General features: G+C 37.9%; 2 protein-coding genes across 6 annotated transcripts; both read right to left on the reverse strand.

Annotated features, from left to right (window-relative positions):
* Positions 1 to 43813: 43813 nt before the first annotated feature.
* Positions 43814 to 163415, reverse strand: TTC7B (tetratricopeptide repeat domain 7B). 4 transcript variants are annotated; one of them, XM_062495462.1, is made up of 22 exons: positions 163295 to 163415; positions 150171 to 150325; positions 149206 to 149374; positions 136040 to 136170; positions 134995 to 135116; positions 125461 to 125539; positions 123273 to 123445; positions 119982 to 120045; positions 115222 to 115359; positions 110157 to 110240; positions 108861 to 108965; positions 107459 to 107576; positions 107210 to 107267; positions 103590 to 103662; positions 102168 to 102328; positions 88859 to 88975; positions 84638 to 84735; positions 81082 to 81246; positions 79315 to 79365; positions 74210 to 74350; positions 71480 to 71682; positions 43814 to 44715 (listed from the first exon to the last, which is right to left on the reverse strand). In XM_062495462.1, exons 1-22 carry the CDS (start codon positions 163413 to 163415, stop codon positions 44494 to 44496), a joined length of 2748 nt encoding a protein of 915 aa, XP_062351446.1. In that variant the 3' UTR covers positions 43814 to 44493. The 4 variants fall into 4 exon arrangements, with proteins under 4 accessions (XP_062351446.1, XP_062351448.1, XP_062351449.1 ...); XM_062495464.1 differs by lacking the exon at positions 81082 to 81246 and adding an exon at positions 134561 to 134584; XM_062495465.1 differs by lacking the exons at positions 79315 to 79365; positions 81082 to 81246 and adding an exon at positions 134561 to 134584.
* Positions 163416 to 176716: 13301 nt separating this feature from the next.
* Positions 176717 to 246457, reverse strand: RPS6KA5 (ribosomal protein S6 kinase A5). 2 transcript variants are annotated; one of them, XM_062495466.1, is made up of 17 exons: positions 246277 to 246457; positions 235468 to 235539; positions 225397 to 225615; positions 221781 to 221896; positions 220871 to 220978; positions 208128 to 208211; positions 204235 to 204338; positions 195622 to 195772; positions 194303 to 194464; positions 192933 to 193058; positions 192067 to 192200; positions 188950 to 189043; positions 186541 to 186711; positions 182978 to 183169; positions 182216 to 182375; positions 181119 to 181282; positions 176717 to 180161 (listed from the first exon to the last, which is right to left on the reverse strand). In XM_062495466.1, exons 1-17 carry the CDS (start codon positions 246338 to 246340, stop codon positions 179922 to 179924), a joined length of 2361 nt encoding a protein of 786 aa, XP_062351450.1. In that variant the 5' UTR covers positions 246341 to 246457; the 3' UTR covers positions 176717 to 179921. The 2 variants fall into 2 exon arrangements, with proteins under 2 accessions (XP_062351450.1, XP_062351452.1); XM_062495468.1 differs by lacking the exons at positions 220871 to 220978; positions 221781 to 221896; positions 225397 to 225615; positions 235468 to 235539; positions 246277 to 246457 and adding an exon at positions 208897 to 208914.
* Between the last annotated feature and the right edge of the window lie 19634 nt (positions 246458 to 266091).

The raw sequence follows: 266091 nt of genomic DNA on the forward strand, positions 1-266091 counted from the left end.
TCTTAAGGAAAATGTTACTGAACCTGTGCTGGATCAATGTATAGACATTTAAAATTGATTTCAGTTCTTAGCTTTTCTTCTTCTCCAAAACCATCTACCAGAGATCACTTACAAACCTGGAACAGAAGGCAAGAAATTAGTCCCCATGAATGGTTTAGTTAGGATAACAGTTTGCTTGAATGGGCTGGAGGCAATACAAGTTAAAATGGATTTTAATTTTGGTAATATGTATGATTTGCTCTACCTCAAGGAACCTCTGAGGTAGGCAAATTATTCATATCCAGATGCTGAAACACGCCAAGATTAACTCTGTCTCAAGTATATTAAAAAATGCAGATTTGCTGGATGAATTACTTTATTTTTTGGCTGAAGAGAAATAACATGTGAGCAGGAATAATTTTCAGAAGAAAACAATTTGTGTTTTGCAAAGTGTCATGCAAATCCAATGCCAAAAATGGCACTAGGTGTTGCGAGCTGTCAGTTCAGAGGGCGTAAAACGACTAAACACAGAAAACAAACTGAAGCGAGTTCAAAACTTTCCTGTCCAGCAAGAAAAGTATTTCACAAAAAATGAAGGCATTTACATCAGAAAAATTCTTCAGAAAGTCTGCTCAGGAGGGAGCTGCTCTAGGACTTCTGTCTGTCGGGTAAGTGGAAGAGCCCTAAACATTTACCTGCAAGATACTACCAATACCAGGTTTACCTGATATTGGTAGTATCTTGGTACTACTAAATTCTTGTACTAAGATACTACAAATCTCAGCAGTAACCTATCATTGCTTCCCTAAAGGATAACACTGAATGTAATAATTAACCCAACAATAACCAGCATTTCTCCCCTAACAGATGAGGAACAGCCTGCCAGAGTGTTTGCCGTCTTTCATTGTCAACAACAAACACTTCCAATGGTTGCATCTAGAGAAAGACAGTACAAGATAGAACTAATTGCAAGCAGTTGGGAGGAAGGAAAAAAAATCCCTTGATGGAAAGCTGAGAACATTTATAGCCAATTGGTATTTTTGAATGGAGCTAAAAGTACAGTTTTCCTGCCTTTTTGTCTATAAATAAATCACCATAAATAGATCTGAGTGCTGGTGCCACTGTACAGTCTGTTTTTCTACCTCTCAGCAGGATAACCTGCTGAGGATATGGAGGACTATCACCATCCTGTGTTTTGTTTTGAAGCAGAGAGTCTCAATGGGTCGCTCAGAAAGCAAGTTTAGACTGAGTAAACTGTCATGAATTCATATTTTAGGCTCAAAGACCAAATTAAAATATTGAGAATTCACTTGACAGCATGTAAACTTCCAGACTGAAAAACTAAAAGTTGCTGCTGTCAATTGTTCCTGCCCAGCTCCATGGAAGGATGGAGCTCCATGTCTTAGGATGTTCTCAGCTCTTTCTGAAAATCAGATGTTGTTGATCTGCTACTAATTTTGCTTGTGCTTCTCCAAACCCTGGCTCATGTTCTGCCTGCCCGAAGTACCCCAGCAGCCAGTATTTGTTGAGTCAGATGAGGATGAAGCCTTGTTTCTTGACTTTGATACAGTGCTGTAAGGAAGGGCTGACAGTTAAATGAAATTTACTGGTTCGGCTTACTCAAGTATCTCTACAGAGAAGCTGCCACTCTCTTGTCAACACATCAGTGTGGTGTTATGCTCTTGAAGGAGCTGAATGCATGCTAGATGGAAAATTCTTCTCATTTTTCTGCTTGAATCTATGCAGCCTTCATGGGGATTTTTCTTTAGCACATTGCTGCTCTTGGTCATGCTCTGTGTCAGCAAAAGGAGACAAGGTTTGTCCTTGTTACTGCTGAATACAGATGACTTTACTTTGGCCTGGGTCCTGGTTATCAGGGCTCTGCAGCAGGGGAGAGGAAGGAGAAAAGGAGTGAAACTTCAGTCATACCAGATTTGCTTGTTTGTGCCGAGAACACACAGACTGAAGCCATTGCAGCAGGTCACTGTGCCAATCCAGTTGTCACTAGGGGTTGCCTAGTGCATGAGCCGTGGATGTTGGAATACTGTAATGCCAAAGTGATGGCTCTTCTGTCACCAGTGGTTGCTTTAAGTCATCTTTAGTCAATTCTACAAGTGGGGCCTTATTTGATAGAAAAACAAGTATGCTGTTTCCCTTGTTGGACCTGCTGGACTGGCCAGCTTGCACAATCCCCTTTTACAGTAAATCCCTTTTACAACAACTCCCCCCTTGAAATATGGATTCTTTTCACTGTGACATTTGAAAGGATAAAGTTACTTGAAAGTGGGGTGACAGCTTGATGCCTTACCATGAAACCTGTTTAAAAGTCTGTGCTCTTGCACTAAATCAACAAAATCAAGTAGATTTCTGATACTTTTTTCATTGCTCTGTATTATTCTAACTACTGTTCCATTATCAATGCTTCTCAATATTGCACAGAAGAATATAGAAAGCCTGTTTATACAAGCAAAGACTTTCAACAGATATAGCTGGTTGTTTTTGTACCTTAGACAAATGTGGACTTTTATTGGGATTCAAAGGATTACCCTTAATCCCTCAACATGCAAAGGTGTGAGCAGGCAAGTACAATCTGCAACTGCTCTAGTGTCTTTTGCTTTGACTAAAAAAAGAAGGATTAACACCTGACCTCTGGTTATTAAATGGCCCTTGGGAGTCCTCACTGATACCGAAATAAATGTGGTTTCCTACAAAGAGCATAAGGTCAAAAGCCTAACTAACCACAGTACACAAAGAGAGAGATCTGAACAGCAGGGCAGTTTGTTCTGACTGTGACATCGAACAAGAACCGAGGTTGGAATCTGTGGTTTTTGAGAAGAATCAGGAAATAGCTAGAGATGGTATAAGTGTTTGATTAACAGATTCCCAGTGATAACCTGATGTGTTTTTAACATCATGTAGCCAACATCACTACTAATCTGACTGCAACCTGGATGGAATTTCATCATCCGTGCTGGTCAGGAGACAAGTTTAAGTAGTTCTAATAATCTCATTGGTCTTTAGGAATATTTGGATTCCTTCTAAGCGTGATTTCTGTGATGAGGCTTGTGTAAGTCATGACAGGCAAATGATTGCCTTACTGCATGCCAGGGCTGTTCTTCTGCCTGAGAAGTAGCCAGCAGCTACTACCAGTACCATGCCTTTAAATATTCTATTTTGGCTTTTTTTGTTCTCTCAGGAAAATAATTGAAATATGATGGACTGGGGTAGAAATCAGGAAACAGGCACTATTCACTGAAGTAGTTGTGGTTTGGCTGCTGTTAAGATGTGATAAACATTAACTGTATTAAACTTTTTTCTAGTGCCAAGAATTGGGATCTATAATTTTGATGTTTCAGGGATTTTTTAAAAAAAGATGCAAACAATCCTCAGGTTAAGGAAAAGAAACTCTGTGTATAGATTTGGTATTTACATCACAGATACCTTGGTGAAATATGGTTGTCAGTGGTCCTTGTTTAGCTTTCATTGTATTTTACATCCAAAACAAAAGGTGCAAAAACCTCAATGAAAGTGTTACTCAGACTCTGTGCATCCTGAACTTCCCTATTTGGGAAAGACATGAAATGGACTTAAATATATGATGAAAAAGAGTCCTCCCAAGAGGACTCAATTTTCCATTTCCAAAAAGAAATGGAAATACATTTGTAAAGTGGCAATGGCAGGGGATGATTAGGACTCCCTGAAGCCAATATCTGATTCGTGAGACCAAATCTTCTCTGATAACAAGACAAAGATAAAACTTAAGTTTCTTAGAATGACTAAAAGTCAGTTCTTAGCTTTCTACCCAGCTTGAGAAAGAAGTTGAAAGTTAATTTGGTTGCCAAAGGGTAGTTTGTAAGACTTCTGTTTTCAGAAATTGTTGAAGCATCTTTGATCAGCAAATCACTTTCTAATTCTTGAGCCTTCTGTATGTAGACTTCTAAGAGGATGATCTTTTCATATATAATGGCAAAACCATCCATGAAGTTTTGGGCAGTTAATTATTGGTGATTTTTTTTTTTAAGGCATAGATTTAGCTTTCTTAATTATAGAGGGGGAAAATGGGAAAAAAAAAGGCTAAAAGCTGAAGTTTCAGAACCCAGGAAATAATATAGAAATAGTGATATTATTTGTTGAATTTCACAGTTTTGAGGCAAATTGTGAGCACAATCCATGATTAGTTCCTCTCTCCCCCTTTGAATTTACCTTTTTTTCCCCATCTTAAATATGTTCTCACAGTGGTGTGTTCACCATTCTGATTGGCCCAGCCTTGGCTGGTGGTGGCTCCATCCTGGAGTTGCGGGGCATTGGCTCTGTCAGATGTGGGGGAAGCTGCAGCAGCTTCTTACAGAAGCCACTCCTGTAGCTCTGTCTGTTACCCAAACCTGGCCATGCAAACCCAATAAAATACATAATGAAGAATTGAATGTTGATCATTTTGACCAGAAGATTATTGTGATGGTTTTGGTGCCCTTTGCTCTATTGTAAACTACACTTTTGGATCTTTTTCCAAGGAACATCGTAACAGTTGGGAATAATATGGCTTAAGTTTTGGTGGGAGTTTAACAATTCTGGCATCAGTGAAATTTAAGAAATGGCACACAAGCGTACCATTACTCCAACTTCTTCATTAACCACCAGTAAGTTTTGACTTTCCTATTATAGGATGCATTAGGCAAGCTGACAAACTTAGATATCAGCTGGATTTCCTACCTAAAAGAAGGTTGAGACAGGTAGGTGTCTGTCTTTTATTCACTTTGTCTAGCTTTTTAATCCACATCTAACTGAAGTCAGTATGACATGGTTGACACTGAATTTAAATATAATGAATTCTTTATGTGATTGTCATACAGTAGTGGGGAGAGACACCGGTAATGTCTCCACTCAGAAGAAGGAACGTGTGGTGAAACCCCCAATTTTATACACCAGAGAATTCACTCAGGAAAAAGCAACTGTGAATTTCCTGCAATCGAAGCCAGCTTTGCTCAGAATTTGTGCCTGTTAGGCAGGACTTACATCAACTGTAAGTCACAAATTCCTGGGAAATGGTTTCCTTAGTTTTTGTATTCTAGAATTCCTCCTAGTTTTGAGTAGTAAAGCAAAGATCACAGCAGTGTTCTCCTCTAACTAAGGAATTGTTCCAGATAATGTTTGCAAAGTTGTGTTTGAGGAGAAAGCAATTGCTGGTGTAAATAGAGCGTGATGTTCCACTGGCAAGGACCCCAGGGAAGATGAGAGCCTGGTCTGCAGGGGTGTCAGGACCATGCTGAAGGCCCTTGCTAAAAAGAAATGGGAGAGTATGGAAAAGTAGAGGCAAGAAATTGAGGCAGTCATTTTAATGAAATAAGGAATAAATATAGAGGCCCAAGGAAAGAAGCAAAATATTCTGCCCCATGACAGAGTTAATGAAATCCTTTCAATCCGTGTTCGGCAGCTGAATTCCCTCATACCAAATTTTCCAGTACAACCTAATAACTGACACTTTTTCCAGCAGCTGGGAGTTCACAGCGTCTCTTTCCTGGGTGGATTCACTGTATTTGAGTAAGGGCTGGGCTTCAGTTTCAGCATTCTTCTGTGGGAAAACTAACAAGGTTTAGAAGGGGATTGATAAGAACAGGTAGTGCACTGGTGTTGGTTTTCTTTGAGCAGTTAATTTATATTGAGTCACTGGATGGCTTGGACACTTTTCTGCAGACCACGACTTACATTATGCAGGCTTTCTCTACAGTGGTGCCTAAAGTAGCCGTGAGAATGCATTTTCTTATTTTACCACTCATTTTGCCAACTAATATCAGATCATACACACAGAGACGTAATCACACAAGAAATACCTAAATTTTAAGAAATGTATTTATACCTAGTCACACTGAGTTTCAAACTTATGCAATAATCATCAGACTCTCAAGGCCACAGATGTGGGTTGGTATAATAGAGAGAAGATGAGATTTTATAAATAGTTTACCCAGATTTTAGACCTGTGCATGTGCTTCAAAGCAAATACAAGGTTTTAAATTTCCATTACTGTAGTTAGATGTTAATCAGAAGTAAGAGGAGGAAGTAAAAAATAACTTCAGTAAACCTACATACTGTTTAAAATGCATTATCATAGCATCACACAATCATAGAATTATTTGGGTTGGAAGCGACTCTAAAGATCATTTAGTTCCAATTCCGCTGCCATGGGCAAGAATACCTTCCACTAGACCAGGTTGCCCAGAGCCCCATCCCAGCTGGCCTTGAACATTTCAAGGATGGGGCATCCACAGCTTCTCTGGGCAACCTGTTCCAGGGCCTCACCACTCTTGCAGAGTAAAGAATTTCCTCCTAATATTTAATGTAATTCCCCCCACCTTATTTTAAAAGCATTCCCCCTATCACTATCTGCCTGTGTAAAGAGTCCCTCTCCAGCTTTCTTATAGATCCTCTTTAGGCACTGGAATGTGCTCTAATGTCTCCATGGAGCCTTCTCTTCTGCAGGCTGAGCAAGCCCTCTGACCATCTTTGTGTCTCTCCTCTGGACTCACTTCAACAAGTCCAGACCCTTCTTATCTTGGGGACCCTGGGGCTGGATGCAGCACTCCAGGTGGGTTCCCACAAAAGCAGAGTAGAGGAGCAGAATCACCTCTCTTGGCCTGCTGGTCAGATGCTTAGGATGTAGTCCAGGACGTGGGTGACTTTCTCAAGCGGAAATGCACATTGCTGCATTGTGTCCAGCTTTGCATCCCCCAGGACCCCCAAAATCTTTTCTGCAGGACTATTCTCAATGAGTTCATCTCCCAGTCTGTGATCATGTCTGGGATTTCTCTGACCAGGGGTGTCTTGCTCTTAGAACATCCTAAGGTCCTTGTAGGCCCAGGATTATGAGAATTATGCAGGTCCTCCTGAATGGCATGCCATTCCCCTGTTGTGTCATTCACACTGCTCAGCTTCATGTCATCTGCAAACTCGTTAAGGGCATGCCCAGTCTCACTGTCTATGATATTGATAAAGATATTAGACCACCAGTCCCAAGACAGAGCCCTAAGAGACACCATTCATTATCAGCCTCCACTTGGACATAGAACCATTGACTACAACTCTATCTGTATCCATCCCACCAAGTCCTTATCCACTGAATACTGCAGCCATCAAATCCATATCTTTCCAAATAGGACATATGGATGACATGTAGGAACATTTCAAAGACCTTACAGAAGTTGGGGTTGCTGACATGGATCAGTCTTCCGTTGTTGACTATTGAAGTCACTCCATAAAAGGCCACCAGACTGATCAGGTATAGCTTACCCTTAAATTAGTAAGGAAACCAGAGTTGCAGCAAGGAAACCAATTATTTCAGAGAAAGTCAGGTCTTGCTCAGTTGGGAATGTGGGGTCAAAAGCTTGGCACGGTTTGAGTTTTCTATATTCACTTGGATTTTTTTCAGGTACTGTTCCCCATACCATAAAGCCCCTTGAGTATGGTCAGGGTGAAGGTAGGAGGCAGCAGGACAGCTGGTTGAGGTCCCTCCCTCTAACCCCTCCATCCCCAGCAGCCTCCAGAGGCGTTTGCCACGCTTTCCACCAGCCCCACACCAGGACAGGCCTGGGATATCTGCAAGTGCCAGTGCCCAGGAGCCTCCAGAGGTGGTGGCAGTGGCTGGAAGCAGGACAGCTGTGGGAGGCTGAGGGGTGCTGCTAGCACATGGTGCACGCTGCTCCTGATCCCGGGTCACCTGCAGACTGGCAGCATCTCACAGAGGTTCAGTGCAATGCCTTGTAGGAAATGCTGCTTCCCCACTCGAGGTTGCCATGGTGATGGGGAAACAGGCACCATTTCAGGCTCTTGGCAGCAGTGTCTGAGGGGAGCGGCCAATGCGTGGGTGAATGTCAACCCTGCTCCACACACTCTCACTATAATCGTGTATCTGTGTGTGTATATATATATATATATGTGTATATTTATATATATATATACATACACGTGTGTGCGTGTGTGTATAAACACATATATACACTTTCTTGTGCTAAAAAGCCCTTACAGAACCTGCTTGAGGAAGTAAGTTAACTATTGATATGAACCAGAAAAGCAAGAAGGCAACTTATGTCGGGGAAATCCTATTTTTAGAAAAAAAACACCCACTCCAACATTCACCATTCAATACAAGGCAGCATTTAGTTCTTTCCACTGCTGCCAGCTGTGCAACAAGCATGGAAGAATCCCGATGCCCAGCACCACAGTGGCAGTGGGAAGGCAGCCCCAGGCTGAAAGGGTCCCCATGGAGCTCCCAGAAGCTCCTTAGCCATGTGCACAAAAGGACTCTCTGCAAACGACAGGTGCTCTTTAGGTGAAGTGCAGGACACCTCGGCGTGCCAGTAATCCCACAGCCCTTGTGCTTGGCCTTGCAATGCTCACAGGACCAGGGAGCTTTCAGCTGTCAAAAGGACGCACATCTCACCACAGGGAGGCTGAAGCATTAACAGTGAGTTTCACCAACACATTGGCTACAGGCAGCTGCATATAAACTATTAATGTTTGTGACCTATGCATCCCTTTAACTTGATTTTGAAGAATTCGTATAGTGAGATCTTGGGTTTTTCTTGTTAATTCTTTTCCTGAAAGATCTCTATCTACCAGCAGTCACATATAGAAGTGACCCTGCAATAGCAAAGCAGGTTGTGCTTCAGCAGGAAGGAGACCCTGGAGTAATAGCTGGTCTGCAGTGCAGGGATATTTCCCCTTTTGTAATGCTGTGCTGTTCAGCTTTGCTTTAGACTGAATTGCTCCAAGGATTTCTCTGATCCAGAATACAGTGAATTGTGAATTCTAAGATGGTTTATTTTGCCTTTGTTCAGGTGATAAATTTGAGATGTGTATAATTTTCTATTTATTCCAGTATAAATCAAGAGCATCCTGTTGAGCCTGCCAGAGTTTTACTGATATAAAGCTCTCCAGACTTCCTGGCCCCAAAATCAATACCAACCCTTGCAATTTCTATTTGATAACATTCACCTTTGACATAGGTCATAATTTTTTGTCATTTAATATGTCTCAGTAGACCAGTTCCAAGTAAACTAACATGGAATTATGGGCTACTTGTAGGTTTGAAAGCCACAAAAATCACACCATAATGTAGGAAAGAAAGTAGTTGATGTTATGACACAAGTAATCAAGACCACAACAGTGAGTTACATTTATGCTTAATAAAAAAGAAACTGTAAATACTGTAAATTTTTTTCCCCTGATGTTTATGGTCTTTACAAATGTAATTTTCTTACAACAGCTCTGAGATACATTCTCAGTACTGTAGGTTTCAACCTATTTGAAATCTGCAGCTTTTTTCAGTTTCTAAAAGAAGAAATCAGAAACATGAAAGAGAATTCCTCAACTGGAATTTAGCCAAAATTTCAGCAAAGTCAGGTGGCAGAATAAGTGAAGAATTGAGCAAATTAAGAAAAAAAAAAGGAAATTAAAGGAAAAAATTAATTACTTTGGCCTAACTCATTACATTATGCTTCTCAGATGTTGCTGATGTCTCTGAACAGTAGGAGATACTGTGTTTATTGAATCCCTTTTAAAGCAAACTGAATTTGGGTCGCTCAGACCCCACTGGTTTGGCCTAATATTTGAACATCCTTGGTTTCCCTCTATCATGGATGTTTTCTTAGCATTGTAATTGTCAGTCACTTCCACGGGAGTGTCTAAAATACCATGCAAATATGCCAGTTCATATTTAAATTACTACTAAAATTAATTTTGTATGCCCTTGTGATCTTTTGCACGAGCCATCAGTTATTTTTTTTCCAACTGTCTGAGGAGCATTTTTCACTTCACTCTCTGCCCTGTTTGTATGTAGGATCAGGTGAGGATTTGGCTTCTACAGAAGAATTGCCAAGAAATAGGACGTGTGTCCTCTTTCATGCTCTGCCCCATTTTCCCAAGGGGTATTAGTGCTGCCTCTGAAGTGATGTTTTTCTGGTAAGCTTGAGCAGTGAACCTCAGCATGCACAGCACTGCCTCTCTAGCAGTGCATCACCCCAAATACTTGAATTGTTTGACAGGTATTTCTGTGATTCCTTACGCCGAATATCCCTCTAGCTAGGGAAGGATGTCGTGGATGTGTGTGCAGAGTGAACCCTTACTTGCTTGAACAACACAGTGAAAAACCCCTCAGGACTTCTTGCTGGAGAGGCAGAGAGGGAAACAGAGCAAGAGCTGAGGTCTGGGCAGGGATGACTGGAGATCCAAGGGATTTACCGGGCTGGAAGTTGAAGCTAAATTACTAAATTTTACCAATTTACTAAATTTACCAAGTTAAATTACTTGGCTGGCAGAGAGTTAAGGGCACAAGGGGTCTAGGCAAAGCATTCAGAAGACAAATTCTGCCAAAATGTAGTCACATAGAACTGGCATAACAGTAGTGATTTTGGAGGCAGTCATTACTTGGGTGTGAATCATGGCTTTTAAATTTTTTAACCACTGACAGTTATTTACCAGGGGCAAAATATGCTTCTCTATCATTGTGCTGAGTTCCCACTGTGGAGCTTCACCGAATTTAACATTATACTTTGCTCCTTTTTTCTTAGAGTTTGCTCTCACCTTATGTACAGAAAGATCTAAATTTACTACAGCTTTATCACCTGCTTCAGAAAGAAACACCTCATTTTTCTCACTGAATCTGCAAGTTGAGTAGCAGTGAACTCCAAAGAGCCAGGGCAAGCTGAGTACACTTGAGACTCATGAAATCAGAATGTCAGTGCATCTAATAATTTAAAAATATAGTTCTGTTAGTTACTGTTCCCTGCAGAGTTTTAACTTTAGTTTAATACTGTGGAGCACATAAACTAAATTCCTTCATAGATTCACTTTCTTTCACTCTTTCTTTTCTAGGTTTCCAATTTTGCTTTGATAGAGTTTTTTTTTTTTTTTAGTTGTAAAATATGTACCATAGGGAGGGTGGGAATGTTTTAATCATTCAGATCTTAATAAGAATCTTTAAGCTGCAAACCAAACGAACATTTCCATGCTTGAAGACTTGTTCATTGCCACTCACACTGCCTGTAGCACTGAGAGGGCAGCTCTTTGTGCCCCAAAGCCTTGTTGTCGCAGCAAACTGTCCTGGACCTGCAAAGGTAACCCAGAGCACACAGCACAAGAGGGGCCTGGGTGGCATCAAACACTTTGGGCTGTCTCCAGTCTCCATCTAAATGGACAAGGATCAAATCTGGTTGTGTGGCATTTTTAATGTCTGGGGTGTTGTTAGCTCAAAAGATGACTGCACGGTAACAAATGAGAACAAGGAAGAGGAAGTGAGCAGTCTAGTTTTGTGGTTTAGGCATAACAAAAACAGATTAGAGCAAGCAGGCAAGCAATATATATAGCAATATATATAATTTTACTATAAAACATACGCAATCCTGTGTCCTGTGGAATTTCTGATCTAAAAGCATTCAAAGAAAATTGGGTGTTTAAACAGAGTGATTGTGATCTAAGGTATATAAAGGACAATATATGACACCTCTGTGTGAAGAAATATGTATATTCCATTTTAATAGTCTGATATCTTGTGGTTTGACAGGTACAAATATTTTGGTAATCTTACAATCATAATATCCCACCAAACTAATGACTTCATTCACTATTTTTCTTGTTGCTATTCAAATTGGTTTATGTTCTTGCTGCAACTGGAAAACTTCCTTCACACAAACACATACCTCAGTCACTCACCTAACTCAGCATCCAAACAGTGTAGTTTATCAAGGTGAGCCAGCTCTGGCACATTCATGCCCATTTATCCACTATTGAACTGTCACACTGAAAGTTTACTGATATTTTGTGCTGCACAGCCATTATCAATAGCCATGAAGAGATTCCCATGACAGGCTGCCATTTCTGTCTTCTCAGATGTTATTAGTTTCCCATGCCATTAAACAGAAGCATAAAATGTTTGTTTTTTAAAAATATTCAAGTTGGTGTTCTGTTTGAGCCACAAGTGGAAGCAAAACCTCTGGATATCTTGAAAGTATAAATTTCAAATCAATGAACTGTTCCAGAAGGACTATCACATTTCTGTGTACCGCATATCAGAAAGGCAACACCTTGAACAAGACACAGATATCAATTAAAAGATGCTTCATTACAGGATAAGACCCTGGTGAGGCATCCCTCAGTTAAAAGCCAACATGGCAGAGTCCTTGGATCATACATTGGCTCTCTACAAATGCACTCTTCTGTCTTACAAAAAGTCAGCCAATGACTTTTACTCTTCTCCTGGGGTTTTTACCATGTTTTCAGTGTATATTTAACTTTGCAGAGCAACATGAAGCTTTAGACATTACTTCTAAACCTGGAGAATTGGAATTAAGCTGCCGAGAGTGTAAATGAGGGGAGCTAATTAAAAAAGATTCCTCATTGAAGGAAGGGTCCCCTACTCAGCTTCAGAAGATAAAGCTCATCTGAACTGGCAATATTTTGACTTGCCTCTGCTCACAGTCATGCAGTTTACCCTCCTCTTACTCACACCGTATCTCTAGGGCAGACAAAGCAGATATGGGTAAAAACAGCTATAAATGCAAAGTATTTATTGGAGATTTGGCTTGAATTAAATGTATTCTCCTGTCTCCCTCAAGTGTTGCTATTCTTTGCCTTTCTCATTTCCCATGCCTCTCTCTTTGAAAAACTGTCCCGGATAAAAATTCCTTCTTGTCATCTATAGCCTGCGGGGCAGTGCATCACCACCTTTCTGTCTCCCCCTTCCACTCTGACAGCAGCAGCCTCTGGTGGAGAAAGATATGGTATCTTCAACTGCCATTGCTAGTGACATTGTTAAGTAAAAACTCTTTTCCACAGTATGGATAGCACAGAAGCAAGGAAGGACAGAGTGTGTGTGGATTCTGCTGTTGCAGATGTAGGAAATGCTGCTGCAACAGGTGATTATTCATATTTGAACAGCATCTCCAAATCCAGTAGGCTTCTGAAAGCCTCCTTGAAGAAAGAAATGCTGGACCTTTTCTGGGTATTAATTATTCACCATTGCAGAATGATTTAAAACACATGTGAATTCTCTTAGCAAGAAATCCCTAGTAAATATACATGCTGTGAAATCCTGAGTTGGTTGTGTTGATGGCAATCTCCGTAGAGATTTCAAGGGGCTACAATCTAGCCTGGACTACTCAAGATAGTAGTTTAGTCAAGATAGCGTGGGCATCAGCTCATCAAATAAATTAATTGTCATTTTTGTATTGGACTTTTCACGTGTCTTAATTCCTCTATATAAATATTCATAAGGTTCCTATCACTACTGCATGAAAATGTGATGTAGATCTTACATAAAACCAACTTTGTGGAGCTGTTGTTGATTTACAATGGTATCAGTTAAATCAGAACTAAATCTTTCAAATATGTCTCTGCAAAATACTTTGAGCATTAATCAGAGAGTAAAAGAACCACAAACAAAGGTGTTTCTTACAGGAAGTTGAACAGATTTACTGAACTGTGCAATGTAAACAAAAACACCTTACAAATGGGGCATGTTCCCTCAGACTCACTCCAGGCCTGGGTATAGAAAAAGGTGAGATAAATAATATGAATTAAAGGTCTTATTTATTCTTCTGACTTGTTGCATTAGAGAATTACTAGGGAGTGTGTTGAGTGACAGTTCTCTTAAAAGGATTGTCTTGAGAACGATTGTCTTGTTTTAACCCAGATAAAATAGTGAGTAAAATTTCAGAGCTGTAACAACTCTGCAGAAAGGCCACTCCTTGGGAATCAGTCCAACAGAGTAAGAATAAACTACAGAACCCAGGAGGAAAAAGACCTGCAGAATGAAGGGACGAGACCTAGTGAGAAATACTAACTATTAATATATGAGGAGTAGTCCCCTGTGCCTCATGTCAAAACCCATGCTTCCCCCACAGGCCAGTCAGGATGTGCAAGGACTGGGTGTCCCTCTTCATCATTTCCATTGCTCTATGGCTGCCCTGGCATTCTGTGCAAGACCAAAGGTGAATTGGTCTTGTAAGAAGAAGTGAAATATGTAGGGGCTGCACAAAATGAGTCCAAATCTCCTGCTGAAGCAAGCCTCTCCATCCCCAAGCCTCAGCAAGGCAGTGAGTTTTTAGTTCACCAGGTGACCTGTTCATGGCCACCTGAGCTGCCAGTTCCTTTGCTTAGCACCCCTGCTGCCACTTATGCTGTGAGGGAATATAAATCTCTCCTGCAGTGCGTGAGAACTTTTAACCTCCAGTTTGCACAATTACAAATGAAAATCCAAGGGTAAAGGCAGAGGGGGATGTGAGAACAGGGCTGGAAGAAAGAAGGACAGTGTTTAAATCCTTAGCAGCCATGCTTTGAGCTTACCCCCCATGACTGTAAAATACAGACTTTGTAGAGCCTCATGCTGTAGGACTATGCTGTCTTTGGGATGTGATATTTAAAATGGTGAGTGCACACATGCACAGAGGGGTGACTGCTTGTACCTGCTAAGGCTCTGATTTTGCATGTTCAGAGCTACAAAATCAATAGGCCTCATGTCCCAGACAATTTGAGAGTGGTTTTATTTTGTTTCCCGACTACCCTCCTTACCAGTTTTACTTGAAAGAAAGCTTTTTTTCTCTATTATAATTGCCTACCCTAAACTGTAAGAGTAATTTTCTGTGTGTTTTGCCGTCCACAGAGATGTTCCAGTACAAATAGTTTCCAAACCTTAAATACATCTAATTACTGTGTAATTCACCTACCATTTGTCTGTGCGTAGGGAGATTACCTTCAACCTGTTTTGGACTTTTAGCAAGAAAACAGAAATTAAATGTCTGTCCAACAGTGTGGCTCTCCAGGGTTTTTTAATTCTTTTTTCTTTAATAATGTTATATTACTTCTTCCACTGACGTCATTTATAAGAATAACAAGAAAATTTCCAAGGCATGGAATTTTGGATTGATTAAAAAAAGCCCAAACAACCCTGAATATAGGATAACAGTAGCCTAAAACCTGCTAGCTAAATGCATATCTGTGTCTCCCTCGATGAAACGGAGAGAGGGATTTTAACAGCCTAGTTGAGACACTGGAAGAGATGCTGCAGCTGGGAGGCCTGAACCTGTGGACAACTTCTGCCACTCATTTCAGCTATGAGAACATCAGTCAGTCCACAAGTACAGACACATTAGCATGCTTCAGCTGACAAGCTGTCAGTGCACTACTTTCAGACAACGCCCTCACTTTTTGCTTTTTGAGCTTTCAGTTGGTCTTGACTGCACAGTTATGGATAAAAGTCATATCTAGATATTACACATTTTTCATAAAATCACTGGAAATGGTCTATCTCTATTCTGCATCTTTGCTTTGAGGATTCCTGGTACATAGAACTTTGTTTTTTCTCCAGTAAGCTCAAATGAGTTCTTTTATCCTAAAATATCTGCTGGTGTGGCTAATGGCTAAGAAACAAGAGCAGGCAATTCTTCTGAAAGATAGCAAATGACAGAAAGGAGCTGTGCAGCAGCAGCACAGGGCAGCAATACACTTGTGAGTTTCCCCTGTTCATGTCTGGGGCATGTGTCAGCTCTTCCCTGCAGTGAATAATCTCTGGGCTTGAGCAGTAACCAGAGCATTACAGACCTTGACAGTGTCAGCAAACCTGCCTTGTGGTGCTCCCAGTTACCTCACCAGTGGGTGTTGCACAGCCTGTTGGGTCACTCCATGGGGCTTCTTCTGCTGTGTGAGACAGATGGTTTCCCCTTAAGTTAAGTTTCTGCAGCACTCAAGCACCAGTGGATCTGCCTCTTGGCTGCTATTGTGTCTTTTGGGGGCTTTGCAAAATGGATTATCAAAATTACGTTCCTGGCTATGTTTCAAACAACAAACCACTTTCTTCATGATAGTTGTGATGGGTGATCCTTAGCAAATAAATACTTGACAATATTACATTATAATCTGACAAGTTACTATATGTGGATAAATGCAGTACATGCTATCCTTACCTGTGACCAAAGTATGAGGCCAAAAGGAAGAATTTAGAAAATATCTGCTAGCAAACAGCATGGACTAAGGCAGACTACCAGAAAAAAAAAAAACACAGATCATGTAGAAAAAGACCTGCTTAAAAGGGTTTTGGAGCTTCTTATTCCCACAAGTTGAGCAGATAAATTGATATAGGCAGTAGCAAGCTGAAAAAAAAAAAAAAAAAAGAGCAGGCTTGGGGGAATTTTTCCAACTCATAATGTTCTACTAACCTGGAATTGTGAATTATAAATCCTTGACAACAAGCTCTATATAAAACTGTTCCAGGTGACTGTTAGCAGAATAGTTACCCAGGACCACAGTCCGGAAGAATTTACACAATACAGGCCCTTGAAGTAATCTGATTATGACCTGAAAATAACCACATAGATCAATGAGGCCATGGAGGATGAACCTCTTCATGTTCAGATGAGGATACATTAGCAATACAGTGTTGAGAGACATGGCAGCTCTGACCTATGCTTCATAAAAAGTTGTTGATAACAGATCTGGACTAGATGAAACCAATTACTAAAGTGATGAGTCAGGTGGAGTTTACAGGGGTTATGACTGGGTCATAACATGATTATGATAATGAAATATCAGGTGTGTTGCCAGGAGCATCTTTCATTGCAAGAATAACATCTCTTTAAATGCATTACTCTGAATAGGAAATTACAGTGACTGTCTCTGGAAGGACAAGTGGTTTGGTGTGCCAAGTTCAGAGCATTGAAGCGCTACCCATAAGCTGAAAACTATGTGCAGGTACCTAAGAATTAATGTGCACTACCTCACAATATACCTGTGAAGTGTGCTCTTGGATTGAGCTGTTATTTGCAAGTCTGATACCTTTGCCTTTGTCCTTAAAAATTTTGCCATAGGAATGTATCTTTAACATGTAGCCACTGGGATTGAGTGAGGATGATAAAAATATACTGCTAAAACTAATAGCTGAGACATACTAATAAAAAGTAGATAGTAAAACTTCCATGCTAGGAAGAGTATACCCTACCTGGTGATCACCAAATCCCAAAGGAGACATAAGAGGATATCCCATATTTGATTCTTGGAAAAACCCCAGCTGATACACAAAATAGGCCAGCCATATATAATATATATTATTTCCAAGTATATCAGGCAATCTGGCTAGATTTTTATTGAGTTGATTCTTTCTGCAAAATTTTTCCTAAGAAGTGTCATCTGATGAGTTTAGGTCACCTCTTTATTAGCACACGCTGAGTGTATTTCTTCAGGTTATACTCTTAGTCAACCAGTGATGACTTCCTGGATAGCTGAAGTTGAAAGTGTTTGTTAGTAATGGTCAATCAAACAATAGCAGTTCTGTGCCTGCACAGAATGAATATGTAAGAACTGCAATTTCAGTGTGCCTGTTTGGGTGTTTGAAAGAGCTAATACTTATTCTACTCACTGGAATTTCACAACTCCCTGAAATAAATCTGCCAGCAAACTGTACTTTGTGTTAGTAACAGTCATTCGGTGGAATGGAAATGGAAAGTGCTTTGGAAATGGAAAGTGTGTGTCCGGCAAGCCCATGTTGGGAGTTGCACAGAAGTGATGATTAGCGTCTCCTTGATTTTTTTAAAAGTGTGACTTGTCAACTCTTCCTTGAATGAAGTATGGAATGCGAGAACCATGCTGACATGTTCTGAAGGAACAGAGAAGTTGAAAATTAACAAAACATTATATTTTCAGTCTTTCTAAGATACCATGCTATTTCTGACAAACACATGTATGAGGCAGTTGGTATAGAGTTGAAGAGAGCAGAAAGACACTGTAAGAAAATGGGAGTTTAATTCTAATCTGGATTTGCAGTAGTAAGTTATTTAATAAAAAGATCCACAGTGGTCTTACATTTACATTTTGGACACAACTTAGTATTTTCTTTATACTTAATATCAAATATAAATAAGTATTTTAAAATATATGTGTGTGTGTGTATATAATATTAACTTTAATATAGATTTTACATTTCAAATTATGAGAGGTGTCTTCAGGATGCTAGTGGAATTCTGCACCATGGACTTCATTGGAAGCAGGAGGCCTTGGAAGGTAGAGGGAAAAACTACTGGCAGACAGTGGGAACAGTTTTACTCATTCCTGTCTAAGCTAAACAGGGGAGACCTTCACTGAGCAGTGAGCTTTTAAAAGCTAATAAAAAAGTCCTTCCAATTGCAAATCACAAATGAAAATTGACACTAATGCTGCATATTCAGAAAACTGACATTTGTGAGAGACTTCTGTTGCTGTTTTCAAATGAAAGAGGTCACTCCTTTACTAGTTTGTTTGGTGTTTGTCATAATAACTGTAATTATGAGGCACTACTGTGATAATTTAATGTAATTTAGCACATAATTAGTGAACAAAAATACTACACAATAATTCTTCCGTGGAGCCATGGTGCAAATAAATAGTGGCATTCAGTGGCATCTTTCCTGTCATTTTTTCCTTATCAGGCTTATGTAGCCTGTAGTAATTTACTTGTCTTGCCTTTTCTTTTTTTTTTTTTTTAAAAAAAAAGAGTATAAGTATCATGGCAGAATTACTGAAATGAGAGCTGCAAAAAAATTGCTCTGCCCTTTGGCAAAGAACACTAACTTATTCATTATCCAGTGAGTACAGCTTTAAAAAGAGTGTCCTCTGAAACCTTCATTGTCCTTTCCACGCTCCGATGATGCTCAATAATGTCATCACTGCTGATTCCAGGGAAAAATACTTCTATCAGTGAGATGGGAAGAGTAATTTCAATAGGTTTTTCTGGTGCAAACTCTTTTCAGTTGATCCCTAATACAGGAGACAACCTCTGATATTTCCTCTTCATGTAGAAGAGGAAAGGCTTGAACTCTGGTGTTTTGGGACCATTCTGCACGCACACCGGAGAAAACTCAGACGATGCAGTTGACACATGTCAAAATCACAAAGCTGAAGTAAAAGAACTTAAAAAAAATCCCTTTCGAAACTTTCCCTCCTAAACACTAATGTCACTATGGAAGCACTATTTTGTTTACCTCTCACATCTAGTATCTGAAGTGATGAGTTTTGCAATCCAACAGCTTATCTTACATCATATTTTAAAATATAAGGACATCCTGAAACTCATGTTTAGCCTTGAAGGGATCTTACTAGCATGTATAGATTCCTGATGCAAGGGAATGAAGAATCTTTTCTTGACAGTTCAAGAAGCAGTGGGCACAAATGGAAATGCGTAGTATGTTCAAAACACAAGAAAACAGTTTCTTTACTGTGAGAGTGGCCAAGCACTGGCACAGGTTGCTCAGAGAGGTTGTGGGTCATTCATCTGGGGAGATACTCAAAACTCTAATGGGTGCTACTGAATAATCTACAGTAGCTGACCCATCTTGAGCAGAGTTGGACTGATGGGCACCTGCAGCTAAAGGAAATTTGAAGAGAAAGAAAAAAGATATCTCAGGACTGCAGTGCCCATAGCCAGATGTTGACTGCATTAATAAAGAATGGGGACAGCACCATATTTGCCTCCACACTGTGATCTTATTAGCATGCCTGAAGGCTGGAAGGGTGTGAGTAGTCCCCCCCTTTCCACGAATCTTTTCTCATCAGCTGTATTCAAAACCTTTCATTCTAAATCTGAACCCTTATGGTCCTGCCCTTTCTATACCAGCCTATTATATAGGGATGTGGTTAATCCCCAAGCTCTTGACCTTTAGTGATTTGTACTGCTGTCAAGGCACATTATACAGCTTTCCAAACTGCTCTGCACTACAGAAGAAAATGTCCACAGTAGAGTTCTTTTGTTTAAACCACCAGGCAACAGGCATCAGCTTTATCATGCAAACATTTTCTTATTTTTCTTCAAGGGAAACAAGCCTCCCCTGCCATCCCTTCCCCACAAGAGTTTCAGTATGAAAAACAGAGCTGAGAAGCTCGAGTAGGTGCAGGAGAGCGGTTTGTAATTTACAAACCAATGAAGATTATATTATTCCTACTGGCACAGAAGCTGAGAGGAAAATGTGAGCTTAGTATTAATATCTAGGAAGACGATGGCTTGATTTTTCAAAGAAAAAAATTTTTGAAGCAGCCCATGGCTTTGTAAAAAAAAAAGCTTTTGGGGTTTAGGAGCAACTGTGATACTCAGGGATCTCAACTCTACTCTTTGTGGGTTTTGATGGATAAGTCACCTATGAAAAGGGGTAGGAATTAGAGTGTGCTGTCCCATTATCCACAAAGAGAGCAGATGCAGCATGCATGCAGTCTCCCATCCTCAAGGTTCCTTTATTCAGAGATCTAATCTTAGCATAGCAGGGACAATTTCTTCTCCCTGCCAGTTCAGTTCTTGTTTTTTTGAGGACTTTGGCACAGTCTTAGCTGGACTAATGGGAGTTTTGAAGCTGACTGAAAATAGCAACTAATTTCACAACCAATAGTGATGTCTTTTAGCCATCAGCCTAAGCTATATTTTGATATGGAGTTAGGACATGAAAAGGGATCTTTGGGTCACACTTGTTATTTCTCTTAAAACTCCATCTCAATAGCCTTTGCATAAATTCATAGGTGCGGATGTCTGGAGTAGCATCTACTCTCAACTGTGGTCCTTCAAGCTGGCAAAGGGAATGATGGGATCCAGAGGCACACTAACAAGGGTAACTGGGGTGATGATACACAAAAAGCAGCTCTTTGTACAGAGTATCCAATAGCCTCTGGTTCACTGTTTTACAACAGAGATGACAGGGTAGAGTTGCCAGATTTAATATGGTCACAGGTGTTTTGGAGAAAGTGAGTGGGAAATGATTATTCACTAGCCCTTGCAACACAAGTTAGCTAATGGTGTTACCTCTTGGCCAATATAAAACAAACAACATGACATCTGTTTCCCCCACACAAAAGTTCCAATATTAAAACCATGAGACTCGTTGCTATAAACAGTTGTGGAGGGCAAAAGTTCAGAAAGCGATAAGACAACTTCACGAAGGGTAGGTCTGTCAGAGCCTATCAGATATCAAACCCTAGAAGCAGCCTGAAGCTCAAAAAGTTCCCAACCTGCTCCCCACTGAAGACTGGAGGCTGCTGCTGCAAAGGGATCATTCTGTCCACACCTCATTTTGCTCTTTCCTGAGCATCCTCTCCTGACAGCTGCTGGAGCCTGTGAGGGATAGATTGTAGATAGACTCATAGTCTATAGAGCTACAGACTATGTTATGTGTTGAGTTTGCCAACCACAATGTTAAGTGTGTCTATAGGTGTTACAGTCCTGATAGCTGGACAGAAATTCATGGCAATAACAGTATGAAGTCTGAAGCCAAACTTGCATGTGATTTGTATTTCGCCACTCTAACAAAGACCGTGCTGTGTTTTCTGCACAGTGTCACAGCTAAATCACGTGGGTCACATTTCACAGGGATTTCTCTCTACACTCTTGTGCTTTGTAGCAATATTGCAAGGATTTCCAACCGGCATAAAGACAGTTTTCTTGCATTCCCTTTTGCTGCTGGCCTGCCCACCCACGCTTCCCTTCACTGGTTGTCGATACAGTTGAGACCTCTCCTTCAGCAGTTCTCTCAGTCCCTGGCTTCCCCAGCTCCATTCATGCCAAGCTGATATGGTTTTCAGAAAGGAGAGATCTGCCTGGCAAAGGGAAAGGTAGGGTAAAGGGGCAGCTGGAGAACTCGTCAGGCTATTCAGCCTCTCAGCTCCAGCCACATCCCCTCCTCGTGCCTCGCGCCTGTGTTTCTGAGCTCATTTGCAATCCATTGCAATAGCTCTCAGTCTTTGCTGTGCTTTGAAATTGCAAATCAGTCTGCCTGTCTAGAGCCATATCAAATGTTTTCAGCCAGCTCCTCTCCTTCACCCCTGTCAGCCACCCTGACTAGATGAGCAGGCTCAGGAGCCAGGCAGGGCAAGCCATGACCTGCTGTGAATCAGCTCCAGCTGAGGGGACTAGAGGCACTGTCTCCAGCAAAGCTTGCCATGGCAATTTAAGACTTTACCATCTGTAGCTTCCTCTTTTTTGAGAATTGCTGTTTCGTAGTGGAACAGATTAAGTAGCTGCTCCCACCTTAAGTGACTTGCTCTTCGTTCCCCTCATCAGCTTAAGCCAGCACTGAAAGCTGAGGCAATGGTCACACTGACACAGGGCCACTCCTGTCCCTGCCACAGAACAAGGGCATGGTCTGCCACGAGATCTCCCTCTGTTTTCTGTGCTCATCAGGAAACTACACATATGCTGATATGGTCATTGCTGAGAAATAAGTGATTATTTTGGTTTTGTTTCTCACTATAATTAACTTAACAGAGACAAGATATGTTTGTTTTGCTTAGGGAGCTACAATAGTCAATGTCAACACCAGAACAGCTGTTGGCTGCAGCTGAATTAATTTTTTTCGTTCCCTTCTCCTCTGGAATATGTAAAGTAAGGTAAAGCAGCACATTTTGTAACTGAATCTCAATTCTACTAAATTTCTTCTGTGGGAACGAATCCTGAAAACGCCCTTTAAATAATAAAAATATTTTGTTGAGATGCTTTCAATTATTCTTTTAATTGGCAGCAATATTTTATTTAGCAATTTTCCTTGCTGTTTTGTAGGCTCAAACAAAATATTCTGGGTCATTTTTATGCTTCTTTGAATTGATAAAAGAAATTCCCCCGCATTTTTGATAGCACAAAATGTCTGTGTTATTTGATTGTGATTGACCTGAATTCCCGACATAGATTCAATTTTATTTTTTTTTAATGTGAAAGAATCAAAACATCAATTGCTAGCACTTCTTACAATGCATCTTGCTTGTTTATTTCACAGTAGAAACAATACTTTCCTTTGCTTCATTACATCCTATTTTATAGTGTTCCTGTGTTGCCCTGACAATTCCTTTGCCTCCTCCTGGCTGTCCTCACCTCTCCAGGCATTTCTATTGTATCCTTCTGCTCTATATAGGTCACTACTGCACTTACCTGAAGCCTCCCCTTGTCGTTTCTGAAATGAGATGCTTCATTAGCCACTCTCCAGTCTTCTGGCATTACTGACTTCTTCAGTCAACTTGCAGACACCTCTGCTAGTGGTTGTCTTCTTGCTACTTGCCCTACAGAAATAGCGCCAAACACATTCATGAGTCAGAAACTCTGGGGAATGCCCATTAGTGTGTGATGGGTTTCTCTTGGGTATGCTTCACACTCTGGATCCTATGGAACCTCATTATGTTTCTTTTCTATTTAGATGCTTGACATAGCTAATATTTGAGGAGGACAGATGCAAGGTTTAATTTTTTTTTTTTAATTCCTTACAATGTTGTATTTTGGGGTATAGAGGAAAGAGATTTGCAAATGAGAAGCAGCTCTATGCTTCCAGCTCAAATGGCTCTTATTTTGCCCTAAGAGAAAGAAAACTAAATGAAGAGGAAGAGAATTACGTACATGAGTCTGTGTGGCTCCCCACCCCCTCCAGCAGGAGCACTGAAAACAAACAAGGCACGGCTGTCTTCTGCTGGGAAGAGAAGGCAAAGGTAGGACACAGGGAGAACAAAGCGTGCATGTTCCAGAGCTCTGCACACAATCACCAACAAATAAACCTGGCAGCATCTCCACTGTCTGTAGGAGTGTGCTCCATACAGCTAATCCCTGTGTCCTGAGGTGCCATCTGGAATATGCCACAAGCAGGTCTGTGTAGCAGAGGTGTTGCAAGCCTGTGAGGAGCCAGGCAGCACACCCAGGGCCTGCCAGCAGCCACGGGCTGCTCTTGCTCAGTCACACTTGTAGTCTAACACACAAAATGTACCCCAGTGAAGGACACCAGCCCCTTGGGAGAGGTCTCCTCAGTTGTATCAGCAGTATTTCCCTCACAAAGTGAGGAGTGGGATGGCCCACAGAACACTGCGTGGGACACCACTGGCACCTGAGCCTGGGAGCCTTTCAGAGAGCAGGAAAACAGCAACAAGAAGCAGAACATGCTGAAATCCAGTGAGAGGATGCTTGGTCCCCACTGTGCTAGGAATGAAGGCCAGGCAAAGGCCATGAGACAGCTGGGGGCCCTGTTAGCACCCCACAGTGCACACTGCTCCCCATCACACACAGTGTCTGTCAACTGCTCATTTCACACAGCAGCGTCCTGGCACTGTCTGTCACCCTATGTGCTGGCCCAGGGCCTCTGGCAGAGCCCCAGCAGCTCATCTGAGAGCCTCATGGTGTTCCCCCACCTCTGCAGAATGGGGGGGCCATGCCCTCCATCTAAGCCTCAGGGAGCCCACGTTGCTCTTACAGTCTTCAGCAGCCGCAAGGCTTTTGGTGGGGGATAGGGGTCATGTGCAGGCTCTTTACAGCTATTGCTGTTTCTGCTTGGCAATATGGGCTTTGACTCTGCTGTCCCTAGCTTCATCAGCAGCCTAATTGTGCTCAGTTCTCTTTAATGAAGGCATGTGTTGGTATGTGCAAATTTCCTGACTGCTGGAAAAGCTCTCTATTGGAAAAGGTGAAAAATGGCTCCAAAAGTGCAGCCAAGCCCTGAAGGCTGTAACTATGCAGGACTATTTTTCTCCCATTTTTAGGCTCTTTGCTGGGCAGTCAGAGCAGCAACAGCTCCTGATACTGGGGGTGCTTTCCAGCCAGTGATCTCAAAGTTGTCTGCTGAGAGTCACAGACTTCCACTAATCACACTCCGGGGACATGGGGAAGGAAGAAGAGAGACGTGATCTCCTGCCTTGCTCCTGTGTCTTCCAACAGCTGCAATTTCTCAGCACCTTGAGACTAGAGCCCTCGTGTCACACAAGAAATAGAAAATCATCCATTAATCCTCCTTCTGTTTTTCCCCAGGAGCTGCTGCGTTTGCTCAGGCAGGGATGCATTTGCTCAGAAAGGCAAGTGCTGCCTATTGGCAATGAACACTCTCTCTGCCCCTCTCTGGAGGGCTGTCCCCAGGGGTTGCAGCAACAGCATCCTGCTTGGTGTCCATCAGTGGTAACCTGGCACACTGCTGCAGAACCATAACATCAATCCCCTTTGTTGACATTAACCTCAATTGTGAAAGGTGCAACTTCTGTTTGTAAAGAAAAACAGAGAAAAGGCACAAGTTTGGGTCATGCGTTTCCCTGTCTCTCCCTCCAGTGGCTTTGATCCATTTTGGGCTTTGGTCCAAAAGCTCATTAAGAGAAAAGTACAGCCAAGTATTACTCTGAAAGAGAAGAAAAAATGGCTCATCCATCAGAAGAAAGACAAACAGTGTCAAATATGGGTTGCTAATTTGCTCTTCCTAGGGGGATCTGCTTATTTTTAACCAGAAGAGTGTTTTTCCACAGAGGAATGCTGACTCAGCCTGACTCTTTCTTACCCTGGGCTTCTCCCTTTCCTGGCAAGATCCCAGTGCACACATCCCCTTGCCTGTTGATCTCCGAAGTGCTGTATGGGCACTGCTTGGGAGGGAAACCAATGCATGGAAGGCATCAAGGAGTTTCCTGTAACACCTGAAATGTGACAAATAGATGCATCCTGTAACAGCAGCATGGTGGCAAATAAGGAAACTCAAAAGAGAGAAAATAGTCTGAACCTTAATTATATTATTCTATTAGTCTGGAGAAAAGAATGCGAGGAGAAACCTTATTGTTCTCTAAATATACCTGAAAGGAGGCTGTGGTCTCTTCTCTCAATTAACAAGAGATAGGACAAGAGAAAATGGCCTCAGGATGTACCAGGGGATGTTTACATTGGGTATTAGGACAAATTTCTTCCCAGAAAGGGTTTACAAGCACTGGAACTGGCTGCCCAGGAAAGTGGTAGAGTTGCCATCCCTGGAGGTATTTAAAAGTGGTGTAGATGTGGCACTTAGGGACATGATTTATTGGTGGACTTGGTAGTGTTAGGTTAACTGTTGGACTCAATGACCTTAAGGATCTTTTCCAACTGAAATTAATCTGTAAAACCCAAGTAGAGAAAAATAAGCCATGTTTTAAAAAACATTTTTCAACCTTAAGCTAGTTACATCACTGATACTAGCCCAATACTCAGGGCAAGGACTATAGAGAAAGCTAGATGAAGATGCAAATGTTGCATAACAACAAGGAATTTATTTTTTTGTGTAAAAGTCGCTCAAAAGCCTATTGAGTAGAGATTACTGAAAATGTTGATTTGCAGTGTTGCTGGGAGCACTAGGAATATGACAGAAAAGTAGAGGAAAAGTGATGTACTAATATTTAAAATATATAAATGAGATGTCCTTTCATGACTTTTGGGTCCAGGCAAAGTAATGGAAGAGCTGAATGGAATTATTTATCAAAAATTAAGGAAGAGGGGGGTTAATAAATGCCAAACATTGTCATGTCAAAGTAACTGGAGTCACTTTCTTTGCTGAGATAATGTTTAGTGCTTAAAGGTAAAAATACTTGTGTGTTTAAATTTAGTTTTGAGCCAGGGATTTTCTTCGAGAAAACACAATGCTTTAATGAAAAAACCCAAAATGATACATAATTCAAAGTGGAGAATGTTCAGTGGGTTGGAAAGTGACTCACAGAGCTCCTGTGTAATCATAACTAGGGAATTGTTGTTCTGGCAAGCCTGTTTCCAGTTGGGTCATCTGCAGGACGAGGAATGTTGCCTCATCTCCTGCATTAACTGTGGCATGTGCTCTGCATGTGTGTGCTCCTTTTTTTTTTTTTTGTGTGTGTGTGTGTGTATGTATGTGTCTCTTTTTCTGGTGGGTATGACTCTGACAACAGGGGCTGTTCCTTGATCCCGTATCTTTAATGGTTTTTATCAATAGTGTGAAGAGCATCAACATAACCCCTGTGCTGATCACATCTGCAGGCAATATAAAAGTTGGAACCTGGTGAAGAAGGAGGATATTTGCTTACTGATACAGTGCATCTAAGACTGCTTGGCAGGATGAACACAACAGGAAACCTCTGCTTGGGGAATGCATTGGAACCCCTGATGCACTGTGGGAGCTTTGCCTCTGCTCAAATCAAGCTTCCTCTCACAGGTGCTCCCATGAGGAACATGGCATTGTAGGGCTTCTCAGCCTGTCAGGTGAGAGCACAGGAACAGCTAAAACAGGGAAGGTCCCTCTCAACAAATTCAGCCTGGAAATAAAGTCCAGATTTTTCACAGTGAGAGGAACCTCTCCTTGCCATGACTTGCCAAAGGTTGTGGTCACTGGGCACACAGCATCACAATATGGTGTTTTCCCAAAGGCTGTGCCCATGTTCAGCTGGAATTGATTTGAGGAAGGCCTCTGGTCTCTGCTGGTAGTTTTCATGTCCTTTTCATCTGAGAACTCCGTACATTTTTGACACTGAAAATGTAGATCCCTTAGAAATATAATTTATGTAGATTGTAATACAGCTGTTACCGAAGTTGCTTTATTGCAAGATGACCAGTTCAGTCAACTTTTCTATATGTTAGAAGATAGTCTGCATAGGAACCATAGGTCAGCTGTCACAGGCTAACCCTGGCAGTCCTTCTTAGCTCATCCAAAAACCTGGTACTTGCACCAACTCATTCTCCAGAGAAAGATATATCCTCTAGTACAGCATTAGTCAGCAGTCTCCTGTGCTTCAGCAATTGCTATTTTTAAGTCCTTGCAAGGAGGGCTGCTTTAAGAAATACCATCTGAATCATAGGAAAATTGAACAGGGGTCAAGTCTCGCTGTCCTGAGTAGGAAGTTGCACTCCCACTTCCTTCCTTCCTCTTTCCAGAAGAGTTCAGTAACCATCTCCTCCAGTCTTTCTGCCACTGAGCTGCCCTGGGGACTGAAACCTGCCCCAGCTCCCTTGGGAACCTGTGAAACACTCCCTAAAATGACCTCTCCCAAACCCCAGTAGCCGCATCTTTTGGTGAAGCTACAGGGTATCACTAAGATTTCTGTGAAATCTTGGATACTCAGCCTCATCCAATCCCTTACCCTGTGTGTCATGGCTCCTGGAGAGGTGAGAAACAAAGTGCCCCCAGCTGTGGGAGGCTGGGCTGGGCCCAGAGGGTGGCGTGGAGCTCCACAGCTCTGCCCTGCCATTAGCGTCTCTTCTCACTGGGCCACCATGCCTGAGCAATGGCCACTTGGCCACCTTTAATTATTATTTGGTTTGCTGCAAGTTGAGTGTTTACTGCTTAAGAAATCGATGTATAACACAGGGAACTGTTTTAATTCCATTTTACAAATGATAGAAGTTCAGGCCTGTTTCTGTAAGTGACACCACCGAGGGTTGTGGCAAAGAAATGTGCTAATTCTAGGTTACCAAGGAGGAAAAGGCTGAGGATACATTCTTCCCAGCACAGCTGGATGCATGCCTGCTTCATAAACAGCACTGGGGGCAGTGCTTCCTCTCTTCACCACACAGGGAAGAAACTCTGTGGTGTTAACACAGAATGGAAGGTAGCGCTGGCTTAGGAGCTGCAGGGAGGATGTGACTCCACATGTGTCACCAGAGTGAGGCCAGGAGCTCTGCCAAGGCAGTTTCCAGTGGTGATTGCCACTGAGCCAGCAGAGAGAGGGTTTGGAGCTTGGATGTTGTGTCTGGCTAAGGAGAGACCATGAACAAGGAGAAAAGGCTTAGCTGCCATGGTAACAACAAAGCCACTGCTGGACCTGTGCTACCCAGACAAGGTAGGGTGGAAAGATAGGAGGTGGAGCTTTCTGGTTGATTTAGAGGACACCTACATACCCGACTTTGTAAATGTGTGTCTTCATTGCCTTGAATGTGGCAGTGCCCCTGACAGAGTTTTTTGGTTATCAGACTCAATTCCTTGTATGTTACCCTTCGTACAAGGTTCCCAAAACTGCCTGCAGTCCTTGACTAAACTGGTGAACTGGTGCCGTCCAGAAGCATGTAGATAATAAGGAATGAGTTTCTTAAATATTATATATATATAAAAATTTAAAACATACTGATTTTTTACATTCTGAAACACCACTCATTCTCTAAACTGATGTGGGAAGGCAACAAAACTGGATTTTCCTTCTTGTGTTTGCAGGACACATTTACCCAAGGCTAGCAGGGAGCTTTGATTACACAAGCTGCAGATCTTCATTCTTAGTTATAGGTGGCTTTTTGTTCCTCCTGTCCTGCTGAGCCCCACATGTGGTGAGCTGACAGCACCAGTGCTCCAGCCTCCCAGGAATAGCATGGACAACAGACAGCTGTGGGAAATGGGGTGCTTCTGGGCAAATGCTGGCAGCCCCTTGCTGTGGCCATGGCAGCAGCACATCCTCTGGGCTTGTTGTGGCTGCTCCCCACAGTTTGCCTGCTCAGAGGCACTGGTGCCCAAGTGTCATCACAGTGAAGCAGCTCATCCCACTGCAATAAAGGCAAGTGTGGGTTTGTTTAGTTGTGCTGTTTGCTGAATTAATTTTTATTTTCACTGGGACAGCTTTTACATGGAGAAGTCAACTCTTCTCCTAGCTAAACCTTTATATTATTCTATTGCATTGCAAAAGGGAAATAGAAACACTATTGTTGTCTGCAAATGTCTATGTGTGTGATGAATGTATTATTAGGAGACGATTCTAAATTCTTGTTTTGAAGGAAAATTAAATTATTATTTTAAATTATTATCAACTATATTTTTTTTTACATTCTGAAGGATTGGGTGTAACCCAAGTTTTGGGAAAAATCCAGGGGACACTTGCAGTCCTTCTTCTGAAACCTCTTTTTTCTTTTTTAATATCTATGTGGTCTGATCTACCAAGTGGTCTCAGAGCAATGGGCACACAAAGCTGCCACTGAGCATCACTGAGTGCAGGCAATGCCTCTGGCAGCTGGATGTCTCTGCAAGGGGATTACAAAAAGTTTGTCATTCTCTAAGTTGTCTACGTGTGATAGGATCTTTCATAACCAGTAAGCATTTAGCAAGCTAGTATGTAAAAAAGGTGTGAAAGACAGAATTCTCAGACCAGGTTTTACTGTAGTTTTAATCAGAAATATCCCTTCTTGCTGCTGTTGTGCCCAATTTTGTCTAAGTAGGATTAGTTTGTGACCAGAGGGCAACTCATCTGTGAGCCCAGGTAATCTTTTGAAATGCATTTCTGAGGAGATCTCATTATTTTGCGAAATGACACTGAGATGGCCTAACACACCAGTCTTTCAGGGCAGCCTTGGGCAGCCAAGCAGTGCTGTCAGCCAGCAGATGATTTTCCTTACAGCATCTTGAGCAGGGTACCGTAGACAGCAGGAGGGAAGAAGAGGGACCAAATTTGTGGATGCAGGTGGAAATGGGGCAGGATCGGTGCCAGGATGTGTTGTTGCATTGCTGTAAATCCTTGGCCACCAGAGTGTCCTGAGTTGGTAGACCTTATTAGGATGATGTGACTTCACACAGAAAACTGAGAAGTGTTTCTGGTTTCCTCTTGCTGTTTCTCTGAACCATTCATTGTTTTCACCACTACGGAGAAGTTAATCAGAAGCATGCAGCAGAAATGACTGCAGTGTGTAATGAGTGGTGGGGCCTTACTGCAAAACTGCTCACTGTAACAAGCAGGAGGCATTCCTGCAGAGAAGCCTGGAGCCAGTGGTTCAGGCTGGGCATCTGAACCATGACAGGAAAGGGCAAGGCACACTGCTTGTTGCTGCCTCCAGTTGACCCTAAGCCCTGATGGTACAGAAAAGACCTCCTGCAGTAGCTAGGACTGGGGAAGGAATGCTGTGGACTGTGCGCCCTGACAGGACAGTTTCTGTACCCTGGAACCATTAAGTCGATGAAAGGCACCATAACTGTACTCCAGTGTGAAAGAGAATCAGTGGTGGGGCTGCTCATAATTCAGTCTATCTCAAAGCACTGCATTTGTGAGTGCCTGAACATAGATTGTACGGTGGTTTTCTCCTTGTAAAGGACACAATATTTGTCTAAAAGTAATGTCCAAATTCAGCCCAAAGTGCATTCCTCCAGAATATAGCTTTTGACCAGACTACCCTGAATTGGACAACAGCATCTGGAAAAGCTTCTGTGTCCCTTGACTGGCTAGAGGAAAAAACTCTGCTTGATCTTGGCAAATATCCCAGCTCTCTTCAAGGCACAGAATGCTTCTCTTCTTTTTGACCTTGTTGCTGTTGTTCTTTACTCCAGCCAGAGTTTATTGCAACAAACTGAAAGCAGCTGGCAGCTGAGTTCAATGCATACAGGAATAAGGTAGCTGATTCCTTTTCCAGAAAGGCACAGAAGTGAGGCTTTGTCCAGGCAAGCACAGCTCACAAAAGGTATAAAGAAGAACAGATTTCATCAGCTTCAGCTCACAGAGACTGCCTTTCCTAGGAGGAAAAACATCATTCTGCATCACATAAATCTGCATTTTCTCTGTAGGTCAGGAGACCTGTCTGCCATGGACCCAAGCAGCCTGATGTAGGAACTTTCAATAGCAACATCCACCTCATTTACTCTTTCAGGGAACTCAGTTCCTCCAGTTCAAAACACTGGAGTTAGTCATCATTATTATTAGCCCACTCCTCCATGATGTAGTATGTGAGTACATTTCTAACTACCATTGTAGTGCTTCATGGCGTTTATCCATTGAAAGGCAAAGGAGCAGCACTGGTTTCAAAGGGAAGTGCAAGTGTGGGTAGAAAATGCCTCCTCTATCTGTGTGTGGTGAAGCCAGCTGCTTGCTCTGAATCTGGCCCTTAGCTTGGGCAGAGGGAGGTGAATCCTCCAGTTCATTTGTGGGGCACAGGAAGGGCAGACACAGCCCCTTTGCAAACAGACATGAGCAGGGTGCCCATTTTCCAGCAAGGCTCTGCCAGTGCTGGAGACAGATGGGTCGAGAGACTCTGCAGTTGACTCTGTACTGCTGAGATTTGCCCAGTTTCTCACCACCTCCTGCCTGTGTCCTGAGAAGTGTGAAAATCTGATTTCCTGACTGTTTCCTAGCTGGCTCCCAGCCCGAGGGGGTGAATCACAGTACCACTGTCCTGCAGCCAGGCTTGCCCTCAGCTGATCACTCGTTGCCAACACAAAGTCAGTGAAGCAGGATGGCTCCTTCAATCCACCTCCTGACATCCTTCAGACTCTGGGCTGGTGTAGTCCCTGCCCTGCTGCTGACCTGGTCAGGAAACTGCAGAGGACAATCCAAAGATCCTGGGTGCTCCAAATTAGGCAGGATTAGGCAGGATTTTTCACTGCATGCTAGGGAGCGTTGACTCACACAGGTTGCATACCTACACCTAAATATATTGAAGAACCCTCTTCACATCAAAAAGACCACCCATTTTATCTGACATGACCTCCCCTTCATCACCCCTAGCCACTACTTGCTCCTGGATCTGTGTATCCACTTAGATACACAGGCTTTCAATTGTGTGGGGCTTTTAAAATATAAGTTAAATTTGAATTTGAGAAAGAACAAAATGAGCTCCAAGTACCAGAATGTGATAGCTCTGGAATATTATGCAGCATTAATCTCAGCAGTGAGTGGGAGCAAGACACTGAGGGATGCACAGCCTGAGAAAACCAGGGAGGCTCAGTAAGTAGCAGGAGCAGATAAAAGCAGACAGCTTGGAAGATTTTTTTTTTGGAAGAGAAATATCAGTGTAAAGAAGGCAGACAGGAGAGAGACAACCCAGGCCACTTCCAGGGCAGACCTTTCAGTGAGTGCCAGCAGTTCTGTGCTGCTGGATGTGGAATTGTTTTATGAGTTCCTCTAATCTCCAGGCTCTTGGAAAACTATTGTCTAGTGCCTGATCTAACAGGAAGTACAACTGCTCAAAACAGGGAGCACATCCAAGAAGAAAAATGAAAAGCAAAAAATTATATTCAGAGGTTAGCTTTTCCTATTTTTAGCTTTTCTGCAAGTTGTCTGGAATGCATGCAACTTATTTTGGAAGATTTAGGAAGCAGAGTGTGTTGCCAGTTCTTGCAGTAGAAAAACCCAAATGTACTGCATCTCTTGTGACAGATGATGAGCTGCAAAAGATAAACAGGCAGGGTCGTTAAGGGAGGTTGGTTTTAGATGGCTGCATTAAAGATTTGTCTAGTAAAAGCTCCTGAATGTTAGAGACACAGAGAGTAGGACAGAGACCCAACAGGTGGTTCTGCAGATGAGGTCACAGGTTGTGTAGCTCTCAGAAATTATTGAATTGGGCCACAGCTATACAGGTGTTTTGTATTTCCAAACTCTCCCATAAGAGATGCTTTGCAAAGATCCCCACAGGTCTGGTAGGGATTTGGCAGCAGGAGTCTGGCCACTGATGGTTTGCCTGTATTACAGGAGCCAGGTAAAAACATTTCCCAGGACCAGCTCCTTTCCTGACCCCATTAAGCACCACTTGGTTTTCTAGTCTCATCCATCAAAGAGCTGCAGTCTGAGCTCCTCAGATAGAAATCCCAAAGCTTTCACTGAGCTCACACCTTCATTTGAGGTCAGGCATCCTTGAAAGGGAACAGTGATTTAACCCCAGCTTGTGGCTGTCTTGAGTCCCTTTTCTCTCACTGATTGCACAGATACAAAGAGCTCAGTTTTGCTTTCCTGTTAACCACTGTGGCTTGCTGACTCCCACTGTGTTGCTCATGATGCATACACAAAATTCTCCCTCACCAAACACAGCTATTCTAGGTGCACACAGGCTCCCTCTTCCTCATAGCTCCATTTACTGCCAAGGGCTTGTAAGCTTCCCAGTACATCAGGAGTCAGGCTGAGGTGCCTTTCCCTCCTGCAAGCTCTGGGAACATCAGGATCCTAGAGGTAAAGGTGCTGTAGGAGATCATAAACAAGAGATTTGTGTTGGGTTCATCCAGGAGGTTATTACCTGCAGTACTCAGGTACTAATTGCTGATGAGACAATATATGTGTAACACTTTTGTTTTTCAGATCGTATAAACAAGTATTTTCCTGGCCATGGTACTGGCAGCCAAAATGCGATCAAAATTCAGTGAGCTCCCTCCTCTCCCTGACACTGAGCATTTCCACCGAGCCAGTAGAGGCAGCCACAGACCATGATCCTGAGCCAGAGCCTGAGCAATGAATTCTGCAAAGGAAGGTGCAAACCCATGGGAAGGACTGTTTTCCTTGAAAGGTCTACAGAGCTTGTTGCTTAGAGGACCCGGCTGCATTATTTCAGCAAAGAAAAGGGGGTGCTGCCCCACAGTGAACAAAAGGGATGCAATACCCCAAGGGTATTGCAGACTCCCAACTTCAAGAGAGGACAGGCTAAAAAAGAGGCAGCTGCATCTCTGCTGATCCTGTACTCTTCTGAAACAGCTCCTTCATTGTGTGCATAAGGGCTGCTGCTGATCACCTGTGGGGCCAGAAGGAATTGCTGAGCCCTTCCTTCTTGCAAAGTGAGGCATGGATACTCCTGTGTACTCCTGCTGCTCCCTTAGCTGATCCCAGCTAGTCAAGGGGTCCAAGCCCACATCCCAGGTGGATGCTAATTTATTCAGGAGGGCTTGCTTCTTTGGCAGATGTTCTGCATTTCACTACTTCGGATACTCAGCTGTCAGCAGAGAGGGCAACGTGCTGTTGAGGGCCTCCTGTAAAGACAGCCATTGCAGAAAGCTGTTTGAAATGCTTGGCAGGGATGATAATGCACCTCAGCATGTACTGTGCCAGTGGGAAGCTCCCCCCTTGCAGGCCTATGGAATTTCACTCCATTTATTAGGCAGGCTGATTGCTCTGGACTCAGACATTTTTCACTACCAAGCTAGATGGAGAGTTTACAGTGTGTCAGGTATGGCATACTTGCACCCTACAGGGCTAATGAAATTGAAGCTTTTTTCCTAGAAGGTGGCTTAATTCACTTCTTGCATTTTCCTTGTTCAGTGGTTCCAGGTAATCCTCTATCCACAGGCAGCGAGCACATGGGGATATTAGCCTGGACATTGTGCATTAGCTTCCCTCAGGTAGTTGTCCATGGATATACAAATGTGGTCAAAGGTGATCAAAGGTGGTTGTTAGTTTCTTCCATCTTATCCTATAAAGCTTCTAGTTAGAGCCATGAAAACTGCAAATACCAAGCATATAAAGGCCTAAGTGCTCTGCTAATAGCAGTGAAACAGGACTTTGCGTGTGTGCAAGGAACAGTTGATATAGTTGAAGTACCATAGTTGTAATTTGAAAAATTTCCTCAGGCTTCCTGGCTTGTGTTTCACCATGTGGTGGAGGCCTGTGATGTTGGAGTAAACAGTGCTAAGCAACCTGGAGCATGTATGTTGTCAGTATATAAATCTAGGTGCTGGTGGCATCTCATGGATGAAGACTTTCTCAGTCCTGCTCCTTTCAGGAGCTCTGGCCATAATGCCACACCATGTAATAGCTAGAATCATTGTGGTGGTATTCAAGGCTGCTCCAGACTTGAGCACATCTGAAACTACCAGAAGACAATTACTGGAACCATTATAACATGGCCTTCACAGAGTCTGCCAGTGTTGCTGGGGCTTTCAGCTAAGACCGGGGCAATAGCTGAGCTGTTTATTCCCCCCTGAGATTATATTCATTCATGGGTATTTAATCCCTCAGGTCTAGGTGGTGGATGGGCTTTGCTGTGTCACACTGGTTTCTGTAGGATGCTATTTATTGTGCTTCTTAAGATTCAGCTTAAGATATCAAACTTGTATTTCCAAGGCAGCAGTCAGCCAGCAGCCAAGACATGCCAAGCCAGGCAAGAAGGCCATAGATGTGTCTTGTAGAACATTATTCAAGGATAAGTGTATGTACAGAGTGACACCCAGAAAAGTCTTTCACAACAACAGGGTCAGCTCAACATTAAGCAGCATTCCTTGCTGCATGTGCCCTCTGTGGGACAGCTTTGTTATGCACCACTTTGCAGCTCTGGTGGTAGAGAAGGTGCCCCATCTCCAGCCATTGCAGCAGTAAAAGCACTGTAAGAGTTTTGTTGCTAAGGGATGGCCTTAGCATAGTTTTGGCTGCAAAAGCTGCATGTCTCTCTGACATTGCAATCTGTGCAGAGCAGTGACAGGCACAAGTCGCCACAAGCTGTGGCTAACAGTGGGTTGCAACCCTTCACCAGCTTGTCTGCCTCTGGCTGTGGAGCAGTGACTGGTTGTGGTGAGTGAGGTGGCTCAGCCTGGCAGGTACCTCCCTTTGGGACTACAAGGGAGGCCTCAGCCAAGGATTTGCTGCTATTTCCACACTGAGATTATGGGTGAAGGTTACTATTGCTCCCATCCAAACATCAATTTATGAAACCTCTCAAGTCTATGGATTTGTTTCATGCAAACAGTGAAATTCAGTGCCACTTCCACTCCCTGCCCAAGATTTAGGGTTTAATTAACAAATTATCATCTCTCCTGGATGGTAATCTGCAGGCATCAGTGACACCCAGCTGAATCCACCAGGAAAATCCAGCCAGCAAATGTAGGTGACTATTCAGTGCAACCTGTACTTCCAGGGGCTTATCAGGCTTGAAGCACTAAAAACCACTGAGCTTCTCTTGATCAGTAGGGGATTTTGTTTGTCCTATAAACCAAGCACCACCTACCGCTGGAGATGCTCACATTGGGTCTGTTAGACACACTGCTCCTACCCCGAAAACTTCAGCACTATTTTGATGCAGTCCCCTCGGGCTTGGTGTGCAAATGTGTCCTGGTCATGCCAGCTAAACTACAAGGGCCCAGAAATCACAGCCTCCACCCAGCTGATATCTCAGGTCTTGTCTTGTCTCATCTGGGCTGTTTGGACTTAGAGATCTCTCAGCACAAAGACAGACACTCAATCAGCAGAGTAAGGAGGGGAGTTGGGGAGAAAACACCCCCTTGTTTAAACTGTCCTGCAAAGAGGAAGAAGGGTTCTTAAAAGCTGCATGGCATATGGAGTAAAGCTCTTGCCAAAGCCTGATGAGTGAAGCTGGGCAAGCCCAGGGTTTTTGACTTGCAGAATATATAGGCTTTTTTCTTTTTCTAAGTCAGTCTCTAAGATAAAGTTCAAACACTCACAGTCACTAGTACCACAGTAAAATTTCTGCAAACTACTTAAAAACATGAATTTTACCAAATGAGGAAAACTGGAAATTGTAGGTCCCCCCCAGTATAACTCTGATGCTGGCTCAAGCAAAGCCTATTGCAGAACTAGGCTGAACCTGAATACTGCAGCTCTGGCCATTGTGCCATACCATGTAATTTTTCCTGCCTCTCTTCTTGCAAGCTATTTATACCACCCCTGCTTCATGTAGGCTGCAGCTGTCGCTGTGCCTGAGCGTCTCAGGCCCAGTGAGCCGCTCTCGAGAGGATGCTTTCTTCTAGGAATCAGGACACAAAGCCACTGGAGTGTATTGTTCAGCATGTCCCAGTGAAAAGGGAAATCAAGGGCAGAGGGCAGGATGGAGGCAGCTCTTGTCAGTGATCCACGGTGGGCTTTGCGCAGAAAGGAGGCTTAAGCATCAGAACATGAGAAGAACATCAATATCAGCATATTGGGAAAGTAAAATGTAGCTAAGGCTGAATTGCCAAATCACAGAATATCACTCCCAGTGAAAATCCTATTTAGAAATCTGTGAAGGCTGGATGCTGACAGAGCTGTCTCATAAGCACAGCCAGACTGATGGGACAGTCCCTCCTTCGTGTACCAGAGCCCTGTGTTAACATTGGCCTAATTTAGGCCTATGGCAAGAGAATGACTCAAAAACTGCAACCCACTATACACAGCACTGAATGTTTGGTGGTGATAATGGCCAGGAATTACAACTTAAGTCCATTTTGGGGCCAGGAAAGGAAATAGTTGTGCAATAGCATCACTTCCATTCAAATCCTCTACAGAGAGAGAATCAAGGTCTGATAAGTATACTAGATAAGAAACACAGGGTGAGGCTGATATGCTCTGAGGTATGTCGGCCATGGGAGTTGTTTTGAGTGTTCTCAGTTGTGACCTATATGATCTGAGCCTCCTCTCCTCTCCTCTGGCCCTTCTGGCAAGGCTGGGAGCTATGAGTCTTGGCTACTGTTAGATACCAAATTACAAATCCTCATAGGGCATTTATAAGCTACAGTGAACAAAGTCCACTTTATTTCTGAACAAGAAACATCCACATAAGCATGTAGTAGATTTTTATCATACAGATTATTAACATCACAGTTGTAATGAATGTATTTTAACTTTCTTGAGCATCTCCATTATCACCCGGTCTCTATTTTTCAAACTGTAGTGTAAGAGACATCATTAGCATAGTACATCAAGCTACCACTCACAGCAAAAGCATCTCTGCTGGGAACAGAAACCTCCCATGCTCTTTCCTATTGTGTTTCTTATGGCAAGTGTGGTGCTCTGTGGCCAGGAAGGGAAAACTACTTTCCATGGAGGTGAGACCCAGCTGGGAATTGGCACCCTACTTCAGCCTTCGTTTTGATGAAAAAAGTGAGGGAAACAATAGTGCAGGTTTATCAATAGGTATAATCCAACCCACCTAACTGCTATCTGCTTCTGAAATGGGCTCACATCACCTCCCCACTTCCACTGCCTCCTCTGCAGTGAAAAAACCCCAAAGCACAGTGGGCTGGTCCGGCTCCTCCTGTAGCCTCACACTAACCAGAAATAACAAGCCAACACAGGGATGAGGTCTCCTGTTCAACAGCAGTTGCTTGGTTTTGTTCAGGCATGAGATGAAGTTGCACCATAACCTGGCATCCAAAACATGTTTTGATTAACCCTTGCTGTTGCTGAAACTCAGCCTTGCAGTATGTGGTTCTCCTTGTGAAGCCTCTAACCTAAAACAAGCAGTGGAGAACATGCCAGAGTTCTCTGGAGAGCACAAAATGGAAGTTGTATAAAGATTTGTTTGCGTCTGCAGGTGGGCCTTCTTGGGAGATTTTCACAAACCAGAGGATCTTGTGCCTACTTCTTTTACATTTTTTATTTTTTAATCTCTCTGATGCAGTGTGGCTGAGCCAGCACACACCATGAAACAATTGCTTCCAAACCAGTGCATTGTGATTTACTGCTCCACGTGGTGCTGCCACCCCATGCACCCCTGTGAGGGGAGGCAGGGTGGTGGCCAGGAGCACCTGTCCTAGAAACAGGGCATCCTGAAGGCTGGCCACCAGTGTGGGCAACCACTGCAGAAGTGGGGCAATGGGATCACCAAGCAAGCAGGATTTATTTCTGAAGGACATGTCTGGGAAGAGTGATTTTAGCCTAAGAGCATGTAGATCCTGTGTCAGTTAAGGCACTTGCTGGGTCCTTTGGCCACAGGACCAGCCCTGAAGTTTGCAGAGTTCTTGTTCCAGCTCACAGGAGTTAGTTATCCTAAAAAATTGCCATATGAAAAACAAGAAATACAAAAACCCATCTTTGAAGGGACACTTAGATAAAATAATTTTTCAGTCAGCAGATAGCTGTTTTACTCCCAATAAAGAGCTATTTTTGCACGACAGTCAAAAGGAAAGCAACTTGGCATGTTTTATGGCCTCTATTGCCCCCTCCAGTCCTACATTAGTAGTTGGTGCTGTTTGGAAAACAACAATATTAGGAAAGCCTGCACTAATAATGACAACAATGTCTCAGGCTCATAATTTGATATACATCTGACATGCACTGGAAGTGAAAATTTGGGCTAGAATTTCCTTTTCTGGCACAACCCACTATCTGCCAAAAAAACCAAAGCCTGTTTATAGAGGACAGCTGTACAGGAACTACAAGTGAACTTGTACAGGAACTTCCTCTCAAAACTCTGCCACTGGTATAAACCGTGCCACTGTGGCACAGCTCTCTGTAACTGTGAGCATGTGCATGCATGTGTGTAGAATCATCCACTTTAAAACTGCAGGTAAGCAGGTCCATTTTTTCTCCTTGGGAGCCAGCCCAGGGCCCCATGTGCTGATGAGATGTTTATTCCTCAGCTGTACCTACCAGAGGGACTTTCAGCTTTACTGTCCTCACAGAGGAGGGGGCTCAGCTATAGAAACAAAGAGGAAAGCACTAACCCTGCATGCTTTTAAAGCCATGTCACTGTGGTAATAACCAGGAAATGACCTTATTTAATTGTTTACCGATTAATTTTTTCAAGCCAGATAGACAGGGCGCCTTCAGTAATTTCATATTGAAGAGTGTCATATCCTTGGGGAGGAAATTCTAGAGGCAGAGAGGCAGCCAAGAGCCAGTCATGCTACTGCCAGTGAGGATAGGGGAGCAGGCTGTAGAGATTTATACCTGGATGAAGCAGACAAGGGTCATCTCTCCTACAGAGATCCCTGCCTCATGCAAGGACACAAAAGAATTCAGTACAGCAATGACACATTTCATCAACCCCTTAATGTCTAAAGTTTTTACACTCAGTCCCTCCAAGAAAGTTTTCTAAGTGAAGGCATATTTAGAAAGGCCAAAGTCCTCTCCCTCCTGCCTTTGGGAGCTTTGCTGTGTGCTCCTGCAGTGCTTTAGGGACACATCCCAAAGAACACACCTGGCAGCTGCTGCACTCTGGGAATGTCAGAAGTGGCGCCAGGGTGGTGTTGCCTGGTGCTTGTCTGTCCCATGACTGGGCAGGGAACAGAAGCCAAACAGTACATCTTTTCAAAGGACTTAGAAATTAACAGGTACAGTTTTCTCTCTTTGAAATAGTAACAGGATGGACAACACACTAAAGGGCTAAAAGGTGCTTTAAATTGAGAACTGGAAAGACTAGGTGACCAAGGTTGTGACAGAGCAGCATATCAGTACCATGTGTCCCTGCAGTGGGGAAGAGTTAATGTGACCAACACTCACCCCACACACATTCCTCTTTCCAAAAAAGCATTCTGATTTTCCTTAGGTTTTAACTTCACTGTCCTATTTCTTTGAGCCTGGTTGCTGGCTTTGCAAGTCTGAGAGATTCCCAGCAAATTTCACACAATTAGCAATGACAGCCATACAGGACAAAAGGTGAATATTCTTTGTCTTTCCTGTTGTCCATGAGTACCATCTTTACCAGCTAGTCTTTGTGATAATGTGGATGCATGTGGAAATGAAATACACCCCAGCACAGCTCATCAGTGAGATCAGAAAAGATAGTTTGGAAGTGATGAGGCTAAATAGATGAAATGCCGAAGAAGTGTGCTTGCTCAAAGCATATTTTAGCATATAAGCTTTTTAACTTGATGCTAGAGGAGAGAAAGGATGATTGTGAGAAAAATACCATTACAACTGACAACTGAGCAAAGAATTAGCAAGGTAACTCTGGAACTGCAATATATCCAAGTTTCTGCTATTATTCCACAGTAGAACAGTCTACTCAGGAAAAAACAGCTTTTCAAGGAAAATTAAAGCAATTTTAAAAATAGCTTTGATGTTTAAAATGCATATAATTAATGACAAAAGTTTTCAAAGATACAGTTGGATTAGTTCTGCTTGGATTGTTTCTCTTGTTCCTGTGATTCTCTATCAATCATGAAAGAAAAAGTAGAAATTAAATAAATCAAGGAGTGAAAATGGTTATCTGCACCAAAATTGGAGATGAACTTTTACCAATTACTTGAATGATAAATTTTCTTATTGCAGGCACTGCAGAGTCACACCTTTTATCAAGTGCAACAGAGATTGCTGCTACACTTTAGTGTATGTTTAGTATACCAAATGTTAATCATTTTGAGTAGCATCAGCACACTGCAGAATAAGGGGAGTCTCCTCTGAAACCCACTATTCCTGTCTTTAAGACTGGAATTTAAGAGAAATGTATGTAATCCCTGTTGAAAGGCTGGAGATCTCAGGCTTGTGCAACCTGTCCCTACATTGCTACAAGTGCTCAACAATGCACTTTTATAACCATTTTGCTTCACTTGGCACCCACCCAAAGGTTAGCAAAACCTTGAGAAAAGGGAGCAAGGGGTTGGCGTGGTTTTCAGCTCTGACTTACCTCACTAATCATTTTAACAGCTCTTATTCCTGCCAGAGGCTGGAGGAGCAAGAGCACACACAGACTGTGTGCCCATATGGAGATTTTGCCAGCCACAAAGTCCAGGAGCAGCCTTCATGAGGATGACACCAACCTATAGGCACCAAGGGAACAGTTCCCGAGGACTGGCTGTACACATAGACATTGTTTCCTTCACTCCAGTAACTGAAAAGCTATGGTGGTCTGAGAGCAGCTTGCAAAAGGCAGATCTCTGTTTAGCAACTAAAACAGATACAAAAATATCTTGGCTTTCTTACTCAAAAAGAAAAAAGAAAAAAGAAAGCAGCTGTAAAACCTAGTAACTTGTTGTTTTAACTTGAAAACTATGTTTAAACAAGCAATGCTGTTTAATTCATATGCTGCAAGGATTTCCACTTCTGCCTGAAAATTCCTAAATGTACAGCCTTACAGAGATAATCCATTTTTAAAAATAGGTAGCTGAGGCTATTCCCAAGAGGTAGAAGCTTGTGGATTTACAGTGAAACCGATTCCAGTGCAAGAAAAAGAAAACAGATATTCAGGTTCACCTGACTGGCACAACACCAGTGACAACTTCTCCACTAATAAAAGACATGACACAATTAGATTGCTAACCTTTCCACACTGAGAGTTTATCAAAAAGAGGGCAGGACTTAGAATGGAATGAGAAGAATCAAAACTGAATTCTGTTACAGAATTCTCCTATTCTCTACTTTTGTCTGAAGCTCTGTAGAGAAAGATCACCTCCCTCAGATCTAGGTGCAAATTGCCTTGATAGAAAAGCTTTGCTATTATAGTAAAAGGTGGGTCAATACTGTGAAGGAGCACTCCTGTGAAAGGTATCACAAGTTAACTAATGGAACAGGGACAGGAAAAGCACTCGGGAGGAACTGAATTAAACAAATAAAGGTTTTGCACTATTTTTTGGTATCATGTAATGGGTGCCAAAAGAAAGCAGGGCCAGAATACAAATTATGAACTGGGACTAGAAAAGAGAACAGTTGGCAAATAGAAAAGAGGAAAAGAAAGCCAAGGACAGTAGGAAGAAGAAATGCCAAACAGGGACTTTAGATGGTGAAACAAAACTGATGTTTTCCGCAGTGAGCAAGATGACACAATTTCTACTGCCTTTAAAAGATTTGAAAACACTGCCTATTACAGGGTTTTGGTCCATTTTACGGAGAACATATGGTCCAAATACCAAGCAGATACAATTTCAAAGTAGCCTCAGCCTAACAGGCATTTGAAATGCCAGGGGGAAAACTGAAGAGTTCCCCGGGTTTAAGTCTCCTGCCATTTGAAGATACTCACTGGGGCCCCACACTGCCACAGTGAGGATCCTCCATGTATTGGAAGCACGTAAGCTCTGGTGAGGGACCAAGAACAATATTTGCTGCTATTTTCCTGAATCATCTGCAATCCTGTGCTGAACACTTTAAAATCACTTTTTGTGGCAAATCAGCCAAGTATCAAGGAGCACCCAGTCTAATGGGGAACCTGGAACTCTTCCCAGGCTCCAAAGGTGCCCAGTGCTGTAAGTGAGTGGACACTACTACCCAGCTCATGCACCCTGAGTAATCACTGCAACAATGACTCCTCTCCACACATCCCAGAGACTCTCTGGCAAGTATCAGTCTACTAAACCAGCTTTTAAGGGACACAAAGGGTAGGAGATGTTGAGAAAGAACTATGAAGACAGTAAAAAACCTCAAAGAATATTGTATAAATATTTAACATGCTTTTCCCAAGCACTACCAAGGTGTATGTAAATGTCCATGTATTATGTAAAGGCAGTGTAATCTACCTTCATCAAGAGCTGGAGTGGAAGGAATAATAAAGGAGTTGTGAAGATTTAAGGAAACCTGAAATCTAAGATAACAGTACCATTGGCAAAGAGAATAGCAGCTTCTTTTTTCTAGACTGGCCTCAGAAGATTTAATTTTGGTGTTGTTCATCTTCAAGGCCAGCCAGCCACCTCATAAAAAAGTGCTCACAAGCCATCTATTTCCCCCAGATTCTTAATTAGGACACAGGAAAAGTTCCATTTAAAAATCATTTTATTATTAACATAATCTTCCCATTTAGCCAAGTGTGGGTTCATGTATAAGGAATGTCGGTAAATATTCCATTTGAGGCTTCTTTTTACATATTTCCATTGATAAATAAACTCTGAATTCACATAAAAAAGTTAAACTTAAATAACTAATATATTTTTTGTAACAGGCATACATTGGTAAAATATAAATATTCTTGTACTCAGCCTTTGCTCTAGATAACAGTTAGCCACACATCACAGTTATTAACAACTAAAAACAAGAACTCAACTGATTTTCTGGCCTGGACTAAAATAGAGATGGAAACAGAAAATTCACATTTTGACTTTGGGCCAAAAGAGGTTGAGAGGCAGGAAGAGAACAGTTTTATTAACAGCTTTGTTAAAAATAGTCTGCTCTGCCACTTAACTTACTCTACAATTGGTAGCTGATTCCATTATAATTTTATGTAACACTCAAGTTTCACTAACAAAATATGGCACATCATCCATGAATATAACAATGTTTTAAAACTACCAGGGCAAAACTGCAGGCGATATGAGTGATTTGGCTCTGGCTCACCACCCTGACAGTCTGACATTAACATATGTTGGTACCTCCCTGCTTTGGCCACTTTCCCACAAAAGAGTGGAGCTTGTTACCTGTAGCTTTAAAGTTTCTCAAACTAACCAGTTACCAGGCAGTCTCATACACTGGGTTTGCTCACCCAGAAGTCAAGACCAAAAATCAGTTGATGGAGATGCCCTCTCACAGGACTCTGGGAATGATGGTAAAAGGGACCACGGGACTGCTGGCTTCCAGCTCCAGTGCCGTCAGGAAGCACTCGGTCGCGGCATCATCATTGCCTTGAGCCTGCAGCACCTCTCCCAGGCTGTTCCAGACCTCATGAGCTGTGGAGTTCACCTGGACAGCATCTCTGAGAATCTTCTCTGCCAAGCTATAGCGCCCAAGCTGATGAAGTATCAGAGCCTGCAAGAAAACAAAGGGAAAATTGCTGAGATTGGCCAGTAGGGTTTTCCTGAAGCTCAAACAAGATCACTGCAGTGAAATAAGGGTACGCAGCTCTTGGGATCAAAGTGTTAGACTATGGAATTTTTATTTATTTTTTAAATTTAAGAAAAGAAATTACCTGACGCAGGACTGGAGCAAGCTACTCCACACCAACAAAGTCAAGTGGCTTTCGACAGGAAAGAAAGACTAAATAACTCCACCTATTTGCCAAGAAGCAGGAAGTACCAAGCCTTTTGCACAAGCTCCTGTTATCTGCAATCCTAAGGGGTGTACCCTTAAATTTTCACATCCTTCCTGGGCATCTCAGCACCCAACTCATGGTCTATAACACTTGAGACCATACACGGCACCAGCAGCACTCGGGCAACATTGCTGTAACAAGACTGAGCTCAGCTCAGTGGGCAACAACCACAGTGCTTGATTTAATCTGTGGAACAGGAACAGGGACTGATACTGCCCCACTAATGCACAAAGGACCAGCAGGCACAGAACTTCCTCATGAGCATCCTTCTAACAGATCCTCTACTTTCCTCTGCAAGATGGGATCCAATTCAGCACTACATGATCCAGAGCACGTCCAAACCCACTAGGACATGGGCTGAATGAGGCCATGGAAATCTCCATCCATCACATTCAGCTATGTTACTGTGGCAGAAAAGTAATGGAATGACCCAATAGGAGAGCTTTATTTTGGGATTATAATAATCCTTACAATATTATGCATTTTTATATTGTGTTTCTGCATTGCAAAACACATATGGACCACAAATCTTTGTTTTGCAGAGAGGCATCCCAATCACATGTTTACAGAGGCCTTGTGACTTCTGCCCTCCCAGCCCCCTCTCCTTGGACCACAATTTATCTTCTCTCTGTACATCTGTCCCTCAAATCCTTATTAACCTAAGCACCGATGATTAGAAAGTATTGACATTCTAAGCAGCCCCTGAATTATCCACCATACATTTCTGAAATTGCACCCACCTGGCTGACTTTCAGCTTGGGAAGACTGTTAACTCTGTCCTACGAACAACTGAGCACACCCTGCTCTGTTGAACCACATAAAGAGTGCTGAACAGTACTGGCAAGTGAATAAATAAATGCAATGCAGGCTAATTTCTATCAGCCTGGCAGATGTTCTCACATAAAGGTGCTAGAGGGCTTTTCTGGGTTTGGACTTTTTTTGAGCCGTCAATTGAGTCAGCATTTTCAGAGCAAGTGAACAGTACTTCCAATACAAAAACTGGATAACTCTCAGGGTCAGTGCTTTTTTTTTCTCAGCAGTGAAGTGATTGTCAGTGACTGGTAGGTATCAGATGTGAAACTACAAAACAATGAAACAAGGAGATGGAATACACAAAGCTGGTGTTGCTGCAGTGCATCTAACCTCAATAAAATTTAAGTGTTCTTATTTTCCAAGATAAGAGTCTCTATTTTCATAAGCCTTGCTTTTTGGGGAGGCAGATATGTATATTTTATACTAATTAAATATGTGAATGATTTGAATACTGCTAATACTTTTTTCCTTAAATATGTCAGACCATTTTCCCTGCTTGCTAAGGATACAAGCTGTTATTTTCAACACCAAAGAAAAACCAAATTTTGCAGATATAAGCTTGTTCATAGGAAGAGACACATATTACGTCACATCTGCCCTATTCTGCATGGCAAAAAGGATAGTTGAGATTTTCCAGGAGACAGAACTAGAGCAAATACTGGCAGTTTGCCTGCTGTTATACTTTCCTAAGAATACATGCATTAGTGTTGAAATTAGCATTTAGCAGTAGTGAAGGAACCACTCTTGCATGGACAATGAGGTTACATCCTGTCCCCTCATGGTTTGGAGACACAGCTTTCCCAAGGGAGTGCCTCCTGCAAGTCAGTCTTTCACTGGTGTCTTAGCCTGGGATGACATGAAGACTCCTGCCTCAGGACTAGGTCGTAGGTCTGGGACAACAAGCTTTGCTACCAAAGAACCAATAGAAAATTAGACTTGTTTCATGCAGAGCATTAAAAGGATACTGACATTTGATCACTGCAGCTGTGGGCTGAACTCGAGTGATCTAAGAGAAAGGATACAAAATACCCTCTGATTCATTAACTCCCTCAGAATGATGGTCAGATGTCATGCATTCTAAGTGTCCAATTTGTAAATCCCCTTCTTGGATGACTTCCTTACAATTCTGAGGCACAGAACATTTCAAATTATTTGCAGCCCTTGCCTGACTTTGCTCAATTCAGCACAGGCAGAAGGAGCAGGCAAGTCTATCACGCAGCAATATCCTTTGGTGACCTCACACCAACACTCATCTAAGAAAAATAATTTCAGTTTACCAGCTGTCAGCATACGCTTGCTTTCTGTATTAACTCTTCAGGAAAAAAACCTAAACCAGTAAAACCAACACCAACAAAACCCACCCAATTAACCCCCTTTCCAAACCAAAACTCCTCTCAGACTTCCCAGAAATCAGTACAAATTATCCCAGTCCTTCACTGCGTATATTCCTCTGCTTTCTAACTGGAAACAAAATCTTGAAGCTACTAGTTCTGGCCTTCAACTATTTAGCAGCAGATGTACAGACAAAATTTATCTGCAGAATAATGTTATGTCTCTTGTTTTATGGCTGGAGATGGGGCTGACCAACACATCAGCTCTGCAGAAACACAGAGGGGTACCTAAGTGACATGGATCACACCTTAAGACTTGCCATGTTACTTTAAAACCTAAGCAGAATGCCTTTTCTGTAAATCCTCTCTATAAATATTTAAAATTATACAATATGAGAGGGATTTTGGAACCTGTATCAATTAGAAAAAGTGCTATATAATAATTTGTGTAAATAACAAGAAGTGTCAGTAGGAAAACATCCATTCAACAAAATATAATAAACCAGTAAGTTCCAAAGGAATTACAGAAATCTAATGTGACCTATTTGTTCTTTCTACATTTCAGAATGCTGTAGCAGTTGACAGTGGTGTTTAAGACAATTGTTTGCATCTGCAGGAGAAAGCAAGCTCTTTCCTGCTATTGCATCTCTTTCACATGAAAGAATAATAAATGTATGACATTTGCTCCTAACACAGATATAAAAGCCTCTAATGTGTGCAGACTTCTTCATTTTGCAGCTCGGTACAAATGTTGCTTATTACTTTACTCCATGTTTGGTTTGCTGAGAATTTTGGGATTCCTTTGAGGTTGTTTTTTTTTTTCCTGTCAAATCACTGATCTCCCCTAAGTGTGTTAAAGCTTTCACTTCCTCTCTGGTTAGGATGTCTGTACGTTGTAAACTCTCTAGGCATACCTTGCTTTTCTTTTAGCCAGTTCTACATTTTAGGGGTTGATTTTGTAACTCAAAACACTCCAAGAGAGAACTCTAATGAGAAATGGCACAGGCAGAGAGTAAAGAGAATCTCTGAAGAAACAGAGAGACATTTTTTTTGTGCCACCATCACAACCAATGAAACCAGTGCTTCATGACTCCAGTCCACTGATATTTATGCCAGTCACTTTGAATAATCAACAATACTCAAAGATCTGTGGAGCTCAGATGCTCTCTGCTCATGGAAAGGTCAACAGCCCTTCACAGTGCCCAGCCAGAGCTGGGAGTAAAAGGGATTTTGCAATCCCGAGAGCCTCCAGGGGTTCTCCAAAGGGGCTTTCTAAAAGAGCAACGCTGTGTAACACTGTGCTGCCTTGGATAGAGAGGTACTGTTGTCACTCCAGACAGGTTCTACACAAACTTCACATCCTAACAGATCAAAACTCTCTAGGAATTAATCAAAATGGGGAGGAAAGTGCTTCCTACTTTTGCCACAAGTTATTTTCCAGATCTTGCCAATTCTTTCCTCACCCATCCAGAGTCACAAAGTCTCCCTCTTGTTGGGCAATGATTTTACATGTGTTTTCTCCCTCAGTCATTCCCTTTGCACTTCATTTTACATTGCCTCACATACAAAACTGCTATTCTTCGCTCATTTCACCCAAATCTCTCCAAGGATTGTTTTTACAATGCTCAGTCAAACAGGGCCCATTTGTTCGTTAGAAAAATGTAAGCTTGTTTCAAAAGGAAAACATTCAAATTACTTTGGATTTCCAAATGGAGCATTACAGTCTCCAAATAAAATTTCCAGTTAGAAAATGCACTATCATTTATTAATAAAATATCATGACTCAGAACCTGAACAACATCATGTAATAAGCAATTGTATAAACCCATAATTGCTTAAATAAGCATGTAATGTAATCTTCACTGCAAAGATATTTTTTTCCTGCAGTCTTTCTCTCTTTGCAAATTAACCTGTCATAATGATTAACCAACCAGTCAACGCAAAACACATATCTAGACAAATAAACATAGGAGTAAGATTTGTAAATACCTAATTTTTCATTTTGAAAAATAGCTATTTAAAAAAATTATTAACACCAGATACTTAGAGCAGTCTAGTAAGGTTATTTTTTTATTTGCTCCTAGGCAAATGAGAAGCTAACATTAATTTTTTCCTGTGGAACTACCTTTGAAAAAATTACAGTCATTATTATTGCTCATCATATGTCTCATCAAACCAGAGCTTTATCATAAAGTACTAAACTATATTTGGATCAACTGGGGGAAAAAAAAGGGTAGAAAGGTAACACTACAAAGACCACTTCAGTGATTTCTTCAGTGTAACTATAAATTTTGTCTCAAGAGAGCTGGAGGTTTCCTAAGGTTTAACTGTCTGACTACTTCTCCACCATGCCTGAAAAGAAACAGTTCTCAGTCTCAACAGAAGCACCACTTGAGATTTTTACCTTTATCTACTTGATATCAAGAGGAATATCTTAATTTTCTCTGGGAAAAATATAGACTAGAAGTGGGAGATGTTCTCAAAAACAATGAAATTTATTTAGAAGTAAAAAAAGGGGAACTGTGGCCATGAGTCCATTTGCACTCTTGCCTTTTTCAGGGAGGGTGCTGAACTCTCTCTGCAGAGAAGGAAGCTGGGAAATGGGAGAAATGGAGAGAACAGGGACAAGAAACGCGGCTGACTTAGCCCACAAAAAGTGCCAGAGGTTCTCACATGTTTAGGAAACACAGTCTTTTGACCGACAGAAGTCTCAACTATGGAGATTTGAGTAGTGCCCAGATGTGATCTTCATATTAATTCATTCCTGACTTCCTGGTGAGTCTGTTACATGACTTGTTTGCTAAAAATCTGTATGATAAAGATCTTATGTAGCTAAAAAATTAGCCCTCAGAGCTAAAAGTTTGCCTTGCAAAAATAATAGCTATAAGAAAACATTATAAGCATATGAAAATTAAAAACTGACTGATTTTGCTTTTCATGATAAGAGCAGGGATACAGAAAAACAGTGGACTGTTTTGCTGATGATCTGCTGAGGCCCAATAAGTTATCAGCTGATAATGTATAAGCAGACAGAACTATTCAGATGTGGAAAACAATGATTTTTTAAAGCTACAAAAGATTTAAAGAACTCACTACATTCAGCTTCACAATCATTTTCCCAGTTCACTACCTTACTGTTTTTAAGTGGGTCCCAGCCTAAGAGATTATCAACTTTAAGCTGTGATATCAGAAGGACATGCTAGAAACATCCCCATCCTATCTAAAAACTTAAAAATCAGGGATTATGACCATAAATAGTTACAAAATTCTGAGTGCAATGTATGCATCGCAAATCCATATGCAGTATAATTTTAGCATCACAAAACTGCCCCTTGTTACATGCTGCTTTTTCAGCCTATTTTGCAAGTGTTAAGGTGGCTGCTATTTTTAAACAGATCTATCAAACTTGAAGGTTTACCAGAGACTTGACAGTGCTATGCTATAATAATGAAACAGAAGTGTTAGTGAGGCAAAATGAGAATTTGCCATGATACATGGAAAGTCAAGTAAAACTCTACAGCTGATACTTTCCAACCTCCATGATAAAAATACATGTTTTAAATGCAGTCTATAATCAATATTTTACACTTACTTAGAGTAACAGAAAGAGAACATTATTTATACAGTGCTCTCCTATTTTAGCTGATGGCTTTGTGCTGAAACATGTCCATCTAGTCAAAGTATGACTTTGCATAAGAAATCATTTATAAACTCCTTTCAAAAGCACATGCATGTTGAGTCATTGTGCGTAACTATTTCTGCAAGTATGAAAAGATTGTGACATAGCACATCAGAAATAAGCCATTCCACCAGAACAATGATGAATAAACATAGTTCTGTATCTGCAGACATAGACTGCATTTTAATGCAGGAATTTTGATGGGTGGCCACATTATAGGGTTTAAAACCAACTGGATTGACCACACTACATTTTACAAGCAAAGGTTATAATAAATACATTTTTGTAATTGAAAAAGAAACTGAACAGGTACACAATTTGTTTTCCAAAACACAGAATAAAAGCCATTTATTTTCTCTAACAAGGCAATTATTTTGAAAAATAAAAAGCATATTTTTTCAAATATGGGATAAATAAAACTTCCTAGCAGCTCAGTACGGATTTTCTTCTTTAAATGAGAACAACCAGCTAATAATTTGATCACTCCCTAAATCAAACAAAGCAGCTGATGAACAAATACAAACCTATGCCTTGAGCCCACGCTTTGTTCAGAGCCTATCACAGATCATCACCTGTGCCATGTCCCTCTCCACCTCGCCCCCTCGCTCGCCTTCCTCCATGCCCAGCCCACCCTCCCTGTGCTCTGGGCCCTGCTGGAGCCCCAGTTTGTTATTTCTCTGCCCTTCTCCCAGTACTAACATACCCCCCTGAGGTATCCAATTGCTTCCCCTGCTGCAAAACACTTGTTGCTAGGAGAAAACCCACTGCTTGGCAACAGATTTTTAAAACAACAACTTTGGCTTTGTCACTCACTGAACTTCACATCACCAGCATGAAATAAGGAACCCATGTGGTCGGGAGTGCATCTGTGTACTTCTAACTCCCCTGGAAATGACTGCCCCCTTCCTACAAGGATGTGCTTGCCTTTTAGTTCCTTACTGCTCACAGCCCAGAATGCAGAAAGGTTCAAAATTTGAAGGTTGCTTTTAAAAACTGTTGACTGTAGCCTTCCACTGAGATGGAAGCCCTTGTGTAGAGGAGATGAATCCCTCTGCAATTAATCCTGTGACAGCCCCCTGGAATCTCCTTTGAGATAAGAAAATCTACTTGTTTAGAATGACTCATGTTAGAAAAATGCAAGCTCTTCTTACCTTTTTAGGATATTATTGGTTAGGCTTGGTTCTTTATAACTGGTTGTCCCAAACAAAGAAAGATAATGTAGTTGGCCAAAATGTGTTAACCCTGTTTTCCATTGGTTTACCTGTGATCCCCCCAAACCCTATAAAAGTACACGTGTGATCCCCCATCTTTGGATTTGTAGCCTGACCCCTTCACGGACGATAATAAAGCCTGTGGAAAAGGTCCGAGCTGCTCTCCTGGTGTTTTTATTCCAGCTGGAAACTACAGGTGTCTGTGAGAAACCATGAAGCTGAGTGCCTGAAAGGCCAGCACTCACAAACCTTGAAACTTTCCCCTGCCCAACAACAACAGGGCAGGAGGCACAACAAAAAGTTACACCCTTGGACTTCTTTTCCTGTTAAGACAATATGTTCTTGCAATAATATGCTGTAATTTTGATTTACACCTAATGTGAATGTCCAACAAGCTTTAATTTATTTTTTTTTTTAATTTTAAAAACATACCAGACCCCATTGCAAGAACTAATTTGACTGTAGCACGCTATAGCATACTGAAAACAATAAAATACCTTATGATGAAGTGAAGCAGCTAGTGACTCCAGAACTTATTTAACTTTTTATCTCCATCTGAAAATTACATGAGGGTCTTATTTTATATGCTGTGGCTACCAACACAGTAACCCCACAATGGTTCTCCCTTCAGAAGTCAGATGGCTACAGCTCTGGCAGGTACTGCATCACCATTGGCATCAAGGAATCATTAAGTAAAGCCTTGGTCCTCAGATTATGGCCAGTCCTAAACTTGGAATACTTGTCATCTTGTGCAAATGTTTTACATTTCGTCCCAGGTGTGACACCATGAGGTGATGCTAGTGCATGTAGGTTCTTTGGATCACCTTCCTCCATCTGGAAGATTGGCACCACTGTATCTTCCTTTCCCTCCCTCCCAGCACTGAAGCTACATCATTGTCTTCTCACCTTTTCCACAAACCAGAAACGAGGATTTCCCAGATGTATAATACATACACCTGTAATGAAAACAAGTGCAGAAGATCACAGCTTCTCACAGTGCTGTTTATGAAATGGGCCCATAGTAATTTCTGTAATTTGGTATGTTCTTGTCTATTGTGATTCACACCCTCACCCCTTCCCCTATGTAGACAGTTCACAGATATAAACACATCACAGTGCCTTCCCTACAGAAATCCTGCCACTTTATCAGTCTAATCTGTAGTTGCATTTCAACACTGCCTGGGTTCAAAGCAAGGCCAAGTTTACCACTGGATCATTGTGCTCCATACAGAGACTCCACAGCACTGTTTGTTATTGATGCCATTATTTTTCCAGTATTGAGTCAAAGGGTCAGAAGTATAGCAAACTGTATTCCTGTTACTCAAAACCTAGGAGTAACATAGAAGTTTCAATATCCAAAAGGGGAGAAAAAAAATCCCCAAATCCTCTGAAAATGATACAAGGATAAACAGAAAACCTCAGACCGAGTGTTTTGAACTGAGGAGCCCCAAAGTCAGCCCAGTGAGTCAATATTCAATTATGTGAGGAAAAGCTGGATTTTTCACAATAACTGAGGATACCAGGAATTCAGGGTCCTTACTCCACTGCCTAAAACTAGGTTCCAGTCTAGAACACCTGAAGGTTCCTGGTACTGAAAGCTTGTGCACCGAGCAAAACTACTAAAATGTCAGGAAATTAATGTTTTTCTGTCCATCAGTCATCTACAGATAGAATTAAAGAATAAACAATTAGAAATACCAAGCAGTGACTTTTAAAGAAACTGTTTTTCATTAATGACAGTTCTTCTATACAACCACATTGAACATACTAGTTGTATGTGGCTTCTGGAAATAGTAATTAGAAAAATTGATCAAATGTTTTAATGAAGAAATCAATCTGAAGTCAGGGGAATAGTTCCTGTATCAAAGGAAAACCAGAGTTGCAGATCCAGTATTAGGCTCTGTGAATAAAATCTATAATTAACAGAACTGTCAGAGTTCAAATTGAGCTTTGGAGATCTTTAGTTAAATTGCTGCTGTGTTGAAAGCCAGCATTTGCAGTCCATGCTTGTACACAGTACTACAGCACTACAGAAACTTTTCTGAAGTCTGAACTTTTGAGACCATGGAAAAGGAATCAGAAGTGAATGATATTCTTCTGAAGTACCTTTTTGCATTTATGCATGTGCATTTCTCTCAAATATTCTGAAAAGTCCTGTATTAAATATTCAAAGTCAGAACTGCAGTGTTAGATAAAAGATGACCAATCTTTTCAGTACTAAAATAAAACAGAAACTCATAGTTTAAAGAACATTATTCACTTTTTTATTCCTTTTGCCCTTAGCTAAAGAGTCTTCTGCATATAAAAATGTGTACATACATATGTTATGACTAATGTCACTGTTTCAAAATTGCTATGACACTACAGCAGCACTTACTACACTGGCACTGCAGTAACCTCTAAGAAAAAAAGGTTATTTTTAATACAGCATTAATAAATGTATATTTTTATAGCATCCCCAGGAAACAGACCACTTCCTCCCCCGCAAAGCAGATGTGAACTGCCATCTGCTGCTGGGGCTCAGCACACTGCTCTGGAAGGGCCATCCTCATGGCAGTGTGCAAATCCTCCCGGCAGGAGAGGGAATGCACTCTCCCTCTCCCCGGATTCTGAAAGGCAAGGCAGAAGCTGTAGGTAGCTGTTAACCTGCCAGTCTGCCAGGACAGCTGCCAGCAGATTCTTCTTTAAGGGACAGCTATTTTCAGTGTGAAAGGAGGGCCCACACCCTCCCATCTGTGCACCATCAGGCACAGGTCAGAAGAGCCACAGCCTAACCATTGGCTAAGAAAGGGCTCCTAGCTCTTTCAGAAAAATAAAACAAACACTTCCCTATATACTGATTTACCCTGCACAAAATTGGAAGAAATTGAACATACCGAAAACTACAGAAAAAAAAGCTTCTGACAGCTAAAGAGAGAAGCCCAAACAGCAGTATTTCAGGGGAAAACTATTAAAGGGCTAAGAATAACATCAATGTACCTCAACAAATCAGCTTTTGCTAGTACTGATCTGGAAGCAAACAGATTAATATAACTGAAGCATCACTGAAGTTTTATAATTAAATTCCATATAAGCCCATCACATTTTCTCTCAAATGCTTCTTTGTGGATTAATTGTTAATTTTTAATCTAAAACTTGCAAAAGTAAGGTATTTTCCATTTAATCAACATCAGATCAGAAAGGTCCTCTTAGGTTACTCGTTTCTATCCCCTGTTGTTATGGACAACCTTCTGACAAGACTTTTTGCTCCACAGTGTTAACCCACAAGTGCTAAGAATCCTTTCCACATTGCCTTCCCAAATTTTTCCCTAGCTAGCTTGTTTTCATTTGCTTCAGTGCCAATGCCACTTAGCCATATTTGGGTTATGCATACTCCTCTCATGTTTACAAGTATCATATATTATTATTAAAGTTTCCTGCTCCTCCCAGGAAATGCAGCAGAGATTTCCAATGCCACACTGCTGTGCAGTCACCTCGGCACTGACTGGTGTAAGCCACAGCCTGGGTTTGCCATCCAGCCACATTACTCGGGATTACAAGAGAATCACAGTCCCAGCCCATGAGGAACCAAAGTGAAACCTCTGCCTTAGTGCACACTGAGGTTTCACTTGTCCTATTGACCAGCCTCATAGCTAGTTTCACTGGGCATGGCAGCCTCTGTTCTGGGTATATAAAGCAACCAGTAGAGCACAAACACCACCATTCCACGAGGGAAGGAGAATCTGTAGGCTTACAAAACTAAAGGTGAGACTACACTCTTGACAAGAGATGATGCTGATAATGGAGACAAGATGATTTCTCATCTTGTGCCTGGCCAACTCATGCACAATGGAGATGCAGCTCTGATCAAGTACTACCACAGCTCTTTGTCCTCTCCAGCTATTTCCATACTCAGTCCTGCTCTTGCATTTCTGAAAATGATTTTATTTCTTTCACTCAAGGGTTTCCAGGCCTCACTTTTAATTCAACTTTGCCTTTGTCATGCAACTCTTCACACTGAGTAGAGGTACTGCATGAAGCATTCCAAAATTTTCTGTTAACAAATCCAGTAACATTTAGTGAAGCCTCAGTTACTTCATCCACTAGTTCTTCCAGAATTCTGGTCCACTCCTCCATGCTCTTCTACCAGCAAGTACTTGCCATCATTCTCATACTTTCATTTCCACTGCTAATTTTACCTTTGCCATCCATGATGTATGAATATCACATATGTGCCCATGATGAATATCACATTCCTATTGAAGATTGAGGCAAAATATGACTTGCAGTTAGGGACTTTTTGTAGGCGGATATCCATCACTGCTCTGATTGACACTGCATATTAAATCATATTCTGTGGTTGGTTTATGGCTCTTGAAATATATTTTTCAAACTGTATAATAAATTAGTGCACAAGGTCGGAATCTGCAGAGAAAATGTAAATTCCAAATGCTGTTTCTCCTTCAGTCCTCTCCTTTGGTTTACTATTGTCAGCTGACAGGCAGCTGGAATAAACTGAAGCCCTGCTTCCCCAAGTGTAAGAGCCTTGTCCATTTGAGTCACTTTTCTAGTTCACTGGAGCACAGTTGGCAGGAAGAACAAGAATGACAGAAAAGGCACTCCCCCACAAAGCTAGGATTTGATCAGAGTAAGCAAACTGGGAAGTTAATGCTCTCTGAGTAAAGAGCTGAAATGCAGAATAGCAGCTTCCACTTTTCAAGGAAGGGATTTTCATGGCATAACAAATACAGCAATAGCATGGGTTTGGTGGGGAAGGTGGGAATCCTGGAGCTTAAGTGAGCTGCTGAGTCTGAGGTGAAATACAAACATTTCCTACCAGCTATTGTGTTAAACATCCATGGATTTATCTTCACAAAAATACGCATATATAAATCTTATATTAAATCAAATGTAATCCACATGGCAGAAAGACCACACCTAGTCATAGCATATCCCTAAATTTTTGAAGCTCAGGCTTTGATTCTGCAGCAAATGAGATGAGTTTGGATGGCCAAGCTAAAGCTACCCCATTTATTTTCCAGAGATCACCAGCTGTTCATCCTATCATATCACAATTTTAAAGGAAATAAAGTTTGATGTGTCAATTACTTTAATAGATATAAAGTATAAAACTGCTGTCACATCAGAACTAGTTATTTCTGGCAACTGTAACCTACCAACTTGTGGTTAGGCATTCAAGTAATATGACAAAGTATCATCACAGACTGCATTTGTGTCATAGCATTTCTTAGCCCTCTGGTAAATCTTTGGGTCCATGACCCTCACCGTACCACCTGTTCCAAAGCTAGTGACTATCACTTTTTCAAATGGCCATAAATTAAAAACCAGACAGAATCCCAAAGAAGCTATTGTCAGCTGTCAGGACAAGCTGTAACAAGGACCATGGAAAAATGGTAATTGAAATGGCTTTGCAGCTGATAGAGATTCACCTGCTCATCTTTTGAACATTTGTAAACACATGACAATATCTGCCTTAATTTACTATTTGCACCCATTTAAAAAATAAGGGGGCTCTTTTTGAATGAGAGGATGTACTTTTACAATTGTCTTTATTTTAAAATACTTACTTTAAGGCAACAAAACCCACTCACCATCAGGGACATTTTAACTCCAAAGCCAGGGCAAAAGCCTTTCTTTTAGTAGGTCAGATCACTTCTAATAGAAGGCAAGTATTCTTAGATGACAAATATTCTTCCAAAGTGCTACCTAACACCATCTTTGTCCATGAAGATTTAGAGTATTGAAACCATTTTCACACTGTATATTGTACAGAAGAAATTTTGAATCCACATGACTTTTTTTGTTATTTCTATAGCCCTTTACAGGTAAGGTCTTTATATCACTCACAATTCACTATTTCTTCTAAACATATTATGCTATGCAGGAATAGAGCTAACTAAGCTAATGTAGCACAATACATTATGTTATATTGTGGAATAATTTTAAACAGTCAACTTTTAACAGCACCGACCGCAATGAAGTCTGGTTTGGTTTTCTAATCACTGTGTCTTACATCGTTGCAGTGGAGAATTTACAAATGCTCACTCTTGGTTGTTTGCTGATACCTAATAAAAATCTGAAATAATGAAAAGGCCTTGGTAGTCTTTCCTCCTGCCTATATTTTTGTAATAATTGCACAAGCCTTTTTATTTCATCATTCCCTCTTCTGTCCAGATGAAACAAAGGTATTAAAGAATGATTTTGTATGCCTGATTTCCTAAGGATATTTGCCTTAAGTAGTAAGTTCAATGTGTGAGATGTAAATAGTGTATTGGTAGTGGCTGAGGAAGATTGAACACACTGAGTTGCAACAAATCATTTCACCAGCATCACTGATTAAAGACTAATTAATTAGAACTCGGAAAAAAAATAGAACTCACATGTTAATTTCAGATACATCCATAAAATAAGCATTTGTAAGTTCACTTACAAAGTTTAGTTCCTGGAATAACAGGAAAGCATTTTAAAATTCTGGGATTTTTTCATCAAAGTATTTAGGAGAAAATTAGGAAGAATCAAATGTCTGCATCCTAATGGGCCTACTAAAGCACGCTATATCGTTCAAGTGGTTTTGGGTAGTGTCTTTTCTTGCAGGGCTTAGTTTTCAACAGTGTGAACACTGTTCATGTTTTCGTATTTCTGCCAAGTAAGTGCTTTGATAATGAATTGCTTTGTTTTGTTTATCTGAGCAGTTCTAAAAGACCAAAGATTTCTTCCAGGTCAAATGCTTTATGTATAGATACATGGCTCTTGAATATGAGCCCTCTGTTTTAACTCAGTGTTTTTCTAATATTTCTTTTTCTTTCATTTCAATACCAGCTCGTAAGAAAGAAAAGCTGTTCCTAAAATCAACTTCAAATCTAATTTAAGGCCTATTTCTTGAAAGCCAGCTTCCTTGAAGCATCACACCAGCATCAACCACAACACAGAATTTCTCAGATTAGTGTGAAAAAGCCACACATGTATAAAAAACACATCAGAGATTAGCAGAAAGAAGCTGTAATGCAGTGTGATGCAGAAAGTTCCCTCATGTTCCCAAGACTCCAATAAGCACGTCTTAGAACAAAACTACATTCAGCCTCAACGTCTGGACAGTAATAAACACTTACAGCCATTGTGACACACTTCAAGGAATTAAGCAGCCCTCCTTTGTTTACCTCCCACTAATCACAGAACAGGAGCAAAGACTTGTGGTTTGCCATTTCTTGCCAAACTGATCTTCCCCAAAGGGTATTATACCTCTTCAGGGAAAAGCTGGCCTGAGAAGTCTTACTCAAAATGGTATTTATTGCATTTAATGGTAATTAGATAAGCACACAAACAACATAACAGTGAAGGAAAATTTATGAGATTAGTTCTCCAAAACTGACTCTGGTTCAACTTCCCCAAGGACATAAAACAAGACTTAATTAATTTTTGTTCAAACCCAGGTATGATTCTCATTTGTAGGAAGATGTACCAAAGCATAGACCCATAGAACACCTAAGAAAAACTAACCACTCACTGCATAATAAAAGCAGCAATCCTTTTTCCTTTAGGTTTCTATATCTATGTACTTCTTATTTACTTCTGGTTTGAAGTTCACTTTTCTTGAATTTTATCTTACTACCAAGTAAAAAGGTAAGATAAGAAACAAAGATTTATAGAAGCAGTTTATCACCTATAAAAGTATGCTACTAAAAACCAGTGTGATATTTAACTGAGCTCTCAAAACCATAACAAAAAGTAATCACAGAAACAATGTACTGATGCCTCAGGTACTTCTGAACCAGTCTGCTATCCAAACAGACATCTCCTGCACCAAGCACCTCAGCTGCAATGACTTTGGAAGTAATATATTCACTGAGCAAATCCAAGGCAACATTGACAAATCTTCCATAAAGGAAGAGAAGTGGGAGAAAGAGAGGTGTAGGTAAATGAAGTGATATATTATTTAAGAGTATTGAAAGTGAATTATACAAGGATCTCATTTTACATGGCTGAGCTGAATGGCTATCAAGGAGCTGCCACAGATCCCTTCACTTAAACTGCATGCAAAGGTAACAACTATCAAATATATAATTTTCACTGATAAACCATAGAACTGGTCCATCAGTAACAGTACTAAATTTAAATATCATAAGAGAAAGTCCTCCTAAAGTCTGCCAATCATTTGCAAGTGAAAACCCACAAAAGACACTCCACAGGCTTCTTTCAGCAGGCAGTGGGAATACTGATACTGCTGTCCTAAAAAGATTGACATTGGAGATGCCTATGGGGAAAATTATTTCCTTCACAGTGCAAAGGCACTGGAAAGAATAATCACGGGAATTAAATGTGATTCCCATGAATGTGATGCTCAGAATGAGAAATCAGGAGGCTTATACTGTATTTAAAGCCAGGTATGTCACAGCACCTACACTTCAGTTTCCTCATTTCTTATGGGGAATACATGCTTCAGGGCCAAACATATTTGAAACTTAATATGTTGAGCACTCAAAATCATTATGAAAAAAAATACTATAAGCTTTTTAAAATACCTAAATTTTTGATGTAGAAAAAGAGCAAAAAATATTTTAGTTACTGTCTTACTCTCTGACATACCAACCCTTAGTTGCCATAACACTTGCAGAAGCTCAGCTTAGCCAGTTACTTTTTATTCTTCCAAATTTAGCTGAGATGCTTAAATATTCATACCTAAAAATATGATAACTATAATTAATGGTATTTTTTATCAAATGCCAAGAGTTGTTTGCAAAGTTAGTGTTTTAACAAAACATACAGACTAGAGTCATGATTAACTGGTGAAACTAAAGAGCTCTTATCTCCTGGCTCTCTATAAAGTCCTAAAGTCCACACATTTTAGTATCAAAATTTAAAAGGTGCAGATCGACATTGTACTGCTGACTGAAAAGGTGATGAAAGCCCAGAACTGCTTTCTGATTTCAAGTTTATCATTACTTACTCTCTTTCATGATGCATTTTTTCCACTCAGCTTAACCAGGCTGTTTACAGTGATAGAAATAGCATTAAAAGCAGTAACAATTCTACATCTGCAGTTTCATTCAGAGAAGACACTGGCCTTTTCCAGTGTGATGAAGTACACAAAGTGGCCAGAGAGCATAACTCCTCTCCCCCACTGAGAAATCAAGAGATGGCAACTTTCTGAACAGTATCACCACATACTTTTCTTCATGTCATTTGTTACTACTTTCTGAAAAGAATATTCTCTAATAGGAATAATAATGGAAAAATAACCATCACACCTTCAAAATAATCAGTTTTCAGAGATGCACAAAACCCACTTCAGATTTTCACACAAATTCAAGCTCACTGAAACAACTGCTTTCTCTGTTATTAATTTGTTCATCAAGATTAAAAAAATAACTTGACATCAAAAATAGCCCATCACTAACCTTAAAAGCTAATTCTCTAACTCCATCTAACACAAGTTTGCTACCAGAAAACAGAGCCTATTTTTAAAGAAATCTTATATTGGAGAAAATATATTATGCAATTCAGACACAGTAATTTGGTTGAATTCTTCCAAACTGCAAGGTGCAACTCATCTTTAAACAGTAGACTCATGAACAGGGGAATTACTGCTATGTATAAAACTGGCTAGCAGAGAAGCTAAGTTTCAGCAAATGGAAGAGGTCTTCAATTAAATTTAAAATGAGATGAGCTGAAGAGGGAGAGAGAAACATAAGAAGACTAGTCCAGACTGGGGATTTGAAGAAAAAAAACTCCGAACCAGAGTAGACAACTTATCTAGGGAATACAGCTGTTTGACATAACCCTGCAAAAGCAAGCATTAAAATTATTTCCTGGGGGACATTTGCTTCCAGATCTCTAGTTTTGCATTAAGGTAGGCTACTTGCTGCTTGATAAGGATAAGATAAAGCACAGTTTTTAAGAACAAGTTGTTTATAGTTCCAAATGAGAAAAAAAGAATTATAATTGATTAGGTAACTTCTGGTCCTCTCAAGAGCAGTCTGTTTTCTCAGGAAATAGCTTCTGCCAAAGCCAGTAAAGCTCCCCATGACAAATATATAGCAAAAAGTAAAAGATCATTTAACCAGTACACAGAAATGCACCTGAAAATTGTAGATTTATAGCAAAATACATGCACTGATAACTCCTGCACCATTTTATGATAATAGATTATTCTAAGAGAGACTGAGAAAGAGTCAGGGCTCAGACACCTGGTGATGATGCTGTTGCAAGTTTCTCACACACATTTACTCACCACCTCAACTAAGCCACATGGAATGATTTATCTCATTCAGATTGCTGTTGATGGTAGCACTTAGTTATATTTCACCAATTTGCAAAGTTATGCAGCAGAAGAAAAAAAAGAAAGATTTGTAGATGATTGCAGGCTTCAAATATCCTGTAGTTAAAGAGTTCTCACGTACAGAATTCTACAACAAAACCTTCCTCAGGAGAAGGGAAAAAAAAAAATCTCTCTTGTTCATTTAAAGCTGAGGATGGCTACTCTCTCAAAGCTTTTGTCACATTCTTTATATTTATCCCTCTCCCAATCATTAAAATATTTCTTTCTTAATTATACAAAATTCAATTGTAAGTGATTGGACGCTAGATGTTACCTACAACAAAGCATACCAGGTGCTACATAGCTTTTATTGCTGTGTAAATTCTCAGCCCCAGCTATACTTTAATAAATTCAATGAGCACAAAAATGGCCAGGGAAGCAAAATAATCATAATTAGCTCAGTGCATACTTCAGCAGAATGACCTAATTTAAAAAGTGTTTTGCAAAGCAATTCTCATATTGAAAGGCAATTACACAGAGCAAAATAAATATAGAACTTTCAAGATCCATGCAAAAAAGCATCAGCAAGTATCCATGAAAAGGGATGTAAGAGACTACAGAGGACAGCAGGGAAGAGCACACATTTTCAATTTTTTCCATGACTTCTCTCTTTTCCTTTTTGTTCTTTTTATGAAAATAAGGAGAACTTAAATATCAAGAACAACTATTAGCACTTTACTAACCCGAGGCCTCCTGGACAGTTCCTGAATTACTAAAACTGCTGACATTTTCCTTCTGGTAAATTAGTCATCCTTGTTAATATTTTTCATTAGTATAAATTTGTATGTTTTACATTCTATTTTAGGCAGCCAGTTACCCAGAAAAGGCACAAAGGAAAAGGGACTTCAACAAAACCCAACTGTCAATGACTTTATTGCAGCCTTAGAGGGTAAAATGCATAAGAAGATGGAAACACTCTGGAAAGACTTTTAATAGGAATTACCCTTTCTAAAACCTTCCCAAAAAAAAACCTGAAAAAGGAATTTTTTCATTATGCTGTGATCAGATGCTTTTACAATCTTGGTGACTCTTCATCACCTCTACTTAGTACCACAAGAGAGATACTTCTTATGTAAACAACGTTAAAGAGAAATAGATTTTTTTTTTCTTAAAATAATATTAGACATATCTCTGTCTACAGAAGCCTCAGTGCAAATCATTAAGGTATATCTGAACCTTTAAGAAAATCATCACGAGAGACAGAAGCTCAAAAACCTAATTGCTGGAGATCCCAACTGAGGCTTTTTAGTTGCACTGTTTTGCGACTGACACTTCTGTATGCAAAGACACTAAGATGTAACCAAAATATTAAGGCAGATTTGTAGGATAGAATACATGTATAGAAACATACAGGTGTATATTTTATATGCACATAGTTAAGACGAGTGAGACAAGTGGCGAAAGGTATTAATCTCTTGCACCTTCCTCCCATGATTGCTATGGGTAATGTACCATGGAAACAAGAGAAAAAAGAACAAAATCTGTGCTTTATAGATTTTTACCACTGGTAAAAATAAAGTAAGTCTTGCATAACAGGAAAATATAACAAGATTTTGTCCACAGAGAAGTGTTCCCATCATGCTTCCTAACACAAATCATTACCTCATCTACAAAGCTTGCCTTGCTTGCATTCCTAGAATCACAGGATGACAGAAGTAGGAAGGGAACTTAAGATCCTCTACAGCCAAACCTGAAGTAGAGTTACCTACAGTGGGTTGTCAAGGGCTGTCAGATTTTGAGCATCTCCAAGGATGTGAGACCCCCACAAACTCTTGGCAAGTGGATGCTTCTTACATGTGCATCTAAAATACTGTTACTATTACACAAATGCTATCTCATCATGATCCTGTTCCTGTCAATTACTTGAAACAGTGTAGGGCAGGCAATCCTGCCTCAGATGCTTTGTTATGTTGTCTAGAAAACCAAAGCCCTGTTCCAGACTGGGCCATTGTGATCCTTGGATTTTTCCCTTAATATGAAACTATTCTGGGTTGCCACTTGCCAAATTACAATATTTGATCCACAGCTTCTGTATATGAAGTGCATTACTAATAGCTCTGTTTTGGTAACAGAACCCAATTCAAAGACTTTATCCTATAAAATGTGAATCAAAGCCTGAGATGAACACTACTTGTATTTCAAAAACTGCAAACAAAGGTTCTTAAAATCTTCCAAGCAAACAGAAGGAATTTTGGAGTAATACTGCATGTTGTAGCCTGACCTGCTTCAACAGTGAATTGTCATGAATTATCGGATGGGTGAAATTTTATCAGTTCCACACAATACAATAAAAACAGTGGAATGATTCGTGACCTGCCAAATAAAGAGCAGTAACTCTAGCCAAAGCATCCCTTCCTTCTGCCAGCATCTGCCACTAATTAATTTTCCACTTTTTAAAATGGGAACAAACAGAAGTGATAAAATGGTTTCTAGCAAGCTGTGCCTGAATAGATAAACTGTGGAAAAATCTATCACACAAATAACATGAAAACAGAAATTTAAAGCTGAGATTGCAGGCAAAAATCCTTATGCTAAAAAAACCCAACAATCAAACCCAAAAAACCTCAAACAAACACCCCCCCAAAGTTAAAAAAAATACCCACCCCAGCTTTCTGAGTCTTTAAGTATTTTGGGGTTTTTTTTGGTCTACTTTTAAATTAATTTTCCTGGGATTTCTATTTGACAGAGTTTCTCTCTGTATTCAGAAAGCTGCCTTTAACCATTGCTACTAGATTCTCAATAAATAGTACATCTCAACAGCTTACTTTCTCCATATGAGTCCAGTTCCACTCAATACAGCCACTGTGCATGTTGCACAAAATCAGATTGCCTTTTGCATCTTCAGCTACTCAGATTGTATAAACCAAACAACCATTTAAGTGAGCTGCAGAATTCCTCTTGTAATAGCTGACAGCTGAGGACAGCACCAATGAGTTGAAGAGACCTTAGAGAGCTTGCTCTCACAGGGTGAAAAGCATCCAAGAATGGAGGTATTTTCTTGTTGAAAGGCCTGCTCCTGTCACAGCTGCTTTAAGCCATTTGGAATAAATACACAATAATGTGAAAAGAAAGTCTATTATGAAGCAGGACCTGTAATACCCATCAGGCCCATAATTCCACTTACAGAACAACAGTTCTCAGGGAATCAACAGTCTTGCCTGAGTAAATGGGAGCTCACTGCTTCAAGCTATAAACAAAATTAGTGCTTTAAATTCCTACAGTAATTTCCTTTTTCCAAAAGGGCAACTGGGTTCTAGTTTAAACTCAAATTTGTAGCACTTATTGTTGTCAAATACTGAACATATATAGATCTGCTTTTAGAGAGTACTGTGAAATTCAGATAAAGCATTTAGGAATTAAGAAATTCTACTAATCTTTCTCCAAGTCAGTATGAAGTGGTTAACTGCTGTATTTGATCTCAACAACATTAAAAATAAAATAAGGTAACTTTGAATCAAACAGGAGAAAAAAATCTTCCCTAATTTTTCACCTTGACTTCCACTGTATTATACTTCCAGCACTAATGATTATGCAAGTTGATTTTATGCAATCTTTTACTGCACCAAGCACTGATGGTTTTCTCTTGTAAGGCTGAAAGGGGAAATAATATTTTCATAACAGAAAAGAATACAGCCTTTGAGTGCCTCACAGCAGATGAAGTATTTAATATGTATCAAAATGGTCCTTGAGTCACTTGAACTCAATGATTTCCAGGTTTAAACACAAGCAGAATGGCCATTGTTTTTTCAGGGTACAGAATGCAATCACTTGAAATATTTAAATGTTTAGATGTGGTCAAATCACAGTAAAATGCCTTCTGTAAGGAACAGTGAGTTTTCAGCCAAACACATATTTTGCTTTCTCTACTTTTTGTGAAAAGATCTTGAGGTTTCTGAAGGGCAAACATACAACATTTTACTAACAAAACCAATGACCTTTATTTCTCCATTCTTCTACAACCACCCTGTGCATAAGGATGCACTTAGAAAGTGAGTCAAATGAGCACTGAGATTTGACATCAGCATTTAGCACTGTGGTAATCAGTTACAACCCAAACCACCCATGAGAACCAGCACAATGTGCTTAGGACAAACCTGTGTGGCCTAAACCAACAATTTTACCATGCAGGGGCCTGAGGATGAAAGTCAAATTAATTACTGAGTGTTCTCCAGATGTGAACACTGAAGCACTGAAAGAAAAAAGTTAGTTGGGTGACTGCACTTAGAATTTATTTTCCTTAACTCCCATGACCCCTTCAAACAGAGTCTAAATTCATGTTTTAAACTCTTCAGTGTTTTTCCTTTCTTTCAGTCAACTCAACATCCATGACAGGCTCATAAGCACACAAGGCTCATACATACCACCAGACTTCTTTCTGGCAGTGTCTTCTTCTGGCAGAAGTCAGTATAGTACAGTAAGAAATAAAAACCAGTATATTTATAACTGAGAGATAAAGCACACATCATTAATCTAAGCCATAAGAGATTTGGTTTAGCTATGTACAATTATAGGAAACTAGCAGGTATCTAACAGTAGGAAGTAGGGAATGTAACTCCCTAAGATATTGGTTACTGAAAACCAATTTCTACATGAGTAAACTGTTTAAGTAATTTCTCCCTTTCTGTTTTAGTTTTCTGCTCTTAGAACCTGAGTTACTAATAGCATTAAATGGCAAGTGCTGTGATAAATTACTTGATATTCAGAAAATACTGCTGTCTTCTGGGATGATAACAGCATACAAATGTTGGATACCTATTTTCTCTCAAAGCTACATTTAATAGGAAATTTTCTGCCTGAGAGAGAATACACAGATTTGTTTCCTGGACAATGGATTGAAATATTCATTGCCATTTCAGGCATTACTGAATGATGGCCTGTTTCAGGACTTTTCAGACGTCAGCAGTAAGGGCTACTTTCCACAACAGCACTCTGACTGCAGAAGATAAAAGAATGTTTATTCTTTTTTTCACAGGGGAGGAAAACTGACAAAAGCAGGAAGGCAGCAGTAATGTAGAAATCTGGAGGTGGTGATAAAGGGTAGGGAGAATGGAGAAAGTTGTATAAATAAATCCATTCTAGCTAAAATCAGGCAGGTGATAACCATAGGTATATGACACTGAAGTGTAAATCATCTTTGTAAAATTAAGTAATTACAGAAAATTTTAAATTTCATTAGGTGTGAGAAAAAAATATTTGAAATACAGAAAAGAAACCAAAGCATTTTGAACCTTTAGAATACAACTTCACGTTGTTTCTTCTGAGTGCACTATGCAAACCTTAAAAAGAAGAAAGGACAGCATTTGTTCAAAAGAATTGCTTCTGCATTCTGTAAAAAGTATACCTAATTAATACTGACATGTTATTGCTTCCCTCCTGACACCTTGTGAACAGTCAGAGCTAGCCAAATAGCAAGCTGGTATAAGCTCTGGCTTGGAGAAAATTTCAGTTAGTGACCAACAGTAAAAAATAGCATCAAGGCAGAGCTTAAAATGAGCATTGCTCAACAAAATAAAGTGAACAAATGTATGGATTAAAATATTAACTGTACAGGCAACAATGATTTAGATCCAGAAGGAACTGCAGAGAATTTTAACAGCATTTCTCTTTGAAAAAAACTAGTTTTGTTGTTTGGCTGATTTAATTAATAAGCCCCCCAACGTCTTAGAAGGGGCAGAACTAGCAGTGAGCAGGAACATGAAAACATGCTGCCCCTGCAGCCAGCTCTGTGGGAGTAGTTCCCATCTTAGGTAATGCAATAGTGTGATCCAAGCAGTTCCATTTCCCAAGTTTAGTTGAGCAGAATACAGCTAAACCACTTTTCATTTACTCGTGGATCAAGTACCCAACATTTGGTGTTACGTTGTCTTAGGCATTTCATTAGTAAGGTAAAAACCTTCCCTGTCAAACCCTCACATTGATGATGATCATTTTGTTGGCAAACAGATCTCTTTCATCACTCTTATCTGCTCCAATTTTCATGACCTCCCAGCATCATCAAGATCTCCCAGTTTTCATTTTGGTAAATCTATTGAAACAGGAGTAAATCTGTGAAGATCCTAGAGACAGCAGCAAAATGAGTAAGAAATTGTTTCTGTAAAAAAAAACAAAAGCAGTTTTGCAAAAATGATTATGCCAGCCAATAAAAAGTAATTTCATTCAGCTAATACACTAGACTTTTGCAGTCTTCATGGTCACACTAACAGAATGTGGAGTCTACATGAGAGACAAATGCAAGAGTCTTGTTGCAGAAACTCCAAATCACAGCACATGCTGTAACTCAGGAAGAAGTACAACACTTCTGAAGCCACTAAACTAACCTTTCTGGTCTTTAGTCACACATTTCCCCAGTAATTTAAATTAACAAGGTTGTTTCTGTGTAGAAAGTAGATCATAATCAGGAATAGGTATTTAGAGAGACTAACAGCAAAAATATTGTATGAAATGTTATATGAAAAATAGTAAATGTTTCAAAGTTTAGCTTTTCATCCTCCTTAGCAGAGTGATGCAACATCATTAAAAAGATGGATTATAAAAGGACAAAACTCCTACTCCCAATATGCTATTGTTGTTTATGCAAATTTAAACAAACATTTTATTTAGTGCTTTTTTCCCCCTTGGACAACTGCAAAGACTCTCTCAAATCAAAGATTCAGATTTCCAAACTATTAGCATCAGGAAATTTTATTGAGTGTCAGATGTCACTCATTCTAAAATTTTAATAAAAACAAAGAGAAGTCCTTCCAAACTTATTTCAGCTTCAACTATTTCAAGTAATTCCACTTGGAGAGGCAGGTCTGGATACAGATGCTACATGCTAGAACTCCTGCCATCCTTGAATCTTACTTGATTTTTGTTGCATTTTATACATAAAGTTACTATGATCTATACTCAGTATTTGCCCCTCAAAATGAAATTCATCTAAACTTATTTAATAAATATAGGCTCTAAGGTAACTTTTATGAGGAAACAGTTGCCTTTGATATTACTTTCTAAGCATTGCAAGAAAGCCATATCAAATATTTTTAGAATACCAAAATAATCACAGAAAATAAGGGTTTTTTGCACAGAACTTTCATTCATAAACCAACTGTCAGTTTAGAATTGTGAATACAAATATTAGAAGTTCATGTTTCAGCTGTTGTCACAGAGGCTGGTACCTCCACATTCTGTTGCTATAGCTGTCCTGCCACTGAGATCATATCTCTTTATAATAAATAGGTAAATGTGCAAAAAGTGTTGGGATGTACAGATATTCATCTATACATGAAGGCAAGAGTAAACACTGCAAGCTTCCTCATTAAAATACTTTTCGCAAGATTCAAAAGGTCAAGGATACAGAATCTTGTATTTTCTCCTATAATTACATAGACAATTATTTTTATAGTATACGTCTTGAATATTCGCATTTAAGCAGCACAAATCTCTCAATCTACTCAAAACAACATCCTAGTGCAGAAAAGGAGTAGAACAGTAGAAAAAGCTCTTAGAAACAAAATTTTAACCTTAAAAAGGACTGTCCAATCCAATGAAATCAAGAGTTACCTTCAAACCAGGACTCAAACAGAAAATCTCATGAAAAAGAAATTTGGAAGTCCAGTAATTTTCATCTCATATGCCTCTTAGGCAGCTAATTTCTCAGTCATTCTGAATAGCACTGTGCATTTACAGACTATTTATTCAAAGGACCACTCAGAGGAGGGGCAAAAAGACACACAGCAAAACATGAGCTTTCATTTTCACTGAGTTGCACTGCTTTAGACCGACTGCCTACTTCTTCAGGAAAGGGAACCTTTTGGCATTTGTCAGCAGGCTCAAATATCCTGAAATGCTGAAAAGGTGAAACAAAAAACTTTCCCTGTGCTGTCTTCCTATCTGATCTTTTGTCTCATATGTTTCCCTCAGGGATGCACAAGAAATTTCTCTGAATAATTCATAAGTACCTAGGCAGAAACCAGCTTGTACTTCTGAACAAAAGGTTTGGGTAAGAAGCTGATTTCAGCTGTTCTATTCTTCTCTATCTGGAAGAAACTGGATTAAAAGAAAATAATGTTCCTAACATGGTAAGCGCACAATATATACATGTATGTATCTATGAAGTATATAAACAAACATACACTTATACTGGGGAAGGTACCTTTGTACTTAAAGCTACACATTCACTTGAGGGCAGGATTGATTCTCTGCCTTTAAGAAACCCAAGAAATCACATAGCACAAAGTTAATCAACAAACATGCAGAAAATAGCTGTACTCTGCACTGGTGTGGCCTCAAGTCCTCTGTGCAATTTTGGCTACCACAACCTAAGAAGGATATAAAGGTACTGGAAGGCATCCAAAGGAGGACAGTGATGATGGTGAAGGGCCTTGAGGGGAAGCCATGTGAGGAGTGGCTGAGGTCACTTTGTGTGTTCAGCCTGGAAGAGACTGAGGGGAGACCTCAGTGCAGCTACAGCTTCCCTTGAGGGTAAAGGAGGGGCAGACACTGATCTCTGCTCTCCTGTGACCAGTGACAGGGCTCAGGGAATGGACTTAAGTTGTGTCAGGAGAGGTTTAGGTTGGATATCAGGAAAACCCAGAGTTGGCTGGGCACTGGAACAGCTTCCCCAGGGAAGTGGTCACAGCACCAGCTTGAGAGAGTTCAAGAAGTGTTTGGACAATGCTCTCAGGCACATGGTGTGACTCTTGGGGTGTCTTGCACAGGGCCAGTAATTGAACTTGATGATCCTTGTAGGTCTCTTCCAACTTAGAATATTCTATGATTTTATGAATTTAACTTTCACTTCAGAATACCAAAATGACTGGTCTTTCCTGTACAGTACCCAACTAGAGTATCCAACTCTTCTCTTGGCCACCAGCATTTCCCAATGGCATGAATATTAGGAAAATGCAAATTGCTTCTTCTTCTATGGTTTCTATTAGAAATGAATAAGTTTTAAGGCCTTTAAATCCTTTTTATGTCCCAACACACAAAAGACAGAATAAATGCCAGGAAGGACTGTTTCTAAAGCATTTTGTAATAAGAATATAAATCCCAAACTTACAAATTACAGGTTACCTACACCAAGTCAAGACTGGACAGTACAGTCTCACCAGCTGAGATGACACTGCTTATGAACATGGGCTCAAGACTTACCAGCCTCTGCATGCTTTTCACATGGGTAGGACTAATTGATAAGGCCTCTTCATACCAGCGTTTGGCTTCATCAAGATTTCCACGAAGTTCAGCCACCTGACCCCTCATGTAGAGAACATAATGTGACATGGGAAAGAGATTAGCTGCTTCCTGGGTACACGCTGTGGCCTCAGCAGGCTTCCCAATTCCTATGTAGACTTCAGCTGTGGAAGGAATGTCAGGACCAATTAATAATTCTTCCTTCATTATACTATGACTAGATATTGTCACATGTGCTGTATTTGTCAATAGTTTCACTTTATCTAAAGACTATTTTCTTTAAAAAGTTTGCATCTTAAAAGAGAAAATTATTACCTAAATTATTTTAAATTAATTATTCTTTCAGGAAAGTTGCTTTTCTAAGTGTATCAGGAGTTACAGTTTCTAAATGCCTGTTTGAAACCCCATAATACTCTTTCTAGTTTGCTATTTCTTCATAAGTCTTGGATTTTTTCCTTTTAGTTTTATTTTTAAGATGTGAGCATGAGAGTATTCCAGGAATCTTTAAATCCTTTGAGTAGCCTTACACACACTTATATAAATCAGATTGACTATAGGGGGCAAAATTTTCATTCAGTGAGTAATTAACAACTAACAGTAGAAGTATTTGCCTTCAGTAGCACTTATGACACTCTTAAAATCTTCAACACTGCTATTTCACTACCTTGCTGGTTCATCGTAATCTCTTGCTCAAAGATGGGAGAAGAGAGGAATAAAGAGATACTAAATGCCAGAAAAAGCTGTTAAGGTTCTGGGTTGGGTGATCTTTTCCTTTGTGTTGACCAAATGAAAACAGAGCCTCAAAGTAATTGTATGAGTGCATTCTCTTGTGTCATACTTTACCAGAGGTTTGTAGATTAAGGTTTAAATCAAGCTGCATCAAAACAGCAAGGTGATCTGTCACTGCTGAAGACGTGGCTCTCACTGTACTGTACAGGCCACCCATCTTTGGGATTAAAGGCTCTCAGATCAGGAACTCCCACCACAGCAGTGGATTTTGGATTATGCTTAAAACTCTGAATCAGACTGATATCTGAGTGCCTTTAAAGGAGTTGCTTACCAAAAAAATTGCATTCAACAGCTTTATCTCTGTGTTCTTCCCATTACAGAATATTTTAAAGATATTTTTTAAGAGTAGAAAGTGGCCTGAGTAGCAGATCGTAGCAGCAGACCACCGGTGTGCATGGAAATCTGACGAAGTTGTGAATCAATAAGAAATCAGTAAAGTGTGTCCAGACTCCTCCTTTGTGGGCAAAACAGTAGCAGTCACTTGCATGAATTGAATAACCAGCAACAGCAAATGACCCACAAAAATTTCTAAAAAACCAAAAAATCCCCACAAACAGAAAATAAGTAGTGGAACAAGCTGCCACAGAAAGCTGAGAAATTATCAGCATTGTAGATGCTGAAAGTTACTGTAAATGGTCACCTGTGACAGTTTGTAAATATTTCAAGTCAATGATGCCACAATGCAGAGCAGGCAACTACACTACACCCTGTTGGACCTTGCCCTGTTCTAATCTGTGTTGCTTTTGAATAGCCCAAATGAGATCACTATTATTAATCACTGTAATTGCTTTCTTTCCAATCATCTGGGCTTTTCCTCTAAACCACTAAACCATTTATAACTGGGAGCCATCACCCTGCAATGACTTTCACACCATAAAAATATAGATGTAAATAGGTAAATTTAAATGCTATAAAAATGCTAAATAAAGCACTGTTTTCTTGAAAACTTGAATGAAAAAAATTATGTCACTGAAAAATGCTCTGAAAGCAGAACAAGGCATAACAATTGCTGGCTGATTTCTAAATTACATCTTTCTGATCCAGCTATCAATAAAAACAATTGTATACAGTATATTTTTAACTGTACAGAAATACACTGGATCATCATTTTCTGGTTAAAATTTTATGTAACAGCCACTTGTGATATTGCAGTTAGCTTGAGGCTTGATGCATCATAACAATACTAAATCCACTCAAGATGACTCCATATGTAGACAAACAACCCTGAGTCTTTTACATTAATGAAAGCAGAAGGAACAGAATGAAATTCAGGCTCATTATCCCAGCTGCAAGGGACAGGTTGCTCAATAGTACTACTGTTTCTTTCTCTGCATATGCGGAGTTATTTATTTTCTATTACAAAATTTTGTAGTTACAGGAACTCCATACAAAAATCTTACAACCATCTTTTTCCATTCAATGCAATCAGAAACTTGGGATTAGCTCAGTTGGTTGGACCATGGTGCTAGTAATGCCAAGGTCACAGGTTCCATTCCCTTATGGATCATTCACTTAAGAGTAGGATTTCATGATCCTTGTGAGTACCTTCCAAATCAGAATCTTCTGTGATTCTACAAGGACACCTAGGAAGATACTCTAGATACTTCAGAAACTAAATTCTTCAGGGAAAAGGGAGAATGTGTTACATTTCTTCTACAAGACAACATCACTCCACTGCTAAGAGCTACATTCTCAAACTAGTGCCTTATCTTTCATAAATGGCCTAACAGAGCAACTCTACTGTGCTTTTTATTTCTTGGCTTGTTCTGATGCCACACACATGGATAAAACATGATCTGATAAGTGGTTACAGATTCTGCATGAAAGAAACAGATTTTGGTAAGTCCTTAGGCTAGCAATAAAGGAGAGGGCATATAAAAATTAATTTTACTATCACAATACCTGCATGAAGCCATATTTGAGCCAGAGTCATCCAAGGATGCAGGGGACCTTGTTTAGGGGCACTGCTTTGCAGAGAAGAAGCAACCTCAGACAATGCTTGCTCCACTCTGGAAGCTGCTATTGATGTGGCATGGACTGAACCTGTAGAGGTAATAAAAAGAATTTACCAGCACAGAAATAATGAAGGCCATATACACTGCATAAAACATTTAATTGCAACCCTTTCCATAAGAGGCTTTACCCTAAACTCAATATTTAATTTACATTTACCATTTTGGAGAAATATGTTTAAATGCCAGAGTAATTTTATTACGAAACCTTTCATATTGGTCTGATAGTCTATATAAAAAACACACTGAACTTTGGTAACTGTACCTGACTTTTTTTGGGGGGGTTGCTGCTATGAATACTCTCTATTAAACTTGACACCTCTTTTCTGGCAATGTGAAATCCAAAAAGGGTTTGTGATGGTATCATACACTGTAGTCTTCAGGCTGCTGCATTCACTTCGATGTTAGTATTAGCTATGTCTTTCCACAGAGTGCAATTAGAGGATTATTTTACAACTAATAACAGAACAAAAAAAGAGAACTAAAATACACACAGCGATCACGACACACTATCACAAATACACTGTTAAACTGCACTGAATGTAAAACTTGCCTAATCAAGAAAGCTGAGTTAAAGTACCTTGTGGCAAAAAAAGTCCACAAAGTTTTTTTGCATAAAAAACATTCCCAGAGCATACTAAGGATAATTCTCATTAAAATGCATAATTTTCAAGTATGATAAGAATCTCATTGGCAAATAATACCCTTTTCAAAGTACTGGAATTAAAAAAGTTTCTATGACTAGAGAATATCCAATAGCAACTGTACTTTGGATAGTCAATTACTGCCAGCATATTTAGTCATGACTTTTTTTTTAAAATCAAGACCATGAATATTTTAAACTACACTCCTTCTTGTCATCTAAGCCTCAGCATATCTCTAGTTGTTTTATAATGACAAATTACAAAATCACATACTGATTAGGCCTGATTAAAAAATAAAGGCAGTAAAATATTCCATACTGGATCAGATGAGAAATTGTCTAATTCCATCACCATATCCATAATGATCAACAATGGCAGATACTCCAAAAGAAAGTATTGAATCCTGTACAAGTTGAACTGCACCCCAAAAGCTCATCCTCATCATTACAAGTTAAGAAATAAACAAAACCTTCACTCTCAGTATTGCAGGTTGTCTAAGAATTTTAATGACAGATTTGTCACATGAAATATACATTTTTAAGTGTGACAAGATATATCAGCAAACCAGAAAGCACCAGAAATTCCAAGTACACAAATCAATAGGAAGAGGAAGTTAGTCTGAAAGTATCCATCATAGTTCCCTTAATTAAAAGAAACAAAGGAAAAGCAGCACAGGACATAATCAGCATTTCATGTCATTATGAACAAGGAATTGCCCTGAAGATCTGAAACAATGTCTGGAAGTAGAGTTTGCTTTCCTTTTTACTGGCTGATGAAAAAACCCGAAGTCCAGCCTGCACACCTGAACCTTCACTATAGTTTTTGTGTTTCTTATTCTAAAGCTTAAATCCTGAAGAAATTTAAAAGGGAAGTCTAAGCAAGAAGCACATGGAGTGTATTATAAGAAAAATACCAGCAAGTGTACCAAAAATAAGCCCTAGTCATGAGAAACCCTCTTCTTGTCTGATAGCCATTTCTCTAAAGCACATCACTGCAGCCAGGCATTTGTTAGCCTTCCAGGGACTAATAGTGAAATCGCCTTCTCTCCAGAAAAATTTGTAAAGAAAAGGTGCAATTCACTGCCATAAAGGAGATCATCTAACCCCTTCCTTCAGAAAAACAAGTATGTAATTTAGTATTAAGCAGGGCCTATATTTTCTATTATTTAAAGCAAGGACTCTGGCTGCTAGTCAGGGCACAAGTAATTTCATATAGAAAGCGTACTTTTAGATTTTAAGCCCCCAGTACTTAACCATAAAGCAAGTATGATAATATATTATTAAAACTTTCTTTGCATAAATTTATTTATAAAAAAGAACTTTACTGCAATAAGATTCTTATAAATTTCTGTTCCATCTGTATTAAAACTAAACAGAGGGAATGCTGAGTGCTTCCTACCCTGGAGGGGTACAGAGTGGCATAAAAAGAAGCAAAAAAAATTAAACTATTTCTAAAATTTTTCTTTGAAATGGTATTATTCAAATTGTTTACATTTCTTCTTTGGGAAAAAGGTATCCCTTACCATGTTGTAACAATTAGCTCTCTGCAGAAAACACACACATATACAAAAAGCAATGGCCGGTCAGGCACCTTTTAGGGACATTGAACTCATGCAAATACTCTAACCCATAAACCCCTAAATACTTCTTTACTACTGCCACAGTTAGCTGTTATCTGACTCATTTCTGGCTCTGTTAAAACACATTTACTAAACTTTTCATTTCATAAACTAAAAATCATTTAAATATCTTTTGTACTAAAAAGTTTTTTCCTGCTTTCCTTCAAATTTTAGACAAGTATTTTCATATTAGAACTAACTTATCTTGCCCTAACCCAGAATGTCCTAATAGGCTCAGATCTTTATTATTCACATACAGTTCTGAAACATGCAGTAATTTCAACTACAACTGGTGAAGATGCAAAGTGGTTTGTGAGAAACATAGGGCAACAAGTAGGTCTTAGAGTCTCCTTGAGGCTTTATAGATCCTACCTAGCCAGTTTATTTGGAGGTTTTGTTGATTTTGTCACCAGCTCTGCTCTCTCATCTTGGTCTTATCTGCCTTTGGCTTTCTTCGGTCTGAGGTCAGGACTCACAGCCAAACACAAACTTATCCTCACTTTCACTTACAATTCACTGTGTTGTAACTTCCTTCAAATGCTCAGATAGAGTTGCAGCAATTTCTTATTTAAAATTTTACCACATCTTTCACGCACAAAAATACCTTTGCTCTTCCCAGACAACTTCTATACCTGTTGTTATAGCATGACATTTAAGACTCAAGAAAAAATTCCCTCAAAATACTACAAGCAGCAAAGAGTATTTATTTTGAAATGGAAAACATGAGGCCTGGAAAATTAATATATCACCAAAATAGATCGTGGCTACTCACTTTCATTTGTTTAGCTTTGTTCTGAAGCTTGTTCATACTTAAAGAGGCCAGGTGTGAAACAGGGACTGTCTTTGCAAAACCTAGACTTCACTACTTAAATTGATTAACATCTGGAATCTCAATCACATCACACATTGAAAAGTGTGACAGAAGGTCTTAACCATGACAAAATGTTCCTAAACCAAATAGGTATAACCTCCCACTCAAGTTTCCTATAATGGCACTTGACCACAATCTAGTTTCTACTCATCATACTAACATCCTATCTGCAACAAACATGTTGCAGAGTCAATGTTTCAATTCAAGCTCAATTAGAAAACATGCCAAGAGCCTTAAAAAAAGACAATTTACCCAAGAGGTTAAGTTCATGTGGCAGAAACCTTTCTTTTCCAAGTCACACCTACAGTTAAACTTTTGTGACTAAAGAATTGAATTTATTCTCTTCAGGCTTTTTTTTTAAATGCTACAGGAGAGTCAACATCAACTCATTCATTAATACCATTTATAAATAGCATACACCCTATGTAAATGAGCATGTTATGATTTCCTGAGTTCTTTCCTTGGTCATTTCCACATAAATCCTTCACAATGCAGTGTAATGGACATAAACTAATATGCGGACTCTATCAGGACCTAGATGGCATGACAGCTTTGAGAAAAACAAAATCACTTTGCTACATACATCAATTTCCTTTCTGAAAATGGGAAATAGAATGGACTGTCATCCTTCATGGAACATGTTCATATCAACTCACAAAACCACTATGACAGGATTTCTTTCTATACCATATAAGAGAATGCTGCTCAATAGTTTTACAGTAATCCCATTTTAAACATTCCAATATTTACATAAAGAAAAAAATGCTTTCATTCCAGTTCTCATGCAGGAGAAAAGAGGAAAACCTCCACGTCTCAACTGTACATGCACACAAAGAGCTGGAAGTAAGAACATTAGTGGTGTGACACACAGAGAACGCTTAGAAAAGCAATTACGTAATAAAAAGAGGCAGTACCTTCTGCAGGACTAATACATCCCTGAAGTGATGCATTTGATAAGACAGATTAGCAGATTTAGCCAAAATTCACATTTTTTTTTAAATTTTAAATTCATTAAGAGTCTGAGATAACCTCTCACAATCACTAATTACCAACCTAGCTTGTCTTTTACTACGAAGTTGTACATGGAGATGATAGTAGTCAGGTAAGGATAACATAATTCATAAAGCATCTTCTTAGCTCTTTTTCAAAGATTTTCTATGCTTAGTCACTGTCAAACATGTCAGCTTACGTATCTTCTTACTTTTCTGTCCTTCACCAAATTAATCTCCTGTACTGCCCGAAAAAATCTATGGAAAGGTAATCAATGATAAAAAAATACAATTGAATTTTATGACCACAGCCTTATAAGGTAAATGGTTAGAGAAAAAGAATATTATTTAATGTCCTGATTAAAACAGTAGTGATTTTTATTGATCTATATTCTTCATTCTTTCTTATTTAGCTCGCTTTCATAATTTCATTATTTCAAAGGTATTCTTAATTTATTTTACAAGCAAAACTTGTACCACAAAAGAAAGTAATAGCTTATTGTGAGTCATGACAGTAGTTGCAATATTGTACTCTGGATCAGCGTACTTCTTTAGGAACAGCAGTGGTATAATACAGTGTACTGGCAGACGGCCATTGTGTTACACAAGACTTGCCTAATATATCTTTATTTGCAGTCCTCTAGAAATGAATACTGCCTCTTTAATTATTAAATGCAAGTGTTAGTTGAGTGCATTCAGGTCTCGTAAGATTACAGCCCTTAGGGTGACTGAATGGGCAAAGAGCATCAGCCTTGCTTTGCACACTACCAAGCTTCAACTACTGATGGACAAAACGTGTACGTCTTGTGGGAAAGGAAAATGTGATTTTAGTCCCTCAAGAATTAATAGAACTGCACAGTGAATACTACTTACAAACTGAAAAAAGGGAGTAAACCCCATGAAAGTAAACATCTGATGGATTGCCTTTGGATAGATCAAACCACAAATTAAAATCCAAAGAAAGAAGAAAAAGAACGTTATATGAAAAGCCAAAAATTCTAAGAAAGCCAAAGGATTTCTGACAACCTTCAAACTGTAAATCAGGTTTACTGGATTTCAAAAGACAAAAAACTTTAATGAGATGCTACACCTCTAAAATCACATTCCTGTTCAATAGAAATTGGAAGTCAAGTCAATAATGCAAAATGTCCTTGGCTTCTTTCACTAGAAAAAGAATTGAATTGAGCAAGATATAGAACATGAGATTTTTCAGCCCCTGAAATTATATTAAAATACTATAAGCATCTAGGGAAACTGCTCCGTAGTCAGACAGCTTTAACTTTCATTAATTATTGACACCATACAAAGGACTCCCATATCTTTTTTTTTTTTTCTTTTTCACGGTTCTGCTACTTCTCATGCATATGATAGAAGCTCCTTTCCCTGAGGATACAGTAGTTTGGAAATGGAAAACTTGAGCTTCCCATAATGAAAACTGTATTTTGGCTTCATCATTCTTTCAGTTTGCCTTCATTCTTGAATAGGTTCTTACTAACTTACAGCTTTGCAAAGAACAAGAACAAGTATTTTAATGTTAACTGGGATGCACTGTTCATAGAGTAGGTCTGAAGAAGTTCAACTCAATGACACCCAAACCCGTAATAGCAGCCAATCAGCAATTCAAACACTTCAAGAAAGTCAGACTTTAGCTTCTGTAGGACACAGGTTTCCTGGCATTTCCAGTTACTTACAAGCCAGTGTTTTCAAAACCCTGGTCTTATGTCAGCTCTTTAACAAGTGAATTTTGCTAATACACAAAGATTCATTTTCTACATTTTGCTTGGAATTAATATATTTGACATGAAATTAGTCTAAAGACTAGGTGTCAAAATAAATTTTGTAAATCAGATTATAGTAAATTCAGTGACAAAAACAATACTATGTATAAAGGTACGAGTGAAGGACAATTTAAGAGAAATTAAAAGGAGTTAAAAGGAAATGGCTGAAAAACTTTGTTGATTTTACCCTGTCACCTGAACTACTCCAGCAGCATTAGTGCAGATTTTGTATTCAAAAAGCATGGAGATTGATTTTACAGCTGCTTTAAATTGGCATCATTTCAGTTAAAAGAAAGGCTCTAGAAACAGCAGAATGCTGATTTTCACTGCTCTTATGCCTCCTCTAAATCATTTCAATATGCCCTAGCTGCATCATGATATACACTGATATTTTGGCAATGGTTTCCTGCATGTGAATTTTCAGGGAATGTTTTCAATGTAATTAGTTAAAGGCTTTCTGAAATTAAATTATTGAAAACTGTCCAGATAAAAGCAGATTCTGTGACAGGGACAGTCTTGTTAGGCAAAAGATGCCAGCACTGGAAATAATTTACATCAGTAAATGATACAAAGCAGCCTTGACTGATAATCTCTTTCACTGAACACCTATAATTCTCTGTAACAATCATGAGGACAAAGTATTAAATATGTCTGTAGCTGTACATCCTTTGGGATGAATAAAACAGTCTTCTCTGATGCAACTCTTCAAAAATCCATGCAGGACTTAATGAAAAGCAGCTGAAAGGCCAGATTTCACTGACACTGCTGAAACATAATCTATTCAACCACGGTTTATCAGCTATGAAGATTATCAGAAAAATACAGCACAAACACACTCATCAGGAATAGAAAGCCAATTTACAGTGAGTAGGTGAACAGGGCTCAGGAACTTGGTCACAATATGGAGAGGCTGCATGGGGCCAGACAAAGGTATCTGGTTTAGGATGAGGATGAGGAAGATGAGAAGATACAAACAGTTGGAGAGGAGACTCTGTCCTTGAGAGAGAAGATGAGGAAGTATCAGAAGCTAAAAAGTGAAACAAAGAGAATGGTAAGGGGGTGTGGGGGGGACAGGAAAGAAAAAAGATCCAACAGGGTTTAATGGACTCATGGATGCCCACAACACAAAGCATTTGTTTCACTACTCAGTAAGATCTAAATCGCTCCTACATAAAATAAATATCACTTCTGAAAGCAATGATAAAAAATACCTTTCTATCTGCTCTCCTTTCATACTAAATTAGATTTAAAAAGCAAATATTTTTTCCTATGTTCTAATGCATAAATTAAGAAAATATATTTAAGGGAAAATAAAGGCCAAAATCTAAAACTCAGGTAATATTGTTTCTTCCTATGATAAACTCAGTGGACTGCAACCAAACTGAACAGAAAGTTTTTAAAAAGATTGATCACAATTTATCTTAAGTAAATAGCCAACGAGTCCGTAGAGATTTGCATACTTTTGTCTGTCTTCGGATATGAAATGTGTCTGTCTCCCTGTGAGGTTGATTCATTAAGGCTCTTTTTTTCCCCCTCTATATTTATTTCCTTCATCAATATATATACAAATATGACTGCATGCCAGTCATGGAAAACCAACTGAAACAGAGACAAATTTAAAGTAAATTTGACAGACTTATTGATAAGGACATTAGTATCAACAGCCTAACAGCTGTAAGAAATCCACAATAAACTCATTTGATACTTTAAAGGCTACACAAATTTAAACTTTAATCACTTAATCATTATAGGACTGGTAAGAGCTCCATATAAAGCAAGTTTTCAATCTTTTTTTTTTTTTAAAGGTCAGTTTCTGCTTAATTGATACATTTAAAAATAAGAAGAATTTACACCCATTGCAATTGGATTTTTTAAAAGTATTTTGCATAAACTTTCAATTCGAATTTTAGCTCTCATTTCTTGGTACTTAGATGACTGAATTCAGACTGGACAGGCAAAGTGGATCATTATCACAGATGGCAAGTAAAGTTATGAAGGGGAAGATTTCCAAATGTTCACATGTATCCATACATAAAAATGCATTCACAAAGTAGCATTACACGAGGTAGTTTAAGGAGAAGAAGAGCAAACATTTCCATCCTGAGAGGATTTACAGCTTTCTTGCATTTTCAAAAGTTTCTTGCACTTTAACATTTATTTATTTATTTATTTGCCAAATTCCTTCTGCGGATTTCAGGTGAGCCCTTTCAGCCCTACAAAGATCTAATATGTTGACCATCTATTGTTTCTATCATCTACCTGTTGTGCATAATATTTTATTGGCAGTCTGCTTAAGCTTTCTCAAACACTATGACAAGCTTGACTGCTTTCATTCTTGTAGTACCATAATATTGTAAATCCTGCAAAATGTTTACATAATATTCTCATGAAGAATTCTAGAGAAATAGTGAATATGGGCCTTTATATGTATATATAATTACATAAATTCAGTAGATAAGAAAGACTTAAACCCCCCCCCCCCCCCCCCAAAAAAACAACTCCTTGCCAGAAATTGAGTACTGGTATTGCAACAAGGTTTGCTCTACTAAAATTAACAATTAAAAAACACCCCACCAACAAATAAAATCCACTCCAACTCCCAATTTAAAAAAAAACATAAAAGAAAACATCTACCCACTGATCCTCCACAATTACCTTTTACAAGATAAATAATCAAAAACAGACCCCATATTTTTAATTTTCCATCATGTTCTCATTGACAATAGAGTTAAATTCTGACAATAAAGCTGAGATTCTGAAAAAAAATACAATTTGGACCTGCTAGAAAGATCAGAATGTCTGCAGAGATCCTATTTGGATCAGGATATTGGCTGCAGGATTTGAATCTGGGGCAAGCTTCTTGAAAAGCTCACTGTTTTGAATGAGGGTTCATCTTTACTTAAAAGCATTGAGGAATATGCAGTCTTTAAAGTACACCAATTCACTGTGCTCTCAATGTGGCAGATATAAAATAGGACACCCTGAAGGTATAAATCAAGAGCTGTATGTCCCCACTGGAAAATAAACAAACAAAAAACCACCACTAACCACAAAATCCTTTCACAACACCCATCCCCAACAAGAACTTTTTTGAAGGCATAAAACTTTATCTATAGCTATGTCTATATATATGAAACCTATAAAATGTAGTTATGTTCTTAAAAATGAAACAATCAGCTAGACTGGAATATAGAATGATCAACACAGCATGATATAATGTTATCCTATCCCTTTTAATTATACAAATAGAGGAAGACAGAAGATTCCATGTTAATTACGCCATATCATATTGCTAGTCTTTGAAATCAAGTGACCTGATCTTTGCAATCCAAACTGCTTGCACTATAGCAAGCACAGAATAAAACTTTAAATTCAAAACTGAGTGAATTAAATTCAATTGAATTTCAACTTTAAAAGTTAAATAGCTAAATTGGATTTTTCTCTACTGCAATATTCTGATATTAGACATAAAGTACACATTTCAACATGTCTTAATTTATGGGTCAATTGTACTCAAATCCATAGGCAGGCAAATTATCCCACAAGCTGCTTGTGTCAAATAGTGATTGGGCAGAAATACACCCTTGAAAAGTCCCACAAAAAACATTCTGTCATTTTAAAACCCAGGAAAAAGAAAACTCTCAATATTTAGAACACAAGTAAGATACGAGAGAAGTTTTTAGAATTAGCAGCATCATGATAATTCCTTCTGCAATCTCTGCAGAATGCATGGCTCATGTGCTTTTGATTGCATAACTTCTAAGGTATATTAGTTTGCACTGGGATAACTGAATATATTAATACAGGCAAATTATATATTGTCAGTATTTACTGACATGTAGCAATTTCAGCTTTTATGCAGCATACCTGTGCATCACAACTTCTACATGTATATAAAAATATCACAGTATGCATTATTTACAACAAATAAATTTTGCTTATGTCAAAGTGTGTCCACAGTAAGCCAAGCCACCCATGTAACTATATTTTAACATATATTTGAGATTTTAATTAAAGACAATGTCTTCTATTTTTTTGAGATTAAAAGTTCTCTGAATTTTTTTTCTTAATCTTTTAAACAAAAATGTGTAAATACCGAACAAACAAAAAAGCACAGGACTTTGGCAAGTAGGCTAGTTCAGCATACTAATTTTTAGCCCTTGCAGAAGGAAATATTACTAAACTCAGCAAGATCCATACCACAGATATCTTAATTTACAGAGAACATAGTCAGCAAGTACTTCATCAATTAAAAAGAAGAAAAAACAAAAGAAATCTTATATCACAATCTCTATTTCCACTTACATGACAATAATGAAAATATAACAACATTTTGCAAAATCCAAAATATAACTAATGCAAAATCTAGCTATGGCCAGATCATTTAACCTATGTCATTGTTCATATGCAGTTCTTACCTGTTTCAGGATCACTGAAATCTGGTAATGTAATTGTATTAAGCTGTCGTCTATCAGCAATAGCTCTGTCTAACAAGCTGCTCCCACGTCCAGAATCACTGTAATGAAGTACAAAAATTGTAAGCTATTAAAATACAAAATTATATCCTGATACACAAGTTGCATGCTGCCCTACTCTCACAAAGGTTCTTGCTATAAAAGTTACTGCTATGACCAAATTTAGTACCAAGCACCACTAACCACTCACAGTGCATTAAGCCAGTTGCATTAAAACAGAATTAAGCTGAACAAAATTAAATCTTTATTTATTTCAGAAACTCTGTTTTCATAATTAATATAACCAAAAAGGGATTAGTGGATTTTAATTTAATTCATAACTAACACCTCTACAGAAAAAATCTATTGTATCTTGAATATTTAGATGATATGGGGTACAGGTTTCACAGAAAGCCGAGAAGGCAGGTGTAAGTTTGAAAACCCACACTTTCTCCAGACCGAATAGAAGCACTCAAGCCAGCACATCTAATTTTAGGTAAAGATATTATAAAGGGCTGTTTCAGTTTTGTGTTTTGCTTTTTTTTTTTAATATATACACATGTACTATACATATTAACTGCCTAATGCTGAACTTGATTCTAACAGCATAGCAGAAACATTTAAAACATTTCTAGCATCTCAGGAGCCTAAGCAGTAGCAGTGATTTTTACTAATTGCACCTGTGGCCAAATGCACTTAACTTCTACTTCAGCAGAAAATCAGTATCTGCCCTTCAGGCTTCTTGTTGATATGCTTGCTGGAAAACTAATGTGCTCCTAGAGCTCATATTAAAGATTTAACAGAAGAACAGGGACTGAAGAACTAAGTGTTTTTTTTCTCCTAAGATGAGGCAAGCATTGAGACACATTGTCAGCAAAGTGTAAGGAAGCACATATGGGCATTCCTTCTTTAACATTCTATGGTTAATACAGTAATTTCATTTTTAGAATTGTTAAGCCTGGTACTATTCATTATCAATAAATATCTTCTTTAAAACTTCATAAAAAAACCAAACCACCCCAAAAACCTAAAAGTAATTAGGCAGTTGAACTGTTAGCCCAACTTAGCAGAGTGCAATCTTTTGTCTGATTCTCCCTGAAGAGAAAGAACTGTAGGAAATTCCTAGCTTAAAGTAAAGCCTGAGAAAATTTCATCTAAACTGTAAGCCTGGAATTCAGCACATCTCTCCATTTGCCTTAATTTTACAACTGCCTCTTTCTGAGTTTGGATTGAACAAAGGGCAAGAAGTCTCCCAACAGTTATTAATAGTTGCAAAAGTCAATGAAACAATATTCTCTCTTTTTAGAGCTGCTACTAAAATAGTAGAATTAAATTTTTGCGTTAGCCTGACCTTATTGCATTATTTCCTTACAAAATACATCATTATAGAAATCCACAGGAAACAGAAGGGAACTTTCTGGGCCAAACACTATCAGCTATAGTTGTTACATCACTTGGTGTAAATTTTCTGTGGTAATAACTTCCTCAATCCATATCCAAACATATGCCAAATGTTACCAACAAGTAGAGCCAGAACCTACCCTCAATATCTTCTAAGCACAGCAGTGGCACTGTGGTTTGCTCCTTTTTCAAATGATAATCATGAAGCGGAAAATAATTCAACTGTTTTCTAATGCATTTCAAGCAGTAGGCTAAAGGCAAACATTTAAAATTTCCAAGCCTTGCACAACAAAATAATTTTAAAATTCATATTAACCATCTCATGAGAAAAAAGTTTGTACGGCAAAACAGAAGTTCCATGTCAGCTGAACAAAGGTAATTTACAGTATTGCATTTGGCCCTTTTTAAGATATACCTAGGTATTTGTGATTTATTTTTATTATTAAAAGATTATTGAGGACACTGAACCCATGTTCCCACAAAATCTGATTCATTGCAGAAGAAATATTTAATATAAACCACAGTTTATCAAAAAAAAGTAAATTCTTATCTCATTGGGAAAATGATACACCAAATTAGTTTTCAGTCTAAATCATAATTGAAAAAGATATTTGAAACATGCATAAAAGATATTTAAATATTGGAAAAACATTATTAAAAAGTTTAAAATTATTAAAAGACCTTTTATTACTGGCTTAAATAAATCTTTTTAAAAAGGCTTTGATTATTTCCAGTAGGAGACATAATTTTCAAATGGTGCTTTGCAACAAAATGAAGTCTGTGTTAAAACTACAAAGGTGGCAAAATTAAAGTTTTCACAACAATCCTACATCATCATTCTTCCGTACAAGAGGAGTGCAGCTGGGTGAGTAAAACTTTCCAGTCACATTTCAGGTCTCAGTGATAACAGTTATTCCTGGATAAGAGTTGGATGGATCTGGACTACCATGACACAATGTACAGGTAATCAGTCCTTACATTTCACACAGACCAGCCAAAGAAAGGCTACAACTTTTTATCCTTATTCACTGCTTGATGTAACTCTGAATGTGTGGTTTGGGAAACCTGCATCCTTCCATCATGACACTTATGCACAGTGCCTGTTCACTACATTCTGAATTTGATCTTAATGCACTATCATAATTTTAAGAAAAGCCTTAGATGTCAAGACAAAAAAATCAGTATAAAAAAATCAGATGAAAAGTAGTCCTCACTAATTTTTCCACTTAGATGTTCTTGAAGGAGAATGGTGCCAAGGAGAGTTATCAACCACTGCTGTTTGAAGCTGACACAGCCAAGAGTAAGTTCTCACAGTCCCTGCTGATGTCTGAAGGAGGCATTAATGTGTGTTTAACATGGCACAGTAGATCTTAGCACAAGAACAAGAACAACAACACAGTAATGACAAGCTATGACTAGAGTCCTGATATGTGTAAAGGATATAACAGCAGAGATGGAAGCTGAAAAGTTGTGTTGGAGTACATGCAAAGGCAGTCTGAAATTAGGCTTGCACAGAAACTGTAGCTACTCTGCAAAGTGCAGCATTCTGGTACTGAACTCTTAACCCTGCCTGCCCACACACAACCAGCTAACTAAAATAAAGCACCACCCACTAGGTTAGAAAAGAAATTTTCTCCGTGGCCCCTACTCCTCATTCAGTGACTTTGAATTGAAAAGATTCAGCTCAAACCTTTCTGGTTGCCAACATACTTGCTTTCTGCAACCTGAGTGATTCTCTCTGCTCCACAGGGCAGTGTCAGGGTCACTCAATTTGCTGTGACTGACTCAGGTGCCCCCCCAGGCTTTTTCTGCCACACTCTCTAAGCTTTGCAGCTCTGAATGCTCACTAGCTCCCTAAGCAGAGAAGCAGTTTTCCCTCTTCTGCCATTAGGTCAACTCTTTCAGTCTTCTTGAAGAGATGCATGGGTTTACATGACTGAAATCTAAGTGCAGCAAAAACTGAATGTCCATCATACTGCTACACAGGTATGTGATGCCACTTGTTACAAAGCTCTTCTGCTGTAGCCTCTCTTCTCTAGGAGCTATCAACCCTTCAAATAACCAGATAGCAGGAAATTCTGCTTGTCTCCTTCCCCAGGTATTTGATAAACATGTTGAATATTACCAGCATAGATTTCTGTTAAGTAGCCTTCTCATTTCACAGCTTATCTAAATATATATGGCAAAGGACCTACACAAAAGCATTTTAGAATCCCAAATAAGACTGTAACAACTTTAATTTATATATTTGTTGATGCCTTTGAAGAACCTAAATAGGTTCATAATCAAGACCTCCCTTTAAAAATACAGCCATGCTGACTATGCAAGCACATCATTTCTATCCATGTGATCCCTGATATTTCTATGGCTCTAATAAATGTCTTGTCCTCTTTCATATTTTTTAGTGAAAGCCCTTGAACTAAATTCCTACATCATCTATCTCTCCACTAGCCAATATTAAAGACTAAAACCCTGATCAGGAAACAAAACAAGACCATACCAGTACACTGAGAACTGGGTAACTCATTTGAGTCACCCAATCTGTGTAGCCAGTCTTTATCATTACAGAATTTAGTAGCTTTGGCATTCCTTACTTCATAGAATCCTGGGTAGTTCCACATGGCCATCAAGTGGTGTCTTTGAACATCAGTCTCCATATTCCCAGAGGATTAGTTTGTTCATATGAAATACCAAAACAAGTAGGTGCAGGATTGCTGACCTTATACTGCCCTGGAAAGCTATTGAGCAAGGTAGTGAGCAGCCCAGCACTCTACAGCATCTTACCTTGGGTTAGTTAGATTATAGCAGGACTTCCAAATCTGGAGCATGTGTTTACAGGTAAGGAGTGCTTCATCTGGGCCTCTGCACAAGGACTCCAATTTCACTTTTGTAAACAGTAATCTAGTGAAAAGGAAAGAGAAGTTAAAAGAGATTCCAATTCAAGAAAAACATTTTTAAAGACAGCATCACACCAAACTGGAAAAAAAACCTAACTTCAAATACAGTAATAATTAAAGTTTAATTAAGTACTTGCAATAAATATCTAATTCCATCAAAGTAACAGTGCTTTTTAGAAGATGCATTTTCAACTGCATAAAAGCAATAAGTTGAAGGAATTTTTGCAATTAAAAAAATAAAACAGTGTAGCTTATTGAAATTAGTAGTACCACAGGATTCCACAGAAATTTAAAGAATATAAATACAATGTGACAATAAAGGAGCTAGTCCATTGGTAGGCACATTTACAGGAGTTACAGCACCTAGAAACAGATAATACAGGAGAAAAATACCAATTTAAAAGCAGTTTTTTAGTAAAACAACAGATTTAAAGAGCATGAAGCAGGAGGAGAGCATGCATATAAAACTGTTAGCCTACTTTCTGTTTTAAAACTCAGGTGTACTTTGGCATTTTATTCCACTGCAACCTTAATCATACTAAGTGAAAAATTTATATGATTGCTCATATGTTTTGCGTGGGAAGACTGAGAAGGGTTTGATGGGGGGGTATGTGTGAAAACTCAGAAGTTTCTTATCCCAAAGACAAACTTGGAGGCTGCTAATAGTAACTGCAAACTGCAGAGAGTTTTCTCAAGAATAAGAAATAACATCAAGTGACAGTAGTTAAATTTTCAGCATTGCACTGAACACATTGAACATCCTCAGCAGAAACTACTCAGCATGTAAATCTAAAAATGAATCACACAACCTTAAGTGTACAACATGTGCACGGCGGGACTGAGGAAGAAACAGAAGGTGGTTCGCTGTGTTAGTTTAAGAAAATGAGCACCTATCAGGTACATAAGGTCATATGAAGTCACTTGTTAGAATGTAGAGCAGAGCAATCACTCTGCAATGTAGAGCAGTTATACTATTTTAGCTTTCTTCCGATCAGTAAATTGGAATTGAGTATACAGGGAACTATATGGATAATTTAAAGTTGAATTTCATTTGGCAGAGATGTCCTCTCTAGATACTCATGTAACAGTGACTACATCAGTGAAAGAAAAACATGTCCAGGTCTGTCCATAATTTTACTGAAGAGAGAAGGAAATATGACAAATAACATCCTCCTTCCTTCAAACTCCCCTCATCTAGTCTACCCTTAACACATGCACATGCATGCCTCACCCAAACAGCAAGACATAGGCATCAAAACCTGAAACGAAAATCACAGGAATCTATCTCATACAATCCCTTCCCTGCTTCTCTGAATGTAAGATAGTACATTTGAGAGTTTGAAAAGCCTTTAGAAGTTCAGTTTCTTAAAATTTGTGATGATAAAGCATTTTACAAAAGCTATGGAACATAATCAATTCAGAAACACTGAATTTGCAAGCATTCTAGAGTCAATAATCATAATATATACCTTATTATGTACAGTTTACAGGTAGACTGAATTTCTATTAACAGTATTTAGGCATTTAAGAGTTTTAGGGATTTTGTGCCAGAGGGAAGGCACAGGGTCAGCAAAATGCTAACATTCAGCAAGCAAAATTTAAAAGGAAAAATTGAGCAAGGGATAGAAAGGGAGGAGATTTGCTTATTAAGAAATTACTTAAAAACACATGTACAACATAACAGGAGTCTGAGCAACAAAAATGTTGGAATCTGGGCTACTAGAGTAGCATTCAATGTCAAGACAGCAGAAGAAAAATATACTTGTAAGAATGAAAGGAACACATCAGTTTGATGCTTTTTGATGCACTTAGTACTTGTTGAAACATCATTCCTGTTTCTTGTGCATTACGGCAGTCAACAGGACTGGATGTTCACACATTTTGCAAAATGCAAACAGCAAGCAAAGTACATGATGGAAAAATATTCACAATTCTAATAAAGAATGGGTAGTAAATTGTATCGAATAAGTAAAGTACACTGGTGTGAGATTATCCACACTAAAGCAAGAATAATCTTATGACTAGAAAAGGTTGCATTTATAAAGCCAAATAGAGCAGTTTCCCTGGATCCAAGAAATATTTGGACTATAAATCTTAAAAGAACTAAGACACCTCAGAAAACTGAAACACGATGTTAACAATAAAATGGAAACCTGCCAACGGTACATACTTGAAAAATGGGGGAAGGAAGGGAAGAAGAAGGAGGCAACAGAAAGGAAGAACACCATGTGACAAGTAGTTCTCCCATATTACCTTAATTTTATCAAGTTCCCTTGAAACACGGCTGGAGGTATAAGCAGTTCAAGGACAAGTATTACCAGGAAGGTTTTAGAAACCAAGAGGTAGGTTATCTGAAAAAAGATTTTCTGAAAGGTCAACTTTAAGCATCTGTGAAAGCACCTCTTCTGGAATGCAGCCTGCATTACAGACAGAGAACTTTAAACCTTACAAGAAGTTCTGACACACTACTAAAATTATCAAGAATAGATAAAAAACTACCAAGTGATAGGATGATGAAAATTAAGCTGTATATTTTATAATCATCAGTAATTATCTATTTGTGTCTGTCTGACAGTCAGAAGTTTAAATTACTGGCACATGGTACCAGAGTAACCTTGACAGGGTAGAACAGCACTCTAATAAGAGCAGAAGTACTGAGGAAAAGACAATATTAAAAAAAGAAATGAAGAGTAGAAAAATGTATGTCAGATATGTGGAATAAATACAACAAGAACAGAAATCTGTTTGGGTCAAATCCTTTGGGGAAGGGAAGAGGGTAAAACAGGTTCTTTCAAAGACAGACTAACAGGGCATTTGTTCCACCATCAGTGTTTTCTGTGGATGCAGATCTTTAACATCGCTAAAAATAAAGTGAATTCTATCATTTTAAGAGACTAATTACCCAGGCAAAAAATGAAGAACAAATCAAACTCTTAAGTGGAAAGACTTAGTTATTCTTGGAGCTAATAGCTGATAAATTTATGAAATAGCTACTGAAGCAGCAAATTACTCCATTACTTGAAGACTGTTCTCACTAACTAATGAGGACATTATAAAACAGCTGCTCATAACCTAATCTATATATTACTGGATTTTTATTTAAATAAAGAATGAAAAATTCCAAACGGGTTTATAACTAGGTCTTTGAATGTCAGTGACAAATAACTTGATTGCAAAGGTTAGCAAAGACATTCAAGATGCAGAAGAAGCCTGGTGTTTAACACAAGGATGCTCAAACATTTGTGTCTCAAGTTGAATGTGTAAAACTCCACATGTGGCAAGCCAATCATTGATAAGACTGTTCAAGTAAGACATCAAAAATGTGCAGAGCTCCTATCAAGGACAGCAGGGGTCAGGCAGGATACAAAAGAACAACACAAAAAGCTGCATCTTATGTGCATTAGTAAAAAGCAAAGCTAAACTACACCCAAAGAAATTATTATACACTAAAATTATAGCCTTTTAAGGCTTTTTGTATCAAAGTAGGAAAAAAGAGAAAATGTGTTTACTAAACAAGGATGAAAATTAAGAATATTCAGGAATGAACCCCCAGCCTTCACTATAATCTATATCTATGTTGTCTGAGATACGGAGACTATGACAAATGGAGAATAGGAGCACTTAAAGAATGACTAAAATTAAGGGAGTCAAAAATAATCCATTTCTCAGAATTATGGAAACAGTGACACATAGGATTGTCCTTTCCAAAGTAAAAACTTGAAAGAAAATATCACTTCTGGAATGACTGGGGAACAGCATCTGTATTGCCAATGTTTTTGTCAGGAGGGAAGAAGCATTAGATAGCACCGTTAATGAATAAAAGGGTTATTGTTCAAGTTTAATAAAGAGATTGACCAAACAACCTGTGTAACCATTATTCCAAACCAGAGCTGCTAACAGCTGGGCTTATCAAGGTAAACAGCTGTGAAGAGGTCAGATGTAATTCAGGGATTACTCATTGGAACAGAAGGAGAAAGACACAGTGGCATTGTACAATATTCCAGTGAGACCACACCTGAAATGTTATATGTGATTCTCATTGTAACAGCTAAAAAAAGCCACACACTTGAGGAATTTCAAACTGGGACTGCTACAGAGAAAGGCTGTATGGGTGATCCATTGATTGGAAACTACATAGTACAAAAAATACTTCATTCAGTCATTTCTGTAATCCTTTCTTCAAATCTAGCTACATGACACACCATGGTGCTTCCCCCAGACTTGTCTGCTACAGCACTGTCACTCAATGCAGTAGCAATCAGGAATCTCCCTAAAATCCCTCAGACTAAGCAACATTCAACAAGAAACTTAAGTTCCACTGGACTTCTTCTGAAGGGTCCATATCCCCATATCCTGATCAAAACTGATCAGAATGCTCTCTTTTCAGTTAGTGTTGGAAGAAAACTTCATTATTATTCTCTTGCACAAATAATCTACATTGTTTAGGACTTGAAGAAAATAAGGAAGAACTATACATAACAAAAATATGTGCATTGAAAATTATACTGTAAAGCACTAAAAGCCTTGCTGAGAAAGCTAAGAACCACCCTAGAAAAATAAAATTTAAGAGGATGCATCAAAATCTGCTTGCTTAGAATGCAGGATTATAGATGCTACTATTTTGGTTTATGTTTAAACTACTTGGAGTAAACTTACTAAGTTTTAAGAGAAGCTTTTAAAATAATTTAAGAGTTTGCTAAGAGTAACTTCAGCTAACAGTATTTTTTACATGACAATCAATTATTAAAAATGTTAGGGAATAATTAATATACTGGGAGTACCATAAATATGGGTACAAGCAACAAACAAGCCACACAAAGTAGCAGACAACAGCCTGATCTCCCAGAAAACCACATCAATTTCTACAATAGCTTAACTACAATAATAAACTTTATATATAATCAATGCTGATATATAACCTGTTACTAGTGAGAGCATAAAAGAAAGGTGACAAATACCAGTTCAGTGTGGAGTTATATAAGATTTCATTTTTCATTTTTAAGTGTTTATTTGATATATCCCATAACTTCAAACCCTCGGATACAAGAAGAATTCAAAAGAAGTTGTTCTGGTTTTAAAACCAAGCACTATATTAAAAAGGCAAAGAAAACCCTCAAAAAAAACAACCCCCACAAAAACTATCAAACAAACAACACCCCCACCCCCCAAAAAAACCCCTCAACAAGTTTAATCATAAGATTTGTAAAATCTTAGACTAACTAGTGATGCCTTTGACAATAATTCTGCACTAAAAAAAAACAAACACAAAAAGGATGACGCAGAATGTAACACTAAAGATAATGAACTCTGAAAATTAACTCCTTTTTTACCAGACAATGTAGACTTCATTTCAGATGATCTGAATTTAAAGGAAAAAATAAATGTGGTGATGTAGAGCTTACATTCACATGCATACTTTATATAGTTTGATGTCATTTCTGTAACAAACTGTGATAGTGTCAACTGCTCGTGCAAATTAAATCAGGTTCACTATGAGACCCCACAGAATAATTAAAGTGGGAAAGCAGTACACAGAATGCACAAAATTAAAGTGGAACAAATATTATTAAAAGTTTATTATTTGCAAGATTTATTTGCAGAATTTATTGACGTTTCCAGATAAAGTGTTAGCAAGTCGCACCTTGCACTCAACAATTACATACATAGGAAAACTGATGATTGACAGGAAACATAAGAAATGAGGAAGTAGGCAGGAAGCCAAACCTTGGCATGGTCAGTTTTCTCTATGTCAATAGGTGCTGTGCCATTCTAAAAATCTTGTACTTACTCATAAACAAATAGTTTAGAAGAAAAAGGCTAAAATTAGAAGAAAATCCTGAAGTTCCCAGTGTTTATATCATTCACAATCCAGATTTTGACAATAGTTTACTGTCTGCAAGTTGGTAGCTTCTTTGAGAAGGAGAAGGTAGGGCTGACTGCCTTAAAATCTTTCACTTCAGAATTTCAATTGAATCCAACAGGACTCTAATTTACATGAAATATACCCCCCTAATCCTTAGGAAAAGATCCTTATAAAACACAGTAGGAAACTTTGTCTAGAAACTGTTCAGGAGCACAGCTTAATAGCTCTCAGTCCAAATTTCTTTTTAAAAATGAAATATATAGCTATGGGAACAAATACAGCCTTTGCAATCTATATGTAGAAACATCATAAAAATAACTAACCAAGAGGCAAATAAGAATGCCAGCAAACAGGTAGTTGAATCAAAATCCCCAGTGAAGCAATAATGCTCAAAATAATTAACACAACCCTTTCCAAGAGATGTGATGCAGGTGCTTCTCTGTATAATGATGTAATAAATGTTATTGAAATATTTTGTGCAGTTCTCGCTCACATGTGATAAGAAGTGGCTACAGTGCAAGGAATAACTGAAAGGCTGGAGAACACACCCTTATTGCCAGCAAGTGCCAAGACAATCTTATCAGAAAGGACACTGGGAGGTGGTCTTATTACAGAAGCTACCATCAAGATGAAGCCACCAGGATTGCAGAGGGCTCAGCAAATTATGATAAAAAAATCAATGGCTGGAAAGAGACCAATAAGGGATCAGTTCAGATTAAAAACAAAAATGCAGTCTGTATGTGGAATGCAACTCCAGCACTGAGACAAGTTACCACATGCTAAAATGGTTCCTCCAGGTTTTGATGTTTTCTTATCATTGTGTATTCTTATCATGTGAAATTCCCTGGAAGCTATACTTTTGCTAAACCTATATTAATATAAAAAGTAAAGCAAATTTAGGAACTTCTAATATATAGACAGTCAGAGGGTTTAAGATTTGATTGTCCTGGCTTCAAACTATTAATTCATCCAGGTTTGACAGCTATCCCTTTAACACTTGCTGTGGAAAGCTCACAGCTAGCTTCACGTCCCCCAACTCCCAAATACTTGCCTCATCAACAAAATATAAAATAACACAATTGTAAAAATTTAACCTACAGGGAGGATGACAACATGAAACTGGACAAACTATGAAAAACATATTGTTTTATAAAGGATGTATTATAAAGGATGTATTTACACATTTGGTGATCTTAGATGCAACCATGATAATCAAAGTACAGAAAGAAACTTATAGAGGTGTCTGCTGCAATAGCAAAGTGAACTGCTGCACAGTGAGTCTACTCCATTTTGAGTATTCAAGCAGAGTTCCATTATCAGGAAAGACAAATATAAAACATGAAAAACCATCATTTGTAAGTACCTTGAAATGACTACATGCCCAACACCAGCAACAAGAGGTCAACAAGCAAACAAATCTAGTTTTTGTAATAACTTCAGAAAAGCATTTAACTTAACAAAAAATAAATGTCTTAAACTGTTTGTCAATCAATCACTGAACCTCCAACATCAGCCACATGGATCCTAAGTACTGGGAAGCCCATATACACAGAGAAACATGGATGAAGAAAAAATAGGCTGTTCAGATTGCTATTTGAAGCATGACTCTCAAAAAAACAAAAGAAGCAACAAAACCAGCCCTCAAGCCCCCAAATGACACAATTTTGTGAAAATTATGAATAGGTATATTTGATATCCATTGGATAGCCTTCCTTGCACCCTAAGATTTCCCATATATTTGTCTCCAAAGGAGTCAGCCCTGCGATTTTTGGTGCAGTGTATGTATACTGTATTCCACATTACAAACTCAAAGTCCTTAAGAAAATGCAGATCTCTAAACTATAATGAAGATAAAGCCAGAATAAATTAGTTATACTTGAAAACTTTTTGTTTGCCTGCCTTGAATTCCCTGCAGCAGCCAGTTCTTGACCCAAACTGGGACTCTTTCATTCAAGTTTCAAAGAATCTACAGCCTAGCAAACATAATTCAGGAGTAAGATCCTGAGGCAAATGACCAATTTGTTATATAAAGCAGTATCTACTGATCAACAATGCTTTTATTAATGGACCATTCAGTAAAAGCATATAATAACAACCAAAGGGGAAGAGGGATGGGGGAGTGAGGTAGAAGAATAAAAAGAAAAAACCACAGGCAAATAATACTATTTTTCATGACTTACAGAAGAAATCATTCCTGAGACCTAATTCATTTAACTCCCAATATAAACAGGATCAAAATGGAATGGATTTGAAAATTCATGTTGTCAAATATTGACAAGAATGCATACACAAACTGGAAAGACATGATTTTGGCAAGCACAGCACATCACTACTTCTTGTCCAATCTAATACTATCATCCTTTCCTCAAATAATTCCTAGCGCTCTATTTATCAAGGAAAAAGCTCCACAAAAGCTCAAGTTTTACCAGCACCACACACTGCAGTGCAACTACAACTGACCTTGGGAAAGCAGAACAGGGTAGTCTGTTTCCTTCAGTTCATAAATGTCTCCCTACCCCACAAAACACCAGCGTATATGGATAATCCTACACAGCCTGTACCAGCCAGTTCTTTTTTTATGCCTGCCTGGACATCTGCAAGAAGGAAACAAGTTTGTTACTCACTGAACTGAGAGGAATGTTAAAAGGCCTGGTGATTCTGGGAAGTCTAATGTAGCTCAAAAGAGCCCTTGAGGGTCAGGAAGGAAAAGATTTAATAGTTTTCAGAGGAATGACATATTGGCCTGATGCTTCTGTGAAATATTCTTGGAAGAAAAAAAATTTCCATCACACTTCAAGAAATGTAAATGTTTAATCTGTGAACTAAGTCTTCAGTTGTCTTCAAACCTGTTACCATATGCCTTTCCTTTTTGAGTGTACTTAACATTAAAATAACATGCTTGCACTCCTCAAATAACCCATCTGCTGTTCCCTACTTTTGCTACTTTAAAAGCTTGTCAGCTGCTATCCATTGCAGTTCCAGTTTTCAGCACAAAATTAGCAATTTACTATTTATTTTACATAATTACACTAATCATAGGCATTATATGTCATTAAGTGCCCCAGCATTTGAAATAATAAGGGAACCCCAAACAGTTAAGATTAAGAAAACAATATCCTAAATACTTCAGTAAGAAACCTGACTCTGCCTCCCTTGACTGAGAATCTACTTTTGACTAATCATGAATTAAAACAGACAGAAGTGTTGTTTCAAGATTTCACATCAATCAATACACCACTAAGATATATATTCCTTGCCACAAGAAGATTTTAAAAAAAACCCAGGGAATATTGCAAATAAGGCTGCTCAGGTAATTGCACATGTACAATATATATTGTACAAGAAATACAAGCCTGATATGAACCAATGCAAAGCAACCACCATTGTCTTGCATCACCCTGAACACATACCCTCAGATTGCAATGCACACCTCTGGGACTGCATACACGTTCAGAGTGGGAAATCACTGGATTAATAGAAATAAAATTCAAGGAAAAAACAAGCAACTGAGACCTGATGCCCTGCTCATGGCTAAGTACTTTAGCAATTTAGGATATATTGTGGCTTCTTACTGCCTAGTCTCACATTCAGGGCAGCACATCCTGGCTTCTGTTTCAGGAGGAGAAATGGATCATCTCACTCAGCTTCCCACATTAGTTTGATGGTTAGGACTCTGAGCTGCATCACTTGTGGGTTAAAATCCTGTCAAGCTGGAGAAGAACTGAACTTCACCTTTCTACTACTGGGACAAGCTCTCTAATGAAAGGAGAAAACCCTGAACTTTCAATGAATTCAAACACAGTGACACCTGATTGGGATTACCTATTCAGGTTTATTAGTGCTGGCACCTAATTCCCACCCATTTGAGTATTGATACTGAGTGCAGTTCATAACCTTTTCAGTATCTTAACCTGTTCAGTAATCATTTGTCTAGAGATCTTTTTGTCCCTCGATTAAAGTATGCTCAGATTGCAGGAGGCTTCAAAGATTAGCCAGCATTTAAAAGGAGATTGATTGTATTCACACAAATGATTTCTTTATAAGTAGAGTGGCTACAACCTAGCAATTCAAGCTTACAAAAAGTTTGAAAAAATAGTGCTATATTCAGCAAATAACTTTCTTTTTATTATCTCTGAAAAAACATTACTATTTATTTCACTTTTAGATTTTGCCATTAGTTTTCCCAATACCTATTCAGATCTCAGAACAAACTGCACATTTACTCTACTAATATGATGAATACAGGAGGAACAATCAACTCTGTTCAAAGAAAAAGCTAGACCTTGCTGCTCACAGCCGTGGGGGTTTGCTCATTCCTTCCATTCCTTTAGATAATGATGGGACAGAATTATTTGGCTCTGAGGAGTTTCTTTCTACTTAATTGACCTAAGTTGCCCAGGGCAAAATCATGATCTGCTTGACCAACTCTCTAGCTTTATAGTGCAGGAAGGCTAGTATTAATTGCCAATCCAAAGGCGTGCTTGCTGTACACTTCAAATATTGAACATGAACTCCAGGAATGCCCCAGGTTTTCAAATGTCAAAAACTGACAGACAACATATTTACTAATTGATTACAACAGAAGAGTGCTGAAAAATGGCTACTTCTCTGCATGATTCATGGTGTATCCTGAGTTCCTTGCAACCTCTGGCATTTTACAAAGATGCAGTATTAAACTTGGAAAACATAGATTCATTTTAAAGAAATGCAAAACAAAAAGAACATACAGCTGTAAAGAGAGCAAGAAATTTAAGAAATAAGGAATAACATAAATCAAAAACACTATTCTTGAATATTTCCAAGTATAGAGAATTACTACTCTGCAAAGCCATCAAAGTATCAATTTGCATAAAGCTGGGGTAAAGGATCCTGACAGAAACACAGAGAATACCAAGAGAAGTCTTGTAGCATTTAGCTTACTAGACTGCAGATGTAAGGGAAAGACAAAGCATAAAGACATCTGAACTATTTACAAAACCCAATAGAGCACCACAGGTGAGTAATGAAATGTTTCAGCGCATCTAAAAATTAGCAATCTGTAGAGGAACACAAAAGGATCTCTTTGCAATCTACTAGAAAATACCATGAAATTATATTGTTTATAGAAGTTGCAAAAGAAGAACACGGATTCAGCAATACACTAAGCAGTTGTGTTTTGTATTTTATATATATGCACGTACGTGTTGTCAACCACTTCAAGAGCATGACATATAGTTTTCAAAAGCTGATAAATCCTTGCAAAAATAATCCAGTTATATGATAGAATCAATCCAAATTTATATTATTGACCAGATGTGCCTGTCTGGCTGTCAGTATCAATTGCAGAGAGGAGACAAGAAATCTCAATCATATTTTCAACTTCTCTGGGAAATTGACAGCACTAAAAACAAGACTCAAAAGACTTTCTAGAGATACATTTAACTGTTTCACCTTGAATTCTTCAGCATTTGTTGCTGCATCTAATGGTGATTCCTACTGCTGAGATATAACTCTGAAATTCCCTGATTTGTACCTGTACACTGTAACATCAGAGTCGGTATTAGACAGACAATTTAGAACCACTATTATGATCTGTATGATAAATATATGTACAAACATTAATGCAAAGATCAGTACTGTAATGAACAACTCAGACAACGTATTTAACCAAAGCTGCAGTATAAACTACTCTGGAAAAGCCATGAACCACATTTGAAAAACCCATAAATATCTTTTGAATGCTCCCAAGAGTATTTCAAAACAATTTACTGAATGAACCCTTGTTCTCTCATTTCAACAGGGATTAATATACTAGGGAGTTCTCTTATAACAATAGGGAGTTCTGTAACTACAATTTCAGAAATACTTCTGGATTATTATTACTCTGAGACACATAGCAGTTGCAGCTATGTTATTTACATTGCCACTAATTGGCAGAAGATGGAATGAGAACAGACAGAAGGTGACAATCAAAGTGCTTTGAACATATTTGTCTTTAACAATAATAGGGTATAAAATTAGGAAGCTGATGCTTCAATTGCCTCTCAAGCCTTCACTTACTGACAAGTCCCTCTGTCCTGAGGAAAGCACAAACAGATTTCAAAGAGAAACTGCTAAATAGTTCTGAAATTGTGAAACATGTATAGAAGCCCCCTGATAAGAACCACAAGTCATAGGTGTGTAGATAAACTAGGAAGTGAGATACAGCAAAAGGAACAAAAGCCATTGACAGAACTGGCTGCAAGCCACAGAAGTTCTGACCAGAGGTGATATCAACAGAGGTCCTGGTCAGATTTGTGAGGAAAAAGGCAACAGTACCTTATAGAGACAGTCAAATGGAGACATGAAAAGTCAAGGAACAGGAAGGCAAACCACTATAGTTACTCTTTCAAATTAATAATACTTAAAGAAATCATGTTTTTCTGGTAGGCTGACATAATAACAATTTATGATATAGGTCAGTCATTTAGAAGTTAAGAATGAGGTAATTCTAAAAATTGTCCAAATAAGCATATAGGCTATGTGTAAGTTATGGATTACAACCTTAGTGACAGCTGGTAAAGCACGAAAGTGGAAGACTGGAAGTTAATGGGAGCTGTCACTGAGATATTTTCCTATAAATAATTTTATTAGATTTTCATCAGCAAATGAATCTTAAAAGAACACAAACCAACCAACAACAACAACAAAAAAGAAAAAGAATAAAAAAAGAAAAAAGGATAAAAAACCCACCCACAAAACCCCTTACAAAAGTACAAAATCCAAATGTATGTTAAGATGTACTTAACATAAAAAATAAGCAGAAAAAAGTTCTTAAACAAGAGAACATTTAGTAAACATGCTTCTTTTCTGTTCACTTATTTAGTTGTCCATCACCCAAATTCAGATGACTATTATGTAAACAAATGAGGAGATTCTCTGTTTTATGATGTATTTTACAAAATAGATTCCATACAACATCCATAGAGTTATCTGTAGGATGGGATAAATCTATCCTACCTAATAGCAAAGTCCTGTTTATCCTTCTTGCAATATTGTATAAAAATAGAAGAGGCAAACATACTACAAAGCATGCAACAGGGAGAATTTATCTACATGAATAGTGTAGAAAGAAACAAAGTAAGATCAACTATACAGTTCTAATCTCCCTTTCAAAACAAATCCTTTATCACTGTTAAACAAGCCTTTAATAAGCAGACTTGCAATAAATGGGTGGGAAAGAAGACCGCTGGAAAAAAAAATAGACCCATCTTCAAATCCATCCCCTCTTGAAATGAATGAGATGAGAATCCAGGAAAAAACAGAAAAATAAATACAAGAGAAAGTATAGAAAGGAAACATGACATTCACTCACATAAAATTTTCTGGATATTCACTCAAGGCCATATCAATGATATTCAAAGCATCATGATAGTGTTTCTGAGCTGATAGCAAGAGTGCAAGGAGATGAAGAGAGTTGGCATCATCTCCTTGTAGCTGCAGAGCCTGACGAACATAACCCAAAGCTTCTGGTATCTGATTTTAAAAAATAATAATAATAAAAAAAAGGCAGAAAAAGAAAGCATCACTATTAGAAGTTTTGCCTTTTACTTGATTGACATCCATAAAATTTTCAAAATACTCATCCAGATAACATTCTATACACTCCTGTAAGATACTACTCATAAGTTTAAAATGGACCTGATGCTCTACAGTGAACACTGAAAATTAAATAATACATTAATCCTGGAAAGTAAGATGCATGTTTTTATAAAACAGTTACCTTCAGCCCCTTAAAATATTCTCTTTCTAGTCCTGGCTGTATTTCTATATGATTTTGAAAATATTTTAATTGCAATGCTTAACTGAAATGTACAGAAAGCAACAGTAACTTTTCTTTATGTAGAATTTTATTATCTTCTCACCTGGCTGTGCTTTTTGTTCAAAGTAAGCACAGTAAGTATTAAAACAAAGAAATTTAATTAGGCAACACAAGAATTTTGGAATTCAGAACATACAGTCTCATAGCCTCCTCCTCAAAAATATTTTGTGCTAGTAAAGTGACAATCCATTCCACTCTAACATGACATAGTCCAAGTTCTGTGCTACTCATTAGCAATGAAAAGTAGTCACTAGAGAATGTAAACAACTGTGCTCAGGGTTACTTTGTGAAATAAACATCACATAGGAAGAGGATTACCATCATATAAAGAAAGCAGTTCCACACGATCCAAATTCATGTGATGTATGGTAGAATGATTTAAATGTAACAGCTGTACAAGCTGGACTAAGCCCTGATCTCTTATATAGCGATAAAATATTTTCCAGTTTTCTTAAAGACTTTTTTTGTAATTTTGTCCACAATGACCAAGCCTCACACAGGTATTCAGGATGAGCACATATTAGCAGGTATACAAGATTTAAGCACTGTAAATATCATTACAGACTAGATTCAAGACCTCTCCTCTCTAGGATCTGAGCAGAGATTACACATAATAAGCAAAAAAACACCTTAAAAACGGAATTTTTTCTCTCCATCTAGCAACATAAATGCTGAAGTAAGTAGAATTACTTCTGACTTATTTCTCATCCTGGAGGTGGAAATACTGGGAGAACCCAGGAGAACTGCGTAAGCCTGAAGGTGTTTGGAGAGAGTATTTCAGGGTTTTTTCCATATATATGAATATATGCACAAGGAAAATCAGGTTTCTATTGAAGAAATCTTCATCTCTAGTCATCATACAAATTCTATTCTTCATATGATAGCATGACGTTGTACTTTTAAAACATAACTAACCTGCCTGGATATGGCAAGCTGCAGTGCCAAGTAAAATGCTGCCAAGTGATCCATTGGAGACAAACTGTGAGCCCTTAAAAACAAAAACAAAACAAAAAGTGAATTTCCCCCCTGCTCAGACAGGTTAGACTTACCCATAAATGCATATATATTCATTTATTCATATTCAGATCTCTTCACTACATATATACTCATATTTTGACATAAGTGGTGTTCATTTCAGCAACTTTTCTTATGCTTTTCAATCATCATTGATTTAAAGGAAGCACCCAGGGACATGAAAAGTCATTTTTAATAGAAAATAATCATATCATTTCTGCTTAAATCTTGAAAAAGAAATCTTTAATACAAAATGATTCTTCAAATAAATTATACTCCTAAACAAACATTAGATGTCATTACTTAGAATATTTTTAAGAAAAATTCATTAAATTAAGTTTTCTTACAGAAAAAGGGAAAATAATTCCTAACATCAATTCCCCAGAACACCATGCCTTTAAAGAGTTTAAATTTTTATCAACTTTTTTTTTATATCAACTTTTTTCCACCTTTTAAAAAAATAATGTTTTTCTCTTCTTCTTAATATTTTGGTCAAATGCACCCTCTGAGTCTTAGTCATTTTACCATCCTATGGAAATTGTTCTTGTAATAGACTCTACTATTTCCCCCTCTAATATAATCTTTCTTCTGAAAGATAAGTTTTTTAGCAGGGGCATGCTTGAGCATAAGAACAAAAAATGGCTGTACCTCAAAATGATGTGTAGTAAGTATGGGGCAGGAAGCCTGGAACTATTTTTTTTTATTTACATTTGTTGCATTCTTTTAACTAAGTCTTCTTTAGAGCTATAATGTGCAATAATCATTGGAACATCTAGTGAGTTGCTTCCGTTGGGAGGAAACGTCAAATTTGACCTTTAAACCACTAAAACCTCCGAAAATCTTCTGCTTCTGACCTGTGCATTTCTGTCTTCTCAGGTCCAAACAGCTGTACAGGTCCATTAGCTTAGGAACTACACCCAACATGCTTAAAATAAGTTTTACGTTATTAAGGGACATCTTCATATTTTCTTAACTTCATCTGTAAACTGGAGACTAGATGCAGAGGTAAATCCTAATAGGGTCCAGGACCAGTCCTTTTTTTATATTTAAATTCACAAATTAAGCAATACTAAATAAATAAGAAATTTTTACTTCAAGCATTTCTTCAGTCACCCAAGCTTCAGATAGTGAAAGAATAAAGCTGTTACTATCTATCTACCATTTGGTGCATTCTGTGAAACTTCAGTTCACACCAACCACAGGAAAAGCACTGAAAGTCTTCCAAAATTTAAAAAAAAAAAAAAAAAGAAAAATAAAATAGTTAGTGAAACAAACACCCCCTCAGTACTGCGTGAAGACAGCAACAAGCACCTTCTGGAATGGCCACCATCACAAATTGGTAAGCCTTGAAATCTGGGTCAGGCAAGGGTCCAAAATATAACTGTATTTCTTCAGGACCTCTACTTCTTCAGGAATTGGCCCTCTAGGTAGGTGATTTAAAAAATCCACAAAAAAATATTTTAAAAAAAAAGGCACATCAAAATACCGAGTCCAGTACCAGCTGCTTGCTTTATAAACTGGTAGAAGACAGGGAATTCAACTTCCATCTCCTGGAAAACTTTTATTTTTCAGATGTGGTAAGAGAAAATAGGCATGACTGGTATGCTGCATGAAAGACAACACACAACTAAGCAACAAAATTTGAACAGAGATTGAGAAAGAGTAATCTCACAGTGGTAAGAAGCTGGATGTTGACCTGATCTGCCAATGTGCTTTTACTGCCAGAAAGACAACCATATGTTGGGCTGCATGAAAAGAAGTCTGACCACAAGGCAAGGGAGATGATTCTCCCCTTCTACTCCACACTCATGAGACCCCACCTGGAGTGTTGTGTCCAGGTGTGGGGTCCCCATCATAGGGAGGATGTGGACTTGTTGGAGTAAGTCCAGAGGAAGGCCACAAAAATGACCAGAGGGCTAAAGAGACAAGGTGAGAGAGTTGGGATTGTTCAGCCTGGAGAACAGAAGGCTCAGGAACATCTTACAGCACATTCCAGTATCTAAAGAGGTCCTACAGGAGAGCTGGAAAGGAGGTTTCTTCAAAGGTATGCATGGATAGGAAAAGGGGTAGTGTCTTCAAACTGGAAAAGAGTAGGTTTAGATTAGATATTAGAAATAAATTCTTCACTATGAGGGTGGTGAGGGACTGGAACATGTCCAGAGTTGTGGATGCCCCATCCCCAGCAGTGTCCGAGGCCAGGCTGAAGGGGGCTTTGACCCATCCAAAAAGTTGACCCTCAGAATTTTGATAATCACTATTCTGAACTGGAGAATATGGTCAGCAGACACTGAACTGGAATGGGTTAGCTTTGCACCATGGTCCATTTAAACCCTTGCTGTTTCAAAGAAAACAATTCACTATTTTCTCAAAAGAAAGCAATTCACTATTAGGGTCTCAAAAGTAATGAATGCACAGAATTGGTGAAAAATGGTTAGCAACGGTGATGATTAAGTCAAAAGTGGTAAGAGGGATGGGTGAGGAACTGAGGTATAAACCAGGAAGTAGAAAGCTCAGTTTCAGCATAGAGAAAATGCTGAAGTAGTAAAAAAACAAATTAAAACCACTAAGGAACAGGAGAGCAAAGATATGTTAAAACATATTTACATACAGAGGAACTGCCAAGACAAGACAGAAAAAAGGAGGACCAACACATACTAGCCTCACTATAAAGTTGCCTTCAAAATGCTTTTTCAGCCCTATCCCCTCAGATACAAAATCACCACCAAATAGCCAGGACTTCATTTTCACATAAATGCACAAATCTGTTTGCCTACATTTAGACTTATCTCACCAAAGAGGAGTTTTCAAGGGTGTACAAACATAAAAGACACTTAGATGCTGCAGCACTTTTGCTATCCTTGTCATCAAGATTTGTTTCTTCTATAATTAGGCTAGAAATATTCTCATTCACCAGTTTATTGTCCTTTCATTTGCAGAGTCCATGAGAATGAACTGCTGTCATCCCCAGTGGCACTGCTTCCAATGCAGTTGGAAGATGACATTTGTACTATCATTGCCTACATTGTTCCATTTCCAGTAATGTACATTTCCAGAATATTCATTTTCCCCTATCTTACTACCCCAAAACCTGCATTTCACTCCTCAGCCCCAGCAGCACAGCCTCAATTATTGTTCTGCTCCTACAGAGATAATTGCAAAAGCCTCCTACACAATCTGATCAGTGGACAGCTCTTAGAAATACTATCTCACTGAACCACAACTTGAAACCTTACATTGCGTGGTTTTTCCTTCTAGATTAGAGTATTTGAGAAAATATTTTATACTAGAGAGCAACACTAATATCTTTAAATAGAGGGAAATCCTTAGAAATCAATTTAGGTAGTTCTGGCAGAAAATGATGGCAATAAATGCTAAAGAAATACATTCTGTTCTCATGACAGGAGATTCCCAGAGGTGAAGTTGTCATTACACTATCTTTTACAAGTCTCTCTTTTTAGTACATAATAAAAGCTTTGCATTACATATAGCAGAACAAAATGGAAAGATCAACACCCACTCACCTCTGAAATGCAAGAAGAGCCTTTCTCTGCAAGACCTCTTGCATCCCTCGCAAAGATGCTAAAAAGGATATATTTAATCAGTGATACAAATGATGATGAGATTTTATTCCACACACTAATTGAAGAAGCTTCAATACATTGGCTGAAAAAATGGTTGCACACAGAAGCTTTAATGTCTACCATTCTGCCAGGTATCTTTTTGTAGGCAGCATGGGAATTTCCAAATGTGAATGTTTATTCCTATCTTACCATCAGTAGCCTGCAGACTGTAAGTCAATCCCAGTGCCAAGTAGCCTTTTGCTTTGAACTCTGATGTTTTGTCCCCAAGATCAACAACTGCTTTGGCAAATCTTTCAGCTTCTTCCAACTGAAAATATTACAAAATATCCATGTAAGTCTAAAGCTAAATCTTCCATTATAATGATAAGAACGCTCAGAATGTATATTTTGCACACTGAACCTGATAAAATCTCAGCCATGATTGCTTTGAAGGACTATTCAATTTTTCATAGGACTTAGTTTTCTTGCTAAATACTGAGTAAAATCCACAAATCTTAAGCTGAAACACCTACTCCTATGATTGAGAGAAATCTGGTACAAAGCACACTTAGTGAGCTTTTGTTTTCTTCTTTTCTGTTTTTTTCTTTTTTTTTAATAAAAAAAGTATTTCTGATCCATATATGCTATCTGCCATTGTTGTACTTTATAAATAGAGTTCTTGACCCATGAACCATTTATTTAGGAAAATCAAGAACAAGATCTATGGCTCTAACCCTGTAAAAAACCAGTATATCCATGCAGAACTCTGCTTTGAATGCTGCACTGCTGAATGGATGCAAACTTATAAACAGAGAAACACATAAAAAATCAAGGTTTAACTGCCATGCTAGCACACTACTTAATAATCTAGAATGAAAAAAAAGCCCATTTGAATCCATTCCAGTAACTGTAAATCCTAAGTACAGTAAGCTACTCCATACGGACTCAATCCACAGGGAACAATTAACAGAACTAGGATATACCTTAATTAAGGCTGTATTTTGTCAGCCTCAACAAGTCATGTTTGTGCTACTACACCACTTTTTCAATTTCTATATGTGACCTTTCCCTTCTCTTTTCCTTCCTTTTTAAATATACTCATTCTTCTAAAAAATACAGAAGTGTCTTGAAAACAACATGATGATCTTTGATCACTTCCATGTTTTTTGTAGAGATACACCCACTTCAAGTCTATCTAAAATATTCAACTGTCCCTGTTTCAAATTCATAAACCACAGCTGCCTGCAAACATGTTAACCACCAGAAGAGTCTCTTGATTATAAGAGCTTTGCTTCATTATCTTCCAGAAAGTTATTTTCCTCTTGCAGAAAATAACAGAAGTTGCATTTATGATCTGTCTTCCAATATTTCAAATTCCAGTTTTAAGCTATGTCTAAGACCAGTATCAGAATATGCTACCTCGATAAACATAACCACTGTCAAGTATTTCAAATAAGCCATTCAAACAGGGATGTACATGTGCATATACATATCTGTGCTGTGTTTTTAGATATGCCCAAGTGCATGCAGTCACTGTGCAAAAGTATTTGCTACATCTCTAAATCAAGATTTTAGTGCAGCTCTTGCTGAGAAGACAGAGGGCAAAGCTTACCCAGTGCAGAGATCCCATGCAGAGCTTTGCAGCAAGGAGTGGAATAGTTGCATCATCTGGTTTCAAACGTATACATTCCTTCAAGACTTTAACAGCTCGAGCAGACTGTTTAAAACATTTTCCATTTAAATGACTAAAAACATAAATATGTTTCACAGATAGAAGACTCCGATTTCCACCATTTACTTTATTTTTCCTTTGTGAAAGAGACATTACTACAGATTTTATTGAATATTGGTCAAAGTTCCTCAAGCCAGTGAAAGACAAGACTTTGGGCACTTTGAAGTTTCATTAAGCATCCCCAGAGAAACATCTGCTAAGAATGTAATTCCAATGGCACACGACTAACAAATCAGTTTTGAGATGCATTTAAAACTTTGCTAGGCCTGTAAACTCACAGCATTTGAGCCAGGCAAATGAAAGAAAAGGAACGGGACAAAGTTTTCTAAACAAGCAGTGTTTTGGTGTTCTTTGGGAGTTAAAACAGCACACAGGAATAGGTCTGATACAAGATAAAATGGGACAGCTCTACTTTTTTTTTGTAACTAATTTGCCTCCATCCAATCACAGTTTGGAAGATAACTCAAACTAAATAGAGTTGGAGGTGAACCAAGTCTCTTCAGAACCCAAGTGCTGCTAAAATATTTTCTAAGGAAAATACATTCCTTTTCCCCATTCCGAAAATAAGCAAAATATCCCCATTGAGAATGATCTTTTAGAAAAATAGTTGCTTGCATTACATAATGAATGTATTTTCTGTAACAAGACAGCAAAAAGCAAAAACTGAAAACAGAGAATTGCATCTAAAAGCTTAAGTTCATAGTTTATACATTTTTTTTAAAAAAATCCATTAGTTGCACAGAATATACAGTCTCAAAGGCAAAAATATTAAAGAAGATAAAGTCAGAAATTTCCAAAGAGAAAAAAAGGAACAGCATCACTAATCAACATTAATTTGTACCTAAGTATAATATAAATTAAGTCATCAAAAGCACACTCAAGTTTAACAGGATAATAGGATCTGGTGTAATGCACTGCCTGCATTCAATCAGCTTATTTTAAGATTATTGGCAAGATAGCTGTTATCATCACCTAAGTTAGAAACTATTCAAATAACAATATTCTTTGTACAGCACTGGGAATAAATTCAGGACTACAGCATTCTTGGTTGATTCAAGGATTAGAATTATTTTCAAAACCACTACAGATGAAAATTATGATAATTATTATTATTATTATTATTATTGTTATCAAATGCCATCAATAAAAGAATTATATGAAAAAATTTAGACTTACTTTTCCTGCTGCCATCAAGGACAATGCAAACTGATACCAGAGATGGAACTCTTCAAACGCAAACTTCATGGCTCTTTCTAAACACTAAATATGGGGGTGAAATTGTTATTTGAGGTCATGTTCTTCAATTATTAAAAATATATACGGGTATTAAGATTTTTTAATAGACTCGTATCTAACATGCATGTAATAAAAAAATTAAATTATTCAAACACATGAAAATAGCTGCCAGATTATATATGGAAAATAATCTAACAGAAAACTGACTTCCCATTTACTATGTTTGTTTAAATGATACTGCTGGTACTGTATTAGGTGGTCTGAAAGAAGGAATGATGAACATAAGCTTACTGAAGATACCATCTGTAAAAAGTAGGAAATAAGTGAAAAGGAAAATTGTACACACTCTCTTCCTAAGTTGTATATACTTAATAAGCAGTGGTACCACAAGCACTTACAAATACTATTTAAAAGGAGGGGTAGTGTATAAAAATTCACATTGAAGTATTAATTCTACTTGTAACAATTTTAACTTCACACTCCATATTCTGCTGATGCTTAAAGTGAACTAACTGAATACCAAAGGAAAATTATTTATTAATACACTGTGATTAAATAATGAAATTAGCATTATATACTAATTTTGAATGTTTCATATCTGCTGTTGTCAATAAGAATTATTTCATTTTTCTATGTTAATTTTAACTAATCAGGCCAGTTCTATGTAGTAGAAAGGTGAAACACTTATCTGGAATAAAGTGATTTAGGAATTAAATTTCTAGTCTGCAGAGTCCAATTACATTAAGCAGCTTTCTGCTCTAACAGCTATAGTGTATATGTTAAGCTGCAAAAATATGAATTGTTTTTCCCATACAACCTCAGCCTTAACATTACAGAAAAAACAACCAGGTGTGCAGTGTGTTTCCACACTACAACAGAATCTGTGGCAAAGAACACTGAAGAGAAAACAAAACAGAAGTGCATTATCTGCTACAAGTAACTAATGTATGCTAGAATTTAACCTACTACACAATGTCCAGTATCAAGAGGTTTCCAATATAGGACCAATTTAGGTCCTATACCTAATTACCTAATAGAATTCTTATTATATTAATGTACAGAAATTATTTTCTTTGTGATATTACACGATTTTAGAAATACTTTCTAATATTGCTGTTAAAGGTTCATTGTCAGACTGCATGTGAAGTAAGTAAATTAAATGTCTGCTACAAAAAACAAGACAGAATTTATTTTCCCAATGGAGTTTTCATAAGTGGCAACAAAAAGACCACAGAAAGAAACAAGTAAATTATGTGTGATTGCTTCTGTTATTTTAGATACTTCATGGAGGTGCATACCTAAGGCTCACTGTACTGTAAAAAATGTAAAATTTCTTTTCTAGGCCTTGCTCAATTAAAAATTAATTACCAATTCTAACTGCAGAAAATTAGGTTTAAGAAATTGATACTTCAGGGCTTTATAATTTTGCTATTATAAGGGCACAGGACACAACAGTAGATTCCTAAAAAGCTTGAGTTTCAACATACTAATAATATATCTAGCATTCCTTTTGCTTAACTTCAAGCAAAAGCTATTTACTTGGCCCTGCTCAGTAAGAAAAGTGACAAGTTATGTGATTTTTCTTTTCTTTGTAAGATGACAGAACTGGCCTTTAGCACATGTGGGGGTAAGGGGTGAACGGATGATGTGTTTGTGACCTACACCACAACACAAACACCTCTCAGACTGGGTTCCTTTGAACAAAGTCAGTAAGGAATTTCAAAGACCTACTGGCTCTATCAAGAAATGCATAACAAGCAATAGTCACCAGGCAGGCTGGAAGCTAAGATAACGTTCAGGGTAACAGCAACTGACTCAACTGCACATTCAGCACAATCCCTCTCCTACGGAAAACCCCATTACTGATACTGCCTCGTAAATAATCACAAATCACTATATGAACATTACTGCATTTTGTTGTTTATCACTATGGTCTCCTCAAAAGTATATGCTTGAAGTTAGAGAGCTGAAAGATGAAATCATGAAAATGTAGGGAAATTTCTGGTCTGGAAGACATCTCTTCTAGTAGGACACTTACAAGCTCAATATCATGCATCCTGCAAAGCTTTAAAACTAACTTGATTACAACCACTGTACTTTTGTTTAGGAAAGAATTGACAGTATAAAGTTCCTTCATCCAATTGAAGCTATCCTAAGAAATTGAAAACCCATTATATACAAACTCAATAAAAACATGAGCCCTTGTCATTTAAGAACATGACTTGGAACTAGAACAGTTTAACAAGGATGAGACAGATTTTGATCATTTAATATTCTTATATAACAACCAACTACTTCTGTAAGTTGTCAGCTGCAGCTAAACCAGAAGGCAGCAATAAGATATTGGTGGATGAATACCATTTCCACAGTTAGAATAATTTCCCAATTTCTGATTTGATCTACAACAGCTCCACTAGAGCAATCAAAATTAGCTCAAAGAGAATGAAGTCCTAAAACATTAAATGCCTATTATATAACTGAACAGAATGTTTTAACATTTCTGAATATCTGTTTATTATAATACTTCAAATTATAAAAGTTACACACTATCAGCAGCAGGATTTGAGGGCAGATATCTTCTACTCACTAAACTGTAAAAGCTTCTTAAAGTCTATGTTTTCCACTGTGCTTTGGATGACAAGGATAAGAGGAAATGAGATGTTCTAATAATTTCCTGATAAGATCCTGCTGCAGCTGTGTATCTAAAATATCTGTATGATAAAATAAGTATTGTTTATTATAACAGGTCTTCATAAGATGATTTTTTTCATATTCAGAAAAGATACTTAATGTACATATGACAAATACATTTTAATTATTCTGTAATGAGTATTTTTCAAAGACAGTGGAATTATTTTCTTTTTTTCAAGAAGAACATTTCAAAAGAATATACATACAATTTTGCTGGAATATTACTACAAAGATGCTAGACTAAAAGATGCTATATTAAAAAAACCAAAACAAATAAGTAAACAACAAACACCCCCCACACCAAAAACAAAGCAAAACAAAACAAAACAAAAATTAGAAGAAAATACCTTAAAACAAGCCTCAGGCAGACTTCAGCTTTCAAAGCATAAGGCTATGACTAAAAACCCCCAACTAAGCAGCTTGTCAACACAAAAATCTCTCACTTTCCAGATATTTATCGTCCTGCTTTTGTCTGCAATGAAGATCACCACCTGCACAAACTCCTAAAAGGTTCTGAAATCAAAGATCTAAGTGAAGTTAAAACATCTTTCACTACTTAGAACATTCAATTGTGTTTATAACACAGAAGGAAAAGGAACCCTTCAGCTACAGTGTGACAAACAGGTGCTATGCTTTTCTCTAGGTGAGTGGACTATAAGTTTTTCTTTCTACCCTTCAGGGTAATGTCTTACACTTCAAAACACTTGGCTAAAAACATGGCTAAGAGATATCTCTAGCTTTTCTGATGAAGCCAAAAACCCTCCCTGTTAAGAAAGGTAAGAACTAAAAGCAAGAAGTTGCATCTATTGTGACATAAATACTATCTTAAGTGTCCCAAAGGAGACAGCAGAGAATTCCAGGAACCTGAAATGTTCCCATAAATATAGCAGTTCTTTAACATTCTGAAAAAGACAAAAAAATCCACAACAAAAAACCCCACAACAAAACCATCATGACACCAGACAAAATGTAAGAATCAGATTTGGAACCCAGGGCTGCTCTATCTCTTCCTAGCTGTTAGTCTACCATATAAAATTGAAAAGTTGCCAGTAACTTAGAGAAAAAAAGAAATCAAAGTTTTCAATGTTTTTTGGTCTCTTTTTTTTTTTTTAAATACTTGTTGATGACTTTTGTTTCAGTAGTACTAGACTGAAATACATAGATGGCCACCTCTTGCAGTTCTGGTGCAAACACTTTAAACTACAGGAAGGTGATAGTGTCTGTAGTGGCAAGTAAGTGGAAATATTCCTGATTAGATTGTGTTGTAGGGCTGGTCCTGTGTGAGCTTCCTACCCCTTTGTTCTCTGAAACACCTTCCATTGTACTGATTTAAACTAACTTGTATCCGAACTGGAAGCTGTGAAATACTTTCAAGAAAATACATACCCAAACTGAGGGTTTAACATCATGTGAGATGCAGATAAATGGGTGAACATCAGCATATACCAGAGAAGAACTAAGCTTTTTTTTCATCTTTTTCTTAATATAAATCCTCTATTATGGTGGAGAGAAACCATTTCTCAATTCCTGGATTTCAAATCAATTCCTAGATATGCCTTCATATTCTTTCTGGAGCCTAATAATTAATTGTGGTTGGCAACAGTACCCTGCTGCTGGACACTGAGCAGCAGAAAGATCTGCTCTGCCCAAAGAGTTGTGGCTGTTGCACAGGTAAAAGACTGTTAACAATACTTGGCAGTTTCCTGAAGAAGTTGCCACAATCTAACAAAACACAAACATGATACATAATGAAATATCAGACATTGAGGTAAGTAACATATTTCTCAAAGACCTGAATTTTTTATTAACTGTATACTTCCTTTTAATTAACTTCAAAACGATTACAAACTGTAAGGACTCAAATAAGGATCACCTCAAATAATAAGAAGTGCAAAAGAAAGCTTTCTTCTGAAATCCTTTTTCACTCATTACAAATATTTTGTCTAGGAAGTTATATCTATCGTTTCTATATCCAGAAGAGCTTTTATTTTTTGCCATTCCTTCTTGCTCTCTCCATTTAATGTGTACACTTTTAAGCAGATCCATGCATTCTCACCTAAAAACCACGTGAGTTTCTGTGGCTTTAAACATTTCCCACACCTTCCAAGCAGCTTTTCTCATTTGGACACCTCAAGTCATTTGTATAAAGTTAGACAGTAAACATTTTGGGGTGGAAACTACCTCCTGTATTTATAAATCAGACAGAAAAACAGTGTCCTATATTTGTTTCAGCCCTTTCTTACTAGCACAATTAACATGATTAACAGAACACAGCAACAATGACACAGATGAATATTCACTACTATCAACAAACCTCTGAAAGCATTTCATATTGGCCTCTTCTTCCCAAGGCTATTGTAAGTAAATCGTAGACTACAGATGCACTTTGCAAACTGATGATACGATCATTCTTGTGTTCTGGTATTCTGCTCAGTACAGCATCACGGTTAGCCTGAAACACACCACAAAGTAAGAAACCAAGTCAACCTTTATAATTCAAGCTATATTTTCACTCAAGTAACAACCATTCTACTCAACCTCACAATCAGTAGTTGCTATAAGGGATACAAAGAGATCTGATACAAATTTAGAAAATATATAGATAGAATAGATACAAACAAATTTAGAAAATATATAGATAGAAAGAATAGATACAAACAATTACCAATTTTGAACATTAGTGGCAAGATTGATGTTTCTACGTAGACCAATTTTTAATTACTTAATTCTAATTCCACAATCTAACTAATGTATTTAAAATTATTGAAGAGTTCTCAGAAAAAAAAAGGTATATTTTCAATACAATGGATGTGCATCTACTAAAATTTCTTTTTCTGTGTGCTATTAAAACATATTAAAAATCCTCTATTCCGGCTTTCATAAAGTAAGGCAATCTTTATTTTCTCTTCATAGCATTATGACACTATCATCTCACTTGTGAATGGTAACATGCCCAGGATAACCCACAATCAACTTCAGGAGTAACTACTGGGAAGTGAAAACTGATCCTGTTTCTGGGCACAGCTTTGGAATCAGACTGTGTTTGCAGTAAGTGTTTGTACTTTTAAACCTGTTTAGTTAAAGGCACATTGCAAACCTAATTCCTTAAGTAAAGTGCTCCTTTTGGGAAGGAAGAAAGCTGAGCTAGAAATGGATTTTAATTAATTGACCATGTTCACAGAGAAACCATGTTCAAGAGCAAAGAATAAAATTCAGGTCTCAGAGTAGTTAGCACCTCACGGAGCTACCCAGCACTTCTCCCCCTTAACCATCAAGCCTCTGAAAACACATTATCTTGCTATCCTATCTATTTCTAGTCTTCTTGGTGTTTAATATTCCCATTGGTACAAATGCTAGTATATCTGGTAGTCTGCAATCAGAAGTCAAAGATACTTCTCTCTCCTCATCTACCCATTTATTTTTAATTTCACAGGGCATGGCCCCCTTACTACATTTACTTAAAAACACTAGGCAGCTTATTTCCCCCTTTCAGATGCAAAAAATGACACATAACAAGGGATAATAATTTTTTCTCCACTTTAACAGAGTAACATTTTAAGCTCTGAACAAACCAAATACATCTTTAAAATCAGAATAATTAAATATTGAAAATTTTTCAAACATACACACGGAGTGTGAAATGCACAGACATCTCAGGAATTATTAACTGAATTATCCACACCTTGGTTTGAAACAACCCCACACATGCACACACGCCCCCAAACAGACATTTTTCTTTCTTTTGAACAAGAAGTCTTTGGCTTTTACTTTTTACACTGCATAAATATTTAGTCAACTTCAAGAACTTCTTTTTAACTCTACCTCTATCACTATTTGACTCAGCTCCTTGCAAGTTTTGAACAAGCTGTGAACCATCACTTCTTGTAAAACAGTGCTTAACCATGCAAAAGCACAAGGATGTCTCATAATTATTACAGATATCTTGTGTGTTTGAACAATCATTTTATTGATAATTATAAACAAGAAAGTATGCAGGAACTTAAGTGCTCAGTATTTCAGAACTGCCATGGTCTCAGACACTCTAAGGTGACAGTTAAACTGCAATGTGTCATCTGGCCACACTTACTCACTTTAAGCCTGTAACACACTTGAGCAGTGTAACTCAGTGCATCCTCAGCAGAAGGGATGATATGCTCAGCCATTTCTCCACTGGTTAAGAATCTCACACAAAGCTGAGCCTGGGGAATGGTGATCAGTGACACAAAGTCTAGCAGGAGGCCAGTAACTAGCGATGTGTCCCAGAGACTGATACTAGGCCTGATCCCATTCATGATCTGGATGCACCCCAAGCATGTTTGCTGAACTGATATGCTAAAGGGCTGTGCTGCCCTCCAGAGGGACCTCAACAGGCTGGAGGAATGAGCTGAAAGGAACCTCAGCAAAGCCTCCAGCAAAGCCCTTGCACCTGGGAGGGAACAAATCCAGGCACCATACATGCTGGGTTCAAAGGCAGCTTGACAGGAAAGCACCTGGGGGTCCTGGTGGACACCCAAGGTGAGCAGGAGCCAGCAAAGTGCCCCAGATGGAAAAAAAAAAGCTATTGACAGCCCAGGCTGCATCAGCAGGAGAGTTGCCAGCAGGTCGAGGGCAGTGATCCTTCCCCTCTGTTCAGCACTGGTGTGGCCACACCTGCAGTACTGGGTCCAGTTCTGGACTCCCCAGTACAAGAGACATGGGACTACTGCAGAGAGTCTAACAAATGCCCACCAGGATGTATTAGACACCGGAATATCTCTTTAATGAGGAAAGGCTGAGAGAGCTGACTCTTCAGCCTGGAAAAGACAATGCTCAGGAAGGGAACTTTATCTACATTAGAAATATCTGAAGGGAGGATACAAGGAAGAGGGAGCCAAGCTCTTTCCAGTGGTGTCCAGTGACAGGATTAGTGACAATGGGCATGAACTAAAACACTGAAGGGCCCCTTTAAAGATCAGGAACCTTTTTTTTTTTTTTTGCTGTGAGTTAATGAGCAGTGGGACAGGCTACCCAGGGAGGCTGTGGAATCTCTCTCCTTGGAAGTACTCAAAAGATGTCTGGACAGAGATGTAGCCTACTCCAGATGGCCCTGTGTGAGCAAGGGTGCCAGACAAACTGACCTCCAGAAGTCCCTTCCAAACACAATCATTCTGTGATTCTGTTACCACAACTCAGCTGACATGCAGCAACATATACATGCACTGTAACATGAAGATGTCAGATCATAGAACCACAGGATGGTTTAGGCTGGAAGGGACCTTTTAAAGATCATCCTGTCATGGGTGGGGGACACTTTCCACCAGACCAGATTGCTCAGAGTCCTGTCCAACTTGGCCTGGATTGGGTGTTTTCTTCTACTTCACAGAAAATGAAAGGGATCATAGTACTTTAAATAACACAATAGTATATCAAAACACCAACTGTTACTCAGTCTTCTCTCAGTGTTATTTCTTTCCCAAATACTGGTTTCAGAATCATAAATCATATACAACTTCACAACTACTACAGCTAGAAAGTTAACATGCACTGAAGCTGAAATAGCAGGTCTCAAACTCTAAGAAAGGTAAGTTTGTAATGATGAATATTTTTATGCTCAATCTTCCCCTTCCCCCCCTCCAAAACTAATTGGAACAATTGACTTAGCCAAAGTAAGTTAATCATGTCAAAGATTTTATACTCCCCCGAAACAAACTCTTTTGCCTGAAATAATCTGTGATAATTACTGTAAAAAAAATGAAAGCTTGCTAAAGGTATATGCTCTACAGTGACAGCATTTGACATAATTAGGCAGATCTAATTCACAAAGGAAAAGCTGTAAGTAACCTGAAATGACACTTAACAAGGCAGTACTTTTAATTTGGTTTTTTGCTTCTTAATGATGATACTCGGGAACGTGCAAAGACGGCAATCAGTAGTCAGAGCTTGCAGACCTGGGACTGCTTTCATTTCACACCAAGACCACAGTTCACATCAGAATTCTGTACATCCTTACTGCTGCTCAGGCACATTACAGAGACACAGGCAGCACCACTCAGTGGTAATTATATACTGCAGCAAAACCACCACATGATATGTGGAAATGTTTGCTCAGTCGATTTTTCTGTATTGTGAGAATCAGAATCTAAACAGAATTTCTAGATTTTGTCATGAATATTGCAAGGCAGATCACTAGGAATGAGTTAGTACAATATAAATATGAGTTATGACAATATAAATATCTGCCACTTTAAAACAGTTAAACTAAGGCAATGTTCACTAAAATGTTCTGATGCTATTTAACTGTTGTAAAACAGAAATTAAGCCAAAACATGCAAGCATTTGAATCACCTAGAACTTAAAAGACTACATCTCATTGGTGTGCAGTGAGACAAACAGCATGATGCCTGAGACTGTAGAAATTCCATCCCTCCAGTTAAAAAAAAACTGGGAAAGTTTGAGCATTTCATTTTATCTGAGAACATAAAACTGGCATGGTATGAGAATGTCATTACGTGGCAGTTGACTGATGACAAAAAGAAAATATGGAAGGTTGATAAAGGACACAAGTAGACCATTGAAAGGAATAATTTACTGAGGAAATAGAGACTTAAAAAACCCCACTCCAATAGCAAAGACAGGATGTCAGTATCATCAAAAGTGACTGAAGTTTAATGCACAATGGAAAGTACTTTTTGGCAATGTTTATTATGCTCTTCTAGTAGTTCTTGATTTGCTTCTTACAATAAAAAAATCTTAGATCTTGTGTCTGCCTGAATAGCAACCAACTGGTGGTTCATATTGGTAAATGATGCCAAATGAAAGACCTGGCTTTTTCACCTGCCTGTGGCTGGAAGAAGGCTAGGTACAGCCACTCCAAAGGAGAAAAACTCTATAACACTTGCAGACTTCATCTTGCTGGCTCAGAGGTACAAAAATTTGAGTTTCAGAAATAATTGCCTGCTTTCCTAACAGAAAATTAAGGACAAGGCAAAGGTACAGGGGGAAAAGGTCCTATATTAATTTAAATGAAAAAAAAAAACAAAAAAAACCAAGGAAATCACACATACAGCAAATGCACACTCACTCTATTTTACCTACCATAGATTCACTAATAAGCAGCAACAGTAAGGCTTCTTCTGTATTTTCTTGAGGACAGAAGATGCTGTTCAAAATGAGAATTTAATTATTTAAGCAGAATACATTGCTTTTATGAGTAGTTCACACACATATATTTTAAAAGCACTGTAAAAACTGGAAAATGTCCAAAAAGTAAAACAGAAAGGAACTTGCATAGAAAAATCAATTGGTTAAAATATGATTCTTTGCAATACCCTATATTTACATTTCAGAAAAGTCAGCTGAACACAATAAAAGAACAAAACTACCACAGTGTTGAACTCATTCAAATATCCCAAAATTTAACAAAATTTGACAACTGTAAACACTATACCCAGAGTTTAACTAGCCTCTTTTGCTGTCTGAGCTGAACCTACATCAGTGATTCAAGCGCTGGCAAGAGGAAACTCTCACACAAGAACAGGAGAACTTTTGTATTTTAGGCAATATGTGGAGAAATACTTCTACCAGTCTTTCATGAGATATGCTTGAGAATTTTTTCATGATGCATTCAATAACTATGAATATTTTTAAATAGATCCATGACAATCTCCACCCATTTGCCATAATCACTCTTAGCTCCAAATAGCAGAATTATTTGCTTGTAATGAACCACACTTCCTTCTAACTTAATGCTGATGGGTTGCATAGGACTAGTTTCCAGACCTTACTGCTTTCTCTGAATACTGGATGCTTTCTAAACACTTCTGTGCTGGTGGACAGACAACAGTAATCTGCTTTGGGTACTGGCAGGAATTCATTCATCCATTCTCATACACACAAAATGATCCCCCAAATCAGTGACTATGTTTTAGCTCTTCAGATTTCTTCCTCTAAACTAATTCTGAATTAGCACAAGTACTATTTCCTGTTAATTCAGTCCATTATTTCCACAATTAGTTATTTAAATGTAGAAAATAATCTGTTGTTCATAATCAATTCCTATGTTCACAAGGGTTTTTAAACTACAATACATTACAGACAGGAAACAAAACTTGTCTGACATTAAAACATCTTTTCAGGTTGTTTTAAAGCACTAGAAATATAAGCAGCAATTAAATGCCTGAATGAAAATAGAAACTAAAAGACATCTGAATTCCTGGCAGTTTGAAAGCAACATTGTGAACATATTGTGGTAATATACAACAGCTAAGACCCCAGGGCAGCTGTTCTGTTGTTGTATTCTTATTTTTTAATCAATGCAACTGCTCACCAGATTTTTAAGAGTATTCTAAATCTTAGAATACATTTTTATTATTACATAACAAAGAAATTTCAAAACACAGTTAGTCATGAATAAGAACCACCCACGATAAGGAATGAAGAGTGATGAGGAAGCATCCAAGTGCTCCTTATTTAACAATCCACTCCTTTATGCAGAATTTAACAACCTGGCAGAAGACTTAACCTGACCAACTGACAATGGCACCCAGAAAGCAGAATAATGACTGGAAAGAGCTGCTGGAGAAATTACTCTCTCAGAGAAAGAAAGGATGCTACCCCCAAGAGAAATACTAAAAAGTCACTTATCAAAACAAAAACAAACATTATTTTCTCTTGCAATTTCAAACATATTTTTGTAGATATATTGATGTCTGTCTCAAACAAGATCTCTGTGCAGAGATTAGTGAAAAATTTCTTTGACCTGTCTAAGCAAAAAGCTCAGTTAAGTTGACTGAACTCAGATATTTTCTGTTTCTCCTGATAGATGCCAGCACATGAATAAAGTAATTTCAGTGTAACAGGGCAAAAGAGGCAACTGAAAGCATGAAATGCCTTTCAACTAAAGGCAAACCATGAAAGTTATGCTGAGTTGAAGAACTGGTTAAAGAAAACTGAAGAGGTAATGACAGAGACATCTAAAAAATCATAAATGCTATTAGCCAAATTACACCCATAATCCTCATAAGAACACAATGCAGTTATCTAATGTCAGGCAACATACTTAAAAAAAACCAGTGCATTCCAGACCCAGAGTTAGTGGTCAGAAGAATACTTAGGAAGAAATTTCATTGATATCATTGTCTTTGATGCTTGCTTTCAGTCACTGCTGGAGATGAGATATTTGGCTGGACATATTTTATGTGGTATAGTATTAACCAGTCTGACATGATGAAAGGACTTAACTGTATGCTCTGATGAAATTGTGGAAGTCCTCACCTGTACGTGCCAAGAAAAGAGAACTAAACAACAAAGCCCCACTTGTGCAGGAAGCATGTTGCTATGAAGGATGAGTTGAGAATGAAGAACATAAGTTTGAAAGACTGAGCCTGAGCAATCTGCTGCAACTCTTCTGGATGCAGGAAGAAGAATTGCTAGAAGATAAAGTAGCCATTCTACATAATAATAGTAAAGGCACCATAATTATGTGGGCTTGCTGCTGTGTAAAAGATTCATTAATGAAACTGCAACAAATACAGCTAAATAACTCAAATGGTGTCATATCACAGGCATTTATGTTACACTATAAAGATACTGTGAACACTAAAAGCAAAACATTCCTCTATTATGTAAGTAGGGCTACTTCTATAATCAAGATACTCACTTGTAAGAAAAATTTCAAATCCAAGGAAACAGCTATCTGTATTTAATACTAACCCTAATGGTAATTAGTTTGGGAAAAAAAAATATTTTTAAGAAGCAAGAAACATATCATAGCTACTCTAGAATTCACCATGAGATATACCACACAAAACCAAACCAAAATGTATCACTTACCTGATTGAATGAAAGATTAAAACTGTACAAAAAGGTGACATCATAAAGAAATGCCAAAACTTATCTAAGATGCTTAGCTAAAAGCTGCCTTGGGAAATAAACTACCTTTGAAACTACTAGATAAATTTCTAGATATGTTTTCTTTTTTCATAATGCTTCCTGGACCAACTTGAATCTCCACATTGTTGAAACTTTCCTTTCTAAGGTAAAGCAGAATAGATGCCTAGAAGCAACACACAACTTTTAAAATGTGTGATATCTGATTTCCTACCCAGTTCATGTTTTCTTTTGTATCCCACATATAATACGAGATACTGAGCCCATTGCATACACCAGGATAGAAAAAAAAAATATTTCTACAATTGAGAACAAAAAGTCTAATGTATACAGTGCAAACATTAGTTTGAAGAGGCATGTTTTCTCCTCAGGGAATTTATCTATTTATCTACATACTGCCAAGTTCTTTATACATTTTCAAAAATGTAGACTAAATTACCCAGCGCACTGAGTAACAACTGCAATTATAGAAATAAAGAGGTATAAACTCAGCCATACTTTTCTCCAGTGTATACCCGTGGTCTTCTACTGAGTACATAATTCTTAGTATTTGAACCTTTTCGAAGTGGATCATCAAGGGGTGATTGGTGAGGAGGATCTTCCAGTGGATTCCAGTAACTCTGTTCACACATACCTCGTAACAAAATTTCTGCAAGTTGTCTTGCTATTGTCTGTAAAAGCAAAAGATAAATATTTTCCCTAGAAATGCTGGATACAAACTCTTGCAAAATGCTCAGATTTTTTTCTAATGAAGACTACTTATATAGAATGTATCTTTTTCTTCTACAACATCCAAAAAACCAGGCATGATGCTGTTTAAACAGTAAAAGTACAGTTCTCTCAACACAAAGAAAAATAACAGCAATAGCAAATAATTTTTCAATTTTATCAGTTAAATCCAGATACTTCTGATGTATAAACAACCAGCTGCTGCTCCTAAGACAATCAATAACCTAAGATGCTCAATAACCTCTACTGCCTCTCCAGACCCAGAGCAGCTATTTACATGGGAGAGACCACAGTGGTGCAGTTGTCCAAACTGTAGCCCGCAAAGAGAACCATGGTGAAAAACAGGATGATATTCCCTGAAGGAACTGCAGCACAATGGAGGGACCCCATGCTGTCACAAGGGAAAAGTGTGAGGAATAAGGAACAGCAGAGAGGAATTCACCACAATCCTCCACCCCTCATGCACCACTCAGGGAATGGGAGGGTAGGGGGGAAGAGGTAGAAGGGACAGAAGTCAAAGACTGAAGTTAAACCTGAGAAAATGGGGTGGAAGGTGTTTCAGTTTGTCTTTGTTCCTCACCATCCCATTCTTTTAAATTACAATAAATTAATTTCCTCCAAGAAGAGCCTGTTTTGCCTGTGACAGTAAGTGGTGAGCAAACTCCCTGCCTTTATCTCAGACCTGTCTCAGACCTTCTCTAGCTTATTTCCTCCCCATGTTTTAGGGTAGCTGGGTGAGCATCTGGAAACCAGGCAAGGTCAACCCACTACAGACAGTTATGGTCTGTGGGGTGAATGGAGCATCTAACAACTCTTACTTGGAGGTGCTGGTGTTAGCTACTGTTAAAGCACAGCAAGAGTGAAACAAGGCTGAAAATCAGCACAAAAAGGTTTATTTTGACCAACTATTATTGTCACCATATATTTAACTCTAGAAATACTTACATAAATACTATTTAATTAAATAATACTGATTTAAAGCTTTTAAGTCATCCTATAATCCATAGCTATTAGGTTCATCTCCTCATTAATGTTTCATACACATGCATAGACCCTGTGTGACTACGTATCATGAAGATGAAAACAAAATGACTTTCTACCAGGGCAGTAGAAAAGAAGGTAGGATCTAAGTTTGCATCAGAATTTGCAGGATTTCCCAGTAACGTTTCCCAAAAACAGATGTGTAATGTTTAAATCACAGACAGCACCACATCATCTGTATCTTCCATCTTAACTCCTATAGCATAAGAAGCCCTTCATCTTTTCTATTGAAATATTGACATCTGCAATATTATCCCTCTCCATTGAAAGCCTATTATTAAATAATTGTAACATATATACTATGAAAATATGAATTAAGAAATCACTTATCTTCCTTACTACCAGTTTGGAAGTTTTAAAGGCTGAATATCAGGAAACAAATCTAGGATATTTTTGAAAATAATTACATGACAGTAAAAGATATAAGCCTCTACCTTTTATTATATAAAAGATTCAAGCTTCTGACAACATAAATAACAAATCTTCATGATTTTGCTTTTATGGTTTTCCTTTAAGAGGCTTTATGACTTCATCGCCTTCACCTTAATAGAAACCACACAAAAACAATGCACTCTGTTTTCACCCCCATTACCTCAGAAAAACATGAAACTACATTGACTCATAAATAAGCCAATTATAATTAAGGTTCAAAGTATGGTCAATCAGAGAACAGTCAGATTCTAATTATAACCACAAACAAGAAAAAGGAATGGGGGGAGACCGGGCACCAAACACTCCTTACTTTAATCATTCACTTAAGTCAGGAAATGTAACACTTACGAAGTCTAGGATAACAGGTCCTTATCAATATGCTACATATCCACCTATTTGTCTCTAACTCATCCACTATATTTATGCTTTCCCTGCCTACTGAAATTCAGATGCTACAATAGGAAAGTGATTTAATGTAACTTACCATGCGCAGGTTTTGTGTAGTTCTTGTTTCAACAGCTCTTAGTAACTCTCTAAATCTACCAACTCCTCTTGTCAAGTTCCTGTATATAAACATAGAATTTGACAGTATTCCAAATTGGGTGAAGTAACACCTTTAAATATTACTCAATAAAGTTGTTAAAAAACATGTTACTTTTTTTTTTCTTTTCATAGCCTCATTGCCTTTTTGTGAGACAGATAGATAGAAATAGGGATATATATTCATCTGGGAACCTCACCACTGATTACTATAACAACATTCCCTGACAGTTTATTGAAAAAAGAAACATTTTCATGATCAGTAGATAGTTCAAGGGAAAGCAAGGAAAATCAGTGGAATCAGTGTTCTGTTCTTGACTCTGACTGGCTTTCCATGTGGCTTCTGCAACCCAACATTCTCCATCTACACTTCTTCCACATCTGCTGCCTAAACAGCTTTTGCAGAGATTCAAGGTGAACTGGTGAAGGACTGCATTAGCTTTTTGAACAACTCAATTCTGCAACATGAACACAACTGATAGGACAATCATTTCACTATTTCAAGTTGAGCTACAAAACAAAATTATTTGATCAAAAGTGTATTTTGTGTCAAATCATTGCTGTTACATCATATGTTGTCTTAAGGTGTGATGCTATGTGCAAGCTGCATTGCATTTACCTAAGACAGAGCCAAAAGAGACAAGAAATATTACATATTGTGTAAGCTTTCTGTAAGGAAAAGCACTATTGCACTGCACTATAAACCAGATGTTAATACTGCCTTCCTTAGTCTTCTGTCTTTATTTAAAAATATGTTAAAATACTGACTTTTGAACCACAACTCTGTACAAATTCAAAAAAAGCCAGAATTTTTATACAGATATTTTCTTTCAATTCAGCTGCAGAATATCTGAAACTAGTGTTTGATGCACGAGATCTTGCTATAGGACTGTCAAACTCCTATCACTTTACCTAGAGATCTACTCATTTATTTTACTCTTCAGATTACATGACAGCACTCTTCTCTGTTTCACATAATGAAGTATTATCAGGATATTTCAGAAACTTTAGTTTTCACACATCTTTCACTAGCACAGACATCATCTTTCATCAGCACAAGTTCACCTTATAAAAATACTTTTATATAAAAGCTCATTTTAAAAGGAGTAGCATTTCCAAGTAACAAAACCAATATGAATGGCTGAGAGTTATGCCAAAGAATGCCATCAGTTGGCTGAAAAGAAATAATCACCAGTCAGGCAAAACATAAAAATTGTTTGTAAAAAGCCCATGTGCTGCAGCAGAGCTTGACCCTAAAGTGACCAACTAGTGCATACCAAAGAAAACTAATCTCGTGCAAAAATCTGCATGGAAACAACTGTATGAAAAATCACATTAATTTATACATTTCAAACGGGCAGCCTCAATAGCTGATGGCTATTGCACCAAGTTCATACACTAAAGAAGGACAGAAAGTCATTACGCCAGATTTCAAGAAAACCTCTAAACTCATTTGAAATTGGATATATTCAGGACCTTTGGAAAGCCAAAGTACATATCATTTTCAATACCACATTCCAAATATTTTAGAGAAGCAAAACCAGTCCACTGGAATCCCAGCTTTAAGTGCTCTGGTCTAAGTGGGTATTTTTTATGAATGGAGTTCTCTCTTGAAGACTGTACTGCAAAGTCAAAAATGCGTCCTTATAACAAGATTAAAAAAAAAAAAAAACCAACAACAAAAAAACCCAACCAAGCAAAGCACACTTGCCAAAAACCTGAAATGCTCCCTGCAAAATTGTTGAAAAAGAGTTATGAGCAAGAACTTGTCAGCTTGAAACTTTATTTTCCCAGTGCAGATGAAATGCATACTTTGTAGTAGAACTTCAAATCACAATAGCATCATTAAATTTTAGGAATTTGCTTTTTTTCCATATGAAGTTTGTCTTTTGATGTGTTACAACAATAACAAAACACTTTATGAAAATGCACACAACTTTCACAAATCCTTGAACACTTCATCGCAGGTTGCTTTTAGTTATCTGTTACACTTTTTTAAGCATCTGCAAGGGACTGAAACTTGTGACTGAAGTTCTACTGTATCATGGAAAAAGCAGTAAGATTGTACAAGAAAAAAAGCAATTAAAATATAGAATTAGCTTTTGCTTCAAAAAGCATTTAACAGTGATACACTGCACACATCAACATAAACACAAAACAGATTTGTCAAGCATTTTCTACATGAAATTTACTAAAAACAGACCTCAAAACTACAATCTAAATCACCCTAAAATTCAGTTAAATGCTTTTAGAGACAAGAAATGAAGCAAAATATACCATGAATAATATGGTAGATCTCCACACCACACTGCTTTTAGCAAAGTACATTTCCTGTATTTGTTAACAGTTTGTAACATTGAGAAGAGTGGAGGCTATTCTGGTGCATGGCTTTCCCTCCTAGCCTGCTTTTAAAACATACAGCTTTTACCTGCTTTAACTACGGTGTGCTTTCATGCCAGCAGTTCTCACTGTGCTGATTGAATGCCAGAGCAAAAGGGCACATTAACTTAGACAGCAATGTCCCACAGTGTCTGTAAAACTTTGAGATCCCTTCCCCTCAGGACAAGGAATTTTAAGGTACATTAACACTCATTTGGAACTGACATGTTTTCAGTGATTTCAGACAAGACAAAGACAGCCCACAGATGGACACTGATAGTTGCATACATGTTTGTATGACTGCCTCCTGTCAGAACATGCTTGTATCAACTCCTTTGAATTGTATATTCCTCATTTTTAAACACACAAAAAAGTAGAAAAGAATAAAAAAAACTGCTCAACAAGAATCAGTATATGTTTGAATGGTATTAGGATGAAAACCCCCAAACACTACTCCTTATAACAAAATTAGTGACATCTAATCATTATATACTCAGACTAAAAAATGAATGTTTTAAAATTAACCTTAGAAAAGTTGATAAGATGAATTTACTCTGTACTTACAGCATGTTTTGGTAATATCTTCTCCATTAGTGACAAAGGCTTCATATGTCAGGTATTTCCTTTATGTTTCTTAATCAAAATCCCCAAATATTTAGTCTACTACTGCCTTTTAGTGATTAAAATTTAATTAGAATAATTTTTTGTGTACTGAGCTTTACCAAACTTCACCTCCTCTGCAATTTGGTGGCTAAATTTCTAATACTTCTCCCATTTAAGAGAGAAAAGCACATCCAGAACCATGCTGGTGAATAGGCTGAGCTACTTACACTACCCTATTACTTCATGCTGAGACTAACTGTATCAATTTTAAAAAGATTCATCTTTTAAAAGTAGAGAAATCAATAACAATGAAATCTACAGGGCTTGACCAAAGTGATGAAACAGAAATTGTTTTTGGAACTGAGCTACTTCCACCTTCTCTTGTGCTTTCTCTCTCTTTCTGTCTATATTTATAAACAGAAAAAGAAATGCAATGTTTGTAAACTCATAAGTACACTGCAAGTTTTAAAGTTTGGTTTTTTTCCTCTCAAAAATTCAAATATTATGGGAAAGAAAGGAATTATTTTAAAGGTAAGGAGTAAGGAACAGTGATATTTCAGTAACTTCAGTATAACTGACATGTTTACAGAAAAATATAGCTATTAAAATCCATACAATCTAGCTAATTTCTTTCAGCCAAATAAGAGTCATTTACACAGTATTAAGGCCAGAAACAATTTCACATTAAAACATGTTACTACATAAGCAAAAAGCAAGAATCCAGAAATGTGACAAATCAAGAGATTAATTCTTCAGCAGTAACAGAACATCCTAATACCAAGGTATGCCATTTACCATACTGCTTTATATCTTTAAATACCCCTACCAAGATTAAATTATCAAAAAAAGAGAAAGGAATTAAATTCTATGGCTTGCTTCCATAACTTTATTAAAGGTCTGACCAAATGGACAAGACTAGATACTATGCACAATGGATGGTGCTTTGGGTGGTTCTGACTAATGTCTGCATCTGTTTTCCATCAGGTTTAAGAGGATGGAGAAGTATAACTTAATCCACAATTAGAGAAAACATCCTGGTAAATGTTTGGATATCTATCTACAAGAGGCAACATAGCTGCAACTTCAGACAGATCTGTTTTCCTTCTCTTGCTTTCATACTCACACTTTCAGTACACCCACAATACTATATAATTTTCACAAAACATTAATTAACATGGGCACTATTTTCTGACTCAAATGTAGAAAATCCCTAATTTGCTGCCAGATTCTAAACTCTTCTTTTTCTTTCTTTTTTTTTTAAGTCTACTTTAAAAAGTTATCATGGAATACTTCTCATTTTATCAATTATTACCTCATGCAGAAAGAAAAATCCCAGATATCTCAAATTTGCTACAGAAGATCATGTGTCCTTGATGCTTGAATGTTCTTAATAGTTGTTTGAGCTTATAAATAAAACATCTTCAGTGTGCCATTAGAGCTACACAAGCCTAAGTATTTGCAAGAGCCCAATCAAGCAGCAATTCTAGCATTCATGCATTTAAAATGAAAACACTGGCTGCCTAGACTGCTGTTCCACTGGTAGTTAGTCCAGCTAATGGTTCATGAGCTGAAGAGGAAGATCTCATCCTTCCCCATTCTCATCTCTTAGTGTTTGTTCCCTTTTCCCACCATTCTTCCTTCTTGGTATCTTCCTACTCTCAACTGCATGGTCCTCTGTTTTCTGACAGCCACACCAGCCATTATCACACCTTCCAGTGAATCAGTTCTTCACACCAGAATGACAGAAAGCTATGATTTCTTTGACAACAAAACAGCTCCACAGAAGAACCAAAAAAAGCACCTGAACCAGCAAAAGGCAAACAAAGAAAATGCACACTAGGAGGGTAAGGAGGAGGGTAGGTCTGGGGAAAGCAACAATAGTAACTCCTCTGTACAGTGGAAAAACAAGACCATTAAGTAGAGCAGTAAAACGAGCATTTTGAGGGGACATGGGGAAGTGCATGAAATATTAATTCCCCTATTTGAGGATCCAAGACCATTTTGGTTGCCAGGCATCATAATTCAACACAAAACCAAAACCTTCAATCTGATGCTTGCAAATGCAATCAACAGTCACTGTCAGCAAGACATGTGGTACATGGGCTAAAAAACGCTAAGTATCTTCTAGGAAAAAGTGAGCTGGAGTCAGAATTCCAACTATACTTTATGATGAGTATCAGTCTTGAATATCAGCTCAGATACTAACATTACTCTTTCACTGTTCTTTGTATAACTAGTTATTACAAAAGTTGATAAAATTTTGAATAAAAGTGATTCCTTCATGTTTATATCCACCTTAGTCTTCCATTTAGCACTGGCAGGTTTCCTACCTGTAACTTCACAATGAAATCTTATTTTAAACTCTTGAAATTAAGACATAATTCTGAGTAATACACATACAGTAAGGTTTGAAAGAGAAAACATTTATTATGGATTATTTTATCTTGAATATCTGAGGGAATAATAATTTCCTCTTATGTTCAAATAAAGTTTTTCAATGAAAACTAACAGGTAAGAAGAGTATTGGGAACAAGGATGAGGAAAGCACCTGATATGACAGACTATAAAGTATCCTTTGAAAACTTATTTTTGCTAGAAATCACAGAGAAATTATTGTTCCTATCTTGAATACATTCTTTCCTTAGCTTCCTAACCAAACATGAAAGCAGGTATATAGAGAACAAATCTGTGTTGAAAACTGCAAGAGAAGTTATTTTGTTTGCTTTCCAATATACAGCAGTGATATTTTACATATAAGGAATGTGATACTTTGTAGGATTTCAATGTTTTCATCTTACTTTCTATTCTTTACTTAAACACCAACTTGTTTTGAGACTGATGTAGGATGTGCAACAGGATCTCAAGAGATGCAGTGATGGGTATCTAGCACTACATTCTAATACAGTAGAGAGCCAAACTTCAAGGATCTTCATGTGCATTTATGTTAAGCATTTACATAAATCCTTCTCTCATGGATTTCATCACTGTATGATGAAAATCCTTAGCTGTGACCACTCTATGGATATACATGTGGAACAGAAGCACCTACAGACTGCCTCCCATCCACTGCTCCTCTCTCACCAGAAAGAGAGCAATATTCTTATGCTATTTCTGTTATATGCTATAGTGAAAAGAGAAAAACAGTCTAAAGAAATTCTACATAGATAAGTCCCATAATCTAAGGAGAGGTTTTGTTGTGCTTGCCAAACATTTTAAGTCAATATAAACCAATTATCTCAATTATATAAAAAATGAGAAAAATTGGTTTGTTTGTTTGTTTGTTTGTTTTTTCAGGGCTAATTTTCTATGGAGAAGAAGCCACTCTACAAGAAACAACTTGCTGGAGGAGACTAGGAATGTCTCACTTCACTGTGACTGTGCCAGCACAGATAATGGCCCCATGAGGAGCACAGATCATCTCTGGGATCCTCAGGTTTTGACTGAGCATGGGAACCATGATGGAGACTAGACCAAACTGCAATCTGGATCCAGAGCAATATCCTTAGAAGGGGTGTAAAATAAAGGAGAAGCCAAAAAATAGCTCTGAAAGCTAGGTTAAGTCTGATTTTCACATGATGGTCTCCTGATTTTAGACTTCAACCAGAATGCCATTTTGCTTCAAGAGCATGCATTTCCAGTTTATTTGTGAACATTACTACCTCAAAAATAAAAACCATAAATCAGACAAAATTAACTTGTAAATCTCACAACACAACAAATGCTAGGATAGAAGAAACACTGGGTACCTAAACAGTTCTTCTTTCTCAGGGGCATTCTTTCAAAATAGCCATGTTAAATACCAATGTCAAAGTTCCTGTGCTCATAGCTTTTCTTGGAAAAACATCAAGACTTTGAACTCCTTCAATATGAAATTACAAAGCAACTACTATACAAGTTATGTAATCAGCCTGAAGGCACGTAAAGTTACATATTTCAGAACATTTTAAAAGAAACCCACAAACCCTACTTTAAGTTTTAGAACAACTTCCTTAACTTCTTTGTTATACATTTCCAAGCTGAAATGTTCTTCATCTCCCAAGTGAAAAATGGTTATGTAGCTTGTTTCTTTAATAAAATTCTGTACACTTCAGAAGAAACCATTAATTTCAGTTTTGTGTCTTATTAGCACTAAAGTAACACTTTTCTGGTTCAGACTATTTCCACTTCAACTTTTTTTTTTTTTTAGCTAATTGCATTTCCATGTATTTTCAAAATACCACCACTTAGCAGAAAGGCAAAGTTAAGTTTCAAGTACTTCCTAGTTTTTTATACAAGATAATGCATACCTGAAAGATAATAACTTAATCCTCTACAAAATCTTGGTTACTCGACTTAAAAGAAAATCTCTGTACAGTTAACAAATGAAAGGGAAATTTGAAGCAGATCAACCAACTTTATGGCTAAGCAGCAATACTCCCTGTGTTACTGTTGAAATTATGGTCTTTCAGCTCATATAAAAGTTAACTTACTCTCTTTCATGGTATGAACCTGACACATACATACAAAAATGATTTGAGATTACATTCAAACTTGAAGTATGTTGCAAAGCTTACTGGAAAAATCTCAAAGCTACTTTCTATAAACTTAACATCAGGATGAATGACACATTTAAAAATGAAACAAAACATCCCTAAAATAGATTTATTAAAAAACAGGCTATAATCTATCTCTATTAGAAAAAGTATATGTTTGAAGTTCTCTTCAGTTCTGGCAAACCCAAGTTTAAAAATGAAAAAAAATTAAAAAGCAATCTCTAAAAGCAGCCACATAAGAAGCAGCCTGGAATAATGACCATATTAGGAAATACTGAAGGAACTCTGACTCTGAATTAAGGAAGGGATTTAAAGGATGCAACAGCAGCAATATGTAAAATAATAATTGTCACAGAGCTATTTTTCCTAAAACCTTGCTTCATATCATACCACGAAAAATTACCAGTGGCCAACAGAACTAGAAGAAGAAATTCAAGTCTATATATAATGTGCAATTAGCTTATAAACTGCAAGTGATCACTGTACTAAAGACTGAAAAAAAACCCAAAAACAACACAAAACAAAAAGTTTGTATAGGAGTTAACATCACCAACAACTTCACTGTGAAGAATTAAAATGCACATGGAATAAAATCACCTTTCAAAGTTCACACCTGACCAGTTGATATGGTCTGGGAAAAACACTCCTGTCTGGATATTCCTTAACAATCCACTGCATGACATTTTTTATGCAGTTGCTTTTTGTTTTCTTCATTAATTGAAATCTGCTATGTCTACTGCTGGTTGCTTTTAAACAAAACATGTCAGATTAAATGCACCATTTCCATCCCTGGCTTTCAAATAAAATTCTTCAAAATGTGGACTTCTTTGCTTATTCTTAACCATGACAGCCACTGGGATTTTGTCAGCAACTGTATTTTATTTATTTTTTTGTGCAGACATGAAAACAGAGATCTTATTTTTAGCTCTGGTAAATGAAAAATATTAGCTTTCAGAACATTCCATTCCTCCTGCAATTAAATTATGAAAACAGAACTAAAGTGTAACTCTCAGATGATGTTTTTGCACCACTACTTCAATGCTTTAAGAAAGATTTCAAAAGTGTAGTGATCATTTCCATGTTGAAACTCCTGAACAGCCTTTTTGCATCCTACCTTCAGGACATTAAAATCTTGAACTCTTTACAGACACTGCATTATTTCCTTCATCTCCACTTTATGTATTTGAAAGAATAAGCAATATTTTTGGTACAAAAACAGTTGTCCTATCAAGAGTTTCAGTATTTCAATAAAATCACATTTTCCTAATGAAATAGAAGTCCCAGAAACAAGTTTTTAAACTATGTGATTTCAACAAATGTCAGAAATGTACTTAAAACCCATTTGTGCCGAGTTTTAAAGTTCTTAAAAATGGAAAGTTGTATTCTTTTTCTCATTCTGTGTCATAACTGAATTTATTTTTAGGCTTTTAAGCAAAGCCTTATTAAAATAAATTATAAAGGGAGTCCCATGCAGAATCTAAAGGGATCTACAGAGCAGGTACAATAAAGATTGTATACTTGTATACATACTGTTGATCTTCATGCACATTTATCCTGCAGCATAATGTTAAAATAAGTGATAACTGAAGAGATTTGGAAAAAAATTACAAAATCAAAATTATAAAAATCAAGAGTTTCAATATGTCGACTATCACTTTTTTAACACTGTTTGATAACAAAGTAAATTTTAAATTGTTAAAGTTTAAGGTACTTTAAGTTCTTACATTTAGTAAGCAAAACTCTAAAATGCTTTCTGCTTACTATACTTTGACTAAACAATTTTCCAATTTGTAAACAAATACAATATGAGCAGCCTTACTATTTTAATAAAAATGTTACTACTTTATTAATAAGAGACCTCACAATTACAGAATCCACAATTTCTAAAAATGATGCCCAGTTAAATCACAAATACAAAACCTAAACAAAAAAGCAAACATAGTAAAAGAAGACTCAAATCTCACCCATTCTTGAAATATAAAACATGTGCTCTTTGAAGTCCTGTTTCCAGGAAGAAACCAAGCTCTTGTTCATGTGCAGTGGGCCCTGGCTTAGGGCTTCTGTTTTGTATGTTGGCATTAATTACCTAAGAGAACAAAAGAAAAGGGAGAGGGAGGGAAGTGTATTAAGGGGGGGGGAAACCTTAAAAATCAAGGTTGCGTACTCTTACCTGGAAGCTAATAGATAATATTGGAGAAATCTCTGCCATTTGTAGGTGGTGGCTAGTGGACCATTTCTAGCTTTACCTCCATTGCCACCCACATATAAACATTTTTGTTCTTGGCTATACCCTTAGAGATATACTGCTAAGCAAAATTTTATAATACTTTTTCAGAATTTTTTGTGAAGAATGGTATATGAAAGAGAAGAATATTAAAAAGCATATTTGCAACCTTATTCAGTAGTAGAAGACGATGGTATTCAAAAATCTAAAACTCCTGTTAAGTTAGAAAAGACTACTGAAGAAAGCAGTAGGAAGATTAAATGCTATCTCCAGAGTGATTTCCAAAAAACAATTTAGAAATAATTGTATTACATCAGCATTAAAAAATGCTGTCAAAATGTAATCAGCTTTCAGTGCACATAGCGGCACCAGCCACTACAAGACAATAATAAAACAGCAAAAACCCTCAGAAAAAAAAACCTGTATGCATTTTAACAAGTGTGAATTACTTTTCCCCTATCACATCAGTTTTCTTTCCCCTTTCTTCTGTTTTTCATGACCCTAACTGTGTCTTAGAACTCCTTCAAAGACAGTTGTCAAGGGACAGACCTGAGGCTTGCAAGCAATAGGTCTGAAAAAGAGGATCAGATGGATATTGCCAGCTCACTTCACTCTAACAACATTCACAAGCCAAAGAACAGAGCCCCAGGTGTATTGTATTTTGCCCAAATGCACCTCAAAGTCTAAATAAAAAACAATAGTGCATAAATCCTAGAAATATTTCTTTTAAAAAGGCATTTATATCAATCTTCAAATCTTCAATTTAGAAAATCACCCCAGCTTACCCTTTCTATCTCCTGAAGGTACAGGAGAGCAATATCCCCAGCCTTCTCATAGCATGTAACAATTTCTTGTTCACGGTCCACATGGAGATTGCTCGCTGAAGAAGATATTGGCAGCTTCTCAAGACAGAGACCTTGGGAGGCAAAAAAAATTCAAACGAGGCATTAAAAACTAATGTCATGTAATATCAAGACCTAAAACATAGTCCAGGTTAAGCCCCTTTGGTCAGGAGAAGAAACAAAGGAAATGAAGGTATGGTCCCCTGAAACAGACACGAATAAATATATAAATAACAATTGCTCCTCCTTAATAATATAAATCCAGAAGCAGCAATTTTGATGTAAAAGACATTATGACAACCTACCATAAAAAATACACAGTGTCTTTCTGTACCAGTTTTACACTGCTATGTCTTCACTTTTCCAGAATGATCACAGAAACCAAGGTACAGTGACAAAAGGCACTCATCTATGAAAAGCATCTATGAAAAAAAAAATACTTTTAAAATAAACAATGTGTTAGGAAGTGTAATTTTTGTATTTAAATTTAGAAGAGGTAGTTCACTCTCATCAAGACCATGTAAGTCTTCTGCTCCGGACTTATCCAACAAATACATTAAGTGGTGCTTTGAAGCAAAAAAAAAAAAAAAATCTCCACTTGTCTCAAATAAAAATCCAACAACTCTTAGCAATCAATACTAACCCCTACACATGTCACTTCTATTGCAGTTATTCTCAACATAATTAAAGTGCTGGAAAGGACCTCTAAATCCATTTATCTGATGCAGGAATCAACCAACCCTTGTCTAACTTGTCTAACCTGTTGTTAAAAGCTTCTGACAACAGGGATGCCCTGGCCTTCATATGCAAATTACCATAGAGCTCAACTATTCTCACAAATAATACCTTCTCCTAGTTCTTAAATATCACTCTCTAGATTAATTACTTTGATTCATCCTCACAGAGAGGTTATTCTGTTCTTCACAAAACTCTTCAAGTTAGAGCACGGTGCCGATAATGCCAAGGTCATGAGCTGAATCATCCTATGGGCCATTCATGTACAAGTTGGACTCTATGAGCCTTCTGGGTCCCTCCCAACTCAGAATATTCTTTGATTCATCTAGAGAGAGAGACATGCTCGCAACAAAAAAGTCAATTCTCATCAATTTATCTTCAATGCTTCCTTGACAACTAATCATTTTTATCTCCTCGGGACACTCTCCAACTGGTTACCTCCACCTTAACTCACTGTGCCAAAATGGGATACATGGCTTCACTTAGAGGCCTCAACAGCACTGAGCAGAGAAGATTAAAGACTTCTTGGTTTTCACAAGGGATACTTAAAAAAAGTATTAAAAATCAGAAAACTTTGGTGTCTTCCCTTATATATTAATAAAAATAATCTTTCATTTATGATCTGCAACAGACTACCAGCTCATATCCTTCCAGCCAACTATTTCATCTTATATTTATTTGAATAATTAATTTGAGGTAGTACTTTCCACATGTTAAGAGATTTATTTTGGGTCTTTATTCCAGTTTATCAGCAGTAAATGCTAGTCCTAAAGTGCCTTCAACTGCTCCCACATTAGTATAATCCAATTTAAATTACTGTATTCTCTAGTCATTGTTGAAAGTTTTGAGAATCCATTGCTGGAGAAACTAAAACCAAAAAACAACAAAACACAGTTATATATTGGGCATATATCTGCAGAATGCCAAACAGTACAAATCCAATTTGGAGAACAGTTTATCAAAGGATTTCTCTCAATCAATACAGTATGTTTCATTACAATTACAAAAAAAAAAAAAAAAAAAACCAAAAAAAAACGTGGGAAGACACAGCTACATAGCCTGGAGTTTATTTATTGTTAAACTCAGAACTGTGAAATATCTGTGGCCTCCACATTATTTCAGTTATCTATTATGTTTCAATCTCTGTAAAAGTGTAGCTTATACGTATTTAAAAAAATCAAGCCAGATTTTTGGCTTGAGAGGATGCCTTAAGTCTGTATCACAGTTTGTTGGTCACCTTTACCCTCCAATCCACCCTTTTGCCAGTACAAATAACAGGTATCTTACAGCTTTATATGCTATACATCCAGTCAACACAAAATCCTGAATCCAGTACTAAGACCCATGCTAAAGACAAAGTAACATCCAATATACTTTTCAAAGAAACCACGCATTCCTAAAGAGCAGAAAACACACAAAGTGTCTGTCTCTTAAAAACCCACTAAACCTGAGTACAATAGACCCTGGGTATTTCTGACATGTCAGACTTTTCACCTAGCATACCTCTAAAAGTTAACTATATTTGCAAATAGTCTAGAGCAACCAACTAACCTAATTTTTTTCAATTTTTCAATCAAATCACAAACATCCAAGAAATATTTTAGCGCCAATAAGTACCAGACCCCAGAGCAGAAAGGCTCAACTACAGAAAAAAAGTCATGTCTCCTCATACTATGGTAGGTTTGAAGAGACCCTCTGAAAAGAAGATCTAAATGTAAGGTTGATCCTGGATAGAAAATTTGCAGTGTCCTATGCAAACACCTTCAAACTCAAAGGTGACTAAAGAATACAATAAATGCACTGCAATAAACACATCAAATGACTGAAAGCACCAGGTAATTTGTGTGTGGATCACTCCTCCCCATTCCTTGCCTCCCATATTATGAACATCCAATGCCCCTGAGTAACCATCTCCTACATGAAGCATATTACTCAACTGACTATTTATAGATCTGACTCAGATTTATTCTTTCTATTTTTACAGTTTATGGCCATAACTATAATATTTAAATCTGAAAATCTCACTATAAGGACATTTTCTTCCTTTAGCTGAGAATTTTCATTATGATAAGCAAACACCTCAGTGTTCAGCCAGAAATTTTAAGTAATGCAGCAGAGACGTACTAAATTTTTAGTGTTCTTTGATGAAATACAAAATACTACTTCTTTGAGAAACAGAAACACTACTATATAACTAGTATTCACTTTTGTTTCTGGTATGCTTATTAAAGCCAGGAAATTACATATATTTTAAGCATGTGATGCTTTGGAGAAGGAAGTTTATGTGGAGATCTGTTCTGAAATGGCCAATTAAAAGAATGTGTTGCATGCTGTATTTGTTTTGATGACACTAGTAAAAAAATGCAATTTTGTGCTGTATTCAAAATGAAAACATATCCACTAGAGAAGAAACCTTTAATAAATTATGCTTTTCAAAATTATGATTTCATTAAAAGAAGCCACCAGACTACTTATTTACTTTTTTCCTTAAATACAGATGAAATAATAATGTATTAAAGTATATAATAGTACTACTTAATTTTAAATAGATATACACAGCGATAACAGTTACATTGTATACTGCCCAATTCCTCATAAGAATACTGAGAGATGATAAGAAATTCATTAAAACAGGGATCCTTATATTCGGTCCTCAAAAACAAGAACAAGCAAATGGTAACATATAGAATAGAGAAACACACCAAGTTCAAAAAAATACATATCACCCTAAATTATCTGCTGAAGGCTTGTCATAGAATCAGACAAGTCAGTTCTCCCCTTTGTGATTCCTCCTACACCTGCAAGGCAGGAATCTGCCATTCTCCCCCAAAAGAGTAGGCATTTCTTTAACTGTTTATACACTGCTTAGAGATATTTGGAAATAAAGTATAGGTTATTGCTATAAAATGTTACTGCATCTGTTGTAAAGGCCACAGCTATTGCTTTATTTAACTTTTGATTATTTTGTTTTATACTGCTTTGTGTCATGACAACTGATATGACAAGTTGACTTGATATTCAAGGCATTTAAGTTTAAGCCCGTTCAGTTAAAATCATCCTCAGATAAAAGCTTCCAACAAACTGGGTCAGTTTTAATTTGGGAAGGCACTTATACATATCTAGTCCTGATATCAAGCAAGATGACTCCTGAGGGAAAAGAAAGTGAGAAGCAGTGAAACAAATACGGGTCCATACTAATTAAGTTTACATGTTTTGCAAGGTAACTCTAAAATTGCTTGTCCAAAGAGCAGAAGAACAACAAACAGCATTTGGACAACAAAAGAATATTCCTGATATTTTAATTACATGGTAACTTGCAAAGGTTTTCCTTAAATTTTCAAAAAGTTACCCAAATTTTGTAAAATATTCAGAAAGCAAACAGGAAATAGTTTTATCGCTTAGAATAAGGGCCAGTCTTGTGTCTATAGTCTCAAACCAGTGGCCGAGGTTACCCCAAGTAAACACCTTTTACAAATAGAAGACCAGGCTGCCTTACCACCACATTTGCAGAAACTGACCACTACCCAAAAAAAGAGGATGCCTCAGCAAGAACAAGTAACAGACTATTTTTAACAAGTCCCCACACAAGTAGTTCATCACCCATTTTAGTGTCAAAAAAATCCCCAGACTTCAGTTCTGTAGGAAAACCAATTAAGCCACATTCCCATTTCACCATACAGAGTAAACCAAAAGTTACTCTAAAGTCGAAAGTGAATCCACAGCACAGTTCAGATCTTGACCAAGTGCTCTTACCACACAGACCATTACTGAGACGATTAAAAAAAAAAAAAATAAAAAAGCCCACCAACAAAACCACAAGGGTAAGGCCTTACACACTTATAGCATTGATTATCTGAGGATTATCCATTATTCCAGCCAGTACCTTGTCTGTGTATATTTTAGAGACCACAAATAATAATGGACCCCATTGTTCATCTACTGTTTCCAGCAGGCAAATCAAAGGACAGAGGAAAAACAACAAACTACTATTTTATACTTAAGTCAATAAACACGCTTTTTCAAGAGAGAATTGCATCAATACATAAAGATTTCTGGGTTTGCTTCCTGTTTTCCTTACATAGACATGCAAACCCCAAGTCAGTTTGAGTATACAGCACTTTGGCTTCCCTATAGGCAAAGTGTTGATATATGACATGGCAAGTGTTCCAAATGCTGCACACAAGAAGTCCCCTTCCACCTCCTTCAAAAGAAACTTCATGTTTAGCATATTGTTATTGCTATCAAGAAACTCCCACAGTTTATTTCTGAACTCAGAACATACACTGCTTATCTCACTGAAGGGAAGGACTAATTAAGTCCTCAATCAAAGATTTTTCTTGCTTGCAGAGAATTTTTTTAGAGATTTTTTTAGAAGGCAAAGCATTGGGGTTTTTTGTCTTCAATTCCCTAGTGATATTTGCAAAGTAATTATTATAAAGAGAAACAAAATAAAGTCTAAGCAGATATATTTATAATAAACTATCTTTTACAGTTACTCCAGATACACTGTAGGGATTGCCTATTGGTTTAGACCATTTAGGGAAACAAAAATAATTTCTCTGATTTTTAAAGTACCTTGTACTGCCCATCCCATTACGCCAAGACTCAAGGGAAAAGGTCTCCAACAACTGTCAGAATCCAAGGTCTCCTATTTTATGGCTAGTTTCACACACATGCTTTCCAGAAAAGGCACCAAGAAAAAGGCCAATATTCCCTTCTGAGCTAGATTTTAAGGGAAGGTCCTCTGGCTACCCATTCTTTTAAACACAGACTACTTACAGAGCATTAAATTCCATTCTAGACTAAACCCAGTGTATCATAAGCACAACTTTTCAGGCAGAACAGAACATTATATCACACATGCTTAAACTGCAATGTCATTTAATTACTACAGCTTTTCTAATGCCATTGTTATGCTAGTGCTTGTAAGTGTCTTGAAGTTTCTCAGAGTTAAAAAGGGAGAAAACCCAGAAATACCTCTTTTTCTGAATTGAACACCTAGCAGTCAATAAAATCATAACAATATTTTGGGATTTTTTTTTTAACATCATCTGAGACAGCTGTTGAGAAACAATTGGTAACACTTTTCCTCTAAATGTTATGCATTCCAATCTTTGTATTTTCTTAAGAAAGACTTTTACAATATCTTTTAAATAGAACAGATCGGTATTTTTTCACACACACTTTTGTTTCTTAATAACCATGTGCCAGCCAATTCTTGCTGCTGTATAGCCCTTTAACAGGCCAACATCTTGTGGCAGGGCTGAAAAAGTTCAAACTAAAGATAAAAGCTGGAAAAAGGACTGGTTATTGTTGCACATCCTGGAGTGAGTGAACATATTTCTGCTGAACGCTCCCCAGAAGTAGAAATGCTGCACACCAGTATATGGAAAGGGCATCGAGGAAGCTATTTGCTCAGTGGAAAGGAAATTGTTTAACTATGGAATTTACACTGTTCTGCTGTAAAGCGTCAGGATTGCTCCTACAAGGACCTCTAAGGAAAGAAGACAAAACTCCACTGTGATACCATTCTTCCTGTAGCATGAGAACAGAAGGCCAGAATCACTACTTTTAAATTGGACCCCAACATTTTTAATCTCTCTTCACTCTGCCAAAGGAAGGATTCTGAAGAAATTCTAAAGATTTGGAAGAAACTAAGAACAAGATACTACCAAATTGCTGAAGTCCTAAAAAATTCTATTTTAATAAGAAACATAGTATTCTCATTCACAGTTTAGCTTTCAAATAAGAGAGCTAAAAGCAATACTGAGGAAAGTAGGACAAATGCCTGGGTTCCTCTCAGTCCCTGCTCCAGCAGGGCAGATGTCATAAATGTAGTCGGGGGAAAGAAAAGTTTTAATGGAGAAAATTTGAACTCTCTATGGCACAGGCCTCCTAGCCATGGTCTGCAAAATGCTCACTGACAATCTGCAACATTTGCACAGCAAGACAAGGGGCAGGAGGGGAGACCTGAGTTCTTGACCCATTGCCTAATGAGGCTAGAGATCCCCAGCTTAATTACTAAACCAGCTTTCATTTAGCATTCTTCCATGAAGAGATGCTTGGTGTCTGCTGACATAGGCTACAAGTGCACAAGATACAATTACAATTGCATATGATTAAGTGCAGCATCTTTTTGTAAGTGCAAAGTAGCAAAAAAAACAAATCCACATGCACCTGACACTGCCACTGAACCTAATGAGTATTTCCATGTTTCTGTAAACAGAACTAATTAATAGCCAATCATTTAACTTGGTAAATGCAACATTAAATTTGAATATGGATCAGCAGCACTAAAGACAGCCTCACCTTTCTCAACATACATCATCTAAATGTAAGCACAGTTATTCATACAAAGATGTAGGCAATAAAGATGTAAAATGACCTGCAACAATAAGGCTAAAATTCTGTAATGTCACAATCTAACTTATAAAACATCTCTCGCACACTTAACAAGAATTTATTACTGTAACGCAACACAGTCATCTTGAGAGACACCTGAAGTAGTCTATGAATCTATACACTGTGTTAATTATAAACACATTTCCTATACTAAAATCAAGTTTACAAAGTTGCAGACTAAGAAATGTCAGACCTGTTAATCGCTATGCTCCTCTATAAGCATTTTTAGAAAGGGTCGCTAATCTGTAATGCCAAATATTATAAATTTGTTTTTTCAATTATGTCTTTTGACTTAGGCAGCAGTATTAGAATTATGTTACATAAAATTTCAATAAGCTTATTTCCTAGTTAAATAAATACTTACTATTTCAGAGTGCCTGACAAGTTTGCTCCCCAAAATAACATCTCAATATACCACTGTGCATGCATTTCATCTCTGCTTCCATAAGCAAACAAAATTGCTTAGAAACATAGGAGATACTGCCTGCACAGTATTTGAATAATGCTTTCCTGTACATTACCTCATTCATATACTGCTGAAAACTTGCAGAAACTTAATTGTTCTGTTTCCAGAGGCCACAACCCAAGGGGATTATTAGCTTCAGCCAATATTAAAGTGGATTATAAATACATGTTTCTGTATGGCAACAGCACAATTTTTTTTCCTGATTGGCCTTGAAAGAGAAGGAAGTAGGAAAAGTTGGAGCTAGTAACACAAGCTTAACATGAAAAGAAAAAGACATACTCTTTATTTCTTCATGGATTCATAACTTGTCTTGTTTCAATTCTTCATGAGTTAAAGATCCTCCTCAATCTCAGAACTGAGCACTGCCAATTAAACTGATCTAGTGAAGAAAGTAAACAAATAGATCCTTAAAAAGACAAATTTAACCTTTTGAACAAGGGAACCTTCTCTACCTATCAGAAAATAATCCTTCCTATGAGGATACTTAAATACCAAGTATTTAATACAACCAGAAATGTGCAAAACACCTCTACATTTTACTCTGAGCCAAGACTTGTCACCACAATCTCAAGTCTGTTTTTCTTCCCTCCTCCTGCCCAGCCTCATTTCTTAGCTTTGCACAATCCACATAAGACATCTCTAATAACTGGTATTGGCATCCAAGTTATATTTGTGGCAGAACAAAAAAAAAATCCACTTTTTTCTGTACTGCTCCTTAAAATTTCGTATTAAAGGTATGACATGCTCCTGTGACCAACAGGCAACAGCTTCAGGGAGCCAGCTCCAGCAATTTCATACATCTGCTCTCTGGCTAACACACTGCCACAATAGTCATGCAAACCTGCCTGTCTCCTCAGAAATGTCATTCTTTTGCACCTATTTTTCTCTCCCTCATCACACCCTCTTGAAGCAAGCTGGCAACTTCAACCATATGCATTTTGCTATTGGATGTTTCTCCTCTGCTTATGTGTCAAATTAATTTACAAGCAGATGGGGGAAAAGCTAACCAACAGATCCAAATAAGTATTCTCATGTTTTTGCAAATATTAAGTGTGCCACTGATTTGAAAAACTCTATCTTCTCAATTAATGTTTTATATTTTACAAATGCCCCACTGTATGTCTTCAAGTAAGTCTTTGTATTTTAAAAATTATGCATTTAATACAAAAACTATGTTTTTATTAGCACTCTATCCCACACAACACCTTCTACATATGCATACAGAATCATTTCTCAGAAGCCACAGCACTGAAATTAGCTCCTTCCTTAAAAAAAAACACTCAGTGTAATCAGAACTACATTCTATGGGCATACACACAAAAATATCAATGTAAGGTCAAAAAGGTATGCTAGTCCATGAAGTTAACTACATAAAAGAAAGTAATCTTCTTCTACAACTCTGTTTTTAACATGTGAATTTGAAGAAAGGTGAAGAAAGGCAGGAAAATATTTGAATTATTGCCGAGTTTCTGAGGCTTTGCCTCATGCATTCACACGGTTATTCAGCTCCCTTTTGTTTTAATGGACACAGCAGCAGATACCTTTTCATCAGCTCATCCTTTACCTCTTCTTCAAGTCAGGATAAAGCACAAGACATCACTACAAGAAGTTTTGTTGTCAGAAGCCAGGAAAAAAATTAAAACCAAACAACTTATCAACTATTCAGTCTGATAAAATACAGTGATGCCTTTATCACCACACTAACAATTTTGCACACTTTCCCTAGGAGGAGCAACAGAAAGGAACCACTTTTCCAGCACTTCTTGGGCACTGAGTGCCTATGATTCCCCATACACCAGAGGCTGGCAAAGAGCCACATGTAATGGAAATAGAAAATACTTCAAAAGGTAAGTTGATATGATTTTCTTAAAATTTTGTTGAAATTTTATAATGCTGCATTTTGACAAATCTAGCAAGAAACTTTATTCGGAAGAGCTGAAGCAGCATTCCACTAACTAGATATTTCCAAGAAAATAATAACAATCATTGAATCTTCCTTGCTGGGTTTGAGAGTCTCTGAATCCTTGGCTTACTATCATTCCATATTATGCCTCTTCTCATTTATGGTCTTCTAAATATGCTGTCCTCACCTAAATCTGTAAGCATAAAGAATTAAAAGCATTCTTTTAAAGATACATATATAAGCATTTAACTCATTTATGTAATAAAAATGTGAGGACCCCCTTCATGAGTGTACCACAGGCAGTAGATGGCTTAGTTCTCTAGTTGTCCCTTCCACATTTGAATTCCATCTTTTCTCCCCACCATTGTCACTACTGCTGTTCCTCTTTCCCCTCGTTTCAGCTGTCAGTAGGTAAAACTCCAGCAAAATTTAGCTTGAAGCTGACCCTGAATCCATTTTGTACTCTGTTGCATCCATACACACACAGAACCTTCCTTTGTTGTGAGGAACAGAGAGACATACTTTGTATGTTCCATGTGCAGGAGTAAGATGAGCCATCTGGAAAGCAGGTCATTTCCAAGGGCTTGTTGTGAGCTGTGGAACTGTCTATGGTTACCATGCAACATGCTCATATATGTACCCTGTAACAACTGTAGAAGAAAAAACATGCATCCCTCTCACCAACTATGACCTCTGAGGTTACAGAATGAAGCCTCACAGTGAAAAGCTAAGTACATGGAGGTGGTCCCACCTTAAATAATGAAAAAATATTAAAGTAATAAAAAACTACCATTTATTATCTGCTCTCTGCCTTTCTCAATGGGAAGAACATCAGTATTTGACCACTATACAATATTATACAAGACTGCAAATCCACTGGAACTGGATTGAAATGGGGAAATTTCAGCAGGTATCTTTCACTGCCTCTGCATGGTACAGCATTAAATGGTGCAGCTGGCCCCTGCTTGCAAACAGGCATGGACAGTCTTTCACTGCTTAATAACATGGTGCTACAACTGCCAAAGAAATAAAATCTAAATACTTTGAAGAGTTCTAACTTTATATAATCCACTTATCCCTGAACATACAAGCAGAAATGTAAATCCCAGTGAAGCACAAACTCTCTGGGAGAATAACTTGTATTTAGTTGGGTAACACAAGACTCAGTTACCTCTGAAGAACTCTGAATTCAGACTGTAAAGTTTATAGTCACTCTTAAAAGGAGAAAGAAAAGCAACAACCAGAAACGGGGAAGAGAGCGAGAATTAAATGTATACTACTGGGCAGAAACATATGCTATTTAGATGTCAACTGCTCTAAACCTGTCCAGACTTTGAATAGAAAAATTTAAGACTGCTCTGTGATTACCACTTCATTCTAGAACACACAGAAGACTATACTCTTGCACTCCTCTACCATGAGAAGAAAGAAAATTAATTTTTTTTAATCTTCTGAGAGGGTTGGGATTGCTCAGCCTGCAGAAGAGAAGGCTCTAGGCAGACCTTAAATCATCCTCCAGTACCTAAATGAGCCTTCAAGAAAGCTGGAGAGAGACATTTTACAAGAACACATAGGGGTAGGACAAAGGATAAGGATTTTAAACAGAAAGGGGGGAGGTTTAGAATAGCTATCAGGAAGAAATTGTCTACTGTGAGGATGGTGAGGCACTGAAACAGACTGTCCAGAGAAGCTGTGGGTGCCTCATCCCTGGGAGTGTTCGCAGTCAGGTTGGATAGGGCTTTGAGCAACCTGGTCTAGTGGAAGGAAGGTGTCCCTGCTCATAGAAGGCCCTTTGAATGAGATGATCTTTAAGGTCCCTTCCAACCCAAACCATCTTAAAATGTCATTCAAACTGGAAATACAATAGCAAAAAATGATGTTCCTGAACATGAACAAAAAAACATGCCAATAGTTTGCTCAGGTAAACAGGTAGCCAGTCACCCAACAGAATTGACAAAAGTAATGGAGTTCCATCAAGACAAATCAGGTCTCATATGACAGATTTCAATGTTTTAAGAATAAAAGTTGAAAACACATGAAAAAAACCCCATACATCTAAACAGAAAATATACTAGGTTTCTGTTCTCTCCTTTTTTTTTAATTCTGAACCTCCAAAACATTCCAGACTAGAAAAGGTATCTATTTTTTTCTATTTTCTAATACAATACATTTGAAGAAAGTAAAATTCATAATACTGATTTTATGTGCAAAATTTATGCCACTACAGTTTCAACTGGTTTATATCCTTATGAGGCCAAATGAAACAGAGCCAGAAGAGCTGAGCTCTGGGAAAAGATTCAATTAAATTCCTTGGAGATGAAAGCAAATTTAGGTTCTTAAAGTTGATCAAGTCCATGGAAAGAACATGACAAATTCAACAGACATCCTCATAGATTTAAAAAACAAAAAGAACTGCCAAAATCCACAAACCTGAGTGGAAGTGTACCCAAAGCAGACACAGCACTAAAGCCCACAGAGACACTGTTTGAGAAAACTGAGCAGATATACATCATATACAAAAATTCCCCTATACTCCCACTTCCCACTTTAATCTAAATAGTGACCAGATTTATGGAGCATCCTTTTGTCTCTGCTAACAGTTAGTCCCCTTACTTCCTTGACATCTCTATAGGACATGATTCATGCTTGTCTAACATTTACTGAAGGACTGTGTTGGCGGAAAACAGTCACCCTCTTCCAAGACTAATATTAGAAACAATCCTTGATCAATTGTCAGTCACAGCTATAGAAGTCTCTCACAAAATTTTTGCTGCCTTTGATACTTCTTTTGCCATAACAAAAAGTACATATGCATCCAAACCCATGCTTAAACACAGCAGACCAAAGCAAACACTTCACTCAGTAAATTCCAATAAACCCCTGGCATAAAAACTGCCATTTTCCCCAATAAACTGACCAGCCCTAAATCTATTACAGTTTTCTTAACTGAAGTGGCACTGCCACCTTAAGACACGAGGCCAGCATTACAATTTTCACTACACTAGAGTAGTAAAGAAAATGTTTTTTAATTGCATTCACTTCCTGTTTTTTTTTTTTAAAAAAACTATATTCATATTACAAAAATTCAAAAATAAAAGTGCACAAGTGATGTACTGCTTTAAGTCAGTTATCATGTTATTAATACTCTTCTCAACTGAATGGCAATTTAGCTATGCAACCTAGCTTAGGCTGAGCATTTTAACATTCAGTAAAAGGCATCACTGTGAATCAAAGTGATCTCCATTTTGCCCACAGCCACCACACAACTACACTGCATTTTTCAGCAACAGTGATAATACTTTCAGTAACTAGGCAGTTACTGTGACATTTATATATGAAAGGACTTTTAAATAGACACACTGAAAAAATTTGATCAGGTGACAGCACAGTTAGAATATAATTGAGGTAAAAGTCTTGTCAACCTATCACATACTTGGAATAATTTGAAGGACCCAAACCATCCTCTTATTTTATCTACAAATATGGCACTCCACTACTGTGTACATGACATTCAGACTAAAAAATTCTTCATCTTTGGACAAGATGTAAACTAACTTCTAAAAAACTATTTCCACACTATGATACTGGAAAGAGCAATCTTACCTTTTGTAGAATATGCTTCAGCAATCATCCGTAGCCGATATGGTGGCACTGCAGTCAGCTGCAAGTCATCAACACCAACTCTGGCATATGTGTTCAGAGCTTCTTTGTAATCACCTTCCACATAGTTTAATTTGGCCATTATTAGGTTAGCCTCTTGTAGGAATTCTGGCTAGAAGTGAAGAGAAATAAGAAAGGGTTTTCCCTGAGAAAATATACCTAATTCTTTCTGATAATTATTAGGTATGTTTCCTGTCACCCCCAGAATATTTCTTCTAACAGCACAACAAATGAACAAAATCCTGTCTTGTGTAATGTTTGAGAAGCTTGAAGTAGGGGGGAATTCACTAAATCTCATTTCAGCAAGCTACTGAAAAGCATTACCAGTCATTTTAGATATTCAGATGGGTATTTACATGTGCACCAGAAATACCTCTCAGTTGGAAACCAGCTTTGCCAGGTGATAAAACTATTTAAAGGCAGCCTATCATTACAACTCCTCCAATGACTTTTTTCTAACACCACAAGCACAGTTGAAAATTACATAGCATCAAACCTTAATGGTATATGTTCCACAGCCTACATACTTAATTCACACAATTTCAAAGTATCAGGACAGAATAAATGCCTTGAAAAAAAGAACTATGGGAGGAATGAAGAGAGAGAAAAAAAAAAAAGAGAAATTAATACTCCCAGAGGCCACAGAAAACAAAATGTTACAGATGACTGCAAAATAAGCTTCTTTTGATCTCTTAAAAGACGGACACTGAGTACAGAAGAGGTAAGCTGATGTAGTAGTAGCTACAACAATAGTTAAGTAAAAGGACCAGAATGGTTATGACAACAGAAGGTTCTGACAGAAAATGCTCTCTTGTATTAATCAGAACCTGCAAATATAATTTAAGGAAAGCCTCAATGCTTCAGTCAATTTCAACTTTTCTAATTCTTACTCAGGCCAACTTACATACCTTGAGATTTCCCCTATCAAGTGCTGCCGTGAGATGTTTCCTGACCTCAGTCAGCCTTGGCTGGGGGCCCCAGGGACTACTACTGTGTTTAAGAGTATTTTCCTTCAAAAATTGTTCTAGTTTGGACTCCCCAAGAAGAAGCTCTGCCATGTCATCTGTAAAAATAACAAACACAGGAAGTATTAGAAATAATTTTATTTCACTAGCATTGCCTGAATTTTAAACACAAACTAATCAAAGCAAACACAACATTAAGTATTTGGGTTTATCACATGATATTTTGTTTTACTTTTCAGTTTATCTTTTCCCTGCCTGATTCACTGTAGAATCAAATCTCCTGTGTTCTAAGACAAAAAGAATTAAAACATTAACCTCAAGTCAGTACTCTCCCTTTCCTCCTCACAAAGTAGCACTTCATTCCAAAGCATTATGTAGCTCTCTGAACAAGACAAGATACACTTCTGATACTCACTTCACCAACAAAACTGGTTTCAAACATGAATACTGATACTGGATTAATTTATTTATCTGAAGTCACATGTCCCTCATTATGTCTGTAATCACCATCCGTATCTTCTCTGTAGATCTCCCTTAGACCTTTTTCAAGACTCCAACCATCCCAAATCTTCAGTAAGACAGTCCATTTCTCATCTCTCTCCCCATGTCTTACAGTTTACCACCACTTCTCAGACCTGAAGGTACAATGTAATACCAGGCTGCCCAGAAAAGCTGCACCCAGCACACTTCTGAAATTCAAAAAAAAACCCAGCTGCTGATGACAGCACTTGAAAACAACAGGTCAAAGACTGCAAAGCATAAAAGCCAGTGCAAAGCAGAATTTTCTCATTTACTCAGTCACTCATCTGCTAAGTCAGTCAATCAGGGACAGATATTGGCAACAAATTTTAAAATCAAACCATTAGTGAGCAAGTATTTTATTAACAAAGCGCTGGCTTTATGCATATCAACTATTCTGTGCCTGTAAGAATGATATTCAATGGTGCTTGTAACAAAATTTCAATTACACAGGAATTTCTGGAGGAAAGCATTTATGAAACCATAGCTCTAGGTAGATTTCCATTAGTTATAGCTATCCCTTACGACATCCTGAAAAATTTTAAGAACTGTTTGAGAAGAAATTGTTTTTCTTCCAGCACAGAATGAATGACCTAGATGATATTCTTCTGTTAGACACTTTACAGAGACAGAACTAAACTGTGTAAAGTTGATAACATGAAGTTTAGTGTTCCTCCAGCCAGTCTAAATAGATGTTTCAGAAAAAAAAAATAAAAAACTGTTCAAAAACAGTTTCAGTACCATGAAAACCAGTATCTCACTTTTAAAAAATTGACACAGTGATGATTCAGTATAAAATTCTTGATTAAAGGAAAGACTCCCTCTTATTCATCTATTTCTCTGCTGAAGAATTAATCAACAACAATTATTTAGCAGATCTAATGTGTATTTGATGACTTACATCACAACTGCTTTGCAGAACCATTTTGGACAAGAACAGCCTAACTTGCTCACCTGTTTCTGCAGTGTCACAGTATCACTGAACTAATCCACCTGACTAATAGGATATCCTCTGCCTGCAATCAAAGACAGCTCTGAGCACCTGGAACCTCAAGACAAACTCAAAGATGCTTTAGGTGAAAACACATTTCTCTTAACATTCAAAGCAAAAACAAAAAACACAGACACTTCATGCAAGCCACTTTATTTCAGCTTAGAGAAAATTGAGACATTTGGAGAAAATGGCTTGGCAAGTGCTTTGTGTAGACATGGCTACCCCTCTTTGCAATATGGATCAATATGAATCATCTTCAAAATAAGAATACAGGCTAGCATAAATAAGGAACAGGAAAAAGCACACAATGATGTGCCTTTGTAAAATAGTCTCTAAAAATATCATAATGATCATCGTTTTGCTACTTTATTTTTAATATCTGCTTTTTGAAGCAAATTCTTCACCACAGTATTGGAATCTGAAGCAGTTACTCACAGAAAAACAGAATTAAAATAGAGAACTAGTCTTTTTTTATCTTTGGTCAAGAATGATGAAGATTACTTAAAACACTAATATTTACTTAGGTTAAAACCATGGTCTATCTTGAACCATCCACTGAAACACAAGCTAAACTAGAAAATAGCCATCTTTTTGATGAATGCTACCACAACCTCCAGGCACTGGTTGAAGAACCCGGGGTTGTTAGCAGGCTAGGTGAGAAGAATATCTCGCTCTAAATTCCCTCCTAAAAGTAAGGGTAAGGAGAGGGAGAAAGAAAAGAATGGCAACATTGCATACAGCTACCAAAAAAAAGCACAGCTGAATACAGATTAGAAGCGCTCTCTCTTGCCTTCAGATTTCACTCCAAGAAAAGATTTTTAAAATTTTTCAATTCCAGAGTACACTAAGATGCATTCACAGTGAATGATGATGTGATCTCAATAGAACGAAGGAACCTGCTTGTTACCTTGTGTTCTGTGGACTACCAAATAACTATTTTGGAAAAGTTATTTCTTTTCCTGTGGTAGTTCAGATAAAAACCAAAGCAAAACACTGAAGTTTGTCTAGATCATGACTACTCTATATGTGGTTTCTCAAGTGTTCCTAATTTTAATGCAGAAAAAAATTGTAAGGGTCTGATAATTACTTTTTTCAGAAGGAAATATTTGGAAGGCATAAAGGAAACACACCTCTTGGATAACAACAGCTATCACAACTACGGCAACAACTATCAACAACCCTGCTCCAGTTATCAGGTCTCCATGCACCAGATGTTTCTCTGCAATTAAACATCCATATCATGCTGCTGAGGTACACTGGCAAGAATACACATCCTGTGCTAACAATAGTTATATGTTATTTATGGAGCCTCCCTCAGCAGCTCAACATCTATAGCAAGAAAGAATATGGAGAAAAGCACTCTTTCTTCTTTAAATGCCACATGGCATAGATTAAAAGAAACATTTTTAGTATTTCACTTCCCTTTCCTCTGAATTATACAGCTGCAAGAAAAAAAAGTGCATAATTAGGATAAAATCTCCTACCACAATGATTTAAGCAAAGAGGCTCAACCTCAAACACAGGCCCTGGGGATCTGAATTTAAATAGGAAGCATTTAGGAATAGGAAATACACAGCAAAATACCTACAGAATCTGATTGGCCAAACAAACTTTAATCTTTCCCTGTAAGCAAGCAGATAAATCTAGAAGCATATTATATCACATGACGTATCATTTCACCCGCTCTTCAAGAAAATCTTAAATATTTCAGGTAACTTATTTTAGACTCTTAAAAAGCACAACTATCCAAATACACTGAAGTCTAAAGATCATGGTTATCATTAGTCTCCAATGAAGACACTGAATGAGGTGAGATTAATTAGATGAAGCATGGAGTTGTATGAATAGAAGACACTGCTGCTTCAACTTCTCTGTCCTGGAGTCCAGAAACGAAAAAAAAAAAAAAATAATAAAACTCAAGTCTTAAATCAGGACTATTAGAAAAAAAAAAATAAAAAATAAAAAAAAAAGGGGCAAAGAGGACAAGTATAAGATTTCCAGGATCCCAAAGGGACTGTACATTGATGTCCAGAATTCCAGGAAGTTGAGATTTGTTTGTAAACTCCCTTGTGGTGCTTCAAGCCTTCCCAGAGGGAAACTAGCTTGGGACTGAGAAAAGAAACTATTCCTACTCAATCCCTAAAACTCTAGTCTCTCTAAAGGTAAAACTGAAGGCTCAGAGTACCTGAAGGACTAGCATGTTGCTGTATTTTATGATGATTTTCCCCTCAAGCATCCAGTAATATTTTGGAATACCACAATGCCAAAATTTAAAAAAAATAAAAAAAAAACATGCAAACAAAACAAAACAAACAACCAAAAACAACCAACCAAACAAAAAAAAAAACACCGAAGGAATTTTATCTAGGAGTGGTATGCAGCAAGAAGGATCCCAAAGGGGCCAATTGCTGTATAAAGTAAGCAAAGATTTCAGAGTGAGATTTCTGTAAAACAGCTGAAAAAAAGAAAAATCTTGTAGCCTCCCACAGAACACTTATTTAAGAAGGCCATTTAAAAATCGAGCTGTCTTCCAGAGGAAGATCTGGAAATCCTGGATCTAGAACTGATTTCATATTCATCTGTCAGAAGAAGCATGAAGCACATGTTTTTTACCCAGGAACAAGTTGACTATGCACTTAAAGCAGACATTTGCTTTGTTCACAATGTATCAGTAAGAACACTGGCTTGAAGAGGAGTATCAGTACAAGTCTCCAAGTACCCATTCAACTTTGTGCTCAGCACTGAGTAAATCTGGACCAGGAGCTACAAAAATTGTATGAATGAATGTTAAAATTATTCTTAGATTTCTACAAGATTTACATTAAAAACAAGAAAAATAATATACATATATACAGATGTCACTTATTATTCCATCACTGGCTCCTTAGTAGCAACAATTCACAGCATCAGAGGATGGTTGATGTTGGAAGGGACCTCTGGAGATCATCTAGTCCAACACCCCTCTCCAAGCAAGATCAACCAGAGCAGTTTGCCCAGCATCTTGTCCAGCCAGGTCTCTGGAGATAGCAGAAAAGTATCCAGAGAATATGTGCAGCCCAACAGGCACTACTGGTAGAAAGGTTGCACACTGATGCAGATGTCACACATGTAAAACCAGAAGCAGAAAGTAGTCAGCTGAGAAATTTAATTTTACTCACTAATATCTTTAATTATATAGTCATTAATGTCTCTGCCTCTTAAGTACACAGTGGGCATGGCTACTTTTTACTGTGTAGCTATATAATATCTACACAATTTTCCTGCACAACAGCCAAAACTCGCTTTGAAGGAAATCATTACAGGTTTTCCAATCCCTCTATGTATAGGCAAATTTACTTTCAAAGTACCAATACTAGTGAAATTTATTTTATGATGATACATATTAAGAACAGAAAAGTGTTTCCAACTATATTTTTTTTTAATATTCAAGCTCACCAAATTTTCTGAAATGTTAAGGCCATCAGAACAGTAAATAAACAAGCCAGGGCAGTCACAATGTACCATCTAGAATATTGATAGGCTTACAATTGAATAAAACTTGCCTGATTCAGTCAAATGCAATGTAAAACCAAGAAATAAGAATGCGTGTCATACCCAAGACTGGGAAACACAACTGTGGGAAACAGGGCCACCATCATCTATGAGTGTTTAACTGGAAACAGTTCTACAACCACACTGAGGAAGAACAATCAAAATTTAGCTTCTTCCCATCTATGTTTTGTTTATGTTATAAAGATCAAAAAATGATTGGGAGAACAGGAAAAGCACATGCTCTGACTGCTAGGAATTCGTTCCAATCTTGCTTCTTGCCATGATTTACTTCTCAAAGGACAAAACAGTTTTCCTGTTTCTACTAACAACAACAACAAAATAACAGCGACTATTAGATGTAAGGCAAAAACCAAACCATGCCATAAGGACAGTGGCTCTTGTCCATTCTCTACCAAACATCTATATTGCAGCACAGTGCAAATTTGAAAGATGATGACAATGGAATCCAACTTTTGTGTTCACACAAAAGATAAAGAAAATTTCAACAAAAAACAAAATCACTAATTAATTGCCAGGTCAGAAGAGGGACATTTTTCTTCTTTGGGGTGACCCCAAGATCAGATGAAAGCGCATAAATGAGCCTTTGTTCCCCAGAGGGCAAAATCTTGCAGTTCTCTACCATTTCTAATCACCTCCTCCTAGCTTTCCAGGTCCACCTGGGGAGCCTTAAGTAAATTCTTGAAAGGTAATACCCTACATCTGTCAGTCTCAGAGACAATTGCCTCAAGGTACATAATTACCAGTGTTAAGACAGAAAGTACCTTTTGGCAACTTGGTTGGTTGGTGTTTTGGTGGGGTTCATTTTTTATGGAGTTGTTTTTTGTTTGTTTTATTTTTATTCTACCAGCTGTTCTAAAAACAACAGGTCCCTACTCTGCCTTTCCTTAAACTCAGCTCTAATGAAGTCCCATTCAAGCCTCGATTAATGCACACCATTTTCTTCCCATAAAGGTAGAGAGGCTGAAATTAAATAGTAAAAAGAAAAACAGAAGAGTAGCTGCAAGCTAGGCCCATGCAAATCTGAGTTAAGATAAGGCACACTTAAAAGATGAGCTATGACCTGCTCATAAAATTTACTGCTTAAAAATATGGGAGGGCCTGTAAGCTGCTGGTGTTTTCATATCTTGGTTGCCTACACAAAAGTTTTATGGAGATAAACCAAGTCATTGGTCTCAGGTGAGCTGCATTCAAAATTCTAGAAATGAAAGGGATTTCCCACCCACTTTCTGTTAAACAAGCACAGTTTACAACTCTAGATGAGATCATAGCAAAGGATTTCTGTTTATGTATACAAATTCTGAGTGAAATCATACCAATCACACACAGGTCATCAGTAGGGTGAGAACTTGCAGAAACTCACACAGCACCTCCTGAAGTAACTCCTGAGTAACTGGTAACATTGCTGATCAGAGCAGCTACTAAAAACTGCCACTATGCATTCTGCCACACATTTGCTAACACCGGGGAAATACCCAGATTCAGCATCTCCTTCCACAGCCTGGAGCAGAGATCAAAGGCTCTCCAATTATTAAAGGTCTGACTACCTACCTCACAATATCAGCCAGACATGCTTACTTCCTCCAATTTATCTTAGCATCCTGCCACTTTGCTTTTTACAAAGTTGTTATCTTCAGTCACTCCTTACCAGCTCAAATTAAACACCATTCAGTGCCGAGAAAACGGTGAAGAACTGAACCATTAAATTCTAAGATTTTATTCTTAAAAAGACCAATTTGTGGGGAGGAGGAATGGCCCAGATTTGGTAGGGAAGGAGAATGGCTCATATTTGGTACAGTTAAGGACCTTCTGCCCCCTTCTTTACTACCATGCAAATCAAACCGAAACAAAAGTGGTATCAACCATCTGAGTTTATGCTAATGAATTTATTTCCCTATAGAAAAGTTAATCCTAACCTTTAAAGTTAGTTTAAAGGAACTTAGAGCAGCTATAATAAAGCTATATACCAGTATCCATTCACTGATAAATCTGCCTACCACTGCTCACAACTTTTAAACAAGGCAAAAGTGCAATCAACCTAACATAACTACATGAGACATCCAATTCCTAAAATAATTACACTCATAATATATAGAAATATCCTTATAAATACAAGCAGTTATAATCCCCAAATATCCAAAATATTTAGTTCATTCAACAAAAACCAACTCCATGTTTCCTCACAGTTCCCCTCACCTTTGCCCTCCACTGGCTGCCACTACTGTTCATTTTCTACCAGCTGTTACACTACTCAGACCTATGTAGGAGGCAAATGAGCTTGGCAAGCCAGCAGACACAGCAGGCCCCAGAACAAGATGCACAGAGTTTTCTGCTGGCCAAGCACAGTAATTCCCACCTCTGGTGTTCATCAACACAAGGGAGAGGCCAGGAAAACATAACCAATAGAAGCTGCATAGAGAATTAGCAGCTTGATTAAAAGCAGGAAGGAAAAACTACTCTACATAATAGCAGCGAGGCATTAGACCAGCTTGGTTACTTGTGAAATCACATGCTAGTATTTTCTATTCCAGATGAACATGCAGTGTGAGCACAAGCAGACGATCCACATCATCACTTACACTGTTTTAACACCCCTGGCTATCTGAAGAAACAAAGCTGCCAGTCAAAAATAAGACAACACGTCTAAGTACTGTCATCACCTTTGCTCTTCATTTAGAAAAATATCAGTACTTAGTAAGCTTGTTCTGTAAATGTGGCAGTGAATTCAATAGGAGGAAAACAAAGAAGATAACAAATGGAGAGAGTCCTTCACTTCTACTTTTGTGGACACTCAAAAAGGCATGTCACATGGTCTGCAAACTTTTCTGGTAGAGATGTCAATTTCTTAGGAAAGCTTTGCATATACAAATCACACTACCAAACCGTATGTATAAAACAAATAAATTTGGTAAACACCTTCTAAGTAGGGCATGAACCCTAAGAGGTTTAGAAATCTCTTGTTTACTCTGAGGATAAGCTTTAACCATACATCTAAGGTCTTGTATTTCACAAGGCTGCAAAACAGAAGAAAACTGATAAGATATTTCTATTTTTAGGTCCTACTTATATCAAGATAAAGAGAGCAGCATAGAAGGTGACAAACAAAATTAGATATGTAAAATAATTCATAATCTTTGGGTTTGCTACTCTGCTCCTAACTCCTCTCTGTTCCATTACTCTGCCAGGCTAAACGTGAGATAGATCAAATAAGAGACTATAGAAACAAGGTGTTGAGAGGAAAGACAGTCAGAGAAGAGAACCCAGACAAGACAAATCAAACAGAAATGGGATAGCAAAACATTCACTAGAAAAAAAAAAAATGTTACAACGTTGGCGTATTTCCATGGGCAAACTTGATACCAGTAGGTAATGCTCTATTTTCATGGCAATGTCACAATGCTCTTGGTAGCATATAGATCTGTGAACTTCCTGGGAATGCATCCTCTCTCCACAGTAAGGCAATATTTCACACTGAGGCTTCTACAGAACTACATCATTCTACCTCATTTAAACTGTAAAAATTCACCCCCTCAGTGCTTTTCCAGACAGAGACATAGATGTCACTGAACTTGAGCAAGGTCACATTCCAATTACAGCAACAATGGATGGCCAGAAACATCCATGGAAATTCACGGATCCTTTATTTTATCCATACAGCTGGCTACTGAACAAGCCTAAGGTTTCCTCATTTTGTTTCCAAAGGAAGGAAAGAAAACACAAGGATACTGATATCCTGAAAATGCCCTGAGCAAGTACAACCTTCCTACTGAAGTCCATTGTAGACACTACCTATGAGACTCTACTGTTTCATCAAAAATACATGATGGCCTTGCAATCAGCTTTGCAATGTGAACTTTCAATTGTGCTTCTCAGTTCTAGGAGCACTTTAAAATACATTCAGATTAGTTTCAGATATTCAGCATTTAGTATTTTAACCTCTTCCAATATTCTGTGAGCAAGCAATTATGTACTCAAAGCATCCACTAACTGTCACGGCCATGCTTCACCATCATGCTGTTCATTTGCAATGTTAGACAAAATGCAACCAGCAATGAAAATTTCTTCAGTTCACTTTCTTAGAAGGAACCTTTTAAAGTTAGTTAAACCAATAGGGAACACTCACAAAGTTTCATTAGTGAAAACTGCTCTAAGACTTTATTTCTAACAACTTGGGGTTTTCCTCAGTTCCATTCAAGAGGTGATACTCAGGATGTGAACACTGAACACCTGAGGACAGCACTGAACAAGCTACAGACTATCCAAGGACCACATCTTTGTGACCTTCAAGGCAGCACATAATTTCTTTACCAGCTGCTACAGTTGTTGAAAATCTTGCTGTACTGGTTATAACCTGCAAGGTGCTGGCAGCGGAGGGGCTGCAGGAGTAGCTCCGGTGGGAAAAGGCCAGGCAGGAGCTGCCCTGCCCCAGGCCCAGCTGGTTCCAACAGTACCACAGCCAGACACAGCTGAGACCCTCAGCACAACTGACACCACCTCTGGGAAAGCACATTTAAGAAAGGGCAGAAAGTGCAATGGAACAAAAGGAGTGAGAAACAGCAAAAAAACCCCACGACATCAAGGTCAGAGAAGGAGAGGGACAGAGGTGCTCCACGGTGCCAGAAAAGGGACTCAAGAGACTTGCCAGGGAGGACCCAAGCCAGGTGGATAAGCCCTGAAGGAACTGTACAATGTGGAGAGCCTGTTCCAAAGCAGGACCACGTCTGTGGGGAGCGTATACACGAGCAGAGGAAAAACGTGGGAAGGAAGGAGCAGCAGAAAGAAACAATCTTGCACCATTACCCCCTTTGCCCACCCCCCACTACATGGGGAAGGGCACAGAAGTGAAGTTCAGCCTGGGAAAGGGGAGAGAAAAACTGTTACTTTCATGTCTGTCTTTCTGTCTTAGTATCTCACTATATTTTAACTGGCAACAAATTAAATTCAGTTACTCCAAATCAAGCCTATTTGGTCCAGAACAGTAACCAGTAAGTGCTCTCCCCGTCTTTACCTGAAGCTACAATTTTATCCTACCTTTTGCTCCAACATCTCTAAGGAAAGGGAGAGACTGAGCAGCTAGGTGGGCATGTGGTGTTAGCCAAGGCTAACTCAGCACCCTGCACAAAACAGTTTTAGCCCAATCTTTTAGCAGAATGCTGATGAAGCAAGAGCTCAAACCAAGATTTGTGTTACATGGCATGAATTGCTGCTGAGTCCTGGTTCTCAAGTACCAAAATATAATAAAAACTGGCTAAGTGGCTAACAAAATCTGAGTCAGGTTAAAGACCCTTTTTTCATCCATCTATCTATTTATCCATTGTGAAAAGTAATGTGAATCACTGATTTTACATAGAAAACACAATTTCTGTGATCCATATTGTGACTATTACATACAGAATAGAAAAAGTAGTTATAAATTCATCAATATTTCCCTTTCTCTCTTTTTCTTAAAGAAAGCCTTTCAAATGCAATCCATAAGACACAGAAATTTGTTCTAGGGTCATTTTATGCATCCAAAATCCTATCTAAACTGTCATTTATATTTGATCCACTACCAGGTTTTATACACAGACTTCTGTTAGGGAGTAGATAGGATCCATCAGCAGAACAATACAATAAACAATACAATAATCAAGTCCACTCAAAATACTGCACCTCTCAAGTGCTGTATTTCATCAGAAGCACATACTATAGCCTTGTGTAGTCACACAGACCTTTGTCCTGGGAGCTGTCACTACTGTTTCTTCCTTCATCTTATTTAAGCTGCAAGCTTCAAGAGATGGGAATTTGCTAATGAGAAACGGCCCAAATAATAATTTGAATCATTAAACTTTTTATCAAGTTGTCTAACCCCCAATTACAAAAAAGAGCTGTAACTTCATCCTAGTAAAATAAGTCTATTCTTTTGCAATAGTGCAAGACTGAAGAAATTACAAAATAGCTTCCCCAAAGGATTTATTCCCATCTGTGTTCAAAGAGCAATAAACACTATTCCTAGCAATGTTGATACCTGCTGTAAAAAGGCTCCAACATTCAAGAGTTGAGTCAACTCCCTACACACCAATACATAGTCAGAATGAAGATGCTCTTCCCCTTACCACTTCCCCATGCTTTTAAATCATTCCTATGACATATTGCTACACATTCAGCTAAAAAACAGATTTTTACTATCCATTCCCAAGTCAAAACTGAACATCAATCAGTACAGAAGGATGCAGTCAACTTCAAGGTACTGAACTTTTAAGTTAATTGCTTCAGATTAAGTAACAATAGGGATATGCATCAGAGTGCCTTTCAGTTCACATCTCTCTTCATGGGTGGAACAGAGGCACTGCCCCTCCTTGGCAGTCTCACTAGCTGATAACCTTGGCCTGCAACCTGTTAGGTACACCTGGATCTAGAACACAAACTTCCAGTTTTCAACACTCTCAACAGCAGGTGAAGGCATTTCATTAAATAAATTACTCGCCTCCTGTGTTACTCCAATACAGAAGAAGAGACCCATATGATCACCTAATTTCCTATTTACATTCTCAGCCTTGGAAGTCATGCACATTGACTTAATCCTTCATGTGCTGTCAAAAAGAGATAAAATCTGCATATGATACTTTCCCATGCTTTAAAGATCAGGAAATGCTTCAATAATTTGTATTTTGACTGGTACAGAATCTAGAAGATGCCTTCATAGGAAAACCACTGAAGTGTAAAGTTATGCAGTTGCATAATCTTCTCTGATATGCTTCAGCTAGGTAAAATGTACACAGGTTAGAGAAATTTAAGTCAAACTGTCAATAACATCTCCTGCATAGGTCTCCCTGCCTGTCTGAAATACCTAAGTACATCTTGAAACTATGAGGATCGTGCTTCTCAACTGGATAGCAAAAACATATTTGCCTGTGCTTGAAGTGATCTCTAACTAGTTCATAGTCTATCACTCAACGATGCATGTCCTGAAACTAAACATACCTTCCATCTTTTCACTCATGTCTATTTTTAGTTAGCATAATACCAGTGTCAGGAATGCCACTCAGTTGTTCTTAAGGCCAACACATCTAAATGTTATCTACTACCCATTTATTCTTAAATTCTTTTCTCTTCTTTGAGCCAAGCTTTTCCTCTTTCATTTGTATTTCTATAGAGCTGAATCATCCAGTTTTCTTCCCCATCTGAACATGCAAAGCTATCACTGGTTTCACAACAAACTTCAAGTGATGTCAGTGTTATGCCTCATCCTCTCTGTTAACTTATCACCTCTGAATTCACCTCAAGTTCTGTGTTCACAGACTTGACTGCTCTCTGAAAATACTTCCAGGTGCACCTCAAGCCGATGAGTGAGCCCAGAGAGGCATACACTATCTTCATGTTTTTTCTCACACGGAATTAAGGCATCCACGGCAAAGAAAATTTCCCAGTATCTTCCTCGTTCATTACATACTTCCATGCCTCAGAATGAAGCACTGCTTTTCACTCCTTTCAGTTAAGCATGAAGTTTGTAACATAAGAATGAAGAGAACAAGCAAAATATTTATCGTTGTTACAACAAAATAAATGAAGCCGCACTATATTGTTGAGGTTCGCTATTACGAGAAAGGACGGAAGCCTTCATACGACACGATGTGCATAGATCCCCTGGCAGTCACAGAAGGCAGAAGGGCATTTCGGGCTTTATGCTCGCTGTCAGCATGTGCGCTCGTGATAAACGCCGGGCTGCTCCGGGGAGCGAACGCACAGGCCCGCGCCGCCGGCCGGAGCGCGGCCCCCGGCTCCAAGGGGCTCCGCGGGCGGCCGGGAGCCCCAGCCCCGCGCCCGCGGGCGATGAGCGCGGCCCCTGCGGCCGGGACCGGGCCCGGGGCGGCTCCCGCCTCCCTCCGCGCCGCTCCGCTCCCGCCCGGCCGGGCCGCCCCTCCCGCCGGCGGCCCCGCCGCCTCCCCGGGCTCCGCAGGCCCCTCTCGCCAACCCGCCCGGCTGCACCTGCCGGGCCCCCGCCGCCGCCCGCCCCGCGCCCCACCGTTCGCGATGAGCTTGGCCGAGAGCTGCTTGACGAGCTCGGGAATCCGCTCCCACTGGCACTCGGAGCGGCACCGCTCGATCTCCGTCTCCAGCCGCGAGCCCGCCTTCCTGGTGGCCATGGTCGGGCCGAGGGGCCCCGGCGGGGGAACGGGCCGGGGCGGCGGGCGGCGGGGGGAAGGCGGGGGCGGGCGGCGGCGGCCCCGGGAGCGGCGGAACTCGAGAGCCGCGGCCGCGCCGCGCTGGCGGCCCCGGGAGCGCCGGGAGCAGCGCCCCCTGGCGGCTGCGCGGGGCGGGGCGGGGCCAGCGGCGGGGCCTGACGGGGAGCGCGGCCCGGGCTGAGGGGCCGCTCCCGGGGCCGGACAGCGCGGCCCGGGCACCCGCGGGAGGCGCAGGGAGAGCAGCGGGGACACGGAGGGAGGAAGAGAACGAGTCTTCTAATGCGGCCGCCGCGCCGCTGAAAGTGCCGCTGGTAGCGGGCCGCTAGCGCGGGCACCGGCAGAGCTGTCCCCTCAGAACCCGCTCAGGCGTGCGGTGCGGATGGCGCGTTCAGCTGATTCTGTTCCTCCGCTGGCCAGCGATGACCACACACCGCCCCAACTCTGCTACACTTTCCCCTTCCGCAAAGGGTAACGCAAAATTAGTTCTGCCCGTCTCTGCTCACCTCTTCGCCCGCCTTGAAACCATCCCCCCACGGTCGCTGGAGGGGTTTTAGTGTATTTAATGGCGCTTTCCCACCTACCATGCTCACACCACGGTGTTTACACACCGTGTTGCAGAGCAAGCAGACACCAGCACGGCCACCAGCTCGGGACTCAACTGTGCCTTAGTCAAAAAACCAGAGGGAAAGAAAGGTACAGGGATTACGCCCTATGTTTTGAGAAAGTAAGTGCATTTCCAGCATTTGGCTAGAATAAAAACACTAGCTGAAACAATTCCAATGGTACTGTGTATCTTTATCAAACACTACATCACGCATACATGACACACCAATTCCGCAAACTTATAGACACCTTGGAAAGCTGCATCCATGACTGATTTTCACTGAAAAAGCAGCAAAAATACTTAGTTGGGGGGAAAAAAAATCTCACAAATTGCTACTTATTTTCCCAAAATAAGAATACAGAACAGGTTTTGCAGAGATATGGTGTAGCTACATACAACATGAATTCAATGACTCGAGTGTCTCACTCCGCATCCTTGCGTCATAGTGCAGACTTGTACAATTATTTCTTTTCATCCACAGAAATGAGAAGTCAGTGAAGCCACAGGAATTTCGTTGAGTTTGTGAGGATGGCTGTCACAGATGATGATGAAGATTCAAAAAACAGGCTGGATGCAGTTTTTACTTTTACATGCACTGCACTCCTCTGGATCTAGCACATGTTAGTATTCAGAAATTCCAAGCCAGAAGTCAAATTTGGGAAAATGCAAAACTACTGGCTGTTCTATAAATAGATGTGTTAAATGTAAACATGACATTGCCTGTGGGCATTGGGAGAGTTGTTCACATATCAGAATTTCTAAACAATTGTCTGTTTTGTGTGTGTTCACATATACTAGAGACAGAGGCTTTCTGAAGTTTTGCTTGGTTTTGATCAACAGCTGAAGCATGAGAAACAGCATACATTTTTTTAAAGATCTGCAGTTTCCCTTGAATCACTAATTGACCAGGAACAGACCCAGGCTTATACAACTAAAAGCCTTCTCGTGTGTTCCCCAGCTATATCCTCAACATAATAAATACTACTTCCAACAAATCTTGTTTTGCTTCCATCATCTTTAGAGCATCACAGCTATCATAACTCTATGACAGGCCTGAAATGCTTTGTTCAGTGTTTCAACTAATTTACTTTTCATCCCCAGTGTTATTAAAAGTGTAACAACAAAAATTCAGATACTGTAATTTGCCTTTTAGTCAAGTTGCATTTATAGTACCTTCAGGTTACAGTCCCATTTCAAACAAAATATTCTTCAGATTTTAAAAGTGAAATTAAATGGTAGCAGAACATAACAGTGTTTAAAACATACAATGGAGGATTGGAGAGAGGATTTAATAATGTAACAAAATCAAAAGGAGAAATAAGTAATAAAGCATTTTTTCTGTACATGATTTTTCAGAAGATCCAGAGAACATCAAACTGATTATAACATGTTTTTTTTACTGGGGAGAAAAGGTAAGTTAAAAATTAGGGAGGAAAAGAATGATAATTAATAATGTTCGATATTATAACCACTAGTTCTTTTACAGATAAGACTATGAAAACTAAAATATCAACTTTCTAAAAGAGTGAATTTGCCTATGAAGATTATTCCTATTGATTCACAAAAATTATAACACATTTTGTTAGCACTGATCACATAATTTCACTAAAAGCTACCAGGAATAGTATTAAAATATTTACATTACAGCTCAAAAGGCTTATTATCTCAACAGCTCTTATTTATGAAGTGAGACATCTATGCAAAAGGAATTAGCACATTTTGAAATGCTTAGGAAATCTGCTTTAACGTCAATGAAACTTCCATACACCCAAGACTGCTCTGAGAAGATTCCATTGTAGATAAGCCATAATGGAATACACTAATGGATTTGGAATGAATAGCATTAAACAGAGAAAAGAAGTATAATCCTGTATATTTTGTCAAATGTCCCTTATTTTTTTCAACCTTGAACAAAGTGGAAATGGCCTATTTATTACACTGTTGGGGCAGACTAAAACATGTATGTACTTGGCTAGAAATAGTCTGCTTGTAAGGTGAGGCTGCTGGCTAACAAATATAGAGATACCTGGAAAAGCAGGAAGGAAAGGAGGGAAATTCAAAATGCAGGAAAAGTAACCAAGATGTATTGGTCAATCATTTTGCCTTATGCCATGTCTCCTGCTCCAATCCCCCAAAACACAGGGGAAAGAGAAGTAGTGAATTGTTCAGTGCAATTTCATGAGCTTGGTATGAAGAAACAGAGCCTTTCACTACACCGCTACATACTGTGGTGGTTTGACCCTGGGTGGATGCCAGCTACTCCCCAAAGCCACATGATCATTCCCCTCCATGAGTGGACAGGGAGAGAAAATATAACGGAAGGCTGAGGAGTTAAGGGCAGGCAGAGATCACTCATTGATTACTGTTACAGGCAAAACAGACTCAATTTGCAGATACCAATTGCATTTATAACCAACCAAAATCAGAGCAAGATAGTAAGAAGAAGACCAAACCATAAAAACACCTTCCCCCCCACCCTTCCCTCTTTCCTGGACTCTGCCTCCTAGCCCCAGCAGCACAGGCAGACAGGGAATAGGGTTTACAGTCACTTCATCACCTGTTGTTTCTGCCGCTGCTCAGGGAGAGGAATCCTTCCCCTGCTCCGGTATGGGCTCCTTCCCCTCAGTGAGAGTTCTCCATGAACTTCTCCAGTGTGAGTCCTTCCCATAAGCTACAGTGCTGCATGAACTGCAGCGTGGGTCCCTTTACACAGGATGCATTCCCTCGGGAACAGGCTACTCCAGTGTGGGTTCTCCATGGGATCACAAGTCAAACACTCCCTAACGTGGGCTTCTCTCTCCACAGATCTGCAGGTCCCTGTCAGGAGCATGTTCCCACAGGTTCACAGCCTTCCTCAGGGCACCCACCTGCTCCTGGTGGATCTCTGCTCGCCCTGGCTCTCCGTGGGCTACAGGGGCACAGCTGCCTCACCATGGTCTTCACCACGGGCTGCAGGGCAATCCCAGTGCCTGGAGCACCTCCTGCCCCTCCTGTACTGACCTTGATATCTGCAGAGCTGTTCCTTACATGTTCTCATTCCTCTCTTCCTGGCCACAATCGCATCTGTTCAGTAATGTTTTTTCCTTCTTAAATATGTTATGCCAGAGGCTTTACTATGATCTCTGATGAACATGGCCTTGGCCAGCGGTGGGTCCATCCTGGAGCCAACTGCTATTGGCTCTGTCGGATGTGAGGGAAGCTTCAGCAGCTTCTCACAGAAACCACAGTGTCCCCTCCACTACCAAAACCTGGCCACACAAACCAAATACACACACTGATATGGTACTCTTGTACTTCTCACAACCTGAAAACAAACCTGGTAAAGAAACTTTATGCACTGGTACTCCACATAGCTCTATGAGAAACAGGTGTGATGGGCCTTCAAACTGGTAACAATGTTAGGGGAATATAAACTGACTTAAATAAAGTAACATTTTAATCTCTGCTAAGATTTTAAACAGTCTAACAAGGAATCAGAAAAAAACAGTTTAAAAAGTTCTTGAATTTACAAAGTCAACATATGAAAATAGAAATGCTCAAAACCCAGAGGAGAGGAAAAAACTTCCTGCAAGCAAACTTACAGGGTCAATGGGTTTTTTACTCCAGACCAAATTTTTGGCTTCTTAGACAAATACTATTCACTACTGAAGGACTGGGGGAGAATCCAAAATTAACAGCCAAATGGTGCCAAAGGTTAGCAATGCTTAATGGCCAGTGTTGTTTCATTATTTAAAGAAAAAGTGTTTAATATGCAAGTTTACCTACTACTCTGGTTTTAGTTTGGCACACTGACCAGTGGTATATTGGGTTTTATTCCAAAAGGTTTGTCTGAAACTGCTCATCATAATGCTGATTATTAAAATTATTTTCTACCTGTAGCATAAATCACAGAAAGAAAACAATTTTGAGGGAAATATGATGCTACAAAAGACAGCATAATAATTTTTACATCCATAGTAAAATAAAAAATAAACAGCTTTTAAACAGCTTTTCCTCAGCACAAATGGTATTTTTACCAATCTTTTATCTTTCAGTAAGAATCAACATTGTAATGCCTATTGGAATGTTACATATATTTCCACTGCAAGTGATCAGAGATGCAATTCAAATACTATTTGTATTTTAAGGTAATAATAATCAACTCCTACTATCATCTGCTATTTTCTCAAATGTGAAGTGCAAAGATTCTCAGGCCAAACCTCATTAGCGGGATAATTAATTTCTCTAGAGTGAAGAGCACAACTCATAACCATTATGGAAGCAAAACTTTTACTGGAACCCAAGTCTTTTTTTTTCCAGTTAGTGCAACACTGTTAGTGAAAGGAAGCAACTGCACAGTTCTCCATTCCTACTGAAGTCCTTAACCTCTATGAAACTGAGAATAGACTATATGAAAATTGTTTGAGGAAATAATTTTACAGTGAGATTTGTCTCCTTTTTGAGAATACAAACAGGCTGTTTGAAGGGAAGTGAGACTGAAGAGTATCCACTAAGCCAACAAGCCCATTATGAAACCTGCCACCCCTGACTCATAGCAAGGAAGACAGCCATGTAAAAAGTTTAGTAAACTTTTGCAAATTATTTCAACATTCCAAGATTTTGTACTTAGATGAGTTTATTTTCTTAAGAGATAAAATAGTTACATCTGCAAATGTACATCATTTTGTAAACCATTAAGCCCTTATGGCTGTTTCAAAGCTAAAATCATACACAAAACAAGTAAAGAAAACATAGGAACTTGAAAAGCTTTCTTCACAATGGACTTTTGATTTTGCAGTTTGGTGCCTTCAATGTGATTCAGCTCATACTGCACTTGTGAGATAATAGGTAATTGATACTGAAAATGGAATGTGCGCCTGTACAATCAGGCAAACAGATTTTTTTACTTGTTTATGAAATCCCTTGATGTTAATTCGCAGTCTTCAATAAATGACAGGGGCTAGCAGTCATTGATACTGATTGTCTAAATCCAAAGGGTTTCTTTGCAGAACACTTAATAATTAAAGTCAGACTCCAGAAGAGGTCCTTTCCAAGCCCACTCGCGTGAAATGGGAAGCCAGCACTGCCAGTGAAAGGGCAATAGAGTATCACTCAACTGCCAGTGTCTACTAAAATCATAATTCTTCCAGCTCAATGTTTCATACTACATTTTAAACATGCCACACTGTGTCTGGAAACATCCTCTGCACCACAAATGCACATATTCACACACACCAAAGAAAAACATCACCTTCCAGAATTTAAAAAAAACATACTCCACTGTTTTTCATAGGCCAAAGAAATTAATTTGTATCTGAATTGTGACTTGCTCCATAACTGTATTTTTACAACGGTATGGTGCCAGTAAATTTGCTATCCTATATTAACATGTACTAAGAAATTGGAAGCAAAATGGGAAGCAAAATGCCATGGTTTGCTGTTTCTCATTTTTATTGAGGCAATGCAAAACATTTCACTCTTGTTCAAAGATCTAAGGATTTTAGCTAAGTGCTTTGGCTACTTCTAAGTTCAGGGAAAGCCAGGGTAGGGTCTAATCATGGCTGTTTCACTGTGCTACTCTCATGCCTCTTTCCTGTCCTATTTCAAACTGGTGTCCAACACTGCTCATAGGGAAGCAGGTGAAGAGGGACCCTGCTCTCTCTTTGCACAATAACAATCCTTACAGACACGGTCCAGCTAAATTCTAGATTTGATCCAGATTGTAGCTTAATCTCTAGTTTAAACTCAAAAACTAAAATAATATAAAAATTAAAAATAAAATCTATACAAACTGAACCTCAGAGGCAAAGACATTTTCCTATTATTTTGACTTACTTATGAAAACAGTATCCAGAATAGTATCCTAGATTTTTAAAAAAAGAAACAACAAACAAAACAAACAAAACCCCCCAGTAATTGTATGTATTTAGAAAGATAAAATGGTTTTTCATTTTATTAGGTCTCTACTTTCCAAAACAGAAAACCAGCCATATACCATTTTTGACTATTAAGGGTAGAAATAAAATACAAATGTCATACTGCATTCAAACATGTTGCTTGTTGCAGTCAGCGATAGTGAAACCATTTGCCAGCTCCATTGTCAGACCACTAGAGGGAGTCGAAAGCTACATACAACTTCGGAAAATTTCTAAACCTGTAGGTACTGTATGCAGTGAATACTATGACAAACGGCTAAGAAAGGTGCCGAGGATAATTAATAATTTTAGTAACATCATCAGTTTTCACTATCCAGAGGCAAGAAAAACGTTGGTGACAAAGGAGGGCTCAGCAACTGCTATTGTTCTGTGTTCAGAAAGAATGAGAAATCATGCATTTAAATTAGATGTTTCAATTATGTTAATAACTGGAGAGAAGTCTTTAAAAAAATCAGCAGATTCAGAATTAGTACAAAATAGTCTTATAGAAAGTGTGGCTCCCCTGGGGCTCATAATTTGCCTTTGACCAGGTCACGGAACACCAGGGGCATCCTGAGGACACGGGGGTTGTGCCTATGTGCCCAAGGAGGGTGGAAGACAGTGGGAGAACACCCTCTGCCCAGGGTTACTGCGTTCCAAAAGCAAGGTCCTTATAGCAGAGGGGAGAAGGAGACTGTCTAGGATCAGCTGGGGAAAATCCAAAGAGATCCATACTCCTACTAGTCAGAAACACTATGGAGTGGACCCAGTAACGCAAACGCGAGCTGCTATTTCTGCATAGCAACTATGGGTTTGGAGACCTGACAAGTCACCAGTTTCTGCCATAACAAATGGCAAAACAAAAAAAAAAATGTTCTGGAAATTAAGTATCAGAAAACAAAAAACAAACAAACAAAAAGTTGAGACCTGCCCCAAATAAAGTCATATAAGAAATTAGACTTTTTTAAAGTTATCACAATTAATAACTATTTGGTTAAATACCAAAGAGGCAGTGGATTCTTCCAGTCTTGATGTCTCCAAAACAAGAGAGAATGTTTTTCAGGCAACATGAATTGGTCAAACACAAGTTATTTGTCTAGAGATAACAGATTTATATTTGAAACAGGATGCCAGGAAATCACAAGACAAGTGAAAAATCCTTGTTGCAACCCCGAAATCTTTGCTGCATTGTGCAGTGGCAGCCTACAGTACACCAGGCATCACCAAAAAGACTACTGAGGACAAAGCAGCTAGCATCATTCAGCCACACTGCAGCCCATGCTGCAATCCACACTGGAGTGCTGTGTTCAATTCTGGTCCCATTGGTTTGATTCAGCATTACATTTCTGACATTCTTACAATATGCAGTTGGCTCTACACTCTACAGCTTACCCTATCTGGTCTAACTCAACCTTTCAGAATTCTATTGCCTAACAATTGCTCTTGTAGGTCAAAATACAAACGCTGCTTTGAGGTTCTCAGATTCTCTAAAATTATTTTTTTTCCCTCTTCATATCCTCTGATATGTCACAGTTCCTTTCTATGAAAAGCTCAACCAGGCATTTCCAGAAATAATGACTGAAACATGATTCATTTAAAATACAGTAACATGATCAAAGACATCTCCAAAATGCCTAGCATTCATTTGAAACCACAGAATATAACTTCCAATCTGCTTCACTGCCCTGGACATCATTCCATCAGCACAGGTAAGGTAAGAACAGTATATATGCTTTTTTTTTAGCTGCTTGATAAAACCTCAAGTAGAAAACAATAATGTTACTGTGACTACAGCTAGTTGGGAATGGATGTGAACTATCCTCCTGTGGAATTCATCTATCTTCACAAAGATGATTCACAAACAAAGCTTTTTGGGACTGTCAGTTTTCAGCCTCGTACTGCTCCTGCTGGATCCAAGCACAGGTTCCCAAAAATCTAAAGTTCCACATCTGCAGCACAAATCTGATTTCTCCTACCGACTGCTAACCTAGCTCTACTTCCAAGTGTAAAGATCTGGCACCTTGTTCAGAGTACATTTACATCCAAGTTTGAAGGTGCTACTTTCAGCTTATAACTTATAGCTTTCAGTTTGCACTCACTTCCCCTGCCCAAAATTTTTAATTATTTAGTTATTTTAAAAACTGGTGTTGTTTTTTTTGTTTGGTTGGTTTTTTTTGTTTGTTTTTGGTTTTTGTTTTACTTCTAACACTATTCATTCTGTTAGTCAGTTAAGTCATCTGAAGAGTAAGGTACATATTTAATGACCAGTGCAATTTAAGCTAGGAATTTCCACACTGATAAAGTAAAATGCTCATTGCATAGCCTTTCTTCATAATTTTATTTCCTCTATATATTAGTCATTTGACTCTAAAGTTCTTTTTGGGCAGAAATACCCATGTATTACCTTTCAGGACAAGGAAAGACTACAGAAATAAAATAAAAAAAATAAGTGGGTTAACATAAATAGAATGGCCAGGAAAGTAACAGAACTAAGTATACCATATGGGGAGTAAAAGTAAATAATAGTAATTAAAAGCAAACACCATACTCACACCCACTGAAAAATCCATGAAAAACCTGCATAACCTACTTAATCCCAATAAATACAAGAAAAATATAGGATTCTTTAGGTTTGATGATAACATTATACCATAGGATTTTACCATGTGCAGACATATTCACACATTTTCCTCCAAACCCAAGCTCCTGACAGTGCTGGAGATCAGTAATAGCTCAAATACTATCAGTCTGTCTTAGAGACTTGTTCAGATACTTCTCCCTACTGCCTAGCAGTCATGCATAATGCAACAGCCAATAAACTCCCTGGTTATTACCAATAAAACTGCCTTCACCCCAAGTATCATCTGCCTAGCATTCAGACGTTTGGTTTATTTTTTTTTACATTTTTCTTCAAGAAGAGTTCCCAGCACACACAACTTCAGGAGTCAGAAGAACAGTGGGCATGCAGCCCACCAGTCACCACCCAGGGAATACCCAGGCTATTGCTCTGCACTGTGCACAGCTCTGGCAAGAGCTTCTCCTATGGGAATCCGAGGCTGACTCATTAACAATGACAAGGTGTACTTCTCCAGATTACTTTGCTATAACTTTGAAGCCACAACAGTGGTTAACCACACAACGTAGGGCAACAACAACAACAAAAAAAATCTCTTCCTATTTTGAATACCATAGCCTGAAGAAGAAAGCAGGCTGCTAAAGATCAAAACCTTCAGTACAGCTATCATTCCAACATAGCGGACGAGTCTGATTTGCCACATTTTGATCATACCCAGGCGGTTAACAAGACTTGCAGATAAGGAAAAGTACCTCCAAGACAGAAGCCTAGAAATAGATTTTCCTAAAACCTGTGGCTCTGACAGGACTGGCCAACAGCATGGGCTTATTATCCTTCAAAAAAGCAGGGTTAGGCTTTAAACAGCCCTAGAGACAGGAGCATTCACCTGACATCTGGTTCCACCAATCTTCCACAAGTCCTGAGCAGTCTTCTAGAACACAGCTTTCCTGTATTTTCTCCACCACTGTATTCACAAAATTATCATTTCTTGTAGCACTTTTCCCATCAAATTCCAAATCATCCTCTGGACTCACTCCCACAACCCTGATTCATTTTCTGAATATTGGACAAAAGAAACCAATTCAATTAGTTCTCTTGCTTTTTCATAAACTTTTATCACAAAGTTTTGCACTTTCTTGGCATGAGAAAGAATTTTAAACAAGTGTGTATTTGTCAGAAAGAAAATTTCACTGAAATCTCTTGATAACTGGCATTAAGGAAATCAATGTCCACAAAGCTGCATTTGCTATTTGAAAATGATACTATTTCCAAAAAGAAAAGTTGTCAGGTTAATTTGTGTGGGTTTTATTATTCAAGAAGATTTTAACAGAATGTGGAGATCATTGCTCCTTCACAAGCAATGGTGTGCAACCAGAATGTCCTGTAAATTACAGTGAGGCAAAGCACTCGGCATTCCCTTCTTCCCATTTCTTTCCCTCTCCCCACTCCCTGCCCACACCGACATATGAAATAGAACGCCCTGTTCCTCTCACTGCAAATTAACAGAGCCTGCTCCTTTATAACCAGCTGTCAGAATCTGTCACCAATTCATTTTTTGCCTTTACAGCTTCAAAGGTAAAGGTAGAAATTAGGGATGACTTCTTCTACTAGGACTCTGGCAAAAGTTTTTTTCTGGCAAGAAACAATTTCGCAGGTTTCTTTCTCTGCAGGTGAAAGAGATCAATACTGTAAATATATCTGTAACCATCCATATTTGCTGCAGGAGCATCTTAAGACTGTCAGGGTTGAAAGCCAATGCCAAACTTTTATTCATTTTTGTAATCCAGATGTATTTTAATATTCAAAGCCTACTCTCACTTTGGTCCTGAAGTAGATCTGAAGTCTTCCTTTTAATTTGACAGCACTGAAATTGAACTGACCTGCCACAGCTGCATTATCAATTGGACTGACAAGGTGATACATACTAATCAGAATTGTATGAACACTTGAACTTAAAAGTAGCAGGGACACAGCACTCTGAGCTCTAATTTGTAGCATCCCTCTACAATGAACACATCACCAGAGAGTGGGATCCTGTTCCCTCAAGCAGGCTTCCACAAGAGTAACTGTTATGTACAGAGGAGTTATGTGGTTAAAGGAAGAGAATTCATTAAGGAGACATCTGCGAAAAGCTTTGAGGTATTTGCTGCTTTTATGAATTTATTTTCTCTTCTCCATTGCACTGCACATTACTTTTAAAGAAAAAAAAAAAACACGTTACTAATGAGTGAGCTTCTACAGACCATGCGATTATATCATACTGTAACCAGTCACCTTGAGTAACTTAAGGACAAATTTCAAGCATTGTCCCCTCTTTGTAGCATCATCTTTAAGTTTCCCCCTTTGTTCTCACCTTCCTAAATTCCAAAGACTTTACACCTGAAAGCTTTTTTAGCATAGCTGAATGTCACACAAAATCACACCCATAATTTAGATAAAATGTACATAGTTTTATCAGCAAATATCATTAATATATATGCATATTTTGAAATGGTTACCCTTCTAAACAGATTTCTTTTGGTTATTCACAAGGCCTAATCCTAAATCCTTAGATTTTTCTCCTACTTATGAAAATAAGTCAAAATCATACTAAGACAATTACATATACAACAAAATAAAAAAACAACTAGGGAAAATCAGATGAACATAAATGAGACCAATTTTCAGATCTGATGCTGGATTTGTTCACAAATATCTTTGTATTAAGAAAGCTGTAAGAAGTTTACAATCAGTTTGCAGTTTCATCTATTAGGTTTTTTGGCAGTTCCTGAAGCAATTAAAGAAGAGTTCTGTTTTTCTTTCCTTTATTATTGGCATTTCAAAGGAAGTTAGCAGACTTCTGCATGACTCTTGTAAATACAGTTAGATTAGTTGCCACTTTTTAAAAGCTATTTTATATGTGAATAATATGGATTCCTTTTTACCACTGAATAAAGTATTAGTCAGACCAGCCCCTAACATCTATACCTAAACACTTAAAAATTGTTTTCCAGCCAGTTGCTGTCTCCCTTTTCTATCATACAGAACATGAAGGTTGTCAAAATACATGTTTTTTGAAATTTACATTATCGCAAAATACTGTCACTTATGGGGGAAAGAATGAAGACCATTAACTTAGTAAAAACACCTGGAATGATACTTGAGACATAACAAATAATTTCAGTATGATGATTTAAATACTATAAAGCCACACACACACATACTCAAGGACCTGCAGAGACAGGAAATATATTTCTGTTGGACAACTGGCAAGAAAGCTTGCAATTCTCTGCCAGTGAATACATGCACATGGAGATAGATGGGGAGAAATTCCCCCTGAAAATATCTTCCCCGAAGCTTCTCACCTCTGGCTTCCTACAACCTTCTTCCTCCTCTGTGGCAGCCCTTTATCTGATCCTCCAAGTCTGTGTTTTTTCAGAACCCATTTTAAAAATACAAGTTCTCTTAATCAAGGCATATTACTTTAAATTGAGATCTAGACATGCAATACAGCATGAATCTACATGCATGCAGAGAACACATGCACAGATTAAAAATGTAAGATGCTTGTGCAACATTTCATGACAACCAATGAATACATTTTCTGCTGAGAATTATTCTGTTCTCAGATAACTGAGAGGGGATACAGCTGGGTAGGAATCATTATCTTATTCAGAAAAGTAGTCATGAAAAAGGGCTGAGAAAATATGTCCATCAGCAGAGCCAATTTGAAGCCTCAAACCATTCTGTGATACAATACATGTTGCCCCTTGCCCCCAACTGTTTAATGAAGTTTTTAATAGGGTTTCTTTAATAGCAGTAAACAATACACATGCCAAATACACTGATTCTTTTCCTTAGAGTATAGAAATTTCACTAAGCCAGAGGAACAGTAAGTCATGTTTTCTTTGTACTTCTCTAAATCCTTTCACAGAATTACTTGCTACTACTAATATTTGTGTTTCTAAAAGTATTACAAAGAAATGGCTTTACTAGATATTGAGTACTTCGAAGATTGGAATAAGACCCACACTAACTGAAATCTTTACTCATAAGAAATTTGACTTTTCACACAAATCTGCCTACAACTGAGAGCTGAGAGCACTGCATTTCTGACAGCAGACAGATATCATTACTAGACATTAAAGCTGACTGAGGTATACCAGCACTGTGAAGAAAACTTAATGAGTATACACAGTTTTCAGTGTAACATCTCTTCACCAAGACAATATAAAGTATTTATAATACTAATGAATATCAACTTGTATATTTCAAATTTGAAACAATGGTCTGAGTATGAAAAATATGGCCCATGGTCTTTATATGACCTTGACTTCCAGGCTGGTCAACAGATTAAAACACTGTTCTGCTGCAGGGACATCAGAACAAAAAGTAAACTTACTCTTGAGCTGTCTTGTTTGCAACTCAAGTTTTAGAGTATCAATGTGTATTTACATCAGCAGTTGTTTATAGAAAGATGCTAATCTAAAAATTCAGACAGCTTAGTGTCAAATACACTTCCTCAAGAGCTCTGTTACCTGGAGGCAGCAGGCATTCAGAGGTCATAAACATTTTAGCTACCCTGGGTAACTGATTCAAAGCAAATACAAGGTGATACCTAAATGTACTTAGCCCTGCCCAAAGAAATACCCTGGGTTTAATTTTTTATTAAACAACTACTGTGAGAGAACAAAGATGACAAAGAAATATTCAGCTATAAAAGATGTCTTTGATACAAGTGATGTATTCTAATAACTTCAGTCTTACAACAGTCTCTCAAAACCTGTGTAGAAAAAAAGATTGACAATACAACCATTATGTAGCATTTAGCATCTTGTGCAAACATTCTTGTTTTTTCATCAGTTTGTCAAGAAACAGTTTAAATTTCCCAACAGGGAAATAACTGTTCTGTGTTCCTAACATTTAAGTTCTTTCAGCTGGGTTACAATATTTAAAATCCACTTGGTATCCAAAAGTTCCTTACACTCAAATAAAATCAGACTGCAATTGCTTTTTGTTGTCTTCAGGATGAAGACAACAAGTTCCATAAACTCCTCAAAGTGCAAACTTTACAAGCAATTACCTGTTCTCCAATCTCCCAATTCGCTTATACTGTCTGCAGAACAAGTATTAATGGTGGATTGTTTGTTGTATTTACAGAAAGTTTATTCTGGAGAGGAAAAGTATTCTTTTACAAATGAGCCATGTTCAATATTGAGATTACTTCCAAAGAGAGCATTCAGAAAGCAAACCTTAATATATTACATTGACAATTATTTTTCAATACTTTAACATCGGCCACTTAAAGTTGGTTGTGTTATTAGCACATAGACTGATCTTTAAATATACTACTTCTACATAAACAGTGCAAATCTCAATATTCACATCAACCTGAAATTAATGCTGCAATTACTGTTGACATTCACATCAAGAAAGTAGTAAACTATTTCACATGAGCAATTCCAAAACCTCAGAATGCCATTATTAATATTAAAGAAACACAGAACAAACATGTTGGGCTTCAAAGCCTTGTTTTGATACACACAGTCCCTGTAAACATGGACATATTGTATTTGTCAATACTGTTATCTTATATAATTCTATAAATAAAACTACTGATATAAACAATTTCTATATCTTCTTTTTTTTTTTTGCATAGGGTTTGAATTAAGGTTACTTTAGGATAGAGACAGCTGTTAACAAAATCCTCTAGTCAATTAGTCTTCCATCACACAAATTTAGGCATATGACAAGGAGCCTCTCTGACTTCAGTAGAAACTTACACATGTAAGCATTTGCAAAACTGGAGTCATCTTTAGCACTTAAGCTACCCCTAGTCATTGAGAATACAAGCTATAAAAGATGTCTCCGTAAATTTATAAAATATACTGATTTAAAAGTTTATGCTGATGTTTCCCTAAGTCACATTTATGATTCCAAACAGTTATGTACATACTATACTATCACAGTAGGAAATACTTCACTGTAGAACACCACAGTGAAACAAGTTGTGAAGCACAGTGTTCAATATAATTTCCCTTTAGTATTCCCAGTGCATAAGTTGTTAACATCTACACTACACAAGGTGCCCAGGTCTAGTATTTGTTATATACAATGTAAAAGCAAGATAGAAAGAGCTTTGCATTTTACAGTAAGGAATGAAAACAGTGGGTAATATACAGGGATTCACTCCTGCAAAGTACAGAATTCTCCTTCACAATGACCACAACCACCAAATATGGTGGATTTCAGGTCACTCAGCCCAGTAAAACAGTGCTCAGCACCTTGTAGGAAGAGAGATCTGAGTGCACTTTATTCTAAAACATCTCCCTTAGATGTTATAAAGTGCAAAAATTAAAACATATATTCTAATATTTAACAGTCACTATTAGACTGCCACATTTGCACAATGCAAAATTTAAATAACTTGGTGTGCATTTTTATGGACCCTACAATAACAAATGTTGAAACCGGAGTTTTCCCATCTTTAAAAAAAATCTTAGTATTTTAAAATCATTGTGTAACTATAAAAAGAAAATATAAATTATAATTAAATCTTGAAATAGGTATTTTAACATGTGACCATTTTCCAAAGCATCCAATATGAAATTTAATTTTCTCTTATAGCATTAGATTTTAGAATCTGTAAAATCTTTTAGAAGTTAATAACTTCAAAAAATAGAAATTATTGTATCACAGTACTAGACATCTCACCTTATCAGATATCTTTTGCCCTAGAAGTGTTTAAAACATTAAATAAATAAAAAAAAATCTAAGTCTTCTATTCTCAGTTGCTTAGAAAAAGATACGTGGAGTTATTTTTTAAACAAAATAAGAGTTCCATAGTGCTTCAATTTGATCTTAAAATTCAAATAAACGGGACAGAATGTAACCATAAATTTAAAAGGCTTTAAAGTACTATACCGCTTTGGTGCATTGTACCAATGATTCTTTACATGCATGAAGAATCAAATTCTATAACATTCTTCACATAGCTGGATAAGATCAGAAGATCCTGAAGTTCTATGTATGTTTCAGAGCTTTCCTTTCTTTGAGCAGTGGGGAGGAAACTGGGAGGAAAATAGTGACACTGAGGAACAGCCTTTTTCCAAGCGGTACCACGAGCAGCACAGCTACTTACCTTGAGCTTGACTGCACACCAGTAATTCAGCCCTCAGAGAATACAACGTAGGCTGTATACCAGTATTATACCATATCCAGTGATACCGAACAACGCTAGAAGGAAATGTATGGAAATACAAAGCTAAAAAGGTATGACTAAAATACATTTCTAAAGCAACAGACTCTTCCTGTGGCAGCCTGTAAGCCACAGGGAGGAAGGGCAGGAGAAGACAATACAGGTACCGCCAAGTCTATAACCACTTAACTCCTCAAGACAGGACACTCTCTGCTTCTCAGTCGGAGAACTGGAAGATGGTTTCTGGGTTATTGCTGTCTGCAGGGTTTGTGGGCTGTAATGTCTTTGTAGGTGTAGTTTTACCATGAGAATGAGAGGAAGAAGAATGGGAACTTTCACTGGAGCTGCTACGTGTCTCTGTGCTGGTACTTGTTTTTTTCATTTTCCTTCTTTTTGCAAGAGGTGCCTTGTCCACAGTCTGGAGACAAAATCCTTCCCTTTTGTACTTATTAAAGGCCTGTTTAAAAATAAAAGGTAATTCTAAGTTTTTTCAAGATATTTAACACATTTTATGCCTTATCACTTATTATTAATGACCTATGGTACATCACAGGATAAAATATAATTTCTTGACCAATTCCTATTGTAAATGTAACAATGACTCCACCAGCCTTTACAGGTACTTAAGAGCCAATGCATAACATTATTGATTGGCATCTTCCTCTCCTCATTCTTTTCACTTATTTTGTATTAAGCCTTAACCTATTTAACACTACATTTTCAGAGAGGACACTGCTGAATTACAGTTTTTCTTTCAGCACAAATTATGTTGCATTATCAGGACCTCTTCCACAAATAATTACTTTGTTTCTCTTTTCTTCCCAAAAAGCACCCACAAGCATTTCATCATAAATCTGCTCCGTTTTGGTTTATTCTCTGTAGAGGGTATAATGAGAATCAACACTATGTTTGTAAAATACAGTTGCAGTTCAAATTATTTTAATAAATATGTAATAGTAGACAAGCAAGTCCACTAAAAACACACGATATAAAAAAACATTAACTACATTTATTCCAGAAATTATACCTCAATTTAGTAACCATAAAGACAAAAAAGCCAGTTACTTAAGTTAAATAGAAAGTTTCTTCTCTTTTTTAATAAGGTTTGAAGAATTTATAGTACATTTCGCTAAGAAATAGAATACTTTTTATAGCTCTTTCAAGAACAGCACTCAATGTCCAAATCCTCATGAATATAAATACCTTGAAGAAATTTACTCTTGCTTCATCATTCATATTTTCATGTACTCCATCAGAGATGTTATGAGGAAATGTTATCGAGGAAAAAAATCCAGCTATAAGCATATGCTGGATTATTAGGACAGATGTGTATTGTTTTTAAGAGAAAACACGTACAAATCTCGATGACACATCACAAAACATAGCACATGACATAAAATTTCTCAAAACTTACATGGAAAGTGGCTTTAACATATGTGTGCACTGCAGCTCCTGAAGAGCCTAAGTTATCAGGTGTCATTAGAGGGTTAGATGAGAGCTGGCTGCCATCCTGAAGCCACTCATTGTATCTCAGGCTGGACATTTTAATTCTTTTGTTTGGATCCACTGTAAGAAGTCCTAATAGAAACACATTACATTCTTTAAAACTGTCAGCTGTTTGTCTTTGGTCAGTAGAAAATGCAAATATTTCGTAATAAAATTGCATGCATTGCTTTGATAAGTAACCAATGTCAATATTTACCCTGGGTATGCCAATATTTATTCTAGATAAGGCTCACACAGTGTTACACTATCATCCTTGACAGAAGAATCTTAAAAGCAAAAAACTGATATTTAACTGATAACTCACATCTCTCTTCATACAAACTCAGAACTACCAAATTATTTCTTCACTTAAAACCTGAAAACTTCTAGGGTGAAGTTCAAAAGAGTAAGCCTCAGATTCCCTGCACAATTCACTCAAGTCTGAATCTGGAAATCCCTATATTTTTGGCAGAAAAAATCCTTACAAGTCTGCTTCTGCAGACTCCATCTAAATAGCATTGAGGTAGGTGTCAAGCTCATGATGAAAATATAATTAGATGTTAAAAAGCTTAGGGGAACCAAAGCATGGCAAATATTAATGAAGTAGCTCAGAAACACAGTAAGTAGTCCTAGTAGAGAAATTAAAATATAGCCGATGGAAAAGAAATAATAATAAATTAATTTTCTGCAAAAGCTCAGCTTTTAAGACCTCTCATATTAGAAAAACTCTGCTTTTGAATATGTTATGAGTTCACTTCTTCTGAAACTCTTCAGTTCCTTCTAACCCCACTAACCTTATCAGCACCTTACCACATTAGAAAACTGCTAGGTGTACAAGCAACTTGTAATGCATTCTGATGTGTCCATTGCCACTCAGTGCTTGTTTGAGAGGTAAGTACACAGCTCAAGCTGTGCATATTGCTCTGTCAGGTTAGACACACTGGAACATCTGGATACTCTATGTTCTCCAAATTTTATCTTTTTAAATAAAAACATAATGTTTATGAAATACTTGTAAATCCCTACCTCGAATTAGCTCTTTAGCCTCTTCAGAAACGTTTTTCCAAGCCTCTCCTTCAAAGGAAAATTCTCCCTTTTTTATTTTCTTCATAATTTCCAATGCACTGGTACATGTTAAACTTCTGTCTTGAGACTGAAATGGTACCTGCCCTGATAGCATCGTGTACTGTCACAAGAAAAAAGCAGCATTAGGAAACACAGTATTTTTATAGACAACTCTTGTTGTTAAATATATAGGGCTGTTGTTTGCATCACCAATGCTATGCAATGAAACTTGGCCTATCATAACTTTAAGGCTATAGAAAATTTAAGATGCAGAAGACTTTCTCTGGAGTCCTTGTTAAAAAAAAATATTCATCTATTCCAGGAAGCTATGAACAAAATATATTTCTACCCCATTTATATCTAATGAAATTAATTTTCTATAGATCAAAATACAGGTTGATTCTTTCTTTAAATTGAAACTGTAAGAAAGATTATATGGATGCCTGTAAAATCCCCTAGCAAGCATATATTTTTGAGAAGATGACTGTATCAAGTAATTTTTCCCTTCCCAAAAATGTCAAATTTCATTTCCTACTTTGTAAAAAAAATTTCTGCTCCTGGAAAAGATCTGTCTTTGGAACATATGATTTGTGGAGCAGTATTTTCACCTCCCTTGAATTCAGCATTTATCCAATTTATGCCTGAAATCATCTTAATTCCATTACATTTTATCAAAAAATAAATACATGCAAAAAATTGTAGCTAAAAACCTCAATCACTCACCAAAATGACCCCCAAACTCCACAGATCACAAGATTCATCATAACCATTGTGATTCAAGAGCTCTGGGGCAGCATAATGAAGAGTAAAACACGGAGTCTTGAGAGGCTGATTATCAGGTGGTTTTAAACGAGCAAAGCCAAAATCAATTATTTTTATTTCTGAATTATCAGTTTCATCAGTAAATAGTAAATTCTGAAAAGCAAAGACAAACATCAATATTAGCACTGGGTAGAAAATTGGTAATAATTACTTTGCTACATCTATCACTACAGAAAATTTCCCATTATCTACAGGGAAGGTGAACTGTTAGACACTGGGGAAAAGCAGAAGTAACAATACTCTGGGTTATATGAAATGTGATGTATTCACCTGTCCCTGCATACCTGCAAGTCAGGGCAGTCCTGGGATTGCTAATGAAAATCCATACATAGCAGGGAACAGTGGAGAAAAGAATTCTGGGAACACGGACCAAAAAAACAAAAAACAAACAAACAAAAAAACCCCACTAAGATATCATGTCTGGAGATGGGAGAATTGCCTTCTTCCTCAAACAGAAGCAAATTTTCTTAAGCTTCCACTTCCTTCTGGCACGTTGTGAACAACAGCTTTCTTGTGTGGGGGATTCCTACTGCTCCTCCTGTCTTGTGACTGAATAGTTTTTGGTACTCAAGTGGTAACACAGTGCTGCCATGAGGACAGTAATGCACAAGAGTCATTTGAAAGTGAAGGATGGCAGCAAAAAGGTGCACCTTGGTACAAAGTGGTGTAAGGAAATGCACCAATAGCTCAGAGGTTTCACTGAAAGATGTCTGTCATGACAAAGCCAGTATGGATATGTGTTCTGGAAGAGACTTGGGACCAAAAGCTTTCAAGCACTGAAGGCCACATAACAGTCCAACCACAAACCTACTCCTTACACCTAGGTAGAGACATTGGTACAGTAGGGCCTGAGAATTCCAGCTTTACACACTGGAATGTGGCACTTTGGACTTGAAGACAGACAAGTTGTTATCAGTTTGGACATCGTAAGGCAATCTGCTTCTTTTTTCTCCCCTGAGTATTTATATTTGCCAAGGAAGATATGACAGGGAAGCTAAGTCACAGAAAAACAAGATTAATTATAAACTAATTCTATTCTTCCCTTCAGCTTCTGAGAGATGAGCATCATTTTGTTATTGCCTTTACTGCTCAATCTATGAATGCTAGGAAAAGGCCCAATATTAGAAATCCTATAGTCCTATCTAACTTTTTAATACAAAAGGTGAATGACTCACACAAAGTAATTAATTTCAAACGCATTAACAAGGGTAAAAAATGATTGCTAGACTGCCAGCAGATCAATAAGGAGAACCTGAGAGCATTCATCATGGATAAAAGAAAATAGCTGCTACAAAAAAGTATGTTAGCATTTTTGCTTTCTGTACTACTGATATTGCTTAATGCACATTCAGAGAAGACAGTTTTTAATTGTTGTATAAACTGATCTAAAGGAAGCCTAATTTCAGCAAAAATATCCGTGCAACAAGGATAAATAATTAATATATTAGTTTTTTTTTCTATGGTGATGTTATATAGTCTACAAGTAAATAAAGAATGACTAACATTGGTTTAAAAAGACCTTTCTTATAATAAAAAGCAAACTGGTTATTCTGTCCTTCAACGGAAAGAAAGGTGCAGTCCAAGTATCCTACACCGGGTTCAGGTATTCCTGTAATTAGGCAAATAAAGCATGTTTCAGAACCCTCCCCCCTTCCCCCCCCAATATTTACAGCTATATTCCACACATTTTAGGATCTATAAACAACATTCTCTCTCACTTATGTTTTGTTGTAATACCTTGAGAACCTAGTTTACAGATTAATGATCATTTCACAGAAACAGTCCTCAAATCCTCTACTGAGAGGTTCCAAATATGGTCACACATGCTACACAAACTCTTTATTCCTATGGATTCTTTTTTTTTTTTTTTTTAGCCAGTACTTCTCCTCTATTTTGTAGACCAACATATGTGATCTAATTATTACTGCTAAATAATAGTAAAAAAGTCTCATTCTTAGTTACATTTAACCAGACAGACTTCTAAAAAAATAATTATCAGCAGCACATTAGATGTCAAAGTTGAACATCAAAAAAATCTGACTGGAATTCTTAGAAAAGCAACAGAATTTCCTATATATATCTTTTTACAGAGAAGTGCACAACCATATCTGTATTGGGAAACTGGCATATCCAATACTAAGTTCATGTCAGAATCTAAAATAGTAACTTTCATAACAAGCAAGAAAGAGACAAGCAGGTTAAGCCCAACTTTGTGGAGGATTCAGCAAGCTGTTTGTTAACCCTTCATTACTTGGACTTCCCAGACTTCTGTTCTTGAACATAATGTAGAATTGAAGACTGCCTAATTTAGCAGCTGAAGGTCTGCTTTACTGGGCCTTTATATTCAAAGTACCAGTAAAACTAAGATTATAAGAATAGAAGAGAGAAAGAGGGGTTGGTTTCATCCTTTCAAAAATTAAGTGTTTCAAAAGCTGTTTTCTTACCCTGATGATGTGACTCTTGGAAAAATTTTCTCTGATGACTTTTTCAACTCACACATTAGAATTTCAAAATAGTCACTCTTTAACTGCTTACTTACAACAGGAGCCCAGGACAGAGATTCTTTTAAACTCATATATTTTGGATTGGTTTTCCAAAACAACTAGCAACATCTAGAAGATTTCTTTACCAGTTGAATTATTATAAAACACCAATACAGAAATTATGTTACAAAAAGATAAAACATCAGTAGGAATGCTGTATTATTTTTTAACTCCAACTACAAAAGGAACAGCTATTTCCTGGTGTATGATGGCTGTAACCACTTTACAATGTAACATTCTTACTGGATGAATTAAGATTAATCTACACACTATTTTCAGGTTCGAGGAAACACACATACCAACTCATTTCCGGCAAAAGCACCCAAGAAAACACTGGATTCAGAAAGCAGAACAAAGCCAATTGGTCAATCTTACAATAGTAGACTGAATGATCTAGAAGCCATGATGTTGCTACACAACAAAAATATCAGAAAAGCAGTTACTGAAAAATAGATATTAATAAATGGTTTCTTTTGGGAAACTACTGAACTCACTGAACTGAAATCACACCTTTCTGTTAGTGCTCATTTTGTACTTGACTAGAAAAGAAGCCCTACTGAGGAAATTAAGATCAAAAAAAAGGTGGAAATGTACAGGTAAAATACCCAAGGCAACCTAGCTCTGCTTATGAACTGTTTCACACAATAAATACACACTAGTGAAAAATGTCCCCAGACACGCAAAGAATGTTTTTGAAGTTAAGAGTAGAGATTGCTTACAGAACTAAAAACGTTTCCTAACAGTTAATTCTACCTATGAACAGAAAAATATCTACAGAATTTGCCATGTTGAAGTGCTTTTTATCTAATTAAAAATAGAGAAGTAGAAAACTCTGTAACAAAGGCTGGAGAAACAGAGATACATCACATTCCAGACATTTAATAACTAATTGTCTAAACATATATATACAAGTCACTATACCTCAGGTTTCAGATCTCTGTGGACTACTCCTACATCATGCATGTGGCTCACTGCTGAAACAAGTCTGCGCATAATGTGACTGGCTTCAGTCTCACTGAAATGTTTCTTTTTCTGAATACGTTCAAGCAATTCTCCTCCCTTCAGCAATTCCATTACTAGGAAGGTGTGAAGCTGAAACAATAAAAATACACCATGTTAGAAATTTAACATTACAAACCAACATTCACTCAGGAGTTAGGTGCTATTCTGATAGGTTCTCAATGTTTGAATAAATAACACTGCTGCTCATAGTAATTTGGAAGGACAAAAAAAAGCACCAGATCTCAGATGGCATTTTTCCCATCAGTCTTGTTGAGACTGAAGAATAATGTCTTCCCCATGTGCACCCATATTTATTAACAAAAACACAATGCCACCAGCTAAATTGATAAATTTGGAGGGAGATGAAAAGGCCTTACCTAGGCTAACAAGTAAAGCTGGAAAAAGCTAAAGTTTTGCTACTTAAGCCTGTTCTGATACAAGGATAGCAGAAGCTATTAATATGCATAAGGAATTAGCCACTTAAATGTTACAAAATCCTTTAAAAGGACCCTGAAACTTTCCCTCTAAAATCAAAGATTATCTAGAACTTGTGGTTTTATCCCCTACAGAATAGCAGCTGAAACTACTCCATCATTAGAATTACAATAGGCATCTTCCCAAAAATCAAAGAGCATTTTTTTAAATTAAAAAAGCAATGGGTTTTTACAGGGTTGCTCTTTTCAAGGCAATCAATAAGCAGGGACTTCCTTGATTTTAAGACAACATGGGCACACAGTCAACTGCAATTCAAATGTCTTGCCATTAAACAATCAGCAGATATCTCAGAACAAGGAAGTGAAGTCAGCATTCTGAAAAGGCAATGGACATAGGAATGCCATAGCTTCTAGCCCTTCTTTCCCCTGAATGACAGTAAAAAAATAGTATTTGCAAGCAGACGAAAAAAAAGGCATTCTGGGAAGCAGCCAAAAAATGGAATTCAAAGCAATCATCAGAAGGTGAACACTTTAGATACGAAAGAACGGAAGCAGAGCTATGAGGACAGAAAACAGTAACACTTCTCAGAACAACCACGATGCCTAGTAGAGCTTGAATGGTATCCTCTCCTGCAAATTTTCTTTATGCCTTGGGAATATCTGACAGGGAAGTTAGAAAGGATAAAGAGACTTTTTTCATTAGAAAACTTCTGGGTCACCCAGAGACTGAAACCCAGAATTATAAAATGCGGAATTTGAACAGACTGGTATCAGAACAAGTTAAAACTGGAAGTTCTTTTTATTAAGACAAGCTGCAGAAAGGTAAAAACAAGAATATTTAATCAGTTTCGGTCTTCAGAATATTTTGCACAAGTAATCTGAAAGGTAACAGCTGGGAACTAGCAGAACTAGCTAAAAGTACAGTGGGTTGATTGGTTGAGAGCAGCCTACCAGTGGCAGAGCAGTCTGGAGAACCTTTTTTTAGATTTAGTATATTCATTTTACTCAAATGAAAGGGAACAAATATCCTGTTCTACACATGTGTACTCATACTGTCCATATATGCAAAAAAAGGGCTTTCTTGTCACTAAAAAATTAAGGTACAGACACTATATCCTCTCAGCTAATTTTAAAGTGCTAAACATGAGCTCTCTGCTGGTCCTAGCATGAGAGAGACAGACTGGGATATGTGGAGAAGCAAGAGACCCCTTGTTCCATTACAAAATCACAGACCAGAATCACAGAGTAGTCTAGGTTGGAAGGGAGCTGTACAAGACATCTGGCCCAAAACCCCAGCTCAAACCAGGGCCAGCTTCCAATTCAGATCAAATCATTGCTTATTACATGCTGAGGAGTTTGTATGACATTAAAGGAAAAAGACAGTTAAGGTATCTAAATAAATTGATCTTAATAGATTTTCAACTAGAGGCTCTACTTTCGTATTTGGTAATTTGGCAAACTATTTGGATACCTCTGTTAAATCACTAATGTGTAAGAAAACATACAGATATATAACCTCTGTATGCAGCATTTCTAAATTAATTCACAAATACTGTTTTAAGATTTATCATGACCGTGGGGGAAAGGTGATAACACATTTCAGTATCATACATACAGAAATTGGGCCATGAACACACTGTATGATAGCAAACAAAGACAAAACAGAACAATTAACAGAATCTGAACCTCTAATTTTTTCACACAGTTTTGATTTGCTAGAGTAACTGCAAGATTGTTTGAATGCAGAACTTCTGCTTCATTTTCTATACTGACTAGACAGAAGTCCTAGGAAAAAAGTTGCCTTCACAGTTCCAGTATGCTTAAGTCCATAAAGTTCTTGGGAAAACACACAGCAACATGATGGCAGGTGCTGATTACAGTTTATTCTAAATACCTGGTCATGAAAAACTTCATGTAACTTCACTACATTAGGGTGTCCTTCGCAGAGTCTCAGAGCTGTTATTTCTCTCTGGGTGTTGGCTTCCATTCTGGAAAAATTGAGCAGTCATTTTGTACCAATTTTACTGAGCAAATTGCACATTCCAAGTGTTATTTTTTTAACTGCTTGCAATCCATATTTTTTTACTCTTACAAGCACTTGAACAAAATTAAATGCATATTAAAAGCAAGTGGAGAAAAACTCTCCCCCCTAACCCTGCAATTTAATCCATTAAAAAAACCCCACACCCAATTCAAACAATCTTTTTAATGCAACTGCAACTTCCTACAGTAAAAGCTGATGCAATATAGAATAGTCCCAATCTAAAACAAACCATGCTCTTAGTCCAGAGCAATTTGACTTCACCTCTGTTACTACCAGCATTTGTTAGTTCACCTTTACCTTGGCCCAATTCTTTTCCATTCTTAATGGGTACAAGTACTCCCTAAATACATGGAAACTGTGAGCTCCACTAGAAAAAGAATAATATCATCTATATATGAAATGTGTTATACAAATGAACCCCTAAACAGACCATTGTAAAAATCTGAAACAGAAGAGATAAGAGACTGTCTCCAGAGAAAAATCATTGCATAAGTTCTCTTCCAAGTACTGAAATCTATATCCATAAAAAGTAATAATGGTGATTGTTATAAAAACTGAACGGTGACAGAGCAGAACACTTTTTTCCACTAGTTAGATATATTGATTTATTTTTGGCAAATAATGCCTGAAAATTTCTGCCAAAACTCTCTGAGAAAGGTTAATCCTATCCTGATTTAGAGAATGACTTTACAGATAGATTCTCTCACCACACATGTTCTTAATATTTGGTTGCTTTTTTTCTTCCTAATTAGGATTAGAACCACAATGAGAATTCTGCCTTTCTGTAGGCTTCATATAATAAACAAATAAACTAAGCTGTTCCACCTGCATCTCTGCTGCTGAAGTTTTTTAATTGAAAGTGACTTCTGGTCCTTAAGGAATTAAAAAAACCTGACTCCCAGGGTGTTTCCCCCTAAACTACTATTGGAAGGAAGTGGACCTCAAAAATAGATGAAAAAGGTTCAGTATCATGAGAATAAACCTCTGAAATTTTTATGTGGGCTTTTCTGAATGTTTCCCCTCCATAAATAGTTACCATCTCAGATTTTAAACAACCTTGTAAGAAACAAATGGGATGTTCTAAAACAGTAACTCAGGTAGGTTTGTTTCAGTGGTCATCAGACATACAGATAAACCTAAAATTGTTGGCTGGGGGCAGGTCCAGCACTATTAAAAAAGCAACACCACAGAGGAACTGTTCATCTGAGCTTTCACCTCAAGTATCATGAGAAGGTTTCTCTAGGAGTAAGATTCCCTTTTTGGGCATGTTTGCCCGGTAGAAGTGAAAGACTGACTTTGAGGCAAAGAAGTTGCAAAAAACTTATTATACTTTTCCTTTTCACAAGATTTAGTGGTGTGATCCTCAGAGCAATATTACTTACAGATTCTAGTTCAAGTTGGGTTTTGGCCAACTGTTCAGAGTGTGGGTTTACTGCTAACTCTAAAAACTGTTCAAACATGCTGAGTCTGCTCACACCCTGCAATCCTAAAAAAAAATAAATTTAAAGCCTCTGTATATGGATCACTTCTTACCTTCATTTAGCCTGTGCCACCAAGATGAAGGAGAAAGAGCAAAAGAACCCATGAGTAATATAATTCAGGGACATAATTTCTAAAAGTTAAGTTCTAGGGAAAGAGCCAATACTTGTCCGCTCACTTATCCAGAAACAAAATACACATTATGTTAAGATGAGATGGGAGCACTAACCTACAGCTCTGCTGGTACCACAGAAAAAAACTTGTAAGTGTAGACACATGGCAGAGATCTCCACTTTAAAATACCCAGTGTAGGTGTCTATCACACATCACTTAAGGTCTCATTATAATGAGTGAAATTCCCATAAATCCATCTTACAGGGTGAACTAGTTCACTGTAACATACATACCTAGAGTAGGATTCAGTGGCCTAAGCATAGGAAGGAAGAGCCTGGAAGATGACATCAGCCATGAAGACATCTACAAAAAGGTAGTAGTCACAAGACTGATGGGAACCAGAGGACAGAGAAGACACCAACAGATGCTAAAACGGCACTACGTAGATGTCTATGTTTAAGTTACTGAATCCCACTTCTAGTGCAAGACAGTATTAGGCCGCCTTCCATTAATTTAGCAGACCTCAGAAAACTAACTCAAACACCTACACTTCAGCTTCTTGTTCCTGAACTTGTCCTGTTCAAAAAGCATATGATGAAATGACAAGACACTTAGGTCTGGCGGACAGCTTCTTCTAGGGTCTGGAAAAACAGACATACAGCCAAATGTCTTGGGCAAGAGATCACTGTGAACTATCATTCTGATAGCAGAACATTTCTACTCTCCTGCCAGCATTCTACAATACACTAGGGATGTACTTACTAATGAACTCTGCAAAATGAAGGCAAAAACCCATCTGCTACTCAAAGAATCCCTTATCTTTATTTCTTTCTGGGTAGAAACTCACAGAGATTTTCATTCTGGAAGAGAACCAGATGGTACCCGTGTACAAAGCAAGTCAGCTTCTTCCATTGTGGTGTTCTCCTCAGAACATCCAGGAAACAAGATGCAGCTTACAATTCCATAGTCTAATTCCATTTTATATATACACACCCACTTAGATCTGAGGCAACCCACAATTCAGACCATTCTTAAAAGCAGTATCCTAGGCAATCAATTGGGCTGCTCAAGACAGAGAAACCTTATACCTTACTTTGTTAGGAGCAAAATCAGGGGAAATAATGGTAGACTACAACTAGGTATCAGAAAATAACTCTCTAAGTTTCTTCTTGTGTCCCAACTAGAATAACATTTTATTTCAAAAGACTATCAGAATCTTTTGGTGATCATAAGGTTACAATAGGTTTCTGTAGATTCATAGAGCAGGAAATAATTCTATTTTTCTACTTCCAAAAATGTAGCGAACATTATTCTACTCCATGGGTGACAGTAAACAAAGAAAATATTTTTTATTGTCTTATAGAATATTTATACCTTTTGCTAATTATTTTTACTGCATACTCTTGGCTAGTTTTCTTGTGTAAGCACTTTCGACAAATGGAAAAACTTCCTTCTCCCAATGGTTTCTCTTTCAGATCCAGTTCATAATGATGATAAAATGGAGAGTCCTGTTAGGAAACTGTCTGTATTTAGTTTTGCAGAATACTTTTAGTATACACAGTCAAAGACAAAGAGTAAAATTTTATGAGAACTTTTCAACTACATTTAAAACTGTAAAAGAGCTCTCTTTTTGTTAAAACACAATCTTAAACTTTATTTAATAAAATGCATAAACATTATTCTAACAATCAAAGAGTAAAGCTTACATTACATTAAACAAACAATCACTAAATAAATCATTACTACTACAACAGTTGAAGATACAAAATATTCAGACAAACAGGATCAAAGACGGCCATACATACATTCATCCACAGAATTATGTGCTCATTTGAGGACATCACAATAGCATGTGTTCTTATAAGGCTTCACACAATTATATGCTCTTTTAGGTAAATATAACATAGATGGAATTATATAATTAAAGTAGGCTTCAGAAATATCTACAGTGATTGGCTGAATGAGAACTATCAGGAGTCATATTACTATGATTATTACTACTATACTTCAGTCTTCTGGAAAACTAGACAATCATTTTTCAGTTTAAATTTCAACCACTTCTTAACAGTATCACATGCAAGATCATCAGATGCTTGAATCATCTGAGAAGCCATTATAGAGAATTGATCAATGAATGATGACTACTTCATGATCTGTAGCCCAGCTTATGATTGCTGCTGGGGAAGTTATACACAGTTTTAATTAAACCAAGTTAATCTATGTCTTGATATTATTATTACCTTCATCATAGCACTTCTGGCAATAGTTGTAGTTCCAGGTCGCTCATCCCCCACATAAAACTGAAAAGGATCTACTGTAGCTGCATTGCGTTTAAACAAAATAGAAGGTGCAACGAAAGAATATCCCTATGAAATTAAAACATCAGAAAAGGGTATAGCTTGATACTGTTGCACATAAACTACGATAATGCATATGAAACATCAGAAGTTTCAGAAGAATTTTTTCAAGACCTCTGAATTTTTGTATCATAATAGAGAAATTGCAACTTACTCTTTTCAATATGAATAGGCATCTTTCTGGAATTTGTTATATGATACTCCACAGTTAAAGACAAAATAATAATACAACAAGAATTCTAATGAATGCTAATTTGTCTTAGCTACAATTGCTTTACAATAGCAATAATGGCTTGTACTTCAAACTAGCCAGCTTCCCAGGACACCTTAAAGCTGAGGCATGGAATAGTTTGCATGTTGTGGCATAAGCACCAAACAATTTTAAATAGATAAACTTTATATCAATGTGTGTGGGCAACAATGTGCTCAGTTTGAGTCTCATAATAATAAGAGCTGTGACTACCAGTGAGGGGTGAATCAGATGTTATTAAGACATGCATAACCTGGTTGCTAACATCACTGTGAATCTAACAAGTTCCAAAATATGACACTACATTCCTGTACCCTAAGGATTAAACTGCTCAAAAACAGACAATAGAAAACAACAAAGCACAAGGAGGGGAGAAGAGAAAGCAATCCACTGCTGTTCACCTCTGCAGCTTTGGTACCAAGCTGGCTGCACATGAGCTGTTTCTGCCCATTTGACATCCAGTCTGTGTAGTCTAAGAAGGGGTCATTCTTTAATAGGATGGAGGGAACAGTAAGGAAAGCTTTGTTACTCATCTGGATACTTCAGCTGAGTAACTAGAGCACTCCTACAAAACATGGAGGACCTACTTTCAGCTCTGCAGGTAGCTCCCACTTTCCAAAGCAAGACTTCAACTAGCACATAATGTGGAAATGGGTTAACTACATTGCTCTTGTCGAAGCTGGCAGCCCAGGCTGACGGAGTCAGGATGACAAGACTCATAAGGTATGAAGAATCAATAAAGAACAGACTGACTTTAGTCCAGCAAGTAGGACATTCAGCTGGGAATGGAGAAACAAGGAATTTTATATTTGCAGTAGGACTGTTTCCACCTTTCTCATTTTGCAATTGTTGAAGAAAAGGCCCTGGGAACTGGGACTAGAAATTACACAATTAATTAAAAAAATGTAATAGGCAGGAGGTGGGGGGGGGAAAACAGTGAACTATACATGAGGAATTGTTCAATAATAATTTTTTTTAAAAATAATTTGACTTCTTAAAATACCTGAAATATTCTTTCTGAAGTCTGAGGGGTTGCTGCAGGAGAGTATGTTGGATCCATTTCTGTAAACTCTTCTGCAAAATTACTGACATCCAATTCATCTCTGATTACTGGTTTAAATGGGGCTGGTATTTTTTTGGCTGCTAAGTCCTCCCAGTTCATATTCTAAACAAAAAGCAAGAAAATAAATCTGAATTAAATGAAAATTTTACAGAAAAAGATATTGGAAAGAGACTTGTCCAGACACACCATCTACCACAGGCAGATGAAAAACATTCAAATAATGCTCTACTAATTGCTTAGTTAAAACCAAGAAGTATCATACTTATTTGTACATAGACAGAATCCAATCAAAAAGAAAATCAACATAATCAAATTTAACAGTGGGGATATGCCAAACAATTAGTGTGATAGTCCTTGAATTTCTTCCTCTATTTCAGAATAAGCAATATTTATATGTTTGCAAGCCAAAGCATATGCATGTAGTATCTTCAACTTTTCATTGCAAATTTCTATGCTTAATCACTGATGTCAGCTTTCAGAGCCCTGAGAGCATAAACCTCCAGATTTTTACTTAAAGGCATGACTAGAAAGAGGAAGCGTAGAAATAGCAGTTATGAGAAAACTGCCCTGTTACTGTAAAGGAGTGGAACTGAAATTAAGTTAAGAATAGAAAGTGCCATATGATGACAAAATGCATCACCCAAAGCAAAGAGTGAATTAAGGAAGTTTAACTCTAGTTAACTTCAGAAGCACCATCAATAGATAATTAGTTTTCTCAAAGAAAGCACACAATTTTAACCACAGTGAATAGAACACTACAGGTATTTTACATACGTACAATCTTCACCATGGCTTGAAAGCAAATGCTAATATACTGAAATCTGAACAGCATTAAAATTTACTAAACAAGACCAAAGGAAAACAGAGGAGTTTTGTGAATTTTATCAATATTCAAATTTTACTAATAATGCTAGTGGCCATTTTAACAAAGCCTTGCAAACAAAAACCCAACAGACAACACAACACAATTTCAGTTTTGCATTAAACCTTCTAATTTAAGCAGTGTGTCTTTTGGCTTCTTCAAGTAACCAATAGATAGAGACAGAATATATTAAAAACCTAGCATGCCCTTCTAATACACACAAAATCCATACATACAAACACATGGATATTCTTACAAACTTCAGTGCAATTATTCATTCAACTAATATGTCTCTAAGCTGTTCTGTTAACAGAACAACAGAACTTCCTTAGACTTTGATTTCATAGGCAATAATTCTGAATAAGTGGGAACTGTTGATTTTTGTTACTTGCTTTACCTGGAAAAAGGGATGCTGTTTGATTTCATCAGCATCAGTGGGACCACAGCCTAGCCTCTTCTTGGGGTCTTTCATTAAAAGCCGCTGAATTATATCCTTAGACAGAGCACTCATTTCTTGTGGATAAGGTGGTTCACTTTTCAATATTCTCCTTTAAAACAAACAAAATAACAATGTGGTAATTACTTAAAATGTTGAGAGTTGAAGAGTTACCATCCTAATGGAAGCATTAACATTTCACTTAAACTTCTACTGCACCCAAAAGCAGGAGGATGACAAATATGAAACCAAACTTTTGTTAACTAAAAAAAAGTTTGCGGAGTTGCTGATGTGAAACACAACATCTGAAGAGATAAATTTTGTAACTCAAACCACAAAAGGAGAATAATCCTCATTTCATGTACTGAATTTACAATTTAAAAGAAATCATATAGCTGCTATAGACAGCTCCACAAAGAAATCAACTTGATGCCTAGAAGAAGTCAAACCAAAAATGATTACAATATTAAAAAGTATTAGAAAATAAAGGAAAAAAAATCCTGTATTTGGACCACTGAAGGTTTGCCTTCACACTCAGGCAAAGAGTGCTTATACCCTGGTCTCAAAAGAAGGCACATAACTGGAAAAGTTTTAGAGAACAGTAACAATACCAATCAGAAGCATAGAATGCATTTTATAGAAAATTTTATTAAAAGGCTAGGACTATCCAGCTTACTGCAAAGATGACTCAAGGGAGCAGGAGAGTGTTTCCCTTAAAATGGTAAAGCAAAAGAGAACAGAGACCTCACCACTTTTTCAAAACAAGAACTAGAAACCATTACATTGTGCCAGTGGAAATCAAAACGTTAGAAGCCTAAGTAGAATCACATTTCAATACCTCTCCTTTGTAGCTCCCCACAGTTTTATAAACAGCTAGGCAAGTTTTCTTTCAGTTACTCCAAATCTAAATGCTGAAGCTACAGACTCTAAAGGAAGGTAACACATGCAAACACAAATGAACAGGTTTAAAGCAGAATCTAATACAGAATCACAGAAGAGTTGAGGTTGGAATGGATCTCTGGAGGTCACCTGGTCCAACTCTTCCTACTCAATTACCCAGAGCCAGCTGTTCACCACCATGTCTAGAAACCATTTGAATATCTCCAAGGAGAGAGACCTCACCACCTCCTTTGGGCAGCCTGTACTCAGTCACGCTCACAGTAAACAGGTACTTCCTTTTGTGCTCAGAGGGAACCTCCTGTGTTTCAATTTGTGGCCCCTCTCTCTGGTCTTGTCACCAACCACCACTGAAAGAACCTGGTTCCCTCTTCTTTGTACACTCTCTTCAGGCATTTATGCACACTGATGAGATGTCCCTGAACCTTCCCTTCTCCAGGTGGAAGAATGCCAGCCTTCTCAGCCTTTCTTCTTATTGTCATCAGCCCTTTGCTGGACTCCCTCCACTATATCAAATATATCACTCTCTCATGCACTGGAGAGACCAGAAGTGGAAACAGTACTCCAGATGTGGCTTCATTAGTGCTGAGTGGAGAGGAAGGATCACACCCCTCAAGCTGATGAGTATTCGTTGTGTAATGCAGCCCAGAATACCATTTGCTGCCTGTACCACAAGGCCACATTGCTGGCTCGTGTACAGCTTGGTGCTTACATAGTCTCTCACTGTGGTAACTTCACAATAGGGCTTACAGTGCCTCCACTAAACACAATCTGAAAGATTTTGAAGCCATGAGAGACTGAAATGACACGAATTTGTGGCAACACTAAGCTCTCAACTATTATATGTTTCTGCCAGAGCTTAAGCTGATCACTGCAGGACATGAGTAAATTCTGTTTAGTTACTGCATGACATATCCTTAAGAGTTAGTTATCCCATGAGAAAATCTTTATCTTGAAATCGCTAGCTTCTTGGATTAGTCCAAATATAGATGCAAACAGCTTGCTTCCTAAATAATCCTGTTCTGGCAGTGTGGCAGGACAAAACCAAGCTCAAAATGTGCATATCCCAGGGGTAGCTTCTACAGACATAGTATCCAGTATCAAGCAAACAAAAAGACAATGCAAGCTAATTTCTTGGTTTAAGTAATGCTGAAAGGAGTTAGGAAAATACAGTCTGAGTTTTAAGATGGTGTGGAGGTTCAGGATTGTTTTTGTAGTATTATGTATATCTGCCAGTAAGGGTCCAAATCACAGCCTTTCTGCTAGCAGAAGTAACCATAAGACTTCTCTTCAATTTCTAGACACATTTCACTTTACAGAAAAGGAGAAGAAAGCACAATATTATCACATTATTTTTTTAATTAGGGATGTTAATACCAAATTTAAACACCACTAAATAAGAGTATTCTTACACTTCAGGGGTGGTGGAGAAGTAAAGATTCAGTCTCTTCTGCAATCACCCAGTTTCAGAAAGCAGGTAAGGAAGTAAGAACACCCTCCTGTTCTAGAGACACAAGACAGGACACCTTGACAGAAAAATTACTTTATTTACAAGTGGCCCAATGAAATCGACAATGTTTTCATAGCTTGAAAATTTCTGCAGTTAGAGAAGTCTGAAGGAGCTTCTTTGTCAACCTTTCTGATAGAAGAATCAGAAAGGTATGTAACAAAGATCCTGGAAAACAAGTTCTCTTTGGGCTCTTGGAAGGGAGGAAAACCCCTCCAATCAGTATTTTTTGAAACTGGTTTCTAAAGCAATGAGACTGAAACTCTGGGATGTCCTTATAAATCAAAAGGAAAATTCTAGAGCTAGTTCTTTTCCATACACTCTAGGAACCTCCTAAACTGTTTCCTCTCTGCTGTAAAGTATTTCCAGCAGACATACAGTGAGAATTGTCTTCCATCTCTTGATCCACCTAGAACCCTCTGCAGAAAAGGCAGCATTTTGCCATGTTTCATTACAAGGAGATTAGTGTAAGTTGCCAGTGGCTTTAATTTAAAAAATACTTTTGAGGTTGACTGATAGTTGAAAACACTGATGATGCTCTGGATTGGTTCACAGAAATGGTATTACAGAGATAGTGAAGACCACAACTACCTTCTTTAGAAGGTCCAGGAACGACATAAAATCATGGAATTGAAGTATGTGAAGCTGTAATCACATTAACTAGGATGGAAATCAAGTTGCCAGAAAAGACCAAACAAATTGGATCAACATGCGAGAGAACAGAAATTTGTGAAGCAGCTTGATCGAGTGAAGAGTCTGGTTTCACTAGTTGAGCACGACTGAAGTACTGCACTGAAGGTTACTCAAGGCTCTAACAGTAGCCCATACAGCGTTCAGAGGAAGGAAGCTGCATGTATCAAAATCCTTTTTGGGATCTTTGTGCTTCTGTAAAGAAACTATGGCCTTTAGCATTAACAATCCTTTCCCTTTCTCAATCACCACCATCCTTCTGTACATTTCTTGTTTATGGGGTTGTCCACGTTGTCCATGGCAGTGCTCCAGTAACAGCGACAGACACAAGCAGGAAGAATTAAGTATCACAAATGGCAACTGGGAAAGCTGAAGAAATACTCTGCTGTATTTATTGCTTTTCCTGGCCTGGTATAAGCCCGCTCAGCTGGGACAAGCTGAGATTACTCTGCTGATGAGGGAACCCTGGCTGTACTGCACACTCAAGAGAAACCATCCCTTGCATACGTCAAAAAGTTTAATGCTTTGCATGAATCATTTCCATCTTATCCTTCTCTACCGCAGACTATGCAGAACTAGGAGCAACCCCACTGCTACTATCTCTCAGGAACTTGGGCTCTGATGAGTTTTCTCCACAAATACTACAGACCAAGAATACACATATAATGCAAAGGACACACTAACATGATAAGGAAGGAAAGGAGATGCCTAATCCAACTATTCTACAGTGCCTTGAGAATTGTGCATCTTGGGTGATTTATGATGATAGTCTATTCTCTGATCCTCTGCTTTATGCCCAAAAATGGGTGCTGTACTTTTAAGGTGGGGGGGGGTGAACATTGGGCTCTTTGGTAGATGTTTTTTAAAGCCTCACTCCCCAGGTGTCCAGGGTGCTGAGGGGTCTGGCTTTTTTGCTTGGCTAACTAGATTTTTTTTCTTAGCCCAGGCAAGAAATGTTTTTCCCTGGCCATGGAGAAGCTGCAGCAGCAATCCATCAGCAACTTTTCAGAGGTAAACTGGACAGTTTGTTTAACTCTGACACAAAAGAAAAGGGCACCTGTGAGACAGGAATCAGTCAGGACCAGTGGGAGTAGAGGGGCTCTGTCTTGGCCCCATACCTCTTCTGAGCTGGCAAGAGAAAGCACATCAGCCCCACCTGCTTCAGCTGCTCTAAAGAAGGGACCGCCACCACAGACACTCCTACCTGTTTGCCCCAACTGCTGTTTTAATCTCCTCTTTGGTTTTCTGGGTTTTTTTCCCTGAGAGAGGTGCCACTATCTTTTACCTACCATGTGGTGAGCTGGTGGGGTTTTTTTTCTCTCCCTGGAATTCTGGGTTTTTGTTCCGATGCAGGGGCAAGAAGAGGTAAGGTCTGACAGTTTAATCTCTAGCATTTATCTACCTTTTTCCTGTGCCTTGTGGGCTTTCAGTTTGTCAATTAATGGTTGGAAGAGGCTTTTCCATTTTTATCCACTAGTATTCATTTCCTATTGGTGGAAAGGGATTGTTGGAACACTTTTTAGGGGAGACAACTCATTCCAGAGTGTTTTCTCCTAAATTTGTCTCTAAACTGAGATATTGTGTTCTAAGCATCATCAAAAAGATACATATCCATCTGGATGTACAGGGAATTAGAGAAAGCAGCCCCAAGTTGAAACCCTGGTAAAAGGTAAATGGACAAGATTTCCAAAGAAGAGTTTTTACCCTCATATTTAAGAATTACCCTGTCACCTCAGAACTAGTCATGCTCAACTCTCTAGTTCTTTTGTTCCAACTTGGAGCACTCGGATACATATGTGTATCCCTGGCTCTAGGCAAGTCAGAAACTTTGCTACAACACCTAAAAGTTTCTTTCAACTGTCTGTTTTACTGAATGGTTGAATGGATGTATAGGCAGACTCACCAATGTACTCTGACATGCATCTGAACACAAAAATGCTGTACGTTATAGATAGGCAGCTAAAAGCTATAGGATAGAATACCTAGAAGAAATCATCCAAATTAGAAGTTGGATATAATGACTGATATATCCTTTAAAAGATCCAACAATCACCAAAGTGAGTCACTAATTAAAGAAGGAAATCAATAAGGAAGGGCATCCCAGTATACAGCTGTTATGCATCTTCCCAATGAAGAAAAGGTTTCTCTGAGTATCATAAATGAAGTATCTCCACAGCATCTAACAGACTGTCAAATTTCAGCTGTCCTCCATGAAGTATAAATAGTCTAACCAGCTATGTCAAATAAAGACCACAGGCTGTTATTGGTGTTAAGTGTGCTAATACACTATCATAAGCTTCTAAAGATTATTTTATAGATGTATATGTGCATTAAAAATTTTATAGCTATTCATAACCCTAAAGCTGGTAAGATTTTCTAAACTGCTGCACAGATGCAAACTAGTGCTCCAAAACATGCCTGTCATTTTAAATCCTATACATAACAGGGCCCTCAAAAGTCAACTCCCTAAAAATGGATTTGTCCATCTTCAATTCAGTTCTACAAACTGCTCATAGTCAAAGTGAAAATACTCGGTGTGTATTGGCCCTTGACTACGCTTTCGCAGGATGGCTCTTATTCCTGGCTCTGCAGCAATAGAAGTTCAGAATTCTCAAAAATTAAAGGAAGATTTCGAAACAAGAAAAAAGAAAGGGGAGAGGGCACACTAGAAAAGGAGATATATTGGAATAGTTCTGTGATTTTTTAATTTGAGTTTAATAGCCCACAACACAAAGCATATAAATGAGATGTCTGCAGAGACAGAGATAAATGGCAAAGTTTGCACTTACTTAACTTGCATTTTCCATGAAAAGTCCACAGTATTGCCAAAAAGATTATGATAAAAGAACAACACAATTTCTCCTCAGAAAGAAAAAAAAATACAAACTATAAACTGTTTCTGACACAAGAACTCAACTTTCCCTTGGAGAGATATTTTATAACAAAGTTTCAAGCTCAAATTTAACACCAGAGAGCCATTGTGCCACACGAGGAAGTAAAATTACCTAAAAATATCTAAGATTACTTCTTACCCAAGTAAAATAAAAGAAGGACCTGGATCCATTTGGAAGACTATGTTTTTCCCCTAAACTCAGAAAAATAAAACCATACTTTCAACAGCTTGTGAACAAGCAAAAAACTGAATTCTCTCAGTCTGCTGCAATTGGCAAGTTTAAGCATATTTTGGCTAACCGATGTAATTTCTGGTTAGAACAACCTTGCTATCAAGAAAGACTTTTGTAGCAACTCATATCTCTGTGACAGTGCCAGTAATTTCATTGTCAGTGGCAACTGTTACTATTTGGTGTCTGTTTTCCTGCTCTATGCTACCCTCAGGGAAAGCTCCAAACACCCTCCCGTTGTCCCCAAAGGCACACAGCAGTCACCATTCCCCAGAAGGTTCCACACCACTCAGTGCAGCAGCCAGGGCAGCAGCAATGTTATGTTCTTAAAGGGAACATAACATTCATGACATAAATTGCAGACACATAACACTGAAGTCATCCAAAAAAGGAATTGTGATCAGTGGAAAGGATTTAGAAGCCACTGGGTTTTATATGTATAGGAGTAACACAAGACAGATGAAATCTAGTCTCAAATGCAGTCATATAGCTGGGAAGAACTATAAACCAGAGGGCCATCAGTTGAAAGTGACAGAAGAGTGAAAGGAATTAGACCTATCAGACCAGCACTGGCATCAACAAGAGGAACCCAAGAAAAAGAAAGTAGTATTTTTTGTTCAGATGGTAAATTATCCCTTCCTTTAACCAAGATCTTCTTGAAACATCAACAAGAAAAAATTGTGCATATGTAAGAAAGAACAACAGAAGCTAAGTTAAGAAAAGGCTATTTCAAGAAACAGCAAGACTGGGGAACATCTTCAAAACAGGAAACTGTAAGAATTTAACTTCTAAATTTATCAAAATAAAAACAAATACTATAGGACTGCTGCCTACAAATGTGCAGCACAAACACCCACCAGAACAAAAACAGACTGAACAGCAACACAGTAAACTTGCCTCGACTAAAGAAAGTTATTAGTTGTCAGAGGACAGATGTTAAACAATCTTGCAGTTACTCAAATTATCAGAAATATTAACTTATAAAGCACAGAAGGGCTACCAAAAGAAAGTCAAGTCCTGTGGAATACATAATTTAAAAGTTTCCCAGATTTTTTGGAAACTATATCTGTGAAATTGAGTTTAAGGTTCTCTCTTTAAAAAAAAAAAAAAAAAAAAAAAAAATTCTTTCTTCTTTAGAGTCCTATCTAGTAAATCTTGGGAATCAAAATTACCAAATTCAGCAATGGCATAAGTAACCTGTCAACCAAAATTCTAACCTTAAACAGGGCAGAAGGAGATAACTGAAGTTTTAACTACAATATAATGACCAAGCGGGTGAAGTCCTGAACTTTCTTTCATTAATGGACTCCACTCTCCCCTGTATTTTTTCTACTGACTGTCCAAGTTTCCTGCTGTGGTAGAGAAGCAAAAACCAATAAACAGGCTTTTAATCTCCCAAGAAATTGCCTGAATTTATAAGTAAAATAAATTATCTAAATAATTGAGGAATGTTCTATTATCCATTACAACCTTAAATATCAAGTGATTCCAGGTGAAGGGCAGAACCAGGGCAATACCTTCCAACAGAAGCAAGGCTACTCTTAGTTTGGGGACTGGACTTGTAAGCTCATTCTGTCATCAGTTAGTAATTTGAGCAATTTAAGACCTCAACTTCCTGCTCCAAAAGAAATCTAGTAAGAGGAAATTTTTGTTTTGGGGGAGATTCCAGTAATGTGTTTTGGGGAAGCTTATGCCTTTGTCTTTTAAAAATGCTCCAGTGCTTTTACACAGGTACTGTAAACAAACCTTTAAAGCGTGGAGATTAGTGAATATAAGAAAAAGTTTATATGCAAAAGATAAGAATGGTATTGTTTATTTCATTTCTCTACGTATCGTATTGTTTCTTGTCAGATATGCAAGTGGGGCTAGAAAAGATCTTTGTTTCATGCTGTATACTAATAAACATTACTTGTAACAAAAAGGTGGGAGCAGGTTACTTTCTGACAGTTAAAATCTGCAGTCTGCCAGAACAACCTAGCAAGAGCTGATAAAGTATCTCTACCTAAATATGTCTCTAAATGTATTAAGATTTAGAATGTGATAATTCTATTTACATACACTTTGAAATTTCATTTGAGTTCCTTTTCAACAGTAAACATGCAACGGGGCTAAGTATCTACAAGGCTGTGGCTCCACTGTAGTTTAAACAAAACAGGCCTTCTATAGTCAGTTCTATTAGCTAATAAAACCTATCCACTTTCTAATGTCATTCTACTGAACAGAACTGGAGCACATATAATGTTACCAGGGCAGCACTTCCTTTCTATATTTTAAACTAATGAACTCCTACAAAACATATATTATGGCATAAGGATTATCTGTTAGCAAGCACATATACTTCACTGCTTTGAATCTTACCTAGAAATCTCTGCTTGGGAATTCTTCTCTCCGTCGACTGTAAATGGTGATGCTCCAGTTAATAATTCATACATAAGAACACCAACACTCCACCAATCAACAGCCTAGAGAACAGTAATTATGTATGTTATGATACACTGAAGTAAAATTGAAAAGGAACAACAGAAGGAACAAAACAGTCCACTCAGAAAGCAACTGGAATAGGAAGAACCTACCAATATGCAAATACAAAGGCAAAACGGGATACAACGAAGCATAAACAACTGTGGTACTGACTGAAGGTATTTTCCATGATAAATTAATTTTATATTGAAATTTCTCCACTTCGCTTCTTCAACTAATTTCTCAAGCTGAACTCTTTCCACTGACTAAAGTTCCTTTTGTTTTCCTGACAGAATTAATTTTGATTTTTACCACTGTGATGTGATATGAATTCTAATACATATTCAACACAACAGAGGAACCTAAGACTTGCTAAGAAGTAGTGGAACTTGAACTTTTATGACCTTGAGAATGAAATTAAGGAATGTTCAAAAAACACAATTTAAGATCACAGTCCACAGTTAATCCAGGCTCCTGAAAATGCTATGAAATCATAGAATGGTTTGGATTGAAAGGGTTCGCAAATACCATCTTGTTCCAACCCACTGCCATGGACAAGGACACCTTCCACTAGATCAGGTTGCTCAGAGCCCCATTCAACCTGGCCTTGAACATTTCCAGGTACAGAGCATTCACAACTTCTCTGGGCAATCTGTTCCGGTACCTCATCAGCTTCACAGTAACGATTTCATCCTTACATCTAATCTCAATCATTCCTCTTAGTTTAAAGCCACTCCCCTTTGTCCTATCACCACATGCCCTTGTAAAATGTCTCCCACCAGCTTCTTGTAGGCACTCTTCGGGTACTGGAAAGTAATAATGAGGCCTTCTCCAGGCTGAACTCAATTCTCTCAGCCTTTCCTCATAGGAAAGGTGCTCCATCCCTCTAATCAGCTTGGTGCCCCTGCTCTGGACTTACTCCAACAGGTCCATATCCTCCCTGTGCTGAGGACCCCAGAGCTGGATACAGCACTGCAGGTGGGGTCTCAGTAGAGGGAAGTGGACAGGCAGAATCCCCTCCCTTGCCCTCCTGTCCACACTGCTTTGGATGAAGCCCAGGACACCCTTGGCTCTCTGGGCTGGGAGTGCCCATGACTGGGTCATGTCCAACCTCTCATCCACCAGCATTCCCAAGTCCTTCTGAGCAGGGCTGCTCTGATCTGTTCATCCCACAGTTTGTGCTGATACCAGGGGCTGCTCTCACCTTGCACCTGGTCTTGTTAAAGCTCATGAGATTTGCATGCCCATTTCTTGAATTTATCCAAGTCCCTTTGGATGGCATCCCATCCTTCAGTTCTTGGTTGTTGTTAATAATAATAACACCAATACCAACAACAACTTTTTAAAGATTAAATACTTGGACCACTATTTGTCTATTTAAGTTCCTGAAATTTTTTACTTGGGTAGTATCTGCTTCTGTCAGATATTCCGAACCTCACAGATTTTCAAGGAATCTGCTTAAAAGCACAGATCAAATAACAGAAAGGAACTATGACGTTTCTAACCTTGAACACAATTTCAGCCAGCTCATGTTCTACCTGTTTGCTGGTTCACTCAGGCAAAGCTTTCAGAAAAACCATGTCTCCAGCATCCTACCACTGCAATGGATCATGGGTAAAACAGTGGGTTTTTTTGTTAAAGAAGTTTAGTAAGGATCTAGAACGAGCCTTGTTACTCCCACTTTGACAGATTATTGCATTTTGGTTCCTGTTACTTTCCCTGCTATCCATTTTGCATGGACAGCTCCACATGGCACAGGCACTGTTCAGTTATGGTCATCCAGTGCCACAGCTGCACCTCAGAGGCCTTAGAGAGATGGACCGTGGTAACACATTGTATCTTTGGCTTCCCATATACTAATCATATTATTCATATCTCTCATACCTCATACACTTACAAAACACTTTTTTCTTTAAAAAGGAAGGATGCTACTATGAATAATAAAGGAAGCAGTTCAGACCCTTCAACAAAATTAGTTACAGGTGTTTGAACTTCTCAGGTTTATAGCTATGAATGAAACTTCTGCTTTATTTTACGTTGGCAATATTAATACAATACAGGAGGACAACTAGTGAAGTCACAACATTTTGGCCACATTTTATTTGATTTTGCTTCAAAATACACATACTCTGATGTCTCATATATTCAGCCAAGAATATTTAGAACTACCTGATGAAGTCGCCATACTGTTAATAATTATCTTTGCAAATAGATAATTCTTAGAGAAAATCCCAAAGAATTTCTTCTTGACATGTGTTTTTTCAAAAGAAAAGGAGGGTCTGCCGAATCAGAAATCAAACTTTAAAAAAATAAATACTGAAATACTAGAGCAGGTCCTTAAGACAAGTACTGCAATCAAGTATAAGAGATTAGAGATGATAAATATTGATTAATGAGAACACAGCATACTCAAGCAATCTCATTTTCTCTTTTTGTAAGGTCCTTGAGTTGCTAGATATGCACTAAGTATGAAATACACTAAAAATCTTAAATGACCATATACGATGTTGCCAATGTAAGGTAGCGAGTGTGTGGTGTAAACAGCTAACATCACATACATGACTGCAACATCACCCCTACTGATCAGCTAACAGGAATACTGTATGACTCTGATCAAAGTATTAGATAAAGCCAAAGATAACAGAACAGAGACTGCTCTTTAAGTCAGCAACAAGATTTAAGCTTTGAGAAGCCATAATCATATTCAAGGTGACAGAAATTGGAGAGATGCTCTGGAGGTGGCATGACTAAACAGAGTGTGCAGGAAAGAGATTCAATTCATAAGTTTTTTTTTAATTCCATTTTTAACAACTGGGCAAACAGCACAGTAGAAAAAGATGAAGAGGTTATGGTGGAATCCAAGGTAGGCGTGAGACAATGACTAAGTGAAGACAAAGCACACTTTATTTCATGTGTAGCAGAAGAATCAGAGAGGTCATTCTGCTCTACTTCAAACTGCCAGATCCCAGCTGTGCCCACTACAGTGCTCCCCAACTGAAGGTAAACTCAGACCAAAAGAGACACAGAATGCATAGAGAACAAAAAGAAAGAACTTTCTCAGGCAAAAGTCACACTCTTCCAGCTCTTAAGCTGCTATAAAAGGAACTACAATCAAATACATTCCATGATCCACAACAGAAAGACAATTCAACTCAGTCTACAGCAAAAAACCACAGAAATTAAATATTCTCCAAAACTTCCCAGTATAGTGAGCAATCAGAATAAGTTATCTAGGAATACTGTAGAATTATTTTGGAGAGTGGGGTTTTTTGTTTGTTTCAAAAATCATCTGCTAATTATTGTTGTCTTGATTTTTCTCTCAATTACTGACACTTTAGTATGTAATGAAACTTTAGTCGCAAGCTAAACAATTTTACAATATGAGAATGTTTAATAATTATCCCATACCTCAATAAATATAACAGATTTCTCTGGTGTCCAGTTTAAAATGTATATCAGTATTAGCCACAAACCATTTTCCACTTGGAACTAGTTTTTTATGCAAAGGTAAATAAGTGTCAACTAAGTTTATCGTCCTAGAGCATATTTAGAACAAATTTTGAAAAGAACACAAATAAGCTTCAATACCTTTATAAATACATCTTTTACTTCAGATCAGAAGAAGAAAATACATCAACATAAAATTGAAGACACAGGAAACAATCTTATGACAACCTTAAATAATACACATTTATATAAGATAACATGTAATATTTTACAAAAACCCTTGAAGCTTAACAGTATGTTGACTGAAGAAGTAGTTTATTCTCAGTAACAAACTTAGAACATACCTTATCATGTCCTGCATCTCCCCCTCTCACAATATCTGGAGCCATATATTCTATTGTTCCACAGAAGGAATAGGCTCTCTCATTCTAGGGGAAAAAAAAGTAAAATTTACATCAAACAATTACATTATACAAATAATATGGGATAGATATGGCTAACAGTTCCAAGATGCTGGCAGCAATTCTTCTCCAAATAGCTCAGAACTGCTAGCTAAATAATATTCCATCATATGTAGAGACGTACCGCATAATGCTACAGAATATTTAGTCTTCTACAAAAAAATAAAATGTCATTAAGTTTGTGTTGCAGTCTAAGATGAGCACACAAAAGGTCATCTACTAATATTTAGAAAAACTATCCCACAAGTCTAAACGATCTATACATTTCAGAACTTCACAAGATTCCCCAACTAACACAGAATATACATTCTGAAGGCTGCAATACCAATGCTCTAGATAACAAATGAAACTTTTTATTAAAAAGGCAATTACTTGTAAGACGTACAATTTGACTGAATTGGATACAAAATCCTTTGAGATCCCCATTTAGGAATTTATTAACGACCTCCAGAAAAGTTGTTTTCTTTCACAACAAACACGTATATAAAAAACAACATTCTCTCAAGAAGAGACTTGGAGAGAGACAAGACAGAAAAGGCGAAAGGCAGACAGTGTTGAAAATTTAATTTTATCCTATGCACTGAATTATTCTCTTGTTAAAAGCTAAGCTGCTTTCACAGGCATGTATAATTGTTCCCTGGTAGCGATTTACCTTTGAGGTCAACATGAGGTCATGCTGTACCTTGCTAATGACGAAAGCACATGTGTTTGGGCCATGCAACATTGTTCCTCCCTTATCCTTCATGCTTCTAGCATTTTGGGGAGAGATCCTGATAGGTCCTTTAAAGAAGAGTGTTCAAAAAAGCAAATATTTCAAAAGTCAGGTTTTACATTTGTAGATTCAGGTTTGGAGTTTTAAACAGGTGCTATATAAGAGACTACACTAATGAGAAGAAGCTTCTAAAAGTAGAAATAGTGCTGTGTGCTACCCGATGGCATAAAAAATTAAACAGTCCAGCAGCATATTTTAAAACTGTATTTCTTAAAATACATATACTGTGACTGGTTTTTTGGTGGTAAAATTCTGAGTTCAGAATAGTTATAAGGCCTTGTTTTGTTTAAATATTAACTTGAAATATTAACTTCTGAGACAAAACCATATAATAATGAACTTTTCATTATTCCACTTTCTTTTGACACACCTATTGTTTCTCTTTGATAATCTTTTCCAGTACCTGTTATCTTAAAGAAATATAGTGTGATAGAATGCACAAAAAAAGAAAAATGTCAGAAATTCTTAGCCCTCCATCAGAGCATCTAAACCTATTCAATCTCTGTTCTTTTTTTCCTTCAGCTGAGAGGGAGGGAGGGAAGAAGGGGGAAAAGGAAAAGGAAGGGGAGTGGAAAACACAGAAAGAAACTGCACTTCACTTGCTACCTCTCCAAAGAGTAAAGATGACACAGCCAAAGTGAGATATCAAGACAAGTGTCTGAAAGCAAAGCTCTGATTCCAACTATAGATTGACACAGATTTGCCTTAATAAAATATTGTAGAATGTCCTGACTTCAAAACAGCTGAAGACAAAATCCAGATACTTATTTATTAGAAACCTTTGTTTATGTTGTGGTTTATTAAGTTATAAGCTTCATCAGTTATATCTAGCTGTTACTTAAAAAACACAGATTTTAGAGTATGAAGTTTCATTAGGAACATTTAGGTAAATTTGTCGCTGTTACATATGCCTCTTACAGGAAGTCACTAATGGTTTTTGCTTTATGCACTACATTTGGGTTTAAAATCACTTTCAAATAATGTTATTTTCTGGTCTCCTGGGTACATGAGAGACATGGATAGAGTGGGGAGAGTTCAGCAAAGAACCATAAATATGATTAAGGGAACCTGTGAGGAAAGGTTGATAAAAGCTGGGACTGTTTCACCTCAAGAGGTGAACCTGAAACTTTAGGGAGATCTCACTGATGTACAAAAATGCCTGAAGGAAGCATGCAAAAAAGAGGGAGCAAGGCTGTTTTCAGTGGTGTCCAGTGACAGGACCAGAGGAGGAAATACTTTTTTTACTGTGAGGGTGACCAAGCACTGGCACAAGCTGGCCATGGTTGTGGTGTGCCCCTCCTTGGAGATATTCAAACTTGTGGGCAACCAGCTCTAGATGACTGTATTGGTGCAAAAGGCTGGGCAAGATAACTTCCAGCAATCCATCTCACTATGTGATCATCACAAAATGCCACTGGTAACCTGCACTTCAACATTCACTTTGAAACCACAGCCAAGTCTTATTTTGTACCCCCTCCAAATTTACATTTCATTCAACTGTATAACATAAATCCAAATTCCAAAAGCCACGTTATTAACACTTCCACATTATGAGATGCAAGGCAAAAAAGGATGTTCTTAAAAAATACCCTGAACTTGGATTACCTGCAGGTGAATGCTCACTGAACATGTACATCTTGCAAATACTTGACTTAAGAATTGTTTGGTCTAACTTAGAATGCTCATTTGCTTCCCTCTCTCAGCATGCCTGCCTTAAACATTAAGAGGCTCACTCCTCTGAGTTGAAGAACAGATAGCAATTAGACATTAACAGACAAATAGAAGTGAGGCTAACCCATAACAACACACTACAATATTGACCTTGTCTTTGAACAGATGTCATTATTTTTGTTTCAAATCAGCAAATCAGTTCTCTAATGTTCACAGATAATCTGGAGATAGTTTTAGTCTTCTAGCACACAACAGATCGTTATGATTTCCTTTACTAAGTTCAGCATCATTCCTGAATGTTTATGCAATAATGTATCTTTTAGTAAAGGTAAATGAAGCACCTTAGAGGTGAAGGTGTTGTAATTCTCAGAGCAGAGGACCTGATCCCAAGGAACTGTTACATAGTATTATAAGTATTATATCCTTCAACAGGCAGAACATCATTAGTTCAGGGCCTCAACAAAATCAAGTTAATTTAGCTATAGAAATAGAGATCCGCATAACTGAAAAGTGCACTAAGTATCTGGCTTCAAATACTGAGGCATATTCTGAGTACACTGTTCTGCAGATGTGCACAAGACTATAGGGAATATTTCCTTGCCATACAAATACTGGTTTGGGAAAATGCTTCAGAGCCTGCGCAACTGTGATTTGAATTCCAAAGTGTAAATTCAGGTGCAGAAAGCATTCAAGTGTCTTAAGACAGTCATTTTGCTATTTGAAGATGTATTATTTAACATTTAAATGTACAGCCTTTGAAGTAATTCTTTAACTCGATGATCTTCATCCAAACAATATGGGCCACCACTGCTTCAACAGACACTTGAGTCATAAAATCTTAAGGCTTATTTAATTCACAAATCTTTGTGCAAACGTTGTTTAGACACTGAACTCATTCTTCTCACCATTCAAAATTAGGACACACTTCTCCAACTACTTGAAAGGTCATCTTTGAAACACAACAGACATATTTCTGTTCTCCAGCTACTTACTGTACAAATACTTTGCTCTTAACTGAGCTAGACTACTACCTGAAGCATCAGATATGACACATTCTGAAACTTTAATACTATCATATTCCTTCAAACCATGAAACTTTACTTCTTAAACAAATTTTGTGACTTGTAAATAATAAAACCAAAGCTACTCTTCCCTAAAAGTTCTTTAATAATGTAGGTATTCTCTAATGGGAATACCTTGCTAATAGAAGAGATGGTAGGACAGGGTCAAAAGGCATGGTTAAAACCTAGAATAAGTAAGTTCTACTATTTTTACAAGGAAAAAAGTAAATAGTTAAGTAATAAGCAAATTCAGACAGCAAATGTTAGAAAGTACATATAATGTGACTGCATTCAGAATTAAAACTAAACTGGGTGTATAGGCCCATCTGAAGTATTTCACAGGTTATCAAATTAAATCTTTTTTTTTGTTTGTCCTTTCAACAGCAACATAAAAACCATTTCTCAGTCTCCTCAAATGCCTAAAGTGGTAGACCATTTCTAGGCCTGAAGAGATGCCAGTGTTTGTACTGCACCAGAGAACTCACACTGTTGTTCTTCATTTGATTAATCCAGGGAAACACACCAGAGTAAAACTACCTTCCTTAATTGCTTATACCTCTGAACAAATGCTTCAAGTCCCAAGTTGTCCTTCTTCCTTTATTAAATGCACTTCAAAGTTTCAGGCTGCATTAATTAAACCCTCTCTGGGCTCTATCACTAATGTTTCAAATAGCGCCCATTAGAAAAGACATACCAAAATTTCTAGAATACAGCAATCAGTATCATCATCGCTCCTATTTTGTACAGCTGCAAGTGCATGTATTCAGAGTCCTGAAAGTCACAACTTACAGATATGCCACAAGCATAAATAGTGAAAACTTTCTCAGGGTACCCATATCAGGGCCCTGAACTTAGCAATAGGCTCCACAACCTCTTTCACTAATCCTAGGGGTTAAGGCATCTCTGCTTAAGACCATTCTGACAAAATGCAGCTGAGTAACCTGTGTGGAACCTTGTCAGGGGCCTCCTCCACTTTCAGCTGGAAGCAGTTGTTCAGGCTTCCATTCCTGAACCTTGCATCAGCTGTGCTGTTGGTACATCTGTACTTGGCTGGGTATCTGACTGATACTAACCACCAAATTCAAATGCTGACTTGTCCTCAAGCCTCTCTCCTCACAAACTTTTCTGATAACCGCTGGTCTGTTGCCCAAGCCTGTTTTTCTGGCACTAGACTCCCTCTGATCTTCTTGCACCACCGGTCAGTGAGCACATGGATCCATACTTGCCGCAGTCACCCGTAGCTCACAATAATGCAGGGACCAGTCTCCTCATCCTGCTGCTTCTTGACAGCTACCCAAGGACCACACCTGCTCCAGGAACAGCTTACAGGAATGAAGAACTTAAGCAGTTAAAGAGTTCAGCAGTATCACACAGTGTCTCATATATAAGCTATCAGCAAACTGGCTGCAAGCTACTGATCAAGTACTAGAGTTTCCTTGGTAAGCTTAATAAGAAAACCAGGACTACAGGTGTTGGGGTTGGTTCTTTCACTTTTCCCTCTGTGGAATTTTCCCCATTGTCATGCCAAGATACCTGTTGACTGGGCCCTGGTGGCAAGAGGGAGGGGAGAGAAGAGAGAAACCCCACGAGATTCAAACATCCTGAAGAAGAAGTGGAAGGCTCGGGCTCAGCCCATTTCCCCTGCGGAGTTCGGACGAGAAGGAAGATCGCCACCCCAGTCCCATTCCTGCCATCCCAGCATCGGGAGCCATCCTCACTGCTGTGGGACCCTGCCCTGCTGCCTTCTCGCTGTAACCTGCCACCATCCAGCACTCTGCTGAGCACTGGGACCCACACCGTGAGCGGAGAGCTCTCTCTCCATCTCTCTCTCCCCCTGGGACAGCGCTGCCATCACCCCCAGCCCTCCTGCGGCTCTGCAGGACCTGCCCGCCCCCAGCACCGGGAACTGCAGCTCAGGGAAAAGGGGCCTGCAGCCAAAAAACACTGGGACTGAGTTACTGTTCTGTTTGTGGCTAATTTCATAGCTGTTGTTGTTCTTGTTTGTCTTGTTAGATATACTAGTAAAGAACTGTTATTCCTACCCCCATATCTTTGCCTGAGAGCTCCCTTAATTTCAAAATCATAATAATCTGTAGGAAGGAAGGATCACATTTTTCAGTTCAAAGGGAGGCTTCTGCTTTCCTCAGCAAACACCTGTCTTTCAAACCAGGACAATAGGATATATCAAAACAATGATATCATAACTGAAAATTTACTTGTAATATGTAAAGGCCACAAAGCAGAGGTTCTTCTAACAAGTTACCGTGCTGAACGGATTTTTAATTTCCGAAAAATCACAAGTAAAGACTGAAAAGCCTGAATTCTTGGCAGAAATATGACCTGTACCTTCAGTGAGCCTTAGAGGTCATCCTCTAATACTTCATATCTCATACTTCAAAAATAAAAATGTACCAAGGAAAAACCTCATTTCTGTAGAAATTATAGCTGTAACATCTTTCACTGCCATTTTAATTGCCCAGAATAACAATAATTACAGTCTTAATTTAGGAAGACATAAGAAAATTATCAGAAAGACCTCTCACAGTTCAAAGATGTGATATAGGTTCTAAATGGGGAATCTTGCTTCAACAAGGTCCTTACTATACTGACTGGTTTCTTCTTTTTATACTTTAAAAGTTTCAAGTATTTTGGTAAACTTATTGGTGACAATATCCAGACTTAACACTGAGTAATTATATCATATCAGAAAGTATAACTTCAACCAAAAAGTCTCTCAGCTGAAGACTGTTGCTTCTGTAACTGTAAACATCTATTCACAACCAAAACTATGACCTTTGCAGGAGACAGAGAAGAACAAAGGCCAAAAAAAATTCAGTGGTACACTAGATAGACTGTTCTGCTGTATATAACAGAATCATAATAAAGACTGTAATATAAAAATGAAAGTTTAGATTAGAGCAAGAATGGCTGCAATAGAGCAGATCAAAGGTCCACTATTTTGAAATGTCATCGTATGAAGAATTTTTTTAAAAAGTATAGGGTCATGTGAAATTAATTGAACATCCTATCCTGGTGGCTGTTCCAACTTGAAGAAGGCAGTTAAGTCAAAATACCATTTTGGCTACCATGCCTCTTGCCACAGCTAGACTAATGATTTCTGCTTCTAAAACACACAAGGAACACTGCTACTGGATTTTTCCAGCAAGAATGAGATTTGCCTGCCAGCAGATGCCATCAGAACAGGCAACTAAAGGGGACAGCATAGGCAGAAAAACCTTGAACTGTCTTAACCAAAAACCTGCAACCTCTACCTCTGTGATGCCAGAACAAAAGAACAAAAGCCAATGGAAGGCCACACCCTCATCTTACATCAAGTGAAGATTCAAGAATCCTTTTCACAGACTTTTACGACAGCTATGTTTGCTTTCATGTTGCAAAGCAATTGCAATTTGACAAGGAATTATTTAAACCAGTTCCTGATAATGGACTTCAAAACAAATAAGTAAGAGTAAAGAAAACAAAACTCTCAATTCTGCAGACAAAATAATCCAGAAACAACATATAATTGTGTGGGAGGAGTGCAAGTATGTACCACTGTCAACTTGGATGAACATTTTGTACTAGGTTCTTCTCAAAACTCCAATTTTTGGAAGGCTTGTTTTCTAAAGCATTGTCTTTTTGAAAAGAGAGAGGCAATAATACTATGAAAGAACAGTACACAAAGCAGAACCTGAAAAACTCTTTTCTTCAAAAAGAAGCAAAATTATAATGGAAGAGTACTAATTCTGGCTAGCTGCCACTACAAGCTTTCAACAGTTTTGTTGTTTGGGGCTTTTTTAATGAAGAAAATAATAAGAACTTATCAATTAAATATTGATAGTTTCAGAGAGATCCAGATGTAAAAGGTAAAGGAGTAGGAGTGGACAATTTTGTTCAAATGCAATCCATCTAGTTCTAAACTAATTTACATTTGTCTCTGAGTCTCTGGTCACTTAAGTTTTACACAGTTTTTCACCTGGCTGCCCACGTTTTATGGAAGTAAGGTACTCACAATTACTCGAAAGAATAAAAAAAAATCTAAGAGAAAAATGGATTAATGAGAATGGGAGCATTTGCCCTCAGAAAGTTACTTGTTTTCCCCAGTTGACAAGCAACCTAATAACCAATAGAAGACTGGATAAAAGAAGACTTAACACAGAGATTGGTGTTTCTCCTCAAAACAGGATTGTTTTTAAATGTTATATTACTATAGGAAATCAGTATCCGTAAAGCAGTCATTGCAAGAAATCATGACCTGTCTTGCAAAAATTCTTAACAGTACTTTCATATTTTGGCATCAGAATCTGGAGAGAAACTGTGTTATGCTCTGGTCTTCCGCATTAATGGTGCATGCTGGAAAAGCACAACCTTCTTTGTGATAAGCACTAAAAAGGGAAATCTCTTGGGCAAAGACTCAGTCAACTGATCACTGATGACCTGGTTTTGCAATTAAATTAGTCCAGTAATGTGCCTTTAGAGTGTTTGGTATGTTCTTAATATTCAATTTTGGGGACAGTTAAAACTGAGCCAACAAAGCTCAGTACACTAAACAAAGCCAAAGGTTTTTGCCGTTGTTTCATTTCTTTTTCCAAAACTAATTATCCAGACAGATCTATAACCAACGTTAACTTCTGTGGACTAACTTCACTGTTCAGTTTGCTCTTACATTTTTCTCTTTGAAGAAACGTAAATCTACTTCTTGCAACTGTGCTTCTTCTGTCTACATCACTGAGCAAACCTTTAGCTAAAACATAAGTGTATGTAGCAAGTTATCTGAAGTATGGATAATTCTACTCATTTTTGCAAGAGAATGCTCAATGTTTGAGAATGCACTGTCTAATTGCAATGATAAGACATTATCACTTTAACTGGACAATTATGAAGAGTTTTTTCAAGTTAAATGCATAGCTAAGTACTAGGTCACTCACATGACATGACAATTCCTAAAGCACTAAATGAGTCAAGTTGTAATCACTTCTCTCTGTTCTGGACTACCTTTAAACTGCACTAAATGCGTACAAATCTCTTCCTAGTTCATCTACCAAAACCCATAGTGGACTAGCCTTCATTTAATCACTTTTCCTCCAATGAAATGCCCTTTAAAATATTTTAAAAAATACACACCACTTTTCTTTCCAGAACAGAATGTTCACTCTATCATCAAATAAATGAAAACAAACAATTCAACAGTGAAAAGCATTTGAATTTCAAGTAAATTTGCAACTCTCATCAAGAGATTTTCAAATGAAGAAACAAGAGTGTATATGAACTATTCATTCTACACATCAGATAGAAGTACACAGACATCCACCCAACTGTCTTAGGTTTCAATTCAATCACCTCTCATACTGAATATCCATTTTTATATTATTTATTACTAAGGTACTTATATGCTCATAGACACACTGTTTGAAGACTGACATCACTCAGTATTTGCTACCTATTTTTTTTAAACTTCATTAAGCAAACACAAAAGCTTCAGAAAAAAACTTAAGCTAATGCAGAAGACATGTACAAATGCAGAAGAATGGGAGCACTTCACTACACTGTGGAAGAAAGTGTAGTTTACAGGATTTAATTAAGAAGACAAATAATTATTAAGCATGGTCAAATGCATCACTTTTACAGTAATTCAATGCATGTGTTCATATTATTTTGCTTAAGACATACAAGATCTCCATGTATACTAAAATAAGATATTTAGTGTAGTTACAGAACTAAGGGCAATGTGAGGGGAAAGACAGATTTTTAAAAATTAAACAGCACTTTAGCAATACAAATCAAAATTAAGACCAGATCTGATGACTCGGTTAAACTGTCATTAACCAAATCAAAACAATTTCAGCAGAGAAGTGGAGCTATTAATGAGATAAAAAGACAAAAAAATGTCTAAGATACAAGTCCACAAGGTAAAGGTAACACACAAAAAATATGATGGACAAACTCCCAAAACAAATTAGGAGTTCTAGGGTTTCAAAAGATAAATGTATTACAAGAGTTGAAAACAAATCAAGAAAAAAAACCACTGAAGTGATTTCACTTGTGAAAAAAAAAAAAACCAGTGCTGTAGGAGTTTCAAGTTGTACCAACTCTTCACATCCCCAATAATAACTTATATTAATGTCACATGCAAATGTACTTTGAAACCCAGTCAGACAAATACTAGACTAAGATGCACAAAAACATAAGGATAAAATTGTCTTTTTTACCCCAATTTTGTTTACAATTCAGTTTAAAAATCAGAAATACTACCCTTAAATTCATCACGGGGTTAAGAAAACAAATGCCATAAAAAGCAATACTAAATGTCTTTCAGTCTCAATCTCTTACCTAATCCCAGTCTATGGTTAGGCTAGTAAAACAGTAGGTCTTCACGAACTTTATTTAAAAGTTTGCATCAAAGGTAATTTCATACTTAAATACCTTGTGATACTGAACTACCCTACGTGAAAATTCCTTTTTATTAAAGTACTTTATTCTAGTCAGGTTGTTTCTTCTTTTTACATGTAAATAAAAGCATATTGCTTCATTTTAAAGAAAATAAAATGCAACATCCCTGTTGATTCAGTTGTAAAAGACAAATTTCAGATTTTAGCAAAGCAGTATCATAAAATACTTTAAAACCCTTAAAGCTGCTCTGCTTTAACTTGGATGTTTAATTCTTGCATGCTGTTTTCACATAATAAATGTAAAACAGAGTATTTGACAATGCACTCTTAACACATGCTTCAGCAGCTGCATGGCAGGAATCAGTAGGTTTCTGCTTTCCTACAAGTAACAGGCATTTGCTTCCTTTTACTCAAAAAAAGCTTAAGGAAAAATAGCTTCCAACCTCTGCAACTGTAGAATAATCTGCTGCAATTACAGTAGTCCTGTTGGATTAATTAGGTGCCCAGGTACACTGAAATCTAACAGTTGTCAGATTATAGCAGAGATAATGAAAACATTGAGTCATTATGTTTTCTAGCAAAAAAGACCTATCCAAAATTCATAAATACATGGTGAAGTATTTCTCTCTAGTAAGATGTCTAAATGTAGTACATATCTCTATGATTTTTACATGTTTTTAAAAATTTTAATATAACTTGTCTCAGACAAACAGTCCAAAGAGAAGGTTACTAGAATAAATTCCACTTGCTTAAGTATGCATTTCTAATGACAAAATTCTTGCAAGAAGCAGGTGGACCAGGAAAGACATGTGAAGAAAAGGAGAGATTGAATTAAATTGCAAATGCTACACCTTTACCTGACTTAGACAATTGGGTGATTTTATCTAAAAGTGCTACCCTAGTGAGCATGAAAACAGCTATACAGGCAAATTCAACCTGTTGTAAAGTACATTGGTTCAGAAGTGTAAGTATCTATTGCAATGAATTTTAAGTGCTCTAGTAGTAGTCCAGTTATCTACAAAAAATACAGTATGTAAAAATACAATATGAAATGTCAATTTCTGTGTAAATGGGTAATTTTAATCATGTTTAAGTTCAGTAGCTAAATTACAATAGCACACAAAAAATTTAGTCAAATGCAGACAATTTCTTAGATTTTGAAAGCAAACAACACAATTGCAATTACTTTTTTTTGTTGAAAGAAACATAAGAACTGTTGAGATTTTTGCAGGGAAGACAAATATAAAATATGAAAGAGAATAAAAGAAAAAATATAGTTAAATGAACACATTTCTAAGGTATATACTGAAAACAGAATGGATAAGAGTCAGAAGAACCAACATTAAAAGACCAAGGAGCAAGATGGCTTTATTTAATGACTTGAGAAAAAGGAATCCAATTCAGAGTGCAGATAAAGCAAACAGATCTCTGATACCAATCCAAATCCTCCTCTTTCCTTGTACTACTTGTAAATTATGTGCCAAAGATAAGCAGAGATGAGATGTACTTTTTCTAAAAAAATGGTTTGAGACTTTAAGGTTCTGATTCATTATAACATCATTCTGAATACAGTAAAGATTTAGGCTTCATTCAACTTTGGCTCAGAGGCTGGGGTGCTGCTCCTTTTCTCACCCCTCAGTGCAGTAATACCAGTACTTGACTTTGTCTCTTGTGCCTAGCACAGTTCTTCTCACAGCTCTAACAGTCCCATTCTCCCTAGCCACACCTTTTACTATCATTCTTTCCTGATGAAAAATGCATCCCTCTGTACTTAGTCTCTGGCACTGGTGTGGCAATCTGTTGTTAATCCCTTCTCATACCAGTTGAGCCTCCTCTTGGTTTCGTGATGTAAGGTAGAGGGAATATACTGACATTATCTCTAAAACTTCCCTGCTTCAGAAAGTACAATTTAACATATTTGAAAATGGTCCCTCCTAAATCCTACCAGATTCGATTTGAAATGCAAATATTCTAGAGGAAACTACCAGCTATCTATTTTTAGAAAATCCTTCTGCTGCTTCTAACAAAGACTTTTAGATCTGCAGTCCCTGATTTCAATACCTGTGATAGCTAATCTGAAAGCCAAAACCCATCCATTTTAAAATTTTCTCAGAAGTAAAATTCTGCACAGTTTTGACTCTCTGAAATCTAAAAAGCCTATTTGGAATTAGAACTGTACCTCACAAATAACTAACAGCTAACATCAACAGTCAGACATCACTGTGTTAGATACTATGTACTTAGTAAGAGATAAGCTTTTATCCTAAAAGCTTGCAATTAAGATTATTAAAAGTGACAAAGACATGAGAAAAAGACAATATAATAATACATTAATTATTATTAGCATAAAGAAGAGTCATAGCATACCAGTTGCCTAGTCATTGCAAAGAATTAGCACAGTCAAGCTTTTTTTCAAAAAAGCATCTGGAAATGAAAACATAAGTGACTTTTCAGACTTACGCAGGTCTTTCCCTTTTCATGTCAAGGGCAGCAGAAGAAAGTATGAAAGCTTTTCAGGGAAAACTAGAACAAAGATGTATGACAACACTGGCAGGCCTAAAACCAACAAACTGAGAGCTCAAAACCTAGTAACACAGACAACTAGATTTTGTTCTATGATATAAGAATCTGGAATGCAGGTTTTCCACCCTTCTCAAATGCGTTTAGGATTTCAATGAGACTTTGTCATCTTACTCAATTCTGTCCACACTTACTGGAGAGCCAAATACTCACCTCATCAGTAAGAAACTCCTTACTTAGACCGAAGTCTGTCAGCACCACATGGCCATCAGAATCGAGGAGAATATTCTCAAGTTTTATATCCCGATATATAATCCCCAACTGCAAACAGAATATAAGAAAAAGTATTTCCAAATAGTGCTACCACATCAAGATGATGTTGCTGAATGCTATTAAATATTAAGCCACCAAAATTCACATTATTAAGGCAATCTGACACACAGAAGTTGCACCTCAAAAAAGATACTTCTTCAAAGGCTTTTAAAAAGTAACTTTAAAATGACATTAAAAATCTTCGAATTTACACTGTGCATTAATGTCTTAAAATTTAAAGGACATACTGTACATCCCTTGAATTTAAAAGTGACCAAATACTTGCCACTGAGTGCAGAACTCAGTTCTGCATTCATTAAGAATGAAAATGGATGCTTCTGTTATACAGCCTAGACACAAACCATACATACATGCATGCTTTGTAACAGCCTACAAATCTACTTATTACTTCTGAGAACTGTAACACTTTTCATGTCTATAGTTGTGCTAGAACTTTACTACTCAGTTGTGTAGAAACAGGGATAACTGAACAATACAACCCAAAACTTGTTCACTATGTTAGTTTTAGTGTCATACACCATTTCACAAGGATTACTAAAAATGAACAAATAATTTGTCAATAACACTTCAGCCTGCAGACAAAAATTTGTGGCCCTTATCTGGTGCACAAGGAGGGTCACTTCACTTCACTGAGGATTTTTTCTTACTGTACAACTAATGTCCCATTGTTAGATAAAGTTACTTTCAATTCAAAACCATCTAAAACAATAGCTCTCCTTACTAACGCTGTATGATACAAAAAGAATACAGCTGTATGTTCTCAAAATCAGCACCAGAATAGTTATTTTACCTTGTGGAGATGTTCAAGGGCCAAAACGATTTCTCCGATGTAAATCTGCACCTCATTTTCTGAGAACCTCTCTCTGTGTGAAAGATGAGTAAACAATTCTCCTCCATTTATATAGTCTAAAAAACAGAACACAGAACCTTATCATTTCACTTTCTGACAATTTTATTTTCTTAATGAAATATTATTAGGTACTTTGTAAGCTATTTATTAACGCATTCTATTCTATGCTTTTCCTTAACTGCAATTCACTAGTATTTCATCATGCAATAATCAATTCCTTTCTTAGAGGACTGAAGGAAGAATAAGACCCACTTTTGAATAAGCAGCAAAACCACAGAATAAGCCTCAACTATTCCTAAATTATAAAGATGGGTTTTTTCACAAAAATCAGTCTTTTATTAGTTATTTAGGAATATGAAAAGAAAGAAGGTACAAATGATATTTACAAACAGAACCCTTGTAGACTCTTATGAAATACTCTAATGAGCAAAATGGCAGACTAACACAAAGAAAAGCAGTTCAGAAAACAGGTATTAACAGGTATTAGGGGAAATCACCAACTGCGGACAAGTACAAAATTTTCCCTTCACAAGGGAAACCTTGAAGGCAAAATTTACTGTAGATTATTTCCACATACACTCCCTCATGGAAACCACACTTTCATTCTTTGCAGGCTATGACACAAGGATTTTCTCACAGCAAAGCAGAGGGGAAAAAATTATTACAGCAGAGCTCCACGGTAACACAAACATATTTTAGCTGTAGAGGTGTTTATGATAGCAGTGCACATTACAGGCATTTATTTGCAACCTCACAGCCCCCATTATTATATTTGAGGTCTACATACACAGAGCAGGGAACATGACCCACAAAATCTTACTCAGTATTTTCTCAAATATTGTTTCTATAGATTTGTTGGTATAAAGCACAAATCCATAAATGAGGTCTGATCCTATTTTAACTTAGTAGTTTGAAGGAGAAAGCATAGATAAAAAACTACACATATTCTCTCTCCACTTTTCAGTTCTCCAGTTCTCTCTTTGAAAAGGAATATTAGTGGAATCAAACAACATGAGAAGGATTATTTAACTAGACCAGTAAGCAAATTAAAAAGATTTAATGAAGTATAATTAACCTACATTTTACAGTTGCTTCCTTCTTCTAAAAAAACTCCACCACATAGAAAAAGATAACAGAAAAATTCTTAAAATATTTCTAGCTACAACTGCTAACTTAGTACAAGGTAAGCATTGAATTGCCATTGAATTGTTCTAAGGACTGTGACAGACGCAAACCAAAGCTGCTACAGGAGCAGCACAACAAACTTAATTCTATCCAGGTTGTAACACTAACCACAGCCCAATGAAACAAACAGCCTTTAAATTCTTGGTGCCAGATCAAAAGCATCGCTGACACAATGGAAAAAAAAAATCCTGGTTATTTCAGTATAAACTCCACCTGATAGTTCAGGTTATTTAGCTATTTTTAAAGTATTAGATGGTTAACCTTGTGTGACAAGCTCTGTATACAACTGACAGTGCTTACATGGATACAGCACTTTGTTCATTCCATACAGTTTAAAGCCAACATAAAAACTGGAAACAGGTCCCAACTGTTTTCTGGAAATCTGGCAGAAATGCAGCTGCATGTCTTTACTTGATTCAGTCTAAATTCACATAGCTATGTAATCTGATAGCATGAAGAACTCTACTTTTGCACTGAAGCTACAGTTCTATAACCTCTAAAAGCTAAAATGGCAGGTAGCTCACACACCAAATTCAGCTAAGTACAAGACAAATGCTGGTTTCCCCCAAAATCCAGAAGCCTCTGAAACACTTAAATTCCAAAGCTAAATTAAAGTGATTTACACAGACTTACATAATAAGACATGAAAAACTTGTAACACTTTGGGTTATTTCCCCTCAAAGAGGGTATGAAGCCAAGTTGATTTATAAAGCATCTTTACATCATGTTAAGGAGACAAAAAATTAACTGCTAAAGAAAGTCATTAAAAGAAATTTTTAAACTAATTATTCCCATTTTCTACTGAAAATGAACCTTTCTGGATGAAGAACTCATGAAAAAGAAAAAAAAACCAAAACAAAAGGTTGTAATTGTATCTTAGTTATTAATTCCTTGCTTCAAACATCATCTCAACTTAGCATTATGGTGGACACGTGTCCCTTCTGCTTTATCTTCTACACAGCATTCTTCAGAACTATTGGGCTTGCTCCTTTTTGACTCTTATGAGAATATAATATAACCTTTTAATTTTCTTCCAATAGGCTTTTATGGCCTTCTAATTATGCTTATCACCTAAATTTCCCCCCTACTATATATTTATTCTTAAGCAAAAGATAGATCTATCTCAGGGTTTGAGGGGGTTTTTTGTTTTGATTTCCCCTCTTTTTTGTTTTTTTTTTTAGTATTTCTAATGGAATCTAAGGTGCATTTAGGGTAAAAAACCTGGACTTAAGGAATAGTTATATAATATTTATAATAAATGTTCACATTTTACCTCATTTAATATTCCAATTTTTTCTAAATTATTAGTCAATAACTTTAAACCCAATATAAATTTCAAAACCTTAATTATTAACAGGTACTATTCAAAGAATCACAAAGTTATCAATATATTTCTAACTATTTATTTGTGACAAACTTTTATATATTTCTTTCTTTAATGTCCTAGCCAGAGGAATTTGCAAGAAACCATGTTAACCATTTTCAACTCTCATTTTCAAAAGGAGTCTAGTGAATACTCCATTTCAGGTCTACATATTTATTATTTCACTGTAGTATATGAAACTAAGATATGTACATAGAGCACCTTTCTAAGATTTGACAGCTAGAAGTGTAGATTCACTTAACATTAATAAAATTTTGCTAATTTGATGTAAATCAGACTGTTAATAAAGGTTAAAAACTTGAAGTTATGGGTAAAGGAATGCAAAACCTGTACTTCAATTAAAGGACAATTTACCTCCTGAAACATTTCATTACAGAAGCATATTATGAAACCAAGCCTTAAATTAATCAATCATTTTACAATTATTTTAAAATACTCCAAGTACAAAAATTTTAAAAATTGCTTGCAATTTTCTTACAAATACACCTCATACACCAAACACTAAATTTGCTGCTAATCTGAAAGGTAGAAACATTTCTAAAATTAGAGTAGTACCAAATACCAAACCTTCTGAACAAGCTCTACTTTCAGCACAGAAATGTGTGATTTTGATTATCTCTTAACACCCAAAAATTGAAACATGCAGGTATTGCAACACTCAAAAAAGATCAAATTATCTCATAACAATACACTTAACAAAGCAACTGCTTCCAGGTCACTGATGAATATTCATATACATTTTCTGCTGCATGTAAGTCACAGATAACCACTACCCCCTCCAAGTCAGAGTAGTACACTGAGGCTCAAACAGGAAAACCACAAACACAGGCACTGTTGAAGATGAACAGCATTTTATTTCCTATGCTTTCTCATGCAATCTCCAAATATACTGTACTTTAAACCACATAAAAAAAACTCTTAAAGAACATAGAGATAAAAGGGCTTTTTTTTTTTTTAATAAGAACTTGAATCCCAAAGAGTACTCACCTAAAATGAGATGAAGCTTTGTATCTGTCTGGAAGGCATAATGTAACGTGACCAAAAATGGCGATTGCCTAATGTGCTCCAAGACCTGTCGTTCTGTCCTTGTGTGCTCAGTTGTTTTGGCTTTTTGAACTATTGTTGCTTTCTTCAGTACTTTCATGGCATACAGTTTTCCAGCATCATGGCCACTTACTTTCCTCACTAGGAATACTTTTCCATAGGCTTAAAAAATTGGGATTTAAAAAAAAAAAAAAACAAAAAAAAAACAAAGAAAAGAAAGAAAGAGAGATAAAACCCACAGGTTACCTATTTGTACTACAGATCTGGCTGATGCCATTATTACTTTCAATAACTTACTGTAATGGCAGACACTAATCACTCAGGCTAAAAATCTACTAAAACACTTTCAGACTGACCTTTTCTGAGCAAAATTTCAAACAAATGAGCTTTGCAACTGAAAACTGCAAGAGTGGGAAAAGCAACTGAACCACTTCAGTATTTAAAAACAATTTTAAAAGCTGATGATTTTGTCCTCTGTAATAACCTAAAACATCCACACTTAGAATTAAGCAAGAGTTCCGCATAAGAGATTCTATTTTTTGTTCTTAAAATAGTCTGCTCATATTTGCACAACTCATATACTTTCATTACTGGTTTTATAGCACTGAAGTTACAAAAACCTGTAGAAAAGCCAATGAATTCTTCCCATCAGTATTTCATACACAGGAACTTTCTGAGGCTCTCATACTGGACTTAAAAGGACTCCTGGGAATTCTACATAATTAAATTTGGTATCTTTACCAGGCAAACCTGTCGAAACAATAAAGGCCAGAATTAGTGTGCAGTTGCTGGGCCATGACCTCACTGCAATTACAGAGATACAGTGGAATAGCTTGCATAACTGGAATACTGTCATGGATGGCTACGTACTTTTTAGGAAAGGGGCCAGAAAGGCAAGGTGGTGGAGGTCCCTATGTAAGACAGCAACCAAAATGTATCAAGCTTTGCCTAGGGGTGGCTAAAGAAGGAGCCAAGAGCTTATGGGCAAGAATTAGGGGATAAGCTAAAATAGGTGTTAGTGTTATGGGTGTTTATTATAGGCCACCCGATTAGTATGAGGAATTTGAGGAGGCCTTCAACAGACAGCAGGAAGTAGCTGTCACCATAACAGGCCCACAGTCCTCATAACCACCCCAACAGCTGCTGGAAAGACATCACAGCTGGGTACACAGGAGTCCAGGAGGTTCCTGAAGAGCACTGAATTTTGACACAGGTGGTGGGAAAGCCCACAAGAAGAGATGTGTTGCTGGACCTTGTATTAAGAAACAAAAGAGGACTGGCTGGGGAAGCAATGGCTAAAGGCAGCCTTGACTGCAGTGTCCATGAGATGGTGGAGTTCAGGACTCTGCATGGAAGAAGCATGGAAGTAAGTAGGATTATAGCCCTTGGACTTCACAAAAAATAACTCTGGCATCTTCAAGGGCCTACCTGGAGGAATGTCATAGGTTAGGTCTCTAGAAGGCAGGGTACGTCCAAAAGAGATGGTTAATATTCAAGTAGCACGTCCTCTATGCTTAAGATGACAACATCCCTGTGAATAAGACATTAAGCAAAGGGGGCTGGAGACTTGAATGGGTGGGCCAGGCACTTCTGGCAAAACTCAGACAGAATAAGGAAGTTCACAGAATGTAGAAAAAGGGTCAGACCACCAGGGAAGAATATAGAAGTACTGTCAGAGTATGGCGGGTATGTGTCAAGAAAGCAAAGGTCCAGTTGGAAAAAAATCTGGCAAGGGATATCAAGGGCTTCTTCAAGGATATCAGTGGCAAAAGTAAGACTTTGGAAAATGTGGGCCCAATGAAGTAGGTGCCTTGGTGACAAAAGGTAACCAGAGAAACCAGAGTCACTGAACACCTTTCTTACTCACTGCGAAGGCTAGCCTTCAGGAATTCTTTGGGGCCCTGGAGGCTTTCCCCTGGTTGAAGATAGGGTTAGGCAAACCTGACACCCACAGATTCACGAGCCCCGGAGGGATTCACCCATGAGTGCTGAAGGATTTAGCAGATGCTACTGCTAGACCAGTCTCCATCGTCCTTGAAGGTCATGGAGAACAGGAAAGGTTCCTGAGGACTGAAGAAAAGCTGATACCATGCCAGTCTTAAAAAGGACGAGACAGAAGAGCCAGGAAACCATAGGCCAAGTAACCTCACCTTCCCTGGAAAGGTGATGGAACAACTCATCCTGGATATCGTATATATGCATGTGGAGGAAAAGGTGTTCTGGGGTGACATAAATAGCAGACTCACCAAGGGGAAATCATGCCTGAACAATCTGGCATCCTTCTACAAAGAAAGGGATACAAAGATGATTAGAGAACTGGAGCATTTCTTATGTGAAATAAGAAGCAGCCTATTTCTCCTATTTGGCCTGGAGAAGACTGAGATGGGAGCTCAGCAATGTGTACATATATCTTATGGACAGGTCTCAAGAGAATGGGGCCACGCTCCTTTAAGTAAAGTACTTAAGAAGATTATAGAGAGTTCAAAAAGAAAAAAATATAAGAAGGCTGGTAAAGAACAAATTTTCATGATTTTTAAAAACAAAATAACTAAAGCAACAAATAAAATCATTAGGTATCAACATTAAAATCTATGTAAAGCACACAAACAAATACACAGTTAAACTGTGGAACTACTGTTCCATGATACTGCAGCTGTCAAAAATGAAGATGAATTTCAAAAAGATTACATAAATCCCTGAGGGAGAGGAAAGCACAGCAAGTGTTGCCAAACTCTGAAGAGAATCTCTGGCTCAGGCAGACCTCAAACTGCAGGCTGCTACAAGCTCACTAAGGAAATCGTCATTGTAAGTGTCTCCTTAAGCCATCATGAGACAGAAAAACTAACCAGCTCATTGTTTTGTCCAACCCTTGTAATTACCTTCACACGACTTTCTCAAAGAGAATGCTCAAATAGTTCAAACCTGAAAACACGCAGGACAAGTATACAGTGTCCTGATGTGAGACACTCAAATTTAGTTGGCCTTTAAAAATGCTATAGCCTACAGAGCTCCCAATAAGCATCATGTGCTACTCCAGATTTCTTTCTGGATTTTTTTCCAGACGGATAATAGAGATGTAATGTGACACGACCTTTTTTCCTAGATCCAAGTTCTACTTCAGTGAATATACAAAACTGATACTGCTCATATACTGAACAATTTTAAGAAGTTCTTTACCTGACTCATCATACCTTAAGAAGTCATGCTTCCCCTTCTTTACAGAATTATCTGCAAAAAGAGCTTTCATAAAGTAAGCTTTCATAACACATCTCTCAAGAATGGTAAATAGAGACAGAATAGGTAGCACCTTTCTGTTTTGTGAGATATGCAGGACAGTCTCTTACAAGATTTGGCATTCTGTGTTGCATTCTCCAACTTGGTATTTACAAGATCTCAAGCATATATAAGCCAAACTGAATGGTCACCAGCTACTCATCACCAGGAAACAGTAATTTTATCAGAAATGTTGGAGAACATTAAGTTAAATTAAAATGAACAAAAGCCTCATGACTGTAACACTTGGCTACCTGTACCTTTAATTGCATTTTATAAAAATATATAACAATGCATCTTAAGGGTGAGAATGCAGCCTACTACATACCTACTACAGTTTTACATGTAGTATCAGAGAAAATTATCTGGTTAGTGTAATAGCTGTAAGAATCTCTAGAAACTATACTCTTGTTGCCATAAAGACTTTGCAATATTGAGCTTTGCCATGGTACAAATTGTTTCTTCGGGAATCTGAAAAGGACTGACAGAATGACGACGATTCTCAGCATTTTTATGAGAATAAATCTTAAGTAGCACTATTTTAATCAAATGACTCATAATATATTCAGCACCAGAATCTCTGATATCATCACAAGAAATCTACTTAAAAGGCAACACTGCAAAAGCAATTTATTTGAGTGGCAGCAAGGAGAGAGCACAGAAGCTAATTGCAATACTCTTACCTGACAATTGTACTTCAGTAAAGCTTTTTTAATTTCTCAAAGAGCAACATTTTAATGTTCTTTCTCACAAAATCTCATGTACACCTCATCTACTGCCAAGGCAGAAATATTCAGCCAGCAATATATGCCCCATTATAATACACACACAATCACCAAATATCCACCCCCCAAATTTACGGAAAATACATTAAATCATAGAAAAACTAGAAGACTATATATAATACATACGTAAACTTTGTTAGACTGACCTCACAGCTTAAGAGAAATAAAATAATTTAAAGCATGGTTATCAGCCTTTATGATGACTAAGAGATTTCACACTAGCAATTCATACCAAATTTGCACTCAGCTCATGGGATAGAAAAATATGAATTGGGCGCTAAAACTTCCCTTCTACTACTGCCCTTTAAATGAATACAAATTCATAGTAATATATCATAAGTATATATAAACATACATATACTTAGACATAATTATATATAAGTATTCATATTCACAGTTATACACATAATTCTAAGTAACAATTTAGCAAGTCATTAGAATATTCTAAAATACACACTTGCTGAAAGTCAATGAGTTAAAAATATTAAGTATTCTTTGCTTCTTTGTTCTTTCTGTACAAATGCAAGCACATTAAGGCATTGCATCTCACCAGCTCATTCTTGCAGAGAAAAATGAGCAAAATTCTTATTGTTCATAGCACACTGGATGGTTTCTGTGGACTCCTACATTCATCAAAACTTTACACCTGCATCCAGACAGTGTTTTTAAAATTAATCTTTTCAAGTGCTAATATAAGCTACACCTCTTCCTTAAAGCACTCTTTTTACTGTCAGTATAAGAATAATCACGTGACTGTAAAGGAAAAGGCTCAGAGGTACAAAATATTGAAGGATTTGAATACATTTCATTGTATTTTTGTACAATATATGCCTAGCGACATCTTTGCTCTGCAATTTGGATTTACATCTAATCTGCCTAAGGAATTCAGAGGCAGAACTCTCACTGTGCTAGTATCAGTCCATAGGAACTAAAAACTGGGATATGGCAAAGTTAGAAAAGCATATAGCTCTAACAGCTAAAAAAAAGTGAAAAAGCCAAACAGAAACCTTAACAAAACTCAAATAATAGCATTCTAAATACTTCCAACTCACTGTTTATGACCAAACTGTCAAAAACAAGGCCTTCTCTGTCATCTTTCCTTAGATATCAGGTAGACAAGAATCATTAATAAAATTTTTCCAACGTTATTAATTACTTTGAGAATAAATTCCCTCTCCCATTAAAAAAGTGAGTGATGATTAATAGGAAAGGCAAAAAGTGACAGGATAGGGTAAGTTGCAGCTTAATCTGTACTTCGCATCAGCATTTTGCTTTTTCACTTTTTAAAGTAAATGTTATTACAGTAATTAGTTATGGTACACAACTCATGCCTAAGTTTTTTTCCTTTTTAAAGCCTGTCAGTTTTTAGAAGGCAGCTCTCAAATGCAAGACAATCTACCACTTATATAGATGCCATTAATTTTTAATTATTTTAAAAATTAAGGTAAATAATTTTCTTCAAAAATTGTTTTAAAGGTGCTGCATTACTGTTGAAGTCAGAACAACTAACCAAAAGCTGCCTGGGATCACCATCATATTTTCTCCTTTCCTTTTTAAATGTTAAACTGTTTTTGCTATTCTCTCTGACATTCCAGTTGCAATAAGAATCTTTGCTATTCATCTCCAATTTAATGTACAGATTTTTTCAGAATTCTCTGGTATATGAAAAAGATAAATTTGTCCAGCTTCTTAGACTGAACACAGACCTCTCTTTTCAGTCTGTTCTTCACGCAGAAAACTAATTTTCCATTTCCAAGCCCTGTCTCCAATTAGCCATCCCACCTACCATTCAGTATACATTCTAGCTGTCCTCAGCAGAAACAGAAGCAAAATATTTAATTTGAGCTTGGAATTATTTTTAGGCTCACACTAATTTTGTCTCACTCTCCTGAGCACAGTATCCCCATTTCTTTCTTTTTCCTCCTTTTATGAGAGAATATTTTTGTATTTTCTTCAATACACTTTGAAAGAACTAACTTCATTTTACAGTCTTAACTTTATCAGAATATTTTCTGACCTCTTAGATGAAACTTCATTATATGTTCTTTTATAACAAGAGTTATGAGATGGTTATTTAAATCTGACATTTATCCCACTAATTGTTTTCTTCATATGAATAAATCCTTCAGATTCTAAGGATCTTCCACATATAAGGTGAATATCCTTCCCACATAAGAACTTAAATCAAAAAAAAACATATATAAAACATCCTCATATCTGGTAGTTAGATTCTTGTTTCTCATTATTGTTTGTCTTCATTAGTGGACTGTAGTTCAAAAGGTAGAATAGATTATAAGTGCACATGCTCAAAAACCAATCATATTGTCTGTTTTTAACAGTTGAAAGAGTGAATGAAAGCTTCATTTGTTAAAGCTCACTAGAAAAAAGAAAGGAATGATCCATTGGTAGAAAAATGTATGAACCAGAATGCACTCTACAGTGTTTTGTTATTTTAAAAACACATTTTCAAAGAATGAAGCAAATAAGCCAAGTGGGCGTGCATAAATCAACACAGCCACCTTCTCCTGTTGCTCGTTTCCTGACTTTGGGAAGCAATTAGATTACTTTGCTGAAAAGTAACATTCTTCTATAGAATAGACTCGAGTTTTCTTTGTCACAGGGAGAAAAGCTTTAACTAGATAGGGGGGACAAGCTGCTAACACGAACATGGACAGGAAATCTGAAAATTCTGTATTAGCAAGGCTATACATTAACAGAAAAGCACTTACTCAATTTCAAGAAGTGCATACTAAGTAGAACATGGGCCAGTCAAAAGTCATGGGCCAGTAATAGTTTGTTCCCAAAGAACGAGTACACTATTAACAGCTTCATTAACAGTGGCACACGGACATTTATTTCATTTTACTGATGTAAAGTCCTACTTCAATGGATAGATTTATTCTATTACTACCCTCTTTAATGCAATGTAAAAGGATCCGACTCAGACTTTCGCTTGTCTTTCCACTGAGACTCAGGCCAAAAGAAGAAGGCATGTTGTATGATACAATTTTAATACTAAAACATAAAATACAGCAAGCATGCTTCCAATTTAGGGTATATATTAGATGAAAACTGACAAAAGAATGTGAGAAAGCAATTCAAATTAAATAAAACAGTAATTATGAAATGATGCTAAGCCATAGCATGAAAAAAGTTATGCCAAAAAATGGCTTCCAAAGGAGAAACACCAGCACACAGATACTATTTCTAATAATCTTAAATGTTTGTATTTTTAAAACAAAGTTTAAAAATGAAGATTTATTTAAATCTTCACTGCTGTTACCTGAAAAGAATCACCTCTGAGTCTGTAAGAAACTATCACAATTACATATCCTTAAGCAAGGTATAATTCAATTTAACACATTTTAAGTATCCTCTGTGGTTACCCCAGTCACGTCACGGCAGAATATACTTTAAATATTGTAATTAGTTTAAACAGCATCTACAGTCATCAATAAGTGTAACTGTGAGGTTTCAATACATTCTCCCTTGCACTACTGTAGATCAATTAAGTATTGGTTTGAAAACACTGCATGCTGCATAACTCCATAGTGAAGCATTTTTTAAAAAGCATCACAGTTTTATTTAGCATTAGTTACATTATAGTACTATTAATAATACCTAAAAGCTCATACCAGGATAAAGCTTACTCTACCAGAGTAAAGATGGCTTTTGTCTACCTGCTTATAGCAATGACCAGAATGTTTCTCAAGTTAGGAAATTAAACTTAATCACCAAGAACATCTTAGGAAGGTTGCAGAATCTCTGCTGCTGGAGGCTTTTCAGAATGAATCACCACCAGGGGTGATGCAGGTATAACTGTGTCTTGGGTCAAGCAATTAAGGGACCTCTTCAAGGTCCAACCTCCTCAGAATCCTGCAATGCCATATGACAGCAAACATTGCCAGCTGAAAGATGGTTGCTTACCTGAAGGCAACTAGCTCCATCCTCATCAGGTCATTGGCATTTAATGGCATCCAGCAATTAGCAAGTAGCAACCTCTGACACAACTAGTTCATGAGTCTTAGCTATCATAGGCTTGAGACTCAGCAGAGCTCCTTGACTGCCCTGATGGTCTAGATTTCTGAAGCAAAAACCTCAGGCTATGGTCAAAACTGGGTATAAAAAAAAAAGTAAAAAAAAAAAAACCAACCAAAAAACAAACACCACAAAAAATGTCAACTATTCTTCCTACAAATGCCATTCCAGGACAGTCAAGGAATCCCTGGATTCCTAAAACTTGTAGGAATCTTTTAGTCATTTTTGAAATAGCTTGAGATCTGCTTAGACAAAAGACATTTCTGGAGCAGCAAAATTACTGGAGCAGGATGAAGTCAGACAGGCATGCTTACTCAACTTCTTTTTTTACTTCACATACACACACAGTCAATCCCACTGTCAACCCACTGAAGCAGCCTTTTCTGAAATGGGTTCCTCACAAATTATCCTGTTAACCTGACTGAACAGAATAGCTTTGCAATGCAAGCCCAACAATTATGTGCCACGGTTAAGAGTATTCAGGCCAAGAAGAATTTGGCTAATCTGTTCATGAAGAAAAGGCATGGGAGGTAGCAGTGGATGACTGACAACAGTTTAACAGCAAGATGGGCTATTTCAGAGGTACTGCCTAAAGGCAAGAGCAGGTCAGAACTAGCCTGAACATGAAGACTGACCCTCATGAAGCCACCAACTTACTTTGTACCCAAATGCAATAACTGTAATATTAGCGTGATCTCAGACCAATGGCAAAGGTAACAGACAAAATTCCAAAAATTTACAAATCCAGCAAATATTTCCATCAGTGGAAGAGAAATACATCCTCACATAAGTACGTAATTGTTTATAATTTCATTTTTGTCAACCCCACTCAGATCCACGCTGACCATTTCAGAAAATTATAATTGCTTCTACCTAGCAATATGCAACATTTATCTATGAATATTAAAGCTTCCTTGTACTGACCTCTAATGATTGAAATTTAACAGCAAGGTTTCAATCTTTTAGCATGTTAAATTTAAACTTTAAAAAGTTTACTTCAGAAACAAAAATATCTTCTCAGGTGATTTAACAGCTTAATTAATTTATAAAATAATCTGTATGACAGCTAAAAGTGAAAATCAAAACCCTTTGCCTCTTTTAAATGATGCCTTAGGGAATTACAGCCTCACTGCCAGCCATTAAGGGCTCATAACACCCAAAATTCAATATAATTTAATTATCATAAAACTCCTGCAGACCTTGATGAAAGTCCACATTCAAGATTATCCCAATCTACTCAACAATGCATCTGACTTAACTTCTGACCAAAAAAGAAAAAGCAAAAAAGAAAAAGCATTAAAACCCCAAAAAGAATGAAACCCATTACTTTTGGTCTATATATGGGGCTATGCATCCCTTTAGCAAAGGAGAAACAAAGGTTTTTTGTTCATTACCATCAGTAATCCTAAAACATCCTAAAAATCTCCAACACTGTGCTGAGACCTGCACTACAATAATGAACATTATCCATCTTAAAAAATACTAGTATCTGACTAGGACAGAGTTGTGGAGCCAACAGTAACCCTAAAATGGATTTGTTTAAAAATGGATCATCTAATTTAATAATATATTACAATTACTGGGTTTTTTTCCCCAAACATACTCTGAAAAGTTAACGTAATTATCAAGATCATGTCTTAACTCAGATTAGGTTTTTTAAACTATATTAAATTGTCGCAAATTTTCAACCATATGTTTTCTTTTCTTCAGAAGAAGTATATCTTCAAAATGCTGTGCTAGAACACATGACCTCCAATTTTATATGATATGTGCGAAAAAAGATCGAAAAAATATGCTATGCAATACAAAACTGCTATCTTCCTATAGAATGTTCCAATTACCAAAACTTCAGCAAGAAAACAAAATCATACATAAGAGTAATGCTTCCAACATTTAATTTAAAAATAGTGCATCTTACCCCCTGTTCCAAGAACTTTCAGGAGCTCAAAGTTTTCAATGCCAACTTTCTCTGCATGGCCTGTCAAATTTGCTGAAGGGGAAAAAGAAAAATCACATCAGATATGTACTACACCAAAACATCACTCTGACATTTTACTACAGCCTCAGTAAAACCAACTTGAATTAAATAAGATGAATTAAATAAGCAGTGCTAAGAAGACATCCCAATTTCATACTGTGTTCAACTTGAGAAGCAAGGAAAAACAATTTTCTTGCTGCCATCAGTGTACCCAAAGGTGTAAAACCAGAGAACAGTAATTGAAGCCCATGTAGTCTGTATTCACCATCTTCCAGTGTTTCACTGGGCACCTCTGAAGAGTCCAGTTTCACCTTGTCTGTAATCTCCAATCATAGTTACAAACAGCAATCAGGCCATTCCTTAGTCCCAGTACCCTGAATACTCTCATGTTTTTGGATTATATGGTGTTTGAGATAACAACAGACTCCTACAACTGTTCATGCATTTAACACAGAATTGTTAAAGACTTGTCATTAGTACCAAGTAGAAACGACCTTCAGTCTATATACATCACAAATACAGAAAAATCTAAGCTGCCACAAAGTTGTGTTATTTGCTGTACAGTCTGGAAGCAGAAGGTTCTATGTTTATACAAATCTATACCACTTTGAATACTTATTTTGTCTCACATAAATTCTTCTAAGCAGGAATATAACAACCTCTGATTAAAAAACCTGGTTGTGCAGGGTTGGTTTATTGTCTATTGCCTTTTTGGTCCCTTTCCTAAGCTCCTATAAGAAAGCCTTAAGTAGTTGCCATTTTTTCCATTTTTCATTCCTATCATAATATTATGCATCCATTTGCATCAACATGACTGCAGACCACTCAGCAAAAGCCCTCGTTGAAATGATCCAGGCTAAAAATCAGCAAGACAAAAAAGTAACTGAGTTTGATAATTCACATCCAAGTTCAGTTCTTGATTTCACTTTACTGAGCAGCTTCATAAGCACAATTATGGATGCAGCATCAAGTAGCAAGTGAGTGAATGTGCACCACAGGAGCTGAACTGAAGCTTCCTGTACTACCTTTGATTGCAAACAGAACAAATACTCCTGCTAGAGCTACATCACAGTCATTGCTTAAGACAGCAGTAAGAAAGCCACACTCATGTGCCAATAAAGGAGTTAGAGAAGCTAAGGCAAACCTAGACTGAGCTAGTGTCTATACAATTCAATTAGGGTATGTTGTGTCACAGAAAGTAAACTGCCTTCAAGCAATTTCACAGTACATATTACTCTTGTTAACAAGTACTGAAAATGGTACTCAACATAGTCAGTTTCAAAATACTGTCTTTCCTGTGAGGGACATCAGAAGTCACAGACTATTCTAAAGAGACCAAGGCTAGAGCACCTATTTTCTAATGAAGGAGGGGACATCATTGGAGAGATTCAGGACAAAGAACTTTTCTGGACACCAGCTAAGGAAGTGCTGAACTCAGGGTGAGAGGAAAGTTTCCATTTCAAGATTCATCACTTTGGATCTTCCACAATGGAATACTCTAGAAAGGTTTTACTATTTCACATCCTTTAAGAGTGTCAGCAGAAGGTGTTTTCAATGAAACACTCTTCTAGAAAGTAAAACATAATCCTGCCACATTCCTGGAACTGAATAGAGTGGAACACAGAGAAATGCTGCATCTCCAGTAACACGCTGAAGATTTGCAGGGCTGGCTGTGATCCTAAAAACAGATCAAGTCTTAAAACTCAATCCATTAATCTAAACCACCATAAACTCACATTCAATAACATTAGTAAAACCTTTTCCACTTTCATGAAGTTACACAATGAAAAGCTAAGTGCTATCTAGTTTGAATGATTATGTACTTGTTTCAGTGTGAGCTGTAATTCTGCACTCTCCACTTAATTCCATTTTTACTTCCATTCAGGATGCTTAATAGCCTTATTCTAAAAGTAAAAAATAAATTTCTTGAATGTTACTGTAATATTATTTTCATAGCAAAAGGGGAAAATTACACTACAAATAAGCATATGATAACTGCAAAATAAGACCCATCTCATTCTTTTTACATTATACTGAGATAAAAAGCCATCCCACAAGACAGCTAAAGGATGCTGCATAATTCACACAAGTATGATAGGACACTTGAGATAAACTCTCTCACAATTGCTCCCTATAAAGCAAGAAGTAAAATTATCCGTAATTAAAAAATAAGAATAACAAATCTCCAAAGCTATAAAAAAATACTAACAATTCCCAGAAAGTGGTCCTCGCACTGTTGCCACATGGCAATGGTTTTGCTCCAAGTCTCAGTTGCAGCACTCAGTCCATCTCTGAAGCCATACAGCAAGAAAAGCAAACCGAAGAGCCTGTTTCTGTTTTCTAATGACACCCCTAGAGCAGTCGTTTGTCTTCATCTGCTGAAAGCACGTGCAGCACTTTGACACTCCAGCAGAGATGAAGAGCAGTTTCTCCAGGATGAAAGTTGTCATTCCAACATTTCCTTCAACTTGCTTTCAGAAGCATAAATCTCAAAAGAACAATTAATCTATTCACCACTCACACCCAGGAACCTGAATGACCATTTTTGGAGGACCTTTCACCAGGGGTGCTCTCTGCAGTTACAAAACTGTTTCAAGACTGAGCCATTCTGAAGGACTGCAGTGAGACTACTACTACGACTGACAGAGCAGTGAAAGGTTTCTCACATCTCACACATATCACCATGCTGGAAATGGTATCAGAACCCAACCCAACAATTGCCTGTGTGAACTGCACAGCTTATCTGTAAAGACTGCAATGGCATGTACATTGGTGCACAGAAAGCAGTTTCAGAAACAGAAAATTTACTTCTCCATTCACCTTTTTCTTCAAGTGTCTGGACACATCAGCTGAAGAAGTGCACCAAGGAATGGAACAAAATCTGCATAGGAAGAGAAGTACTGCCCAAGTCATCAAGGAGAGTTTCTCCACAAATAATATGTAGCTACACATGACACTAAAAAGGGATGGGTGTGCATAATGGAAAGGAAAAAAAAGCTAACAAATCCCTTGGAGATTAGCTCACTGCACAGGGGTACAATTAGAAGAATCCTGCATTTACTAATGTTCTACTGTAGTCCAGACCGATCAGCATTGCACCAACATGGTTAAAGAGGGCATGCAGCTGAGGGCAACAGCAAGAGACAAAACATCAACTCAGAAACAAATAGTGAATTGAAAGGTCAGGACATCATAGTGTCCACAGAAACATGGAAGAAACAGAGATACTAGTTACAATCATCACCTCTGAAGGTAGAAAGAAAGAAAATATCCAGAAATACTACCACTGCAAAGACAAGCCTCTCTCTATGTGCAGGGACACCGGTGGCACAAAGACCAGTGCTATCATTCTCAGTCCCCTGGAAATAGGGCAGCCAGTTTATCCAGAATATTTCTCCTTCATGGAGGATCTCCAGATGATGTAAGAGACATGACTGTCATCTGCACTACACCTGAACTATGAGATGGCCAAGACTGAACTAAGAACTGTGCAAGCTGGTACTGTGCAATTATTCTATAAGCTTTTAATTGCACTTCCATGATCCTGAGAAATAACAATTCAACAGTGTTTGTTTTCAAGTTAAAATGTGCTCTGTCTTCTGTTTCTGGACTCTATTGCATATAGGTCTTGAAGCAGAGACAAACAATGCTAGAGCTTCCTCAACTGAACTAGACAAAGCTCTGCCTGAAAGTTGAAATTCATCTCCGCTATTCTCTGCAACACAAGACCAATTCTTCAGTTTTATTGAGCAGAACAACGAACCTCAGGTAATTTTAAGAACAGAGAAAACAAGAAGGGAAATTAAACAGAAGACATTATTCAATATTCCAAATACTAGGTTGCAATGTCTACTATCAGTATCAACTTGATCTTAACCTGTTATTTCAGAGAATGGCTCATCCCCACTCACCTAACCAATCTACTTAAGTTACAGCATCAAAGAACAGATGTTGTTTTAAAACTTATACGTGTATGCCTTACTCAGAGTGGAGAGGGTGTGCACGCTCCTTTCAGGGAGGGGGGACCCAACACCATTCAATAGAAACTATGCAACTATCATTTGTTAGACATTGAAGGAAATGCATAGCTTATACTGCTTATCTGCTATATAGAGTTATACTTTGTTATTGGTTATGGCAACTAAGAACTATTTCTGAAGGAAGTAAAAGCATCCTGAAGTCCTTGGAATTTGAGAGACCATCACCACCTACTAAGTGTCAGGTCACAGAACAAGGGCACCATTTTGTCAGCTGAGGGTACTATCTTACAAGCTTAAAATGGAATTTAAAAACCATAACATCTTACGAATATTTTTCTTAGGCAAAAGAAAGAACGTAGAGAAAAAATGAAACACACACAGAGTTTTGAACTCATGTGAAAGAAAAGAAAATGCAGTTCATGTTGCTCAGAACCCCAGGGTATCAGTTAACTGGGCTGGTAACTGCTGGTTCTCTAGAATATTATACGCTTAAGGGTAAGACCATCTGAGCTGAGAAAAAAAAAAAAATTAAAAACTTGAAAAAAGCTTGAAAAACTTCAAGCTCTCACAAAGCTCCTGATCCCATTCTGGAAGCCTTTGAAACCAAATATTACATAGCCAAAGATGACAAAGACCTCTGAAGTAATAGCTAATACAGTACGTATACATATATGCACACATGTATGTATAACAACATACATGTATACTGCATGGAATATAGAATGCCGAAATTTAGAAGCATAAAGTCTGTGGAAAACACAATAAGAAACTGTCATTACCATCACGAAAATAGAAGACTATCCCACCAAAGATATTACTTGTCTATAGGAAGCTGAAATAAATATAAAAGTCCTGACATCTGAGATTAACAATGCAAACTCACAGTAGCCTGAACTGGAAAATGCTCCATGTCAAGAACCATCTGCATTCAGCAGCCTTGTTTCTCTTACAAGGGTGACTTCGCATGAGGTTTATCATTACTGTGAGCTGAATCACTATGAGGTCACCAAGACTGAATCCAGAGACACCTCCATGGTCAGCTAGAAACTTAATGTGTAGCAACACTATACATCACATAACTGCAAAGAAAACCCAAAAAAATATAATTAGACAAGATGCTAATGAATAGAATTGCTATAGACAATCTAATGTTGAACAGAGTTGAAACAATCAGGTATCTAAAGATTATGTATCTCTATGCCTACGTACAAGACACAAATCAACTTCAGTTTTCTCTATCACTAGTAATGAATGAAAACATTTATAAAAATTCAGTCACAGGTGCCTTGGACAGAGCATCCAAAGTAACAAAATACAAATTAATTTATTAACAAAAAAGAGCCACTGATAACTTACATGTTGATGGAAGGTATCTACATATTTGTTTATGCAGACATTAACCAGGAAACTTATTAATTTTCCTCTCCCAGGTAAAGTTTTTATAACCATCTGTCCAAGCCAGCATAAAATATTTACAGATGTCAAGAAAAATGAGAAGAGGAAACAGGCACAATAGATCCCAAAACAAAAGACAAACCCAAATAAACTGACTGCATGTAACATGAGTCTTTCACAAACCAGGTCATCTGCCTATCTACAGACTGACTCAGAAGCAAAGAAACCTCACTAGAACTTACACCTCATTGTTGGGATTCTGTGGGTGGGGGGAGGAGACAGAGAGAGCACGTTTACCATAAGATACCAAATTATGCAATGATGGGGACACAACAGAAATATTTATGTGAAAAATATATTGGGAAAACACACCCTTCGATACCCAGGCCTTGTTATATGGTTAAAGAATTACAGAAAGTATTTTTCTGAATAAAATCCTAAGATATATTAGCATGGCATGTAAGACTCGTCATGCTTTTGTGGAATCAAGCAAAAGCTTTTATACTATCACATTCAGAACACACTACATCAGAGCTAATAAACAAGCTGACAATGAAGACTGCAATTATTAGTCCTCATTTACCTTAGATATTTTATAGAACATCATTGACAGCAAAATCATCAGTTGTACCAGACACTTCTACAGATCACTTTAGCCAGGTTTGGTAGACTCAAAAGCCTGGATGGAGGAAAAAAACAAACAAACAAAAAAAAAGAAAAAAAAATAACAAAAAACCACTCAACAAAAACAAAAAGCTACAAACTCAATCCACAAAAGATCAGTAGCCAACCTTCATAATCAAAGCAACCAGAAGGTAAATAACAAAAAATTCCTAGACTACAAAGTGTTTTTAGAAAATATTGGTTGTGTAAAGAAGAAAATCCAGAGATTTAGGCAGTATTAAATACGATAAATAAAATATTCTTTGTAGCTCCCACAATCCAAGAAAGCATATATTTTAGTGCTCAAAAGAAAAAAGTAGAAGCAAAACCAATCCAAGCTTTGAAATAGTCAACTATTAGTACCTCCTGACTCCTAGACAATATAGAAAAATATTAACAATATTAACATATTATATATTATTTTATTACATATAATATGTTGTTTTGTATGTAATGTTATATTTTAAATTATCTTTGAAGTCTCATAAAGTTTCCTCTTAAAAATAAAAAAATAGAAAAAATAAAATACAGTTGCCAGATGTACCTCCACAGTGAAGACTGAATTCACTACTGAGTGCATGATTCATCATGCTTTTTAGTCATAATAATTTTCACAATTCCCTAGAATGTAACATGAACCTTACAGTTTACAAATAAATCCACTCTAATTTAAGTTCCCATTCAAGAAGGTATAACTAAGAATTTGCATTATTAAACCCTTTAGATAACCAGTGTATTTATTTCCTGAAGCCTTTTATAGTTTGATACTGAATTATAAGTTTGACTCAAAGAGAAGTTCCAAATTCTTCTGCCTTTGGAGTTCTGCAGGCCATTGCTACATTAATTTCTGTGCTATACGTGCCCTTTGTCATGCATGTCTGGCAAACTGCAAACTAAAGCAAAATTTTTAGCCCAAAGACTGTGATAACAATAAAACAAACCCAGTATCCTCTTCAAAACAGACTTGCTAAAAGGAAAAGAACAACACTGTAAAGTAAAACAAACCATGTATATAGAGCCCATTGCCCATAAATTCATGAAATGTCTCCAGTTCCCTTCAAGATCTCAGTTTTGGTACTCTCTACCTCCCCCTGGGCAAAGCAGAGAGTTCACATGCATGCCACAAGATGGTTAACCTCCTATGCAGTCACTCACACACACACTTAAGGTATGGGATCCTTTGATCCTTTTTTCCAGAAACAAGGGGAGGAAATATCACCCCTTACTGTTCCTTTTCCTTCTTATCTTTTGACATAAGCCTTTTCTTCTCTATCTTTCTCCATCATGTAAAATGTTTCTTCTGATAGGCTTTATGTTTGCCATTGTTCAGTTCCAAAGCATTACTAAGCAACAGAAATGTTAAGATGCAACAATGTTCTTTGTTCAGAGTAAATAATATGTATTTTCTAAGGTCTGCAAAAAGATTAAAAGTTGCATTAACTCCAGAAGTCAGCCTTCAAAAAAATAAAACCTTTCCCTGTAAAAGATTCCAGAAATAAAGGCTAAAGAAAATAACATTTTCTTATTAGTTTCACTGGAGAGCTTTGGTGAAAATCAGAGACAATCACCACTTCCTACTATTTCAACTTTGGCCTATTTTTGCTTCTACTTCCTGAAAAGAGATTCCACTTTCCCCAAAAACTCATTTTCCTTCTCAAACTGAGACAAGAAAGACAGTAACTATTCTGAAGTGACTGAATTGTGAGCCTTCTATTAAGAACAAAAATGGTCAGGTGTTAGGAAAAGAAAAAAATTTGATAAATATATTAGGAGAATAAAATTATTAAATGACATGTGTCCTAAAAGCCACTGTTCTGTCTTATCTGCAGAACATCACATATATACACAGAGCAGTGCCCAGTATTTGCAACAAAGCACATCACATGGTATCACACAGAGGCAATTCAAGTGTTCCTTTCCTATCACAGACCCAATCTACATGCCTATCAAATGATGTTTTTCCAGCAATTACTTTCTGGTCATACAACAGAAGAATTTCAGGGTTCTAAGACTATGAGATATAAAGCTAAAATTAAACCTGACCCTACATATCAAAGCCAGCATTGTAATTTCAAAGTTTAAAAGAAGTCAAGCCATGGTATGATAGGATTAACAATCGGCTGTCTATGTAGCAACAGCACAGCATATGCTCTAACTTAATGCATTTTCATATGCCACCATACTTGCTTGGAGCTAACAATAATCATCTGTTTCACTCTTGAAGATGCTCATTGCATCTTAATTTCACATTCTAAAGTATGTTTACTTATTCACTTGACCATACTAAATGCCTGTCCCTAACTCATTTAATACTTTTAGAGCAATCCAAAGACCAAGTAATTGCAAATGCAAAATATAACTGTGGGTTCACCTGATTTCAGTTGATTTTAATTAGTGAGCTTGTTACCATGGGGTTCAAGTAACAGCTTCCACAACAGGAAAATAAGACACTCCCTCCTCAAAGAAGCCACTATTTCTACTACAATAGTAAACTCTTTCAAAGCACTCTGGAGACTGACCTCTTTTTAATGAGCCAACTGACAGCTACTTTCAATATATAATTCTAAATTATTCAATTACTCACAGAGCTAGCACCATCAAAGAAAGAACACAGAAATGAGGGGAGCACTGGAATCTAAACAAATTGCATAATAGAAGATATTCATTACATAGAATATATTTAGGAATTACAAAGATTGACTGGCTCCAAATTCTAGTTCTTGCCTGTCCTCTGACTCTCTTTCCCAAAATGAAGCAAAACTAAATAATCGTGCTGTATGCTTTGAAGATGCTGTGGGTTGACCTTAGCAAGCAGTTAAGCATCCACACAACCAGACTCAGTACAAAAAAACCCCAACCTTTGAACATCCAAAGTATCCCACAGCTTTATATATTTCTGCATCAAAAAAAGCTGACTGCAACTTTTCTCCTCAAATTAGTGTATTTCTGTGCATTGTATGGACAATTTCTGAAACAGTATCTCCATACATCTTGCATAGCAATGACACTATTGACACCTTCAGGAGTAGGAGTCTCCCAGGAGTACATGACAGAGCAGCTCCCTCCTCCACCCTAGTGCTCCAGAAATAGACAAGTCATTGCTAGAAAGCATTTTTCAGAAAGCAGTTTTCTAAACATTGAATATGGAGAAGAGAAGGAGGGGAGAAGCAACTTATTCCTACTAAACTGAATTTCAGGAGCTTAAAAAGACAAACAAGATCGAGAATTTTTAAAATAAAAGTGAGAATTGGTAGTTCATACAACTATATGATCAGGATTAAAATCAAAGTTGCTCATTATGCTACATTAGATAGTTCCTTGTCTAGTTTATACAAATGTGTTTATTCCTCAAACCATCTTTAAAGAAACGATCCCTGGGGATACGCGTTCTCTACCTTTACAAAAGAAATCTAGACATAGTTATGTAAATATATCAATAAATATGTCCCACTTCCTTTCCCCTTACCTTTCCCTCTTCCTCACTTAAATGTAGCAACACCCATCGAGACAACTATGTTTTCCAACAGCTCTTTTGCTTCTCCTTGAAAGAAGGAAACTACAGTCCCTTCGGTTTCTGCAGTTATCAAGAGACCGCCTTTTTTTTTTTTTCCCCTTTCCCCCCTCCCCCCCGCCAAGCAGCGTTGACAGCCGTGTTCCTCAGGGGCAGCTTCCCCCGAACCCAGGACCGAGGGACAGCGGGGCAGGAGGCAGAAGGCGACCCAGGACACCCAGCACCACCACCTGCCTTTCGCACCGGCCCATTCGAGAACGTCAACCACATTAACCCGGTGAGCCGCGCTCTCAAACTTTTGCAGTGAACGGCATCATGTGCTTACTCTCACTTCATCATGGAGAAAAAGATGATGACAGAAAAGGAATGAAGGGCATGGGTTAACAACATCTTCGCTGTTAATCAATTACAGAGAACATACATTGTGATTATGTTTTACACGCAGTTCTAAATTAACATTAAAATTTAGATTTACTGCAGTGTTCAAGTTGCCTGGAAACTTCTGAAAAGCAGAGAATCACTATTAAAAAGAAATAAAGCTCTTCCCCAACACAACCACCTACAACAGAGCATTTCTGTTGTATCTTTAAATGTCATACATACTGCACACATTGAACTATTACTCCAGAGGGTCGTCAAGTAACTACCCAGCTACAAGAAGATTCATAGACTGAAAAGCCTGGTAACTCTGCGGTTACGTGTTGGCACATTCCCCTCCCTATAATTCCGGCATTTCACCAAAGTCAGAGAAAAGCTGTCACATAAAACGACTTCATTTAGGACTGGAACAAACCAGCCCCCCAACACAGCCATAGAAGCCATAGAAGTCGGTCAAACACACAATTAAAAAAAAAAAACAAAAAACAAACCAAAAAACCCGTTTATAAACAGAGAGCCTGGCTACCCTTCATCTCCTTCAAACGCGTCAAATACCACCGGGAAGTGGGACAGGGGAGCCAGGCACGGAGCAGAAGTCGAAGTGAACTACTTTCTTCAGAAATAAGAGAAGGCCCCCTCCCCGCCCCCATCGTACACGCTCCTGCCCTTATCTTCCAGATCATCCTCTCTTTCCCCCCGCCGCTGAGATTTCCCTACGGGTCCCAGCCAACTCTCTCGGAGCTCCCCGCTCAGCACTGCTCTCCCCAGCCCGGGCCGCCCGGGCCCCTCCGCCCCCGCGCGACCCCCGGCCCGCCCGCTCACCGTTCCTCAGCTCGTGCTTCACCGTGAGGAGCGGCAGCTCCGCTTCCCCCGAGGGTCCCTCCATGTCCTCACGGGCGGCTCCCCCGCCCCTGCCGCTCCCGTGAGCGTGAGCGCGGCGGTGGGGGGATGTCACCTGGCCCGAGACGGGTACTATTTTCTAGGGGCGCTCCGGGGCAGAGGAGCCATGCGAGCACGCTGAGAGGTGCCGCTCTCCCCTCCGCCTTGTTGGAAAACGGGGGGGGGGGGGGGGGGTGTGTGGGGGGAGAAAAATCCAAACCTACACCACCCAACAACAAACAGTTATTAAAATCTAGGGAGGTACACGCACGACGGCTTCCCTCCCTCGGCGCTCAGAACCAGCCCATGTCCTTGCGCCTCCCCTCCCCCGGGCTCCGGCCGCCCTCCCCGCCCGACAGCGGGGAGCGGCGCCGAGCCCAGCCGAGCCGAGCCGAGCGGGGCCGAGCGCGGCCGGGATAGGCTGAACGGCGCGGCGGGAGGAGGCGGGAGCGCCCCGGGGAGCGGCTCCTACTCAGGCGCTCGCGCCCCCTCCCTCTCCGGGCCCCGCGCTCATTGGCCGCGCGCGCCCGCGAGCCCCGGCGGCCGTCGGGCAGTGAACGTTCCCCGCGCGCCGCCCCCGCCCTTCCGCCGAGCGCCGCGCGCCCCCATTGGCTAGGCGGCTGCGCCAACCGCCGGCCCCGCCCTCCGTCTTCCCCCCGGCCCCTCTACTCCCCGATCTTGTTTGTAAACATTCCCGCCCGCCTCTCCCGCTGCCCCCCGACCCCCGCGGGAGGGCGGGCGCTGGCTGCCGAGAAGGAAGGGAGGGCGCTGATTGACCGCTGGAGATGGCAATCACCTGAGGGAGCGGCCATGGCGCCCTTCCTCGCGTTAGGGGCGGGTTCCACCGTACATGAAGGGGGGAGCAGCCGTGGGCTGACCCACACGCAGTGGCGGCTGGGGGGAAGCTGGGCTCCATCGCGGGGGCTGTGGCGGCGGGATGGGAAGCGGGGTATCGCCGCGGGGCAGGGAGCAGCGAGGCACAGCCGGGAACGCGGGGATTCCCGCAGGGCCCCGGCCGCCTGCCCGCTGAGCCCCCGCCTCCCCGCAAGGGAGGCGCGGGCGGTGCGTGCGGACTGGCAGCGGCGGCGCGGCCGGGCTGGAGAGCTGCGGCACATCGGTATGTCCGCCTGCAGCACGGGGCCGTGCTCGGGTCTCCGGGCTCTGGGGCCCCGCAACACGGGGGCGAGGGTGGCGAGGCCCCCGGTGCGCGCAGGGCGGGCCTGATGCCGCCTTGGCCGGGGCTGTGGAGGGGGCGGCGAGCGGAGCCGCCTCTTGGGAGGTCGAAGAGGCCGCGTGTACTCAAGTTCAGCCAGCCTTGGTGATCGCTGGAAAGGCGCACGGCCTGGAGAGTTATGGCAGCTCAGGAGGTGCCTGGCAAGGGCTAGATTGTCGTAAGGTGGGAGTGGGCGAAGTTGCTGGGTAGGTGCGTCCATGGGCCCGGTTCTCCTTGCCCTGCGTGGGGCGCGTTCATCTGGTCCCTTCAGCTGCGAGAGAGACACTATCCTCCGAGGGGTCTTTTTTTGCTTTGTTGAGGGAAATAACGGTTCAAAACACATCGGATATGTTCATCTCAGTTAAGCCTCTCAGTCTGTTATGTTTTGGAGGCAATCTGGTATTTTTAAAGCTGTCCTCGTTTCCTTAGGACAACACAAATTACTTTTCTCTCCGTTTCTTACTTACACTAGTTTCTGACTTCTTGCTCTTGAGTGCCACTGCTTCCATCCTTACACACAAGCTGCTAATTCATAACACCATGTCTCAGCAGCATTCGCACAGCCTAATTAAGTGACATCAAAGATCAATGAAATAAAATCTCATGTTAATCTATTATTCACATTCCAATATTAAATATTTGTGTGTTTGTACACGTGTGAAAAGTGCATGTACCTTTATACATTTCTACAGTTTCCTGTGGAGATTCTGAGTTCAGCTATTTAAAGTTGGTGAGAGCTTCTGCTTCATAATTGTTTATATAGACCTTGGGTTTAGGGTGCCTTTGCAGTTGACATCCCAGAAATTAATAACACTACCTAAGGGTTTCATTAAAAGGTTTTTGAAGGTGAACAGCACTGCAGCTGTTCTCTTGGGGTATCTCTCTGTAGCATATGATACACACATAACTACACCAAAAACGTCCATCCAGTTACTGCCTTTCCAACAGTGTTATATCAAGACTATAAATATAGAAGTCTGAACACGGGATGTTTCCGAACTGGAAAATTAATTGATTCCCTAACTTCTGTCACTTGTTTTTAGAAGCATCACTGTGGCAGAGAAAGTAAATATATCAGTATAATATTAAACTACAAAAGGGAACATGGAAATACTACACTGTTTAAGTTTTTGCAGCTTTGTAACTAATGGCTCCTCTGTACATCTAGTGTGGACTGTGAGATTTACTTCTTCATTACAAGGCATAAAAACCACTTCTGATTATTCCATGACCCAGATATTAGATTTTAAAGAGATTAGTACTATATTTCATCCAGTGGCTTTACTAGCCTACACTTGGACTAACTGTCCCTGGCAGCCTCAGAGGGGAGAAGATGAAATCTGACTCCATTTACCAGCACTCAGTGTGACGGGTGCTGGCATTGAATCCAGTAGTTGTTAATAGTCTGTGTTTCAGATGTTCATAGCTTGACAGGCTGTATCTGCTTATTTGCCTCAGGCTGAACATTTCACCTTTCAAATTTCAGCTAAAACAGCTTTTAAAAATGAGGCAATAACCCTAGAATACCAAACCAAGAATACTGATCCATGCTGACAATGCCTATAATAAAACACAGTGATAACTGTGTATATTTCAGTGTAAGATGTAACTGGCCTTGCGAAATACTACTGCATGAACTGAAAATTCTTTATTATAACTGAGGGATCCCCTGATTCACCTGCATCATGGTCATTCCATTTTTAAAAAATTAGGATTTTTTTACGTAACAGTTTCTTTAGTGTTAAAATGTTTTTGCAGTGGGATACTTGTGTCATATCCAGAAACAGCAAAGCAGCCCTACTGAATGCTTGGAAAGAATCCCACCTTTTGACAGACAAAAGAGCTATACTTGTGCTGAAATCCTAAACCTCCTGTCAGTAGTCCATGAGTACAAGACTTTGCTCAAGTTTTTCTTTCAGCTGAACTTTGGGAGCAGTGGAGGGTTCAACTTGGTTGTGTATTTGACGTAAGAGCAGATCTACCTTCAGCAGAATGGTCCAGGCAGGGTGGGCTAGTTACGTTGCCTCCATCACACAGCACTATCACATGGCTTTGTGGGTGGCAGAGGACGAGTTCTGTCAGCCTTATGGATAGATTGGAATTACAGATAGGTGGAAATACACAGGCTACCAGAAAATAAAACAGATTAGGACTCATTCTGTAGGTGTCAGGGAAGTGGCATTACATAGCATGGTGTAGCTAAATTCTTTCCCCTTCAGAACTGGCCTTTTTTTGCATTGCCTCCTGGATTTGTGGATACAGCATACTATTACTGAGCTATGCTAACCTCCAGCTTCTACAAAGACATTGCCTGGAAGACTACTGGTCAGGGATCCAACCATTCCTGGAAGCACACCAGCAGTCAGGAGTATGGATAGTCAGGTGCCACCACTCAGATTAGGTCTTTGTCCTGTTTAAATCACTACACAGATTGTCACGGAGTCAGATGAGGGAAGAAATTTGGCTCGAGCCTGCTGCCAAAGCAGCATGAGAAAGTCCACGGAGACTGATGGACTTAGACCCAGTGAGAGTACAGACTGGTCTATAAGAGATTTCTTGCTAGTTTGGAGAAGTAAAACCACCCTTGGTATGTGAACTGTGCTTTTAGAAGTGCAGTTTAACTGACTGAAAGTGTTACTTGCATTTAAATACATTTGTGTGTATGCTGCAACACTGAAAAACCCTAATGTTTGTATGATGTGCATACAATAAATTAGCCCTCTGGTATTAAAAGGAAAAATATTTGATGTTTAAACAATTAAAAGCTATGGGGCAGTGCAGAGCTACTCATGCTCCATAGTGTAAATGTTTTTTGGATTTAAGCAGCATTTTCATGTTCATGTGCACAGTAAGAGTAACCTGACAGGTCAGTCAGCCAGCAGTTCAGTGTTTGGGCTGAGCATGTGCTGCAAGTTTGGGAGTATGGAGTAACACTGTTCTAAAGATAGATGTCCCTTCTCTACCCCACAACACAACTGTTCAAAAATACGTGTATTTACTTGCCATTCCTAATTGTGAAAAGAGGGAGGAAAAAAATGCTGTGGGAAATTCCACATGAAATGATATTGTTGAACTTTATTAAAGGAAAAGTGTCAAAACATTTTCTTTTTGGTTCTAGAAGAGGTGGTGTGCCAAGCTGGTTTGAGGGCTGAGGTGAAATCAAAATGCTCAGTGTACAGACTTCCGAGAGGAAATTAGAAAAAAAGGACACAAATGTTAGAGCCACATACTTCTAGGGTGCTGGGCCCCATAGTTTTGAGGGATTTGATTTACTTTCTGAAGGGAAGCTGCTTATGGAAATGGCCATTTCTATGAAGCTAAAGTTGAAGGTGTTTGATGCTTTCTTATAGTCACTGAATTGTTAGAGAAATAGGTATTATTTTCAAAGGACAAATTTTGGAAAGCCAGAGGATACAAAATGTTCCCCTTAATCACTCCATGGAGAACATTTGCACAGCAGGGGAAAAGATCAAATTTTGTAAACCACAACATGAATTTAGGGAAGGACTCACTGTGAAAGACAAACATGACATGAAACAGCTTTTGTGTGAGATTTTAGTGTAGTATCAGTTCGTTTTTAGTTTGCATGTCTTCTCTGTGATTTTTATCTTTTGTTTAATCTGCATCTTTAATTGAGTATTCTGTGCTTGATAACTGTCAGAAAAGTAGACTGGGTAGGTACATTTGCTGTTTAAAGTATTTTTTATGAAACTGCTCTGGGCAACAGTTTTATCTCTCTAAAACCACTTAATGTTTTTACCATGAAAGGAGAAGTTATGCTAAGCATCCAAGTCTAATAATTCTCTTAACGGAAGTGGTACAACTCTGTCAGGAAGTGGATCATTTCTTGAAAGAGTGCATTTAAGTGTTAATGCTTCTAGAGTCCTGTTTCAGTTAGTATTAATTTCTTCACTGAAATTTATTTTTTTCTTCAGTCACTGTACAGTTGCAAATATCATTATTACAGGTAGCACTTTCAAAAGTTTAATTACAAAAAGTGTACATGGTTATAAAAGAGAAAAAAAAAAGTCATATTGCTGAGTTTCTGATGAGGAAAAGGAAAATTAATGCATGCTCTCCATAGGGGAAAGAAAGCAGCACTAGCCATTGAAACAGAAATAGGGTTTTATTTTACTTTTTGAACTGCTAAAGCTGCTTAAGGGAGGCAGAAATTGAGTTTCTGTTTAATAAAAAGAATTGACTTTTGGATCCTACTCCTCACTCACAATAGTTCAAATTTTTTTTCAGATTTGTTGGAGGGAACACAGAGGACTGTTCTACATAATGTTGTTATTAAACCTCAGTAATATTCACTGAGTAAACTCAAAGTCCTTTTCAAAAGACCTGCATGCATATTCTCACTGCTTTGAAAATTTGCTATCAGCTTTGGAGAAGGGGACTTTAGAAAGGAGAAGTTAATCAAGGTGATCTGAAAGCTAGTGATGATGAAATTCAGTCTTTTAACTCATCATGAAGACCGTGAATACATTCTGATAGTTGCGGAAGTTATGGTTCTGTTTTCCTACCTCAGAGAAGGAAGCATAAACATGAGAAAAAAAGTGCTTAAATTGCAGAACTTAAAGCTGTGCATTTTAGTTCTTAAAGAGAGCATGCAGAAAAAGACTGAAAAGAAGTGCTACATAAAATGAAGGGAGAAGGACAGTTTTTGAAAAGCATAAATTAAAAATAATAAATTAATTTCCACAGGTTTTCTTCTAATTATATATTTTTAGAAGTATTGCATCTGTTAAATTACCACAGAGCAAAAGAAGATTAATGAAGTGAACAATTATTAGAGAAGTTCCTTTCCGTTTATCTTGAGAAAAGTATGATTATTGATTTTGAGCCTATTATTTTAAATTTAAAAATATAAGATATCTCCATGAATTGAAATAACAGAAGAGAAAATCTGAAAACAAATTAATAAATTAAGATAATATCTTTCAAACTCAGTTGGTGTATCTCCTGGAGTTTGAAAGGAACTTAGAGCTCCTTAGAAAGATTACTAAAACTCCTGTTAGTTTCAAGTACTATATCAGGTGACCAGAAGGCACCTCTTAACCTAGAATATTATGATATTTTATAATATAATACAATATTATTTAATATAAACAGTAATATAACTAAAAACATCTTTTAAAGGACCAGGAAAATATTTTGATGAAAGATTTTAAAGATTACCCTTAGTTTTAGAGAAAAAAAACAAAGATGTATTAGAAAGCCAGTAGATACATATGTTACCATGAATATAGCCTAGATACAAATACGGTTGTGAAAAACCAAGTAGCAAAAACTATGATAGTGAATTACAAATTTTCAATACATCCAAAAGATGGGGATTTTTAACTTTACCTGCATAACTGATGCTGACACTGTAAATTGAAGCAATTCTATAATTTCATTACTGTTTCTCTTAAATTTTTCATCCCATACTGATTTATTTAGATAGGGGATGCAAACTAGGTTATCTTTAGCTCAGCATTGCTGTCTCCAACGCTGGCCAGGAGCAGCTGCATAGTCTGTGGTTTAACAGTGCAGTCCCTGAATAAAGACCTCCATTTGTTTGCTTTGACTTTGCCATTTGCTAATTTCATCTCATGACCCATAATGATTTAGTTACAGAAGAGTGTGAAGAATTGTTTCCTTTTATTTCCTCCATAATTTTGTTGCATCTGTCCCTATTTCATAGGCAAACCTATATGAAGCATAGAGGTTCATATAAAGCAGTAGCTTCACCACCTAAAAATATCCAGTAAAATGCACCAGGTACTTGGAGCTCTTTGAGCTTTCAATAATCCATGCACAACCTCATTTATTTCATTTTTCTTAAGCAGAGGGCTTCTAGAGGAAACCTAGATTATTTAAATGTAGGAACACTCAGTTTTAATATATCTTTCCTCTTTTTTAACGTAAAGTGTTTGCTGTGACAGTCTTTGAAGAGGATGTCAAACTCCAGTTGGTCAGAAGGCATTTTACACTCCTTTTGTAAATTCCTTGGGATTTGCATTTTCTCTGAAGTGTTAAAGACTTATATGCAAATAAGTGTCCCATTAAGCAATTTTCCTTTGGCTGTCATTTGTTAAGCCTGGCTAAGAGTGAGGTTTGGCATCCTCCTTCTTACAATATGTCACATTCAAGCTTACTTTTCTGTTGTGACTGCTTGTTAATGTATTGATGTAGAGCACAATAGCAATGCAGATTATTGACATTGTAAATAACTCCATTAACTCTGAGGTATTCCAACCCCCTCCCCTCTGAGTATTTTTGAGTTTTGATGAAGATTTTTACGAGTAACACATCTCTCTCCATTAAAAAAAAAAAAGCACATTCCTATTCAACCAGATTTTATTCCAGACTCAACACTGAATTACAGAAACTGTTGAAAATTATTTGCTTCCCATTCAGTGTTGCCTTCCTGAAGCTCTAGTGAGATGCATCTTCAAATAGGAAATCACGTGAGGCAAAAGCCACAGATTCTTAGAATTACTTAAATTATGTGGAAAAGTTAGTGTATTAGTTTGATTAAATCTTGTAAAACTTGTTCTCTGAGTAACTGTCTTTCTTTAACCCCAGCCAAGCCCAACCACCTGCTCATTCACTGCTCCATCAGCAGTATCAGGGAGCGAATTGGAAAGGTAAAAGCTGGAAAACTCATGGCTTGAGATAAAGACAGTTTAATAGAGAAAGCAGAAGCCACACACACGAGCAAAGCAAAATAAGGAATTAATTCACTGCCTCCCATGGACAGGCAGGTGTTCAGCCATCTCCAGGAGAGCAGAGCCCTGTCACATGTAATGGTGACTTGGGAAGATGCAATCTGTCATTCCAAATGTGTCCCCCCTTCCTCCTTCTTTCACCCACTTTATATACTAAGCAGGATGCCATATAGTCTTGAATATCCCTTTGGTCACTTTGTGTCACTTGTCCTTTGCTGTGTCTCCCCGCAGCCTCCCATGCACTTATTTCTTTGCTATTGTGGCAGTAGGAAGAGCAAAAAAGGCCTTAGCTCTATGCAAGCCCTGCTCAGCAATAATCATAACATCTCTATTATCATCACTGTGTTTTCAGTCAAATCCAAAACACAGCCCCATACCAGCCACAGTGAAGAAAATTAACTCTACCCCAGCCAAAACCAGTTGTATGCCCCAAACAACTCGCTTAATGAGACTTGAACAGGGCTCATGATTGTTCATATACTTTGAGTTAGATTCATGGGAGAAATACTGACAAGATAGTTGCAAGAGCTCAACAAAAAAAGACTTTACTGGAAGCTCTAGAAAATCAAAAAACTTTGGAAAAAGGTTTAGAGCAGCATTCAGTCAACATAAACCAATTCTCAAAGTATTAACTTTGCCCATTCATCTTAGCAAACTTAAAGCCCATTCAGTTTTAAGTTTCTCAGGATTCTAACAAGAAGGAATCAGAAAAGAGAGAGAAAAGAGATACTAAAAAGAACAAAGAGAGCTACTAACTCCTGAGTTCCAGCAGTGTTCAACTAACAGAATTTCCAAGGGGAGGGAGGTCAAGACATGCACTTGTAGCATGTTTGGCCTTAAATATCCCTTGGGCTTCCAGGGCCCTTCCCCCAGGTGGGACTTCCAGTCATTTGGCCATTCAGAAGCTGGGTTGGGAGCTCCAGGGGCAGGTGTGGAGTGTTGCCTTTGGTGTGTCAGGGATTGGTGGCCGCTGCAGGGCTGGGGTACGGGCTCAGGGGGTGTATGGGGCAGGGCATTGCTTCACCAGGGAAAGGTTTCGAGCCACCAATCCTTCCAGTCTCTCACACCTGCACAGAAGCATGTATCTATAATGTGGCATGGCCTTATAATATCTTCCTGCCCAAGAATTTGGTTTTGTGAGTTGTGAGATGCTTGCCGTTATTTTCCTGCTTTTTTAGATAACAAATTAATTCAACTGTTCCACTGTGTGATGGTATTTTTCTTCAGAAAACTGTGATTAGTGGAGGTACTGGTTTGGTTTATGCATAAGGTAAAATAATTACTTTTGGATAACAAGTACCAAAACAACAGAATTAAAAATCATTTGAGTTTGGACAGGAGCCCACTGCAGTCCCTGAGCACTAACCTTTGATGGATATATAAGGAGGAGATGAATGGGATTTCTGAGGAAATCATTAGAGTCTCACTGCTTTGACAAGCAGTGTTAATCCCTTTTTTAATCTTGTGTCTCAAGGCAGACCATACCCTATTTTCTGTAGCCTTTTATGTATCCTTTCTCACTTTGGATATGCTATGTAAAAGTAGTCTTGCTTCCTCTAAGGCAGCAGTTGCCTAATCTTTCCAATGCCTCTCTTTGTCTGCAGAAGTAAATGCCTTCACACCACCCACACACCCCAGGAGAGCAGCCTTCCCCCAGTCCCTGCCTCTTCTAGGGTAGCAGTGACATCCATTTGCCTTCAACTACAGAGTTAAGGATGTTGTTGTCACAGCTAAAGGTGACATTAAGCATCTCCCACATAATCTTGTCTCTTCCTATTACTGCTTTTACCCCTTTGTGTTGAAGCCTCACAGTGCATCCACATCCTCTTAGATACTGAAGCTTTGGGCTACAGTTTAATTTGGTTTGGCCTTATTGATTTGGTTGTTCTGTTTGATTTTGTAAACTTTATTCCTGTTGGGATTCTTAAATGTGACTAATATAGAAGTCATATACTCTTATTAAACCAGAGCCTTTTCTAGAATAACCATAAACCCAAAACATTTAAAGAAAACCTGTCTATCCATTTTATTAACAATCATACCATCCCTTGTTTGTAGAATGTTCATTGCTAATCCTCATCTATTTACTTTGCAGAAAGTAAATAGAGAAATGTATCTCTTTCCTGATTTTTTTCTTGTCTTACATCTACCTACTAACATATTCATGCAATAAATATTCCAGCCATCAAATTACCCTCAATATTCATAAGTTGTTTCAAAGAAGCCATGAGTGTATTCTGATTTATTACAAAAATATCTAATTAATTAATTCTGAAAGTTATTTTATAGGTGGTATCAAGACTATTTTCAGCAAAAGTTTCAATCTCTGATTGAAAACATACAGCTTTACCAACAGGACAAGTGTTCAGTGCAGATAAGAGATTACATCACAGTGGAATAATACTGAAGAGCCCTTGCTATAGCTGAACAAGATACAGACTTTGTGCTGAGCAGGATGCAGACGCAGAACGAAAAGCTGCCCCCCAAAATTTCTTATTAATGCATTATGATGAAAGCCCTTAGAAAACAGCTGTAAACTGGGAAAACTTTGACTTTTCCCCTGAAGCTGATAAATGCTATAAAGGTCAGAAACTGGCTATCCATCAGAAGTGTCTATCGGGTACAAAATCAGCCATCTCTAAGTGCGGTATGCTCTCCATTCCTTTTTATTTTTAAGAAATACATTTGAGATGCTTGACTTCTGCAGAGCTCATGAACCCAAGGTCACTGATGTTAGATGTATTTCTGTTAATATTTGTAGCTATTTTTAATATATATAGCTTATATCCTAAACAATGCCCACTTAATGCCCTTTATTTCACATATTTTCTTTAGTACACTTAGTAACCATGGAAAAGTCACGTACTGATCATTCTATTCTTTAAACTATAAGTTACATGCTTTGGAGTTTTATTCTCTGAAATTTATTCAGTCTTGAAATAAATGTTTAATTTGGAACAGTTTGCTTAAAGTTACCAACCATGGAATGAATGCATATATATTATAAATATATATATATAATATACATATATATGTATATATATATATACACTCTTTTTGTTTTGAAACCAAGTACAGATCACTATATTTTCCTCCTTCAAAAGGAGTGGAAAATATTGTGTAATATTGTCCAAACTGAAGCTGGATCTACTCAGAGTGCTTGCTTTTTAAACTTTCCACTAAATAGGGGGACAAAGGAAGCATGTTTATTGTTTGATGCAAAGGACACAATTTGCTTAATTTTATCTATGACTTCATATTCTTTTATATGCCTAGTGGTAAACTATATCTTTGATGTCTAGCAAGAAAGTCTCACTTCTTTCCAATCTTACATTTTAATGCTCCAGTGAGCTTGCATTACTTCTGACAATTTTCCCATGGACACAATGATTGTATATTTCATATATCTGCAGTTTGAAGTGCTTAATAGATTCAAAATCAGCCTTGTATAACAAGCTTTCTATGTCAAACTCAGTTAATTTATAAAGACAAGTATTATGAGAATGGAAAAGACATTTCCATTAGGGAAATCTGTCAGTAGAGAATGGAGTTTGAAAGTCATTAGGTACCATCATCTCTTCAAATGTTAGTAGTAGTAGTAACTTTTTTTTTTTTAATAACAGTCTCCTATTGCTCCATCAGTCTGACTGGAAATCACAGTAGTTTCTAGTAACTGGTGCCTGTTCATCTTTCTTGTACCTGATTAAAATCCTCTCTTTTCAATCTGTAATGAGAAACACCTTGGTCCTGTATTCAAACCATAATGTTCTTCTGTCTTTGCATATTATTAAAAACACTTCCTGGTAGTTAGGATGCAGCAATAATAAGCTACACCTTGCTGTATATGATTTTTGTGTGGTTATGTTTCCAGGTAGCTGAACAATTATCCATTTTGTTTATTTTTTTCTGTCCAGAATTGCTGCTCCTATATAGACTGCATCTTCAAAATTCCAGGTGGTTCCAAAAATGTATTTTTGTACTAATTATATTAGAAGAATCACACACATTTGACTAATCTTTTGGAGACAAGCCCCGCAGCATTTCCATTTTTTTAATACAAATATGAATGCTTTGTTTTAATTGTAAATTTAGACTTGGAGCACATTAATGCAAGCTGCTGAGTGCTTTTAGTTTGTCTTGTCTTTTGTCATGTACTGTCTAGTCTGGCCCTTCTTTGGGAGGAGATACTGCTGAAAATTGCTGGAACACTCATGTAAGATGCTTTTCTCAAGAGGAAATATATTTATTGAATTAGGATTTAAAGGAATGTCTGTGTTTGTAGATTGCATTCTAATACAAATAAAGTTTTGTTACTTTTAAATGTATTGGCTCTGGAAGTGGCATCCTAATTAAAAAGTCCATGCAAAATTCTTAGCAGCTGCATCTAGACAGTTTTCCACATAAAGTAATTTAGGTGATAGCTGGTGACATCCATGTGAAACTCTGCAAGCTGCAGTTACATGGTATAAAGTCCAATTGGATATCAGTTTTTACATTAACTTCTGCAAACAAAAAATATCCCTTAGCTCCAGAGTTTCTGAACCAGAGGTCGTGAAATACTGGAAGAATAAACCAGCTGGGTGTTGTGAATGTTTTCTCTCCTTCTGAGCTATTCCTTAGGGTATATATTATTGATCACTATCAAAGTCAAGATAGTTTGTATAGATAGATGTAGCTTTTATTCTATCTTCATAAGAATACTTTTAATAATATTTTTTATTTTTTATTTATATTTATTTTTTATTTTAGTTTTAATAATATTTTGAATTATTTGGAATTTATGTATATATTAACTGTACCATGAAATTATTCAGTCTCTGTGATGTAATGTAAATTGAAAATCCATTTCAGAGAAGGAAGAAAATTCAGCCAGATAAAAAACTAATGTTCAAACAAGCCTTTTCTCATTTGAAAATAAAATAAACCAAAGCTTAGCACACTCCCCATACTTAGGATATATAATAAGATATGTGAAAAAAGTCCAAGAACAAAAATGGTTACTCTTTAAGTGCCTTCTAAATAGGAATATTGGAGAATGGTTTGGGTTGGAAGGGATGTGGAAAATCATCTACTTCCAATCCCTCTGCCATGGGCAGGGCCACCTTCCACTAGACCAAGTTTCTCAAAGCCCCTTTCAAACTGGCCTTGAGCAACCTGGGTCAGTGCTTCACCACCCTCTGAGGAAATAATTTCTTCTCAATTTCTTCTCTAACCTAACCCTACCCTCTTTCAGTTTAAAGATAAAACTCTTTGTCCTATGAAATTCCAAATGTGGGTTATGGAATTTTAAGGTATGCTATTACAATTTTCTCTCTGGGATGTATACAGAAACCAGGAAGAAGAATCAATGGTTGCTAAGCAGACAAAAACAGAGCTAAACCTTATTTTTGAACCATATGGTTCATCAGTACTAGTTACAACTTACATCAAGGTTGTTAGCTTGTTTCATACACGTGTTTATAAAAAGCAAGTGTTTTGCTTATATGTTTTTCTGTCTTTATGCTAACTTTTCTGTCTCATCTTTCTTTACATAGCCCTGCATGTAGGATATGGTTCGTATGCAAACATGTATGCAGCTGAAATACAATATAGCAAATGTTTAAGCACTTCATCTGTCCTTGAGTTCAATGGGACTATTTATCTGCTTATTTATTTTTCTTATATTCATAGAAGTACAAGAGGTTCTTAAACTGTAAGCTCTGTGGTAAGGTTTTAGGCATATTTACATCTACCATATCTGGGAAAAAACTCTAAAAAAAAATAATAATTGTAAAATCTTAAACTTTTGTTTTATGTTGTTTCTATACAAAATATAGGCTCAATTTTTTAATTAGAGCACACCAAGATACCAAACACTATAGCTTGTTTATGTATTTAAAATATAAAATGAGGTGATAAAAGTATAATTCATATTCTTTGGTAATGAAAATCAAAATTATGACATCAGCATCCCTTTCAAGCCAGCTAACTGATGCTGCAGCATTATGAGTCATCTCTTTTAACCGCAAGCTGCTTTTTTACAAGAAGTTTTAATAGTGATAAAAGGTTTGAAGGTGATACATGTACAGATCTCACTCTAGTCATGGAACATAAGGAAAAGCAGTAGAAGTTCAGGATTAACTCTATAAGCTAGAAAGGTAGCTGCGTTTTTTCAATGTCTTGAGCTCTTTGCTGATACTGCTCACAAACACAGTGGTTTGAGATATTCAATCTGCCCGCACTGAGTAGCTATAGAGTGAGAGCATTTAGTCAACCGATACCTGATTTAATCTGTCACCAGGAACTTAGATGTGAAGTTCTTCACGTGGCCTGTGCTGGCATCAACAGCAGAGCAGACGTCCTGAGCTGCTCCCTTGCTCTTGCTGCACAGCCATGGTGCTGTTGCCACCAGTGGTGATGCCCTGAGGGTGCCATGGCAGAATGGCTGCATCAGAAACACCCACATGCTGTGGAATCATTCTGCCCTGGACAGTTTGATAAGGGCCTGTATCCTGTCATGCCCTTAAAAATTAGGTAATTGGGAATTTTCTTTTCAGAACACAATGCTTCCCTTCAAGCCCACCTTTCTTCTATGCAGTAGGCACTCTGGCAGCCTCTGGCTATGGTATAGGATTCTCTGCTTTGCCAAGGGTTGCTGTGGTGGATGAGGACAGTTGCCCAGTGCAATTACAGCATATACTGATCTTGAATTGTTGTTTTGATTTCAGAAATGGTGAGGACAGCTATTGGCGCTCTGCAGCACCAGCACACCACTTGCAGAAAGTCTCTTCCCATGGTCAGTATGATTGCCACTTGCCTATAAAATTAGTTAATTCCTGATTCCTGCAAATGACTGGACAGTCAGGTCAGTGTAGCTTGGTTGAACTGCCACATCATCCAGTCTTCCATCATTCACATTACTGTGCAGTTGAGGTCCTCCAAGGTTTACTCCTGTAGAGTTTCATACTTTATCTGTATAGGCAGTTAGGAATGATGCAGAGATTTTCATTCAGGCCCACCACAAGGGGCTTTGTTCAGGATTTTAACTCATTCATTCTACAACTTCTTGTTCACAAGTTCAGGAATGTTGATAATTATTGTTGATTATTTATGGGGTCTGTGGTGCAGTCTACCAAATAAGTATGTAACATCTGTGGTTTTCAGAGCTTGGGCATCTTTACTAGGGACAAAGCAGCACTTTCCTCTCCAAAAGGACTGTGGTATTGTCAGCCTTAGAGGATATGTCTAATTACTGATTGCACTGCTTGTTGGATTTCTTCCCATCACCCTGCTCTACTAAGTGTTGGTCAAACACACCCTGAGCTCTTGCAGATAGAGGACAAATATGTGTGCTGGTGCCTGGCTGCACTGAACACACCATTGAGGGCAGTTTCCAGATCATCATGACAACTGTAGTCACCACATAATACCACAGTTGTCAGGTATGCATTAATGAAAGCATAGTAATGCAGCCATAATTTGTCTATAACTTGGAAACTTTCAAGTTAGAATGGATGCTGCAGAACAAAGTTGCACAGTTATCCTTGATGCAAATTAACATTTATTATGGGGGCAGTGTGGATGCTCCAGGACAAAATAGCAGTCCAAAAGCAGACCATTTGCTATCACATAATATAGCTGCTAACAGCAATTTACCTATACTTACTGCTGAAAGTTGCTGTGAGGTATTTTTGGAGATCCTGCCATAGATTCATCTGATAATCCATATAGCACTACTTAAGCCTGGAGGTTTGTCAAGGAAATGATGCTCTGTCCTTTTGAGTTATTCCCAGTACTTCTTGGTCTAGGAGTTGAAGGAAGCAGTGGAACAATGAAAGTTAATATCTCTTCATCACAGGTATGTGTGGAAGCAGAGGTGTTTGTTCTTGGTAGTATGTGGAAGTACAATTCACTGGAAGTTCCTCACACAGAGCCTACTGAGACACCCACATCTCAAGGACACTAACTTTGTGTAAACACATGGTCTGGAATAATTTCTTTAGTGACCATCACTGAGGAGAATTGCTTGGTGAGCAGAGGTAGGTGCAGTGACAGCACCTGCTGGCAGACATATGAACACAAAAGGAATGGTGTAATCCTGGAGGTAGCCTGAAAGACCTGACAGCAGGAGCATGACACGTTTTTTGGGAGCATGGTTCTATTTTTATGATGTGTAGGTAGCAGAACATTGCTTACCTGCTTACCTTCAGATGGAATTCCTTGGTAGGAATCAGCCCTGTGACCGTGCGTGACGTGACTGGGTGTAACCTAGGTGGTTACATATGTTCTTATCAAAACAAGCACCTGTGGCTGCTGCCTTAACAACAAAGCAGTACAGATCACTGTACTTCATCCTATGGACTTCCACTTTCCTTCTGAATAAGACTGGAAAGAAAAATTCCCCTCAGTTTAGGAGTTTTTGTACAGCCAATGCCCATCACCTTGGCTGCTGTGTGCAGTGTTAGCTGACCAGTGCTGCCACAGGGGCATGGGAGAGGCTGGCACTGGTGACCTGCAGCAAGGTCCCCCTGCATTCTTGTGCAGTCTTGGTGGCAGAAGAGACCAAGATAGAGAGCTAGTATCTGGACCCAGCCCAAAGAATTGTGGAGCAAGTCTAAAGATCTGTACCTCAGCATAGATTTGGAAACAATATTTTAATACCATCTTCATGCCCTCATGTTTTTTTTCATTTTCTTGAAGTTGAATAAATGTCTCCTGTCATCTTATATGAAAACAACCTTTGGTGGATCATTTGCAGTCTCTTCTTGCAACTGGTGAGTATTCCTGTCAGCAGAGTCCAAGGCATGAATGTGGCAGTTTTAAATCTTGATGAATTTCTTAGTCTCCTCTTAGGTGTATACTGTGTCATGCCAAAGGTGCATGTAAACGAGGTGGCTGTTCTAAAACTTAGTGGTCATATGTATTTGTAAGGTGATGAGGCAGGAATGCGGGTATTCAGATATGACCCAAAGAGTTGGAAGGGTGTGTGAAGTCATGAGGGCTCATCCTTTGCAGGATAAAAAAGCCTGAACAACTGGGATCTTGCATAGGTTGTGCCCATGCAAGGGCAGGGCCTGATAGGAACTGTTTGCTACTCTCTGCCCGTATTTCTTCACCTGAGAAACAGAACCTGAGTGTAAAGTAATACCAATGTAGCGGTCACAGCAGCACACAGTGCTGTCTGAATTGGCTGCTTTGAAACTGGTAATTGCTTTCTGTTACTTGTTTTTAATATACTGAGAAAAACTAGATTTTGTGTACCTATTTTTGCAAATAAACAAGATTGCATCAAAGATACATTGATTCTATCATCAATTTCTCATCCTGACATAATCTGCAGGATCTCAAGTATAGGCTGGCTACTTTAAGCAGCAGACAGAATGCAAATGAAAGATAATTTAAATTTCTATTTGCAGCCCTCATCTAAAGGTGCATAAACTTCAAACGCAAATACCCTGTATTTCAAATGTAAAGTTAAATAATAATTTGCTGAATGAACTACTGTCTGAAAATACACAACACAGGCCTCCTTCAGAATGATACACAGAGATCTTCTGTGCTTTGAAATGATTCATAGGAGATGGGAAAAAATGCATCGTTAATTGATTCTTCAAATAAAAGATCACAAGCGTAATTGAGACCCTGTTGGAAAATCAAAGGGACTAAATTTTCAGAGAAGCTTGTGCTTTTCACAGAAGTCTGCTGGCAGAATTTCAAATCAGCTTGATGATTAAACAGCAGGTCATTTAAAGTGTGTTTACGTTAACAAGCCTCTGTAACCATATTCATACTAGGGCAAGGCATAGTACACAAAGAGTTTGTTAGATTATAATTAGTTTAGATTACTTTCCATTATGTACGGGTAAAGGCAACCTATGGGCTGGCTCATGTTTCAGATTACCCTGCTGTTCCTGTTCGTGCAGCAGTAGTTGTGGGTAAGGCATCTGCGTGACAATATCTAAAAAACCCTGCCCAGCAGTTCTAAGTAGTGACCCTTGCACTTTTTTGGCCCATAATCCTGTACATGCCACCACCCATTCTTATTATCAAACTTTAAACTGAAAATAGGACAAAAGTGATGTAAGCAATGCAGGGTTGTATTTCGTAAGTCTTTGGACTCCTTGCAAATGTCTAGATTATGCTGCATTAAACCATATTCTTATTAGTCTATCAGTGCCACTGAAGAAACAGACCTGTAATTCATAACACCAGAAATTGGTTTAATTAGTTTCAGGGTTCAAACCTGTTTATTACCCTTTCCACCCGTACTTTTTACAGGCTGTGTATTCTCATGCATTCCATCTTTGAAACCACAGAAATGCTATTTTTTTACTTCTATTTCATTAATTCACTTGGCATATGTGACACTTCTGAAAAATGTTTTAATCCTTTGTGTTATTACATAATTTCTTGATTCGTTTTCATCTGGTGTAGTTTAGTACAGCAGTATGGACCCACCCACTGCATCTCAAAGTGTAATCTCTCTGACACTTAAATGACATTTTTCCATTTTCTTGGGTAATGAATAATTTACAGTGTGGGCCTGTAAAGAATCTATGTTCATATTTAAATGTCTTCAAAATTTACAGATTCGCTTTTTCATTTTGAAAGCTCTAAGGTAATATGAAATGTTTCACTTACTGTTCTTCCTTCTTTTTCCATGAAGAGTTTATGTCCTTCAGATTGTAAAAACACTTCATAAACTGTAACTTGTAAGATATACAACTTTATAAGGCTGATTGATGGCTCCACTGTCAGAAACTAAGAAGGAAATAATTAGAAAAACTGCTTAAACCAAACCTGCCTGTAATATTAAAAGGGATATAGATACAGAGATATAGATTAGATATAGATATATAGATATATAGATATATAGATATAGATATAGATATAGATATAGATATAGATATAGATATAGATATAGATATAGATATAGATATAGATAGATTCACCTATGAGTATAGGTGGGATCAGAGGAGTCTAAATCTTACAAGTCTGGGAAAACATTTGTGAATTTATTGTGTATTTTGGTTTCTGATGTTAGTCTATTTTGTCTCACAATAGGAACAGGAGAAGCTTGTTTAAGATTAAAAATTGAGAGGTTAAGGTACAACTGAGAGATACATCAAGTATATAAATTAAAAAGAGCTATTGAGAGGAGAGAAGGCATCCAAACTCCCATATTGTCAGAGGATGCTGTCAAAAACCAAGGAAGCAAGTGCTACAAAGGTCAAAGCCCATCTTGGAGTTATGGAGATAGGGGTCTGAGCTCAGGGAGGAAAAGATGCAGAGATAAAGGCATACTGTAGGCAAAGAGGAAGAAAATTAGGAGTAGCCTGGAAGATGCAAAGAGGCTACTCTGTCCATCATGCGAGTCATCTGAAATGCAGGGCAATCCCTTTATTAAATCATGTCTGGAACTACATTTTTCTTGCTTCCTGTCTTCTTCTCAACATGCTTTTTTCCTAACAGGTGTTAACGGCGTTTGGGGGAAGTAGAGCATATTCTTTACAGTCAGTTTACAATCATTTGCAAAGATGAGGCTTAGAACCAATCCCATTGCAGTCACCTGAGCAAAGATCAGCACAGCATCACACTCGTTCACCTGTATTCAACTAGTGCTCTGAGAACAGCATGTAGAAATGGTTAATGACTTAGAGCTTCATATGGCAACCAGGGATGCCGGTTACAAAAAAATATTCACCCTCCAAATCTGGCTTTCTTGAAAATTGTTATTGTCTTGGTAAAGAGATATTTTGAAAATCATCTGGGCCAAATTAATCAGATTGTGTGTATCTGCTTAATTCCACTGAAGTGGTGCTGCACAATTATTTACTGAATTAAGTTGTC

The sequence above is a fragment of the Cinclus cinclus genome, chromosome 6, assembly GCF_963662255.1.
Source record: "Cinclus cinclus chromosome 6, bCinCin1.1, whole genome shotgun sequence".
In the NCBI taxonomy this organism is placed as follows: domain Eukaryota; kingdom Metazoa; phylum Chordata; class Aves; order Passeriformes; family Cinclidae; genus Cinclus; species Cinclus cinclus.

What these genes read in the sequence shown, in the direction of transcription:
- TTC7B (XM_062495462.1), bottom strand. Translation starts at nt 163,415, where the DNA reads ATGGCCACCAGGAAGGCGGGCTCGCGGCTGGAGACGGAGATCGAGCGG. An exon ending in GCATGGGATCTCTGCACTGG is followed by an intron (nt 107,577 to 108,860) that starts GTAAGCTTTGCC and finishes TAATATTTTCAG; the next exon opens with TTGGAAGAAGCTGAAAGATT. An exon ending in GCCCTGTTCACCTACTCACT is followed by an intron (nt 79,366 to 81,081) that starts GTAAATTGGCTT and finishes ATCTATCCAAAG; the next exon opens with GCAATCCATCAGATGTTTAC.
- RPS6KA5 (XM_062495466.1), bottom strand. Translation starts at nt 246,340, where the DNA reads ATGGAGGGACCCTCGGGGGAAGCGGAGCTGCCGCTCCTCACGGTGAAG. An exon ending in GAAGCACGAGCTGAGGAACG is followed by an intron (nt 235,540 to 246,276) that starts GTGAGCGGGCGG and finishes TTTCCCCTTCAG; the next exon opens with CAAATTTGACAGGCCATGCA. An exon ending in TCCCAAGCAGAGATTTCTAG is followed by an intron (nt 195,773 to 204,234) that starts GTAAGATTCAAA and finishes TTTGTTTTAAAG; the next exon opens with GAGAATATTGAAAAGTGAAC.